General features: G+C 37.0%; 14 protein-coding genes and 3 long non-coding RNA genes across 34 annotated transcripts; 9 read left to right on the forward strand and 8 right to left on the reverse strand.

Moving 5' to 3' along the window:
• Positions 1-15,476: 15,476 nt before the first annotated feature.
• Positions 15,477-34,501, forward strand: olfm1a (olfactomedin 1a). 2 transcript variants are annotated; one of them, XM_051895195.1, is made up of 6 exons: positions 15,477-15,991; positions 22,187-22,336; positions 22,491-22,646; positions 25,705-25,924; positions 30,871-30,977; positions 32,669-34,501. In XM_051895195.1, the coding sequence occupies exons 1-6, from the start codon at positions 15,926-15,928 to the stop codon at positions 33,341-33,343; spliced, it is 1,374 nt and encodes a 457-aa protein (XP_051751155.1). In that variant the 5' UTR covers positions 15,477-15,925; the 3' UTR covers positions 33,344-34,501. The 2 variants fall into 2 exon arrangements, with proteins under 2 accessions (XP_051751155.1, XP_051751154.1); XM_051895194.1 differs by lacking the exon at positions 15,477-15,991 and adding an exon at positions 18,922-19,304.
• A 22,472-nt stretch (positions 34,502-56,973) lies between these two features.
• On the reverse strand, positions 56,974-77,439 carry lix1 (limb and CNS expressed 1). 3 transcript variants are annotated; one of them, XM_051895498.1, is made up of 7 exons: positions 77,301-77,439; positions 74,181-74,291; positions 66,765-66,928; positions 63,849-63,989; positions 63,102-63,197; positions 60,084-60,161; positions 56,974-57,620 (listed from the first exon to the last, which is right to left on the reverse strand). In XM_051895498.1, exons 2-7 carry the CDS (start codon positions 74,221-74,223, stop codon positions 57,237-57,239), a joined length of 906 nt encoding a protein of 301 aa, XP_051751458.1. In that variant the 5' UTR covers positions 74,224-74,291; positions 77,301-77,439; the 3' UTR covers positions 56,974-57,236. The 3 variants fall into 3 exon arrangements, with proteins under 3 accessions (XP_051751458.1, XP_051751457.1, XP_051751459.1); XM_051895497.1 differs by lacking the exon at positions 77,301-77,439 and having other exon boundaries at positions 74,181-74,493; XM_051895499.1 differs by lacking the exons at positions 74,181-74,291; positions 77,301-77,439 and adding an exon at positions 69,215-70,954.
• A 1,502-nt stretch (positions 77,440-78,941) lies between these two features.
• Positions 78,942-86,142, forward strand: lrrc8ab (leucine rich repeat containing 8 VRAC subunit Ab). Its single transcript, XM_051894375.1, has 4 exons — positions 78,942-79,108; positions 79,637-79,921; positions 80,078-82,199; positions 84,042-86,142. Exons 3-4 carry the CDS (start codon positions 80,085-80,087, stop codon positions 84,315-84,317), a joined length of 2,391 nt encoding a protein of 796 aa, XP_051750335.1. The 5' UTR covers positions 78,942-79,108; positions 79,637-79,921; positions 80,078-80,084; the 3' UTR covers positions 84,318-86,142.
• A 165-nt stretch (positions 86,143-86,307) lies between these two features.
• ppil3 (peptidylprolyl isomerase (cyclophilin)-like 3) lies at positions 86,308-89,946 on the forward strand. The gene is made up of 6 exons (XM_051894378.1): positions 86,308-86,458; positions 86,775-86,849; positions 86,931-87,024; positions 87,242-87,309; positions 89,277-89,395; positions 89,579-89,946. Exons 1-6 carry the CDS (start codon positions 86,456-86,458, stop codon positions 89,703-89,705), a joined length of 486 nt encoding a protein of 161 aa, XP_051750338.1. The 5' UTR covers positions 86,308-86,455; the 3' UTR covers positions 89,706-89,946.
• Positions 89,947-90,075: 129 nt separating this feature from the next.
• On the forward strand, positions 90,076-93,643 carry zgc:101858 (uncharacterized protein LOC449555 homolog). The gene is made up of 8 exons (XM_051894377.1): positions 90,076-90,345; positions 90,455-90,625; positions 90,746-90,924; positions 91,551-91,644; positions 91,779-91,848; positions 93,140-93,176; positions 93,267-93,330; positions 93,425-93,643. The coding sequence occupies exons 1-8, from the start codon at positions 90,322-90,324 to the stop codon at positions 93,581-93,583; spliced, it is 798 nt and encodes a 265-aa protein (XP_051750337.1). The 5' UTR covers positions 90,076-90,321; the 3' UTR covers positions 93,584-93,643.
• A 97-nt stretch (positions 93,644-93,740) lies between these two features.
• zbtb26 (zinc finger and BTB domain containing 26) lies at positions 93,741-97,352 on the reverse strand. 4 transcript variants are annotated; one of them, XR_007930295.1, is made up of 4 exons: positions 97,228-97,352; positions 94,944-96,781; positions 94,738-94,845; positions 93,741-94,423 (listed from the first exon to the last, which is right to left on the reverse strand). XR_007930295.1 is itself a non-coding variant. In XM_051894376.1 (2 exons), exon 2 carries the CDS (start codon positions 96,773-96,775, stop codon positions 95,537-95,539), a length of 1,239 nt encoding a protein of 412 aa, XP_051750336.1. In that variant the 5' UTR covers positions 96,776-96,781; positions 97,228-97,352; the 3' UTR covers positions 93,741-95,536. The 4 variants fall into 4 exon arrangements, 1 of the variants encoding a protein (XP_051750336.1); XR_007930293.1 differs by having other exon boundaries at positions 93,741-94,845; XR_007930294.1 differs by having other exon boundaries at positions 94,738-96,781.
• A 5,111-nt stretch (positions 97,353-102,463) lies between these two features.
• krt1-c5 (keratin, type 1, gene c5) lies at positions 102,464-112,574 on the reverse strand. Of its 2 annotated transcripts, XM_051895610.1 has the most exons (10): positions 111,456-112,574; positions 110,632-111,070; positions 110,428-110,510; positions 110,150-110,306; positions 108,112-108,276; positions 107,845-107,970; positions 104,940-105,157; positions 104,769-104,794; positions 103,967-104,078; positions 102,464-103,631 (listed from the first exon to the last, which is right to left on the reverse strand). In XM_051895610.1, the coding sequence occupies exons 2-10, from the start codon at positions 111,025-111,027 to the stop codon at positions 103,589-103,591; spliced, it is 1,326 nt and encodes a 441-aa protein (XP_051751570.1). In that variant the 5' UTR covers positions 111,028-111,070; positions 111,456-112,574; the 3' UTR covers positions 102,464-103,588. The 2 variants fall into 2 exon arrangements, with proteins under 2 accessions (XP_051751570.1, XP_051751571.1); XM_051895611.1 differs by lacking the exon at positions 102,464-103,631 and having other exon boundaries at positions 103,820-104,078; positions 111,456-112,566.
• Positions 105,046-107,954, forward strand: LOC127513630 (uncharacterized). 2 transcript variants are annotated; one of them, XR_007930443.1, is made up of 4 exons: positions 105,046-105,162; positions 105,796-105,835; positions 107,507-107,702; positions 107,809-107,954. It is a non-coding gene; the product is annotated as an uncharacterized LOC127513630 (long non-coding RNA). The 2 variants fall into 2 exon arrangements; XR_007930444.1 differs by lacking the exon at positions 105,796-105,835 and having other exon boundaries at positions 105,048-105,162.
• Positions 112,575-114,635: 2,061 nt separating the features above from the next.
• Positions 114,636-117,791, reverse strand: lhx6b (LIM homeobox 6b; the record flags this gene model as incomplete). The annotated part of the gene is made up of 6 exons (XM_051894795.1): positions 114,636-115,053; positions 115,418-115,513; positions 115,712-115,800; positions 116,594-116,814; positions 117,327-117,448; positions 117,630-117,791. Coding segments are annotated over 6 exons (825 nt in total), but the record flags the coding sequence as incomplete, so codon positions are not given.
• A 3,424-nt stretch (positions 117,792-121,215) lies between these two features.
• ptgs1 (prostaglandin-endoperoxide synthase 1) lies at positions 121,216-151,362 on the forward strand. Of its 2 annotated transcripts, XM_051894793.1 has the most exons (11): positions 121,216-121,553; positions 121,642-121,731; positions 123,738-123,854; positions 124,603-124,743; positions 137,519-137,662; positions 137,860-138,041; positions 138,538-138,621; positions 143,122-143,368; positions 143,925-144,211; positions 145,916-146,063; positions 149,364-151,362. In XM_051894793.1, the coding sequence occupies exons 1-11, from the start codon at positions 121,547-121,549 to the stop codon at positions 149,708-149,710; spliced, it is 1,794 nt and encodes a 597-aa protein (XP_051750753.1). In that variant the 5' UTR covers positions 121,216-121,546; the 3' UTR covers positions 149,711-151,362. The 2 variants fall into 2 exon arrangements, with proteins under 2 accessions (XP_051750753.1, XP_051750754.1); XM_051894794.1 differs by lacking the exon at positions 123,738-123,854.
• On the reverse strand, positions 151,126-176,201 carry LOC127513177 (hemicentin-1). Of its 6 annotated transcripts, none has more exons than XM_051894787.1 (20): positions 176,112-176,201; positions 175,794-175,899; positions 173,607-173,870; positions 173,313-173,464; positions 172,662-172,815; positions 172,391-172,580; positions 171,478-171,572; positions 171,197-171,383; positions 166,610-166,707; positions 165,542-165,695; positions 165,340-165,458; positions 164,330-164,521; positions 164,134-164,247; positions 163,961-164,016; positions 163,620-163,731; positions 155,769-156,324; positions 155,157-155,317; positions 154,977-155,046; positions 154,685-154,883; positions 151,126-153,594 (listed from the first exon to the last, which is right to left on the reverse strand). In XM_051894787.1, the coding sequence occupies exons 2-20, from the start codon at positions 175,891-175,893 to the stop codon at positions 153,211-153,213; spliced, it is 3,357 nt and encodes a 1,118-aa protein (XP_051750747.1). In that variant the 5' UTR covers positions 175,894-175,899; positions 176,112-176,201; the 3' UTR covers positions 151,126-153,210. The 6 variants fall into 6 exon arrangements, with proteins under 6 accessions (XP_051750747.1, XP_051750748.1, XP_051750746.1 ...); XM_051894788.1 differs by having other exon boundaries at positions 171,478-171,569; positions 175,794-175,960; positions 176,112-176,199; XM_051894786.1 differs by having other exon boundaries at positions 175,794-175,960; positions 176,112-176,199.
• Positions 176,202-178,626: 2,425 nt separating this feature from the next.
• On the forward strand, positions 178,627-183,989 carry LOC127512967 (uncharacterized). Its single transcript, XR_007930291.1, has 3 exons — positions 178,627-178,723; positions 180,424-180,537; positions 183,689-183,989. It is a non-coding gene; the product is annotated as an uncharacterized LOC127512967 (long non-coding RNA).
• A 1,112-nt stretch (positions 183,990-185,101) lies between these two features.
• Positions 185,102-189,026, reverse strand: LOC127512911 (uncharacterized). 2 transcript variants are annotated; one of them, XR_007930280.1, is made up of 4 exons: positions 188,897-189,026; positions 187,338-187,445; positions 187,154-187,213; positions 185,102-186,801 (listed from the first exon to the last, which is right to left on the reverse strand). It is a non-coding gene; the product is annotated as an uncharacterized LOC127512911 (long non-coding RNA). The 2 variants fall into 2 exon arrangements; XR_007930279.1 differs by lacking the exon at positions 188,897-189,026 and adding an exon at positions 188,385-188,527.
• Positions 188,506-195,473, forward strand: pmpca (peptidase, mitochondrial processing subunit alpha). Its single transcript, XM_051894276.1, has 13 exons — positions 188,506-188,662; positions 189,038-189,240; positions 189,329-189,408; positions 189,505-189,587; positions 189,690-189,784; positions 190,189-190,289; positions 190,383-190,646; positions 192,578-192,670; positions 192,762-192,880; positions 192,966-193,056; positions 193,140-193,202; positions 193,291-193,435; positions 194,357-195,473. The coding sequence occupies exons 1-13, from the start codon at positions 188,616-188,618 to the stop codon at positions 194,524-194,526; spliced, it is 1,554 nt and encodes a 517-aa protein (XP_051750236.1). The 5' UTR covers positions 188,506-188,615; the 3' UTR covers positions 194,527-195,473.
• A 117-nt stretch (positions 195,474-195,590) lies between these two features.
• On the reverse strand, positions 195,591-207,586 carry inpp5e (inositol polyphosphate-5-phosphatase E). 3 transcript variants are annotated; one of them, XM_051894274.1, is made up of 11 exons: positions 207,486-207,586; positions 205,408-206,267; positions 202,700-202,823; positions 202,517-202,614; positions 202,304-202,428; positions 198,981-199,100; positions 198,718-198,825; positions 198,464-198,625; positions 198,224-198,339; positions 197,999-198,135; positions 195,591-196,952 (listed from the first exon to the last, which is right to left on the reverse strand). In XM_051894274.1, exons 2-11 carry the CDS (start codon positions 206,205-206,207, stop codon positions 196,817-196,819), a joined length of 1,926 nt encoding a protein of 641 aa, XP_051750234.1. In that variant the 5' UTR covers positions 206,208-206,267; positions 207,486-207,586; the 3' UTR covers positions 195,591-196,816. The 3 variants fall into 3 exon arrangements, with proteins under 3 accessions (XP_051750234.1, XP_051750233.1, XP_051750232.1); XM_051894273.1 differs by having other exon boundaries at positions 207,458-207,518; XM_051894272.1 differs by lacking the exon at positions 207,486-207,586 and adding an exon at positions 207,303-207,447.
• An 11,502-nt stretch (positions 207,587-219,088) lies between these two features.
• Positions 219,089-225,854, forward strand: ptrh1 (peptidyl-tRNA hydrolase 1 homolog). The gene is made up of 5 exons (XM_051895260.1): positions 219,089-219,519; positions 220,130-220,349; positions 220,982-221,081; positions 222,030-222,075; positions 222,169-225,854. The coding sequence occupies exons 1-5, from the start codon at positions 219,343-219,345 to the stop codon at positions 222,427-222,429; spliced, it is 804 nt and encodes a 267-aa protein (XP_051751220.1). The 5' UTR covers positions 219,089-219,342; the 3' UTR covers positions 222,430-225,854.
• A 7,178-nt stretch (positions 225,855-233,032) lies between these two features.
• On the reverse strand, positions 233,033-236,684 carry tor2a (torsin family 2, member A). Its single transcript, XM_051894505.1, has 5 exons — positions 236,494-236,684; positions 235,621-235,886; positions 235,043-235,218; positions 234,771-234,898; positions 233,033-234,658 (listed from the first exon to the last, which is right to left on the reverse strand). The coding sequence occupies exons 1-5, from the start codon at positions 236,639-236,641 to the stop codon at positions 234,414-234,416; spliced, it is 963 nt and encodes a 320-aa protein (XP_051750465.1). The 5' UTR covers positions 236,642-236,684; the 3' UTR covers positions 233,033-234,413.
• Between the last annotated feature and the right edge of the window lie 874 nt (positions 236,685-237,558).

Raw genomic sequence — 237,558 nt, forward strand, 5'->3', positions numbered from 1 at the left:
GCTTACGCTATGTCACGCGCCTTCCCTATTAAACTTACGAAAAAGTGTAATTGACGCGACGCCAGTTTACACTTTCTTCGTAACTTGTATACGGAAGGCGGTTTGATTACACAAACGCATCGCTTCACTTCAGAAGGCCTTTATTAACCCTCCGGAGCCGTGTGGGGTACACGTTTATAATGGATGGATGTGGATGGAAGCACTTTCTTCAGCTCATACTCATTGAACCCTATCACTGCCATAATAAAGCTCGGATGTGTCAGGATATTTATTAATATTTCTCCGATTGTCTTCATCAGAAACAAGAAAGTCATATACACCTAGGATGGCTTGAGGGTGAATAAAGCCTGGGCTAATTTTCATTTCAAAGTGAACTAATCCTTTAACCTTCCAGAGCCGCACGTAGTACGTTCATAATGGATGGATGCACTTTTTTGAGCTTCAAACATGTGGTTTCCGCACACTGCCATTATTAAGCTTTGGAGCATCATGGTGATTATTAATATAACTCTGATTGTGTTCGTCTGAGAGAAGAAAGTCATATACAGGATGGCTTGAGGGTGAGTAAGTCATGGGGTAATTTTCATTTTAAAGTGAACTAATCCTTTAACCTTCCAGAGCCGCACGTAGTACGTTCATAATGGATGGATGCACTTTTTTGAGCTTCAAACATGTGGTTTCCGCACACTGCCATTATTAAGCTTTGGAGCATCATGGTGATTATTAATATAACTCTGATTGTGTTCGTCTGAGAGAAGAAAGTCATATACAGGATGGCTTGAGGGTGAGTAAGTCATGGGGTAATTTTCATTTTAAAGTGAACTAATCCTTTAAATTTAACAGTATCATCAATATTGGATATGCTTATATCCCCTTGTAACATTTAAAATTAAATGCTATTTTAATTTTGAAAATTATGATTTTTTTTTAATTTTTTGGTTTATTTTCAATTTATTTAGAGGCAAAAAGTAGCCAAATTTATTTAAAGAAAATAGTATAGCATTTTAATATCTGCATCATCCATTTATCATTACCGGACATAACATGAAGATAGTAATGCATATAAACATCTCTGCATAATGTGCAATACCTGCCAAGTTACGTCTATGCCAATTATATTTGTGGTTCAGTTTAAGATGGACATCCCAGGAGATGATAGATTTGATTGCTTGTTCATGTTCTTACATAAATATCCAACTAGTGCTTTAAACAAAGGGTTGAACAGGCATTTGCGTACATTTCTATATGAGGAGACTAATCGCCAAACCATGGCTTCAGAAGTCAATTGCTGTCCCTGAAGTGACAAAGAAGTTTAAATATGTATGTATGTATGTATATGTATATATATATATATATATATATATATATATATATATCTAGACACAAGCCAAACAATTCAGCATGCTCATCATAGGAGTACAGGAAAGTACACCCACTCTACTACCACCCATACAGGAACCATCTGTTAGCATAGAGAAGGATTGGACTAAATGTTACACGCACAGCCCAGGTAACAGCGCTTTTCTTGCACAGATATGGAAACATCATGGCCATGCCAAATCCTATTCTTACCTGTGATTGAATATGCCTCAAAGCAGGTTTCAGAGAGAAGAAAAATCACAACTTCAGTAGATTTTCTTCAGACATGTCTGGGATCAGTTCTGCTCGTCTGTAAAAGCTTCCCTGAAGCCATACTATTAGACCTTTGATAGAGTGGTTAGACAATTCACCCTGAATTTGTGATTTACTCAGTTTGGCTCAAGGACTCTGACTTAACAGGCAACTACAGGATAATGGAAACTGTGCTGATGGGAAATATGCTAAGAGAATTAAACGCAGAAAATCAGAGGATAGAAGAAAAAAAAACACTAACCCAAAATTCAAGTTGTGGCATTATTCTCATCAGTCCCTATTGTGATCTACCATAAAAGTCAGCGCGTTATGAAGTCATGATTATGGAGGCCTGGCGGACCCTTGCGAGTGATGCATTTAGCCCTGGTCGTGCAGGTGACATGCATTTTATTCATGGAGGTGCGGTCTCTCTCCACTTCAATCTGCTTTTGATGTAATGCAGCTGGCAGCTGGTTCTGGCTCAAGACTCGGCTATATTCCATTATACATGAGCGGAACGCATTAACACTAGGAACAATGACAGCTCAATCCATAATAGAGTGTGTTGAACTAGAAATGTACATTAATGATCAGGCTTTAACTCAGAGCTTACCAGGCCTTGGAGAGCAGAACAGAGCTCAACAGTAATTCATAGCTATTACTTGGTTGAAAATGAATAAAAGCAATACAGACAAAAATAAAAAAGAGAGGTTTTTAAAGATGCTTAACATACATTGTCTTTCTGAAATGCTTTGGTTTTGACTGAAGGGAATGGCTTACCCAAAAAAAAAAGAAAAATATTGTCATCATTTACTCACACTTATGTCGTTCCAAATTTATATGATTATTATTATTTTTTTTTTCCCATGGAAGACAAAAAGTTTAGCACACGTACAGATTATTATTATTATTATTATTATTGTTATTATTTTTAACATACAGTGAGAGTGAGTGATGACCAAGAGCTGTCATACTCCAAAAATGACAAAAAAGCACCATGCCTGTATTATAAAAATAGTTCATACCATTCTTTAATCTCATTCAAACTTCATTTGTTGTTTTGTGTCTCATAACCAATATTAACACATCAAACATGCATTTGCTCATATTCAAATGCCGCTAATTAGATTTGAGATTTCATGTGTCACAGGTAGCTGTGTAGTAATAATCCAAAATCCAAAAATCCACGATGTGTGACACAGAGTGAACGATAAAGAGATTTTATCAACACCAGAATCACAAAACACACTACACATAAACCATTAACGACGCAAAACAAATGAACTGAGAAAACAGAGGGCTTAAAAACACAGGGATTGTCATTAATGAAACAAGTGTGGACTAATAAGAAACCATGACTATGACACAGAAACTAAACAAAACGTGACAATGAAACTCAACAAGACATGATCATGACAAGTGGAGGGGAAGATTTTCAGTGAAAAAAAAAAAAAAAAAAAGGAGTTATTTCAGTTTTTTTTCCTGGAGCTTGACTGCAGCTGGTCACCATTCCCTTTCAATATATAAAAAAGAACATTGTTTGTTTTGTTGTCTAGATAATAAAGAAAGTCACTGAGGTATCTGTAATGACAAAAAAAACTTTAAATGTAATATCAAATAACACACTAAAGTTATACATTATAATCAAATACCTTACATGTGCTTACGTATATGTAAAGCAATATATTATATATTTACAACACATCAAAATAAGTGTACTTTTTAAAGCATGACAAAAGATTATTAAGACATAATGATTCATACTTTAGAGTAAAACTATTTAATTTGACATTATTACAAAGTGCACTTTTTAAAAGTGTATTTAAGTGCATTAGAAACATGAAATTCTAAGTACACTTAAGTAGCTTTTTATTTCATTAATAATGTGTTCTGCAAATACAGTTTTTAAATATACTGTACTTTTATGATTTGAAGTACACTACAAGTACACATTCAATACAATTAAGCACACTTCTTTTTTACAATTGTTATCTGACCATAAATATTTGCATTACATCTATTATTTGTTGCATCAATAGCTTTTCTGTCATTATATTGTAATATCCTGCATAGTTAACTAGACACAGATGAGCCAAAACATTATGACCACCTGCCTAATATGCTGCTGGCCCTCCGGGTGCTGCCAAAACAGCATTGACCTTCCGAGGCATGGCTCTACAAGACCCCTGAAGGTGTCCTGTAGTATTTGGCACCAACACATTAGCAGCAGATCCTTCAAGTCCTGCAGGTTGCGAGGTGGAGCCACCGTGGATTGAACTTGAATGATGCTCAATTGAATTGAGATCTAGGGAATTTGAAGGCCAGGGCAACACCTTGAACTCTTCAACATGTTCCTCAAACCATTTCTGAACAATGTGTGCAGTGTGGCAGGGTGCTTTATCCTGCTGAAAGACTTCCAGCAGGGAACACCATTGTCATGAAGAAGTGTACCTGGTATGCGTGATGTGAAAGAAAACGCGAATCATCAGACCATAAGACCTTCTTCCACTGCTCCAAGATCCAGTTCCCACACTCGCATGCCCATTGTAGGCACTTTTGATGATGGACAGGGGTCATCATAGGCACTCTGACTGGTCTGCAGCTATGCAGTCCCATACGCATCAGAGTGTGATGCACTTCGTGTTGTGACACATTCCTCCCAAAACCGTCATTAAAATTTTTTGTGAATTATGCCACAGTAGACCTTCAATTGGCTCGGACCAGACAGTATAGCCTTCATTGCTCTCATGCATTAATGAGCCTTGGGAACCCATCACCCTGTTGCCGATTTGTGGTTTGTCCCTCTTCGAGCCGCTGTTGGTAAATTCTCACCATTGCTGGCCGGGAGCAACCCACAAGCCCTGCCATTTCAGAGATACACCGACCCAGTCGCCTTGCCATAACAATTTGCCGCTTGTCAAAGTCACTCAGGTATTTAGTCCTGCCCATTTCTCCATCAAACATGCTGATTACGAGAAATGCAGTTATGGCCTAATGGTTAGAGAGTCGGACTTGTAACCTGAAGGTCGTGGGTTTGAGTCTCAAAAAAAAAAATGGCTGCCCACTGCTCCAAGTGTGTGCTCATGGTGTGTGTGTTCACTACTCACTGCTGTGTGTGTGCACTTGGATGGGTGAAATTCAGAGCACAAATTCCAAGGATGGGACACCATACTTGGCACGTCACATCACTTTTTATTTTTATTTTTTATTTTTATTTTTATTTTATTTTATTTTATTTTATTTTATTTTATTTTATTTTATTTTATTTTATTTTATTTTATTTTATTTTATTTTATTTTATTTTATTTTATTTTATTTTATTTTATTTTATTTTATTTTATTTTATTTTATTTTATTTTATTTTTGCTTACCATCTAGACCTTAATTTTATGGCCTTGTTAGGAGATGATCAATTATATTCACTTCACCTGTGACTGATCTTAACGTTTGGGCTCATCAGTGTATACTGAAAACCAGAAAAAGACCAAGTAAGGTACCCTAAAAAGAAAAGTTTCTTTCTCTTTTTTGAGGATCTGGCTTGGCATGAAAGCTTTGCCAATTATATCCAAAGCTCTGGCTGTTTGACCCACACCACTCTGACAGCCACCCGGATCCAAACAACCTGTCTAAGGCTATTCTTACCGCTTTTAATGCTTTTACCGAGCAACAAGAGAATTGAAGTATTCAGGAGAAATGGGAGTATTGACCTAGACTTGTTGTTTACACTTGATTCGTGAAAGGATTGTATGTGAAAGCTTCTCATCCTTCACCCCTCCCAATCTATTCACACAACACAATTCTGCCAGTGACCTTTCTACTCAGAACTCAAAAACAAAAGATAATTGACTGCGTCGCAAGGCACCTCAGACTATGCACAATATAAAAATGATATACTGTTTAAAACAATGCAATTTGCTGGTTAGGTTGTTGCTGATGTTTAATTTTGTACAGTTTGTGTTAAGACAAAAAGAAAACACTGGTTGCTCCTCTTGAAACTCTTATTTCCCTCTTTTAAAGTGTTGATAGCTCCCAGGCCTTTAATAACAGGACTACTGGGGCATGTCATACTCACTTATGGAGTGTTTTATTATCAGTCGTAACTACAACACAAAGTCTCTGCTGTCAAATCAAAGCTAAATGTAATTTTGTGAATGTGCTTTGTTTATGCCTTAACCCCTCTTCAATCCATGTTTGAGTCCATAAAGTCTGACACATTATTGCTGTTTTCCTCTGTCTCCTTTTTATTTCTCTCAGCGTTTCTCCTTTTAACTCATGTAAAATGATGGGGGGTCTGTACTTGCGCTGGCTGACTGCTGTGGTTAGCTTCAAGGCATACTGCGCTCCAGTGAGCTGTTTCTTAGATGTACAACTGACAGGCTTGTTCACAACCTACAGTACTGTCAGTACAGAGTCATTACCTGAGATTAAACACAATCTATCAACCGCCTGTGGAAAACGATAAAGTCTGAAGCATACTCTACAGATGGGTCAATAGTCAGACATAGTTTAAAAGATAACTTTTTTCAATGCAAAAAAAAAAAAAAAAGCAGTTATTGTAGGGAAAAGTGTTTGTCTAAAATGCTGTAGCAGAAATTTAAATGGCAATTTTAATTGTATAGCGCTTTTTGCAATGTTTCAAAGCAGCTTCACAGAAAATCATGCTGTTAATGATCATAATATTTTCTTGCCTTAAAGGGTTAGTTCACCCAAAAATGAAAATTCTGTCATTAATTACTCACCCTAACGTCGGTCCAAACCCGTAAGACCTTCGTTCATCTTCGGAATACAAATTAAGATATTTTTAATGAAATCTGAGAGCTCTCTGACTCCTCCATAGACAGCAATTTAACCACCACTTTCAAGTTCCAGAAAAGTACTAAAGACATCGTTAAAATAGTCCATGTGACTACAGTGGTAGTCAACTTTTATGAAGTGACGAGAATACTTTTTGTGTTCAAAAACAAAACAAAAATAACGACTTTATTCAACAATATCTTCTCTTCTGTGTCATTCTCCTACGCTGTTTATGTTCAGCGCTTCCAGGTCCTACATCTGAAGGTAAACAAGGAAGAGAGAAGAAATTGTTGAATATAGTCGTTAGTTTTGTTTTGTTTTTGTGCACAAAAAGTATTCTCATCGCTTCATAACATTAAGGTTGAACCACTGCAGTCACGTAGACTATTTAATGATGTCTTTACTATCTTTCTGGACCTTGAAAGCGGTGGTTAAATTGCTGTCTACGAAGGAGTCATATACCTCTCAGATTTCATCAAAAATATCTTAATTTGTGTTCCGAAGATGAACGAAGGTCTTACGGGTTTGGAATGACATTGTCACGATCACTGTCTGTTCCTGTCAGTTCCTGGACTCCATTTCCCATAATCCTCCTTGCCAATCACATGCACACTCCACACCAATCACCAGCTGCCACATACAGCTTAGCACACTACCTGGACTATAAAGGACTCACACACACACCACCTCATTGCGAAGTCTTGATTTGCTGTTGTGATCATTTCTAAGCGTTTTCTTGTGGACTGTTTCCTGGTTTCCGGTTGGATTGTTTATTCTTTGTGATTCTCTGCTGCCTGCCCTGATCTTTGCCTGTTTCCTGGACTGTGATTGTTTGCTGCCTGCCCTGATCCTTGCCTGTACCCTGATTCTGTTTGTCTGCCGCCTGCCTCGACCATTGCCTGTCCTTGTTTATGTTCCTGCCTCTGCCCCTGTCTACCTGTGTAAATACTGTTCTTAATAAAGCTTGCAAATGGATCCCCGCTCTGCCGACCCATCATTACAGACATGAGGGTGAGTACTTAATGACAGAATTTTCACTTTTGGGTGAACTAACCCTTTAAAGTCACATTTAGAAGATTAGAGAAAATAAAATCACTGATTGACAAATGTGCTTATAGTCCAATTGAATCGTACTTTCTGCAGATCATTTGCTTGAGCCCTATAAAGCCTATGGTATCATAGTTCATACAAACATTTCTAAGGCTTCTAAATTATCAACATGATCAAAACTTTGCTGACAAACCTGTTGTATGCAATCTACTATGCCTTCTGTCATCTAATTTATAGGTTATACTTTTTTAGCAAGTAAAGGGTCTTTTAGTATAATTGTAAAATCAGGTTGTGGTACAAGTGTCTTTGTGCTGTGAAATCTTTATTGATGTTTTTTATAAGTAAACATAAGAATACATTTCAGTAATATGTCAAGATGGACTGAAGACTGGACTGAAGCAACTTAGGATTACTTGATTATTCAAACATCATTATTAGAAAAATCATGTTAAAACATGAGTATGGAGCATTAAAAGCATTTTTACTAAGACACAATATTAGTGAGACGTAAGTACTATTAGACATCATTACTAAGATATAATACTGCAAGCTGTAGAGTGTCAAATAATATGCATACATTTTTTATGTTTTATATATATATATATATATCATGCTATATGAGCCATAAAAGCCTAATGTATCAAATAGAACAGATGCAAGCATCAAAAATATGAATGCATGTTTTTTTTTAGATTATTTTATTTTATTTATTTTAGATTAAAAAAAGTTTTTATTATTAATTATTATTTTCATTATTTCTTATGCAAGGCTTGACAGTGTTAAACTGAAAATCATCTACCCCACCCTCATGTTTTTCCTGTGGAAATAAATGTCAAAGCTGCAGTTATTGTTGGTTTACTAAAGATATGAACATTGGTCCCATGGTTTCTAAATAAAAACTGTTTCACTTAACTATCACATCTTTATAGAAACCCGTTTCAGGCCCAGAGTAAAAAATGTAAAGTCATACCTCACATTATGACTTTATATTTCACATTTGTGACTTTATAGCTCACAATGACCTTGTTTATTTTACTCTGAGGCAAAAATAAGATTCCATACATCTTATTCTTTTGTCATGTTTTAGCTAACTGGCATTATTGCCCCCTCAAAATAAATGTAATAATAGTGTCTATTGCTGCATCCAAAATCGCATACTATATAGTAGGTACGACATTTGGTTTGAAATTTACTTCCCAACCATTAAAAAAGTATGTTCTGTATAGTATGAATGTCTGTACTATGAATGAAATTTGGGCGTACTACATCAGGCATATTGTCATTATCATGTGACCTACAGCATCAGTTGCGTCACTTCACCTCTATTCACAGATCCACAAAGTGTCCATTGAATGCGCACTTCAGAATCCATCTAGGTTTTCACCTACTGTTTTATGAATTCAGACTTACTACTCGGCTCACATACTGTTTTTCGCCTACTATATAGTATGGAAGTAGACATATTTGGACACAGCTTATGTCTTTGATGTGCTCCCAAAATTGCTATTCTGGTTCTTTACATTTAGCAATGTCAAAATCATTCATACGCACCTTAAAACAATAGTAAGGTTTATAAGCCAACTAATGTTATAAGGCTAATTCAAAAAGTCAAGCTCTCAACCTAACCAACACCTCGTCCACTGGGACAAGTTGCATTAATCTGCTCTTTAGTAAGTTGCCAGTGCCTTCATGTCCTCAGCAGCAGTGCACTGTGGGTAAGGAAAGGAACCAGAGTGAGGTTCTTGTTTGGTTACTGGATTAGAGAGTGGCAGATGGTCCCCACAGTCAGATCTGGAATGCCATCCTCCTCTTCTTGGCAGCAAACATGACAGCCTATGACTCAAGTCACAGAGCTTTTGGAACTACGTGTACGTGTTGAGTTAACGGAATGGTTACGATGACTAATTTTGATTTGCAATTAAAATTGGAGATACTGTGAATGAGCAGTCAGTGTGGAAGGACCTTATAAATATTTCAGAGGCCTGTTAGTCATTCTTAAATATAACCATATCACTTCTTCTGAAGTGTGAACTCTTCGTCTGAACAAAGATGCTATCTGTTCCCCTGATTGCTATGAGCCTTTTTACTAAGAACAAGAAATGTAAACTCAATAAGAACTTAGTTATAGAGGAATCAAAAGTTGCAATCTCCAATCTTGAAAGACATGGTTTCTTCACAATATCAACTTTCATGGTCCACAGAAGTCTTGGAATGACACGAGGAACAACATGAGGGTATCAACAACATTGAACACAACTGACTTTTAATATTATGGACAAACAAAACAAAACAAAACAACAAAAAAAAGAATATCTTCTTTTTGTGTTCCACCAAAGAAAAAAATCATTTTCATTTTCATTTTGTGGTAACTTATCTTTTTAAGAAGATCAAATTATATCAAAATGAGATTAAAATGTGAATAAAAACGGAGAATTAAAACTGAGTATTTTAAAAGTCTGCACATCATACTTGGATAATATAGTTTGTATAATATAATGTGTCATGAAAACAATTTATCACAAAGATTTAGAAACAATTCTATGGAAGCTTGTTTCCACCACTAAATAAACAAAATAAAAAAGGTAATTACGACTTTTTATCTCACAATTCTGACTTTTTTCTCAGAATTGCGAGAGATAAACTCAAAATTGCAAGTTATAAAGTTAAAATTGCGTGATATAAAGTCAGAATCGCGAGTTTATATCTCACAATTTATATCACGCAATTCTGACTTTATAACTCGCAATTGTGAGTTTATATCTCGCAATTGCGAGGGAAAAAATGTCAGAATTATGAGATGAAAAGTCACGATGACTTTTATTTTTTATTTCATGGCGGAAACAAGCTTCCAAACAATTCAGTTCTTCAACTCCTTCGAGAAAAAAAAAAAACTTTAGATGGAAGCATGAGAAAATAATACAAGCTCTCTGTCACAACACTACAAGCAGAATAGCTAGTCACTGTGTTCTGTTATTGATAGTGGGATTTTTAGAGCATACAATGGATCCAAAGATATCTTTGGAACCAAAGAATTTATTGGTTCACGTCAAGTCTGCTTTACACCAAAGACATCACATTGTCTTGGTTGTCAAAGTATCTGCTTCGTAACGCAGATTATAAACACTGAGTTTTAACCCTCTGAATGTTTATTTGGAAACATAAATCCAGATGCATCACCAAGCTATCACAGCCACTTCTGGCCTTATACAATCAAGTATAACAATGAAAAACGTGCACATTCGCATCAAAGATACCACCACAAAAATGAGACATATTCTCTCCTATCCTTTGTGTTTTAGATCCTACATCAAAGGTTAGTCCTTAGCTTCCCATTGAAATAGTTTCAGAGAGGGTTTGTCCTCTAATGAGAGTCAAAAAAGTGTTTTAATCTTTCTCTATGGTGCCACTGAACACTGCAGCTGAAGACTGAATGCTGTTGATTAGCATAAGCGAGTTAATAAGATCTCCTTTTGATGCATGTCACAGCATGATTTTAATTCACACTTCTATTTTTGAACGATCTCTTTGGATACCAGTTCGGTTATTGTTATGGCAGACAAACTGCTCTATTTTATTCAATTCATCCCATTATTTGAAGACTTACTAAAAATCCTTCACCCATACTGTATCATCAGCGAGACACTTGACCACAGGTTGTTCAGTCGGGCTGTCTTTGACATGTTAATAAAGAATCTGCAAAATGACAAGTAACAAGGCAACTAAGGAAAAACTTCAATTATAGAATACTGCACTTGTGCAAACCAAGATCTCTTCACTGAAATGTTAAATGAAGAGCATGGCAGGGTGAAACGATATAGAAAATTGATGTGTGCGAAAGCAGCATGACCTGAATTTCTGTAAATGAAAGTGGCTGATGTTGAATTTCACTCCTCTAGAGGCATCAATCAATGTCCAATCTGAAAAATAATGAGTGTTCCTCTGTGTTACACTGAGCTATGATTCATTTACAAGTCCAACATTATGTAACTCAAAGCATTCATTTGCCCCCTAATTCTACTTTCCCTTTCACACAAACATGTTTGAAGACTTCAGCTTTTTTTGTGTGTTAACATATGGTTTTATTTTGATTAAAAAAAAAAAAAAAAAAAAAAAAAAAAAAACTCTTTGTAAAGAACAGAAAGAAACAAAAACACATTGTGTATTTTCACTGATCTCAAAATCAAAAGTAGAAAGAGACTGAAAAGTGGGACATCTCCCCAAGCTTGTCTCAAAACCTCTCAAGAGCTTCATTTTGCCTAAGCAGGGAGTCTATTTATGCATTCATTTATAAGCCTGGTTCAAGTATTTGCAGTGGAAAACAAACTATTTGCTGTATAGACACTGATATAAGAGCCTGTTGTGAGAGCACATTTATCTTAGGATAAATTTGGTATCTATTATTAGAATGATATTAGATGAAAAGTATATATATCCACAAATAGAATTGTGTTCTTCCAATCCTCCAGTGCTTTTAGCCCGATGCTAACAAGCACAATTCGATGCAGGTGGGCTCCCCTAGAGTCTCCTGCGTCATGGACTGTCTTATACTGACAGGCAACAGTTTGTGAAGCTGTGTGTCAGAGATGGTAGTGAACAGCTCAGGGTGCTGTTCTCTATCCAACCTCACCTTCACACAACACATGTCCTATATATATCACTAGTTTACACTGCGGAAGTTTCTCAACAATCCATCGACTGCTGCCTGCATAACAAATGGAGACTAACGGACTCATGGACCTGAGAGTCCACCTACACAGACAACACAGCACAGCTACATGTTCAAGACAAGCTACGCAGTACTTTCTGAAGTGGTTTAGTTCTGAAATGTTTATTTCAGTGTTGTTGTAATCTAGAAGGTTAACATCAATACCATATAACCCTGTATTTACACATATCCATCTATACTGCTGTGGTTCTCAACCATTTTAACTCCAAGGCCCCCCAGTGTCCAAAACAAAATTCAAAAACCCCATGACTTCTCCAACTGTTTGTGATTTCCTGGATATAAATTAAAGGTAAGGATTTTAAAATGCATATTTTTACTTTACTTTATACTTGGGTGTTCTCATATATCCAGGTTTTTCCAGACTGTGGTGGGAACCCAAGTTGTTAAAAGGGTGAATTAAAATAAGAAATATCTTGATTTTTAGTTGTTTTATCTTATTTTAATGCTTGTTTTGTTTTGTTTTAAAGTCATCTTGAGGCCCCCTTAGAACTTTGCTAAGTCCCCGTAATGGGCCCCGGCCCCCTGGTCTAGTATTTTTTTTAATCTTTCAGTAAAAATATAATACCGATATAATACCGATATAAATCTAGCGATTTCTGTTTGATCCATAAGTAATTTTTTGTGATAAACAATAAAAACATAGTTTTTATTTAACTTCAGCTACCTGAAATTAAAGTTTATATGGTACTATATGCATGTGATTATAGGCAGGCTTAAAGTACAGCACTAGATTTTATACTCGATTTTATAGTCGTAGCTCTCAGAAAATTACAAGTTTACACGTTGTAATTACAAGTTCTAAAAGCATGTGAAGGCTTTTTACAGTTCAGAATTGTTACGGTAATTACGACATGGCGTAAATGTACCTCTATCGACCATGGGGTTCCTTAACAGCTAACAGATTTTTGCTTTAAGAACGTTCTCCAAATATTCAGTGCAGGTTCTGGGAACTTAAAAAATTGCAAATTTTCTTGACGTTAAAGGAACATGTTTTAAAATGTATGATGTTCCTCAAACATTCTTTCAACTTGATTAACAATTAACTAGGAATGTTGATTTGTAACATTCCAAGAACATAAAACTGTCCAGTTTCGTTAATGTTAATAGAATGTTATTTAAAGGTTAGTATGATGTTCCTGAAATATTCTTTCAATCATTCAAATACCTGCTGTGAACAAGCACTGAAAGAAAAAGAAATAAGACAACACAACACAAACCACAACTTTCTTCAGCCACAGCCTTAGATGAACTGAACATAAAAAACATTAAATCTCTCAAGATCTCAGCAGATGCAGTCATTTGACCATTAAAGCAGCCATGTTGGTCTGCTTTATCAATGCAGAAATGTTTTTTGAAAACACCTGCAATTGCTGAAAAAAAAAGTAACTTAACAAAAGTCAAGGGCCAGGAGCCCAACTAAAGCACACACTGATCACCATGATGGTGACTTCAAACAAAACATTAAAAAAAAATCAACATCTAAACCTGTTAGTTCTCAACAAGAACTGTTGTAGACGTCTGACAGAAATAAAGTCAATCTGGTTAGTAATAAGTGAAAATGATATTGCTGTTTTTGGAGTTGTTTAAAGCTGCAATATGTAGATTTTCACCACTAGAGGTTGCCTATTCAAAACAAATGTGTAGCTTGATGACGCTGAGTTTACGTGTGGAATCTTGGGAGATGTCGTCTTCACCTCACAGCCGGTAGAAAAGAATCGGGGCAGGACTATTAAGATTAGATTAGATTATTAACGTATATGAAGCAGCGCAGGGCCGAGTGCTGTGGGAGCTGAACGACGAACACGACACACACCTCGCGTGCAGTGGAACTTTTATTATGCCTCAGTCACCACTTCAGCTTCTTCCGGTCAAGTGTATGAGGTAACACAGCACTGTTTATCATATTAGATACATTTGACTGTGTTGAAAATTATGTTATAACGTTACTCTGTGCGTTCGCTCGGCGGCTGCTGTGAGACACTTGTTGCACACTGCAGTAAGCTAGATCAATTTTAGAATATCATATTAGTAAATGCTGGGTGGCTTGTGTTGATAAACAGCATGAAATTAATTTTAAAACGTATTGTATGATGGAGAAAATTCTGTATTACTTAGCTGCTTGACAAACCAGAAACCGAAGGTAACGCGGATATGACGCCATTGACAGGAGACTCCCATACACGTCCCGTATTCTTGGTTAAAATCACGATTTTCTCACAATTTACAAATAGTTGGAAACATTTGGGATATTGTAAGTACTCAACTGAACAAAATATATAACACTGGCTTAGTGGTTTTTGGATATTTAACTGCAAAAATCTTACATATTGTGCCTTTAATCCTCCTCTGCTGAGATCTTGAGAGATTTAATGTCTTTGATCTTCAGCTGATTTCATCTAAGGCTGTGGCTGAAGAAAGTTGTAGTTTGTGTTCTTATTTCTCTTACTTTCAGTGCTTGTTCACAGCAGGTGTTTGAATGATTGAAAGAATGTTTCAGGAACATCATACTGACCTTTAGATAACATTCTATGAACATTTTTATGTTCTTGGAATGTTACAAATCAGCGTTCCTAGAATGTTGAAATGTTAATCAAAATTAAGTTGAAAGAACATTTAAGGAACATCATGCCTTTCCTCTAATGTCAAGAAAACTGGACATTTTTTAGAACCAACACTGAATATTTGGAGAATGTTCTTATAACAAAAATCTGTTAGCTGGGTTGGCATAAAAAAAGACCCCTGAATTATTACATATTTGCATATGTAAATGTAAAAAGTAGTCTTCAAACAAAGACTGTTTGCACATTCTGTTTGTTGTAGTACTGTAACAGCAGGTGTTAATTCGACCTTTAATTCAAGGAGTTTACTCTAGACTGTTGTGCTTCTTAAGGCCACCGTGGTGATGACATTTAGCCTATCGCTCTTTTGGGTGAGTCAATTACTGTCAGTAAATGGAGAAACCTTAACGATGGCATTTAAGGTCGTTTCTATTGATTAAATGAGAATGTTGAAACTTTAATGTCCTGAATTAGTTTGGTATAGGTTGGTTTGGTAGGCTATAAGACGACATTTATTTATAGTGCTTATGAAAGTAACACAATTTTGTATGTTTTTTATCATTATTATTTGTGATACCCAAGGAGGACGCAGTATCCATGGCAACCTCGCCACTCTTTTTATTATCCTTTAGTTAAGCCCTGCCACTTCTGCTGTGACCTGCGCTGTTTCAGACGCGCACTAAGAGCTCATGTCCAACAGTGATAGGATATTAAGAGCGCGCTCTCCACTCCAGCAGCTTTTCTCGCGCTGCTCGCACTGCTCATGTCCCTCGTACGTTTTTTGAATTTCCCACTCCAGTCCGTGTCACATCCGGTTCAGCACCACTGCTTGGCCCCGCTTCTCAAATTTCCTGCCCACACCTACCCTCTCGTATTAACCAAGCCAAGTTTGTCTAGTGATGAAGTAATATTTTCGCCGCTTTCGTGCACATCCCTACATTCGCGATCGGATCGGTGGTCCAGGAAGAAAGAGGACGAGGAGGCGTCGAGAAGCTGAGATGAGATAAATATGCAAAGAGACGGCTCTGCAAACCATTTCAATCTTATTTTCCCATTATTTTGGCGCTGATTTAAAACATAGCCTATACGCAATTTCAAGAGGAGCGTCTAATAGAGAGCCGGACAGCTGCACAGAAAACAGCTCTGCATGTGATATCTTCGGATCAGGTGGCATCGGCAGCTGAAGATGCAGCCTGCAAGCAAGCTCCTGAGTCTCACCCTCCTTGTACTGATGGGCACTGAACTCACCCAAGTAGGTTTATAAACGCCATTTTCAGCGCACATCTCGGGCTAATTAGGCAGATATGCTCAAATAAGCCGGTTACATGTATTATCATAAATGCAAATTAATCTACTGGGCAGCAGAGATCGGGATGGACTGATATGATTAAACCTCATTTAGAAGAAAATCACAGCAGGGTTTCTCCTATCTGAGCTTTTATGACACATGGCTAGAGGGGTTATTTTATAGTAACTTTTATGTAGGTTATTGTGCATGATAATGAATGTGTTTTCATAGTAATAGTTGACAGTTTTAGTATTTAAAGATAAATGCATCTTGGAAGCAGTGAAGTCTCTGTGTGAGAGAGTGATCATCAGTATCATTGTATCATTTGTATGATTATTCCTATTCAAGATAAAACACTCCAGGGCTTGTGCGGTGTATTCTCATTATCGACACGCTGTGATTGTCTCTGACACTCTACAATCTCACTTTGAAGACAAAAATAGCAAGTAAATTGCTTTCTCCACACTCCACATTGATGCTTCCTCTTCAGTCTTATGCCTTTGACATTGTAGGAAATCACTGTTGGTGAGTTAATCAACTGGAAACAGCTATACTGAAGAGGCAAGGTCGTTAGCCTTTATGAAAATTAATTTTGCAAATTTAATTAATCTTGCCTCTTTTCTGTATTCTCCGTGGGTTGTTCTGCGCAAGAAACTAAATGCAAGTTTTGCTTATCTTCATTTGTTTTGTTTTTTTATCTTTCATGGGCTTATTTTTTATTTCACCTTAATACTACAAGTAGCTATTAAGAAAATGTTAAAATGGAGCTAGTTTTTGAACTGCCATTTATTATATGGTTCATTAACTGAATCAGTCGTCTGAAACTAAGTGCCCTGTCCCATGATTTGTAATCTGTCCCAAATTATGAATCACTGAAGAAGAAAAAAAAGAAAAAAAAAGCTCCTGTTTCATGTGATAAAATCCAAGTTGATAAAAAATTTACATTGTTTCCAGTTATTATATCAACAATGGAATTAGAAGCACTTCATATTACAGTATATAATAATTTCAGAAGTGAAACATTATTTTAGACAATACCTTTAATTATTCTTTAATCAAAATAAGTCGTTTCGCATGTTATTTTTTTGTCCCACTTTATAGTAGGTGTCCTTAACTACTATGTACTTACATAAAAAAATAAGTACAATGTACTTCTTGTGTTCAAATTGTATCGCAAAACACTTTTGCTGCTATTGAGGTGGGATACGGGTAAGGTTAGTGACAGGTTCAGTAGTATGGGTAGGTTTAAGGGTGGGTTAAGGTGTAAGGGATGGGTCAACAGTGTAATTATAAATTTAATTACATGCAGGTATTTTTTTAAATATATAAGTACAATGTAAAATCATGTATGTACACAATAGGTGCATTGTATCAAATGATCAATTTAAATGTAAGTACATAGTAGTTAAGGCCACCTAATATAAAGTGAGACCTATATATATACTGTATATATATGGTAACACTTTACGATAAGGTTCATTAGTTAACATTAGTTAACTATATATATATATATATATATATATATATAATTGATCAAAAAATTCATAAATATGGTTGACCTGCACAGGAAGGAAATGTCTCATGTGTAAATCAGTGACCTATCAGGTATTACCCCTTTTTTAGTGCAGGTGAAATCAAGTGTTGCTAGCCAAAATTAAAAAGAAAAAGGACAGAAAATAAAGACGATATAGGGAACAAGGATGCTCTTACATTAAATCTGTTTAAAAGGTCTGGCTGCAAGTGCTATTTGTCACCAGTTCTTTAGGAATGTGTCTATGGTGTATATGTGTATAAACCAAATATGTTTGATTTAAAAAAAATAAAAAAATAAAAACTCATGTATGCTGGGCAAGGGGGTGGTGGGTGGCAGGGGGTCTGATTGGAACTTGTTCAAGATATTAAAAAAAAAAAAAAAAAATGTTAAAATGAGAAGGAAACCTGTACTGCCCTCTTTTGGTCAAATAATATCATGACATGTTGAGAGACAATTGGTCAGGCTATCCTATTAAAATTCCCCTGTTCAGAAGTGACTCATAAATAGCACTCATAAAGCACTGTTTCAAAGTGTGCATAACTGAGTTATCTAACATCTGCTGATATTTAGAGTTTAATGAAATGCTCAGAGAGCATTAACAATCATAGTTACTTTATTCTAGCATATAAATAATGTGTGTAGGCATGTGTACTGCATACCGTAGAGAGAGTCGTTGTACCAGTAATCGCTACACTACACCGATGAGCCGCAATATTACACAGCGCGCAAATTATTCAATGGAGTCGACTTTGTAGAGTAACTTTAACCAGTGGGTAATGTTGTCTCGCGCAAACCAATTTTTTTTATCGTCTCCAGCACCCAGCACCCTGTGTGCATATGTAAATATATAACAAAGCGATAAATAATCACAGTAGGCCTACTAATGTTTTCAATTCTGAACCTATAGGAATGCGCTCCGGTAGCGAGCCGTTGCCACAGACGAACGCGATTTCTATTCGCAAGCGTCTATTTAGCACATATTCTGAAAAACTTGTAATCCGTTACCCACCTTTGGTGCACAGGCTACTAAAACGTTGTTTGAATACACTTTTTAAATGTTAAGTTAATGACTTATTAAGACATCGCTCTCTGCATCAAAGGCACGCGCCTATCTTACATACATTTAGCGTACAGTTATAGGCAATTTGAGAGCAGAGTGCACTATTTTATCTATTAACCGTTTTAACTATTGCTGTCAGTATGGGTATTGTGATACTAAGGAAAACTTTGTACGTGTTCAGTGATTTAGTTCGTGCGTCAAGCGCCAGGAGGAGGTTTGTGATATTTATGAATATTTCACCAGTATACCGTGTGGGCGGGGGCACGGAACCAATGAGATGAGATGGTCTGCTGAACTGCCGTCATTATTCGTGTGGAGAGAGAAGACAGAACAAGCAGTCTTCTCATAAACCGAGAGTGCTTTCGTAATTATAAAGTTCAGTATAGGATAGGTGCGAGTAGAAATGTCCGAGATGAATTCATTTGAACTGGGTGCTTTACAGAAGCACATCTCCTCTGTCAGCAGCGCAGGTTACCAGTACAGTTCTCTATTGGAATGTGTATAATGAAGGTTAGGGAAAGAGAAGAGCAGAGATGTCGGTGCCTTTGCTGAAAATTGGAGTAGTGCTCAGCACGATGGCGATGATCACCAACTGGATGTCGCAAACGCTGCCCTCTCTAGTAGGTCTAAATAGCACCAAATTAAGCGTGGCACCTCCGGGTGTGCCGGACCGGAGCACTGGCGTGAGTTTACTTATTTTCTCTTTGTTCATGTTCTGTTTAGACAATATGAGCTGCAAAACATTTATATTATTGATACGTTACAAACTGGGCCTATACTATTTAAATAATGCATGTTGTAAAATGGAAAAATTATGTTATTCATACAGCACCCTAAAAAATCCATTCCGTCTCTATAAAAAAGAACAAAACTCAGTGGTTTTTACTTTTTTTTTTTTTTTTTACGTTGTAGGCTACCATGCCAACGTATACATATTGCATTACATAGGAGTACTATGTAAATAACATAATATATGAATATGGTAATTATTTAGTACTATAGATTGAAGTATGCTATTACCCTGCATTACCTTGGTACAGTACTACTGATATATACTTTTTATAAGGAGAGTATCAGTATGCAGTGCAAGTATTTAAGTGTTTGTCCGTCTTTAATGTTGATTTGGATTTTGTGCATTGGTGGAATCGTTGCTAATGTGTGTATATATATATCAGTCACAGACCTCAATTATTCTATGGGATTGCACGACTTTAACTGGACATATTCCTCTTTTATGTCACTGCATAAATCATGCAGTGTAGCAACACAAAAGGTGGCAAACAATGACAATAAAAAGATTTTTTTTTTTTTTTTTTTGACATACATTGAACTTTTGCACAGGAATTAAAAAAAAAAATTTGTTCAGTGTTAGACATTAGACATTTATGAGAAGGTGTTCATTTATGGGACGACACTAAGGAGGTGGTAGGAACCTGACAGTGAGAGTGTGTGATTAATTTTAATTGATATCCACTGTTATTCACCTCTTTCAATGGACAAAAACCTTTGTCTCCTCAGGTTTAAATGCTGCAGTCGGGTAAAATGTGTCCCCTCGGGGGGATTATTGACTTTGAGTGTTTTTGTAGCCTTGGGTAATTTCTATGAGTCACCTATAGAAATCCTGTGTTGAAATCTATACTATTTAAATCAGTTGTATTTGAGCAAGACAAAATTACTATAGTTTCTATTTTTTGTAAATGTATACATTCACTGTTTTGATATTGTGGTAAGCTCTGTCCTCATACAATAATAAAAACATTAGATTGTATTTTAATCTGAATTCAGCATTACAGCAGCAGCAGATTTACAAAGATGTTCCTTAGATTTAATAAAAAAATGCTTTCTGTCCGCACTGGTTTTGAATATGGATTATTCATTAGATTACTCAGGATTAGAGTAAGACATACGGAAACGCTCACTCTTCCAGATGGCTCTTTTATGTAAAGCCACTGGGTCATAAAATCCTCTTCGAGAAAAGACCATTTCACATCAAAGCACCAAATATGAAAATCCTTAGAAAACTGTATTTTGTCAGTGTATATTGGCCACTAGTACACCGCTCTGCTCTTGATGGACAAGGAGAAACAAAATGAGAGAGAGAGAGAGAGAGAGAGAGAGAGAGAGTAAAACAGAGAATACTGTAGCTGAGCTCAACAATGAGTTTGCTGGCCAAGTTGGAACTTAGTCCTGTACAAATAATCATATTATCCTGTAAAGCTATGCACTTTATAAACACTTTTGATTGAAAACGATTGCAGAGTGTGACACATTACTGATTTGTTTATCATTTTCATCTTATTTTGAATAAAACTCATGCTTCCAAGATTATCACAAGTCATACAATTACAAAACCTTCATCTATATCATCCAGCTGAATAATCTTACTTGGTGACATATTTACTTCAGCAGAATTCACAAAAACAACATTCCATAAACCACAGACAACAAAGTGTTTAAGTTTGTGTTGCATAAAAAACACATGATCAATTAAAGGATTAGTTCACTTCAGAATTGAAATGTCCTGATAATTTACTCACCCCCATGTCATCCGCGATGTTTATGTGTTTCTTTAAGAAATTAAGGTTTTTGAGGAAAACATTCCAGGATTTCTCTCCATATACTGGACTTCAATGGCAACCAACGGGTTGAAGGTCCAAATTGCAGTTTCAGTGCAGCTCTACGCGATCCCAGCCGAGGAATAAGGGTCTTATCTAGTGAAACAATAGGTAATTTTGTAAAAATAAAAATATAACCACAAATGCTCGTCTTGCACTAGCTCTGGGATGCGCTACGCATTACGTATTCACGCGTGATGTAGGCGGAAGTACTGAGCAAGTGTTTACAAAGCATATGTGCAAAGACTAAGTCAAACAGCCTTTACTAAAAAAAAAGGTAAAAAAACGATTTTGAAGTTGGAGGAGAAAATGAGATGGAGTTTTTCACCCTACCGCGGTACTTCCGCCTATACGTCACCCGTGAGCTTTCCAACGTGATTACATAATGCGTGGCGCATCACAGAGCTAGAGCAAGACGAGCATTTGTGGTTAAAAAGTTTTTTTTTTTTTTTTTTTTAAATTCGAAAATGACCAATCGTTTCGCTAGATAAGACCCTTATTCCTCGGCTGGGATTGTGTAGAGCGCTTTGAAGCTGCACTGAAACTGCAATTTGGACCTTTAACCCACTGGTAACTGTTGAAGTCCACTATATGGAGAAAAATCCTGGAATGTTTTCCTCAAAAACCTTCATTTCTTTTCGACTGAAGAAAGAAAGACATAAACATCTTGGATGACATGGGGGTGAGTAAATTATCAGGAAATTTTAATTCTGAAGTGAACTAATCCTTTAAATGTAAGATTATTGCAATGTATAAACATTAAAGACCTGGTATGACCGTTTCCGTCAACTGGCCAAAAACTCTTTCAGTCTGACCCTTGTGTAAGTGTTCAGGCAATTAACCTTCCCAAAGACTGCAGTGAGAGAAAGGATAAAATTGTTACAAAGCTGCTACAGCATATCTCAATCAGTCACTGACCTTGTTTCCTCTTTGTTTTGCCCCTTGCCCAGGTGCTGCCTGCTAACCCTGAAGAGTCGTGGCAGGTGTACAGCTCAGCACAAGACAGTGAGGGCAGGTGTGTGTGCACTGTTGTGGCTCCTCAGCAGACCATGTGTTCACGGGATGCCAGGACCAAACAACTGAGACAGCTCCTGGAAAAAGTAACCTTTGAAAATATTCCACACACATATCCGCACAAAGCCATACTGACAGAATAAATAGCTCACTGAATGCCTTTCATAGAACCTTTTAGCAGGGTTGTCACGGAGCACATGGCTTATTACTCATCTCTTATGTTCTCTTTCTCTCTTTCAGGTCCAGAATATGACTCAGTCCATCCAGAATCTTGACCAGAGGACCCAGAAAGACCTGCAGTATGTGCAAAGAATGGAGGTGCAGTTGAAAGGCCTGGAATCTAAGTTCAAACAGGTGGAGGAAAGCCACAAGCAGAATATCGCAAAGCAATACAAGGTGCGTACAAATATATGAGCTCATCCAAATTTTCTTCACTGTGGTTATTACATTTGTAAATGTCATATTTCATTCGTGACCTCATATAATATTTCCCATTTACAAAAGGTTAACTCACTTATTTCATTCAGCTCCCAACACTGGCCTTTAACATTACATTAACTAATCGATCTTTGAGAAAACGACTGAGCATATTAATTTTCTGTATATCTGCAAGCCAAGTGAGCTCAGAATATTTGTAATGAATGATTTTCTCCTCCTGAGTGGACGACACAGGCATTTTCCCCACGAGAAGTGAATTACAAAATATGATTCATTTTCCATCTTAGGTATTGTTTGCTGCCTGACATCAATTGCATCTGCATGCTAATGAGGCTGTTGCTATTTTTCGAAATGGAGGCGCAGTGATTTTGTTGCGCATTGCAATTTGTAGTGTGTGTATCGAGCTCCCGAAGTGGCATAGATTTTATAGATCTGTCTAGCACAATCTTTTAGCTCCTTCTGCATAATCCGGTCCTTCAGAAACTTTTAAACAAAAATAGTACATTGAACATTTTGCTCGTCAAACTGAATATTATGATCAGGAATGTGCACGCAAATCAGGCAGGTCAGCAGGCCAGTGTTGGCGGCACCTCTTGTTCATTTACCAAGTAAGGAATCTTCTCAAAACATTTTATGGCTTGACCTTTAAACATTTATTACATGAAAACATCAAATATTTGGGTGCAATCACTGGAAAAGGTCATCTTATACACCATCATTATACCAGAGTCTACATGGTGCTGTTCATTCTCAGAAGTTCAGGTCTATACAGAGCATATACAAACATGGTATTTCAGCCAAAGTAGGAAAATATAAAGAATGAATTTGATAAATGGAATCATGGGACATGGGAAATGCATTTTTCTTTGTTTGGATGAGGATGATTTTGCACTTATGATCCAAGTACAATATAATATATAATATAATATAAAAGTCCTTTCAAAAGTTTGGGGTCAGTAAGTTTATTTCTTTCTTATTTATTATTTATGTAAGTGTTTTTAAAAAAAAAATTAATAGTATTATATAAGCAAGAATTTGATTTACAGTAAAGACATTTCTAATATTACAAAAGATTTTCTATTTCAAATAAATGCTATTCTTTTGAACTTTGTAGTCCTCAAAGAATCTTGAAAAAAAAATTATCACAGTTTTCACAACAAAATTAACAAGCACAACTGTTTTCAACACTGATAATAATAAGAAATGTTTCTTGAGCACCAAATCAGCATATTAGAATGATTTCTGAAATTATCATGTGACACTGAAGATTATATTAATTTATAATATTTCACAATATAACTGTTTTACTGTGTTTTTTGTCAAATAAATGCAGCCTTGGTGAGCGTTAGAGACTTATTTCAAAAACATAAAACAAATCGTACTGACTCCAAACCTTTTGAACGGTAGTGTGTGTATATAATACTTTCTATTAAAGGGTTAGTTTACCCAAAAATGAAAATTATGTCATTAATTACTCACCCTTATGTCATTCCACACCCGTAAGACCTTCGTTCATCTTCGTAACACAAATTAAGATATTTTTGATAAAATCCGATGGCTCAGTAAGGCCTCTATTGCCAACAAGATAATTAACACTTTCAGATGCCCAGAAAGCTACTGAAGACATATTTAAAACAGTTCATGTGACTACAGTGGTTCAACCTTGAAGCGACGAGAATACGTTTTGTGCGCCAAAAAAACAAAATAACGACTTTTCAACAATATCCAGTGATGGCCAATTTCAAAACGCTGCTTCGAGGCTTTACGAATCTTTTGTTTCGAATCTTACGGTTCGGAGCGCCAAAGTCATGTGATTTCAGTAAACGAGGCTTCGTTATGCCATAAAAAAGTTGAAATTTGAATAGTTCACGTGACTTTGTCAGTTTGATACGTGATCCGAACCACTGATTCAAAACAAAAGATTCGTAAAGCTTCAAAGCAATGTTGTTGAAAAGTCGTTATTTTTTTATTTATTTTTTTTTTTGGCTCACAAAAAGTATTCTCGTCGCTTTATAATATTAAGGTTGAACCACTGTACTCACATTAACTGTTTTAAATATGTTTTTAGTAGATTTCTGGGCATCTGAAAGTGTTAATTGTCTTGCTGGCAATGGAGCCCTCACTGAGCCATCAGATTTTATAAAAAATATCTTAATTTGTGTTCCAAAGATGAACGAAGGTCTTAAGGGTGTAGAACGGCATGAGGGTGAGTAATTAATGACATCATTTTCATTTTTGGGTGAACTAACCCTTTAATATTATGTTCTTTCTTAATCTATGTCCTCATTTATGTGTATAAACTTGGGCAGAAACCATCATGATTATTTCCACACGTGCAAATCATTTCAAGCATGCATTTGTGTGTTAGTTCATCCCATCAAATAATTTTTTTAATAAAATGTGTTGCATAATTTCTGTACATACAGCTGTAACTGTGAAAATGTGTGTATTAGAAAGGCTAGCGAGTTAGCTATTCAACCAAATTTCATTTTCTTGCTTGCAGGGCTAACTTTATGAATTAAATCAAAGCTGCAGAGACTGAAGAACAAGTTCAATCCCATTGTAATCCTCAGCTGGTCAACTGATTGCATCATTCAGTTTATTTTAAATACAAAGCACCTTTGAATTCTGTTTGCGCTCTTTTTGTGCATGCCACTATTGCAGCCTTCCTTGAGTAGATTTTCTTATGTTATGACATCTCCATGTCTTTCCTAATTCAGATTTGTTTATGCATATTTGGATATTTTGAAACAAGAGAAACTATTGTTGTATATGTGAAGCATGTAACCTTCGACACCTTGCATTTTAAACACTGGAAAATAAAGAGAGTTTTTTCAAATTTTTGCTGGTGTACTGAGAACTTGTTTTATACCATGCTGAACTCTACATCTGTTTGCTAGGCACACTCAGAAATCGTTATAGAGTAGGCAGAGAGGGCAAGTGTAGGGCAAGACAGGTGTTTGGACGCAATCGTTGCACGCATGCCTACTGAACCAAGCCTATTTTAACCTTTCAGGCCATAAAAGCGAAAATGGAGGAACTTAGGCCAATGATACCAGTGTTGGAGGAATACAAGGCCGATGCAAAATTGGTAATGCAGTTTAAAGAGGAGGTCAAGAATCTGACATCAGTGCTAAGTGAACTGCAGGAGGAGATCGGGGCCTTTGACTACGAGGAGCTTCACAACAGGGTGTCTAATCTTGAGGAGAGGCTTCGTGCATGCATGCAAAAATTAGGTAGGATGAGTTTGAGCACAAACACAAACAACCTTGATATTTCATTTCAAAATATTATATATGACAGTGCACAAGAAGGCCAATTTGTTGCTATAACACACACTTTAGCATGCAAGAAAATATGAGATTTTTCTCTTTTTCACATTTTTTTTGAATTACGATTTGAACAGCCCAGAAAAAGCAGCTAGAAAAAATATATTGGAGTTGCTTTTATGCAGCTATAAAATAAAGCATAAACAAAGGTACACTTTTTCTCATATTAAAAAAAAAAAAAACTCAGCTTCTGTGGTTGCTATTTACAGCACATTTCAAATAGCTGTGTAGCCTCAATATTCAAATTCAAGATACTTCACATCAGAAACATTGGTCCTGACTCGGTAAGGGATGATTGAGCAAAACACAAAACACTGTCATTTATTGTGCTGCTTGGAGTCATTAGCATGCTGAATTTAAACAACACAACATATGCGCCAGTCTTTCTTTATCCCTGTCATTTTCCCTGTTTGAAATGCCATGTCTCAGCATAGCTAATCTGATACAGATAGTGGTAGCAGATTCAGATGTTGCCTTATTCTAAAGTGAGGAATGGATCTCATATGGATGTTAGACACAGACGTGACTAATGAGAAGCTGCTGTGCTGTTCTCTCATCTAACAAATGCCTTTGGGTCCACCTGAGCCATGGCATGAATTCATAGCGACTTTACAGGTAAATTTAATAACATTATCAAATTCAGTATGACAGGAAACGGTCTTTGACACATTTATAGACAAATCCTCAGTTGAATGAACATCCTAACGATTTTATCCAAAAGCAAAATGTACGTTTTTACAGAAATCTTAATAACTATTCATACATTGGAATATAGGTCAGAAGCTCTGAGTAACAATAGAGAATTGCTCTTCTTTTTGGAGCATTTATTTTAGATTCAGACGAATAACAGATTTAGTACTCATACATAATGCAAATGCAGCCTTACTTTGATTGATTAAAGGAGGACAGCATGCTGGGTTTTGGTGCTTAACAATAAATACCAAAAAAAAGAGCTGCACTCTTAAGTTTTCCACTGAGCTAAAGCTACATGCAGTGATAAAGAGAGTCATCTAAATATGATCATGGGATTCTATTGAAAGATTACTGTTCCCAGTACAGTAATCTCCTGGCTGCCTGAATTTCTAATACTTCATTACGCAAGGGAGTTAAATCACTGGATGAGAAAAAAAACCCACTGATAATTTGTTCACCAGTACAGAATAAATGAGGTGGACTTCGTTGTAGTTAATAGTGTTTTTTGAGAGAAGCAAGCCTGAACCAGCTATTTTGTGATTGCTGACCATAAAATTTTAAGCTATTTAACTATTAACTATTTTAAATCATTTTTTTACCAATTATTCTATAATTATAATGTAATTAGTATGAGGTCATTGAAAGGCTTTATTATTATATTATATTATATTATATTATATTATATTATATTATAAGTATCTTATGCTCACCAAGGCTCCTTTTATTTAATCAAAAGTACAGTATGGTAAAAACAGATATATTGTGAAATATTATTACAATTTAAAATAACTATAATATATTTTCAAATATAATTTATTTATTTGATGGCAAAACTGAAATTGCAATGTCACATGATCCCTTAGAAATCATTCAAATATGCTGATTTAATGCTCAAGAAACATTTCTTATTACTATCAATGTTGAAAACAGTTTTGCTGCTTAAAGGGTTAGTTCACCCATAAATGAAAATTCTGTCATTCATTACTCACCCTCATGTCGTTCCACACCCGTAAGGCCTTTTCGTTCATCTTTGGAACACAAATTAAGATGTTTTTGATAAAATCTGATGGCTTAGTGAGGCCTCAATTGCCAGCAAGATAATTAACACTTTCAGATGCCCAGAAAGGTACTAAAGATGTATTTAAAACAGTTCATGTGACTACAGTGGTTCAACCTTAATGTTATGAAGCGACGAGAATTCTTTTTGTGCTTCATGAAGCTTCGAGGCTTTATGAATCTTTTGTTTCGAATCAGTGGTTCGGAGCGCGTATCAAAGTGCCAAAGTCACGCTCCCCAGTGGTGAACCATTGAAATTTCGAAACACTTAGGACGTAATGAAGCCTTGTTTACTGAAATCAAGAGACTTTGGCAGTTTGATACATGCGCTGAACCACTGATTCGAAACAAAAGATTCATAAAGCTTCGAAGCTTCATGAAGCAGTGTTTTGAAGTCACCCATCACTAGATATTGTTGAGTCGTTATTTTGTCTTTTTGGTGCACAAAAAGTATTCTCGTCACTTCATAACATTAAGGTTGAACCACTGTAGTCACATGAACTGTTTTAAATACGTCTTTAGTAGCTTTCTGGGCATCTGAAAGTGTTAATTATCTTGCTGGCAATGGAGGCCTCACTGAGCCATCGGATTTTATCAAAAATATCTTAATTTGAACGAAGGTCTTACGGGTGTGGAACAACATGAGGGTGAGAAATTTAGTGTATGTTATGTTATATCTACATACATATGTATAATTCAATCTAAAATCATGAAAAAAATTCTTTTCCAGTTCCATTTATTAAGGTGCATATGTTGTGCCATAAAAAATGCATTCAGTTGGTAGCTTGGATAAAAATCACCAAGTCAAAGCAAAGAGTTATTGATACATTAGTAATGGGTTTCTGCTAAGCTTCTCTAACCGATTATGTATCCAATGGCATTCCATTATGCATTGTACATTTAGCAAAAGAAGACTTGGGATGGGTTGGCAAGATTTAATGCCATAACATTATGTAAATATCTGGGAAAATTACATAAACATGTTATCTATGCAGAGCAGCAGTCACACATTAGGGATGTAGGGCTGTGAACTTCTGTTGCTTGCTGTATATTTCAACATAATTGCATCAACAGTCAGCATCATCAGGACTATAGATCCTAGCCTTCATTCCATGAATATTCAGTTGTACTACTGCTTTATAATCCAACAAGAGCTACTTTGCTATGTATCTCCTAAATACACTAATATAAATTCAACATTTGGCCATCGGGTCTGGTGTAAAGACCGACCACCTGTGCTGAGAAAGTTAGTCAGGCTGGTACTTACTCAATATTGTGTGTCATAGAATATCTTTGAATGCAGATTCTGCTTACAGCAGTACATCTGAAACAGAGAATTGGGTGAATAAATCACAACTCATTCAATCCCAAGGGGATTATGGAATTGCACAGGTCAATATTAGCAGATTATGAGTAATCGTATAGAGGTCGGTCTGTTCAAGGGCTTTTCAGTGACTTTAATGTAGGGTAAATCAGTATTATTTGATTGCAGTAATGTTATGCCAATGCTTGTATTAAAAATACATATAATATAGCCCACTGATTTGTAATTTGAAAGGAGAGCACAATATAAAATAAATAAGAGATAATGGACAGTCAGCTGGTCATGATCACAAAATAAATACAGACGTAAAGCAGAAGGGTTTTATATCATTGTGGAAGGGTTTATTTTGCGACAATGACTGGCTGACTCACCAAATAAATAAATACATGAACATGAAATATTGATTTGAGTTTTTTTCAAGTGAGAAGAAAGAGAGCACAGAGAAACGAGAGACTTGAAACTAGCATGGAGATTGGTTGCCAGGGACAACTGTCAGATATACAGTTTAGTGTCATTATATTTCAGTGATTTACCTATCAGAATCAAGTATTCTGGAGAGCCGTAATGACACCAGATAGCCAGGTCAGTGAAATATAAAACAATTCTTTCACCAGATCTGGCTCCAGTGAGGCTTTATATAAACCATCATAATGATCTCGTTTCAGTGGCAAGAACAGAATATTGGAAAAATATCATGGGAAACAGAGGAGTATCTATAAATGTACATTTCGTTTAAAAGCAGTTGCTATTCCCAAGTGAACTGCCAGAACAGCACAGCTAAAGAAAGAAAGAGAAAGTGAGAGAAAGGGATACAGCATCAATTCTCTGAAAGACATAAAGTGACAGAAAAATAGTGAAAAAGAGGTCCAGAAAGAAGTGTAAATGAGAGAAGAACACGCTTCCTTGTGTACGAGGACTCTTATAACACTGCAGACGTCTACACAAGTTATGCTCCAGTGCGTCTGTCTGACACTGTGTCAAAACAGCGAGTATGAGAGCTTCACTGATGCCTGCAAACTTCTGCCTGAGTGCCTAACACACACCAGAATATGACAGGAACTCCAATGTCTCCCCCATCTGCCACAAGCCCATTTACCAGTGCGGAACACTGAAGTTTAACAGCATTTCGCTCTCTCATAAGAAAGCAAAGGAGCAAAGTGTGAAAGGAAATAGAAATTCTGTCATCATTTACTCACCCTATGTCATTACAACCCATATTCCTTTTTTCTAAGAGATGGATGTTCATGTTGCTCTTTTCTACGCAATGAAAGCAAATGGTAACCAAAGCTGTCATGCTCCAAAAATGACAACAAATCACCATAAAAGTAGCATTACAGTAGTCCAACTCATGAACTATATTCCAAGTTATTCATGCAATTTGAATATGCACATCACATTATGAGAGACATGAGAACAAATGACATTTGGTGTCACTGACTTCAAACCTGGTGTGATACATCTTGACACACAATAGAATATTATCAGTGAATAACTTAAATTTTCCCCTGATGGTGATATGAGGGCAAGTCCATCAAATATTTAATGTCTTAACTGAATTCCTTCAAAAGACTTATATAACGCACAAATTTTTGGTTCTTTTTAATATTGTTGGAGCTTGACAGCCTCTGGTCAGCATTCAGTTTCACTGCATGGAAAAGAGCAGCATAAATACTCTCTTTTTGTGTTCTACAGAAGAAAAAAAGTCTTGGAAGTACACATGAGTGAGTAAATGATGAAAAATGATGAAAATAAAATTTTATTTTTTTACTGTTATTACCAGCTTGTGGGAAGCTGACAGGAATAAGTGATGCTATAACCATAAAGACATCTGGATCAAGATATGGATCCTGGATGACGGATCCGCTTGCCCCTGATGGTGATACGAGGGTGAGTTCATCAAATCTTTACTGTCTTAACTGAATTCCTCTGGATTTTTTGTGTGAGAGAAAAATAGCTTTGATCACTTTACATCCCTCATTTTAATCACAACTGGTTTTGTTTTGTTTTTATTTTATTTTTAATTTGACTTCATCTTATCAGCACTCTTTTTATCCCTGCAGTGAATTTTCTTGCAAACATGCCAAGAGTGTGGCTTATTAAATTACCAGCTCACATTAAGATGCAAATGATGAGTGTAAATCTTGCAGGATTTCATTAGTTTGGCAGCAAAGTCATTCCCAGTAAGAGCTGAATGATGTCTGTTAATTCCTGTGTCAGTATTTCCCACACACAAGCATTGTTATATTGCTGTTGTTTTCATATCTTTGTTTTCACACATACCTTAGTGTGCTAAAAACAAAAATCTTGTAAGACTATTTTAGTTCCCTGCCTTTGTACAAGCTTTCTGTCTTTCTCCAATTTCTTGAACAAATCTAACACATCCATCTTGGTTAGATGTCAGTAGCAAGTAAGTTGCTTGACAACTAATCCATGATCCCATCATATATTAATGCAACAACTTCAAAGAGGATGGCTGAAGGTGAAGCGGTGGAGTTTTTAGCCCCTTTGAGATGGATCGATCCAGTAGAAAAGCCCAGAAACAGAAAGGCATCTGGCCTGCAGATCTGTCTGAGCCTTAAATGATTGATGAAGGGTCAGAGAGTTGCCCTTGCGTGAAGCTTCTGATAGCCTTAGCGTGCAGCTTCCATATATTTTAGGGTCAGACCGTTTTAAAATGTGCTTGTTTTAAGGATTGGCTTTTAGGAAATAGATTCTCAGCAGGATATGCTAATATAGGCAAGTAAAAAATAAAAATAATAATACATCTGTTCCAAGGACTCAGGTTACATGCTGACCTTGACTGTGAAAGGATTAATGACATAAGAGTGTCCATGGTAAAGAAAAGGGGGAAAAAAATCACACGTGCCAAGTGAATGTCATGTGATGTAAACATCAAGTAAAAAGTAATAACATATTTTCTGTACTCCTTCAATACATTTGAGTGTACACGTTTAATCATTATTTTAAAATAAATATAAATATACTTAATATAATAATAATAATTCATAAATGATCAACGATTCATATTTATTAATTCATACATACCATTATTTTTTTAGGGAGTCGCACCACATGACATTTTACAACCTGAACTCACTTTGCCTTGTCACAAAAAGGTCAAACTATTTGTTCATTTAAGAGGCTTATTGTTCTTGACATTCATGAGGGTCTGCAAGGGTCCTTTTTATGATATCATTTTCTGTTTTGTTTTGTTTTGTTTTGTTTTGTTTCGCACGTTGATGTACATTGGTCACTCCACATGACTTGGTTGACAGAAGTTTTCAAATATTAAAAACAGTGAAGCCATTTAATTTCATGTTTTTTTACCTATACCAAAGTGCTTAAAAAGTTGTTCTTCAAAAATTTAATTCTTTTAATGAGACTTTCCAGGACAGTTCATATAATGACAGGTGTATCACCCTGACATTTTTTACCCAAAAAAGATCAAAATGAATTTGAATTTTTAGAAATGAAAAACATGTTCACTATATCATGAGTCACTATATATGCATATGTAATGCATTCTTTGAATAAATGAATAGGTAGGACACTGATGCTCATTATTGTTCCACCACCAGGTGTGGTACATGGACGGTTACCACAACAACCGCTTTGTTCGGGAATACAAGTCCATGGTCGACTTCATGTATTCAGACAACTTCACCTCACATCGACTTCCTCACCCCTGGTCGGGCACAGGACAGGTGGTCTACAACGGCTCCATCTACTTCAATAAGTTCCAAAGCAACACCATCATCAAATTTGACTTTAAGACAGCCACCATCAGCAAGTCCGGTCAGCTGGATTACGCCGGCTACAACAACCGTTACCACTATTCCTGGGGTGGTCACTCCGACATTGACCTTATGGTGGACGAAAGTGGGCTTTGGGCTGTGTATGCCACCAATCAAAATGCAGGAAACATTATAATCAGCAAGCTCAACCCATCAACCCTGCAGGTCATCAAAAGCTACACCACCAACCACCCAAAGAGGAGCGCAGGAGAGGCCTTCATGATCTGCGGGACGCTTTATGTCACCAATGGATACTCGGGAGGGACAAAGGTCTACTTTGCTTTCCATACCAACTCCTCTACTTATGAGTATATCGACATCCCCTTACAGAACAAGTATTCCCATATCTCCATGCTGGATTATAACCCTAGGGACAGAGCTCTTTATGCATGGAACAACGGACACCAGGTGCTGTATAACGTCACCTTGTTCCACGTCATTCGATCTGAGGAACTCTAAAGTGACATTCACCATCCGATATACAGTAGCACTGAGGAAATTTATTACTGAAAATTAGAGTAATGCCTGATGATTGTTCAATAAAAGAAGGCGTATCAAAAGTAATAGTTAATGGCAACATAATGAACAGCTGCCAGAAAGCCTTTTTTTAAGCTCTCCTTAGATGATTGCTTGAATTTTCACTGCTAAAAAAAAAAGATTTTATTAATTAGTATTTTTATCTTATTGTCCGTTAAAAATATTAAAACATGATTAAGCAAAATTACATACGATAAGCTTTTTTTTTTTGTTTTAAGCATGAATTGAACAAAGTAGATTTATTCTTAAAACAAAACTTATATATATATATACGTATATATATACTTGTACAGCTTTACAAACATGATTCAATTTACATAGTAGAGGGCAAAGAAACGTGATGCAAGAAAGATGTCATTAAGTTACCCAGTTATGTCCTTTGTATTGAGAGCAATCAAAACTATTTAACATCAACTAAAGAACCGAAGGCACTGACTGTTGGAGGCAATCTGTTAAAGAACTGCAGTGTGTTGTTGTGACTGTATGTAGTTTCTAATCTTCACAAAGATTTGCATGAGCATTTTTTAGCACTACAATTCACATGATTGTATTTTTTTTTTCTTCCCCCCCCCGCATTAATATGAACCTTATATGTGAAAAAGAGATTAGATTAGTGATGGGTTTGCTATTCTTCCTGCCATGTTTCATTTTTGCTGTATCTTTTGTGTTGTGCTATCTTTTTTTAAATTTGTGTTCATAAAGTGACTTAAATAGTAGGATGGATTGTAAGAAAAAGAAGCCAAGAGAATATATATATATATATATATATATATATATAAAGAAGTTGTCCGCAAAAAGAGGTATCAAAAGACAATGTTTAAAAAAAATGTATTTACAAGGTATTACTCTTTGATTGTATTTCAAGACAGATTCATGTGTTAGCTGTCTTAGTTAGAAGAAATAGTTGGCGTCATCTTAAACTGTTATGCTTGCATCTGTGTTGTACTTGCAGTGTGATTCATATCAATAAAGCCAGTCTTTATTTTACACTTCTTACCTGAAGGAAATGAAATCATGAGCCAGATATGTGTAGATCAAATTACAGTCTCCAAAATAAAGATCTATAAATAAAGAAAACAATATTCTCTTTTGTCTACTGAGAAAAAGATTTCTGCGGATAATAACCCGACTCCAGCTTCTGGAGCCAAGGGAAATGTCAAATGGGACTGAATAGTCTAAAGAAAAAATAAGACCAGTCTAAAGGTGGATATCATTACCAACCTATATTCTTTCTCCATGGCAACGGGGGCAGAAAGTGATGACCTCATCTGTTTGTCTGCAGTGAAAGAGCTGATCCGGAAGCAGTGGGACACGCACTAAAGACAGAGCAACTCATTAGCCCTCAGCTCTTCTCTAAAGGCAGTGTCAAATTGAATTGTCTGGTCTGTCTGCGCTCAGCAAATGCACATTTAATTCAAGCCACCGTGACACTGGCAAACTGCTATTCAGGGAAGACATCAAACACTGAAGGTGCTTAGATTTAATGCATTTCTTTCTTCTTTCATCTCAAGGTAGCCATCAGATCTAATCAGCTAATCTAATTCCCCTCAACACGTCAGTGCCATAGAGCCAGCACAGTCATAAATGAGCCTCTATGTTACATTCTCATTGTGATGAAAGAGTCATCTTCATTCTTTATAATTAAGCAATATACAACTAATGTAATTGTTTCACAACGAAAAAAATATTTTAACGCTTCCAGATGCAAAGGACATTTAAAGAGAATAAATAAAATTCTCACCCCCTACTGGCTCTCATGTTGTTCCAAAACTGTGTTTTGAAGACAAAGTGTTGTTGTTTTTTTCAGTGTTGTTTTGGATTCCATTTTTCCACAAAACACTTTTTAAATAAAACGTCTCTTTTTGTGTTCCACTAAAAATCATACTTGCTTGGAGAAACATGAGGGTGAGTAAATGATAAGAGAATTTGGGTGAACTATCCCTTTAATGCCATATTGAACCATATTGCGGTTCTTTAACAGGCTGTTTGGCTGGGTAGTGCAGCCCTGTTAGCCCCTGCTGGTAGATGGCGTGACTGGCACCATCTGGCTGCAAAAAAGCATATTTCTCTATTGAGGGCCATTCAAAACCAGTAGCGCATTACATTCTGATAAAGATATAAAATGTTTTTACATATTTCAAGTAAGAGCCTGCACCTTTTGAAAGCTTTATAGAAAGTTTTAGATTTTTATTATTATTTTTTTATGGGTACTTGATTTTGTCATCCCATGAAACTGCCATTGAGAGGAATGGGAAATCCAAAAGAAAGCTCTCTACAGGTATTATAGGCCTCCTTGAACCTAACCTGCAGTGGTGTTGCAAGGTTTTCTGGGCCCTCTGTAAAGGTTCTTGCATTGGGCCCCCTCTGTATAAATCACGCTGGGGCCCTCAAGGGAGATCGTTATGGGCCCTCCATTGCCTCAGGGCTTCCTGTACGCACCCTTTCCCCCCTGAGCGACACCCCTGCTACCCTGCCCATATCTAATTAAACAGCAACAGTTAAATACATCCTCGGGGAGTATTTCTATTCAGAAATGAATAGAAATAACTGGCAGTATTGAACACAGGTTTCCAGTTTGTGCTTATTACAAGCACAAAAATAAGCAAACTGAAGACTTTTTTTTTTTCTAGTTTGTCCTTGTTAATATATTTGCCAAATGTGAACTGAATAAATTACATGCTATGATGACCTTTAGATTTCAGCACTTGACCCTAGTATAACTTAATTAATGACCACAGATGGTGAACAAGAGACCTAAACCAACCACAGAAAACATCAGTGCAATTAACAGCTAAATAGTTATTTGGCTATTGGTTAATATTATATATTCTACTGTAAGGAAAAACAACTTATTTTCATTCATTGCATAAAGCTATATTATCTCTGAATTGTCTGCTAGCCTAGTTTTATGTCAGTTGCTCAGATGTGCTGTTCATCAGGATCTGAGATATGGGGCCAATAGGGTTCGGTTTGTCCCTATGGACATCCTAAATGTGCACTTATCTTTTTAGCTGCATGCATCGACTTTTTTTCCTCTTACAGCTCTCCTCTCTCAGTTGTCTTCCTATAGGGGGGATGACTTTAAGTAAATCACATGAACCACGCTCTAAAGAGTATTTCCCATGTTGCTTTGCTCCAAATGCCTCTGAAGTGGAATATTTTCTATTATATCTATAGTCTAGGATAAATCTGAGAGATATTCCAAACTGTATTTATATATTTAAATATATATAACTCAGATTTATCTGAGCCTATACAATAAAAGACACTCATTAACCTTAAAGGGTTAGTTCACCCAAAAATGAAAATAATGTCATTTATTACTTACCCTCATGTCGTTTCACACCCGTAAGACCTTCGTTCATCTTCGGAACGCAAATTAAGATATTTTTGTTGAAATCCGATGGCTCAGTGAGGCCTGCATAGCCAGCAATGACATTTCCTCTGTTAAGATCCATTAATGTACTAAAAACATATTTAAATCAGTTCATGTGAGTACAGTGGTTCAATAATAATATTATAAAGCAATGAGAATATTTTTGGTGCGCCAAAAAAACAAAATAATGACTTATATAGTGATGGCCGATTTCAAAACACTGCTTCATAAAGCTTCGGAGCGTTATGAATCTTTTGTGTCGAATCAGCGGTTCGGAGCACCAAAGTCACGTGATTTCAGCAGTTTGGTGGTTTGACACGCGATCCGAATCATGATTATAAGTCGTTTTTTTGTTTGTTTGTTTTTTGGCGCACCAAAAATATTCTTGTCGCTTTACAATATTAATATTGACCCACTGTACTCACATGAACTGATTTAAATATGTTTTTAGTACATTAATGGATCTTGAGAGAGTAAATGTCTTTGCTGGCTATAGGCCTCACTGAGCCATCGGATTTAAACAGGAATATCTTAATCTGTGTTCCGAATATGAACAAAGGTCCTACAGGTGTGGAACGGCATGAGGGTGAGTAATAAATGACATTATTTACATTTTTGGGTGAACTAACCCTTTAATACAATTTTCATTATGCTATTAGTGGTAGAGCAGGGATGGGCAGTATTTCAGATACATGTATTTAAAATACGTATTTGAAATACAAAATCAACTATTTTGTATTTAAAGCCTTTGAAAAGAATCAAATGTAATTTGTATTTAAATAAATTTAAGTTTAATATTTTTGTATTTTCAAAATACATAAAATACTTGCTCTGTCAGTCAACCTCTTCATTAGGCTGCTGATTTACTGCATAAACTAGTTCAGGCCACTCAACCCCAATTTTTAATGCATGTGAGCTGCAGCTGTGGGTGAGTGAATTTTCTGCATTGATAACGAATAAGATAAGGTTAGGTCTATTTGTTGATTAAGGTAAAAATGGAACATCATTCAGATTTGCCTTCAGTTAACATGAAGAAATAAAAGAGCACTGGCAAGGGAAAAAAATAGCATTAGCCAGTCAGTCTTGATAGTTAATCGATTGTTGGCTTTATCAACTAGCTAGTAAAATGTGTTTAAGCATTACTGTTTGCTAGGACTGGGTGATATGACGATATATATCGTGGCTACCCAGATAGCATGTAATCATTGAAACAATGTTTAGTCAGGGTTGATGCGTCAACGCTAATTGCATTGAATTAACTTTACAAAGTGATGTTGTTTCAGTATCACTCTTGCACCCTCAGTTAATGTTGAAGCAATGTTGAGATTTCAACCTCAAATCAATGGTAATATTATTGATTCAACATTACGATGATATATTCTTTCAACATCACTTTTGTACTCTCAGTTAATGTTGAAACAATGTTGAGATTTCAACAAAAAATCAATGATAATATCATTGAATCAACATTATGAGATGATGTTGGTTCAATATCACGTTTGCACCCGCATTTAATGTTAAAACAATGGTGAACAAAAAATCAATGGTAATGCTATTGAATCAACATAACACTATGATTGATTCTACATCACTGCTGTTGAATCAATATTGAAATTAACAAAAATAATCATTAGTAATATTGTTTGATCAATGTAAATGTGATGTTGACTGAGCTGAAATGACAACATAAAGTAATGTTCTAAACAACATTAATATTTCAGCTACACTTCAGTGGTACGTCAACAAATTTCTGACCATTTCAATGTTTTGGGAAAACATTTTAAAACATAAATGACACCTTTCCAGCAACTGAGTCAGTTTATTTTATTTGACAGTTTAACACAATCAATGACAAAGAGATGAGGACAAAGTGTGGGAGTGGAACAAAAAGGAAAAAAGCATTACAACCTTTAAAAATAACATTACTTTCAGAAGTTTTATGTCATCATAACTAGAAGTGGTCCAATGGCTCAAGTTTTAAAAATCTGGATTGAATCAGACCACTAAAAAAGTGTCCAATCTTTCCACCCAAGTTTATCTTCAGCCCTAATTAAACACACCTGAAGCAGGCAGGCGTGTTGGAGCTAAACTCCTCATGAAGAGGAATAAACACCCCTGAACTATGGCCATTACATTTTTTGTTTGTTTGTTTTATTGTGTTTCAGTGGAAACAGGCTAAACTGAATGGAGATTAGTTACATTCCTCAAATTTAATACAGATTCAGGAATATGAATGATTACCTGATAGAGCAGTAATGAGGGAGCAGAAGTTAAGGCACAGGATAGCATCAAGCCCCAGGTCAGGTGATAATCAACTACAACTCAATGTATTTTCAATGTCACATCTATCAAGAGGGTGCTTCTCATTTTTTTTTAAATTGATCATCCTCATCTGCCGTCATTCCTGTTAAAGGAATGAAGGCAAGGTGCTCTGCAAGCACTGAGTAATAGATGCAATACATGGGCTATGTGTAAAGTATGATAATCTTACTCATGTTCATGTCACTTGCACTAATAAATAAATATATCCAAATATTACTAAAACAAGATGCATGCACTTTTTAAGAATTTAGAAAATGGATGGTTTATTCAAACACTTTAATAACTTTTTTAAATAAATATATCTTATTAGTAACAATAAATCAAATGCAAATAACAAGCACAAACCCAGAGAAGTCAGGTGGTTCAACAAACAACACTACTGTAGGATGCACCTGTGTTTTCTCTCAAGTGAGGAGGAATTGATTAGACTACTGAGAAGTGCCCATGCAAAACCAAAATGGGCATTTACCAATCAGTGGCCAATTTCAAACTACAATGGATGTTTTTCAACCATTTTTCAACAGAGGCCCTGTCCCAAATGGCACCCTAAACCCTTACGGTCTTCCTCTGAGTCCGCACTTTCACAACGTAATGCCGCTTTGACTGCCGGGTAAAGTCCTCTGTATAGCTTGCAGTCTTGCGGGCTCAGCAGAAGTGCACATCGAGAGCGCATAGCAGCCGCAAAGGGGGCACTCACGAGCACCCTTCTTTAAGCTTAAATGACGAATGGGACACACTACGGTCTTGTGGACTTAACAGACACGCGAACGCAGCGGCCATTGTAAGTCTACAAGACCGAAAGTGCACATGAAGTGTGCCATTTGGGACAGGGCCAGACTTACTAAAATTATGAAGGCCCACCCCTACACCAAGCCCCCAGTGGATTAGAGCAAATCGGGTAAAAGCCCATCGTGGTTTGAATACGCCTCATTGATTGGGAAACACCCACTAGTGTTTTGCAGAGATACACGCCTGCATGATCTTGTGGTCATCAACTACAAATCAATGTTAGTTCAATGTCACTGTCTCCACCCATGTGTGCTGTCGACTTTCATCAAAATATCAATGCTGATCCAACATACATTAAACATTGAAATGTCAATCTCAACCAAAATGATGGTTTGGATCAAAACTAATACAGCTGCTGTCTATGTCAATAATGTTAATCAACAAAACTCAAAGAGAAAATCACTTACTGCTCTTGACTGAATAACTTTTGAAGCTTTAATAAATATCAGTGTGCATTTAATTGATACAGTGAATACTACACAGTGTTTTATTTGACATTGAATACTTTATTTAATTTCTGTAGTATATCTTCTGTTATAGACGTACTGAAAAGCGTATTACTCTTTATTTAATTTGTATCTTTGTTTCATTGTATTTATTTGTCCTATTGCTTTTAAATTATTTCTGTTTTTATTTTATTACTGTTTACTTGTCTTTAATAATTGCTTAAGAACTTTTTACTTACATTAGTAAGCCTAGTATTAGTTTTTGCTGTGGTATCGAAACGAGAAGCAACGAGACTACTTTTTGTGTGAAAAAAAAAAAAATCGACTTTATTCTACAATCCCTTCTACAATTTTATTCTACAATTTCAGTATTGGCCAATGCTGTTCACGTGAGCAGCACGATGCATGCGTGTGATGCTGACGCAGGAGCTGGCCAATAATGAGTTGGCGTTCTGACATACAACACGGAAGCGCTGCATTGTGTTTACTATGTGAACAGCGTAGGAGACTGATATGGAAGAGAAGAAATTGTTGAATAAAGTCGTTATTTTTGTTTGTTTTTTGCTCACAAAATTTATTTTTGTTGCTTCATAACATTAAGATTGAACCACTGTAGTCACATGGACTATTTTAACAATGTCTTTACTACCTTTCTGGACCTTGAAAGTGGTAATAACGTTGCAGTCTATCTGAGGACAGAAAGCTCTTGGATTTCATGTAAAATATCTTAATTTGTATTCCGAAGATGAACAAAGGTCTTACGGGTTTGGAACGACATGAGGGTGAATAATAAATGACAGAATTTTTATTAGTTGGTGAACTAACCCTGTAAATTATTTTAACACTTGTTCTGAGCGACATATCCTAAAAACATGCTTACTACACTGGCTGCAGTATCAAGAGACATGAGATCTCGAATTTTTAGAGGAACAGGAGAGACTATAGCATTATGAAAGTAATGAGCTAAAGGTTATCTTTAGAAGCACTGATAAACTGCAAACATGACCAAGTCAATGCATTATTTAGCAGATGTATCATACAAGCAGTACAATATTCTTTTGCTTGGCTGTTTCTCTTGCCTTGCTGTCTCTTTCTCACTTCACCTGGGATGTGTGAGGGTGCTAAAGTGTTGCTGTGCATACCTCTGCAGCAGCCCAGAGCAACACCTCTCTCCTGACTGATAATGGCTTTTCAGAAAACGGAGCATCTGCTCTGTGCTATTTTTACCCTCTTGATTCCCTCTCCGGTTCTGTCTTCAGGGGGGCTGAGCTATCGTGAAGATATACTGTCTGAGGCACCAAGGAAGATCCAGAAACCTGTTTGGCAATACAAAATTCTGGGAACCCTCTTAGCCAGGAACTTTCTCTGAAGAGGAAAGAGATAAAAAAAATAATAATAAAAAAAAAAATGGATGAGAAAATAATTGACAGTACAAAAATAAAAACAAAATGACATCAAAAAGGGTTTAAACAGTGCAGCAGTGACAGATAATGTTTCAGAGGGTCATGGTGTGGTTGGCTAACATGGCACCAGTAGCCCTACTGTAACTAGATCATCTGATTCTAAATCATCTTTCTCTATTTTTCTATTTGAAATATCTGTGTATACTGATACTAAAAATATGTTTGCAAGCAAATTTACATCTCCAATATTTCATATTATAGTTGACATTTTACAGGTGGATGATTCTTATTGGAGAGCTATTCAAATTGTGAAACTGACCTATATATTTATTATTGGATAGTTTGGATTATTTTTTTTATTATTACTTATTTTTATATTACAGTGCCAGGTTTATTAGACAACTATTAGGATGCAAGCAAGAGAAATAGATTTTTTTTTTTTTTTTTTTTTTTTTTTGAAGCAATGTCAAAAATATTCTGTTAATATAAATTAAAATGCATTTTAATATAAATATTATAGGATTTGTTGCCTGCAGATAGTCCCAAGTGTGTGGCATAATGGTCTTCCATAAGCCTGAAATCCTGTGTAAACATCAAATGGAAATGAAAAATTAATTTATATTGGATTAAAAAACTCAAACACAAGGGAAAATTGGCCTCCTCATTTCAGATGTTCACCACACACTGCCGCTCCTGTCCCATCATCACTTAAAAGCCTGAGGACTACACACAATGCTACTTTTGAGTAATGGGGGGTCCGCTTTGATGTCCCGCTGCCTCATCAATTGGAAAGCCCTGCCTGCCTCATCTCCTGTTCAGCGAGAGTGCCGTGACAATCTCACCTGACTTCACTAAACCAATTGAGTTGATTCTTTTTATTCAGCTGATGTTCATTTATGTATTTTTTCTTATTTGATACAAAAGAATATTAAATTAGTGAGGGAAAGTGCTTACATCTCTATATAATCCTTTATGTGTTGCTAAGAAAAGAAATCTGTGCTTCTGTGTACCACCTGTGCTCAAAGGTGATTAGTAGAGATGAATATTGCTGATTTGCATATAATGGATCTTCATAAGGTGGATTGTTCTCATCCTGCAAGCTTTCATAAGAATCCCACTCATTCATAACTTAGCAGCTGAATCTAAGATGACTGGTTTCTTTGATGGATACTATTTCAGGATCAGGAAGGAAGAAATTATTTAAGAACTTACATCACAAGGGGAAGCGATTCAGAGACTTCAAAGATGTTCGAACACAGGGTAGCATGTGGAACAATGTGTTCCACATGCTAAAAGAGAAAAAGAGAACGAGAAATTAATCGCTCAGCTTGTGCAGAACCACTTTAATCTGAGACAATACTTGACTGTAATGAGGCCTTTTGAAATGCACTTGTCCAAGAACAATGGTGATGAGATGAAAGTCTTAACAGGGTAAAACATGTATTATGGTCACAGAAAGGCTAGGATATATTAAAACTTGGTTTTCAAGCATAGCCTATTGCACAAGTTTTTCTGTGCTTCTTTTCTAAGTTTCAGAACAAAATGCAGGTGGGTTTAAAATTAGATTAAATGCTACATGGCTTCATATTCAGGTTTATGATGCTCAAAACATCTAGCTATAAGCTTCAGTTCCTCCCTATAAAGCTTTGATACTCTGTGCTTGCGAGTATTGCGTAAGTATCCGTGTGGAACAGAATCACAGAGACACTAACCTGACACACATCATGTATCAAAGTGGAATTATGTAATGATGTTCCACAATAGAATTTTATTCCCATAAGTACTCATCTATTCACGTTACTTTGACCACAGCACTCAATATTTTGGTTAATTTCTTTTTAGATCAATATAGTTATATATAAACTTGAATCTTTCCACTGTCATTAACCAGAGAAAAATATACAGTTCATTTAACATACATTGAACCAATAGCAGGGCATGTTGTCACAACACAAGGGGTACATTGTCACAATACCATTAAATGAGAATTGAACCATTAAAGGGAGAACTGTGTACCTTATCTACACCTAAAAGGTGCATATTAATAAACTTTTAACCCTCTGGGCCTCTTCGTTTAGGGGTCACACTTGGTTTCTTCTCGGTCAAAAGTGACCGAAGCCTTAAAATGTAACTTTTTCCCCCCAGGAAAACCAATGTAATATATTTTGTTCAATAATATTTTTTGATTATTATTTAGAATTTTGAGGGTGTTCTATGCAATATAAAAGTTTTATTAGCTATTTTTCCCCATTGAAAATAATACACATTTTTTTTCTAATATATTTTCAAATATATGTTAAAATAGAGACAAGGCATTTAAAATAAAAAATAAAAATTTGAAGGTCGATTAGTGCCATCTGGTGGGAGTAAAATAAGAAAAACTTTTGTTATGCCATGTTGTAACCACTAGATTCCTCTATATTTCTATGTAAATTGGCTTGTAAATTATCTAGTGTTTTTAGACATAAATACTCATTTTTATTAAGTTGTGGATTTGGATTTGTACTTTACGGAAGCCCTAAACGGCCATGGATTATTATTATTTTCTATCTTGTTTTGTCGTGATCACGACTTATTTTCTCGTGATCTCGAGATAACCAAAGTTGTTTTGTCGTGATCACGACTTAATTTTCTCGTGATCTCGAGATAACAAAAGTTGTTTTCTCGTGATCACGACTTAATCTCTGCTGTAAATTACAAAAATGTGCCAACAGGTGTCAGTATATTACCAAATATAACTGATGATGTGCGGTAAATTTCCACTTTACTGTATTAGTTCATATTGGCCCAGATTGTACGAGTTTCGGACAGAGAGAGTCTTCGTGATCACTTTATTTTGTGCAGTATTGTGTGCGTTAAGTAATTAACTTAACTGTTAAATGCTTGAATATGATTATTTTGCTTGAAAGTGTATCTGTTTTCGTTCTGACTAGTGCATGACTCAGTTTCACGACCGCAATAGTTCGGTGTGATACTAAACTTATTGCTTATTAAAGCTAATTTTGATGTCACTGTATAGTATTCTGTTTGCACCTTATTGTGTATCTTTAAGACGCCATTTTAATCATCGCAGTTTCAGTGTTCGTTTCACTCACTCAATGTATATTGATAAGAAATATGATTTATAGCCTATGTCATTTAATTCAGTGATAGTGTGTAACCTATTTTCTACATTTCTTTGTTGGAAACAACACACATACATAAACACTCTTCTCAAACAGCATCCCAAGATTGTTTTAGCCTATATCAACTGGATTAAAGTTTTGTTTGTTTTTTGGAAATCTGGAGTATTGCACCTCTTTTTAATGGAAACTGGAGGAAGACAGTTAATGATATCACAGCCTATCCTACATGACGAATAAAAATAACAAACACATTATGTAATATAATTTTATTTCAAACGGGGTTTATAAAATAAAGTGGGTTTAATCGAATAATTTATAGAATTATAGAATAATCTGGCATCTTTCTGAAGGTACTCTGGCTGCGCTTGAGATGTTGAATGCTCTGTTAATCATTAAAAATGTTAATTACACAAATAAAGTTTTTAGCGTACATTTATTGAACAGTGATTGATTAGCCTTTATGTATTTATTTATTGTAAACTTTATTAGTAAGTGAAGTAAACATTTTGCTGAAATATCCACAAGATATAAGAGCGCCTGGTTTATCCGTCGATCAGATGCGCGTGAAAGTTGTGTTCGTTACTATAGCAACAGTAGAATCCGGGTACAGTGTGTTTCAGAATCAATCATTGTAAAAAGAACTTTTATGTCGAGATGACGAGAAAACAACTTTTGTTATCTCGAGATCACAAGAAAATAAGTCGTGATCACGACAAAACAAGATAGAAAAAAATAATAATCCATGGCCGTTTAGGGCTTCCGTAGTAGCCTACTTAGACATTCTCAATGACTACTTTTTGTCAAGGTTTAGATTTTTTTTGTTTGTTTGAAATGTTGATTTCAAGTGTCAGTTTTTGCATTAATTTTACTACAGTCAAACTTGAACACAGAGGAGAACATTTTGTGTGTGTGTGTGTGCGTGTGTGTGTGTGTGTGTGTGTGTGTGTGTTTGCGTTTGAGTGGGCATGTCTGTTTTGTACTCTTGATGTTTTAGAGTGTAACCTCTTCCTTGCTGTTCTTTTTTTTTTACTGTGCCTGAATTATTCATTTTATTTCACAAATTTGCAAAAACTTGCTCTGTGTTGTCACTCTAGTTTATGGGGGTGGTGGGGGTGGTGGATGTGTCTATTTTGCACTTTTGACATTTTAGAGTGTCACCCCTTCATTGCTGTGCACTTTTTTTTCTGCACAGTGGCTGAATTGTAGTTTCTACCACCAAAAGTTTCTCTGAGAGTTCGTATTTTTTCAAAAATAATGCATCCATCCATAAAAATTAAAAAAATCCATACAAATCCAGTGGGTTAATAAAGGCCTTCTGAAGTGAAGAAATGTGTTTTTTTTTGTAAGAAAAATATCCATATTTAAATCTTTATAAATTCAAATAACTAACTTCCGGTGGACGACTGTATGCAGAACGCGCAAGTTGATTTGCGGCAGAAGAGTATCCTTTGACCTGATGCACAACATAATGGTGAAAGAGGATAGAGCAAAACAAATCACCGGTCATGGATTATAAGTCTAAAATGATAATTTTTAAAGAGAAATTTCTGAGGATTTCGATATAAGAGAAGAGGAGTTTAAATTTGTTGCACAGCCCTATTTGTTTGAACTGCGAGAGGCGTCTAAGCTTACAATACTCAAGCTTACTATATCCTACGTCATACATTGCGTCAGAGGATTACTCACTTGGCGCAAGTTGACTTGCGCATTCTGTGTACGGTCGTCAGCTGGAAGCTAGTTATTTGAATTTATAAAGTTTTAAATATGGATATTTTTCTTACAAAAACGAATCGCTTTGCTTTAGAAGGCATTTATTAACCCCCTGGAGTCATATGGATTACTTTTTTTATGTATGGATGCATTATTTCTGACTTCAAAACGTGGCCACCCATTCACAACCATTATAAACCTTGGAGGACTAAGGATATTTTTAAATATCCTATCTCAGATTGCGTTAATCTGAAAGAAGATAGTCATATACACCTAGGATGGCTTGAGGGTGAGTAAATCATGGGATCATTTTCATTTTTGGGTGAACTATCCCTTTAATGGACAAGCTGTTGTATCCCTAAAGCCCAAAGTATACTTCACTTGTTACGTGTACACGAGGGTCAGTGTACAGTGCACACGATGCGAATTTCATCATCAGAATAGTATGCACGTACTGTACTTGCACCGCCGGATTTTTGTAACCGCGCACTTGCGTATTTAATTTTTTTTACAATAATTAGCTTATCCACAAGGTGGCAACCATGCCCTGGGGCCGTCGATTCACAAGGTAGTTGAAAAAAACTGCATAAACAGAACAGACCAGAACACATGCAAGCTAAAGCGACAATGGAGGCATACATAGACGAGAGATTGAACAGGAAACTGAGGCTAAAATTTGCACAGGCTCACCAAAATTGGACAATAGAACATTAGAAAAATGTTGCCTGATCTGGTGAGTCTCAATTTCTGCCTACAACATTGATGATAGGGTCAGCATTTGGCAAAAACAACATGAAAGCATGGATCCATCCTGCCTTGTCTCAACGGTTCAGGCTGGTGATGGTGGTGTAATGGTGTGGGGGACATTTTCTTGGAACACTTTGGGTCCCTTAGTACCAATTGAGCATTGTTTAAACACCACAGCCTGAGTCTTGTTGCTGACCATGTCCGTCCCTTTATTATCACAGTATACCTGTCTTCCAGCAGGATAACGCACAAAGTTCAAATCATCTGAAACTAGTTTCTTAAACATGACACAGAGTTCACTATACTCAAATGGCCTCCACACTCACCAAATTTCAACCGAATAGAGCACCTTTGGGATGTGTGTTTCTTTCTTTCTTTCTTTCTTTCTTTCTTTCTTTCTTTCTTCTTCTTCTTTCTTTTTTTTTAGTTTTTTTCTTCTTTTTATTTCTTTTTTTTTTCTAGTTTTTTGAGTATCATCTTTTTTAGTTTTATTAAGAATTAGAAACATTACAATTTTACTTGATTTCATTTGATGTTACTGCTAGTGCTTGGTTTTATGCAGACCATTTTATCAGTATTCATGAAGTGTTTTCCATTAAATCTTAACATCCTTAAAACAAGATATATTTACTTTAGAAGCAAAATTGTGTAAGATATTAAGACTTCAAAGAATATATCCATACATTGAGGGGGGTTTTTTCTTACCCCATTGTAATTTTTTAAGAATTAGATTTTTGTTAGATTTATGCTTTAAATGAGGGTTCATGCTGGTATTTTAGTGGAAAACAAGATTAAAGTAATTAATAAGAAAGTGATTTTTGTAGGTTGTTGTTAACAGTAGCAGTGTTGCACCACTGGGCACTTAGCAACACTCTTCACCTGAGGGATCTTTTGTTCTGTTTTCTTCACTCACCAATCAATAGAGCACACTTTCCACAGGATAAAGATAGTTCAGGAGATTGAAATACACGTGATGTGCTATCAATTCAAGAGTCGTTGCAGACTGCTATTTCTCGATGTGCACTAGGTTTGAGAGAGGAAAACCTCCTTCCCTATCACACAATATATTTCTTATGGGCACATGGAGAGGACGTCATGCCAAAAATAAACGCTTTACTTGTTTTGCCATTTAAATCTTATTTTCTGTTCCATTTGTTTTTGAAATCCAATTTTATCAAACTGCTGTTTTCTGTCTCAACAGAAAGAGAGCCGTGTTCAATTACCTTCCTAGAGCTCTCATGATCCCACCGCTAATCTATCTGACCTACAGCTGACTTTGTGTTTTCCTCTTTTGGAAAATGCAATTTGGAGATGAGGCATTTTGTCATTGGCACAACCTGTCTGTGACAGACACTTTGAGCTTGTTTTCTAGCTGAGAGAAAGGAGATGACGAGAAAGAGTGACGAGAGATGAGGAGGAGACATAGACATACTGACAGAGAGAGAAAGAGAAAGCTGAAGTGTCCACAGGAATAATTCCTCCGCTATTCTTCAACATTAGAGTTTAGCTCTAACAGAGAATGGACATCACATCTGTGCCACAGGCTGACATGTCAGACTTAAAGGTCGCAAACAGACGCATTTATTCTGTTTGAAAACACTTCTGATCAAGATTAAATGTAAAGGTTTGGTTTCATAATTATTTTATTTAAATTTAGCTGAAAAACCTATAATAGGTTGTTTAATAGTAGATTCCACTGTGACAACATCCACCAAAAAGGTCAACATATGTTCAATGACCTGTATCATTTTTTCATGGATGACCTTACCTTTATGTTAAAAATTAAGATTATCCATAGCAAATTGACTAGTGAAGTGGTTGCAGGCCAAATGAATGTTTAATTAATTAAAGACAAAGAAGAATGGGGATAATAGAAGCTAACTAATTAGTTCCTAATCAAACTGATTTTCCTTGTTAAGCATTTTGTGGAATGAAGGAATCTTGTTTTAACTATATTCAACCGAGAATCTAATTTGAAATATTCCTGTATACACAATATGTCTTTTTAGGTTTTTATGTGTATTGTACTCTCTGTTAAACATATTTTTCTGTACTTCAGAGTCTGCTTCTATAACTGCTGGTTATTCATACATACCATTTTTGTACCTGTTTCGTGGTTGCCTTGGTGTGCTTGACAGACAGTGAACAGTGTGAGTAAATCTCATGCTGAGTTTCTATTTCAGCGCGTTTCTTCAGTTGGTTTGTCTAGGGTGGATGGGACTGCGTTAGGACTATGTTAGATGGAGTGCAGCATTTGTGCACACTGCTGCAATAAAGCAAGTGTCTGCATGAGGCTTCAGGGGCTCAACTGTGCATAGAGGACAAGCTGACAGTTCCATCTGCCTCACAATTTCTCCACAGATGTCCACACACACACTTGCTCGCGCACACACACACACACACAACCACACGGCAGAGCTGTTTTGTTCAACCCATCACTCATTACATTGCTGTCTTGCTTTGGCATCCATTTCTGGCAGTGTCATACAGGGCAGCAGCAAAAAGATAGACGGGTTTGAGAAAAAACTAAAGCCGCCCACCCGGTTGTTCTTCCCCATTAGTTTAACAAACGATTGAATGTTTGAAAAGACTAGCAAGGATTGAAACAGCTTAAAGGAGTAGTCCGGTCATCATTTACTCTCCCACATGTCCTTCCAAACCTGTATGCTGTTACTGAATGACAGTTCATAGATGACAACTTTTATTTGCAGAGTGGTATTCCAAGTGGACAGTCCAAAAGTACTGGGACTTATCACTGTTTGTATCACTTGAATGTGTTTGTGTGTTCCAGACAAACTGTGCATTAGTGGTGGGGATTTTTTGGCAGATTACATCCTTTTGTCACATTTGCTTTTTCTCAGCAGCAATGAATTTATTAACAGAACTGAAAACACTAAGAACACTATGGAACATTACAACCGCAATACACACAACATAGAACGGATCAATGAACAAAGGAAACTGAGGACTTAAATACACAGGGGTAAATGAGGAAACTAAAGGAGCAACAGGTGAACTTAATTAGTGAATAACTGGCACACACAAGCAAACTAGGTTAACTTACAAATGCGAGAACAGAAACAGAACAGAATTAAACCAAAACACAATGAAACTAATCAGAACAAAACATAATCCTGACATTATGCCAGGGTGCCAGAAGACTGAGGTGGAACTGAGGACCAAGGCTGAGCCGAAAGGGAAGGTGGAACCCGGCGGAGCCGAAGGGGTGGAGGGATGAAGCGCAGTTGAAGACCCAGAAGTCTGTGGAGCAGGCAGAGCAACATCTGACCAAGGTGATGCCAGAGGGACAAAGGAGACCGGTGGAGCCTTAAGGACAATGGTACCAAGTGGAGCCAAGGGAGGGAGGAGCCAAGGTGGAACCAACAGGTAGACAAGCTGAGGTGGAGTGATGGGCTCAACGGCTGGAAGCAGAGCCAGGGGATCCTCTTGCCAAGGTAGAGCTGGTGACCGGAAGATCCAAGGCAGATCTGGGTTGCTTGGTGAAGCCAATAGCAGAGGGACTAAAGGAAGCCAGCAGAGGTGGAGCCAAAGAACTGGCTGGTTTGGATAGAGGAGGTGGGAGAGGGAGGCTAGGTGGCAGCATCGTTAATGACAGCAGGAATGGTGGGAATGTGGGTGGGGCTTTCTTCCATGCCCTCATATGCCACAAGAAAAGGATAACTTTAGAAAACTTTTTTTTCCACTGTCTCATTTTCTCATCAGTCTGTAAAGATATTACAATTAATAATGGGGGGATTCTTCTGTGCTCCATATGCACAGCCTCATGCCACATTGGCAAGATCTTAGGTTTCTGGTTCCAGTGTGACACAACTGCATTTTCCTTTTGAAGGAACAGATAATCACATGTAATGATGGCCACGTTTGATGAGTGCCTTTTAGAAAGACTCTAAGGACATATCACTTCTATAATTTTAGCTTAAGTAGTCCATGAAAAATAACCTTTATCATTCTGGTCTCAGATTGAAGTATGCAATGAAATGTAATACAAAGAATTTCCAGATAACAGACAAAAGTTCCAGATAACAAATGAGTTTAGCTGAAGACATTGTTTCGTATTTTGAGTAAGTGTGAAAATAAGTAACAGATAGGAAGGACAAACCAATGCTCTTATGCTTCAGGGGCATTTCCTCTTCAGACTGGGCTGGGAGCTTGAAAAGGCTGTTAGGTGAGGGTTGCTAGAAGCTCTCTGGCTCCAGGCAGGCACTCATAATTTCTAGGAAAGAGGCAGGCTATCACTTTTGCAGTTTCCAGTACAATTCCTCTATTACGTCTAACCCTATCAGGGCCTAATTCTTCATGTACCACTTTTTTCTTGTATTCAGGTAAATAATAGGGTCAGCTGTGCGCCACCACCCCTGGGACCATTTCGATATGGTGCTGTACAAGGTCCATGGGACCGGGCAGGGGCGATCTGTAAAATGCCATGTGGTTACATCGGTGAGCTACGCTGGCAAGAGGTGATCTCCCATAGGACCAGAGCGAGCAGACTGACTGGGACAGCCGCTTCTGGCCCAAGATAATCTTCTGCCAAACCCGCCATCGCTAACTCGACTGATGTCTCATTCCAGCATTTTAGCAGATTGAGGTGAAAGATTTGACATGTTGACATAAATTTGACGAATCCACTACTCGCCGTGTGACCACGAAGTGTCCTTGCCACTTTGTGAGTAACTTAGAGCTGGATGTATGAAGCAATACAAGCACTCTCTCTCCCAGTGTAAATTGATGTTGATGTACTCCTGTTGTACAGCCGACTTTGTGTGTCCTGCACCTGGAGCAAATTCTCCATGGAGAGCCGCCCCAATGTGTGGAGTTTTGCTCGGAGGTACAGGGCATACTGAATTTCGCTACGGCTGTTTGAAGACCCCTCCTCCTAAGTCTCTCTAATGACATCAGGCACCCCACGTGGCTGCCGTCCATAGAGATACTTGAACAGGCGAAAACCCTGTGGAGGCTTGTGGGACCTTCTGCACCGCGAACAACAGGGGCTCAAGTCATTTATCCCAATTTTTGGCATCTTCCCTTACAAAGGGAAGGGAAACCTAAGTTGTCCTGCCATCAGATTACAATGAGCTGCCTGTAAAAGAGATTCCCAGTGGCTTTTTGGAACTAATAATTGGGTTGTATCTTCTTTTGTCTTGGAGTCATGGGCCACCTAATACAACCTGTCCCTTATTATGGCAAAATAGGGATAGGAAAGCGGTTGATCCTTGTGCATCCGCACAAAGAATTCCCAATAATTGTGTAAAAGCAGGCCAATCCATTCCCAAAATCAGTGGATGTCTATGGTGGGAATTAACTGCCACCTTTACTCTATGCGTTTTTACACTGAAATGGCTATTAGCAAACACTAGATGGTAATCCACCACATTCCCAGCCACACACCTCACCTTAACCTTGTGGCTCATATCCAATGCGCTGTTTTGCATCAGGCATTGATGAATGGAGGTTTGGTTACAGCCTGAATCCACCAAAGCCTTATATGTACCCCCTTATTACTCACAGGTATTAGGTACTGCCCGGCTTGATCGGGGGGAGCACAAAGGGAGTCGGGGAACCAGATCAATGTCCCCACCTCCATAACTGGACACCTGTCCTGGAAATGGCCGGTGTCCCCGCATCTCCAGTAGGAGACTGTCCTCCTCCCCTATAGGTCGTTTTTTCAAGCACCTTATTATGACCTATATTTATGGTTTAAAGTCATGCGCCCTCTAGCTGGCATAAAAGTAATGACAGTGTTGTGTTACGTCTGTCATCATGAAATGATGTATGACCGTTGTTACCAATCAAAATGTGTGTTCATTCAAATTCAATGTGTGGACTTTTTACATGGTCCCTTACCCACCATTTGTCCTTTTTTATAAACGACTACACTTACCCCAAACCTAAACCTAGCCTTAGTGATTTCTAGTGCATATTCACTTTATGAGCACATGCGTTCCCATGGGACCAAACCCACGATCGCATGATTAAAATGAAAGTTTCCTGTTGTTGATAGGGGCGCAACTTTAGTAAACACTCCTATGGGTCGTATTTCAGGTAAGTGACAAACGACCTATATGGGCGTATTGGTTGGAGGACATGTTGCCAGTAGACTTGCCCAGGCCTCCCCGCCGCCCTGGCGGCAGAAAGTTGGCCAAGCAACTGACGGAGAAAGGGGAGGGATGAAGGAAAGGCGGCAGCACCAGCACTCTCCGACACACCCCCTCATGTTCCAGGTCAGGAACCCGGGGAAAACTCTGAGGCCAAGCTGAAGAGAAAAAAAAAAAGAGGGAGAAAGGCTGGAGAAAGAAACAGTCGGAAGGGGCTCGCCGGCCCTTTGGGCATGCCACCAGATGGTTCTCTGCCAGCTGAATGGCCAGATTCAGCGACGCCGGGTGGTGGCACTGGACCCACTCAGCAGTCCTGCGTGTCAGTCGAGTGATGAACTGCTCCAGCACCACCAGGTCGATCACTTCCTTGACATCGCGAGTCTGGGCCAGCAGCCACTTGTGACAAGCATCCCAGAGCTGTTGGGCCATCACGATGACCATCATCCCCCAACTCCAATGACCTGAAGCATTGGCGATGTGACGTAGACTCTGTCCTTAGTCCAGCTCTTGAGGGATGTAGATTCTGGCAGATCCAGAAGCTTACTCCCTGGACAGATGGACAGGGAGGATGAAGGGGAACATGTAACCTTGTCTGCACTCTTTATATCCATGGAACGTTCTAAGGAATGTGGCAGTCATAATCACCTATTGATGACAATTTCAGTTCAATAAGTCACGCTGACGTAACAAAGCAGCGCTTTCCTGGGGGGACCGTCTGTCCACACACAGCGCATTCCAGAACTCCATAAACCCAAATTAAAATATGTGCTACTTTATAAATGTCTCTAAAAGCAATATCACACTCGCAATTGTGCTTGTTCTAAATGAAATTTCACAGCTTTGGTGGAGGGGAAGATTATCAGTAATTGCTGACTTAAATTTCAGTCTGTTCCTTGTGTGGAAGACCTGGAATATAGCACACACACGATGTGAAGTGCCTTTATGGTGGATTTTGATCCTTTTTTGAACTTGAGAGCCACGGTCCACAGAAATAAATAACAGCATGCAGGTTTAAAAGACATAAAGCTGAGTAAATAATGACAGAATTTTCGATTTTTTGTTATATAACATATCCTAAAACGAAATCCAACATAACGACAGAGGACTGCATAGCTGCCGGCTTAATGAGGACACTGGAAGGAGGAAAAGAAGAGGGAAAAGGCGAGGGAAGGGTGAGATGTCCTTCGCTGGGTGAAGAGTAGGAGAGTGGGTGTGTTGGAAGAGATGTCAAAGGAAAAAAGGGCCACATGGCGTTCACGCTGAGCCCTGCTTCACTCAGCATGCTGCTGCACAGACGCCTTGACAGGAACTTCCATACAAGGTTAACAAGATGCAAAATTATGAACATACAGAATGGGTCAGTCTGTCTTTCTGCATAGCATGGGACTGAAGCAGAGCTCTCCTGGGATTTCAGACACCTCAGCACTGCAGGCTTTGCAGAAACAGCATTTACACCGGCATCAAACGTGAGTGGATGGCAGCGTCAGTTGGAGATTGCAATTGCAGTGAGATTTGTGTGAAAATGGAAAGGTGTGCTCGCAGCTGAGAGGAGACAAATAGCACAGCGTCTCTCACTTGTTGTCTTTTGCTTTCAATCATCACAGTAGCTTCTTGTTCCACTTGAAGAACAGGGCAAAGAGAAAAGAAGCATTTCCCCCATCCAAGCCAGAAATGAACTAAAATGTGATTTTAATAACATTGAACAATGAAAAGGTTAAAAATGTAAATGTCTTTTAATTCAATTTTCATAAGATTCTCATAAATTTAATAAATCAGGGCCAAAGAAACACAATTTCCAGTGCCATTTAAAATCTTTATCACAATATGCCATCAAAATGGATTTGATTTGTGTGTTCCTCCATCTGTCTGGTTATTAATTCATTATTGAAACAGGAAATATGATTTTCGTTCCCTTTGGTCAGCTTCAAACAGCCATTGTATGGAATAACACTAATGCTCTCGATCTCATTGTCATTTCCTATCAGCCCAAAGCCCGGAATGGTGTAATTTACATCTCATTGTCCTGAGAAGGAAAAGAAAGGAGAAAGTCATGCTTTTCAATTTGAAAGCGAACATTTTTTTTTTGCTCAGTAAATTAAAGAAAGGCGGCTCTACCGATGGCTTGAGCCCTTTAGGTGCCTGACAATCACTGAATCTGGAAAATTGCTCTGCCTCCCAAGAGTAAAACAGCCAGAGACGTCATTATCCCACTCCTTTTCCCATCTGTAGGTCGACTAGATATATCATACCTCAAAGAGCGATAAAAGAAAAAAACTGCAAATTGGTATGAGTGAATGTGTGAAAGCAGTGCATTACAGAGAAGCTCTCTTGTTGTGTAATTAGATAATTTATGTAAAATCATGCAATGAAAAGTGATTCAGGGTGAATAATAATTAGGCCTTTGCAGAATAAGACTGTGTAGGATCTGCAGATGAGCAGATGATTTAAAAAAACAAAACAACAACAAAAAAAACAAAAAAAAACAAGCAAAAACACCTCTCCTCCAGTGAGGCTCTTTGTCACTATGGGATCTTATTGCTTGTTAAGCCGCAAAGGAGAGAAAATAACAAACTTAAAGCCCAGTTCAAGTAGAAGAAAATTAGAAAGGGGCAAATTAGCATCTTATATAACATTATCAATTCCCACTAAGAGCACTTTATGAGGACACATACCCATCATCGCTGTAGCTCAAGATTTTTTGGTTTAGGTTCAATAGTCTCCTAGCAACCACTGTGATGTTAAAAAAAAAATACCGGTAATATAAAGTTGAGCCAAACAAGTAGTATTATGGCCTAGTTTTTGTGCACATCTTTGTATCCATCCACTCAATTTGTCACAGTCATTTCTGTCATTTGTACTTGATTTAAACTATTTTTCAGTCATTAAATTTAAAGTAGTCAAAACCAAATTGTAATGAACTAATAACTACATGTTGCAACTTTTAATTTTTATGTAAAATTTAGTGTACCTGTTTTTTAGTGTACATTATCTCAAGCAAATGTGGATTTTTTTACTACAATGATCCTTGTTGAGATTAGTGATCGTTGCTTCAATTAGTGATGTTTTTCCCCTGTCCATTTGTTGTTTATATTATAGGCCTGTAATATGATCAAAACCAAGTAAAAATCACCATCAAAAGCTGCCCAAGAAACTGACAATAATGTTATGCTTTGTAGTCATCACAGGAAGCCATTTTATGGACATTAGTCCAGACTCCATGTACCAGTTTACTCAAAACATTGCAAATAGATCTGTTAAAACATTATTCACAATTGCTTCTACAAAGGACTAATTTTAATTAACAAATGTTCAATAGAAGCTGATTAGGTGTGTGTATTTGTTTGGAACAAAAAAATTAGCTAATCACAGTTCCAGTCAAGGGCGGGTAATGAATAAAGACAGTGCTGTTAGCGCTTTGTCCTGTTCAATTAGGAACACGACACTTCATTACAAAAGTACAGAAACAGTGTCCTCTACTGGCAGACTAGCAGAATAACAAAAAAACGACAATGCAAATGTCCTCGTGCTACAACACCTTTTATAGCAGATAGTTTTAGTCTCTATACATCTGTAAAACTAACACCAGCATGTTTGTTATTTTATTACATGTACAGAACATCTTTACTGGCCTTTTTGTGTTAAAATGTAATGGAAATAAAGAATATGGACTAAAACATCTTATGTTATTGAAGAAGCATAAAAAATGTATATTGATACCACATGAAACACTTGCTATTGTAAAAAAGTAGAATATGTACAGTATATACATTTCAACTCTCACAGCTCACTCCACTGATTCTCCATCACTCCCCTGAGAGTGAAACTGACCGTGCTCTGAAGGGTCAGTCATACTCTCCTCCAGACAGAGTCCCTCCTGAGCATAGTACTCAAATTCAGTTTCTTCTCTCCAGGACATCTCCTCACTGTGGTAGCCCTCCAGATCCTCAGCATTAGCGTGACTGAGAGCTAAGCTCAGGATTTCTTTTTTCTCCTTGTAGAAGCGGAGTTCCCTGCCGGTTCTCCGGGCGTCCCCCAGCTCCTTCACGGCCAGCTGCAGCTCTTGAGAGAGCAGGCCGGGTGATTGCTGCTCCTTCTGTAACCAGTCCAGCGCCATGTGGCTGCGCGTACGCTCGTCCAGATGCTGCTGTGAGTAGTAGTGGATAACGTCCTGTAAAAGACAATTAAACAAGAATGAGAAGGTTTGGTGTACAATTGACAGCATTGGATCTAATGACAGTAGGGACTTGGGAACAGGCTTTTTACTGGGGTCAAAAGGCAAAACTCAGAACGCCTTGGCAACCTCCTAGCAAAACACACTAAAACACTCGGCAGAACACCTTAGTAACTTCATGGAAACGCCCTGGCAACCACCTACCCCAGATAGCATGGTGTCATTGATACAATGTTGAGTTTTAATCTAAACCATCATTTTAGTTGAGATTGAAATTTCAATGTTTTAAGTGTGTTGGATCAGCAGTAAAAATTTTGATGAAAGTCGACAGCACATATGAGTGGAGACAGTGACATTGAACTAACAGTGATTTGTATTTGATGACCACAACATCATGCAGGTGTGTATCTCTGCAGAACACTAATGAGTGTTTCCCAATCAGTGGGGAGTGTCAGTTCATGACGGGCTTTTTCAACTGCTTTACCCACTATGCTCTAATCCACTGGGGGCTTGGTTTAGGGGTGGGCCTTCATGATTTTAGCAAGTCTATTGAAAAATGGTTGAAAAACATCTATTGTTACTGACTGTAATTAGATATATGAAAAAGTTATTAAAGTGCTTGAATAAAGTACCCATTTTTTTACATTCTTAAAAATGCATCTTGCTTTAGTAATGTTTATTAGGAATTTCTTGAATTCCTAACATCATCTAACAGATTTCTTGAAGTGAAAGAGACACGAACATGCAAAAATGTCACACTTCACACATAGCCCATGCCTTGCATCCATCAGTGCTTGCAGAGCACATTGCTCCTTTAGTAGGAGTGAAGGCAGATGAAGATGGACAATTAAAAATATGAGAAGCACCCTCCTGGTAATGTTGACGTTGATTGTACATTGAGTTGTTGTCGACAGCATAATCACCTGACCTGGGACCTGATGCTAGCCTGTGCCTTAGCTCCTTCTCCCTGATTAGGCTAGTGCTTAATCAGGTAATCATTCATATTCCTGAATCACTAAATTTGAATAATGTAACTGATTTCCATTCAGTTTCTGCTGAAACACAATCACAAAAAACATCTTGTGTTTATTGAGAAAGTGACATGGCTATTTTGTGATATTTAAAGAGATTAAGGATTTTAATATCAAAAGAATATATTTTAAAGAATGTTGGTATCCAGACAGTTGACGGTAGCCATTGACTTCTATGGAAATCAATGGCTACCGTCAACTGTCAGGACACCAACATGACAGAATTTTCATTCAGGGTGAATTATCCCTTTAAAGAAATTTCCATTGAAAAAAATGAAGCTTTATTCTTCAAGATAAACTTGTTACTTTATGGTACGTAGTTTTATGGAAAATGAACTGAGATATATAGCTTATAGTAGTGGTGTCCAAACTCGGTCCTGGAGGGCCAATGTCCTGCAAAGTTTAACTCCAACTTGCCTCAACACACCTGACTGGAAGTTTCTAGTATACCTAGTAGATCTTAATTAGCGGGTTTATCTGTGTTTAATAATTGGGATTGTTGCTGAACTCTGCAGGATGATGACCCTCCAGGAGTAGGATTGGACACCCCTGGTTTATAGTAATGGCTCAGAGGTGTTTATACATGTTTAGCTCCTACACACCTGCCTGGAAGTTTTCATTGATCCTAATGACCTTGATTAGCTGCTTCAGATGTGCTTACCATAGTGCTTTATTTTGATATTGAAGCATTAATAGATTTTAGAAAACAGAGTTTAATGATTCTATAATCATAATTAGAATATTTTGTGTTGAGCAATTTTTTTAAGTGAATCATATTGTGTTTAGTATATTAACATTCTTGAATGTGACTGTATACAGCTGAATTGACTTGTTCTTAAGTAACATCATGCTTTCTCTTTCAGATTTGTAGAAATGTAGAATCAACATCAAGGTGTAACGTTGATTCAGCAATTTTATCATTGATTATTTTTGTTAATTTCAATATTGCTTCAACATCAGTGATGTAGAATCAATCATAGTGTTATGTTGATTCAATAGCATTACCATTGATTTTTTATTCACCATTGTTTCAACATTAAATGCGGGTGTAAACGTGATATTGAACCAACATCACTTCCTAATGTTGATTCAATGATATTATCATTGATTTTTTTTGTTGAAATCAGTAACTGAGGGTGCAAAAGTGATGCTGAAAAAATATCACTTTGTAATGTTGAATCAATAATATTGCCATTGATTTGTTCTTGAAATCTCAACAACATTGCTTCAACATTAACTGAGGGCGCAAGTGTGATACTGAAGCAACATCACTTTATAACATTAATTCAATACAATTAAAGTTGTTGCATCAACACTGACTCAACATCGTTTCAATGATTACATGCTATCTAGCATCATGGTGGTGAACTATGCATAGCATTACTCACATTTTCTTTAGAAAGGATTTCAAAAAGCTATTTATTCTTACCTGACGGCTACATCTCATTTCCCGGAAAGCCTTCAGAGTGCCATTCCAGTGCAATAGTTGAAAAACTGTCATTACTTCCTACAAAAATAAATAAATAAATAAAATACAAACAAAAGAGTTCATAATATAACTAATTCTATAAAAGGCCTACGTTTTTTGTGTTGATATAGACAAAGATACTGGGAAGCCAGTGATTATAGTTTATAAAGTTTTAAATATAGATATTTTTCTTACAAAAACCCATCGCTTCGCTTCAGAAGGCATTTCTGTCAGGACCACTATCGTTAAATATGATTGATAATAGCATAGATTTTGTATTGGCGGTATGGTTCTGTTCTGGGCAAGAACGTGACCTGCAAGAACGTGACCTGCCAGAACTGACGCTAACGCTGGATTTATTACCCCACTGGAGTCATATGGATTACTTTTATGATGGATGGATGTGCTTTTTGGAATTTCAAAAACTCTTCAATGTCATTACAAAGCTGGGAAGAGCCAGGATATTATTTAATATAGCTCTGATTGTGTTCGGCTCAAAGAAGAAAGTCATATACACCTAGGATGGCTTGAGGGTGATTTAAGGATAATTTCATTTTTTGGTGAATTATTATTTTAAACTCTCAAAGATATTTGAGGCAAAATTTCAAAGTATTAGGACAAAGCATTTAGGTATGTTCACCAGAACAAAGAGGCCTACAGTTTGTGTTGATGTAAATAATCAAATTCATCGAGACATCATCACATGATGTTTATTTTTGAAGCGTGTTGATCATATTTAACACATTACTGTGCAGATGCGTATTGCTTTAGCATTTTTTTCTTCACTGATGTCATACTGAGGATTAGTGTAGACGGTGTGTTAAACAGAGCCCCATTGTGTGCACAATGTGAAAATTATCTGTTTGGTTTTTTTTTGGTTTTTTTTAACACACATGAACTTGTGCTCATCTGTAGGCTCTGGTAAGCATCCAAAAGTAGATTTTGCTCAGCGTTTGTAAGAGAAATCCTAGTCTTTCATGAAATGAAGAAAGCTGCTATTTGTCCTGTTTTTACACGTTTGACAGATGAGCAGCATGAGTAATGTTTTGACCGCATAAACATTATTTATAGCATTTACTAGCAGCTATATTAAATATTTGTATGTGAAACATACTAAATATGGAGTTATAGTCATCACAAACTAGCTGAAGCTTTCAAGCTTCAAAGAGGACACAACAGCACCATAAAGGCATCATTAAAGTAGTTCATATGACTTGTGCACTGTATTCCAATTCTATATTCTGAAGTTATATAATAGCTTTGTGTGAGATTTAGACTGAAATTTAAGTCATTATTCAAAGATAACCTTCCCTTCCTGTTAGCTAATGTAAACATATCACTGATCAATGTCACATGTTCCTACAGAAATCATTCTAATATGCTGATTTGGTGCACAAGAAACATTTCTTATTATTAACCACGTTGTACTGCTTAATATTTTTGTGGAAACTGTGACACATTTTTGTCAGGATTCTTTGATGAATTTGAAATAGAAATCTTTTGAAACATGTTCAGTTTTGAATTCAATTGAATGTATTCTTGTACAATAAAATAATTTATTTATTTATTAATTCCCCAACTTTTAAATGGTAGTGAATATTGATTTATTCAAAGGATCTGATTCAAAATAATGGTTCTCTCATTGATGCATCATGTAGAGCAAGACTATATCTGAATAATTATACATGTTCCTCACAGAAAGCTATCATATAACTTCTAAAAACTTGGAATATAGCAGTGGTGTAAGGTATTTGAGTAAATGTAATTAGTTACTGTAGCCTACTTAAGTATCTTTTTGGTTACTTTGTAGTTTGACTGAGTATCAAAGATGTTAGCACTTTTACTCTCTACATGACTACATTTTTGAATAAGTAAATGTACTTTTTACTCCAATACATTTGTGATGAATAATGCAATTACATATAATATTTTGCATGACACCTAACTTTTTCTGCAGCAGTTTGTTTCTGCTATAAAGAAGCGATATTGCCATCTAAGGTCATTGAAGGTACTATATCTTGTGCGTTTTGCCTTTACTCACCCAAACTTGTCAGCAAGGCTACTTTACATAAATGTGAGTGCATTAGCAGGTAGTTGCTGAATCGCAGGTGTTTGATTTAGGAGATGAGGTCATGACTGCAGCTGGTGATGAGGCAGAAACCAAAAGTAGACTTTGACTATTTAATTTTACTTAACATTATTGACGAGACCTTTTTGAAGGAAATTGCTTTTTTTTGTGCACTTGAGCTTAACTGAGACTTGAGAGTTTGTAGACGTTTAAGAAGCTGTTGTGTCGACCTTGATTTATTGCAATTTTGAGGTTGTTTTATTTTGATTTTAGAAAATAAACATGATTTCTCATCTTACAGATCAACTGTTTCTTATTTTCACTGGCATGTCTCTTAGGTGTTGAGGACTGCATCTCTGAGCCTACATTCAGTATGAGTAAAATACTTAAGCACAGTTAAAATCAGATACTCTAAGACTTTTACTCAAGTCGTATTAGAATTGGTGACTTGTAACTTGTAATGGAGTCATTTTCGCTGCAAGGTATTAATCAAGTATGATTTTCAGGTACTCTTTACACCTCTGGAATATAGTCACAGTAGTAATATGGGCTTCTCTTATGGTGCTTTTATGGTGCATTTGCATCCTATTTGAACCTTAAAAGCTCCAGTCCCCATTCATTGTCAATGCATGGAAAACCGCATCTGGAACATCATTCAAAATACATTCTTTTGTGTTCCACAGAAAATAGAACCTGACAGAAAGTCATACAGATTTAAAACGACATGAAGGAAAGTAAATGACAAGAGATTTTTGGACAAACAAATACTATCTAAACCAGCAGATTTTATTTATCAACCAGCTTCGCTAAAAGTACCAGTTAGATCAGCAGCACCTAACCAGCGTAAACCAGTCTGGACCAGCTGGTCTTTTCAGAAGGGTTATATAAAGGCTGTTTTTTTTTTTTCTAACCTGAAATTCCAGCATGGTTCTCCCAGTGTTCAGCTCCAGCATAAGGCAGTATGCTCCTATACTGGTACCAGGGTCAGATGCATCTGAAATGTTACCCTGTGAACAGTGGGACACAATGACTTACAGACGTGTCATCACTCAGCCTGAGCAGACACAAATACAGAAGGAGGTCTGGGTTTCATTAGACACCCCTTTGCTTTGTAATTCAGTCGGAGCAACTTGTCTTTATTGTTGGAGGAGAAAAGGCCAAGACTGTAGAGGATAAATGACATGAGAGTGAAGGGAGACCACACATGCACCCCCACCCCCCACCCCCACCCCCACACACACACACACACCCACAGAATGTGAAAATCTTGGCAGTTACATACAGGTTTGGGGTGAGGGAGGGTGGCATGACTTTTCTTTGTAGAATTTTTTTTTTTTTTTTTTTGGTACAAAGCCAATTTATCATTGGAATTGCTTCTTGGCTCTTCATTATAAGAAATAGAGCCAGTGTAAGGACATGGATCTAATAGCTACAGTGGGTGGCCTTCCATACTTCCAAACTATACAGTTTCTATAGCTTGGAAAGCTTTAGAGCTGTACAAATAGTTATCTTTAACTAAGAAGAATGTAGCAATGAAAATTGTTGCTACTGCTAATAATGTATTCACTAGACAAAAAGTCATAAACATCTTGTAAATCTCAACAGTGTGATGGCAAACTCGATGATTTGTTGATAAGCAGCTTAGTAGTGAGACTCACGCTGGTGGTGCTGACGGCCTCTTTCACGCTGTGTGATATGAACTCAGGAGTGATGCGGCGACAGGGCAACTCATTAAATGTGGAGTTCATCAGAGCGATACGAGCTGCATCACGTCTGGCCTCTGCTTTACTGTAGCAGTACTGTCAGTGAGAGAGAGGCTTTCAATTTATCATCATCATGAAATGCTGAAATATGATAATTTGCACTGATTGGGTATTCTTTGGGATTTATTTTATTCTTGATAACATAAACACTCTAATTGGACTTCAAAGGAATAGTACACCCCAAAAAGTGACACGGTCACAATGATTAACAGGAGAAGGGGAAGGTTATCAGTGAATAATGGCATAAATTTCCGTCTATTTCTCACAAAAGACTACTGTATGTCTTCATAATATGTGAATTGAATTCATAAGACTTAAAATAAAAAATGAGTTGTGTGGGACACTTTTATGATACTTTTATGCTGCTTTTGTGTCATTTTTAGTGAGCAATCTGCTTGGTGAAATGAAAGGTCGGCTACATCTTTGTGTCTGTGACCAGTGTTTACCGAGCTTGAAGACTGATGATCCGAAAATAGTTCACAAATAAAACATATTGTTTAAATGATTACTGCCTTTAGTTATTATTTTGGAATACATGTAAAAATGTTTAAAAACACTAACTTGGTCAAATTTATATTTGCTTTTAATAAATAGAACATTAACAATGTTATTAATTATTTTTTTTTTTTTTTTTTTTTTTTTTTGCTTAACCAGAAAAATGTGACAACATTAAAGGGTTAGTTCAACCAAAAATGAAAATTCTGTCATCATTTACTCACCCTCAGGTTGTTCCAAACTTGTATGAGTTTCTTTCTTCTGCTGAACACAAAAAAATATATTCTGAAGAATGTCTGGAAACCAAACAATTGTGGGGCCCCATTGACTTCCATAGTAGGAAAACATACTATGGAAGTCAATGGTGCCTCACAACTAGTTATTCTTCAAAATATCTTCCTTTGTGTTCAGCAGAACAAAGAAATTCATACAGGTTTTGAACAACTTGAGGTGAGTAGCCAAAATGATGACAGAATTTTCATTTTGGGGTGAACTAACCCTTTTAAGTGTAACTGGGACATGAATTTACATTTTTATAATCATAAAACATAAAAAGAAAAAAAAAACTGTGACGAATTTGCCTCCTCATTTAAGAACACCACTGTATGTCACTGATATATACCCCCGTGTCTCAGTTTAGTTTTGTCGGTTCTTGTTAAAGTTAATGTTTGGTTATTGTTTTCTCTTATGTATTTCTGTGTTCTAATCATTTTTGGATTGTAAATGAAGACTGTTTGAGGGAATCTCCTACGTCATGCTTGCTGACCAGCAATGTGTAACAATATTCTTTTAAAGTATTTTATTCTGTATTTATTTACTTAATAAGTATTCTTTTTAAAGGTAAGCTAAAGTGTAGTTCTTTTTCATAAGGGCGGTCACATTCATTATCACTTCATGAAAAAGAGCAGGCAGCACAGCCTTTAGAATATCTCCTTTTGTGTTCCATGCAAGTAAGAAAGTCATACAGGGCTAGACCATGAGAATGAGTAAATGACAGAATTTTCATTTTAGGATGAACTAATCCTTTATGTTAAATTATAGTCCTCAAAAGCATGTCTTAAACACAGAGCCACAGAATGCCTAACCACATCACAAGATTGTTTTAGATGATGTCTGTGAACAACGATTAGAGACAGATTTTAGGCTAGCAGTGCTGAGATTAGTTTCTGGATTTGTAATATTGCTGAAAACCTTTACTGTGCAAAGTAATAATCAGGCTATTACATTTACAAGCAGTGCTGGAATGAAGATGAATATATGTTAGGAGTTCTGAGAATAAAAGAGAAAGAGAGAGCAGAAATAGACGAGAGCAGTGTTTTGAGGATATAAGATATTCTGGGTTATTGCCCAAAAGCATTGTAAGAGATTGTAGAAACTCTTGGCACCAATGATCTCTGTGATCTACTTAGGCTTACAATGCTTTTGGGAAATGCAACCCAGGTCTTTGATCTAAAAGAAAACTACTGCTGGAACTGAGCTACTTTGTGAATTAAATAATCAGTAGCCTATAAGTTGTGAGAGTATTTCCCATGTGCTCAATCCCTGATCAATGATGGTCATTTAGACAGTAGTATCACTGAAGTGGTCATTCCCCGGTGCGCTTTAGTCTCTCCAAAGGGCAGCAGCTAGTCCTGAATTTTCCACAAATAACAGTCATTTCAAATAGAAACCATGGAAACAACATCAGAGGTTTAGATCCTTTTAAATGGGCTATTGCAATGGTGTTTTTTCATGCATTAATGTCAACTTCAGATTGTCTAGCTTTTTCAAAAGAAGGACTGATGTCATATTCTTTATAAAAAATACCCATGATTCCTAGTTTATTTTCAAATAGTTCAATCATAAGAAGAACATTTCAGAATAACAAGATCTGTTCCCAGTCATGTCATGCGCTTCACAATGACAAATGAACAAATAAACTCATTTATTTTCAAGATTAATTTCATAGAACATTCCATTTGAACTGAAGTAAAAGGCCACATACTGATTTGCGGCTGGCAGGAGTAATTTAGCAAATAAGAACCACCTGTTGGCCCTCCTCATTTTCACACAAAAGCCTCTTCTTTTATGGCTGGACTGAATAGTACTGATGAGATGCTGTTCAGAAAAACTCTAGACCTGATTTAGTAATGGAACAAAGCTTGAATTGTACCAAAATGGGATTAAAAAAAAGGGATTAAAGTTAATTTTAAACAAATCTTTTGCTCAATAATAATTTTTTAAAATCACATAAGAGTGCCTGTATTAATTTATCCCTTACAGAACATGCCAAATAAAAATGTAGTGGACATTCAAAATGGAATTTAGTTCACTTACCTTAAAATTTCCAAAACAGCTGCCACCTGGTAAGGTGACGTAGCATATGTAGGGAGGGCTGGGTGAGGGAATGGACTCATAGACTACCAGATTCTCTGTCTCCATCATCACACCTTTCACTTGTTTCTGCTCCCAAAACTTGTGAAGCATTCCCACAACATTCACTAAGCAGGAAAAGAAGGAGAATCTTTAGAAATGTTATCACATTAAATGCATTTTGATGTGCTCAATTTGCACCACTACAAGGAAGTATAATTTATCTTACATAAATATTTCCCAAGTTACCTATTGTTTTTATTGAAAGAGACACTTTTGAGTTTCTCTCAAAGGGTTAGTTCATACACACAGACACACACACACATTGGGTTTCTGTTTTATAGGGACTTTAATGATTTTTACCGTACAAACTGTATATTCTATCCCCTAACCCTATGAAAACTTTCTGCATTTTTACTATTTATACTGTACAAATATATTCTATCCCCTAACCCTCCCCCTTAAACACAACCCTCACAGAAAACGTTATGCATTTTTTACATTTTCAAAAAATAAAAAATAAAAATAAAAACATAATTTAGTATGATTTATATAGGCTGTTTTCCTCATGGGGACCAAAAAATGTCCTCACAAGGTCAAAGATTTCAAAGTTTTCAAACTTTATATTCTATCCCCTAACCCTAAGAAAACTTTATGCATTTTTACACCATTTTGTATGATTTTTAAGCTGTTTTCCTCATGGGGTCCAAAAAAATGTTCCCACAAGGTGAAAATTTACTGGTATTTTTATATTTAGGGGGATATTTGGTCCTCATAATGTAGGGAATACCAGTCTCACACACACATGTTGGGTTTTTGTGCTTTATGGGGGCTTTCCAAAGACATAATGATTTTTATACTGTACAAAAATATATATTCTATCTCCTAACGCTACCCCTAAAAACAACCCTCACAGAAAACTTTCAGCATTTTTTACACTTTCAATAATAATAATAATAACAATAATTTAGTATGATTTATAGGCTCTTTTCCTCATGGGGACCAAAAAATGTCCCCACAAGATCAAAGATTTCTGGTATTACCATCCTTGTTGGAGACACACACACAAACACATAAAACTGTCATTATTTAATCACCTTCATGTCGTTCCAAACTTGAATTATTTTCTTTCTTCTGCAGAACACAAAAGAAAATATAATGAAAAATGTCATGTTTTTTCTTCCTTCTTTTCTTCTGCAGAAGAAAGAAGCTCATATAGGTTTGAAACGATATGAGGGAGAGTAAATAATACATTTTCATTTTTGAGTGAACAATCCCTTTAAGATGACTTGTGATGAATTCAGTATATTATGTATTACATTAAAATCTTTTCTGTTAGTATTCAATCGTTTACATCACAGATCAGTGATAATTTGCAGTGGCTCAGTTGTTTACATGTCCAAGAGTCTAAGTGGTTACATAAGAGGTTTTTGACTGCTGTGTTTATTGAAATTGTGCCTGTTAATCAAACAAACCTAGTTCAGACAGTATCACTGCCAAACTCTTGAGATAAAAGTTATATTTTATACTGATCTATGGCTCTGATACGCAGATCTAAGTCACCCAGCACGTTAGTTGTATAATCATTGCAACAGGCAAGTGAAACTGACGTTAAAGTGCATGATTCAACATTTACATTGAAATAAAAGACAAAAATAGATTCTGCCCAATTGGCTTGTCAGAGTGAAATTCAAACATTATTCTGCAGCATTTAAAGGGATAGTTCACTTAAAAATAAAAATTCCAGTCACCATTTAATCAGCCACATGTCGGTTTAAACCTGTATGACTTTATTTCTTCTGTGGAACATAAAAAAAGATATTTTGAAGAATGTTTTTAACTCCATACAATGAAAATTAATGGGGTCCAAAACAACACCATGCTGTTTTTTTTATGACAGAAAAAAATACACAGACACTCTGTTCCACAAAGGAAAGAAAGTCATACAGGTTTGAAACGACATGAGGATGAATAAACGATGACAAAATTTTCATTTTGAGGTGAACTATCTATTTTATTGAGAAGTGATACCGTGATACCAACATAATATATACATTAAAGCATTTGGCAGACACTTTTATCCAAAGCATCCCACATTGCGTTCAAGGTATTTCATCAGTTAATGCAATCGAACCCCTTAGAAAACCAACTCACAACCTTGGCACTGCTAGCGCCATGCTCTACAGTTTGAGCTACAACAATGGTGCCCTATAAATTTTGATTATTAGGTTACAAATAACAACTTTGCAGAACGTTTTTAAATCACTTTTATGCTGTACAATCATAGAGAATAAACCAAAGATAAATATTATTAATCATTTTATGTTTGTTCATTGTAATTTTACTTACTTAGTCATTCCAGTAAATAATTATGCTCAATTTTAACCCATCGCTGTTAAAACATAATTGTTTACCTCCACGTCTATCTTTCCATTCATACCAACATCCACTGTAACATCAGACGGCTGTCCAGCATCAGCACATGGAATCATTTTCCTAGCAAAACAAACAGGTGTCCATGGACTCTGTGAGGTGGACAAGTGTCACACATCAGGGAGTTGTGGTGTGATTTCAGTGTTTCACACCCACAGTAAGTGCAATGTTTGTTCAGTCTTGCTTTAATCAGCATATAAAACACACCCCCTCTAAAAGGGTCAGCAATAATATTGAGAAGGGGAACCAAAGGTATATTTTTGTAAAAAGACCATGTATGTGGGAACACAGACTTGTTTTTACAGCATGAAATTTTCCAGCTTTTTGTTTGTTTGAAAGAGTCAGCTGCTTCAAGCACCGCCCAGTCTATGTTTGTAATGGTTCAACACACACTACGTGAGTGTTTAATTCCAGTCTCCTGGTATATGAACTGCCTTGCTTCAGATGAAGTGGAACAGAAACAAAAGCTGTGTCTGTGAATGAGCTTTGGTTTAATAAAATGATAGATGTTATTGTATTTCATCAAAGACCCTTATAATCTGAGTTTATTACACTGTGTCCTCTAGTTGCTAAACAATGTTTAACTGAAATTAAAAAACAGTGGACTTGTGACAATGCCCCTGAAATAACCAGGCCTTCAATTTAAACTTTCATTTAGTGATGAGTGATTTTTTTTATGTTTTTTTTTTTTTTTTTTTGCTAGACAAAGAGCAGGAGAAATACCAAGCAAGTGTCTCAGAGCCAGCAAAAGCTATGAAAAGAGTGAGAAGATGCAGCCTGCAGAAGTGACATGTATGGTTGTTGTCCACACTGGAACTATCTGTAGCCAAAGCACAATAAAGTCAATTAGCGTTTTCCAAGGCCCATATTTACAAACTTCTGGGAATCTATACTCTGGTCTCATGAGACCAAGTCAATCATTTTGAATCTAACAGCATCCAAAATGTTATGGTGTTGCTGTTAAAGGATTATTAGGCTGCATAAATTAGGTCAGCCGGAACCGGGAACACTTCCTATAACGCCTGATGTACTCGTTATATCAGAAGAAGAATGGCATCTACGCTAATATTAGTCTTTCTGGTTATCCCGAGGTTCACCGTAGTCAACCGGATCCGGGCAGTATCCAGGTGAGACCAAGGACCTGCACCTTGACACGACCACAATGCAGCCCTGAAGTATCAGCAGAGATTGAGTCAACTAGATCATCCACTGTGAGGGCCTCATCGACACGACAGCCACGACACAGTTCCTCAACAACCGTCCATACCGCCGTGATGAATACGATCCTCAGTCGGATGGAACTGGAATAAATACTTTGAATGTTGCGATCCTGTCGGACTTATGATAGCTACCTGAATCGTAACAAAGCACTGTTGGCCAGAGGAGAACTGGCCCCCCGACTAAGCCTGGTTTCTCCCAAGGTTTTTTTCTCCATTTAAACACCTATTTGCCACTTGTCTGCCACCTGATGTCACCTGATGGAGTTTGGGTTCCTTGCCGCTGTCGCCTTTGGCTTGCTTAGTTGGGGACACTTGACATTTGACTTGACATTTGATATTCAACAGTGCTTTGATCTGCCTGCATTGACACTATTCTTTTAAGAGCTGCTGTGCAGCCAAATAATGTACCAGTTATCAATGTAAAGCTGCTTTGACACAATCTACATTGTAAAAAGCGCTATATAAATAAAGGTGACTTGACTTGACTTGCTAGAGGAGGAGTATAGTGAAAAGTGCCTGGTTCCCACAGTGAAGTTCAGTAAAGCTCTTATGGATGTATGAGTGCTGAAGGTGTGAGTGCTTTATCAGTGCTGTCATAAATTCACACACTACTTCAAAAACTTGAAACAGAAGATCCAACCCTCTCCTCATTACCTGCAATGTTGGGCATTTTTTTCAACATGACAATGACGATATGCATTCTGCCAAGGTAAAATACCTTCTGTGGACATTTCACCTAATCTTAACACTCTTGAGCACCTGTGGGGGATTCTGTAGAGACGAGTTGAGCAACACTCCCCATTAAAGATCAGGGGCCATATTCACAAAACATCTTAAGGCTAAAAGTAGCTCCTAACTTGCTGATTTAGGAGAAACTCTTAAAAATAATGGGCATGTCAGTCCTAATTTTAGGACTCCTAAATTGTTGCTCTAATAGTATTTCTCAAAGCATTTTAGCGCTAAAACTAGCTCCTAAACCTGTGAAACATTAGTAGGCAAGAGGCTAAGTCACTAAGATAAAATCACAAACAATCCTAATGGCCGTTGCTGCCAATCCGCCTCAGCAATCCACCCAAAGACACTGAACATCATTGAGGCAATAGCGACAGAGCCTTGGGTGCAGGACCATTTCTTTATAAATGCAATACATATTTTGATTTATAGATTTGAATCTACGATAAAACACCAAAAATAAATATTTAATAAATAAATATTTAATGTCCGATTACCTGTGGCAGTTGTTTTCACAAGTTCACACTTATGATCGAATAGAGTTAAAAAATATAATAAGCGTATTTGGCGTGCTGTCCAAGGGGATCGAGGGCTCCGAGATTGGATTTTTTTACCCCAAACCCAAAGTTCTCCCCCTTATCCCCAGTGGAGACTGAGGGGAGGTGGAGGGATGCAGAAAACTGTTGAGGTAACTAGGTGAGTCGGCTCTCGTCTGTGTATATATATATATATATATATATACCTCCTCTCGAGCTGATTAGATAGACTGTGTGAACGTGCTCCTCCCAAACTTTGTTTATAAAACATAATTTGTCGCTTGAATTTTGCATTCTCTCGAGATGCATACATGTAAGAGGCTAACAGCTGAACATATACTAATTTAATTAGTGACACTTAGTCTACAATTTAAAACCTTTATTTGAATATGGCAACATTTGTATTTTAAAACCTTTATTTGAATATGGCATATGATACCCCATTCTACAATATTTCTATGATTAAATCGCTGACAGAGACTCCTCCCACACTGTAAAAAGTAATATGCTATATCTACTCTATAAAATTTTGGCAACAGATTACAAGCAATATTATTAATTAAATTCAACAAATAGAATTGAGTTAATTTCTTAAATGTCAACCATTTAAAACAAGTAAAATTTAAATGAAAATATCTGAAAAACAGAAAAACTCTTTATTTTTTTGCCAACATTGAAGACACCTGATGATAACAAGCAGAATCGCTGAAGAAAAAAGAAACACAAGAATTAACAGAGGTTTAGATGTTGATGTTGATTTTATTGAAAATGTTTGGTCACTATTATTGCGGTTTTTGTAATGTTGTTTGCTAATTTACACATTACACATAAATGGTTGACTTTTAAGGAATTCATTTGATTAATTCTAACTCAATTCTTATGTTGAATTTAATTAATAATATTGCATGTAATCTGTTGCCACAATTTTATTGAGTAGATAGTGCGTATTACTTTTTACAGTGCATCAGCCAATCACTGTGTGCATAGTTAGTAAGCGTGTTGACATCAATGAAGTCATCCCCACCCTTACACTTAGCTTCTTCTCTCTATTCCTTAGTAAAAGTTTGTCTCAGCAGCTTTGTGAATAGGTTTAAGAGAAAACTCTTAACTTAGAACTTTTACTACTATTTAGGAGAACTCTTAGTGGTAAGATAAAAATGTTTTGTGAATACGGCCCCAGGGCATTTAAGGAGGTTATCATCCAGGAGTTATGCAGCCTTCATGTGCTATCGGAAATTTGATAATTCCCACTTCTGAAGTCGTCATTATGAGCCCATTCGAAATGAGCAAGTTTTGAAATGGGAGGGCGTTCATGTGCAATTTTTACCTAGGGAGCTCATATTTACGATAATTCCGAGAGCACGTGAAGGCAGCATTAAACAGGACGGATGTGGCAATTTGTCATGAACTTGTGCACTCTGTGCCAAGAAGGGTCAGAGCAGTACTTAAAATTATGGAGGACATACTAAGTACTAGAAAATTATACATTTGTTGAATTAAATCTAGGGTGTACTCATTTTTGCAATCTGTTATTTAAAACAAATTGGCTAATTTATAACTTATTTTACAGATATTAATGACATACTTTCTCTGTTTTTATTAAGTATATGTTTAATACATTTAAATTTCGCCATTTTTCCATGAATTGTATTAGTGATCATTATAAAAATACATCTTTTGTATTTGTTCAGAGGGGGTGTACTCATTTATGCTGTGCACTGTTTATATCATTATACATACATAACATTCAAACAGGCATTTATTTGACAAAAACACATTAAAAATAGTATATTAAATAATATAAAAATATTACAGTTGTTTTCTATTTTAATATATTTGAAAATTTAAAATAAAACCTATTCCTATTATGGTAGAGCTGAATATTCAGTATCATTACTGTAATCTTCAGTGTCCTTCAAAAATCATTCTAGTATGCTGATTTTTTGCTCAAGAAACATTTCTTATTAATATCAGGGCTTAATATATTTGTGACATAATTGTCATACATTTTTTTCCAGGATTGTTTGATGAATAGAAAGTTAAAAAGAACAGCATTTATTTGAAATAGAAATGTTTTGCAACATTATAAATGTCATTACTGGCATTTTTGATCAATTTAATGCATCCATGTTGAATAAAAGTATTATTTTTTTTTCAACAACAAAAAAAAATCTTACTGGCTCTAAACTTTTCAATGGTATATCAGTATAAATATATATATCTACTGACAATCAAAGGCAATTTACTCTAAACTGTCATTAGAGCAAGACTCAAACCCGCAACCTTCTGCACTTAAAGGAGAAATACTACATTTTTGACCCAACAGGACAAGTTCCCCCTACACATTTTTCATCTATGGGATGCTGCATTGCTTCTTCATGACAGTGAAGAACATAAAGCACAAGGTGAAAGATCAGAACATTCACACTTTATTAATATTTCTGCTAGGTCTTACTTACAGTCTTTGAAGGTTCTGTCATCATCAGAATCTGGTCCAGACATGATTTCCAACTACTAGTCCCACACGTCCTACAGCAATCCTCCTTGTCCGTCTCCAGCTCTCACATGCTCTGGAGAAGTTCAAAACATCAGTTAAGCTCCAGAAAGGGAGAACATGAGGAGGTCCCCTATTAGCCTTCTCCTCTCTAGCCTCCAGAGCAGTCTGTGGAGCCCTATTACGCCAGCCCCCAGGAGTTCTCTTCAGTGGCTGGCCCACCTTTTGTCAAGGGTTGAACTAATTAGCTGTGAGGTTGGTTGTTGCTCTGCACTCCCTTATATTCACACACACTCTCACCACATACACACTCTCACAGCCTGTTGCACACTCCCACTCGACTGAGTCGACTAAGCCCTGGCCCAGGAATGCAGCCCCCTTTCTCCATTCATTCACAGCATGCCTCTGCCTTCCTTCACAACATGCTTTACATATGCAGTGCCCAACTCACTGAAGAAACGTCCAAGATGGACAGCAGACAACTTCTGACTGTTTTATTGACCACTTAAATAGCTATTTAACTTAACAGGATCCTGAAATTGGTGGGGGGGGACATTAAAAATGTAATTATAAATCAAAGCATTCATTTGCAAAGAGACTCTCCACTGTCCCTTGTAATATACAGTAACCCCAAAATGTATAGACACTTAAAATTCACCCAATAATGAAAATACTGTCATCATTTACTCACCATCATGATGTTCTAAACCTGCATGAAGTTATTTCTTTTGTTGAACATAAAGGAAGATATTTTAAAGAAGGTTGGTAACCAAACAGTTGCTGCTCCCCATTGACTTCCATAGTATGAAAAAACATATTATGGAAGTAAATGGGGACCAGAAACTGTTTACTTACCCACATTCTTCAAAATATCTTTTTGTGTTCAGCACAAGAAAGAAATTAATACAGGTTTAGAACAACTTGAGTGTGAGTAAATGATGACAGAATTTCCATTTTTGGGTGAACATTTAAGCCCACCTAAAAATGTTGTTTCATTGGATAACATTTTTAGTATTAAATACAACATTATTAAAAAGTGACATTTATTTTAAAGTGCAAGCACGCTCTTTAAGAAAAACATTCATAAAACATGAACAACACCTGGTTATAGGACACCTATGTGAACGTGAGGAGAACTGACTTCATAAATCCACTAAAAACCACCTTGGAACTACTTAATTAAAATTAATTTAAAAAATGGCTCAGAAAAGTGAATTTAGCTCTGAGAACAGCTCTTGCATCATTTGTTTGCATAATCATTTTGTATCTAATGCAATTATATTCAGACATTTTTAGATGTGACTTGTCCAAATATTTTTTGAGGACACTGAGTGTGAAAAAAAGTATATATCATTAATAAAAAAAAAATGACCATGTACCCAAACCTTTGTTAGTTTGTGTGGATTCATTGTCAAACCCAGTGCAAAGTTTGTTTGGGGTTTTTTTAGACTGTGATAAAGTCTAAGAATTGATTCTGCTCAGACAGCACTGTGTAGTCATACTCTATGAGAAAACATTTCAATTTAGCAGCTCTGAATGCTTGAATGGCTATTGTTCTTTGAACAAATCCAAGTGGCGGACAGCATTCCTCTGAATGGTTCACTCAGTCTAGTGAACTAAAAGCACACTTTATTCCCTCTTCTCCACTTAGCATCCATGAGCCTACCTCCTCAATGTTTGAAGCTCAATTCACTTTACATCATTGCCTAAACCACATTTTTCACGAGTCTGATGCCCCTTTTTTTAACTTTCTTGTGTCTTTCGTTCTTGGGAATAAGGGCACCATTCAGAGTTGAGCTCTATTATGAGACTGCCTTGGGAAGAGAGAGAGAGGTGTTTAGCATAAATGACAATCACAGTATCACAGAAAGGGGGCTTCAGCACTGAGAGAAACACAGCTTGGCAGCTGAAATGACAAAAAGGGACAGGAGGAGAAATATCTTTTTGCAAGAATTCAGAGAATGGTTTAATTGGCTGGATGTTGTTTGGTGATAAAACCCAACTATATTAAATTGTTTTTAACTATTCTCTCTCATCTTTGATGATAAATAGCTGTGTGGAATTCTCTGGGATGAAAAGACCACCTGGTGAGGGGAACCACTGAGGTCACTGAAAGTTTCAAGCCTGCAGCTGTCAGATCAAAACCAACCGGGAACTTGAATGTCAATCAAAAAAAAAAAAAAAAAAAAAACTTGGGCGGGTTGTCAGGGTTGAGTGGCTCTTAAAAAGTGTGTGTTTTTTCTTTTACTTTACTTGACTGCTTTCCTACGTCTTTGAAGGCCATGCTCAGTCTGTACTACTGAAAGTCTACACACTACACTTTCATTCCATTCATACACATGCGAATGCTGGAGACAAAGAAATTTTGGAATTTGCAGCATTCCAAAGCGGCATTGATGAACTCCGACCTGCAAAATTTGTATCAAGTAAAGACGTGTGACTCTTAGCTGATTTAAAAGAACGTAAACTTTAAAGCTGCAGGTTTGCAAAAATACTGGTATTGCGTATTTTTACATTTTGGATTGATCATTACTTGTTATATGTTGAATTTATGTTTTTAAAAAGTCGTGATGTCATATAATGACCGTTGCAATGTCCGAAGAAATTGTGTGCTCAAAGTCTAGTGTGACCACCACTTAACAGCATCTACAATGGAAATACAAAGATGTGTTATAGACTGGCCTGTTATTGATTCAAAAATCTCATTTCACATTTCAAACAGAGTTTCTATTTAGTATTTCCTCACTATAAAGATTTAATTCTATTAAAGAGATAGTTCACCCCAAAACTGGATATTATGTCATCATTTATGTTGTTCCAAACCTGTATGACTTTCTTTCAGAATTTATGAGCTGCTCTCATCCACTGAAAGCAAATAATGACCAAAGGCTGTCAAGTTCCAAAATAATAATAATAATAATAATAATAATTAACCATAAGCCATATGATAACTTTATATGAGGAATGGACTCAAATTTAAGCTGTTATTCACTGAAAATCTTGCTTAACAGCTCCGCTTTAAATGACTATTCCTTTAACCGGTGAGAAAAAGCCACCAGATAAATGAAGAACAACAAATACATACCTTTAAGGCTTTTGTAGGTCTTTATATGCTATTTAGCTCTTACACTAAGTAATAAGGATGTTTACATGTGCAATTACAATCGAGCTATAGCAAGATTTCCAAGCATAGCCTACTTAACACGCTATAAATGTCTTGTGTCACTGCTGTCTTTCAGAGCATGCGCAAAACGCAAAAGCCAGTTGTGAATAACATGTTGTATGAAGCCGAGCTATAATGACATTCTCTATATGTCTGGCTCGTTAAAGTCGTACTGATGCGATTTCAGTCGACCTAAAGCGTTTACATGCCAACAAGAAAAAAAAATGAAGAGCGCGATTTTGTCCATCGGGATTTTATTGGATTGTTGCAATCTCATGTGAGTGACAAATTGCCCCGCCCTCACACCAATAAACATGTCATCAGAGAAGAAAAGAGATGTTGTTGCAAGAGGTAGGGGAAGTTTTTTTGGCTAAATATTATGAGGGCACGTGAATTAAAAAAAAAAAAATAATGATGATGATGATGTGCACAAATGAATAATTTACTATAAATACTGCAATATTCCATTAAAAAAATAAGAATTGTAGATTTTATGGTGACATGTAAGCGCACTAGCAGCCCATTCAACAGATGAGTCAAGCAGAGTTTGGAGCTTTGTTGACATAACCTGCAGCCTTTCTGGATGAAGTGGTCTTTGTTTAAGCCTCCTGCTGTGGGAAATGTAAACGGTAACACATAGAATTCTGCCTTTGCCTTTCACTTATTTTGATGGAGGTTTTGGTTAGGTGCTCTGCTTACTGCTGATCTAAAAGAGCAGATTGTAGTGTCTCTTGTGATGTACTGACTTGAGGTCTGAATGAAGATTCTGGTCCTGGATCAGTCCCAACTTTTTGGAAGTGTGTTGCAGCCATCAAAATCAAAATTTGCTTATATTTGCAAAATACAATTTTGTTGGTCACTGAAAACACTGGAAATCTTTTCTTTGTACTTTTGTCAGTTAAATAAAGGTTAAAGAGAAATAACAAATCACATATTCCTGATTTTATTGCATTTTACAAAATGTTATTTATATATATATATATATATATATATATATATATATATATATATATATATATATCCAATAGTAATACGTAGGAAAATTAATAATAATAATATGAGATGTTCTCCTTTTTTTTCTTAAGTGAATATAGCAGACTTAAGTACATTACATTTTAGAATTGGTTTTGAAGGCACCTTTCCTTATGAATGATTATTTGCTCATCACAAATACATATTAAAGGATTGTCTAACTATTTAGTGCCATATTCATCATCGTGGAAAAGAAATAATGACAAAATATGAACAATATCATTGCAATATGACAAATAAACATTCTGAAATGATTATTATAATGAAAAAAATATAACTATATAACAAATAAGTTTAGACAAAAAAACGATAGTGACAGGTGATAGGTAGCTACACACAATATAATAATAATGCAAATGATAAAAGTATTAAAAATCTATAGAAGATTTGACAATAAAATGGTATGATGGAGGTAGCAAGAATGCTCAGATACGATTTTAACATTATAGGTTGTGATTCCAGCTCCAATCCAGTGGGTGGCGATAATGAGACGTAAAGTGAAGCTAAAGACAAAATCCAAAACTCAGAACGCACTGCCCTCTAGTGTAATGAACTGATTATGAAAAATACAATTGATCCCTGCAGCTGAGATTGCAAATTGCGCTGTTTGTCTTGGTTCATCCACTTTCCTTTCTGGCTTTCTGAGCTCATCAGTCCGACAACAAGCACATGGAGCAGAGGTGGCAACACACAGCTGGGTGAGTACATGATCCTGTCAAATGCCGATCAGTTTTCCCTCGACGAGTAAAACAAAGACACTCTGCCCTTTATACAAAGACAAACAGCAAACTAATATTACGACATGCATTCATTCATGTGCTGAGCGGCGAGTCTCATCATAATCACACATAACGGTATACGGGGCCTGTTTATTATTGTTTTCAGTGCATAAACAATATTTTGACGGTAACCTGTGGGAGACTCGCCATATCTAGCTGAGAGGATTCAGAAATGAACTGGTTTAATCCAGTTGTCTATTCCCTTATTTGTCGAGCAACATCTATATTATGTTATGACCTTCATTCAGTTAATATCTATCATAATTTTGTCTTTCAACCCGTCTCAGCTACCCTTTTAATTTGTGACTTATATAATCACTAGTCAGTTTTGCCATTTAAAATAAATGTTTCAAGTAAATGGAGAGGAAATAAGTTTTCAACTTATTTTTTCCCTCAGGAAAAAACTAAGATTAAAACTGCTTTAAAATGGCTGTTTTATCACGACAGGATCTGTGTCCCATCCTGACATAAAGGACTGATGAGTGCCAGTTCCTGACTGGACATGTGGAGTATTAGGTGAGATCCAACTGAGGAGACACTGCTTCAGACACTGCCCTGCCTTAGACAAACAGGATTTGAACCCTGGGGTCACGGACTCTCCAAAGCCAGAGGAGACAATTCTTCTGTGTTATTATCGGAAATGGCTAATAATAGATGACAAGAAAGCCAGAGCATTCTTTTGGCGGAGTCTCCTTGTGTAACAGCCGGAGAAGACAGCCGTCCTCGAATTCGGTAAAATATGTTTCAGGTGTTTATGTTGGGAGATGATATAGAGTTAGTTTGTAATAGTGGGGCAATTTTAAATATCTGCTTGTGCATAGCATTGACAATCAAGGCATAATTTATAAGTATAGATGTTGTATGACCATGCCAATATTTTAATTTCAGGTAAATCATGATCCCCATAACTGAGCTGCGCTACTTTGTGGACACGCAACCTACGTATCGCATCCTAAAGCCATGGTGGGACGTGTTCACAGACTATTTATCGGTCGTAATGCTGATGATTGCAGTATTTGGGGGCACGCTTCAGGTCACACAGGACAAGATGATCTGTCTGCCCTGCAAATGGGTAGTTAACAAGACATGTAGGAAGTATTTCAATTCAACGTTTTCTGTGCCCTTGACCCTTGAACCTCAAGGAATCCAGTATGACCTTGATCGGCACCAATACAACTATGTCGACGCTGTGTGCTATGAAAACAAGCTTCACTGGTTTGCTAAGTATTTCCCATATTTGGTGCTGCTGCATACACTCATCTTTCTGGCTTGCAGCAACTTCTGGTTCAAGTTCCCTTGGACAAGCTCTAAATTGGAACATTTTGTGTCTATCCTCCTGAAATGTTTTGACTCGCCGTGGACCACACGAGCTCTGTCTGAAACTGTCGTGGAGGAAAGCGACCCCAAAGCTCTGGTGAAAATGAATGGCTCCTTCGATAAGAAGGCTTCATATGTTAGTGAAGACGTTGAAGCGAGTGTTCCCATGCTGTCCACAACCAGATCTCGTATTGAACAAGGAATCGTGGACCACTCTGATACTGGTGTCCTGGATAAAAAGGAAGGTGAACAAGCTAAGGCGTTGTTTGAGAAGGTGAAGAAGTTTCGAATTCATGTTGAAGAAGGCGATATAGTCTACCGACTCTACATCCGACAGACTATCATCAAAGTTGTTAAGTTTATCCTTATTATCTGCTATACAGGCTACTATGTACACAATATTCAGTTCAGCGTCGACTGCAATGTGGACATCGAGAGTCTCACTGGTTATCGCATGTACAACTGTGCCCATCCCTTGGCCACTCTCTTCAAGATTTTAGCCTGCTTCTACATTAGTCTAGTTATTGTGTATGGCATGATCTGCGTATACACCCTCAGCTGGATGCTTCGACGTTCCCTCAAGAAGTACTCGTTTGAGTCTATCCGAGAGGAGAGCAGCTACAGCGATATTCCAGACGTGAAAAACGACTTCGCCTTCATGCTGCATATGATTGACCAGTACGACCCCCTCTATTCCAAGCGATTTGCGGTGTTCCTCTCAGAGGTCAGTGAGAACAAACTGCGCCAGCTGAACCTTAACAACGAATGGACTTTGGAAAAGCTTCGACAGAGGATCACCAAAAACTCCCAAGAGAAGTTGGAGCTCCACCTGTTCATGCTCAGTGGGATTCCAGACACAGTCTTTGACTTGGTGGAGTTGGAGGTTCTGAAGCTTGAACTCATTCCTGATGTCACCATCCCACCAATCATTGCCCAGCTTACTAACCTCAGAGAGATGTGGTTGTACCACACGCCAGCCAAAATAGAGGCTCCAGCGCTTGCATTTCTGAGAGAGAACCTGAAATCTTTGCACATCAAGTTCACCGACATAAAGGAGATTCCTCTGTGGATCTACAGCTTGAAGAACTTAAGCGAGTTGCATCTTACTGGGAACCTTAGTGCTGATAACAATCGCTACATCGTCATCGACGGTTTACGAGAGTTGAAGCGACTAAAGGTTTTGAGACTGAAAAGTAACTTAACAAAGCTGCCTCAGGTGGTCACGGATGTTGGAATGCACCTCCAGAAGCTGTCCATCAACAATGAAGGTACCAAGTTGATGGTGCTCAACAGCTTAAAGAAGATGGTGAACCTGTCAGAGCTGGAGCTTGTCCGCTGCGATCTGGAGCGCATACCGCATTCCATCTTCAGCCTGCACAATTTACAGGAGATTGATCTGAAGGACAACAACCTGAAAACCATTGAGGAGATCATTAGTTTTCAGCATCTTCATCGACTTGTTTGTCTAAAGTTGTGGTATAATCAGATTGCGTACATACCTATCCAGATAGGTACTTTGATCAACCTGGAGCGGCTGTATTTGAACCGTAACAAGATCGAGAAAATGCCACATCAGCTCTTCTTCTGCCGGAAGCTGAGGTTTCTTGATCTGAGCCATAACAATCTCACTGATATCCCATCAGAAATAGGAACTCTGCAGAACCTTCAGTACCTTGCTGTAACTGCCAATAGGGTAAGTCAAGTTCATAACTATTGTAGTTTTGAGTTTTAATTTAGTTTTTCTTTTTTTAGTTTTCATTAGTTTTCAGTTTGCTATTAGTACCTTTAGATTATTTCTTTTTGAAGTTTCAGATTTTTTAGTATTTTAGGGCTGTATAAAGTATTTAAGTTTAATAAAATATCATTTATTAAAAACTAAAATGATTATTTTAATTTGTGGCCATTTTTATTTTATTTTGGTTAGTTTTAGAGTCATGAAAATATATTTTAGCTTAGTTTCTTATTTTAAGTTGACAAAAATATTTTGCTTTAGCTTTCGATTTAATACCACTTCATCGCCACTGATGCAGATGTTGTGTTGTTTATTTTTATTAAAAGCAAGCCTATGAAATATAAAAGAATAATTACTCAATAACAATAGATACAAGCTCATTTCCAGAAAGTTGAGACATTTTGTAAAATACAATAAAACCAAGAATCTGTGATTTTGTTAATTCTCTTGAAACTTTATTTAACTGACAAAAGTACAAAGATTTCCAATGTTTTCACTGACCAACAAAATTGTAATTTGTAAATTTATAAACAAATTTTGATTTTGATGGCTGTAACACACTACAAAAAAGTTGGGACAGAGGAATGTTTACTGCTGTCACATCACCTTTCCTTTTAATTACACTTTTTAATCGTTTGGGAATTGAGGATACTGTTGCAGTTTGCAAGTGGAATTTTTGCCCAATCTCGCCTGATACAAGACAGCTGCTCAACAGTCCGTGGTCGTCATTGTCTGAGTCTCCTTTTCATGGACTGCAGGCAGGTCAGTCATGCATATCCTCACTATGGTGTCTGAGAAACCACTCTGATGTGGCACGTGTAGAATGAGGCCTGGCATTTTCTTGCTTCCCAGATGCCATTTTGATGGCAGTGTATGTCTCTGTAAAATCCCCAAAATACTCCTCCACCTCAGTGTTACCTTCACACATATGCAAGTCACCCATACCATTTGCAGAAGCATGATGGTTCCTCATGCAATGCTATCTGAGGGCTCGAAGGTTACGCACATTCAACAGAGGTTTCCTGCCTTGCTCTACACAGACTGAGATTTCTCAAGATCCTCTGAATCTTATTATATATGGTAGGTGGTGAAAGGCCTAAAATCTTTGCAATCTTGCATTAAGAAATGTGATTTCTTTGAATTGTTTGACAATTCTCATGAAATTTTGCACAAAGTGGTGAGCCATGACCCATCTTTGCTTGCAAAGACAGAGCCTTTGGTGGATCTTCCGTTTATATCCAATCACGACACCCTCACCTATTACTAATTCACCTGCTAATTGTGGACTGCTTTAAAACTGTTTAACTTGGATATTCTATAATCTTTTCTCTTTTATTTAGCCTCTGTCCCAACTTTTTTGGAGTGTGTTGCAGCCATCAAAAATCTAAATTTGTTTATATTTACAAAATAAAATTAAGATGGTCAGTGAAAATATTGAAATCTTTTCTTTGTATTTTTGTCAGTTAAATAAAGGTTCAAGAGAATTAACAAATCACAGATTCTTGTTTTTATTGTATTTTACAAAGTGTCCCAACTTTTCTGGAAATGGGGCTGTGATAAATAATATAACTATTTCAAGGATGAAGCAAAAGTGCTACTGATCTTATGCTGAAATTCAAGTAGTAGGGTGAATTCAGGGTGATTGGGACACTTTTTGCCTTTGAGATGACTTGGAACAAATGTTCCAATCAACCTAAATTCACCCTACATTCTTGTAAATTACATTGAGTGTGATGTGATTGTACTTTCAGTCAACTTTGTTTTCTGATCTCTGTCCTTTTTATGCTGTCATTTTTCCCATAGATTGAAGCGCTCCCCCCTGAGTTGTTTCAGTGTAAGAAACTGCGAACGTTGAACCTCGGAAACAACTGCCTGCAGTCTCTACCCTCTCGGTTTGGGGAGCTCACCAGTCTGACGCAGCTGGAGCTGAGGGGCAACCGGCTCGAGTGCCTTCCTGTAGAACTTGGGGAGTGCAGATTGCTGAAGAGGAGTGGTCTAATTGTGGAGGACAATATTTTCAACACTTTACCTTCTGAGGTCAAAGAGCAGCTGTGGAGAACTGACAAAGAGGCTTCCTGAAGCAGATGAGCACTTGCCTGTGTGAAGATTTGAAATAGTGTGAGGAGAGGAATTCAGACCAAGCAATAGAAAATTAAATTATACATGTTTGTCACATTTTTCGGGGTTCATGAGAATGTTTCCTGAAAAACAAAGGGAAAAAAGGTCAGTATTTCACAATATGGCATGTCGTGTTTAATTGTACCATAGACAGCAATGGCATTTCTGCTGCTTGACATTGAGGAGTGAGCAGACCAAATATTACATCAGGATTAAGGTGCTGTTCATTGTTGCCTTAATATACACAAACACCATTCACTTACAGTATTTTATTATAAACATTTCTACTGTATTTTATACCAGTGTTACTGTGTAAGTGTTACCGTCTGTGAAATCACTCTAATTTTACCTATTCTTAAATCCATGTGTACTGTTGAAGACTCCCAATTCAACCCGATTAGGGTTTACTGCTATAATATATTTTGTTTACTTGAAAATCATTAATATGTGAATAACTGGTTAATATATTCTAGAAACATAAAGGACACCAATTAAGTTTTTTGTTTGTTTATACATGCCCTATACATTACTTAGCACATTAATATGCTGTAGTCTTTTTGACATACTGATGTCATCTCTGTTGCTTTAGAAACATGCATAATTCAATATTCATTACCTCTTTCACCCCCAAAAACATAGCAAGTTAATATTGTCTACAGTATTCTTAAAATCATTGTCTTTATTGGAAGTTTAATGTGTTTAACTGAGCAAATGATTTTTGATGTTTGCATGTTTGCAGTATTTATTAACTGATGCACAAACAAAAGCTAAGAACTTTTATAAAATGTACACTAAAAGATGGTGTTAATGTCTGTATCACTATCTATGTATTTTGTTTTGTATTAACATATGCATGTTAGTATTACTTTTTTCTAAAAAGTTAGATAAAGCCTTGATTACATTATACCTTACAAATACAGCACCTTATTTTCACCGGTCTGCTCACTTTGAAACGAGAATTATCAATTAATCATTTCTAATGAGCAGTTTACTCTTTGTAAAGGTTGTTTATTCATTGAATTCAGTTGACAGACATGTAAACATTCACATTTGAAATAGACTAGTACCCTCAACTTTGCACAAAATGTTCTCTCCTGTTGTATTTATACTCATGACATGTTATTCTCATGACAGTGTGTGACATCACACCGTTAAGAAGACAATCAGAAGTATTTAGTGAAATTTTGTGTATGTGTGCAATGCAGTTTTAGTATGAGACATTGAATTATAACTTTAAGTGTGTAATGCAGGTTAATACTTCATGTCACTTATTTGCTTCTAGTATGATTAACATAGCTGATTTGTCTTGTTATTGTAATGGCCATATTCAGTTTGTTGATATGTTAACAAACTTGTTACTGTTGATAGGTTATTGAACAGCTTGTTGCATGTTTTCTCATATTACCTCAAGTATGAAACATTGTAGAATTTGTTTTTCTTCCATATATACACATTGGAAACTAAGCTAATAGAATTTCATGACTTGTTACTCAGGTAAGTGCTGTTCAACTTTGTACATTTGAAGATCAACACTTTTTTAATGTCTGTTATTTGAGGGGTTTTTTTTTTTTTTTTTTTTTAATAAAAATTTTTCCAGTGTTAACATATTTGTAACCATTTGATATATTTATGGTTGATGATTTGATTAATTTGTGTATTCTATAAACCCACTATGATGTAAAATAGAAAGTAAATGCCACAAAATGTATCAAGCCATACAGAGTGAATAAACACTCAGTTTTAGTGTCAATAAAAATAACTAAAAGCGTTTTAGTATTTGTCCTGACTTATTTATAATGAATAACTGGGTTTTGTTTTGTCAGCTTTCTGCTGTTGTATAGCTACTAATTAGAATTATCTTTGTTGTTTTTGAAAAATTACTCCTATTTTTGGATAGACTGGTAAAAAGTGGTTTTTAAATTGTGTGTGTGTTCGCGCGTACTGCGTACGTAATGTTGGACCAGGGTGATAAAGGGGAACCAATGTTTTCAGCGTCATTTAGTTCCATCGGATGTTTAACAGTGAAACACCAAGACCAAGAAGGCGGTTTGCTTGTAGTGTCCATATGAACCTATAAACTTTACCTTGTGCTTTAGAAGATGGTAAGATTGTTCTTTACATCTCTGTGAATGCTGAAAATTACGAGGAAAAAGTGTATTCCTTTATATTTTAGTTTATATATTATATAGAATATATTCATGTAACGCTTTACCTGCTTAATGTTAACATTGTGGTAGAATACTCTGGCCAAATTACAGTTTAGTTATTGAAACATTTGACGTTCTGTGGTAAGCCTACCTTCGCGCAGCATGCACTAATTATTTATATTCTGAATTAGTTTGATAATTAACTAAATTATTCTAATTATTATCTAATTCTACTATAATTAATAAGCTGAACTCTTTCATCATCTCGCAGGCTGTCACTCTGCATACAGACCTTGGTGATATCAAAATAGAGTTGTTCTGTGAGAAGTGCCCGAAAAGCTGTGAAGTAAGACATTATTCTTCCTTGTTTCTTGAATAAGCGATGTCACTTTGTTCATGCGTTAATTCTCATTTAATTTTCCCCTAGAATTTTATTGCACTGTCCGCTGGTGGGTTTTACAATGGATGTATTTTTCATCGAAACATAAAGGGCTTTATGGTCCAGACTGGAGACCCAACGGGTAAATTATCCTAGATTTGTCTTCCTTTCTTTAACCGAAGTCACATCGCTTTGGTTTTTAGCTTACAGGTGTAAAATGCTTGGTTAATATTTCTCTTTTTTTTTTTTTTTTTTTTTTTTTTTTTTTTTCTTTAAAAAAATTTTTTTTTCTTATTTTAAAAACTATTTCCAGTCTAGTATTACTTGGTTAATTTTTATAAAAACTGTTTTTCCTGCAGGCACAGGCAAAGGAGGGACCAGTATTTGGGGAAGAAAGTTTGAAGATGAATTCAGTGAACATCTGAAAGTATGTATTGCTGTGTTATTATACTTGAATATATTGTACTAAAAAAAAAACATGAACTTGTACTGACGTTAGACATGAGTTTGAATTTTAAGGTCTGATGATGCAAGTGTGAGAATACTTGGTCCACTTTCACAGTTACTTATGACTTAAATTGGTGATTAAAGGGGAACTATTATGCCTTTTTCAAAGCCATGGTTTTGTTTTTGGGGTCTACTAGAATAGGTTTTCATGCTTGAATGTTAAAAAAAAAAAAAACATTTTTCACATATTTTACATTCAGCACCTCTCTTCCCATTCTGTCAGCTCTAGTTCCCAGTCTCTGAAGCCCCTCCTTCCGAAAAACGCAATGTGCTCTGATTGTTTGGCTGGACCAGTGTGTTGTGATTGTTCAACCACTTAGAGGCTGTTTCGGAAATGTCACGCCCCTTAACATAGCCGCAAGTTTTAACACACTCTTGATGCAACTCAACTAGGCTATTTTTGCATATTCCTTGGGCGAGAATTATATAAATGAGGAATATTGTGATGTGTACGTTGCCGGGAGAAAACTCGAGACTACAATCAAGGTTTTTCAGAAACAGTGCTTACTGATATTGAGAATAATTCCCTTTGGAGTGGATTTTGTGCTTTGTAACTTTTTTTCATGCTCAAACAGCAACATTACACACTAAAGAAAGTAAAAAAAAAAAAAAAAATCATAATAGGACACCTTAAAAGGTGCAGTAAGAGATTTCTGAAAAACGCCATTGAAAGTGGATCAGACTGAGGCCTAGTCCACACATACATGGGTATTTTTATAAACTGAGTTTTTCCTCCTTCGTTTAAAAAAAAAAAAAATAAAATAAAAAATCTGTCCACATGAAAACGCAAAAACACACTATGAAGCGCTGTCAAAAGCCATGTTGGCCAATCAGAAGCCTTGAAAAAAGTTTATTACTGATTCCGGTAGGCTAACAACATTGTCATTTTATTAAACATTTTATTACTATTATTATTATTAATTCCATAAACAAGAACAATACAATGAGACATTCATTCTGACACCTCTGTTCCGCAATATAATGGGAGAACTGTGCATGTATCTGTATACATGTTATAAGCCCTGTTAGCACAGTTATTAGCAGCAATATTTTGACTACGTCCTTCATTGTACAGACTCGCCTCACGTAAACAAAGGAGATAGCGGTGCACAATCTGATGTCAAACAAAGGAGATAACAGCGTGCACTCTGATGTCACTGGCCAAAATCTCCGGTTTCACCGTCTACATGACAACAATGTAATCGGAGTTTCTAAAAAATCTTCACCCTGGTAGGAGTTTTCAAAAAAGTTTGGTTTCAGTTATCGTGGACAAAAGGCCAAACCACATAGAAAAAGGTGCGATTTTGAAAATACCCGTGTTTGTGTGAACAGGGCCTGAGTGCCACAACACACTTGTAGCCAATCAGCAGTAGGGGGCGTGTCCACACATGATGGGGGAGGAGAGCGAGTGAGCAAGAGGGAGATTTGAAGAAAGATTGTAGAAAGAGAGATGGCTGAGAGACATTACATAAGAAAAAAAGGTCAGAGGAATATCACTGGAAAAGCAGGGTTACGATCAGGCAAGAGCTTTATGACCCACGTTAATATTAGAAAAGCATTTTGGGGGCGGAGCAATGAAGGGAGGGGTGTGCTTGTTTGGGCTGATTTCAAATATCAATGTTCAACAATGATTCTCAAAAATTACTTACTGTACCTTTAATGCAAGATTTGAGCTGCTGCTTCTTTAGTGATTCGTGTGGGGAAAAACATGAGTCTGTTAAATACCTTTTTAATTAATCATCTAGTCTGTGTAAAAAGTATTAGTAATATCCCCAGTATCCAGCAAGCAAGTTTATAATATCTGCACCAGATTGACTTAAACACCAATTTAGACATCTGTCTAGTCTTATCAAACTTAATCCTCCCTTTAATTTTTGTCTTCTTTAGCACAATGTCCGGGGTGTTGTGGCCATGGCAAATAATGGACCAAACACAAATGCATCACAGTTCTACTTCACATATGCAAAACAGCCTCACCTGGACATGAAGTACACTGTTTTTGGAAAGTATGTTGTTGTTGTTGTTGTTTTGTTAATGACCTCTCCCTTTTGCCAGTGTTTTATTTTCAGTTATTCCTTTGTGATTTATCATGTCAAAGAATAAGCTAATAGTTGTTTGTATATTTAATTCTGTTAAATGTATTGTTTTAATGGCAATGAATTGTAACACAAACTCATACTTTGTTACAGAATTATAGATGGACTGGAAACTCTGGACGAACTAGAGAAACTCCCTGTGAATGAAAAGACTTTTCGTCCTCTTAATGATGTTCGTATTAAGGATGTTACTATCCACGCCAACCCATTTGCTGGTTAATTTCATTGCGAAACATTCTTAATGCATAATGCCTTGTATTGTAAATATGCACGTTTTTCTTTTTTTTTGCTTTCATGCTGTTTCATAAATATGTACATACTGACTCACTTCTGTATTGCCCATAAACTTTTACATTGTGTTTTAAATGTAGCTGTTTTAATGGTGAGGAATTATAAGAAAAACAATATTCAGATGAGCAATTGTACCTTGACAAATAAAATCTTTCACTAAATTGTTAGAATTTCTTCTTGTTTTTTGCATTTATTCTGCAGTTTGTGACTTTGTGTGTATGAACTACAATTTTGAAAGGCAAAAAAAGGACTACAATTTTGAAATCGGAATGAAGCTAGTGACCCGGAAATGTAGGTAAACACTCCAGTATATCCAATAAATTAAGTTAATTCCGCATCAGTCAGACTGATATTAATTACTGAAGAAATCAGTATTTGATTGACTTAATTGGGAAATAAAGTGAAAATAATGTGAACCCTTAAAATGCTCTTCTTGTACATGCGCAGTGACGTAACTAACTCGTTCACAGGACTGGACTAGAGCACGTGAGCGAGAGGGAAAAAAAATAAGTTGATCCACTCAGAGAGGAGCTGTGAAAATCATAATGGCAACTCCAGGTCCATTTAAAGTAGGTTGAGTATAGTTTACAGTCACTCAGAATTTCAAAATTACTCCCATCTAGTTGCTTCTGAATTGTACTACACACACTAAACGGTAAACTTGATTTGGCGTTTTAGGTTTGCTCTTTAAATGGCAAAGTCACGCTGATAACCGGCGCAAGTTCAGGAATAGGAGCTGGCACAGCTGTATTGTTTGCCAAACTGGGCGCCCGGCTGGCGCTGAATGGACGCGATGTGGAGAATCTCACTAAAGTTGCACAGGAGTGCGAAGCGTGTGGAGCAGTTAAAGTAAAGCACATTGAAAGACGTTAAGAATGTCAGATACAATCGCAATCATTTTAATATGCTTTTATTATTTACAAATAAATACTCATCTGTGTCCCTTTGGCTCCTGTCCAATGTCTTTAGCCCTTATTAGTGCCAGGAGACTTGACAGATGAGGATACTGTGAAGAGGACAGTTGAAGAGGTCATTGCTCACTTTGGGAAGCTGGATGTCCTCATCAACAGTGCAGGAATCCTCGCCTTAGGCAGCATAGAGACAACAGATATGGCCCAGTATGACAAGGTCATGTCTGTTAATGTCAGGTAAGAATGCAATCAGTGTGAGTTACGGGACATGCACAGGATTTAGTAGATCTGGGGGTTTTCAGTCATTTAGATGCCACAGACCCTAAAATATGACATGAGGGACCCCCATCCTAAAATATAAAAGGCATCTATATAGTTTCCTGTATAAAGACCCGATTTATATAGTGATATATTATAAATATGTTTATATTGTAATTGTTTATATTTAAATCATTTTAAATATGTCTCAAATTATTTTGAAAATATTTAGTTTGTACATTGACATTTTTTACTCATAGTATTGTACGGTTAGATATTTATTATTTAAATTTTTTTAATGTTATTATTATTTTAATTTTTTTATTTTATATTTTAGTAATTTATTTTAATCTTTTGTTTTGTTTGTTTTTTTTTTGGTTTTTTTGTTTTTTGTTTTATTTACTTTCATTTTTTATTATTTATTTATTTTTACATTTTTACACTGTTTTTATTTTTTTTTAAAATTCCACAGACCCCCAGCCCCTGCAATGGTTTTATTTAAAGATTATAGATATATAGATTTTTTTAACCCCTGCAATAAAATAATTTAAGAATGTGTTTCTTTGAATTTATAAGGACATCATAAACATTTTCTTTCCTTTCAGATCAGTATATCATCTCACTCATCTCTGCGTGCCACATCTTATCAAAACTAAAGGCTCAATTGTGAATGTGTCCAGTGTGAATGGGCAGCGATCAGTAAGTTTGATGAATTTATACATTAGTACCAAATGAGCAATGAACCATATAAATACAAAATAATTGCTCATTGTTTTATTCGTGTAAACTCTGGTTGATTGATGATGATGCTTACACATTTTTCTGTCCGTTAGTTTCCTGGTGTACTTGCCTACTGTATGTCCAAATCAGCCATCGACCAGTTCACACGCTGTGTTGCTCTTGGTGAGGTGAAATTTCAACCATCATTTGTCGCATGGGGAAGTTGTCACTAGGTCAATTTCTCAGTAACTGTACAGTTTTGAGTCAGTAGGCTTGTTCCACAAGTTTTCCTTTTTCCTTAAATAAATTGCAAGTTCTATATATTATACATACATTATTTACAATATTTGTTGACCAAATTGAACAAATTTTGTTGCATGATACCTTTCACATTTTTGCTATTTGTTTTGAATTGCTTGGTTTCATTATTGTTTTAGTGTTTTAATTTAGCTGAAAAAAACTATAATCGGATGTTTAATAGCACATTCCATTGTTACAACATGCCTTGCTGTTAGAGAATTAAAGGGTGAGTTCACCCAAAAATGAAAATTCTGTCATCATTTACTCACCCGCATGTTGTTCCAAACCTGCAAGACTTTCGTTCATCTTTGAAACACAAATGAAGATATTTGAAATTAAATCTGAGAGCCTTCTGTCCCTCTATAGACAGCTGCGCAACTACCACTTTGTTGCTTTAAAAAGTTCATAAAGAGATCGTAAAACTAATCCATATGTATTGAGCAGTTTAGTCCAAATTTAGTACAATAGTACAATTAAAGTTAGGCTTTTATTCACATATAAACATTCATCAAACTCACACATTAGTTGTGGTAAATGGAAGCTCAAGCATGTTTACTTGATGCGTGCGAGAACCAATGAGGTTCGTGTATCACGTTTGAGCTTCCGCAAGAGGTTTGTTCTCGCGCGTAAAGCAGGTTCGGTTGAGATTCTGTTTATGTTCACTGATCAATGATTATTTGTGAATAAAAGCCTAAATTCAATTTGTTCATCATATAAAGCAACCAAGTCTCTTCAGAAAATTTGGACTAAACCGCTCAATTCATATTAGTTTTATTATCTCTTTATGAACTTTTTGAAGTGACAAAGTGGTAGATGCATAGCTGTCAATGGAGGTACAGAAATTATTATTTAAAATATATTAATTTGTGTTTTGAAGATGAACGGATGTCTTATGGGCTTGGAACGACATAAGGGTGAGTAACTGATGACAATTTTTTTTTATTTTTGGGTGCACTAACCATTTAATGGTAGAAATGATCAATATATTTTTGCAGCCAATTTTGTGCATTCACAGAAATTGATTTTAAAAATAAACCTGCTCTGAAAAATATACTGGAGTAAACAGTGGGACAACTAGACCTGGTCCCCCCTTCTACTAGTTTGTAATTAATGCAAAGGGCTTGGGTATTACTACTGTACAAATAAGTGTTTTCTCACCTTATGTTAATTGTAGAGTTGGCATCAAAGCAAGTACGAGTCAACTCAGTAGGGTAAGTTTCTTTCTGCTGTTATTTTTTACATGCCATATAATTGTTACACTGAGGTAATACAAAATGACTTGAAATGCTTTGTCTTCACAGCCCAGGAGTAATTCTAACAGAAGTTCACAAGCGTGCAGGACTGGATGAGTACCAGTATGCTCAGGTCGAATACTTTATCTAATCGAAGAGACTGTTTATTTTACTGTAATATATGTTTCCAATTAATCACACGTCAAGTGTTTTCTGCTTTTCTCCAGTTCCTTGAAAAAAGCAAGGAGACCCATGCTCTCGGCAGACCAGGTGAGGTAGAGGAAGTAGCTCATGCTATCGCCTTCCTGGCATCTGATGCAGCAACATTTATAACAGGTGTCAACCTTCCAGTGGATGGAGGTCGACATGCAATGTGTCCACGGTAGCACTCTGCCACCATGATTGTGCTGCCATAAAAGTAAATAAATAAACGCAGTTGGACCCAATCTGAATGTTGTAATCCTTAATGTAGTATACATACTGATTTGATGTCCACATTTATTTTTATATAGCACATATAATGAACATTAACAGAAGCAAGCGCACATTTCATGCAGTATCTGCAGTTATTTATTAATGAGTCACAGCAATTCTCTCCAAATTCTGGCATGTTTACACAGATGGAAGTATGGAAACATTCATTATATACCAAGAGTTGTACATAGTGTTGAAATACAGCTGTCTGCAAATGAGGAAGTAATACGTTAGCATTCAAAACTGAAATATGGTCTGATCAGATATACTGTAACAATATATTTTAATCTTTACAAAAGATAATACACAGTCAAATGATGCCAAAGCAACATTCAAAATCAGTTCAGTACATTTAATCTTCCTTTACCTGCAATATGCAAAAAAAAAAGACATTAAACCTGACCGAATGTACATGCATCTACCAATCAGCAGACACGTAATTTAGTTCTTGTAATTTAGTGTACTTTTAATGACTTAAAGCAGTGGTTCTCAGTTTTTTTGACTTAAAGTAGTGGTTCTCAACATTTTGACTCACTCCTTTGTCCAGGACCTGCTCCTGGAGGGCCACTGTCCTGCCAAGTTTAGCTCCAACTTGCCTGGAAGTTTCTAGTATGAATAGCAAGACCTTGATTACCTCTTTTAGGTGTGTTTGATTGGGGTTGGAGCTGAACTCTGCAGGACAGTGGCCCTTCAGGAGCAGGATTGAAGACCCCTATCCAAGACAATATTTCAAGTTCATCTAGGCTGTACCTCTGTTGTAATTAAAATAAACAAAAAAATATAATGTCAGTGTTATGTTGTAAATCGTATTTTTGTGTGTTTTTGTAGAATTTTAATTAAGATTATGTTCATATAATTGTATTTAAATCATTTTGGCCTGGTTTCACAGACAGGGCTTAGATTAAGCCAGCAGTAGGCTTAGTTAAGTTAGGACATTTAAGTAGCTTTTATAAACATGCCTTAGAAAAACCATTACTGGTGTGCATCTTGAGACAAAACAATGGAACTGACAAATTTTAAGATATGTCAGTGCAAGTTGCTTTCAGTTAAGACAGCTCAAACATACATTTTAGGGAGTGTTCACACTTGTAGTTCAGTTCTCTTGGTTCTTTTGGTCTGGATCAAAAAAGTCCTGGTTCGCTTAGCGTTCACACTGTCATTTTTAACATCGAACCTACAGATACAAAGGAAAAACAAAAAATGATTTGTTATGATTTGTCGAACATCCAAAACAATGCTGTGTGCTGGGCTAAATGTGCTGTATGTGCGTACATATGAAGCTGACAACTCATGAAGAGCTTATAAAATCTTTAAAGGAGTCAAAACAGTGCCAGGAATCCCTCCGTCACACGCACAAACGAAGATCTGCTGCAAGGAGACTGTGATGGGCAACATTGCGACTTTGACGAGAAAAAAACAGGTATGCTTGAGCATTCTGTCCTTTTTAGGTTCGCATCTTGTGACATCATGTCCTAGTTTTGGTTCGTTTACAAGTCTTTGGTCTGTGTTGCATTCATATTTCATTTCAAACGCACCAGAGTTCGTTCGGAAGTGGAACAAGATCCGTCTTTTCAGTGGTCTCGGTACGCTTGTTTGGTGTGCACCAGGGTTTGGATGGCAGCGTTCTTACTTATTCAAATGAACCGCACTAACAGAGTAATAGCACCAGAGTTTGTTTTAATCGAACCAAACATGCCGAGTGTGAACACACCCTTTCCTCTGAAACCAGGCATTTAAGACTTACTGGGTCCCTCTTGGAAGTTTGCCAAGTCCACCTAGTGGACCCTGGCCCCATTTTTGAGAACCACTGATGTACAGAATTGTGTCTGCAAGACAAAGTCAGTGTAACTTATATTAATATGAGTTTATAATCCTTCAAGCAAACTGCCTTCGTTAGCATTGTCAAAACTGTTTTTTCCATGGATCTGCTTCAGGTGTTTACGGAGAACTGGTTTATGTGCAAACACCATGTCACAGTAATTACAACGGTGTGGTTTGTCCCCACTGTGAAGGTTCAGGTGGTCTAGCAGCGAGCACTTCTGGGTAAAAGTCTTTCCACATATCTTACATTGGAAGGGTTTGATGCCGGCATGGACACGCATGTGCCGGTGCAGGTTTCCTTTCTGTGTAAACGTCTTTCCGCACAAGAGGCACATAAACAGCTTGTGCATCTTCAGATGGTTGGCGTAGTTCTCCAGTTGACGGAACACGCGAGCACATTTCGGGCACTGGTGGTACCACTGCATTCCTTTATCGGCATTCCTTGAGCATCCCCAAAGATTCCCCTTCCCGGAGCCACTGGTTCCGGGTGGGGACAGCGAATATTCAGCCGCAGGGTTAGCGGTGAGCTCGGTGGACCGGGTTTCCACTGTGGAGTTTATCAGGGAGTGTTGTGGCTCAGGGGAGCGCAGTGTTGGAGAGCGACTTGTGCGAGTCTGGAAGTTATCAGGCATCCGCTCTTCTATTGATTCAACCTTAACAATGCTAATGGGACTGTCCTCTTCTCTATTGTTGCTCTGAGAGTTTCTAAACACAGGCGGAGATTTGGGCTGTATGATCACATCATCATCATCGTCGTCATCTTCATTGAAGTCATCTTCTCCGTCATTGTCCACCTCATCCTCTTCATCACATACCGTCTCCACAGCTGGTGGCCCACGCTGTGCGTTGTAGTCCGAGCGCTGTCGAGATGATGCACGTTCGTCTTTGACCTCGTGTGGTTTTATGAATTTATTTAGAGCTTCGGTGCACTGCTCTACTATATGACCCATCTGTAGGAAGCTAGCAACTGTTAAATAATGTACTAATTCCAGTTCTGGGAACTCAAGGGTCCCAGTGTAACAAGACAATAGAAGCCTCTGTCCAACCTCTGCATCCTGTTGTGTAGATATTTGTACTTCATGTGAGTCCTGAAGTACAAACTGGTCTCTAAGGAAAGGGGAGCCAGCAGCAAATACCACTTTGTGTCCAGGCACTTCCAATTCATTGATGCGGATTACTACATCACAGAAACGTCTGTCTCGACGAAGAGCATCCATCTTTTGAAGCATGGAGTCCCCGAAAGTGGGAAAGTTGAATTGTAGTATCACCCCGTCCTGAGCCATGGTATACTATTAGAAAAATGTACAATTTAGTAGACATAACAGATTTAAATCTATTATAATCCTGCTGAAAAATCCAGCATTACTGGTCACCAGCATAAGGTATGTTTATGCTGGATTTTTCAGCAGGGAACCATCTCATTTGTGTCTACCTGTAATAATATTACAGGTAATAATAATATTCTGTTTCCAAACGCACGTGTTTAGTTAAAACATTTATAAGGCACATAAATGTCATGATATTTAAATGTATATGCTGGTCTATATTTTCTAATAGCACGAACGTTTTAAGTTGACACGATGATGTTAGTGTGGTTAGTATAGGCCTGGAAATTGTACAGAGCTAAACCAGAAAGACTGGATGGAAGACAGTAAAGAATGAAGGAAAACTGACGATGAAGACATATCGTCACAGGAATGAAGTAAATATATTTTTTTATTTAAAATATGAATACCTGCCGCAATTTTTTTTATTTTCTGTCTGGGTGTTTTGTTGTCCTGGAGATGAGCATACAGCGCCTGTGCTTTTAGTGTGCTGCTTGAGACGGAAAAGGATGTGCCATGAGACAGCCAAGCTTCCCGATTGGTCGTCAAAATTTAAAGGAGCAGGACACAAATACAGGTGGCTCGTTGTGAAAACAACCCTTACATTCATATCGACTGTTTTAGGATTGATTTGACTTTTTTAACAACAAAAGAAAGATTTGTTTTCAGTTAAGAAGTTTAGTCATCCATCAACGGTTAAAATACTTAAAACTAATTAGATATAGAAACTTAAAGAACTATAACATTCCAGTCTTACTTTATTTGATGGCCTGTTTTACTTAGAAGACTGCTCGTCTTCTATTTTTAAAGACGGCGTCTTCTTCTACTTCTACTTCTTCTTCTTCTTCTTCTTCTTATTATTATTATTATTATTATTATTATTATTATTATTATTATTATCCAATCTGTTGGTGATTTCTCGAGTACAATTAGGTTTCAAAGTTTCATACTTACCACAAGGAGGCAGTGTTATAAAGTGGAAGCGCGTTCACTATATGAAGTTTTATTAATCAAGTTAAAATCTTGATGACTCTCCGTTAATTAAATTAGACATTTACAGTAGGCTACAGCAGTATTTGAGACTGTAATTATGGTCACCCGTGGAGGGAAAAATAGCTATTGACATGTAAAAAGTATTTTTGAAAAATTGAATGGAAGGAATATGATATTAAATACACTGTTGCAGCTGAAAACAAACCCTCTTTATTTGCCGAAGGCAAGACTAGAGGGCGGTTTTAACCAGTCACTTTTATTGTCAGTATGTTTTAAGTTGTAGCCTAAATAAAACAATACGTTTTACAAGAAAATACTATTTCAGTCTTTGTAGCCTACTTTAAAAATGTAATGTTTAATTAATAATGTGTTAACTTACTTGCCGTTTCTAGACTAATTATTCGTGAAAATTACTAGCAATTTTTATTACTACCCCCTTTTTTAACTACTAAACTAAATAGGATTGTTTATTGTACCAAAAGTAATTTGAGAGAAACTTTAAACATATGTACAGTTATATGTAAATATAACAGACATTGATAAATTAAGAACTTTGAATCGTTCCTTTCCTATACTCCCAAAGCTAAGGAAGTACACTTTAAAAATTTTAATATTTACCCATCCTTAGAACTTCTTGGATATAGATTTAATATTGATCACAATAGTTGTACTTTCTGTGATTCTGAAATTGAAACAACAGTACATTTGTTTTTTGACTGTTTAGAGACTTTTGGTCTGACATATACGGATGGCTTAAAATTACAATGAATTTAATTACAATGAAATAACTTTTGGTATAATAATGGAAGATGTACACATTCAATTTCTACTGAACAATATTTTCATTTTGAAAAAAAATGTTATATTCATAACTGTAAGTGTCTTAAAACAAAGCCATTGGTTTCTGTTTTTCAGAAAGAATTTTGGATTTACTCTAAATCTTTAAGAATGTAGAAAGAATTTTTTCTTTTTTCTTATTTTTTTCCCCCCTATATTTTGTTTCCTTTCTATAGAGTTGTGCTTGGTTATTTATTGATTTTATGTGATTTTTGTATTGCTATATAAAAATAAAAACCACAAGACATAAAAATTAACTGAATTGACACAATAGATCCAGTTCAAAAGTTTACATGCTAGATTCTTAATTTTTAATACTGTGTGTTGTTACCTGGATGATCAAAAGCTGCAGACATTCACTGATGGCCAAGGCAACACAACACAATAAGAGAGCCAGTGGGTGTAAATCTTTGAACAGGATGATTGGAAATTGTTCTCATTTTATTTAAAGATCTAATTTTTTTAGTACTGCCCTACAATGCAACATAAGAAAGAAAAAATAAGATCAATTTACCCCCCAACCATCCTGTGCAAATGTTTACACCCCCTGAATTTTAATGCATTGTTTCCTTCAGGAGTATTAGTAAATGTTTTCAGTGAAAACTGAAAACTTTTCACCACTTGTAACAGTTGCGTATGAGCCCCGCCATTGTCATCAGTGTGAAAATATGGATCCTAAAAATCATACAGTCACTGCTGAAAAGGGTTAAAATATGCAGAATATGCTGGAAAACCAAAGAATGTGCTGGACCTGGAGGATTTTTTTGAAGAACTGTGGGCAGAGCAGGACAAACATGGGACTCATGAAAAAAAAAATCATAAAACATTCGTAAATTAATGACACACAGTACTGAGAATAAATTAAGTGTATGTAAACTTTTGAACTGCTTAATTTGTGTAAATGTATATTATTATATATTGTGGATTATATGTAAACATCTCTTATAAAACATTTTCGTTGCAGTGCTAAATAAAAAACATAATTTTTGATCTCTTATTTATTTTTTCTTTAAATTATTGATATTTTGCAGATTCTGAAAGGTGCATGTAACTTATCACATCAAATAATGGGCTACTATTCAACAAATAGCGCAATATGCTGCTAAATACATTATATTGCCAAAAGTATTGGGACACCCCTCCAAATCATTGAATTCAGGTGTTCCAATCACTTCCATGGCCACAGGTGTATAAAATCAAACACCTAGGCATGCAGACTGCTTCTACAAACATTTGTGAAAGAATGGGTCGCTCTCAGGAGCTCAGTGAATTCAAGCATGGTACCATGATAGGTTGCCACCTGCGCAATAAGTCCATTCGTGAAATTTCCCCACTACTAAATATTCCACGGTCAACTGCTAGTGGTATCATAACAAAGTGGAAGCAACTGGGAACAACAGCAGCTCAGCCACAAAGTGGTAGGCCACATAAAATCACAGAGCGGGGTCAGCGCATGCTGAGGTGTACAGTGTGCAGAAGTCGCCAACTTTCTGCAGAGTCAATAGCTACAGACCTCCAAACTTCGTGTGGCCTTCAGATTAGCTCAAGAACAGTGCGTATAGAGCTTCATGGAATGGGTTTCCATGGCCAAGCAACTGCATCCAAGCCTTACATCACCAAGTGCAATGCAAAGCGTCGGATGCAGTGGTGTAAAGCACGCCGCCACTGGACTCTAGAGCAGTGGAGATGTGTTCTCTGGAGTGACGAATCACACTTCTCTATCTGGCAATCCGATGGACGAGTCTGGGTTTGGCGGTTGCCAGGAGAACGGTACTTTCCTGACTGCATTGTGCCAAGTGTAAAGTTTGGTGGAGGGGGGATTATGGTGTGGAGTTGTTTTTCAGGGGTTGGGCTTGGCCCCTCAGTTCCAGTGAAAGGAACTCTTAATGCTTCAGCATACCAAGCAATTTTGGACAATTTCATGCTCCCAACTTTGTGGGAACAGTTTGGGGATGGCCCCTTCCAACATGACTGCGCACCAGTGCACAAAGCAAGGTCCATAAAGACCTGGATGAGTAAGTTTGGTGTGGAGGAACTTGACTGGCCTGCACAGAGTCCTGTGACTCTGTTAGAGCAGAGACTGCAAGCCAGGCCTTCTCGCCAACATCACTGCCTGACCTCACAAAACCTTCTAGAAGAATGGTCAAAAATTCCCATAAACACACTCCTAAACCTTGTGGAAATCCTTCCCAGAAAAGTTGAGGCTGTTATAGCTGCAAAGGGTAGGGCCAACTCCATATTAAACCCTATGGGTTAAGAATGGGATGTCATTAAAGTTCATGTGCACGTAAAGGCAGGCGTACCAAAACTTTTGTCAATATAGTGTATTTTAGAGCTGAACTGAGCAAAACTATTTAAAATTTTTCTAGAGTAGTAACATATATTTTTTTAAGTTTTTAATTTACTTATTTTCAAGACTTTTCATGGCTTGGAAATCAGAATTTTAAAATTCCAAGTTAAATTTTCAAGTGTTCCATGATCGTGTAGCAATGCATCAGTGGTGCGCGTGTTTAAATAGAGATTAATTCATTTATGAAGGAGCTGCATATCATCTGCTCATGTGATTGTCAATGGCCATCTCGAGAAGCAATCAGATAAGGTGTGCAAATAACTTTGAAAACTGCTTAGAAAAAGGATGTGGATGAGGACATGAATGCTAATACAAGCTGAAATCTTGTAGTTATGGCAATTCTAGCATGGCGTGAAGTGAACACACTTCCTGAAGTGCTGAGCGTGTCTGTGAGGAATAACTGTAAAAGGACATGCGGCGTGAGGCGCGCCAGAAAAATACAACCGCACAATGTTTGTAGTAATTCTAGTTTCTAGTAATAGTAATTCTAGTGTTGATAAATTAGACCCGGCCCTGCCTGAACCTTTTTTTTCTTTGGTGTAGTGGCGTCATTTCACCAAAAGCCAGGGTGATGACGTCATCCAACCTTACTCCCTCGACGTGACAGTCGCACAGTCTTCACACAACTTTTTCCAGCACTTAAAAGCTCAAAAGTGATGATTCTGAAAAGTCTGAATATTATCTAATTTAAATGTTATTTCTAATATGATTACCAAAAACAGTTTTGTTTATCCTACAAAGACTGTCCTAATTTGTAAAACTAAAAGTCAATCAATCAAAAACCACAGCCAATCAGAACACAGTGTGGGTGGGCTCTCGCGGCATTTGCACAGCACCAGTGACCAGAGATTAAACTTGACGGCACTCGCAAGGAATCAAATCTACAAATATTACACCATTTAAATATTATTTAAAAAAATACATACTGAGATACTAAAATAATCTTTGTCGTAGAATACACTTGTTTGTTCACAGTTTGAACGTTCTTGCTTACATTTGTTTACAAATGTATTACAAATGTGTTTGCTTTACATTTTGTTTCAAGTTCCGAGGTGAATTATCCATTGTTGCTTTTACTACGGCTACAAAGCTGGGAGCACTAAATGATATTCAAAGTCACGTTACACGCTTTTAACATTAAATAAAGCATATAAACATTAGCTGAGATTAATTAACATTGCCATAGTTTCTGTTGTTCCAGCCTCGGCAAAAAAAATAGAAACCATTTCTAAAATAGAATCGTCTCGTGTCACCTTCGCGGCTGGTTAGGACAACCGGTAACTTAAACACCGCTGATTGGTCATTATTTTCAACAGAAATCTCTGTGATTGGCTACAATACTCAACGCTGCAAAGTCGCATTGTGAAAAGACACGTTGTCAGCGCCGTTGATCTTACATGACACGAATATAACAAGATCGCTTTAATTTACTTTTCTGTTTTATTTATACATATACATTTTATTTATACATATACAAATTATATGTTACACATAGTAATATAACTCCATTAATCCTGCATGCAATTAATAAAATTATATAAGTTGCATTGACCTGGTGGCAGTCGCCATACCCTGCCATACCCAAGTGATTCACCTGTAGCTTGCAAAGGCATTTGTTACAATAATAATGCCTGTGATTTACAATGGTAAAGCAGAAAAAAATCAATAATGTTTCATAAGTTTCTCAGGGATAACAGACACCAAACAAGAGTCGAATACCGTGGCTGATCAGTCTAAAATTTATTGTAAATGCTTCATTGTATGTATCAGTATGTTTACCCATCTGCACAATGGTTTATATGGGGTAATACGCAGGGTGCAAGATGCTGAACTGTGACTCTGAGCATTTCACACACCTTTATTTGTCAGATGTACAAAAAACACTTTCATATTTCAATCTGCCAAATGGTGAAAATAACTGAATGTGGTTTTTGGTGCTCTTGTTCTAACACAAGTGTTACATTTCCATAATATGAGCTAAATGTTTATAGATATATGGTTGGTATGAAATACTGCAAATAAAAATGATAAATACAGCCATTTCATTCGGTATTTTAGTTGTAGTAATCTTTTAGAAAATTAATAACAAATTCTGACCTGCATCCATTAAGATTGCCAATAGAATTATTCAACGCATTCACATCTAATCTTTGCACTGTAGCATTTACTGAAAGCCAGGCTGTTCATGACTTTAATACATTTGTTAAGTGCTTAAATTGTTATATTTCTGGGATGTCAAAAGAATAGTGGAGCTTATCTGAGCAAACCAAAGTAAAAGCTCTTGTTTACCAGGACTGTGATGAGGTGGAAGTATATTAGGTGTTTCACCTAGAAACCCTCACAAAAGCAAGGCATTTGATACTACAGAGATTTGGTGTCAGGGCTTTTTCAGTCATCGTTCTCAAAGTGAGGCTGTCTTGATTTCATTGTTTGGCTCAGTTTCTCACACTGTGACCAGACAGGTTCAAATCCCCATCCACAGCTACATATCATTTTTCTACCACTACCTCTAAAACTAGTACTTCATTCAGGATATCAGCTAGTATCGTATGTATTTAGTTTCACTGTGCGACTTTCGGTCTGTGCTACTTTTAAATGACCCGCTCTATTGCGACTCGCCTTACAGAATCAGACCTAAAGAAAGTGAAGAAGAAATAATATCAGTGCACAAGCTTCACAGTGAATAGAAATGCAAGAGAATAAAAAGACATTTATGAGAGAGTGTGAAGATGTAAAGTGTTGTTATAGTTTTTATGTTGCAATTTCTACCACCCATGATGAATAAGAGGTAGTAGAAAAAATCAAGACAGCTGACACATCACTACTTTGTAATAATTGAAATGTTTATTCACTTTTTTTGGTGAAATGATGAACAAATCGCTGATAATAGTCGTGTGATATTTTGTGCTTTGTCAGTGGACAGTGGACACTTATCACAAGAATGCGTGTCACTTTTTAACCAGACTCACTTTTTCCGTTCTTCAATCTGTTCAACTTCACTGGATTCATCCACTACCTTTCCATTTACCATGGTCTGGGTGACCACCTTGACAATCTTCCTGGTTCTCACTTCAGGCTCTTCTACAAAAGGCAGAAAAAACAATGGTAAAACTAAGAGGCATGAGAATTTATGCAAATTCAGTGTTTTAAACTACTCAAGTGGTCTTATTAGGAAATCACTTCCCTTAATTTATTGTGTCGAGTCACACTCTCAAAGAGTTATGGACAATTACAGTATAACTACACTTGATGATACTGTTATAGGGGGGAGAGGGGCAAGTTGTCACACTTTTTACTCCAGTAAATATTTCTCAGGTGGGTTTATTTTTGAAAATAAGACAACCCTCAATGACTTAGTAACAAAAAAACAAAAACATTTTGAACATTTTTATCATTACTGACAAGAAAAAAAATAAAGTTCACTGATTAGCAGGACATGTTGTCACACTATTATGGGGCAAGTTGTCACAACGGGAACCAGCCATAAAACAGCCTTTCAGGAAAATTTGAACAGTACAATAATTATGACAAAATTCTTGAAAATTCAAATATCTAAAATGTAATGTACAATATTATACCATACCAACAAATGTTTTATATCAAATTGTATATCAAACCATTGTTTTAGCAAAAGAACAGTTATTATTACATTTTAAGAGGGTTTTTGTAGATGTTACAAAACCACTGCTCGAGAAAACATTATTTGCATGTATTAAATAAACTGAATATATCTTGAGTTTTATAGTCTTAGAACTATTCATTCAGACTTACTTTTAGGAGTGGGCATCTCTTTTATCCTGAAAAACAAAAAGGAAACAAATGTCACATCTGATTTTATATGTCAGAGATGCTTCATTCTGAATCATCTGTTGTGTACTAAACTGTAATATGTCAATGGAAAACAGCATTTTTCAGCTTTGAGAAACCTTTCTCAGTTCTTACACTTCCTCTCCATCCAGCAGCCTTCGGTAGGTGGCAATCTCCAGCTCCAGATTCTGTTTGATACGCAGTAACTGCTCGTAATCAGTTTTGATTCTTTGCATGTCCAGGCGCAGCTGTGAGAGTTCGTCCTCCAGCTGTGTAAGTGTGCCCTGAAGACGCTCAATCTCAAGCGTGTACTTCTGATTCGTCTCTCCGAGGTTCCCCTCAAGAACACCAACCTGAGGTGAGCCATAACGTTCATAACATTTTCAATGTGGAAGCTCGAAGTTTTTGAAACACATCTCCTATGCTTATTAAGGCTGCCTTTATTTGATCAAAAATACAGTAGAAAGAGTAATATGGTGAAATATTATTACAATTTATTTTTTAAAGCTGAATTTTTAGCAGCCATTACTCCACTCTAGTGTCACATGATCTTTCAGAAATTAAATGTATGTGCTGCTCAAGATATATTTATAATGTTACAAAAGATTTCTATTTTAAATACATGCTGTTATTTTGAATTTTCTGTTCATCAAAAAATCCTGAAAACATTGATAATAAGACGAACTGTTATTAATAATTGAACATCAAATCAGCAAATTATAATGATTTCTGTAGGATCATGTGACACTGAAGACTGGAGTAATGCTGCTGAAAATTCAACAGGAATAAATTACATTTTAAAATATATTGAAATGTCTTCAATCAAATAAATGCAGCCTTGGTGAGCATAAGATATTTCTTTTTTAAATTTCAAAAACATTTAAAAATCTTATTCTCTTTTTGACCAGGAAAAATAAATACTATGGTATAAATGGGGGGCGAGATCTGTTTGGTTACTGACATTCTTCTAAATATCTTCCTTTGTGTTTAGCAAAACAAAGAAATTCATACAGGTTTAAAACTACTTGAGGGTGAGTAAATGATGACCGAATTTTCATTTTTGGGTGAACTATCCCTTTAAGCTGTTTTTAAGTAGATAAATGTTTTAGGTCAAAACCATTATTAGGAAGATCACCATCAAGAATTAACTGCCCTGTTTAATGCCTGATCTATAACCAGTATGTGTGAACTACTAGTTGTACTACCTGCTGAAAGGTCTTTATCACCTGTCCAGGCCATGAGACGCAATGTGTTTTTAGACTGTCATCACATGTATTACAGAGCGATTTTTTTATACAGGAGTAAACATATATTGTCCTTGTTTGCATGAGAACGAACAGCAGATGGAGGGGGCTGTGGTTTCCTGTGCTGAAGAGATAACCTTGATACGTTCTCTGGATATTTGTTGACAAACTATGGACTAAATGATTGCAGATCTAATTAAAAACAAAATCCAAAAAAGGTGAAAAGAAAAACCCTGCAAGAATATGATGCCTCAAACAGCTCACTGACATAACCATTGCCCTTTAACCACAGGATAGAGGATTCGACTGTTTGAAGAATGTTTATCTAAACAGATTTACAAATGAGTAATATAACATAAGCAGTTCATCGAAAAGAAGGTTGGAAAGATCTATTTTTGCTATAACCTCTTGAGTTCAAGCAATTCAATCTTGTCCACTATAGAGAACATTTGTAAATAGGCATACAGTATCATCCCAACCATACAACCTACTGAATGACCTCCCTTGTGTTCTAAAGAAGTCATTCAGAGCTTTTCAGGGACATGTTATGGTTGAGGCTTTGGGAAATGAATTTCCTCTTTGTAGTAAATGGCATCCACTTTATGGATAGAAAAAGTAATTTAAATATTTTCCCTGAGCAATTTGTCTGGAAACTTTGTTGTTATCTTGTATATAAAGCTCTCAAAATACTTCAGAACATTTTAGAGATAAGAGACTGTTTTTTTCCTCTTCCCAGGGGTCGAAGATCTGGTTGCAACAAAAGAACATTTGAGATGTATCAAGAAACAAGTTTTCTCTCTCTGCTTCAAAAAGCGACATTGCTTCCTTAAATATCATATATTAGGAATTTTCAATGGTTTAGGTTTTTGATGATTCATGAAAATGTTTTTTAAAAATATTTACAAAAAGTATTTTTATATCACTCAAGACTAAAATATTCACTTAAATATGTTAATATTTGCCAAATTTGATATTGCTATTGCATAGTGAAATGTTAATCTCAAATACAGATACACTGGTAGCCTAAAAAGTAAATAATTTCCAGATAATATTTTAACAATTAGGTTTAGATCCAAATTTGTCTTGTTTCTTGACCATATATATATAACGGCCGTACACACATTCACAATAGAGTCGAGTTCCGGCGTAAGGGTGACGTCTAACCCAGCATATGACATAGCTCCTCTTCTCCTATATCAAAATCCTCCGACATTTTTTCTTTAAAACGTCTCATTTTAGACTTTTAATATGTGACCAACATTTTGTTTTGCTCTATCCTGTGTGCTTCCATGTTTGTCATTTCTCACCTAAGCTTACGCTATGCCTACATCATACGTTGGGTCAGAGGTCAATCTTTTTGTAAAATTGCGTACGACCATTGCCGGAAGCTAGTGATTATAGTTTATAAAATTTTAAATATGGATATTTTTCTTACAAAAACCCATCGTTTTGTTTCAGAAGGCATTTGTTAACCCACTGGAGTTGTATGGATTACTTTTATGATGGATGGATGCGCTTTTTTGGAGCTTCAAAAACTCGGGCACTATTCAATGCCATTACAAATCTGGGAAGTGTCAGGAGGATATTATTTAATATAACTCTGATTGTGTTTGGCTGAAAGAAGAAAGTCATATACACCTAGGATGGCTTGAGGGTGAGTAAATTATGGGATCATTTTCATTTTTATGTGAACTATTCCTTTAAGGCGTGGTGAGTTCCTGGCTTTTCTTTAGTCACATGTTTTCCCTTTGACCAGGTAGAATGCAGCAGTGAGGATAAATGCTCATTCATATCACCTGTTTGCGCAGACTGTCCAGTTCCACCTCTAACGCCTGCAGGAAGCGTCGTCTTTCATTGAGTTCACTTTGAGCACATCGCAGAGCCTCGTTACTCTCCTTCACCTCCGACTGCACGTTCTCCAGCTGTCACATATAAACATGCTTATTGTATTACAGAACACATATTCGTTCAAACACACCTGTGTTTGCAGTGAAATCATCAAGTCTATAAATAGATGATTGGGGTGTGTTGGCTGTGGAGTCTGTGTTGGATTGTACACTGACCTTCTTCAGATACCACATCTCAGCATCCTCTTTGTTCTTCCGTGCGATGCTCTCATACTGCACCCTTAGCTCTGCCATGATGGCTCCCAGGTCTGGGCCCTGGGCTGCGTCCACCTCCACGTTTACTTGCTCGTTGGCTAGACGGGACTTCAGTGTATTCTTCTCCTTCAAGGAGACAGAAAAGTAATTTACAATCTCACCAGACAGTATTCATACACTTAAAATGTATAAATTGCATTATACTCTTAACGCTTCCAATACATTCAGGTCCATTTTGACCCAGAAAAGGTAAACCTTTCCGTTCAGGTCTGTTTTGACTCAAAAGTGAACTGTGGCTTCACACATGAAAATATGCTTATGTATTAGTTGTTTATTTGTTTGTTTGTTTATTTATTTTTACATCTATTAGTTAGATTTGTTTCAAATTACTTCTGTAAAATACAATTAGCCTCTTTCCTACACTCACACACACAGTTGGAATGCATTTTTTTATAAACATGGTTGTGCATGCACACAATAATTCTGAAATTGAAATAAAATGACAAATTAAATTAATGTCTGTTAGTAGATCAAAAGTTCATAAACCAGAAAGAGGGTCAAATTAAAAAAGTCCACATTTCACTCTGATGCCACCTATGAATGAACCATCGCCACATGAAAAGTAGATTCAGACTATTTCTTATCTTTTCTCATCAAGTTTATGCCAGTAAAATGAATATATTTTGTTTGAAACCATTTTAGAGTAATACTGATGTTTTGTTAGAAAAAGAATGTTTAGTTTTCATAAATTTAGACTTTTGAGCTGTTATCATTGAGTTCATATGGTAATTCTCATATTATATTCTCTTATAAATTTCATATAATGATATATTCAAATATAATTTCAAATAATATTGATAAATATATTTTATTGCATCACACTGGTTTTTGATGTAGTTCTTGTAACATTTTAAATTTCAAAGAATTTCTCAATTTTTTAAATTAAAAATGGGGTAAATAAAGTAATAGCGTGTTAAAAACATGGTAACATTCAAAACTAAAAATTTGCCCATTCACTTATTAATGAGAAGTTACTGAACAGATACAATATAGTTTTAGTTGAAAAATATTACTATTTTTAAGATGTTCTTCACACCAAGAAAAAAAAATATTCTTTTAAGAACTGTTCTTATATGGCATCACTGCGAAAAACCCCACTGGAACCTTTATTTTTAAGAGTGTAGATAAAATATCAAAGCAAGCAAATATTTTTGCAAACAAATTGTGTTAGTTTTCTAATACTAATAGGCCTACTAATATGAGTGGTCATTTTTAGCATGTCGTCAGTATATTTAAAATCTACCAAACATATTTTTGTGTAGTTTTATTTGACAAGTTGTGCTATCTTTCTTTAAAAATAAATGCCAACTGATTTGATATTTTGTTATATAATGCAAAGATCTTCATATATTTTTAAGTGTGGCTGAAGTTCAAAGTATTCAAATTCAAAGTATTAAAAGAAAACTATAATAGTATCTCAAAGATGCTAAAATAACACTGGTTTATGGTTAAATGCTACATTTCAGTGGAGCCACACCTGTCTGTCCAAACACTTCTTCCTACTCTATATGTTTGTGGACATGGGTGTGTGTGTGTTTATGTGTGTGTTTTACACACTGATTATTCTATATATTTATCTAAAGAAAACAGTTTGATAAAGGTGTTGCTATATGTGCTATATTGATATTTGACTACTGTGAAGGCAACATGATCTTGCTCAAAACATCTGTGTAATAGGATATTCTAACTAACATTACCGTCACGATATGCTTATCTGCCTATTACATTATATTATTGAGAAGTGGTTAGGTTTATAGTAGGGTAATAAATATGTGTGTATAGAAATATATAAATATAACATAAAGGATTGCTAAAGACTTTTATACATTTCTAAATCTATGTAAATGCTTTTTAGGTGCTGTCAATATGTCTATATTGTTTACAAACACCTACGAATATTAATAAGATCATGTTTTTTCATGTCAGTTATGTGTTTAACCTCATCTTGATTCTTCTTCAGGAAATAGAGCTCCTCTTTCAGACTGTCCAGGTCTCCTCGGAGGGTTGCGATGATCTGATCATGATCAGATTTTGCTCGTCTCAGAGCATGGCAGTCTCTCTCAACCGACTGGCAAAGGGTAGCTTCTGCCTCCCATCTGTTTATAAAGAAATAATATAACATACCAATTAAACCTCAAAATTAAAACAAAATGGCTGAATACATTTCATGATGGATTCTCAGCGATTATAAGAAGGAACAAAAAGAGCAAAACTCACTTGACCCTAAAGTCATCTGCTGCAAGCTTGGCATTGTCAATCTCCAGCATTATACGAGCGTTTTCCAACGTCTTTTTCCTCACCTAGAGAGCAGAAGATTGATTATAACTGTCTGTAATGACACCACTGAACATTCCTGCTACTTTATAAGACAATTTTAACCAAAGCAATAAACAGAACTTAAATTCCACTAGATAATCGAACCTCTTGTCCGATCGCATGTGCTTGAGCCATCAATCCCTCAATGTCGTGACCCTTGGGTGCTCGCTCAATCATCAACTGTTTAATCTTCAGCTCCAGGTCAGCGTTAGACTTCTCCAGAGAGCGAACCTTTTCCAGATAGCTGGCAAGTCGGTCGTTTAGACCCTGCATGGTCTCCTTCTCACTGGCACCAACTCCCATACCATTCAGTGAGAGGTTGCTTAGGATGTTTAGGCCATTTCCCAGAGAGGTGGAACGAGACAGGGACAGAGTACTGGCTGAGGAGAGGGACACTGGGACTTTAGAGCGTCCCCGAACCCCAAAATCACGCATAGACATGCTGGAGAAAGACGGCTGCCGTCCAAGAGAGTGACTGTGCACAGAGAAGTTGGAGGTCATTGTGCTTGCAGAACCAGAGAGGGAGTTTCTGTATATATGTGATCTGTTGGAAAATAAATATTGACTGGTTGTAATATTCTGAATGCAGCTTGTCGTTCATTTATGGCATATGAAAACCATAAGAAAACCCAGAATAACAATAACTCTCCATTTTTACCTTTCCACTCTTCATTTGCATATGCTTAAACAGATATTTAATATTTAAGGAGATATTTAATGCTTTTAATATTATGCTGCAGTGAAGAATTAGACTTCGCAAAAAAATTACCCTGGAAATTGTTGGATATTATAGATTGTAACAAAATACAAACTTTTACATTTTAATGACAAAATCACTGTCTTCACAAAAAAAAAAAAAAAAAAAAATGGTAATTTGGCTGCAAATAAAATAGAATAGAGACTTTGTGAATATGAAATGTAATACTTACATGGATTGTATCCAAATGTAGTGCAGCGCCTGTGTGCGGGAAGAACTGGTGGCTTTTATTTGTAGTTGTTCAGGTGATATATATGCTTTGGACTCCTCCTGAAGAGCTGTTGACTATGGAAGTCTACTGCCAGCCAATCACATCTCTCCACAGGTAAAGGATATTTCCTGACTGAAACCAAAAAAACACAATGATATTCTCCCAAGGCACCATTCACAGATTACATTGCACATTTGATTTTGAAAAATGTCAGTAAAATTATGATGTTTTCATGAAACCTATGCTAAAAGACAGACTTAGACACACACATTTCTGAAAAAGTTTAATACAATGAAAATCAAAAGAATCCATTGTTGTTTTGACCCCAAAATATATTCACATAAGAAAATATGTTCTAATGTGGAACATAAAAGATTATGCTCCACTTTAGAAAGGTTTGAAACAACATGATAGTGAGTAAATGATAAGAGAATTGTCATTTTTGGGTAACCTAACCCTTTAAGATAATTAACACTGACAATTAGCCTACTGTTTATAATAGAAGTGACTTCATATCCACTGTGGGACAGGGTGTACTGTAATAACCACAACCCATTTTTTCTGAATCTTGTGTAACCTGATTTGCTTTAGAGAAGGGGGAAAAGTCCATTTTGACACTATTCAGTGCAGGTACAATGACCTGTAACGTGAGAACTGTGCTTCACACGGAGAAGGTCCTCTAAAGCCTCACTAGCCAGGAAGAAGCTCAAACAATGAAGAGACTGAGAGAGAGCAGAAAGGCAAAACCAATGAGAAATGTTTCTATTTGGGGAGGAGGTTGACCTAATTACCTAGTTACCACACATTGAAACTGAAAATCTGAATGAATTTTTGAATTAAGATTCAAGATTTGATTCTCAGTGTTTTTTTATCTTTCATGACGCTAACAAAAAATACCCTTACCATGTTTTTTGGACATTTACTACAGTAATACCGTGGTATTCTGTGAAGTATACCATGTATACCTGTGAAGTATAATAGGGGTGTATAAGATGGTGACACCATGGTACTTTGATGTAAACCATGGTACTAAATGATTGCCACTTTCATGGTAGATATCAAAGTGTCATGGCCACCATGGCCCCTCTATCTAAATAGATTAAATTGAAGTATATCAGTAAAGGCGACCCTTCCATTACAAATAACATGCACTATTGTAAATAGAGTCAGCACCATCATGTGGCCACAACTGAAATTGCATACTGATGTTGTGCTGACCTTGTGCATGGATAAAACAGACACTAAAAATTATTTAACCTAGCTTAACATATGCTAACATATGGTGAATGTACAGTGACTATATTGCTAATACGTTTATTCTGCAATGATGAATTAAATTGATCAAAAGTGACAGTAAAAACATTTATAATGATACAAAATATTTATAATAAATGTTGTTCATTTGAACTTTCTACAAAAAGTACTGAAAATGTATCAAGGTTTTCACAAAAATATTAAGCAACACGGTTTTCAACTTTGACAATAATAAGAAATGTGTCTTGAGCAGCATATCAGCAAATGATTTCTGAAGGATCATGTGACACTGAAGACTGGAACAACGACTGCTGATAATTTAGCTTTGCCATAACAGGAATAAATTACATTTTATTAAAAGAGAAAATATTTTAAATTGTAATAATATTTCACAATATTACTGCTCTTATTGTATTTTTGATCAAACCAGTGCAGCCTTGGTGAGAGTCTTCTTTCAGAAACAATAAAACGTCTTATCAGACTCAAACTTTTGGATGGAATTGTACAGCAAAATAAAGAAATAAATAAAATAGTTAACTTTAAAAATGGATCAGTATAGTAAATTGTATAGTAGCCTATACAGTAGGTGCACTGCAGGAAAGAAATTACCTATAAATGACTAGGAAGGACAAGCTGTTTTAGATAGGCGTTTGGTCATTTTGACATTGTAAAGCTTAAGTGTGTCCAAATCAATACAAGACTTTTAAGAAATGGTGTCATTGATGTACAGTGCAGTAAATCAATGCATCATGCAGTATTCAGTGCCTGATACTGCCTGCCTGGTCACCACTGAATTGCTCACTGGATGAATAGTTTAATGGTCATTATTTGATTGGACATTTTATGAATTGTGATTGCCACTAAACACAGAAAAAAATTGGTGTCTTTCAACGCCCATTGGAATTATTACATACCAATGAATATGAGTGAATAAAAGAGCTTGATGGTTGTATTATATTGGGTCATTAGATGGACTGACAGATAATTGACAATTATTGCCAGAGTGCGAGAAAACAAATATCGCCAGGGCTGTGGATTTTAAGATGCAGTCAGAAAATTGTCCCAATTTTTAGCAATCAGACAGAGAGACTAGAAAGAAAGATGTCAAGCTTGTCATTCTTCTTTTTTTCTGGCAAGTGCATACATAAGATGAAAAGAATACACTTCAACTACATGTCAATTAGAATAGCCTAATCCCAATCAAGTAATAATGTTTCACACTTCTTTTTATCCATCTCACATGTTTTGAGCAACTTTTAGCATCAAATTGTTGTTAAAAACAAATGTGTTCAGTATTATTAAAGAGACACGCTTTTTACAATTTACAGTCAATAATATGATAATTTTCAAAGTCCTTTCAACTCAATATTCTCTTATAAAGATTATACAGTTGTAAATACCTGCTACATCTAATAATTGGAAATAAATAAATACAGAACCATCTAAACTGAAGTGATGTTTCTTGATGGATTGTTAATAAAAGTTAACTTTTTAAATGTGGTATTACACTATCGTTTGAGGTCAGCATTATTTTTTAATGTTTGTAAAAAAAAAAAAAAAAATCTTATGTTCACCAAGGCTGCATTCGTCTGACCAAAATAAAAACAGTAATATTGTAAATAAATAAATAAATATTATAACAATTTAAAATAGCTGTTTTATATTTTAATAAAATGTAATTTTTTCCTGTGATGGCAAAGCTGAATTCTCAGCATCATTACTACAGTCTTCAGTGTCACATGATCCTTCAGAAATCATTCTAATAGGCTGATTTGCTGCTCAAGAAACGTATCTTATTATTTTCAATGCTGAAAACAGTTGTGCTGCTAAATATTTTTATGGAAAAGTGTGATACACATTTTTTAGGATTGAAAAATAAAACAGCTGAAGAATAAAAAAGCATTTTATTTATGATAGAAATCTTCCGTAACATTTTATTAACATCACTTTACTGTCACTTTTTTACTGTCACATCAATATAATGCATCTTTGCTAAATAATAAAGTGATACTTTCTTGTAAAAAAAAAAAAAAAAATGTTACTGAACCCAAACTTTTAAACAGTATGTATTCAATCAGCACTTAAATCAAATACTCCCCAAATAAATTTTTATACATCAAAAGATATCAAGTAGCACAGATGCTGAAATAGTGGACAGTCTCAGTGAGTCTCAGGTCTCTGAGGGCAAGAAGTACTGGTTATCTGACAGAAAGGGCCTTGCAGAGGTCTGGTATCTGTCCCGTGGAGAGATGCTGTCATGAAGTGGGTTCCTCTTCTGTCTGGCTCTACAGTTTTGAAACCAAACCTAGGAATTCAGTACTAGTTACAATTAAATTCTTCATTTAAAAAAAAAAAAAAAAAATTAACATGCTAAAAAGAACAATTCAATTAAGCGAGTCACTATGGCCCAGTTTCACAGACAGGGCTTAGATTAAGCCAGGATTAGGCCTTAGTCAAATTATGACATTTAAGTAGCCTTTTTAAACATGCCTTAGAAAAAACATTTATGGTGTGCATCTTGAGACAAAACAATGGCAATGACATATTTTAAGATATGTCAGGGCAAGTTGCTTTCAGTTAAAACAGCCCAAACATACATTTTAGTCTGGGTCTAGGCTTAAACCTTGTCTGTGAAACCAGGCATAAAAGCTTAAGCTTATGTTCTGTACCTGTATGACTCTTCTGCTCAGCCCAGTCATGTCTGCCAGCCTCTGCAGAGTCTGTGCATCAGGATTCTTGTCTTGGATAAAGTGGGTTTGCATAATCTGTAGAAATCAAATACATATATAAGCCCAATCTGATATGCAAAGATTTATGAGTATTAAACATTTGTTTGTGGTTTAGGACAAGTCCTTGGAATTTGTTTTGCTCGTAAAACCATATTAAAGTATGTAATACAGTAGCTCTGTTACAGTCCCTTTCCCTCTTTTACCACAGGTGGAGAAAAAGCATCTGAAACGTACCTGTAGCTGTTCTGAAGTAAATGATGTACGAGGTCTTTTAGGCGGCTTTGGGAGATACTGTATGGGTATAGCTCCGTACAGATCATTTCCTGTTGTGATACAAATTACCTTATTTTAAATGTTCCTTGTATTAGTGTATTCTTGAGAGGATGTTGTTACCATACACCGATCAGGCATAACATTATGACCACTGACAGGTGAAGTGAATAACACTGATTATCTCTTCATCACGGCACCTAGTGGGTGGTGTATATTAGGCAGCAACATTTTGTCCTCAAAGTTGATGTTTTAGAAGCAGGAAAAATAGGCACAAGCATAAGGATTTGAGCGAGTTTGACAAGGGCCAAGTTGTGATGGCTAGACAACTGGGTCAGACCGTCTCCAAAACTGCAGCTCTTATGGGGTGTTCCCAGTCTGCAGTGGTCAGTATCTATAAAAAGTGGTCCAAGGAAGGAACAGTGGTGAACCGGCGACAGGGTCATGGGCAGCCAAGGCTCACGTGGGAAGCGAAGACTGTGTGGTCCGATCCAACAGACGAGCTACTGTAGCTCAAATTGCTCAAGAATTTAATGCTGGTTCTGATAGAAAGGTGTCAGAATACACAGTGCATCGCAGTTTGTTGCGTATGGGGCTGCATAGCAGCAGACCAGTCAGGGTGCCCATGCTGCTAACATCTTGGTGCCAGATATTGCAGCACACCTTCAGGGGTCTAGTGGAGTCCATGCCTCAACATGGTCAGGGCTGTTTTGGCAGCAAAAGGGGGACCAACACAATATTAGGAAGGTGGTCAAAATGTTATGCCTGATCGGTGTATGCAAGATATTGTTTTAATGTCCTTTTCCGCTGGTATTATGTATGAAAAAAAATAAAAATAAAAATTACCATTGTCTGACAAGCGCTGCAGGTTTAGTAGCATTATGTCGTAGTGAATGCGACAGAGAACCTGGTTCTCTATCAAGCCGAACTCCTCCCCTGTAGAAAGCTGCCTTTTACAGAAGATGCAAGCGAAGCAGGTAAGATGATATATGCCATTTCCTGCCCTCCGAACCCAGTCATTTGCACTGACTTGATGGCTACATCGAACACATTTTATGCCGAAAGTACTGAAAAGAAAATGTATCATTTTCTTGCTGGTATACATCATTCTGTAATCATGACATTTGTCACAATAATTTTGTGACAAAGCTTCAGTTTTCTCAATTTTCTTCTTCTTTGGCAATTTAAGTCGGCTGCAATTTGCAACTTTGAATCCACGTTCATTTAAAAAAAAAAATACAGTTAAACTAAAGTTTAGTGTTTAGGAATTGTTTAAACAATATAGCCTACAGAACAAACAGTGCAGAGGACATTAGTGAAAGTCCTGATGTTAAACCCTTTTTATAAGTTAACATAATATATTAAGATAAAATGTTGCCTATTTCATCATTAAAATTAAACCTTTTACCTTTTTATAAATGGAAAGTTTTCTGTTTACTATAAAATTATTAAAAACAGTTTTACAGTATAATGTTATAAGCACATGCAGTAGGCTATGTTGTCAACCAACGCACTATAAATGTAAATGAAAATCTTCAGAAATGGAGGAAACCTTGGTGAAAAAGATTAAACACTTTACCTGTTATAATCCGTTCTACAGAAAATCTCTTTATTTCTGATAAAGCAGCTGTTATGGTGACCCAAGGACACTGCGCACACCGAGCACTGCAAACATTTCAGATGCCACGTTAATCCATTCACCTGCGAGAAGAAATAACGTTAAATATCGTCTTTAAACGCTCAAAAATATTTTATTATTGTCGTATTCATTTATTATTATACTAATTATAGTAGTATTAAATGTACAAGATATGTTAACAAACGTATTATAACTATTTTTTATCCTTTTTTTTTTCGCCGTCATTGTGAGGATCATAAGCACCTTCAGCACTTGTCGGTCCACAATTTCCGTCCCGCAGCGCGCGCATATGAATGAGGACGATAGCGATGAACACTTTGATGTCAAAACAGGCCCTTTCTCCCTCAAACTCCGACAATGATGGTTCGACTTTGGAAAAAATATTTTTAGAATACCTACGTTAAAATGTATTTCGTAATAAATGAGATTTTATCTGGTTTGGTAGTCAAATTAAAATAAGACAAGACTTAATTCTAGCTACTTACCATTTCTGTGCGCGAGGATAGCCTACTTGAAGCGATGAGGAGACTGGGATTTAAAACTCGTTCACACAAATCCTGAATATGGAAGCTAATGCTACACTTAGGTCCAATTATAACAGAATTATCGATTACACTCTTAACCTCTAAGCCCTTCAGAATGATTATCATTTGCCATATAATAAGAGAACAGAGAAAGTCCATGCAATTAGGATGACTTGAAATGTTCATGATTGGAGACAACCAAAGAGTAAATTTCAGCTGTCAGTCACAGGCAATAAGGCCATCATCAAAGAACATAGACAGGAAATTCAATGCAAGCATTTTGTGCCATTGCAAGCCAGCTTGACACATATCATGGAGTTTTGTCAGTTCACAAGAAAAAAAATCCTTAATAATAAAGATTTATTGTTATATTGTTGAAAGTTTTATTTTATATAATGCATTTATATTATTGTATTCATTGTATTTTAAATATCTGAGAGATTTAGATCTCTAACCTCTTTACTGCCAACAAATATCTTTAATTAGCCTATAGCAGACTTCAAGAATTAATGTTGAATACAATGACTTCTATTTGTTCAGTAACTTGGTTATGTGGTAATCTATCTATCTATCTATCTATCTATGTATCTTGTTTTTTCCTTCACTAGCATTTAAGCATAAGTCTTTACATCATTTTTATGATTTTTAAGACCTAAAAAATAATTATTTTTAGAAATGATGTGTAATCAAATGTCTTACCACAAAATCAGTAATACTGGAATGATATTGGAACAATATGCTGCTTCTGAGCCACTTTGTGGCTAAAGGTGCTTCCCGAATGACAAATCATCAATTACATACAGTGCTTCATACAGCTGAATGCCAGAGAGATGTTTACATGTAGTTTCCTGTTGATCAGATCAGAGTCAGTTATTCCACAAACACTTATGTCTGAATATGTTTGGCTGTATAGCAGCTCTGTAATGATTAAACACATGTCTAGTAATATCCTGTTAGCCCTTTGGGTGTTGTGGTGCTAAATAATGTTCAGCTGACAGCATCATACAGATCTGGGTTTTCAGAACTGCTTTATATACAGTTGCATGAAAAAGTATGTGAACCACTTGCAGAATCTGTGAAAATGTGAATATTTTTAACAAAATAAAGGAGATAATACAAAATGCATGTTATTTTTTATCTAGTACTGTCCTGAGTAAGATATTTTACATAAAAGATGTTTACATATAGTCCACAAGACAAACATTCACTGATGCTCCAGAAGAAAACACGATGCATTAAGAGTCGGGGGTGAAAACTTTTGAACAGGATGAAGATGTCCAAATTTTTCTTATTTTGTTTAAATATACATTTTTTTCATTTAGTACTGCCCTTCGGAAGCAACAGAAGATACTTTCATGTTTCCCGGAAGACAAATTAAATACAATTTACCTTGATCTTCAAATTCCAAATGTTTTCACCCCCCCCCCATCTATTAATGCATCATGTTTTTTTCTGGAGCATCAGTGAATGTTTGAACCTTTTTTAATAGTTGTGTTTGAGTCCCTCAGTTGTCCTCAGTGTGAAAAGACGGATCTCAAAATCATTCAGTCACTGCTGTAAAGGGTTCAAATATGCAAAAGATGGTGGAAAACCGAAGAATCTGCAGGACCTGGAGGATTTTTCTGAAGAACAGAACTCAGTTTAACTGCTCAGAACAAACAAGAGACTCATGAAGAACCATCACAAAACAAACAAACAGTCGTAGATCATCCAGGTAACCACACACAGTATTAAGAATCAATGGTTCACATACTTATGAATGGGGTTATTTTAATAAATACAGCTATTTTTTTGTCTTGTGGATTATATGTAAACATCTTTTATATAAATTATCTTACTCAGGAGAGTACTAAATAAAAAAGAACATGCATTTTGTATTATCTCCCTTATTTTGTTAAAATTATTCACATTTTCACAGATTCTGCAAGTGGTTCACATACTTTTTCTTGCAACTGTATATTCAGGAATTAAATTATAAAGTTAAGTCTCTAATATGAGGCAATAAATTGTTAGATTTAGAAGTACAGGATTATTAGATGATTTGATCTTATATGCTGAAAAGCTCAAATCCCTTCAGCTGAAGGTTGTGAGGATGTTCTTTTCTGTGATTTTGTGGTAGAGAGGAGCAGGGCATGTTTACAATAGGGTAATTTATGAGAAACTTACCCTGGAGGGGCTGAAGAGTGTGATAGTTGGGCTGTGGAGCTGACAGAGATTGTAAAAAGTCTGGTCGTAAAAGTTGGGGAGGCATTTTACTTGAGGGCTTCTTTTAACTATTGTCAAACAGTTAAGCTATTTAGCTTGGAAATTTCTTTCAGTATAGTTTACAATGTGTTAGTCAGTTCCAAAACTGATAAGTGTGTGAACAAGTTCAATTAAAGATTCACACCTACTTCTCCAAGGTTGTTTTTATGCTAGATCTGATAGAACTCAATTTTTATTAGTATTGCCTAAATTATCGTTTTACATGCATGCCATGTTCTTTTCCTTTTAGAAAAGAGGGCAGTTTTTGTGATCATCTTTCTAATTTCCCTGAAGTTCAGCCTCCAGGGCATACAGCCAGAATGGTGAGCAATCATTTTGAACCATGTTAACATGGATCCTGCTCGAACAGGATTAAAAATGTTTGATATTTCCAGTTAAATGTACTGCATATGACCTTACAGCAACGCACAATTTCTTTGGCATTTGCAACATTTCTGAAAATTGTAGGCCTATAGGCATAATATTTTCATCTTGTTTACTCCTGTAGCCACAATAGACTATAAAATATTATCATTATTATAACGAGCTTAAAAATGATACATTTGTAGATCCCATATTGCATAGTGTTTGTTGTTGTAAAGTAATTTGGCTATTTGGACCATCAAATGTTTAACTCAGAAGTAACAATGTTATGCTTATTGGACTGTATTGGATACTTTGTTGCAGACTTTATAATAACATTGAAAAATATTGTAATAAAGCACAATTTGTAACATTGTGGAACCAGTCATTCAGTTCGGGCAGAGCACTGAAATTAAATGAGTTCATCTTCATTTGTTGTGATTAAAATTAAACATTAACATGTTGCTAATTAATTTTCATGAATCCTTGTTCCGCTTATAAAACCCTTGTTTTGAAGTAAAGAATTTACTGGGGCCAAATTAGGATGTGACTGCATTACAATGAAGCGAATTACTTCAAATACATTTGAAGTAAAACACAACACAAGACCACCCGCCGCATAAAGCGCGTCTAGTGATGCTCTTGCTCAACAAATTCAGACACACGGTGGCGCTCCAGTAATTTCATTCTTTTCTTTTTTTTTTTCTCTCAATTTCATCTCAAAACTGCACAACTGTTCCAAGACGAGATCCATTTCTATTTCGCATTGGTATTTTAATCGCGAGTGTAGTCTGAGGGGAAAGGGTGGAGTTTCCTGATATTGTAATTTTATTTTCGCTCTAAAAGTTCCATTTGAACGATTTTTTCTTATCAGTCTGCAAAAATCCTCCGCGGGTCTCTGTGCACGAACTGACTTTGGCATGAAGGCTTGCATGGGCAGATAAACGACATGGAAATATTTAACACCACTTTTTGAATTCTTTTGTACTCGTACTTTTTTATTTAATTAATTTTGCGTTCTAAACTGCAATGAAAGGTGAGCAATTAACTTTTTTAAATCTCTTAGATTTATATAACGTATATCAACTTTTGTGGCAAGCCCTATCAGATATCTTGCTTTGCAGTGTTTAGCTTTTGCCTGAAGTGGACGTTTATCCTGCTGCTGAGTCTCTCTTTATGTGTTGGTGAAGAAAGCCCAACTTCATCAAACACTGGTAAGTATATCTCCATTATGTGTGTCATGGTAAAAAAAAAAAAAGATATCAGTGCATATGCCAGTATTTATTTAGATTGGAGACGTAAACTGAACTTTAGTGAGGTTGACAATTTAGAAGTGACAATAAATTCTTATTTTGATTTCTCTATATTTTCTCTCAAACTCATTTTTTTTTCAGAATATGAAAAAAAGTATATAGTATATAGTATAACATCTTTAACATACCTCGAATTTTGTTAAATCACACAACAGCTTCAAATAATTTATCAGAGATTTCCAGCATGACTCTCCTTTTCCTTTCGTCCTCATGGAGGTATGCGTAAGCAGCAGTGAACAAGTCTGGTCTTGGTTGTGTAGTATGCTATCTTTGTATCAGTCTCTCTGTTTACATAGTTTAGTTAATTGAATCGCTAACATGTTGTTTTGTGTTTTGTGAATAGACTAGTAGTTAACCAAAAATTTTGGTCAAGTTTCTCTGCTCACTGTTGCATGTGCGTGAGCTAGAGGATGTTTGTATAATGAGTGGAAAGTACTGGAGAAAATGGAAGATTCTGGTTATCTGCCACACAATTTGTGCACAGTAACCACATTTCATTCAAAATTTCTTCTATTTTTAGGCTGTCTGTCATAATGTTGTCAAGAGAAGTAGAGGGTCATGCCACTGACAACCATGAGCAAAGATATGATGTGTCTTGTATTTATGAATAAGCCTTATCAGGGGAAGCCTGTTGCTTTATTTCTAACGAGAATAAATGAATAGTATTGTGAGAAATGTCTTTAAAAATGGATTTGAGAGCATAGTTTAACAATTCACTGTACAATACTGATAATTTCACTTATTTCAAATGTTACATTTGACACCATGAAAGAAATTAGTGCAGATGTTCATGCCATTTTGGTCATGGTTGCAAAATCATCTATCCCAAAGTGAAAAAAAAGTACACTTCTACAATGTACTTAAAGGAACACTCCACTTTTTTTGAAAATAGGCTCATTTTCCAACTCCCCTAGAGTTGAACAGTTGAGTTTTACCGTTTTCGAATCCATTCAGCCGATCTCCGGGTCTGGCGGCACCACTTTTAGCATAGCTTAGCATAGTTCATTGAATCTGATTAGACCGTTAGCATCTCGCTCAAAAATGACCAAAGAGTTTCGATATTTTTCCTATTTAAAACTTGACTCTTCTGTAGTTACATTGTGTACTAAGACCAACGGAAAATGAAAAGTTGCGATTTTCTAGGCCGATATGGCTAGGAACTATACTCTCATTCCGGCGTAATAATCAAGGAACTTTGCTGCCGTACCATGGGTGCAGCAGGCGCAATGATATTACACAGCGCCTGTGACCCCCTGCTTGCACAGGGAGCGTGCCTTGCAACCATGGAGACATTTGTGAGAGATGTATATCATTATATCAGATGAATATCATTGCTTTAACACACTCAACCCAAAGCCCGGTTCGTTTGACAAGTGTGATCGCTTCGTTCCGTGCCCGGGAGCGGTTCGTTTAGCCGGTGTTGTGCCGAATTCTGACCCCCGCCAAATTATTACCCCCCTAGTAGGTGTGAGGGAGGGGTTAGGATTAGGCAATCAGGTAGCAACCTCAACGAGGGGGGTAATAATTTGGCAGGGAGTCAAAATTCGGCACAACACCGGCCCTGGTCCGCTTGGGAGAGGTGGGCCAGAGCGCGGTTCAGTTGGGCTCGAGTGCGGTTCGTATGCAGTGTGAACGCTAACCGTGCCAGAGTATGGAACAGCTACTACTTTTGTGTGTGCTACTGTCATCATTATGACGGAAAACATCTTTATTACTACTTGGATAGTACACTTATCAATTAATGTAATTAATTTGAGTGTATTTGGGTTTATAACGGGTCTGATTCTCACCTTACTGATGAACAGGAACTGTAGTTTGCGAGTAAAGCCGTGTTATGGAACCATTAGACTCATAACAACAATAAAACTTTTTATAACTTTGACTGTATTATGGCTTGTTTTTCCCAGTTAATCCTTGTTGCTATTACCCTTGTCAAAACCGAGGAATTTGTGTTCGATATGGCCTGGACAGATATGAATGTGACTGCACCAGAACAGGATACTATGGAGAAAATTGCACTATACGTATGTAACTTGCTTTTATCTCATTCCGACTGTATATTTGTACTGTACTCTTTGACTGTATGATGTCAAAACAAAATGATGGGCTAAGATACAGGTAATAATAATGTTTTTCCCTAACCTGAAAATTAAGGCTAACATTTCTTCCATTTTGATATTAAATTAAGCTGTGTGTAACATAATAGCGTTACATAAATCTCTGTGAAATGGCTGAATGATTTAAACAGAACAATAAATTATCACAAATGTTTTGGAAGCAAATACCTCTTTTGACACAGTTCAACATCTGTGCCAACCTATTACTGGCAGAGAGAAAGGCTCAAGACCAATTTTTGTTCTCCTACAACCCCCCCCCCATCTATGTCAGCCAGCCCTGCTGTCTGTCTTCTTTTCCGTTTCTCTTTTTATGTTTCTACTTCCTGTCTCTCTCAACTTTTTGGCACAAGTGATCTTGCTCAATAAAAGGTTTTGCACAAAGTTTCAGCAGTGGTAGGATGATTGTGTTAGGTAAAAGACAAAAAAACAAAGATGCATGTGTTATGAAAGAGCTTTGTTTTCTGGAATAATTAGATTGCTTAATTAGTGTCCACCAATTTGAGTACAAGTTTTCAAAGGAATTCTGGGACACATGTCCATTGTATTTGGAATATATTGTTCTAATTCAGGGTGTAATCATAATCCCACACAGTTGCACATTTTCATTCTTCATTACATTCACACTCTTAACCTCTTTCTCCTATCTGTTCTTCAGCTGAGTTCTGGTCTCGAGTCTATCACCTCCTGAAGCCCAGTCCTAATGTTGTCCACTATATCCTAACCCACTTCGAATGGCTATGGGGCATCATCAACAGGACGTTCCTCAGGGATTGGCTCATGCACAAAGTGCTCACAGGTTGGTTTTTTTGCACATACTCAGCATGGGTTGTGTGTTTGCATTCATAATGTTGCTCGTGTATTTATGTGGGATTATTACAGGCATAAATAGTATAACACAGCTTTAGAGTGTTATTAGATGGCAGTGTCTACAAAGTGTACACATTTATTTGGCTTGTTGTTAGGTTCAGTTTGTCTCTTGCGTAATGCACTGCACAGTATGATATGCCTTGTGTCACTGTTCCTTCAGACTTGGACATTTGTTAAGACATTTGTTAAAGGGGACTTATAGCTAGAGACGGGTTGGGAGTCAATTACCAACCACCTAGTTGGTTAATGCAGGGGGTGTCCAAACTCAGTCCTGGAGGGCCACTATCCTGCTGTCAATTATATTCACAATTATATTAATTTACATTCCTGTGTTTGTATTAGTGTTAATTTCGTTAACAAAATCTATGACGAAAAATGTTCGTTGACAACCTTTTTTTCTATGATTAAGACAAGACGACATCAACATCATTAAATGATAACTCTGACTATATCAACATGGAATATGTTTAACATAAAAAGTCGAGACTAAAATGTAGTTTAAAAAAACTTTACCAAAATCTCTTTTGTTTTTGTCGAATAAAAAGAGGAGACAAAATATTACAGACTGCTGTACAAGCCTCTACGAGCTTTCATGCTTGTGGTTACCAGATGTCAAAAGGGTCATTCCGTGTCAACTCAACCAGAGGTCCCCGGCTCAAATTTTTGATTTTGTTTATATTTTTTTCTGTTGAAAGTCAAACATAAATAGTGATGAAACACAGAGATTTCAAAGGGAAAGTTTATTAAGATTGAGAATCTAGAAGGATATTAGGATATCTTGAATACTTTTAGAGTTACAGACATGCAAACTTTGGAAAAGGAATATTCTTTCTCCATATGGCATAGACAGGTATGTTCTATGCAGTTGAGTTGATAGAAAAACACGAGATACATTTCTAGTTTCAACATTATTTGTTCTTCAGATATTCCTCTTTAAAAGAAAAAACATATCTGCTGTATGCAAAGTGGCCCACATTTGGTTTTTGACCACTGAAAATGTGTACAATTTACCAATTTACTCATGGAGCCACATTAAGATCTCCGTATCTCTGGGATTGAACCATCAAGGGCCTTTAAAATGAAGATACCAAAAGGAAAGTTTGTTAAGAACCAGAATCTAAAAGGATATTAAGATATCTTTAATCTTGAGTTACAGGCATGCAAACTTGAGGCAAAAAAACAAAAAAAAACAAGAAGTGCCTTTTGCCATTTTTAACTGTCACCGTTGGCATGTAAAGTAAGAAGGATTACTAAAGTCAACAGATTTTACTAACAGACCTACCAATCTCTGTGTAAAAATAAAATAATGATCCTGCCATCTTTCTAAAGTCATTTTCTCCCCGGTGATTTGCTTAATATTTGCAATCTGGCAACCATGCTCACGCGCTTTCTCTACACTGTGGAAACGCCCCGCTGATAATCTGAAAACACCGGCCCACAAGTAAACTGGAGTTTAGCAACCTTCATTTCAGATTTTCTGCTTAAATGAAAGTGTCATTCAGCCAGTCTGTGTTCTGTCACGGGTCGCATGTGCTGTTTTCTGGGGGCCACTGTAAAGTTTATTCCCAACCCGTATTAAACACACCTGAACAACTAATCGAGGTCTTGGCCCAACTTTACTGCACTGCCATCTATCCACATGGTTTAGCATGTTTTAGGGCTTTTTCAGACCAGTAGATTGTTTGCTCCATTCTCTCCAGTATTAAGTGATACTGCGGGTCACATCAGAGTGCTGCAGAGATGACATGTAGGCCAACCTGGAAGTTAACATCACTCTAGTTCTCTTGAAAAAAAGCCAGAATTTTCCATCGGCTATTATATTTTTGCAGAAAATAAGCCCTGTGACCAACAAAAGTTTATGATTCTTACATGTTTTGTTCATCAAGATAATCTTCACAAATGCATAAATGCAGAGTATTTTAAGTTAAAGTCCTTGTAAAGTCAATTCTGAGAATTGTTTCTAAACACATTATAAATGTTACAAATGTATTGCTGAAACACATTTCAAACTCTGAACTATGCAGTACTGAATTGTGGAGTTAGGCGTTAAACAGTTTTTCACCAATTCTGAGTCCAGGATTTTTTGGGGAGGGCTAAAACGGTGGCTTGATGACGCCCCTAACACTATCATAACTACAGCGTATTAGCATCAGTGGCTCGCCCAATGTCCACCACATGCCCACCAATGAATGAATGAATTAATGAGGCATTTATATAGCACTTTCATATATACTACTGTATATACTGTATATCACAATTTTTTTTAATTCAAAGCGCTTTACAATCATATCAGGGGTCTCTTCTTAACCACCACCAGTGTGCGGCATCCTCTTGGAGCCACAGTACAATGGCGCCAGTGCGCTCACCACACACCAGCTATATGTGGAGAGGAGAGTGAGTGATAGAGCCAATTCAATGGATGGGGATTATTAGGAGGCTATGATTGGTAAAGGCCAATGGAGGGAATTTGGCCAGGACACTGGGGTTACACCCCTTCTCTTTACGAGAAGTGCCATGGGATTTTTAATGACCACAGAGAGTCAGGACAACGGTTTTACGTATCATCCGAAAGACAGTGCTTGTTACAGTACAGTGTCCCCGTCACTATACTGGGGTGTTAGGACCCACACAGACCACAGGGTGAGCACCCCCTGCTGGCCTCACTACCACCTCTTCCAGCAGCAACCTAGTTTTCCCAGGATGTCTCCCATCCAGATACTAACCAGGCTCAACCCTGCTTAGCTTCAGTGGGCAACCAGTCTTGGGCTACAGGGTGATATGGCTGCTGGAAAATTATAATGAGTGTAAGTTGCCTTGTGTGCTTATGTTATAATTAGTAGGTAGTCCACAGTAACTCTACTAAATTTTGCAACCCTCTAACATGATTCTCTTGTTTATATGTGTCAGTATGTTTGACTCATTGGACAAGTAAGTTGAGAGAGACGGCATCTTTCTTGAGTGGTTGCGGTTTCAGTGCCAAAAGCGGACATGCCCCCAGTGTTTGAGAGCAGAAAATACTGCTGATAACTTATTTCATTTACTTGATGTTTTTTTTAATCATTCAAATTTGGCTGGGTGGTTAATAACACATTTTTCTGTGGTGTGACAAACTCTTGGCCAAATAATAGCACACATTTCATTTTTGGGTAAACTATCCCTTTAATGTGTGAACTTTTTTGATTAGCACCAAACTACTGAATGCACTTTCAATATACACTGTAGTTTTGCACATCCACACTAACACCTTTCCTTAAATATCCAAAATGTCCGTGTCACTCTGCAAACTAATTTAGTAAACTGGTCATATTGCATGCAATGTCATGAATTTAATGAGCTTTGGGTAAGAAACACCATTACCTTCTGGACGTTGTGTGACATGAGCTGACATAAAGACAGAATTAAATTCTTTCTGATTATCATGGTGTCCGAGCAGCCTAAATTGTATACAACTTTCACTTTTCTCAGCCCTTCACAACCACTGTACCAATGCAAATATAGCTTAAGGGGATAGTTCACCCAAAAATGAAAATTTGATGTTTATCTGCTTACCCCCAGGGCATCCAAGATGTAGGTGACTTTGTTTCTTCAGTAGAACACAAATTATGATTTTCAACTCCAACCGTTGTGGTCAGTCAGTCGTATAATGCTTGTCAATGGTAACTCTATCTATAAGAGTCAAAAAAACATGCACAGACAAATCCAAATTAAACCCTGTGGCTCGTGACGACACATTGACGAAACGATCGGTTTGTGCGAGAAACCGAACAGTATTTATATCATTTTTTACCTTTAAAACACCACTATGTCCAACTGCCTTGCGCATCCGGTTGGTGAGGTCTGAACGCGCTCTGACAACGGAAGTGATGTCTCGCACTCATTGAAGTATAAACGCGAGACATCACTTCCGTCATCAGAACGCGTTTTCAGACCTCACCAACCGGATGCGCAAGGCAGTTGGACATAGTGGTGTTTTAGAGGTGAAAAATTATATAAATACTGTTCGGTTTCTCGCACAAACCGATTGTTTCGTGTCTTAGGACATCATTGTGTCGTCACGAGCCGCAGGGTTTAATTTGGATTTGTCTGTGCATGTTTTTTTGACTAGATGGAGTACCCATTGACAAGCATTATACGACTGACAGACCGCAACAGTTGGAGTTAAAAATCATCATTTGTGTTCTACTGAAGAAACAAAGTCACCTACATCTTGGATGCCCTGGGGGTAAGCAGATAAACATCAAATTTTCATTTTTGGGTGAACTATCCCTTTAAGCTTGGTCTTATTTTAGGGGAAGAGGAGAATAAGAGTGTAAATATCAATGTTTTATTAGCACACAGACATCAAAGTCTTTGGCTGAGTGAGTATCTACAGTACTTCCAGACCACACATGTATAGTTTAGACAGAAATTCTGCTTGAAGTCTTGGTTGGTAGATGTTATCTGTTTTCTTTGTTCTGGCAAAACTGTTTATAATCTAAATTGTTTGGATTTAATTCAGATGGTGGCGTATCTGAGCAGCACTAAATTATTGTGCTTTATGTGGGTGATTGTGCTCTGCAGCTGTTATCAGAGTAAATGGCTGGGTGTCAATGAATTCGGCTTTTCTTGTAAAGGAAGTCTCCTTTAACTCAGTATTCTTCCCATATTTACTCAGTCACTACTCTGTTTTGAGTGGCCCCCTATTTTGTACAGCCCCTTTTTTATCATTTCCTCCTAGTTGGCGCTCTGTAATGTTTTCCTGTACAGACATTAAAGTAATTTAAGCTTTATATAATGTAAATGTGGTGGAAAGATACACCAGAGTCAGAGGCTATCATGTCAATGAGTCTAGCCGCCTGTTGCCATGTCAACGCTTGTGTACTCTGCAAGAGGCCCTCAAATTCCTCATGTCCTTCACACTGCTGTTGGCCAAAAGATTTCCTTGTGCGAGCCAAGTTACTGAATTCCCTGGGATATTGTTCCAGCAAAGTGTAATGGACTGAAGAGCATGTTAACTCAGAATAAGTCTACCTGAATAGTGGTGTTGCTCAATTTTTTGTTGTATTTCAAAACACTTTTACTGCAATTGAGGTGAAATACGGGTAAGGTTAGGGACAGGTTTGATGGTATGGTTAAGTTTAAGGGTGAGTTATGGTGTAAGGGGAGGTCAACAGTGTAATTGTACAGTAGATGTATTTACTGAACTTAATTACAGCTATAATTACATGCAGGTATTTTTAAAGAGGACCTATTATGCCCCTTTTCACAAGATGTAAGTCTCTGGTGTCCCCAGAATGTGTCTGTGAAGTTTCAGCTCAAAATACCCCACAGATCATTTATTATAGCTTGTCAAATTCGCTCCTAGTTGGGTGTGAGCAAAAACAAGCCTTTTTTGTGTGTGTCCCTTTAAATGCAAATGAGCTGCTGCTCCCGGCCCCCTTTCCAGAAGAAGCTTTAACAGCTCCCGCTTCAGATACTCAACAACAACAAAGCTGGAGAATCTCACACAGCCAAAATGACGATCATCAGTAGTGGTGTTCAGCCTTACGTTGTTTAAATCGGAGTCGGACACTTATGGAGAGACTCGGGAAGAAGTTACAATTTTTAGAATGCAACGTGTCTGGATGGTTAGTAGATAAATTTATGTAGCTGATTCAACTCATCGACTAGAATGTACCGTCATGTTGTTCTTTTGTGTAAATTCAACGTTGAACTGACCCTCGTTTGTGAAGCAGTCCAGCGTAAAATGATTTGCGCAAATATATAAGACTTTACCAACATTCTTCGGCACATTTCCTTCATAATTGAAATTCAACCACAGCGTCCTCAGTGACTCAGATGCAGAGAGTCTAAGAAAACTTACACGTTTGTACATCCAGCAGCCCAACATGGCCTCACCCCTTTGGTTGTGTGTTCTCGGTGGCAGGGTTTATGTAAATTTTGGGGTTTGTGATGTCACCAACCCGGGAAGAAGTTCTTTGTAGTCCCTAACAGCCGTTTGTTGTAGTCCTTAAAAAGCGATTTCTGTAAAAGAAAATATCTCCCTTTGCATTAAACTTTGAGCGTCGCAGATGTTGTTTATGCTCAAACAGCAACATTACACACTAACTAAAGTTAAAAAAGTGAAATCATAATCAAGGACCCCTTTAAAATATATGCACAAATTATTAATTTAAATGTTAATACAAAGTAGTTAAAGACACTTAAAGGGTTAGTTCACCCAAAAATGAAAATTCTGTCATTAATTACTCACCCTCATGCCGTTCCATACCCGTAAGACCTTCATTCATCTTCAGAACATGAATTAAGATATTTTTGTTTAAATCCGATGGCTCAGTGAGGCCTGCATAGCCAGCAATGACATTTCCTCTCTCAAGATCCATTAATGTACTAAAAACATATTTAAATCAGTTAAATCAGTGACCGAAACTAACCCTTTAAACACAAGATATTATACTTCTCAGTAAGTTGTACTACATCTTTCAATATACCTGCAGATGTTCATTCATGTTTATTCTCTAACTTTTAAAGAGGAAGAGATGATTGCATTCACTCGCACAATGCGCTGCCGCTTGAAATGAGGCGCCTGTACAGTGATCTGTCACGCCACATTAAAGAACGTCAAAATGGCATTTTTTTGTTTGAATTTTGTGATAAAATGGACAGAATTTGAAAGATGACACATTGTTTCTTATCGAAAGTAACAAAACGCGGAACTTATTGCAATTATTCGTGGCTAGGCTACAACGCTGTATTCGTCGTGTAGATCCAATGAGCCAGGGCTCGGCGGGGCAGCAGTGGGTGTGGCAAGTTCCGTACGCTATGAGAGTATCGCGGTACGTACCATGGGTGGTGTATTGCAGTTTTTCAGTTCAGTTTGAATATCGTTCCACCCAACACATGCTTGGGTAAGTTGTAACAATTTAACTAAAGAAGGAGAAACAGAGGCCATGCAATGTGCTTCACAAAAGAGTTTATTGTAACAATGCAAAAGAACAATCCAAAACAATGTTTCTCTCTCTAGGTTTTTTAACACTTGAAATAGTTAACCCTGGGTTAACTATTTCAACTATTTCAATGTTATCTTGATTCATGTTTCAGTGTGAAACATGAATCAAGATAAGCCAGGACTCATTACCCCGTTTACCCGGGGTAATGAGTCCTGGCTTATCTTGATTCATGTTTCACACTGCTCATAATTTACCCAGGGTTAACAACTAATCCTGGGTATTCATAAGCTGACGTTTCACATTACCCTGGGTTAACATTCTTATTTGCATATTTGTCAGTGTCATTCATTGGATTAACTCAATATGCGACCTGTTTACATATAAGCTCTAACATTGCATCCTTGTACTGGCGACTGTACTATCAAGTTTATACTGAATGGATATTTCGGACTATAAAGGTAAGAATGAAATGAAGAATGAAAATAATGTCTCTTCTTCACTCAAATTTCTGTGCTTTCTGTCAGCATTTGACATTTTTCCTCTCAAATGCTTAATTTACTGTTTATATACAATGCACTTTAGCGTCTGGAGCAGGGATGGGCAACTGGCGGCCTACAGGCCGCATACGGCCCGTCATGTCTTTAAATGCGGCCCGCTGGACATTTGAAAAGCAAGCAATGTAAAGATTGCGTTTAGATTATAATGTTAATACTAAATCAATCCAGGAGAGGCCGCTATTTCCAGCCGATCCCCGTATTAATAACAGCATAGGGTGTGCACGCTAATCTGAAAGTTTACTAAAATTATCAAAAATAAATGAAAAAATAAAAATCGTTTTCACCATCCAATCAGGATGGTTAAGGGATTATCTTTTTACCAAGTTAGGGTCACCTATATGTTTGATTTGTTTGGAAACGAAATCTGTAATTAAAGATTTTATTGCCATTACACCACTGCACTGCTCACAAAATCTGCTTTCCACCGTCGGGCCGAACGGATGAATGGTAAGGAACGGTTCCAGTTGTATTTCCAACTGAGCCCGGTACGGCACGGCACGGCATGATTACAAACCGTTCTCCGCCCGGAATTAGCCAACCGTGCCGAACCGTTCTGCTAGAATGCGAGTAGTGGCGTGACGTCGTCACTCAGGATCAGTCACTTGCCTGGCTGCCGGTTTCTCCGTAGCTTGCTAAACATGATATTTGAGCAACATGAAGACAAATTAATCATACAATTAAAAGAAATAACTGATCATCCTACATAACGCGGTCACTATTTACATCGCATATCGTGTGTAAACTCTTGCGTTACTAAGGCAACGACTGAAGAGCTCCGTTATCAGCCCCACAGTGAAAAACGAAACCATATCCGTACCGGCCGGCTCGGATCAGATCGGCATGGAATGGAACAGTAAAGCAAAGAGAACGGTTTGGCCCGACGGTGGAAAAGCGGCTAACGAGAGGTATGGAAAAATACACATGTGACGCCAGAGTTGCCCTTGTCTTAGATTTCAAAGGTCAACAAAACCATTTTTTGCCAAATGAATGACAGAAATGTATGCACTTATTATGTTCTGATACATTAAAAAAAAAAAAAAAAATAGTATTTTTCATGGCAATATGTGGATGTGGATTATGGTAATGCCATATGGAACAGCTATTTTTTAAATATGCACTTTTTAACAAGGCTGAGTTGAAAATGTTCTCTAGGCTTGTAATCAAAAATAGGACTTCTGTACATTTGTTTGTTGCAAATTTACAGATAATGCAATTGAGATGTTTACATTTGCTTGTTGGAGTAATATTGCTTGTTAACTGAAAACAAAGTTTCCCATTTGTATAAGCAAAATTGCACAAGTTTAACAGTTCATAAAATCTTTAAAAGGTGTAGGTTAGTAATCTGGCCCCCTGGTATTAAGGAGAAAAAATGTTGGCCCTCGTCACTATCGAAGTTGCCCATCCCTGGTCTGGAGTAATCAAACACACAATGTAAAAGTCAATTGCCACAGCATGCAGACTCCGTAAGGTCTGCCTCCCTCTGAGCTCTATCACCCTTCTGTTTCAAACACACACACATCAAAGACAGTGTTTTATCAGGAAAGCACAGGCCACTAGAATCGTACATTCAGTCTATAAAAATGGATTCTTTGCCACTAATTCATTGACAACTTTGTCTAAATGAATGAACATGCATCTCCCCAGTACATTTTGTTTATTGTATCTGTTTGTATATTGTTCTTTTGTATATTGTAAAGTGTTATAAATGCATGTGATGATACTTCTTGATATTGTAGCCCATCTAGGTAGTGTTTAATATCAACTATAAAACGGATAGTTCCAGCCCTTGATTCTGATTGGTTGAGCCGCGTTCGAAGCCTTTGTAAAATTCCAGAAAACATGCAGCTGACCGCATTACATAAGTATTGATGCGCCACTGAGTGTGTATGTTGCTGCGTCTGTCTTAGCAACCACTCTTAGCAACATAAACAAATGTTTGTTCTCTATTGATTTAGTATTAAGATTTTCCACTCTCTCATTTCCTATGTATGCGTGAATTGTATGTTTGTTTAGTCTAGCTATGTGTTCGTGATTTAGTTAAATGTAACTTGTGTGCATATTCTTACGAGTTGATTCTGATCTGCTTAGAAACAATGTCACTGATAACGATTCGATCACAACTATGTAAGAAAAAGTTATTTTCTCTGTGGCTATCGTTAAATATCCTTTCTGAATAAGTTTATAGACGAGTGTTCGCTGGCCGAACAGATTAATTGATTATAATATTAATTTGCAACAGCACAGTGTTTCTGTGACTGTCCGAAGCATGTAAATATAAGTGTGTGATTGGTTGTCTGTTGCTAAGGGTCTAGCTGTAACGTTCTAACACAGCATAATTTCACACTGTACAAGTTTGGCACCTCAGTGTGGGGTTAACACTGCAAAAGCCAAGCTAACCCTACTCTGGGGAAAAAAGTGTGAAATGTTCCTTTACCCGGTGTTAAAAGCTGTGTTTAGAACAATGATAACCCGCCCTTAGGCGTGGTGTGAGAAAAACCCTTCTGTGACTGACCAGAACTGAAATACACTTTCTGTTTGACGCAGAGTGTTTGCATGTGTCAGGGATATGTCTTGTTTTTTTTCTGTTTGAGTCTTCTTGTTATTCATTGTTTGATTAGTTATGTCAACTGTTTCTCATTCCGTTGATTAGTTTGATCTGTATATATTCCCTGTGTTTGGTTCAGTTCTTGGTCCATTCTCATCTTAGTATGTATGGTTGTTCTGTTCTCATGGTTCAAGACGGTGATTTCTGAGTATATTGTTTCATTTAATAAAGGGAAGACTGCTACAGTTAAATCCTGAATTTTTATTTCCTCATGCTGCAACCAAATGTAACAGCATGTGTGTGTAAAGTAGTTTACTAGAACAGACTAACTTAACATTATTTATGCTTAATAAAACACTCAACTCGACTCCAGTGTACCTGTGTAAAGAACATGTAGGTCTAACAAAAAACACTGTCAATGTTTGTGTATCTATGTGTAAATATTCTCAATCAACAATGTAACAATGGTGACAAATGAATGTTGTTACTGTGGAGTGCAGGCTTGGTAAGCCCAGAGACTGCATAGGGCACATTTTACCCACACTTCCTTTAGCTTTGAGTTTGAGGTCTGAGAATTCTCACCACTGGCTTTCAACATTTTCTTCGCCACTGATCTGGCTAAACCTCATCAGTTCTTTTAAAACACTGTCAGGCACACCTCTATCTGTCGTTTCTTTCTCTCACTGTCTAGGCATTCTGTAAAATTATTAAAAAATAAACAGTTCTTAGTTGTATCTAAGGGGATGTAACAATTTTTAAAGATGTGTTAACCCCTGTCAGCCATTGTTTAGCTAGCTGTATTAGCATAATGGTTTGAAATTAGCAGGTTAAATTGCATCACATTTGACTGAGAAACTACAGTTTAATCTAAGTTTAATTATTTTATCTTCAAAAGTTTCAAGTACTAAATAAAACATACTGTAGTTTTAGTCAAAAATTAAATTTTTAGCTCATCTGTTTTTTCTTTATAAAATCTGCATGTGCCTATTTCCAGCCTTGACGATCATTTAAATGGGATCTGGGAGGAAGTGGGTAAACACTGAAATGATCATAGGACTCCTATCTTATCCCTGAATGGTAGTGTTACAACTCTCCCTATGTTGCAACCAACAGTTACAACATATAATTTTAAAATGTGTTAAAGGCTATAAACAGCAAATGTGCTTTGAGCAGATTCTAAACACTGGTGAAGACTGTGCAGACCTAATGGATAAAGGCAGCTCATTCCACAGTTTTGCAGACCCATTATTGCAAAAAATTGATCACCTTTTTGTTTACATGTTGTTCTGGACACTACTAGCAGATTTTGATTTTCTGATCTCAATCTGGAAGGAGTCATTATATTTGCAAGATAAGGGGGAGTCTGATTATTTAAGGATTTATGCACAAAAGTCAAAATTTTAAATTTAATTCTAAGATTGACTGGCTTTTGAAATCATTTAAGCAAGCTAATAGTGAATCCAATGAGTTGAAAAAATAAAAAGTATGAAATATAAAAAGAAGGGAATAGGAAATGAAAGAAACCATTTGTCACAAAAAATAAAAATCATGTAATTTCCTTATAATGTCTCTTCAAACCCATATGATGTTTTAATGTGGGATGAGAGGATGGTGATTTTAAACATACCTGTAAAAGTAGGGGAGACCAGGTCTGGTTGTAACATGGGGAGAGTTATAACACCACCAATTCCACCAATCAGGGATTAAATTGTAGTTTCTCAGGCAAAATGTGATGCATTTTTAACCTGCTAATTTCAAACCATTATGCTAAAACGGCTAGTGTTATAACCACCCCCTTACATACAACTAAGAACAGTTTCTTTTCTAATAATTTTACAGAATGCCTAGGCAGTGAAAGAAAGAAAAGAAATACAGATAGAGATGCGCCTTCCAGTGTAAAAGGAAATTATGCTGTTTCGAAGAATGGCAGGTTAGACAGATTAACTGTGAAGAAAATGTTGAAAGCCAGTGGTGAGGATTCTCAGACCTCAAACTCAAAGCCAAAGGAAGTGTGGGTAAAATGTGCCCTATGCAGTTTATAGGCCTACCAAGTATGTACTCCACAGTTAACAACATTCATTTCTCACCATTGTTACTCTGACTGAGAATATTCACTTAGACACACAAACAGTGTCTCTAGACAATCACATGTTTTATTAAGCATAAATACCGTTAAGGAAGATTGTCTAGGAGACTAATTTACACACACATGCACACACTTCCCGCATCAAACAGAAAGTGGATTTGAGCCACCACAGAGAGAGAAATTGTTTTGAATTGTTCTGTTGGATTAAATAATATTTACTATTAATATTGTAATATTTTTGCTAGATTTGTATGTTGCAAATCATTTGTTTCTACACCCTTAGATGGGAAGGAATATGTACAAGAATTCTATCACATAAATATTTGTGTAGTCCAGATAGTGAGTAAAAACCTTAATGTTTTATCAGTTTGTTGGCCTTCAACCAGAGAAATAAACATTACACAGTGTAGTGGCCAACTCCAATGCCAATCCGATGTGCGTGTATGTATGTGATAATAGAAAATACAATGTATACGCATAATTGCTGAATTTAAACAGCCTGGCCTGTTTCATTCTATCACTAGTTTTGTGTTTTTCTTGGTATTGTTTTGTCTTACGGTGTTTTTGAATATACTCTCCCTTCACAGCAAGAGCCAACTTAATCCCAAGTCCCCCGACATACAATTCGAAATATGACTACTTGAACTGGGAGGCGTATTCCAACATCACCTACTACACAAGGATTCTGCCACCAGTCCCTCAGGACTGCCCCACACCAATGGGAACCAAAGGTAAGAGACTCTGGTCATGCAAGTCTACTCCAGATCAGTGTAACCTCTTCCCTCTGAAGGACACATGATCTGAAAATGTTTTTTTTTCTTATAAGAAGCAATATTAAAATGCTTCAAGGCAAGCATTCCAGTATACCAAAGTCGGAAATACCTTTGTATTCTGAGGCTGTTGTAAAATCATTCAATGTGGTTCTCAGGGAAAATGATGCTTCCAGACCCCAAGCTTCTTGTAGAGAAGTTCATGTTAAGACGGAATTTCAGACCAGACCCTCAGGGAACAAATTTAATGTTCGCCTTTTTCGCTCAGCACTTCACGCACCAGTTTTTCAAGACTCACAACCGTGTGGGACTTGGGTTCACAAAAGGTCTGGGTCACGGGGTGAGTCACAATTTTTAAATTAAATATATATCCTAATAAACTTATCAAATAAATTGTTTGATAGCTCTTTTTTTTCATGTTAATAAAAGACAGACTATAAGATGTTTCTCTTAGACACTAAGCCCATGTTTGTTAGGAAGCTGCTGGAGCGAAGAAATAACTTAACGCTGTTCTTTCACAGTAGGATATGCAGGAACCGCATCCACACTCATGTTACACATAATGTTGGAAGGACTGGGGGGAGGGTAAAAATACTATCTCATTGTCAGCACACAAGCATACTAGGTTCATATTTTTATTTCAGTATAGGCTATATGCAGCCTTGTTACCTCGTTTTTGTACATTTTTATTTTAAGGGGAGGAGGAAATTAATTTATGATTGTTTGTTTGAATCAGTGTTGTATGCAGTGAAAACTAAAAATAACTGTTTTGTACTGTATTAGCTTGGGTGTCTGTATTAAAAAAATAACATTTTTGATTGCATATTGAAAACTAGGTGGATGCTGGACACATTTATGGAGATACTCTTGAACGCCAGCTGGATCTCAGACTGCACAAAGATGGCAAATTGAAGTACCAGGTACTGTTCACGTCAGGCATGCTGTGGAGTCATCAGTAATGCTAGGCTGAGCATGTCTCTAAGTAAATGTCATTCTGTGTATCGCTCATTCATGAAACACAAGCAGAATTATTTGCTATATATAAATATTTTGTTTCTTTACATTACAGAGAGTCTCTCAGATTCAAATTACTTGCAGCACCTAATAGTCTCACTTTTACTATTCTTCTACCATAAAACAACAATTTTTATATTTACATATTTACATGTTTTACAAATTATATATACATATTCATTCTGCTTGTGGTTAATGAATGAGATCCTGTGCATTTTCAGTTGCTCCATTTCACAGCTGTGTGCAAGTATTTCCTTTTGAATATGAATAACCTCACTGTGGGTGTGATTATAGTTTAAACATGTGGTTTTTGTTAAGCCTCAGTGATGTAATTTAAGAGACCGCACACTGTTTAGTCTAGTGGCAGTAAATATCTACTGTGCTTGTTTAGTTCGTGTGGGCATATAGTTTACTAATTAAAACAACTTTTAAAGAGATTTTAGGACACTTTTTTTATACTGTTCAAAGATTTGAAGTCAGTCAAGTCAAGTCACCTTTATTTATATAGCGCTTTTTACAATGCAGGTTGTGTCAAAACAGCTTTACAGTGATAACTGGTATATAATTTTTGGCTGCATAGCAGCTCTTAAAGAAAATGGTGTCATTGTCCAGCTTAAGTAAATTCAGTATTGATTCATTCCGTTGTAAGAATCAATAGTTATTAATTTAGTTATCTATATCTGCACTGGAGTGAACAGTGATGTCATCATCCAGCTCAGTTCAGTTCGCATACAATGGTGTCAATGCAGGCAGATCAAAACACTGTTGAATATCAAATGTCAAGTATCCCCAACTAAGCAAGCCAAAGGCGACAGCGGCAAGGAACCCAAACTCCCAACAGGTGACATCAGGTGGCAAACAGGTGTTAAAATGGAGAAAAAAACCTTGGGAGAAACCAGGCTCAGTTGGGGGGCCAGTTCTCCTCTGGCCAACAGCGAACAGTGCATGATTATGATTCAGGCAGCTTTAATAAGTCCGATTGGGATTGCAACAAAGTATTTATTCCAGTTCCATCTAGTTGAGGATCGTATTCATCACGCCGCTATGGGGCGGTTTGTTGAGGATCTGTGCCACTGGCTGTTGTGTCAATGAGGCCTTCAAAGGGGATGATCTAGTTGACAATCTCTGCTGACACTTTAGAGCTGCGTTGTCGTCGTGTCTAGGCGCACGTCCTCAATCTCACCCGGATCCGGCTGACTACGGTAAACCTCGGGATAAACAGAGAGACTAATATTAGCGTAGATGCCATTCTTCTTCTGATGTAACAAGTACAACTGGCTTAATTTATGCAGAATAACAATCCTTTAAAATTTGAAAACAACAACTGATAATGTGTTATGTGTATGCCAGGGTAAAGAGATGCGTTTTTAGTCTAGATTTAAACTGACAGAGTGTGTCTGCTTCCCGAACAATGCTAGGAAGACTGTTCCAAAGTTTAAGTGCCCAATAGGAGAAGGATCTACCATTTTGATTTTGATATTCTAGGTATTATCACCTGGCCTGAATTTTGAGATCACAATAGACGTGAAGGACTATAATGAATTAGGAGCTTGCTCAGGTACTTGGGAGCTAAACTATTTAGTGCTTTGTAAGTAATTAGCAAGATTTTAAAATATATACGATGTTTAACAGGGAGCCAATGCAGTGTTGACAGAACCGGGCTAATATGGTCATACTTTCTAGTTCTAGTAAGAACATAGCTGCTGCATTTTGTACGAGCTGTAGTTTATTTATCAAGCAAGCGGAACAACCACCCAGTAGAGCATTACAGTAATCTAGCCTTTAGGTCATGAACGCATGAACTAACTGTTCTGCATTTGTCATTGAGAGCATATGTCGTAGCTTAGATATATTTTTAAGATAGAAGAATGCAGTTTTACAAATGCTAGAAATGTGGCTTTCAAATTAAAGATTGGTATCAAAGAGCACACCCAGGTTCCTAACTGACGACGAAGACTTTACACAGCCATCAAGTGTTAGACAGTATTCTAGGTTATTACGTGCAGAGGTTTTTGGTCCAATAATTAGAATCTCTGTTTTTTCTGAATTTAGTAGTAGGAAATTACTGGTCATCCAATTTTTTATATCAGCTATGCATTCCGTTAATTTTGTGAATTAGTAAGTTTCGTCAGGGCACGAAGAAATATAGAGCTGAGTATCATCAGCGTAACAGTGAAAACTAACACAACAAAGTACAAAGTTTTTGATAGAAGTCTCTGATGCTCACCGAGGCTTCATTCAAAAATACATTTAAAAATTTTAATATTTCAGTATTATTACAATTTAAAATAACTGCTTTGTAGTTTACGATATTAAAGGTTATATTAAAGGTTTTTTTTGTTCCTGTGATGGAAAAACTGAATTACTCCAGTCTTTAGTATCACATGATCCATTAGAAATCAATCTAGTTTGATTTTGCTGCTCAAGAGACGTTCTTATTATTATTAGAGCTGTGACGGTCGGCATGACAACCGCGCCACCGCGGTGGTGGAGTTGCTACAGGCTGATGTAGCTTGTAAATGTAATTCCCACCCCTGTCCAGTTGGTGGTGAGTGCGCTCCAGTGTGTCTGCAGAGCGCGAGTTCAGTCTCCAGAATAAAATGATGCGTTTGATTACACACGGGCGAGCACCCAGTTTAAATCCATTTTATAATAATAAAGTTATAATACTTACATAATTAAGTTTCTAATCCAGTTCGTTTTGTTTTAAATGGTTCGTTTTGTTATTTTCCTTGCTGACTATCAAGTTTATGGTCAACAAATGGTCTTTCCGAGGTATAATGTTGCGTGACATTGTTTGCAACACTGACTGAACTGACGATTTCGGTAAGCTACTGTGTCTTTCAACATTTTTTTCTGATTTTCATTCATGTTTATTTCGTTCTGTAAAGAGGAAAGGATGATCGCGTTCACTCACGATCCGTTACAAGTGTTAAAGATGAAAACTGAAAAGTGACGCAGTCTTTGTTCAACTTTCTTTTCATAGTATAAATAAATGCATAGCCTAGGCCTATTTACTTACCCTGTAAGTTCGTGAATAAAAATGAAAATGTGGACGAAATCAGAAGCTATTCTTATTAAAATATAAAAGTTAAAATGACGGGTAATAATTGATTATGACGGATTTTTTTACTGTCCGTCAAGAGTGCGAAAGTCTAACGCAACCTCTGATATATATATATATATATATATATATATATATATATATCAGGGGCGTTTCCTCCGAGGAGGCAAGGGAGGCAGTGCCTCCTCAAAAAAATAGGATGAGAAATTAATCCATATTACATATAAAACAACACAAATATTACGAATTATGACATTAAAAAGAGCGCAAGTCACTCGTATTTCTTAAGGAACACTGCCCAACAGCGACACCCGCAGGTAAAGTTACACAAGGAGTCATGCCTCCTTTGCTCTCATAGAAAACCATCAGACCACCGGCGTGCGGTGGGTTTTGTTGGGGGGTAATTGAGAATGAATGGGGAAATGTCACGTGAGAGGAGGCAACGTCTCCATCGCGCTATGATTTGATGTAATTGGTTATGATTGGATATGATTGGTTTGTGCGATAAATCCCGTCTCTTGTTTATGTGCATGTTCCGCGCGTCAGTTTGAATGAACAAATGATGGCGTCAGTGGGAAGACTAATTAAAAAGTAAGTAAACAGATCACCCAGTTAGATATCACTGCTTTATGTCACGTCAAAACCAAACTTGAAATGGACTGAAAACACGATGACTGCGGGGTTTTTTAGTGCAATCAGCTTGGTGAAATTAAAAATACAATTCGTGTCTGTGACAGATGGTGTTTACGGAGCATAACTGATGATCCAAAATAGCCTAAGTTGACTATTAAAAAGAAAAACATCAATACACAAAATATATTGTTTAAATTATTATTGCCCTTAGTTATTATTTTGGAATGAATGTAGAAATGCTTAAAACATTAACTTTATGAGATTGACTTTGGTTTTGACTTTCTTTTTTTCTTTTTTGATGTAATGTCAAGTAATGTTCATTTAACAAGGAAGATGTGTCAACGTTAAGAGTAATGCACATGAATTTACATCATAAATAAATAAAAAAATTGCCTCCTCATTTCAGAACACCACTGCACGCCACTGATATAAACCAACCAACCCCACCACCGCAACACCGGCGGTTGTTGGTGATTTACCACCGCGGTAGTAAAAAATTGCCACCGTCACAGCCCTAATTATTATCACTGTTGAAAACGGTTGTGCTGCTTAATGTTTTTGTGGAAACCATGATACTTTCTTTTGGGATTCTTTGATGAACAGAAAGTTCACTTAGTTACTTGTTTTGTTAAGAAATAAGAGAACAACAATTGAAACATGTTCGCAGTTCTGCGTTTTACCATCATTATTCTGTTTGGCTCTGATGTAGGTTATCAGTGGTGAGATTTACCCCCCCACTGTGCAAGATGCACAGGTCAAAATGAGCTACCCCCCGTCTGTCCCTCCGGAGCAGCAGTTGGCCATCGGGCAAGAGGTGTATGGACTGCTACCAGGTCTCAGTATGTACGCCACCTTGTGGCTGCGTGAGCACAACCGTGTGTGTGATATCCTGAAACAAGAACATCCGACCTGGGGGGATGAGCAGCTGTTTCAGACCGCCAGGCTCATTATTATAGGTAAAGATTTCCTCAGAACCATATAACAATAATTATGTTGAGAGAATACTTGGCTGTGTACTGTTTAGAATGTTCCATTCCTGAACTTAAATTGAATTGGAATTAATTAAATTAGGATGTAGAACTGTAATTAAAGAATTATAATGAATCAAATACAAATAAATGTATTTAATATTTTGAATGCATTATTGTTTTCATACAAGAGACTTTATTCTTTTTTCCATATGATATTTCAGTGTAATTATAACTTGCCATAACTTTTTTCTTTTATTGTCAAAGTAAACTCATGAATTGAAAGAGAGAATTCATAAATGATGAATTTCCCCCAACCCTGTTATCTAATTCAAATGCTATTCCAATATGTGTATTATTATATTATATTATATTATATTATATTATTCAAATCTATTATATGATCATTTTCTTGAAACACTGAATATCTTCTGTGCTATTCCATCAACTGTAGGTTTTTCAAAAGTGCTCACAGTTTTCCATTGTGGTACACTATGTCAGCGTTTTCTAATTTATTGTAAAATTTTGACTCAATGAACTCAAGGCGAGACCATTCGTATTGTGATCGAGGACTATGTGCAGCATCTGAGCGGTTACCGGCTGAAGCTCCGGTTTGATCCCACGCTGCTGTTCACCTCACAGTTCCAGTACCAGAACCGCATTGCTGTGGAGTTCAATCAGCTTTACCACTGGCACCCACTCATGCCTGATAGCTTCCACATCGATGGAAAAGAGATTCAGTACCCTCAGTTCATATTCAACACCTCTATCCTCACCCACTTCGGGGTGGAGAAGTTGGTTGAGGCCTTCTCAACTCAACCAGCAGGACAGGTAATGGCACCATGAGGGTCGTGGGGGAGAACTTAATCACTTTAAAATATTTTTTTTAAATATTTTTTTTTTTACAAAGTTTAAAATATTTGTCATTTTCTCACACACATACCTATCGTTTCAGAAGACATTTATTAATTAACTGGGGTCGTATGGATTACCGTCGTGTTCACTTTACATGGTTTTTGAAGTGTGAGGGATTTATCCACTTGAATTATATAAACTCAAAGAGATGGATTTTTTTTTTTAATCTCTGTTTGTGTTTATCTGAAGCAAGAATGTCATAGACATCTGGGACATCATTTTGGGGTGGAGTATCCCTTTAATTGTACAATAGTTTAGCTGAACAATTTTAGACAGAAACATTTGCAATGTTGCAAACTGCTGCTGCCTCAGAGCAAGTACCGAGACTTGATATGCCAATTCATTCACAGACATGCAGCTGTGAATGTGAGCATGTAAGACATGCTGCTGCTGCACATATAGCATACATGAAATAACCCCGTAGGTGGAGGGTTTCTGAAAGTGCGCTGCATGCTGCTACAGTAACAGAAACACTACCGGTATTTGTTTGAATGGTGAGCCACAGCTCCTTGGCCGCTGATGCAACAGCAACCGATCAACTGCGCTATGTAGATATTTATGTGATCGCTACCAAATGAGTTAAGGACCTATCAGCCAGAGTGTTTCATGCCAGAACTAGGTATTTATTTAATCAAAACTACAGTAAGAACAGTAATATTGTGAAATATTATTACAATTTAAAATAATTGTTTTCTACATTAATAAATGTAAAAATGTAACTTATTCCTGTGATGGCTAAGCTGAATTTTCAGCATCATTACTTCAGTCTTCAGTGTCACATGAGCTTTTAGAAATCATTCTAATATGCTGATTTGCTGATATGCTGAAGAAACATCTATTATTATTATCATCAATGTTGAAAAGTTTTTGCAGCTTAATATTTTTGTGGAAACAAAGATACCATTCAAACATTTGTGGTAAGATTTTAAAAAGAGAGGGGGAGAGATAAATTAATACTTTTTTCAAGGATGCATTAAATTGATCAAAAGTGACAGTGAAGACAAATATAATTACAAAAGATTTCTATTTAATAAATGCTTCGTTAAAATTAATAAATGAAAATAAATGCTGTTCGCTGAACTTTCTATTCATCAAAGAATCCTGAAAACAATATAACCAAAAAGTGTTAAGCAGCAAAACTGTTTTCAACATTGATAATAAGAAGAAAGGTTTCTCCACCATTAGAATGATTTATGAAGGATCATGTGACACTGAAGACTGGAATAATGGTGCTGAAAATTCAGTTTTGTCATCACAGGAATAATTTACATTTTAAAATATATTAAAATAATTTTTTTTTTTTTTTTATATTTCCACAATATTAATGTTTTACTGTATTTTTGATTAAATGCAGCCTTGGTGAGCATAAGAGACTTGTTTTAAAAACATTACAAAAAAAATGTAATGTTTTGACAGGTACTGTATATATGTATGTATGTATGTACTATATGTACACACACACACATATATATATATATATATATATATATATATACTGTATATTATATACACAGTATAATGTTTCACTAAGGGGTTTAATGTACAATATTTGTTATTTTTAAATGTTTTTAATTATGGTAAAGATGGCTTATTTTGGATTAAATCTCTGTGTTGGAATAGATTGGAGGTGGTCATAATATTCACCCAGTGGTGTGCAAAGTAGCTGAGGGGGTCATCATTGAATCGAGGGAGCTTCGACTTCTGCCCTTCAATGAGTATCGCAAGAGATTCAATCTGAAACCCTACACATCATTCTCAGAATTTACAGGTATGATTGGACTAACACTTTTTTAAAGCTTCATTTTAAAATTAAAAGTACAAGGGATGAATCATGGACAAAGCATCATCACTGATGCTTATAAAGAGCTCCTGTGATTTCTTGAATGCTCAGTATGCACTAGGGCTGTCACAATATCACATTTTTCACTGCACAATTATCGTAAAAGAATTCATGATAACGATATATTGAGATATCTATTGAAATCTATAGAAAAAAAAATGCTCAGTCAAATAGAAATGAAAAAGAACTTATATTATTTTATAGTATTATATACAGTGATAAAGGCTGTGTCGATTGGCTTTGCTTAATAAATATACATTATCCTTATGAAAATACCCGAGATGGTTTGAAGAACACAGATAAACCATATACTATCATAATGGTGTGTTAATTCTCTTCATGTTTAATCAGTCAGAATCTATAGGGGCTTTTCATAGTTCCTTGAGCTATTGGGGGAAGTACCCGCTTTTTGGCATGTTCGCACCGCAGAAACTCCTTTTGGGGGAACTAAATTAGCTCTTACTTCAGAGTAGCTATTTTTGTTGCAGAGCTTCCGTGTTTACGTTCGAACACAGGCTCAGTGCGTATCCTTCGCTGCCTTTGATATCCCACAATCCTGCGCGTTCCATTCCCTGGCTGTTAAGCTAAAAATAATGATGGCATCTAAAATTTTAGGTCGGTGGTCAGTTTGTGTGTAAAGTACATATTTTGTGTAAAGTGTACTCCTCAGAAAGCTTCCTCGCTCCTCACCTCCTCACGGTGCAATTACAGAATTGAGATGTCCTTCAAGATGGCTGAGTTCGATCGGTTTCTGGGTCACGGCCTGGAGGACAGAGGAGCGAGGAAACGAGGAAGCATCAATTTGAGTATTGAGAAGCACCCATAGTAATACGAGTGTATCGTCTTTCTAAATATGTAAAGTCTTTGCTCATGAGTCTTGTTGTGGACTTTCTGCACGAAGGCATTCTCTGGCATCGAGTATGAATGAAACAAATTACTTGTGAGAGTTTAGCTCTCCATTATGCTCACATCACCCAATTTTTGGTAAAAACAGTAAAAAATACTACTCTCTTAAGATATTTTAATTAAACATAGAATAATCCATAAGTTTTTATCTGAATAAGCACACTTTTGTAAAAGCCCCAAGGGATGTAAATACAATAAAACACAGAAAGGCATCAGTGGTTAATGTAACATGGCCCATTTCAGGACTAGCACAATAATGGCAACTTACTCTCTGTACAGTGGCCAAATCTGCAGAATAATGGGGGCAGAGGTGGGTGAACAGGTTGGTGGTATTGCACCCTTTTGTGCTTACTGTTGATCGGCAGGTCCTGCAGACTGGGCCACTGGGAGCCATTTTCGCAGAATCCAAAAAACTTCCACACTGGTGAGCTAACTTTCTTGGAGTGTCTAGAGTGTCTCGTCTGTCATATCCGACATGCTTTTATGCGCCAATAGCAGCTGTGCGCTGTGACTGCTTTTGTTTTATGACAGATTGCAACCAGCGTTAAGGTGCAATACCGCCACCTACTGTGCGTTGGGATGATACTGGCGCTGGATTATTTACTTGTCATAATTTCATACATGTACTATTGATTTTAAATATTACCAGTATATTGCGACAACCGTATATATTAGTGTTGTCACGGTACCAAAATTCCAGTAGTCGGTACCAATCCCATAAACATTTTACGGTCCTCTGTACCACAGCAAAATCTGTTGGAACTATTTTACTATTTTATATAGCCTATTTTAAAATATGATTTGGAGCATGTGTGTATGTTTGTGTGTGTATATATAGGCTACCTCAATTAAATAAATTTTGAAATATAAAAAAAATTAATAAATGCTCAAACATCCATTTTGTACTGTTGAAAAAACCAGCATATGCTGGTTAAGGTAGGTTTTGAAGCTGGTATGCTGGTTTGAGCTGGTTTATGCTGGTCAAGTGCTGGTCCATGCTGGTCCTATGCTGGTGCTGGTCCTAAGCTGGTCCTATGCTGGTCCAGCTCAAACCAGCATACCAGCTTCAAAACCTACCTTACCAGCATATGCTGATTTTTTTTCAACAGGGGTAACAGACGTGTGTGTTTATTTTAGTTATTCCGTCAGTGAAACAACACACTACAGCCTGTAAAACTATGAAATAAACATCGGTAAATAATGGTAACCTAAATAATAAGAAAGTTAAATATCATTTAAAAGCATTCGTTTTTTTATTTCCACACAAAGATGCGTCATATAGCCTACCGCTCTGCTCTTTGAGAGGGATGTGGGACACGAGCAGGAAAGAGACCATTTCTCTTTAATGATATCTTCATGTTATCTCCTGATGTTACAAGCAACTGACACTTGTTGTAAAAGGTCTGAAGAGCGAGTTTTATCCTCCGCAGGGGCAAGACATTCAGGCTATGTTTGATTTTGCGCTGCCAGAAAAAACAAATAAACTTGACGCGCCTTATGAAGTCTAATAACAAGCACAAACTGTGTTAAATAGAAATTGACGTGCAAGCAAAAAGGTTTCTGTCCTACTGTGTTTTTTCTACTTTACAACAGTAAAGAATGCGAATAGCCTATAATAGGCCTAAATGCGAACGAAAGAAAGAAACGTTTATAATCCCCTTTGTGAGTGAAGATTTGGGAAAAGAAACAGATTATTGGAAATGTTGTTAAATTCTCTGCTTATCAGGTGACCAGATCACGATTCGCAAAACAGAATACAAAGCTTAAATTTATGGACTCGCGTACCTCTCATTCGGCATGAACCAAAATGTTTCCATGGCTGCAATGTCACATTTAATTGCTAACCTATTATTTCTTTTGTAAACAAAGCTTTGTGCTTCACTCGTGTCATATTCAAGTAAATACTGCCACAGCCCTATCAGTGGGTACCGAATATACCCGGATTCTCGGTATTACCGGTACTACAGAAATGTGGGTATCGTCACATTTTCAAAATTTCAGTACCGACTTGGTACCGAAGTACCGGTACTTTTGACAACACTAGTATATATATATATCACAGTTATTGTCAATACGGTATATCGTGACACCCCTATAGCACTGTCTTTTTAAGAGGTCAGAATGTAATTGATTCATCATTATTTTTAAAGTGTAATGAGAAAAAATGAGGACAGGCTGAAAATTCAGGGTTAAGTTTTGGATGATAATGTTTAAGCAATGGTTGGATGCTTACTACACAACACATGCTCTACCTATCTGCCCACATTAAGTATTTAGGCAGTAGTTATTTGTCTGTTAATGGCTGACTTTATTGTTTTACAGGAGAGGAGGAAATGGCTAAAGAACTAGAGGAACTCTACGGTGATATTGATGCTCTAGAGTTCTACCCAGCACTTATGCTAGAGAAGACACGACCTGGTGCGATATTTGGCGAAAGCATGGTGGAAATGGGGGCCCCATTTTCCCTAAAAGGCCTCATGGGAAATCCCATTTGTTCCCCTGACTACTGGAAACCCAGTACATTTGGGGGGCAGAAAGGATTTGATATAGTAAACTCTGCTTCTTTGAAGAAACTGGTTTGTCTCAATACAAAATGGTGTCCGTATGTATCTTTCCATACTCCTCCATCAGATTATAAACAACAGAGGACATCTCACGGTGAACTTTAGCACAGTGTTTTTCTGGAATCTGTTTTAAATCACAGACCACAAATTTGATCTTTAATAACAGATTCTTAATTTTATTCCAGTAATTGGACAAAATGAATTATCTTGTAAATCAGAAACGAATTAGTAATAAGAGTTATTAGAGAGTAGTTATTTGTTACAAGGTGATTGAAGAATCATTTTTCATAATACTACCATATAATTAATGCTTTTGCATTATGAAATAATGTTCAGAAAGAACACACATGAGTATTTTATGGACTTAATTGACGCTTTGCTAAGCCCCGTCTTAAAAACATTACTGGCCAATCTTACCGGAGCAACTGTTGCCATTCGCCAACTTTTGTTCTTTTGTAATACAACGCCATAATTCATCCCCGCCCACTTAATGAGCATGTATTACTGAAAATCATGCTATTCACGAAAATCCTTATTCATTTGATGAATTTTTTATGGAAAGTTTGAAACCGTAACTAAGGGGGTGGAGCTTAAACGAAAGATCAGTTAAAGGACAAGTTCGCATATTGGTGATTCAATATTCTGGTAACACTTTACAATAAGGTTTCATTTGTTAATACTAGTTAACATAACGATACTGTTATTGTCTCTGTAAACTACAAAAACGCTAACTTTAACTAATGGGACCTTATTGTAAAGTGTTACCAGTATGGTTTACTATTTACTTTATACAGTAAACATGGGCATTTATTACTTTATTTGTTATTTACTTGATTTAACCATTAAAAATGGCTTCTGGTGGTTTATAACCTTATATTGCCAGGTTGATTCCGTCACATTAAAACATTTTTTACTTGAATAAAATCAGAACATTAATACATTACATTGTGCAAATGACTTTGAGGGGCTGTTTACAAGAAAAACAAAAAACGTTTTAAGCGTTTTGGCCGTTATTGTCTCCGTGTAAACTACAGAAACGCAAATTTGAGAAAACTGACTTCATGCGCATAGTTTTCTTTACAAAGCAACATTGCCAACTACTAGCCTGGCATGCATAATATAGCCTTTTTAGTCATTTTCGCAGATCCATGTGAGTGGGGATCATTTTGACAATGTTGTAGTCTGTACAAACGACAAACTTTTCCATTTTTAGTATATCGTTGTAGTGTAAACGTACCCTACGGGCACCTGTGTTGCCAAACATCCATCCATCTATTTTCCAAACCACTTGTCCTATGTAGGGTCGGTGGAGTCTATCCCAGGGAAACACCCTGGATGAATGGATGGCCAGTCCATCGCAGGCCAAAAAAACATTCAGCTTTAATAAAAAATTTAAAAAAAAACATCAATTGTATTTGCTGCCTCATGGTTTGTTCTGTTAAGTAAATTGACTGTCTAATGCACTGTATAGCTTTTTAAAAAGTCATTTGGCATTGAACTTTGGATCTGTGACAGGCCAGTTTTTTTTTTTTTTTTTTTTTCAGTGTTTACTGTTGTATTAATTTCTGTTCCTTGATAGAAATGAATGTAACCTTATAATATTCCTGTCCTTCCAAGCAAAAGACGAGCATCTGTAGCATCATTACTATGAGATTTTTCTGCAATATGATTTTGTTTGTCAAAGAGAACTTTATCTGTATGCCTGATCACTGTTATAAGCCGTTTACTGAAATAAAACAAAATCTATTTTACAACAATTTTTTAAATTGTACAGTTGATTGTCTCTTTAGGTGAAATATTGCCATAATCTTAATAAAAATATATTTGTGGCCATTAATACATACAATAACATTTAACAAATTAATTCATGCTGTATATTTATTACACTATTACCTGTTCTGAATAAAATGATATAGTTTAAATAGTATACAATGATGCTTGTGTCTCAGCTTCCTATAATATGACTTTTCTGAGTTCAAGAAAGTCAACAAGAGACATAGCTGTATTAATTGGCAACTTTTACTTCTATATAAAACAAAGTTATAACAGTTGGTTGCCCATGAAGTACAATACTTCCAATCTTAAGATTAATGTTTAACAATACAGGTCACAGAAATAACAAATGGTAAGGGTAGTTTAACCTTTGGCACGAGCAGAAGTAACAGTCGAGTTGTTGCACAAATAAACCATTTAACAACTTTTTTTTAAAGTTCCATGATCTCATTGCATTTATACTGCATTAAAGTGGAGACCTTTTCCAACAATATTTTACACAATACCATGATTAGGTTTGTAGAAGTAATTTCTTAAAGTATTAACTGCTTGAAAAATTGCTGAATAGTATCTAATTTTCAGAAATACATTAACATATACATTTAATTACTCTTAAATACACAGTATTATAAATTCCTTGGCATATGAAGAAAGTGTCTATGAACCTGATGAATGATAAATGTTACCTGCAATTATTCCCTGCGTCTGAATATGTGTACTTCCCTTCTACAAAAATACAAAGTATACAAAAAGCTGTATGTGAAATATATTTGTCATACACACAGAACACAAAATCTCAAGTTGGGTCTCTAAGTTTTCATGGTTGTTATTAGTGTCATTGGCAAATTAAAGCATTACATATTTCATATATTAAAATATCTTAGTAAAAATGAATTAAGGTAAATATTGTTGTTACTATATATTGTTATATCAGTGGATATAAATGAAAATGATTAAATATCATTCTTTATGTTAATTAATTTAGTGAAAAAAAATCCTTGAATATTTAAACTAGATTTTTACTTCTGTTCTTACTTTATTATTAAACATATAACATTAATTATTTGCTATGTGGCAACAATAGCTGTTTGGAAGAAATAGTGGTTCCTCTGATTGAAAAAAAGGAAATAGTAATAAAAAAAATATTATAGTTATAAAAGTGCCTTTTAAGCTAATTCACAAATGCTGAGATGATCAATATAATTATCAAATTTTGCTAAAATACATTTTTAGTTATGTCTCCCTGACATAATGCCACACTGTCAAAAAAGATTTTTTAAGATACCCTACAATTTATAGTGAAACATTTTAAATGGTTTAACATTTCACTATATGTAACTTTACTGTAAAATACTGTAAACTTTATGGGTTTTGGAAATATGAATTGCCATATAGTTTACAGTGTTTTGTTTCTTCTTTTTTATTATTAGTAATGTACCACCAGTAATGTATTACCAACATACAATCCAGTGATACTGGAAACATTGTCACTGTATTTTTATGGTGAATTTCTTTTTCTTTTTTTTTTACCGTAAATTTAACAGAATATTTTTCCTGTGCAGTACAGCAGATGTAGTATGCAAAGTAATTTCAAATTAAATTCAGTACATACTGTGAAAGTACAGGAATTCAGACGCATCTATTCTAACCAATTGCTCCATATGAGCTCATGCTGCCTAGGTGGCCTTTCATTAAACCAACATTATAAAAAATGACAATCATTAAAAAAGAGGGAGAAAAAGCATCAGCACCATCTTTAAACTAACTGACAGTAGCCCTATGAAATGAGCGATTTTTAAAATCATGACTTCAACGTTTGTCACACACTCTTGTTATTTACTGTGGCTAGCAGAGGGTGCAGACAGTTCATGCTCCAGCCTTGTGTTCACCTGCTGGCCTGGGGCCGAAGGGTAGAAGTGCACATCCACAGCCACAGAGGTCATGCCCAGCGACACGCAGTGGGACAGCAGGAGGGGAGAGAGACCGTGGGAGATATTGATGCTGTGGCGCACAGGAGTTGAGGAGGGATCGGTGGTCTGGAGGGTCAGGGAAGACCGCAGACCCTCTTCCTGGGCAGGTGCTGGATTGGCTGGAGGAGGTGAGGGAGCGTCTTGACATGGTTCAAACTCTCTGCTTCTCCAGTCCTCCATGCACTGCAGCTGAATGTCAGAATGTGGTGAGGGAGAGACCTTCCCCTCCTCAAATATAGTCTCCAGCTAATTCATAATGGAAAAAAGACAATATTTTTAAAGAGAAAACAAGTAACTGTTACTTCTTCCTTTATCTCTGTGATTTAACACTCAGATAGACTGTACGTTCTTTATGTTTGGAGTCAAGTCAAACAGGACTCCAAGATGGTGTATAAGATTTGTAAGATTCTCTGGTCTGATGAGACCAAGATAGAACTTTTTGGCCTTAATTCTAAGCGGTATGTGTGGAGAAAACCAGGCACTGCTCATCACCTGTCCAATACAGTCCCAACAGTGAAGCATGGTGGTGGCAGCATCATGCTGTGGGGGGTGTTTTTCAGCTGCAGGGACAGGACGACTGGTTGCAATCGAGGGAAAGATGAATGCGGCCAAGTACAGGGATATCCTGGACAAAAACCTTCTCCAGAGTGCTCAGGACCTCAGACTGGGCCAAAGGTTTACCTTCCAACAAGACAATGACCCTAAGCACACAGCTAAAATAACGAAGGAATGGCTTCACAACAACTCCGTGACTGTTCTTGAATGGCCCAGCCAGAGCCCTGACTTAAACCCAATTGAGCATCTCTGGAGAGACCTAAAAATGGCTGTCCACCAACGTTTACCATCCAACCTGACAGAACTGGAGAGGATCTGCAAGGAGGAATGGCAGAGGATCACCAAATCCAGGTGTGAAAAACTTGTTGCATCTTTCCCAAAAAGACTCATGGCTATATTAGATCAAAAGGGTGCTTCTACTAAATACTGAGCAAAGGGTCTGAATACTTAGGACCATGTGATATTTCAGTTTTTCTTTTTTAATAAATCAGCAAAAATGTCAACAATTCTGTGTTTTTCTGTCAATATAGGGTGCTGTGTGTACATTAATGAGGAAAAAAAATGAACTTAAATGATTTTAGCAAATGGCTGCAATATAACAAAGAGTGAAAAATTTAAGGGGGTCTGAATACTTTCCGTACCCACTGTATACTGACCTCAAACTTTTCAACAGTATTGCATATTCAGTGTCAGGTATCAAAATATTCTACTTTATATGTTTGAAAAAAAAAAAAATGTAACTGGTGAAAAGCACCACAAAAGTAAACGACTTTGTACTGACCTGGTCCTCCTCTCTAGGCTCCGGGTGAGTCTCCACAATAACTGGCAGGTCCTGGGTGGACTGGACACCCTCTTGCACTTCATCTGATGGTGGCTCCATCATCAAGGTGGATGGGCTGCTTTCTGTTGGGAGTGCTCTGGTCTCTGATGTGTTGGGGCTTTGCTCAATAACAGCCACCAAATTATCATCCTCAAATGCTCTGAAATGTCGTCATTAAAAATGTTACAAATTAAGTTAATGCAACGTTGACAGGGACATTATACAATGAACACAAGCCCTTAACAAAACTAACTTGTTATCATATGTCCTTTCCATCACAAGACGTTCCCCATGTCTGCAAGGCCCACATATACCCCTCAGAGCTATAAGGAAAAAAAAATTCATTATTTCAACATATCATTTATGAACTCATCACAGGTCTATGCAAGTATAATGAGTGTCAAGGTTTATTTTTATTACACTGAAGTCTCACCTGCTCTCCCTGTAGGTACAGCTGTAGGATCATTTTTCTGAACCAGAGAATAAAAGGCCATGGCAATGAAGATAAATGCCAAGGAAATACCTACTCCAACCACAATGGGAATGTCATGTTTCTCAATCACAGGCAACCAAGTTTGAGATTTCTCCTTTTCTCTGAAGAAAAGAGGGTCATATATTGTTTAAAAATCACACATCAAACAAAGCATGAAACAAAAACATCTCAGCATGCTTCAGCAATTTTTCAGGAAAAAAAAAAAAGCCAAAAAATTGAAAAAAATCTCTCATGCCACACTTTCTCATGTTAATGTTGAAGTACTGCTGAAGTAAAGATTTAAGCTGTAAAGAATATATCTATGCTTATCACTGATTTAAAACCACGAAAATGGCATCAAACAAATCTCTAAAATAATCTTTTTTTCTGAAATTAAAAATCACAGTATAACTGTCTTCCATCCTGTGTAACGCATACTGTACAAATTAGTTAATGTCTCAAAAATGTAGTGTGTCATGACTCTTTAAGGTTATATCTAAGAAGCATATCTAAACAAAATAAATGGGGGGGGATGAGAAGCTGATTAATGAGGAAGCTCATTTGATTACCAACCTGTTATTATTGTCAGTGGTCCTCATAGGGGCCTGTGAGGTGTTTTTCTTGAGTGATTCAACTAGTTCTGTGTCATTTGTCACCGATGACTTCATACCTCCAGACTGTTTAATGCTTTGACTCTTATTTTGATGCTTTTCCAAAGGGGCTGAGGCGGTGAAGTTGTCCACATCCATTACATTTAAGCCTGGAGTCTGAGTTTGTCCGCTTGAGGACTGGGCAGTTTTCTGGGAAAAGCTCTGAATGTTTTTAATTTGGGAATATGAGTCTGCTGGCAAGGGGCTGTTTGCATTTGGATTCATTAGTGGAGGTTTAGTGACCTGGTCCATTGGTTGGATATGTGGATGAGTATCCTGTATAAAAGTCTCTTGATGGTGTAGGTTTGGTGTAGGTTTGGCGGGCACAGCAGTTGGATTTTGTGTTTGTATGGGTTGTTTAATGATCTCATTGCTTCCTATGCTAATGCCAGTTGGCTTAAGTGAAATAAATTCTGTAGTGTCCTGGGTAGATTCAGGATTCAAGAATGTGGGTGAGTCCTCCACAAAAGCATTTAACACTGCACCAAACACACACACACAAAAAATAAGAATAAGAACAGTAATTTTTCATTTTGCAAAACAAACAGTTAAGGCAGGGGTTCTCAACTCTGGCCCTTGAGATCCACATTTCTACAGAGTTTAGCTCCAACCCTGATCAGATATAGTCTTATGTTGCCTTCACATGCTATCAGAATTATCGTAAATAGTTTCCTAGTTAAAAATTGGACATGAACGCCCTCTAAAGTTGTATGTAGGGGAGAGCGGGGTAAGTTGTCACACTGTTCATAACTCCAACATAGAGGCTCTATCTCAAAAATCAAATAGCCACTTTGTGTGACTTCTTCTTCAATAGTCATCTTCCTGTTCACATGTGGTCAAGATCGCTCTTATCTGAGGTTAGCACAATTTTCTTATTTTTTGGCTTAAAAAGTAAAAAAATTGCACTTTAAATTTTATACAATACAACTTTGTTAGGTATGAATGTTAAAAATTATTCTTTTGCACAAAATAGAGGAGACAATTACGTGTCTTTTGACACTTTAGCTGACACTATGTTGAGCTAACCTTGAGATTTAGCCAACATTAGCACACATGTCAGTTTGGGGCAAGTTGTCTCAATGACCCCAGTACAAATAAACACATAGAATATGCTCAAAAAACATTGTGATATTGTAATTTATTTGTGTGTGATGCCTGGATGAGGAACAACCCCGGGAAGACAATGTCAATTTATGACATTCCTGGGATTGTGGCAATTGCCTATCCTCTGGCTGCAACCCCCTTGTCTGATTAGTCAGATACAGGGCATCTGTTTTGTTCAGAGGTTAAACATGTTAAGTTAAGCGAGTTATCTGCAGCATTCCATTTAGTTATCATGAATCTATGTGCAAGCAAGAGAACGTTTTAGTTTAAAGTTCAAAGTAAAGTGGTCTTGCCACTTAATGTGTTTTGATTGAAATGTGTATTGTTTGGATTGAAATAATTGTTTTTCCAAATTCTCTAGGCATGATGGGGCAAATTGTCACAAGTGCACATTCTCTATTCAACAGTCTACAACTCCATAATGAGATAAGATATGAAAATGTGTCACAGACACGCCAGGCTCCACAGTCACCCAATCACATCGCACTCCCTCTCCTGAATACTAACAAGCCTCACCTGACGCCAATCCACAGTCATCACTACAGCCACATAAAAGACACACCAGTTCACACAGTCACTGTCCGGTCTCGTTTACACTTACCTTGTGTTAACTACCTCCTGGACTCCCTTGCTCTCCGTTTACCTGTCTCCAGCGTTCTCCGTAATTCCCTGTGTCTCCTCGTCTCCAGTGTTCCTCCAGTGTGTCTTCGCTCCCTCGTCTCCTGACATCCACGCTCTCTGTAAGAAACATCCAGCCAAGTATCAGTGCCAGCTCTTCATCATTCTGCTCTGTCAATCTGCATTCACTTACCTGCATCCTGTTCACACTCTGCATTACCATCAATAAACCTGTTAAACCCGTATCTGTGTCTCCGTCCCCTTCTGTACGTAACAGAAGACCGGACCAACACCGACAGCATGAGCACCCCGGATCCCATTCAAGAGCTGGTCACTGTTCTTCGTCGCACTTTCGCCAGCACCTCCACGGTAACAACACCAGCGAACACTTCCGCATCCACCGCCGCAGTTCCTTCACCTCCCGTGGTCGCCAGTCCCATGGCCAAACCGGCGCCCTTCTCTGGTCTGGCGGAGGATTGCAACGGTTTTCTCCTGCAATGTTCGCTGGTCCTGGAGATGCAACCGCACTTGTACCCTGACGATCGCTCCAAAGTAGCCTTCATAATCTCTCAACTCCATGGAAAAGCACTGCGATGGGCTGAACCTTTATGGAATTTGAACAACCCTGTTGTATCATCCTTGTCCAGTTTCACAACTCATTTCAAGGAAGTTTTTGGCAAACCCGCCTGGGACTCGTCGATTGGTGAGAGATTATGCAATTTAAAACAAGGTGCACTAACTGTGTCTGATTATGCCCTCCAGTTTCGTACCCTCGCTGCTGCAAGTGGCTGGAATGAGCAGGCCCTCATCACGACATATCGTCAGGGCCTCGATCCACGTGTGCGGTTGCATCTCGCTGCATATGAGGATTCCATCGGGCTCGAGAAATTTATTCAACTATCCATCAGATTCGCCACTCGTATGCAGCTGTGCTTAGAAGAGCACCAGGGCCAGCCATTATTCCCTGCGTTTTCCCGCCAGCCAGAGTCCGTCAGCCCTCCAGAACCAGCTAATGACAACATGCAAGTAGAGCACTCACGTCTTTCAGCGGCTGAGCGACAGAGGAGGCTGACCCAGAATCTCTGCCTGTATTGTGGTGGTGCCGGGCATTACATCGCCGAATGCCCCCTACGTCCTGCTCGGCCCATGGTGAGTGCCATTCTGCCTGCCCTGAATAGAATGAAACCACTCACAATTGAAGTAACACTTACTGCCACCAAACTTTGTTTTTCAGCCTGCGCGCTCCTCGATTCTGGGTCAGCTGGAAATTTCATCTCCGGAGCCCTCTGTCGCCAGCTGCATCTCAAAACCACTCCCACGCCGAAGATCTACCAAGTCCACGCGATAACAGGAAAACCACTACGGAAAGTGCGTTACAGCGTGGGACCTCTTCGTCTCCAGGTGGGAGTGCTTCACATGGAAGAGATCCAGCTGCTGGTTCTGGAGGAATCTACAACTGACGTGATCTTAGGGCGCCCATGGCTTGAGCAGCACAACCCCACCATCTCCTGGAGGACAGGAGAGATCCTGAAGTGGGGTAACCATTGTTTCCAAGACTGTTTCCCTGAACTCCCCGCGTCCAGTTATCCTGAGTCCCCGAAAATCCAAGTTGGGGCGACTACTGTGGAAAGCCCCCTCGAGAACCGTTCCACGGATATCCCCGCCTGTTACTCCCACTTCAGAGATGTCTTCTGTCCCAAACAAGCCTCCAAGCTGCCTCCCCATCGGCCATGGGACTGTGCCATTGACCTCATCCCAGGTGAGCCAGTGCCCAGAGGGAAAATCTATTCCCTATCCATTCCGGAGGAGAAAGCCATGGAGGATTACATCGACGAGGCGCTCAAGCAAGGCTACATCCGTCCGTCCACTTCCCCTGCTGCTTCCAGCTTCTTCTTCGTGGCGAAAAAGGACGGAGGCTTGCGGCCCTGCATAGATTATCGAGCACTAAATCAAATCACCATCAAGTTCCGTTACCCCCTTCCTCTCGTCCCAGCGGCCCTGGAACATCTGCGCGGCGCCACTGTGTTCACCAAGCTGGACCTCCGCAGCGCGTACAACCTCATCAGAATACGTGAGGGGGACGAGTGGAAAACAGCTTTCGTGACCCCTACTGGCCATTATGAGTACCTCGTCATGCCGTATGGACTGGTCAACGCCCCCTCCGTATTCCAAGACTTCATGCATGAGGTGCTCCGGGAGTTCCTGCACCGGTCTGTCCTGGTCTACATTGATGACATTCTGATTTACTCCCGGAGCCTGGCCGAACATCGCCGACACGTTGCGGAGGTCCTTCAACGCCTACGAAGCCACCACCTCTTCCTGAAAGCCGAGAAGTGCACCTTCCATCAGCCATCTGTGCACTTTCTCGGCTACATCATTGACCACAGTGGCGTCCGCATGGACGAGAGGAAGGTCACCGCAGTCAGAGAATGGCCCATTCCCTCCACGATTAAAGAACTTCAGAGATTCCTAGGATTTGCCAACTTCTACCGTCGTTTCATCCAGAACTATAGCACCATCACCGGTCCACTCACCAACCTCCTCCGTGGTAAGCCCAAGTCTCTGTCCTGGACCCCAGCCGCCACCCAAGCCTTTGAGACCCTCAAGACCGCTTTCACAACCGCTCCCCTCCTGGTTCATCCTGACCCTGAGCTCCCCTTCGTAGTCGAAGTAGACGCTTCAACCACCGGAGTGGGAGCGGTGTTATCCCAGCAGCAGGGGAATCCCAGCAAACTCCATCCATGTGCTTTCTTCTCCAGGAAACTCAACCCGGCGGAAATTAACTATGACATCGGCAACCGCGAGCTCCTTGCCATCAAGCTCGCCCTAGAGGAGTGGAGGCACTGGCTTGAGGGAGCTAAACACCCTTTTACGGTCTTGACTGACCATAAGAACCTAGGATACCTCCGTGATGCCAAGAGACTCAACCCCCGCCAGGCCAGATGGGCTCTTTTCTTCACCAGGTTCAATTTTACCATTTCCTACCGCCCCGGTCCTAAGAACGTAAAAGCTGATGCTCTCTCCCGTGTCCATTGTGTAGAAGAGAATAACGAAGATCCAGAGCCCATCATCCTCGAACGACTCATCGTGAGCCCCATCTCCTGGTCGGAAGAGACGCTCCCCAAGACCAATGCCTCCACCAACGTTCCGCCGGGTTGCCCCCCCGGATTGAAGTATGTACCCCGGTCACGACGCACACCCCTCATCCACTCCACACATACTTCACTGGGCACTGGCCACCCCGGGGTCAACGAAACCCTCTCGCTGTTGAAACAGCGCTTCTGGTGGCCCAGCATGCTATCCCACGTCAGAAGGTACGTACAAGGGTGCAGGGAATGTGCCATCTCAAAGAGCCCACGCCATCTTCCCTCCGGAAAACTCCTACCTCTGCCCGTTCCCACTCGTCCATGGTCACACCTAGGAGTAGATTTCATCACCGACCTTCCTGTCTCCGATGGTTGCACCTGTGTGCTGGTCATAGTCGACCGCTTTTCCAAGTCCTGCCGTTTAATTCCCCTGCCAGGACTCCCCACTGCCATGGAAACGGCAGAACTGTTATTTAACCACGTCTTTCGTCATTATGGATTACCTGAGGACATCGTTTCGGACCGTGGTACCCAGTTCACATCCCGAGTCTGGAAGGCCTTCTTCAAGCTCCTAGGTGTGACCGTAAGCCTCTCCTCAGGTTACCATCCCCAAACAAACGGGCAGACGGAGAGGAAGATACAGGAGATTGGCCGTTTCTTACGTACCTTCTGTCACGGCCACCAGGACTCCTGGAACCAGTTCCTGGGCTGGGCCGAGTACGCCCAGAACTCCCTCCGTCAACCCACTACTGGCCTTACACCTTTCCAATGCGTGCTCGGCTACCAGCCCCCACTCTTCCCCTGGGATGGGGAACCCTCTGACGTTCCGGCAGTGGACTACTGGTTCCGGGAGAGCGAGAGGGTCTGGGACTCAGCACATCTGCAACTCCAGCGAGCCCTACGCAGGCGCCGGTTGACAGCCTGACCTTCGACGCTCCCACGCACCCAACTACCAACCAGGGCAGAAGGTCTGGCTGTCAACCAGGGACATCAGGATGCGCCTGCCCTGTAGGAAACTGAGTCCTAGGTTCGTTGGCCCCTTCACCGTCATCCGGCAGATCAACCCCATCACCTATCACCTGCAACTCCCTCCTGAGTATCGCATTCACCCAGTTTTCCACGTGTCACTGTTAAAGCCTCACCATCCCTCTGTCCTTCCCTCCACAGAGCCTGGCGATTCCGAAGATCCCCCTCCTCCACTCATCGTAGAAGACGGAGTGGCCTATCAAGTGAAAGACATCTTGGACTCCCGGCGCCGTGGTGGTTCCCTAGAATACTTAGTCGACTGGGAAGGGTATGGTCCCGAAGAACGCTCATGGGTCCCGAGAAATGATGTTCTAGACCCCAGTCTCCTTGACGACTTCCACGCCAGACATCCCAGTAAGCCTGCCCCCCGAAGTAGAGGTCGGCCACCACGACGTCGGGGTCCACGGTCCTCAGGAGCGGACCGTGGAGGGGGGGGTAATGTCACAGACACGCCAGGCTCCACAGTCACCCAATCACATCGCACTCCCTCTCCTGAATACTAACAAGCCTCACCTGACGCCAATCCACAGTCATCACTACAGCCACATAAAAGACACACCAGTTCACACAGTCACTGTCCGGTCTCGTTTACACTTACCTTGTGTTAACTACCTCCTGGACTCCCTTGCTCTCCGTTTACCTGTCTCCAGCGTTCTCCGTAATTCCCTGTGTCTCCTCGTCTCCAGTGTTCCTCCAGTGTGTCTTCGCTCCCTCGTCTCCTGACATCCACGCTCTCTGTAAGAAACATCCAGCCAAGTATCAGTGCCAGCTCTTCATCATTCTGCTCTGTCAATCTGCATTCACTTACCTGCATCCTGTTCACGCTCTGCATTACCATCAATAAACCTGTTAAACCCGTATCTGTGTCTCCGTCCCCTTCTGTACGTAACAAAATGTAATGAATACAACATATGTGCCCAAGACCTCCTTCTTTCATTTGGTATGACATTTATACCATTGTGATGTATGGTGCTCAGTAAATGTTAGACAGTGTGAAAAGTGTGACAACTTACCCCGCTCTCCCCTACTACTGGGAATCTCTGGGATAATTTTGATACCCAAGTTCCCTATGGGCATGCCATAAAGTTTGAACATGGCGGAGGGGAAAACGACTGCTGCTGTGACTGCTATTCTTTATTAGTTTTTTCTCACAATAGCTACATCGCCTTGTATTGTCGTTAAAGCAGTGCATATTTATATATATATATAAATAATCATTTGAAGCATACTGTATGTTTTATACACAGCCTGTATTTATAGCCTGTATTACATAAATTCCAGAATTGTCAGCAAGCTGACTATCTTGATAGCATGGTGAATGTTTATATGACTGTCAGTGAATGGAAGACTAAATATAATTTTAGCTTTAATGCGATTTTCCCAATAAATAGGCGAGAATAAACATGGTGTCCTTCGTGACATGGTGCCGGAGTTGTGCAACAGTCAATCACCATTTGCGGATACCATAGAAATGAATAAGAAGTGCCGGAAACTGAATCATACCTATTGCACAATTGTCTGTGACTTCTCTTATAAAACAGCATTTTTTTGGAGTAAAATCTAAAAATATTCAGTCCAAAATAAATGTTTAAGAGCAAACATGTTGAAGATTAGCCGATGGGCTGTTGATTCATGAAATGATAAGCTGTTTTCCCACAAAAGCAGTATATTCAATGTAGTTAAGCCTCTCTTATATTGAAATTCATTTAAAAAACGAACTCTGGTCGTTAGCAGGCATTACGCTTTTTTTTTTTTTTTTTTGTTAACCTTGCAGGCTTGCCTTTAAGTGGCCTTGCTCTAGCTTTCTAGTATGACCTGATAAGACCTTGATTAGCTTGTTCAGGTGTGTTTGATTAGGGCTGAAGTTAAACTATGCAGGAAAGTGGACCTTGAGGGCCAGAGTTGAGAATCCCTGCTCTAAAGTATGTTAATATCCTTACAAGATATCTTTGTATAATCTTCAGTTGTCTGCAGAAGGGATTCATTCATCTCTGTATTGTTTGAACCATGCAAAAAGGAATTAGTAAATAATTCTTGCTCACTCTCTGGAACCTGCAAGATTAGATAAACATACAAATTCAGACCCATAATTGTTACCAGATGCATGTGTTGCAAGAAATTATTCAATGGACTTAACTACTGAAAATGGTCAAAATGGTGGAGAATGTTGATGAAAATGCCATAGTACTCACAAAACAATCACAGAGTCACAGTTACACATTATGAGTCTAATGTCATGGATGGTACCAGAATGACTATCTCTGCACACTGCATTACTCACAGTGGTTATAATCGTTTTACTCAGTGCTTCTTTATCACGTGGGACATCAGAGTCAGCTTTAAGTTAGAGCATTAGGATGATTAGATCAAACCGAGATGCAAACATGAAACTAATCTATATTTACTGAAGGCATGAGAACTAGTAATAGTTTAGTTCTCATGCATTTTACTCACCAGTTACAGATATAATGGCACTTCTCACATCCTGACCGACTCTGTTTTCTGCAGTGCACTGGTACTCTCCTGAATCAGACCGGTGAATGTTTGAGATGACCAATGTCCCATTATCTGTAAAATTAAATGTAACATTTTAAAAACAAGGGAAAACCTGCATCATATTAAACCACAGTCTGTTCCATATGTAACAAACCATCAATGTGAATCTGTTGTGGGAGTGAGACCAGAGACTTTGGACCAGTCAGTTGTGGTGAATTTTGTATCAATGCTGTTCTAATCCAAGTGTATTTGACAGGATAATCTCCCACGGCTCGACAAGGAAGACTAACAGGAGATCCCTCTGAGACAGTGAGTGATGCAATGAAGGAAACAATGACTGGTTTCACTGAAAACAAAAAGAAATACAAAGTTAGATCAGAGGCGAATTCCAATCGGAAGTGAGCATCCCTATGCCCTACTCACTCTGAAGGGCAGGGCCCTTGAAGTGGGCACTTTGGAGGGAGCAGGACAACATAATTTTCTCAATGCAGTGTGGTGTCCATCAACCCATTAGCTGTTCTTACAAGAAGAATTTATTATTATTGCTGTTAATTTAATTGTTGCAAAAAATATACATTTTATAATGAAGTTTCTAAAATATGCTTTTCATGTGTGTATGTTCCGTTGCATGCTGCTCTCAAACCTGCAAGTAGTCAACACTACCTAATTATTCTGTTTATAGGTTAACACAACCGCTCCCGCCATCTAGCTTTAAAATGAATCGCAAGGATTTGCCACTCTGGGTCATGTGACCATAAACTATAAAATTACTTCCTTGAAGCGACCATCGCATGTACCCTTCGCTAACGGAAGGGCCCTTCATGAAGGGATTCAGGTGTTCGCTTTTGTTTGGAAGCCCCTACAAATGGCGTTCCCTTCGTAAAGTGCCCTTTCAAGGGCACAAAAGCGCTGTTTGGAATTCGATCCAGTTGTCAGTCTGTTGAAGTTAAAGACATCACAAACACCCTAACAAAAAAGTACTAAGGTGGTACCATAATACAGTGATGTATTAGTTGATAATACCATGGTACTAAGTGATTACTTTAAAAAAATATATTTTCACATCCTCTTATCTCAAAGAATACCACAGAACAACATGTTAGTACTTGTACATGTTGGTACTTTTTTTTTAGTATACTATTAGTAATCTATAAGAAGATTTACCAGCAACTCGAAGAGTCATGGTTTTCTCATCGTGACCCAGTGTATTGGAGGCTGTGCATGTGTAATATCCTTCATCATACTTTCTCACTGATGAAATGTAGAGAGTTGTATTTCTTAACCTGGGAACAAAATGAATTTACAAGCACCACCCAGTAAACAATAACCACAATTATAGTTAATAAACTCTTCCTGCAAAACTTACCCCATGATAATTTTGCCTCCAGTTTGGACAGATTGGCCTTGCTTTGACCACCTGATTAAAGGAGCAGGTTGTCCTAACACTTGGCAGTGAATCGTCACTTCAGCTCCTACACGAGATGTTACCACTGTTGGCCAGATAGTCACGGATGGAGGTTCTGAAATAATAAGGCCAGATTGAACAGAGAAAAGAATATAATAACGGAAGCTGAGCAAACATAATGGAGATTTCAAAATTCACAAATGACTAGCCAAGGTTTTATGGATTAGTGGACCCCTTTGGATCATGATAGAACTACACTATCACAGTTTCCTGAAACACATTGTTTTCTTGATTTATTTTATTGTTATGATTTCTTTTATTATCTTATTTTTATTATATATGTTTTTTTTCATTCCTGTGAATGCACACATGTATTTTTCTTCTGTAAAGCACTTTGTCAACACTGTTTTTAAAAGTTGCCATATAAATAAAGCTTTCTTACTAAATGCCAAATAAACTTGATTAAGAATTATACTATATTTAAAAATTCCTAGAAATGTAATATAATTTTTTTTTACAATAAATTAACTTAAAAAACATTTGATATTATATACAAAAATAATAAAAGGTCTCATAAGTAATAATAATGATAAGTATCATATCAATATCTTAATATTTATATGGCAGGTAGAACAATACTACAAAAATCACAAGAGGTTCTTCTGCAGATTTATACATAATTTAAATGGATCATTTTTTACACAATTTACATTTGGCCTTTTCATGTTTCTTGAATAAATATTCTGGCTCATTTTGCTATTCTTTCAGGTATCAAGAGGAGTGTAGTACTCAGCTCCATCTACCAATTGTAAAAATTATTTAAAAAAGTATTAAAAATGACTGAAAGTCATTCTGCAGATTCTGTCTAGACCTGATGGGTTTTAATAGACATAAAATCACTCCCTGGTTTATATGTGCAATGAAATGTTTATGATTTCATAGTTCGGTCTAAACCTTTCTTGGATAACACCTACATAGTGATCTTATCGATCTATGAGTTACTTTCAAGAAAGTCAAATAACTCCTTACCAAGAACATCCAGGAAGATTTTTTTCGAGGTGAGAGCCCTTTTGAGAAGGGAATTAGATGCTCTGCAGAAATACAATCCACTGTCTGTCTCTTGTACACTGAAACACAGAGACTCACAGCTAGAAATATATTAAAGATATTTATTTTACATTTTTACTGTTTTAACTTATTAAGATTCAATTTACAGACAATACTCTCTGAGTTAAAATATGGACATGCACAATTAAAATATACACAAACATCACAGTTCAGCAAAAACAGAAAACATAAATCAGGGGTGTCCAATCCTGCTCCTGGAGGGCCACTGTCCTGCAGAGTTCAGCTCCAACCCCAAATACTTCCCAACTTTATAGTGGGTGAAAAATGTCTCAGGTTACACATGTAACCATGGTTCCCTGAGAATAGGGAACGAGACGCTGCATAAACACGCTAGGGGAACCGCCTCCGCGGGAACCGGTGTCTGAAACACATATCCAATCTCTGCAATATCATATTGACCGGCGACAGCCCATGACATCATAATAATGCGACCCATAAGTATATAAGGGGCGCCCAGATAACATGTCATCCGCTTATTGTCTGAAGGGACTGTAAGCAGGCGGGCCCCGAGGCATGGCTAAGAGACTCAGCATCTCGTTCCCTGTTCTCAGGGAACAATGATTACATGCGTAACCTGATACGTTCCCTTTCGAAAGGGAACTCAACGCTGCGTAAACACGCTAGGGGAACGATATACCAACGCCGCCATGCTGAGGGGAGTGCATGCCATGCATGGCAGCGACAACTGTCAGAATCCAGCAATTCAATTGAAATGCTAGACCCACTCACCCTACGAGTCACAAATGGGATGTCAGTGACAGCGCTCCCAGCAGTCAAAACCTCAGCTATAAGCCTCAAAGCGGCCTCCATATTTTACATATGAAGACATGTCAAGGCCGCACAAAGGCCTGGAACCAACATCTTCAACAGAAGGGGTCCCTTTTAGGGAGCGTGGCTAGAGGGCCCAAAGGCACCCCAGCCAGTCACTTCTCAGGGGAATGAAGGGAGGCTGACCTGGCTTCTAGTAGAACTAGTAACCTAGTCTGCCAACAACCCGTCTGTTTCCTCGGAAACAGAGTCTCTAGACACAGAAGTCTCACGAATAGACATCCAGAAAGAGGGACTGCAGAAAGGCCAGTAAACCAACTCAGACCTGACCCTAGAGACGGGCATCCTGGAGAGCAGGACTCAGCGAAGTGCTATCGACCCTTGCAAGCAAGGGGAGTATATCTGTTCGATCCTAGGATCTACAAAGCACCTATGTTTCAAGGCGCTAAGGATGCAGTGCACTCTAAAAGGAACCCTAGCGAGGGGAATGCTTACAGCCTATTATAATAATTATAACTCATAACGCATCAGGGAGGCCAACAGTGGCCAAACACCTGGTATTGAGTCTTTGACTGGCAGAGAAGTAACTATACTATGGGGAATTCGCCTTCAGAGGGGCCTACTAAGGCCAAACATCTCGATGTAGAACGTTCACTAGCTGAATGTAGTCATTGCTAGCTGCCATGTGCCCACTTATTAGGGGCTGGCTCTCAGGGAGGTCTGCTAAGGCCAACTACCTGATAAGAAGACTAGCTAGCTGTACAAAGCCTGCAACCTTGGGCTCGCCCACAGGAAGGCCTGCTAATTCTCAGAGCGGCCTGCTAAGGCCAACAAACTGAAAAGCTCTACATGCAGCTCTACCAGAGACCCCAATACTGCTGGGGGACTAGCTTCCAGGGCAGCCCGTTAAGGCCAGCTGCCTGGTAGCCAGTTCTAAGTGGCTAAATACACTGAAAAAGTACCCGCACAATAGGGAACTTGCTCACAGAGAGGCCTCCTAAGCCTACTTATCCATAAACAAAGTCATTGCTAGCTGAGCTTTCACATACCCAAAGTGCTGGGGACTCGCTCACAGAGAAGCCTGCTAAGCCTGCTACTAAACCCATTTACTGGGGCTGTTAACAGGGAGGCCTGTTAAGGCCAGCTACCTGACGACGCATGTGCTGGCTGCTAGGGGCCCAACATGGTGGGGACTCACTCTGAAGCGAAGCCTGTTAAGGCTCACATCCTGCGGGCCCACGCTGGACATAAATCTAACTGAAGCAAAGGGCTCGTCTCTTTGATACATAAAACTCTCCAAACCATGAGTAGAGGAGACAACTACCCTAACCTGAGGTGGCTATTAAGGCGGCCTGCTTTTAAGAAGGCGTACCACCATGGAAAACTGTGGAGTCTGCCACCCTACAAGCCTGAAAGGGTCTCTCACTATCAAAGCCACGGGCAGACCGTCAGAATAATTTTCATCATCGGCCCAGCCACAGGCCTGATATAAGAAGCTCCTGGGCTGAAGAAGGATGGAGAGGGTTTAGATCTTTTCAACCCTCAGAGAAAGGAGATCCATCAGCGACACTGGTCGTGCTTCTGCTGGATCACCTCCCTCAGATCCTTCTTCTTCCTTGAGTCTCGCCTCCTCTGCGACCTACTCCGCCATGGAGGGGGCGCACGAGAGGCAACACTCTTTTTCTGGCCCTGTCTACGACCCTCGGGCCGGGATGGGCCAACAGTCTGTCTGGGTGAGGACTCAGACCTCAGCGGTATACAGGTTTTGAAAGCTGCAGAGCACGCCTTCGCCTCTCTGAACTTTCCGACCACTGCTTCAACGGAGGTCCTAAAAAGCTCAGAGGGTGAAACCGAGGCATCGAGAAGAAAGGATTTTTCTTTCTCCCCAATGTCCGCCAAGTTCAACCACAGATGGCGCTCCAGGGCCACCATTGCCGCCATTGATCGACCGATCGAGGCAGCGGTCTGTTTGGTGGCCCAGAGCACCAAATGCGTGGTGCGGAGCAGCTCTATGACCGCTTCAGGGGAGAGCCCTGCCCCTTGGTCTAAGTCCCTCAGCAGGTCCGCCTGGTACGCCTGCAACACAGCCATTGTGTGCAGAGCAGCGCCAGCCTGGCCTGCTGCCGCGTATGCCCTGCCATTTAGACGTGATGTCACTTTAAGAGGTCTAGATGGCAGGGTTGGAGCCTTCAGTGTCGATGTCCGCCCCGATACGAGATCGATACATACGGCATCGATACATACCCATAATCTGCCAATCCCTCGACATCAGCGAAATTTGCTCGCTGATTTCGATGGATTCGCGCCGAGTATGGGTTTTTCCATACCTTCTCAACCTCAATATGCAGGTCGGGAAGGCTCACTAGAGTTGGAGGGCTATGGCCGGAGAGAAACCAATCGTCAAGCCGTCATTCCACAACCTCCAATAACTGGCATACGCGGGGCAGGGTGGCTGAGAGGATTCAGTAACATCAATAAACTCACCTTCTCTATCTTCCCCAGCCATCTCCTGCTCGGCTGGAAGAGCACTGGCCGATGGACCTGAGGATGCAGATGAAGTCGCATCCTCTCCCAGCAGCGCTGCCTCGTCAATTGCAGCGGGCCGTTGAATTCTTAGAAAATAGTGCACATCCGATGTGGTAATGCGGCCACGACGTGAAGCGGAGTACACCAAGAATTCAACGGCCTGTCGTCAATTATTCCGCTTATACTATGGTTACTACACCTCAAGACACTGTACCGATGTTGTATTTCAAGACATTTGTCAGGTTTTTGTACTTAAAACACTCTTGTGTGTGGGACTAATTTCTTACGCATCTCATCCCAAGCCTCCAATGCTAATTTCAAAACGTCATTTCAGAACTAGTAACGGAGGCTTGAGCCTTGATAGCAGAATAATACAGTTGATACAGTTATTACCGCAGTTGAGAGAGAGAGAGAGAGAGAGAGAGAATAAGCTTGTGAATTAGCCCACCTGAATCTGTGCGTCTCTCACAGCAGCAGTGTCTCTACTAAGTTAATAGCGAAACTATAAGTTTATCTACCTCAAGAACCGCACAGTTATTACCTCGCTGGTGAGAAATGCCATGTATCTTTTAAGTTGCTAAACTATTTTACTGATTAATTCGTCAGAGCAGCACTGACAAAACGTTTCTGTGCGAGTGTGTGTCCGTACTATACAGTATGTGACGTGTGTACGTTTGAAAGAGAGAGCGGGAGAGAGAATGCACTTTCAGGGCACAATAAAACGTATTTTGTGGCAATAATTTGTCGTTTTCATCCATTTGTTTACTATATTTATTTGCTTGGCCGGTGTCGTTGTGGGTTTTGGTTCTTTTGTGGTTGTAGACTGTAGGACCTATTGAAATAACTGAAAACATTTGGCAAAGTGATATGGAACGCTATCTCTGTATAAGAAACAACATTTATGGGACTGTTCATGTCAGATTTTGTTGCTGATTTGAAATGTTATTTAATTGTGAGTTCGCCAAGCAGTTTTTGAGATTTCTGGATTCCCCCATTCAAATAGATAGGACTTGCAGAGGCGTTGCAAATATGGCCACCTAGTGAACAGACTTTCCTTGAAATGGACTTTGATGACAGTGAAGTGATGTAACTGACGCTAGTAGGTCACATGATAATGACAGTATGGTGAATGTAGTACATCCAGATTACATTCATACTACACACACCTATACTATATAGAACCACACAACACACCTGTGGAAGAGCAGGTCTCCATTAGGATCAGCAGTATAATGCAGTCCTGGGTTGAGGAGTCTGTTGTTCTTAAACCAGGACACTTGTGCTTGGGGTCTGCTGTGAGGAGGCCTACAGGAAAGAGTCGCAGATTCACCCTTCTTCACTGTTAGGTTGGCAGGTTCAAGCATAAAGTTCCAATCCATAACTGCGTGAGAAGGGATGAAAGGGTATGCTAAATAGAGGACATGTGTGAGCAGCTACAACCTGGAACAAAAGTAGATTCATCCGAAAGGAAATACCTGCAGGTAGTAGGTAGGCTGGTTGGGATTTCACTTTCTCCTTCTCATTGCGGGCTTCACAGAAATACAGCCCCTCATCTTGTGACGAAACTCTTCTAGGAAGAAGATGTTCACAATTTTATTGCCTTGTGTTACAAGTATTTAAAGGATTAATTCACTTTCAAATGAAAATTACCCCAAGCTTTACTCACCCTCAAGCCATCCTAGGTGTATATGACTTTCTTCTTTCTGATGAACACAATCAGAGAAATATTAATAAATATCCTGACGCATCCGAGCTTTATAATGGCAGTAAGCGTTACCAAATGAGTATGAGCTGAAGAAAGTGTCTCCATCCACATCCATCCATCATAAACATATTCCACATGGCTCCGGGGGGTTAATAAAGGCCTTCTGAAGCAAAGCGATGCGTTTGCGTAAAGCAAATATCCATATTTAACAAGTTATGAAGTAAAATACATAGCTTCCGCCAGACCGCCTTCCATATTCAATTTACGAAGAAAGTGTAAAACTCTTGCAGTTCAAAAAGCTTATCCTACATCCTATGCCTTCCCTATTCAACTTTCTTCAGCTCATACTCGTTTGGTAACGCTTACTGCCATTATAAAGCTTGGATGCGTCAGAATATTTATTAATATTTTTTCGATTGTGTTCATCAGAAAGAAGAGAGTCATATACACCTAGGATGGCTTGAGGGTGAGTAAAGCTTGGGGTAATTTTCATTTGAAAGTGAACTAATCCTTTAAGGTCACCATGAAATCAAAATGGACAATTCTTTTTTTTTTTTTATGGAATACTGCAGTATAATCAATGTATATTGCAGCTAAATGATTTATCCATGCACATCATTATATATTTTGATGTTTTAATTTCACACTTATTTATTCATAATCTGCAATAGAAAAAATCTTACTGAAAAATCAGAACTTGTCCTTCCTTCTGCAGATCCCATCTAGAAGAATTGGGTAATGGACGTCCATCTTTAAACCACTGCACTGTGGGAATGGGAAAGCCTTCAACAAAGCAGTGGAGTTCCGCTTCCATTTCAACAGGTACAGTGACATTTTGTGGGCCCTCAATAATCTTTATGTCTACGTTGGAACCTGTGCATTAAAAATAAAGACACTGAATAATAAGAAGGTCAGATGTGTATATGCAAAATCTATCAAAGTTGTATGTCTTACCATGTACTGTCAGAGTTGCTGCTTGACTCTCCTTGCTTATGTTCAGCAGAGGATTGTGGGTGATACAGATATATATTCCTTGGTCTGCTTTGGTGATGTTAGCCAAGTGCAAAGTGCCTGAAGTCTTCCTCTGACTCCCTCCTCCATACTGTCCCTAGTGGTAATATTTTGTATTTAGCAAAGAAATATTATGAAACTTGTCACGGACACGGAGCGCTTTCCAGTTTTGGCGACAAATCATCGGATCTCTCTCCACGCATTTGTCGTGGTCGCGCTTTCTTTGTGGAATTTGTGCTGTGAATTATATTAATATTGTAGTTCTGCACAATCTCTGAGAGATGGGCTTCAAGTGACTGTTCAGCTGGCATGTGTAATTATAAAAATTATAATAATTAAAAAAAAAAAAAAAAAAACGTCACGTTCAAACCACACCCATGAACGGTTTTAACAAATCATCAAAGCTCTTCTAATAGCCGAGTTCTCATTGGTCAAGACGAACAGGAAAAATATCACCAAACAATATTTCATTTCGTAAAGGTTTTTATCAGCTTTAAACAAGTAGTAAAACTTAAAAACCTTTAGTTGTAATTGATTGTAAGTTATATGATATAACTGTGTGTACTATAAAAGTGTTTTTAGTTCTGTAGCTACCTGAATCTGGTTTCCTTTGGTAAGAACTCTGCCATTTTTTAACCATGAAATCTGAGCAGAAGGAAAACTATCACCAGAAACACACTGAAGAAAAACATCACGTCCCTCTTCAGTTGTCATGGACTGAGGGTGAAAGAACACATCTTTCAGGCCTACAAACAAACAAACAAACACAAATTACAATCTATGACCATTTGTGATGGACACCTTAGATGCATCATGTGTGTAAGTTCTTGTGTGTAACTATTAACATCATCTCTCATATTTCAATAGTTACTAATGCAAGATACATACATGCTTTGCTGATCATGACAGTGGTCTGAATCTGCTTGTTCCCTCTCTTTGCACTGCATGAATAGTTTCCAAAGTCGTCTTCTTTTAAGCGGGGAAAGTAAAGTGAGCCATTGGCCATTTGATGAATCCTGCTGTCCAGAATACCATCGTCTCTCTCCCATTTCACTGGTAGAGGAGCCTTTAGGCCAGAGTCAAACACTGTGCAGTGCAGCATCAGAGAGCTGTTTAAAGTCCCAACGCCATCTTCAGGTAAAATTGAAAATACTAAGCAAAAGAGAAAAGTGTGCAAGGAAATAAATTAATATGAAAAGATGATATATAAATATAAAGAGAGTATAATATGATTTTTTTAGAGATATAAAGTAAATGTAGTATGTTCTAAAAACACTGTAAAGCATGAAATGTGTGTTATTACCTCGAGAAGCCATATACCTCCTCTGAAAAATTAGTGTTGCTGCTGTACCTTAATATAGTCAGGTTGATTCAGTCATAATATATTTGACTTGTAAAAACAATTAATTTTTTAGATGCTAGATGTTTTTGGCCAGACAAAAAAGAAATTATAAGACATTACCAAATTATTAACTAGTGCTTTCTTACATTATGCATAAAATACATTTATTCTAATTTATTTTTATTTTTTTTTTTTTACAATAAAAACTACATTATCAACCTTAAAATCTGAGTAAAAAAGAAAATTGTAAATATGTCATATTTGCTTTACCACACTTTGTGGTAAAAACTCTGTTTATTTACAGTTTTAATTAGATTATTAATCCGTATTTTTATTGTGGTGTCAGGCTTGTGGACTGTACTGTATGTCATAGAATATGGTAGGATAGGATGGGAGAAGATTCCCCCTTAAAAAAAAAAAAATGTTGATTTACTTTTCAATTGCAACATATTGAGATATAAGTTTAGCATGTGCAGGATGGTGATGCATCAGCCAATGTGTTATTATAGGGTAAACTTTTACATAATATATAAATTACTTTTGATATCATTCTTATTAATATTTAAATATTTTTTTTAAATGTCATTAATGTAAAATACTAAATAAACTATTGTATTTAAAATTTAATTTTGACAATTTAGTTGATAATAATTGAATAACTGATGACAGACAAAGCAGAATGCCAGTAAAAGAGATTAATCTGAAAGGTAAAATTATTCTATAACTTATATACAAGCATATGAATATTTACTTATTTAATTGCCTATATTTTAATTGAAGATGTCATAATAGCAAGTATATGAATGCAAATTTGATGATTTTACTCAACTAACATATAGGTTTTAATGAAAACAAAGATGTCTGAAATGTACATCTAATTCGTGGAGGTACTGAATAATAACCCTATTAATTACAATAATTATTCAATTTAAAAATAATAACACTAGTAACAACATGCACTTGGGGCCTTCTGTGCCAAATCTGGGGGGGGGTCATCTAACTAATTTTGGTTTTCATCTAATTTTATCTTTTTACTTCAAAATAAAAGCTATAACTTTTACTCCACAAAACATTAATGTGTCCACAAATCCCTCATTAAAAATAGACACAAAAAACTATGATATTCAACGTAATACAATGTCATAAACCACTATTTTCCAGAGACACAAAATTAGATCAATTAACCTCAAACTGTTTTGACTGACTAAACCTCACAAATGTTGATATTCAGATGAAATGACAAAATTAAAAAATAGCATAGCCATTCATCTAAAGTGCTGAGATGAGATTTTGTGTCATCTATGGTCAGGAAAAAAAATTTAAGTGGGGGGACATCTTGCCCCGGGGGGCATCTTACCCCAACCTACCCTACTAAAAACACATTACATGAATTATGTTATCTGTAGCATAAATAATTTTATATGGCATTAGCATTTGATTACTGTTTGCAAAGTAATACCCAGCTATTCCAGATATTCAGTGTATCTTTCACCACATTAAATCTCACTTCAAATGGGCATCACTTTGAGGAAGCAGGGGTAGTTTGAAGTCCACCGTTGCTAGGCTACAGTGGAGCAAGCACAATGTTTTGGCAAGCCTTTTGTCAAATTATGCAAGCGTATAAAACATTTGCATGGCACACATGCATTTTTATGGGCCCGTTCAGCAGAATAAAATTCAATAAAATCACATAAGCACACTTGCATCCAAAATACTACACAGGTTATACTCACCTAATTCAGACACAACAGGATTTATCCTGATGGAAGAGGACAGAAGGAGGAGCATCTGAAGTGAACTCCATACAGGACGAGACATGCTAGCCCTCTTCATATGTGCCTTTCAAATGAAGATAATGGTCCATAGCATCATTCCTCATCTGACCAAATGCATTCATGCACTGCAAGACAAACAGTTCAAGTTCTCATACTAATGCAGGTTTCAACATAACTGTTGTATTTCACGTTTCATAATCATTACTGATTCGATCTTTTTTCAGTCAAAAAGTATATATATATATAAGTATATCAAATATTTAAAAACATACATACTTGTGGTTGTGCCTCATTTATTGGTGTGAGCGTGTCTTCAAAGAACGAGTGCAAATCACTAACTCTCACACAGCCAGCAGCACCTTCCACCTTCTCTCTCTCTCTCTCTCTCTCTCTCTCTCTCTCTCTCTCTCTCTCTCACTGCATATTCCTATTTTGGTTGTGTTTCATTACCACTATTATCATCACAGCCAGCCTTTGTATACTACAGACCTCTTTACTCTCTTCAATAGACTGAGCACTTTACACCACACAGCAGCAAACCTTCCATTTACTGATCGTAACATGAAAAGAGCAGAAGCGCTTTGTACTTAGAGGATCAGTTAGAAAGCTTGTAAGGAAAGGTTTGTACCTGATCACATAAGCTTTCATTGCTTGCTACTGTGTCCATGTAGGGCGGTCTTAGTTTAATGCTTCCCTAACATGGCCAGTACATGGCAAAAATGAGTGATGTTATGATGCTGTAAATATGCTTATATACAGGCATCAGAGTCCTCAGTATATGAGTGTGTTCAATGTCATGAAGATATCCAGATGGACTTTTTTTATAGGCTTGTTCTATAGTCTATACAGTATTTAATGCAGTTACTTCAGAACTAACTGTAATTGAATGACAGAAAAATTAAGAGTAATCCTTTACTTTACTTTTGGCTTTGAAAAGGGAAAAGTAATTAAATTACAGTAATTAATTACTTAGTAATGTGTTACACAAAACACTGGTACTAACATAAATTCTGCTTGGACAGGCCACAAAACTTAAAAAAATAAAGAAAAGTATGTATCAAGTGATTATTTATATATTAAGGAGTTATTTTGGATTAATCTGTTCTTCTGCTTCTTCCATTTATTTATTTTTTTTCCACATACACAAAATACTCAGTATGTGTCAACACTGTTCTGATGTGATATTGAGATATATGGTCTGAGGACGTGGTTTTGGGGGAAGGGGTGGATGATAATGCGATGCCATCATTTTGATCTTTTTCGTCTGATTATTTTTAAGGAAATATTACTGTTTTAACCCCCTAGCATTCCTGTAAAATTTGCCTAAAATGCCTAAAAAACGCATACCCAAAGTGAATTGCATGCTGTTCTTGAATTCCATATACTCTTGGAGTATATGCATGGTTTTGGTCTCTTTTGAAAGGTATGTGTACTGCGGGCGGTACAGTGGAACACTAACAGGTTAAAGACTAATGGCAGGTAAATTTGCGGGGCATGTTTTTTCCATGCCTTAATGTATTTTTTTATTTTTTTATTTTGTAAAAACATTAAGAAAAAAAAATTGGGAGCATTATGCACACATACATAATGTATGTATGTTTGGTTGCATGCAAGCATTAAAATACCAATCACTTAAAATACCAATTAAAAACAGATGCACATATAAGTGTTATATTACTGATGTTGTGGGTGATGTTGTGTCTAATATATTTCAAATTAGCTGATTCAAAGATAATTTTCCATTCCACATAGTTGTTTAGAGCTCAAAATCAAAAGAAATGGTACAAAAAAAAAAAAAATTCTAGTGATAATCTCTGATTATTTTTATTGTTGTTGTTTTAAATACAAATGGCAGGTAAATTTGTGGGTGCATATTTTATTTCATGCCTCATATGATTTATTTATTTATTAGAAAATTTAAAAAACAAATGAGAACAACAGTGTGCCAGTATTATGTTTTCTTATTGCTTCATATTTTGTGCACAACTGTATTAGTTATTTTTGAATGTGTGCTTATGTCCTCTTTCTCTGACTGCATTTCATATGTTAGTATTATTATTGTTGTTACATTTCACATTTTTAGACACTTCAGGCCATTATGATCGTGTACCATGTTGGGAGAGCAGGTGAGTACTCCAAGGCAAACAGAAATCCCATGAATGAGTGCTTCAGCCTTATGACTCATCTGGCATTGGCCACAGACAGCAGGTGGGTGAGCTAATGGGATCTAATGCCAGGAACCGGGGGTGTGTTTTCTTTAGCCAAACAACACCCCATTAAATGAAGAAGCAGTTTAGCAATTCATTAACGTATTGAATATTTGATCCTCTTACAAATACCATCTAAGCACTCCAGAGAAGGAGTTTAATTTGTGTGGCATTAGTCATCAGTGGAAAGAGTAAAAAGAAAAATTACCCAGCAAAAAACAAAATTTCATTATTTATATATTTATATAAATCTATGGATCTGTAAATTTAGACTTACTGACTGATAACCAGTGTTGAGGAAAGTTACTTTTAAAAGTAATGTTACAATATTGCATTACTCCCTAAAAAAGTAATTAATTGCGTTAATTGGTGATTTTTTTTTTTTATGGAAAGTAATGTGTTACTTTACTTTGCGTTACTTTCTCTCACCTGGATTGGGCTTGCTTGTTTGTTTTTTAATAACAAAAAAAAATTGTTAAGGCCCTTTCACACCAAAAGTGAAATGAATAAGCCTCAGGCTGAAGGAAATGCAAATTCACGCCTGTACAGTAGAGGGCGCAGCTCAAACAAACCTTTCAGCTGTGCTGCCATTCTGGATCGCAGAAGAATAGGATGCAGGATCAACACTCTTAACAATAAAAATGTTTTGCTTATTGGTATGGTTGAATTGGATCATCAAAGGTCAGTAGCAAAGACATTTCACATAAAGTGAAATTAAATACATAAAGTATATTTGTGTTATTTAAAGGCACAATATGTAAATTTACGCCGCTAGCAGTCGCTTATTCAAAACAAAGGCATAGCTTCACTGTAAACCCGAATAAGTTGGGCTAACTCAAAAAATTTGAAGTAATCAGTTACATCAAATTTTTTGAGTTATGATGTTCCCAATTTTAAGCAGAACTATCAAGTTTTAAGTTTGTAGTCATGCATGCTCCTAACTTGAAGTACTGAGTTAGCTAACTCATACACTTTGATAGTAATAACATAAAATATTTAGTTAATTAACTTTTTATTTTGAGTTCTTGCAAATCAAATGAGTTATTTATTTCACTGTAAACTCTAAGAAATAAATGCCAACATGTTAACAATAGCACGGTATAGCACTTGCTGAATGAGTACAACAACTTAAACATGTAACTTACCTGTTCTCAAACCAAGCCAAATGCGCTACTTGTCACCATGATGGTAGCTCTCCAAAAACCCACATTAACAGAAACTCTTCTAAATTAGCATAACAAAACATTAATCACTACTAAATCTCCCTTACCATTAATCTTGCACAAAAAAACATTATATAACACTTCATTTTAGCATTTACTCTCCCTTTGGAGTGCCATGGGAAATAGAAATCCCAGTCCAGTTTCAGTTAAACTTAAGTTAGTCTAAATTAAAAGAAATGAGTTCATACAACTCAAAACACTGAAACAGTTCAGTTTACTTGAAATATGTCAGTGCTGTGAACTCAAAAGAAAAAGAAAGTTCTAAATACTCATAGCAGTTAATTTAACTGAACTAATGTGTTCAATTTAAGTTTGTCCTACTCAAACCAATTAAGTATTTTGAGCACGAGGGTTTACAGTGTTGATGATGCCTTGATTTCGTAGAATCATGGGAGGTGTTGTCTTCACGTCTACAGCCAGTGGAAAAGAATCGGGACGGGACTCGAGCAGAAATCATGTTCATGGATGAGATTATTAATGTTACTGTAATATGAAGCAGAGCAGGGCCAAGTGCTGTGCGAGCTGAATGAGGTGCGATTGGTAATGAGAGATGAGCACGACACGCCTCGACAGCAGCGGAACTTTTATTATGCCGCAGTCGCAGCTTCCGCTTCTTCAGGTCAAGCGTATGTGGGGTAAAGCAGCATTGTTTTATCATATTAGATACATTTGTGTGTTGAAAGTTGTTATAGTGCTACTCTGCGTTCGCTTGGTGGATACTATGAGACACTTAATGCACACTGCAGTAAGCTAGGTCGATATTAGGCATGGTAAAACATAATATATTAAAGCGTCTTTGGTGTTTCCATGGTTTCTACAAAATAAAACCAGAAACCGAGGATAACACGGTTATGATGTCATTGATAGGTGACGCATGGACAAAGTCCCTGTCCTGGTTAAAATTGCTTATTTCTTTGGATTTAAAATTTTTTGGAAACATTTGGGATATTGCAATAGTCAACAAAATACTTAACATTGTTCTAGTGGTTTTTGGATATTTTAATCCAAAAATCTTACATATTGTGCCTTTAACATTTAATTATAGCAGGTTTGTTTTATTATTATTCTGAGTTTCCATTATACTATTTGTATTAATTTTGAGGAATACTGAATCTGTTTTTGTGCCAGTGAGATGAGTAAATGCATGCTCACATTTAGTCTAGAACAGGGGTAGCCAGCCCTACTCCTGATGGGCCACCTTCCTGCAGACTTCAGTTCCAACCCTGCTCCAACAGTGTTAGGCTGCGACCGAAATGGCACTCTCTTGAACAGGTACTTATTTTGAATAAGTAATTACTTCAGGACCACTAAAAAGTATGTTCTATATAGTATGAATGTGTATAGTATGAATGTATACTACATTCACCATGTTGCCCTTATCATGTCACTTACCAGCGTCAGTTACGTTGCTTCACTACCATTCACAAATCCTCTCATGGGATAATAAAGTGTCCATCGTATGTACACTTCAGAATCTCACCAAAAGAAGTAGGTCTTTTTGCCTACTCTTTTATGAATACAGGTGAATTCAGACATACTGTTTTTGTCACATACTGTTTTTCATCTACTATATATGCAATTTCGGATGCAGCCATATACCATGAACACCTTGATTAGCTGGTTCAGGTGTTTGATTAGAGTTACAGTTAAACTCTGCAGCATGGTAGCTCTTGAGTAGCAGGATTGGAGACCCCAGTTCTAGAACTACAAAAACCATCATGTTTACATAACGCACACATGTGGCTCTGCACCTACTTCCAATTTCCCTCAACTTGGGGACAGGAGAGGTGTCAGTCAATAAATGGGAGAACAAAGTACACTGCGTTCCAAATTATTATGCAAGTGACATGTCAGTAAGATTTCAGTACAATAAAAATTCAGATTTTAGTTTTTCTAAGAAAATGTTTGTTTGTTTATTTATCCATGTTTTTTTAGATAACTGCTATCAATCTCAGACAAAATAATTTGCCAGGTCTATGGAAACCCTACTTAGAGGTTGTTTCATTCCTTATTAAGCAAGTCACAGTTCTCATGCAATATGGGGAGGAAGAAAGATCTTTCTGAAGATGAAAAGCATGAAATGGTCCGATGTTGTGCAAAAGGCATGAAAACAACTAATATTGTGTGAAAACTGAATGGAGATTATCAAATTATCATAAGATTTGTGAGTGATTTAGAGCACAGCAGAACTCAGTCAGATAAAGGCTTGTTAATGAAAGTTCCTGTCAAAAAAATTAATTGTATTAAAAGGGCAGCTATAAAAAAAAAAAGCCAGTGTTGAGCAGCAAACAGGTATTTGAAGCTGCTCTGGAGTCTTGAGAACCTCTCCATGCAGGCTGGCAGTTGTGCGTAAAGATGCATTTTAGCCACCACTAACCAAGCCTCAGAAAGAGAAACATTTACAGTGGGTGTAGAAATACATTTTCAAACAGTTTTATTGCTGTGGTGTTTTTTTTTGCAGCATGGGATAGTGCATAGTGCATTGTATTTCAGAAGGCACTATCCTCCTTTTTATACCATACCTGAAAATGGCCAGTTATGAACTCCACATATCTTGCAAAAGTCATTTTAATACCCTCAGAGACACTAAAGGGACCTTCCATCTCACTTCCCAATATTCCAGCCCAAATCATCACCCGCTAGCTCTTTGCTGACGTCGCAGTCTTGTTGGAACGTGGTGGCCATTCACCAACCATCCAGAAATCCATCCATTTAGACCATCCATTGTAGTACAGCATTAGTCAGTGAATAAAACTATTTAAAAATGAGTCTTCATGTATTTCTAAACCCACTGTAAATGTTTCTCTTTTTGAGCTTTGGTTTGGAGTGGCTAAAATGCATCTTTATGCAGAACTGCCAGCCTGCATGGAGAGCTTCTTGAGACTCCAGAGACACCAGAAGCTTCAAAAACCTGTTTGCTGCTCAACACTGGCTTTTTTTTATAGCTGCCCTTTTAATACAATTAATTTTTTTGACAGGAACTTTCATTAACAAGCCTTTATCTGACTGAGTTCTGCTGTGCTCTAAATCACTCACAAATCTTATGATAAATCTCTATTCAGTTTTCACACAATATTAGTTGTTTTCATGCCTTTTGCACAACATTGCACCATTTCATGCTTTTCATCTTTAGAAAGATCTTCCTTCCTCCCCATATTGCATGAGAACTGTGACTTGCTTAATAAAGAATGGAACAACCTCTAAGTAGTGTTTCCATAGACCTGGCAAATTATTTTGTCTGAGATTGATACCAGTTATCTAAAAAGACATGGATAAATAAACAAACAAACATTTTCTTAGAAAAACTAAAATCTGAATGTTTATTCTACTGAAATCTTACTGATATGTCACTTGCATAATAATTTGTGTCACGATCACCGTCTGTTCCTGTCAGTTCCTGGACTCCATTTCCCATAATCCTCCCTTCCAATCACATGCACACTCCACACCAATCACCAATTGCCACATACAGTTTAGCACACTACCTGGACTATAAAAGACTCACACACACACCACCTGTTGGCGAAGTCTTGATTTGCCCCGGTGATCAACTCTGAGCGTTTTCTTGTGGACTGTTTACCCTGTTACCGTTGGATTGTTTATTCTCTGTGACCCTTGCTGCCTGCCCTGATCTTTGCCTGTTTCCTGGACTGTGATTGTTTGCTGCCTGCCCTGATCCTTGCCTGTACCCTGATTCTGTTTGTCTGCCGCCTGCCTCGACCATTGCCTGTCCTTGTTTATGTTCCTGCCTTTGCCCCTGTCTACCTGTGTAAATACTGTTCTTAATAAAGCTTGCAAATGGATCCCCGCTCTGCCGACCCATCATTACAATTTGGAATGCGGTGTAACTTGCATAACTTATTTGAAAAAGTAACTCAGATATTTTGTTGTAAATTTAAAAGTAATGCGTTACTTTAACACTTCAGAATACTGTGCAATCATTAATGAATAACTACACGGGAACAAATGAGTAACGCAATAATAACATTCTAGTAACTACTATTAACTAAGAAACTCTGATTAACGAATTAGTAATAGTGCTTAGTCAAATGTGGTAGTTCACTATTAGCTAATCAATAACTACTATTTTTTTTCATACCTCACATAGGACTACTAACTACTATATACAAGTTCATATTATTAACATGAATAATGTATAATGTATAATTAATTCTAAAGTGAAGATCATGGTAACCCACTATAATGACTCAAGTATTACCAAATCCTTCAAAGGAATTACTAATTATTTGGTCAAGTAGCTGTTGTTTTTAATTGTGCTTTATGAATAAATTGCCTTTCCTTACTTTAACAATTGCAAAAATACTGTACTTACCCATGCAGAGCAGAAGTGTTAAGCCTCAGTGCAGCATCTCTGTCAGTGAGCGCTTGCCAACGTGTGTCTTCTGGTTTATCAATGCAACAGGCTTGATCTAATGATGGAGCAGCAGACACACATACACACAGATGGGCTCTGTCACGTAACCTGGAGAGCAGAGCACCACCCCTCCGCAGCCAGGAACAATATGAGCGGACTAAAGCACCACTCTGCATGTGTTCAGACACTGTGCAAAATGAATGAGGCCACAAATAAAAAACTAAAACATGCAGTCTGAGAAAAATGAGAACAACTGTGTTCCAATTCTCTCATAATGGTTATTCAAAAAAGGTGTCCACAAGTCTAATAGCTTTTGTTGTACATACTGGCATAAATCATTTCACACCTGTATGTGTGTTTGGTTGCATTATTAATTATATTATACCATAGGCTATATTTATAGTATTAAAATATCACTTAAAATACCATCCACTTCATAATAATGATTTGTTACATACACATGTTTTATACAATGTATTGTTGGCTATTGCTACAAATATACCTGTCTGACTTATGACTGGTTTTGTGGCCCAGGGTCACATATGCTTTAAAATTAGCTTATTGAAACATATTTTTCCATTCCATATTAGAGCTGGTTGAAAAAAAAAACTTTTATAAGAGAAAAACAGCAACAGGGCTTTAGGGCTTAAGTACAATATGTTCAATCCATTAACAAATTATTGTGTTTCAGTATATGGGTCATTGACGAATAAGGTTTTTAAAAGTGTGAAAAATCATAATGGAGATATAATTAATTTTGAAGTTTTATTAAGTGTTAACAATGAGATTATGTGGTTTTTATAATCAATTAACTCTGCTTTTTTCATTTTTTGTCACTAAAAAAGTCATTCGGTTTAGCCAAAATTTCGGTTTTAGTTAGTTAGCTTGCTATCTAGCTAGCAAAAGAACAATCAAACATTTTATATTTAGTACAAGTTTTTAAAATATTACATTTTCCATGTGTTATAGTGGTTGTATCGAATGACCTGTTTTGGGACATGAATTTTGAAACATGAAGTTTTCAAATAGTTAAGAGAGTGTTAGTAACTTTGCTTCACAACCATGTGGTCCTTTGCAGGTGTCTGAATGATGTCACGTCCTGTCACATGATATTGAACGCATAACTTGATTGGTTACTCCGAATGACATCAATGAAATTCATTTTTCCGGACATTCTTTCTCATAACAAAGCTCTTTAATACCATAATTTTAATACCATTTTGCACTGTCTTAATATATAATGTTATATAATCATGCCAGAATATAAAATATATACATTTATTATATTTTAAGATATTTTAATCACAAATGAAGTGGCTGTATTGGCCTTTGGACGGTTAAACCGAATGACCTTTTGACACTTCAAAATCTTTAAAATACCTTTATATGTAGCAAAATATAATTAAAACCTTTTGGATTTGATGAAAGAGATTTAGGTGTAGTGCCTTACATACTTTGGATGTCATATCTTTGTTTTTTATTATTATTATTAAGGCCTTTGGACAAAAAAAAATTGGCCCATAGGCAATTTTTGACAACATTTACTTTATGTTCAGCTGCAGTAAAGTTATCTGTGAATCTGATCTTAAGTTTTAATGTAAACAGTCAGATAGCAGAAACAAAAATAATGATTTTACAATATGCAGTTTTAGGAATATAAATAGAAAGTTATCAACTACCATGTGTTTTCAGTCAAATTGTAGCAAGTCTTTGCAAATGTAAATCGTCTTCATTTCTTTTATCAATTCAGCACAATCAGATGTAAATTTAAGAACAAATAGCCTGATTTCTAATCTATGCAAGAGGGTGATTTTAATTAACTGAACAAAGGCCAATTCTGTTGGCTAATGTGATATTTGCAGTGTGGAACATCAAACACACAAAGTCTGCTCCAAATCATTTCATGTTGCTACAGTAATTATCAGCGAAAAGCTACCTCTTCATGTGCTGAACAGAACCAACAGAGAAAACATCTTTGGCAGAACCACAAGCTGGTTTATTCTTTATTTACATTTTGCCATGGATGATCTTTAATCCACATCTGTCCATCAAATCAGCTAATAAAGACAGCAAATTCATATAATCAAGTGTTATGTATATTTATTTATATTTAGTCATTATTCACAGTGTAACGCTGTGGGCTGTGTCTGGATTCCTGACACACTCAGCTCAATATAAACATAAAGACCTGGTTTCACAGACAGGGCTTAGATTAAGCCAGGATTAGGCCTTAGTTCAATTAAGACATTTAAGGAGCCTTTATAAAAGTGCTTCAGAAAAAACAAAAAGAAAAAAACAAAAACATTACTGGTGTGCATTTTGAGGCAAAACAGTGGCACTGACATATTTTAAGATAAGTCAGTGCAAGTTGCTTTCAGTTAAGACAGCTCAAACATACATTTTAGTCTGGAACTAGGCTTAAGCCTTGTCTGTAAAAAGTGTCTGGAAAGTGTTTGTGTGAACAGTTCTCTCACAAGCAAATCTCATTTATTCGCCCTCACATGATTTTATAACCAAGCGTCATGAGTATTATTAATCAAGTAAGCTATTGATTCTTTCTCAAAGTTCTGTGACCTAAATCGACTCAATGTAAAATGCTGATATTAAAATCAGCATATTAAAATAAGCCTAAGTCAGCAGACTAATCAAGGACATTGCTTTTTAATTGAGACGATTATATAAAATGTTAAAGCATTATTCATTTATTTATATGGTAACACAATAAGGTCTCATATGTTAACATTAGGTAATACATTAGTTAACATATATAACATTAATAAAATAAATTCATTCTTGCTCACAGTGCATTAATTATTGTTAACAAATACAACTTGGTTTTCAAAATCTATTAGTAAATGTTGAAATTAATATTAACTAAGATTTATGAAAGCAGTGTTGTTTGTTAATGTTAGTTAACTAATGTTAACAAATTAAACTTTACTATTAACATTAATATTTACACATTTTAATTATAGCCTGAGCTTTCCTGATGAATGTTGGATTTGCATATTATGTCCATATCTACATGAAAAGTATCCCAATCCAAGTGAGACCTGACAGAACAAGAAGAATTTCCTGTGGAAAATATAAATTAGCACTGGCATGAAGATCTGGTAAGCAGAAAGCTTGTTCTAACATGAGATGAGTTTCCGCGCTGATACCTGAAAAACATACAGTATCTCAGTTGGCAGCACAGTGTGAGGAGCAGTCTGCTTTGATACAACATTTACAGACTTCTATAACATGGACTCAAGCAGTGTTGGGCAGTAATACGTTTAATAATGGAAAAGTAACATAAAAAGTGTAACAAATTACTGTTGCCAGGAAGTAATAATATTACTTTTACTTGTTTGTAAGCCCATATTCATGTTCACAATGCACATTATAACTACTGCACTGATTTACTACATATTATGTCAATTGACAGCAGCAAACACAATTCATCACACATGGCAACATAATGTAAAAAAAAAAACTTTTCAGATTAATAGTGCTGAAAAGGTGCCATCTTACCATTCTTAATCCATTCATTCCATGCATGTATCTTGTCACTATCATGATTCACAGTAGACACTGTGGACATATAAACTCTTTTAATAAAGTACAGAAATGGATAGAAAAATTCTTTAAACAAAATAGAAAAATGCATATAAACACCTATCGATTCATTAAATGAACAATTAGGCATTATTCTCACCACGCGAGTGATCCAGAAGCAGTTTCCTCAGTTCTCGCAGTGTCTGCGTGAGGTTTTTCAGTCTGTGATGTAGGTACGCATTCTCCTCCCTCAGAGTGTGAATTGTATCTTGAAGTTCATATGAAAAGTTCATTTGTGGTATAAAAGACATGGTCAACAAAATAAGTCCCAGATGCACTGAAAACGTCATTCTCTAAATGTAGAAATTGTTGCACACTTCTTTCAGTGAACTGATTCTTGTGTGGCCTGCAAACGCATGGCAAAAAGCACTTAGAGCTGATGCGTACATTTACAAATCAATCCAATTCTCATGCACCATTTCTTTTGGTCTCAATACGAGCTGTAAGTACACACTGTTCTAAATACAAAGCTCTTTTAGGTAGTAGCGTGAAAGAAAACTGCTGTGAAAGCCTCACAATGTAATGTTACTTATTTAATGTCAGGCACGAATCTCAACAGATTGCTTTATGTAGCCTACTTTAGTGTTTTTTGTTTTTGTTTTTTTGAATTATATATTTTAAATAGGGAGAGTGGCCCTAATTTTTACTCCAAGGAATATTTCATTTTTTCAGTATTTCAGTTTTTGTATGGTAATATACCTCACAACCACAAAAAAAAAAAAAAAAAAAAAAAAAAAATCATACAGTTTATTTAACACACATGCTTTTGGGGGCATGCTGTCATATTTTGACCCTGCCATTCATCTGTTTTAGTCTATTTAATGGCTTTTCAGCAAGCAAAATATAAACAGTAAAAATAAATTATGAACCATATAATGATTAATGAGAAAGCAAATCATAAAATGTATCTGTTTGGGACAAAAGATGGATATAATTAATAAATTGTATAAAATTACAGCAAGTAGAACACATGTGGCAACCCCTAAGTCTAACTGGACTTATGATTTAAACCTTTATAATTTTTGAGATATAGCTCTTCTGTGAAAACCAGTCCCAGTCTTTTCTACATGTTAAGTATGCAAGCTTAGTACAGTAAGTATGTAGGCATCATAATATAAATTAGTTGTTACTGTGCAAATAGGCCTACCACGTTGTTGTATATTTCCCATCACAGTACCAATGTAAATATATATTTTGTTTCTAAATCTGTCTTCAATATTTACATAATATGCCGTCTATGTGTGGGCAGTCTTTAGATTTTAACATTTTGTTTGTTTGTTTCTAGGCAACATCGTAACAACACTACTAATAAGGAAGTAGAGTAGGAAGTGTTTAATAATCATTTCCGGGAAAGGTTCATGGTCAAATAGAATCCAACATGGCTGCTCACATGTCCAGATTGCGGGGCTGGAGCCGAGCTCAAAGGTTTGATCTAATGTCTTAATTACTCACGCACTGTAAGGACGTGTGTCATATGTATAGAGACGTAGCCACATGTTTGTTCTGACTTTATTCTTAAATAATATATATTAGGTATTCTCTCTACTTTATAAAATCGTTTGTATAGCGGTGATGTACATGTGATAAACTTCAAGATCTCGCGTGCTTTCTCTCGCGCTTCAGTAATTAAACTGTATTGACAGCAAATATTACAATTACCTGTGTGGAGAAGTTGTTGTTGTTGTTATTATTGCTCGTGATTTAACTGTTGTCATATGTGTTTACTGTTGAGATACCTGTAAAAGCAAAGTAGTTAGTACAGTCAGTATATGATAATTGCTTATTGTCTGTGTGTTGCAGGTATGGCATCGCAGTATGTAGACAGTACAGCAGTGGCAGCGCGTATCCCAGTGTGTCCCTGTCCACGCCGCTGCCCGGGATTCCCAAACCTGTCTTTGCTTCTGTGGACGGCCATGAGAAATACGAGACTAAAATTACCACCTTAGAAAACGGACTCAAAGTTGCGTCTCAGAACAAATTTGGTCAATTCTGTACAGTTGGAAGTAAGTAAAATGTGTAGCAGATGATGCTGTTTGATTCTAATGAGCTGAATCAGATACTGAGTGTTTTATTTCACCTGCTTGATTTTAGTTTTAGTAAACTCAGGCTCGCGTCATGAAGCAAAATATCCCAGTGGAATCGCACACTTTTTGGAAAAGCTGTCCTTTTCTGTAAGTCTGTCAGTGTTTAAGTGTCGAATTACTAAATTGCTTTGACACTGTTTTGATTTTTAGTGCATAAACCAACTCATTCTTCTTTACTGTAAGTCTACAGCCCAGTTTGGAAGTAAAGATGAAATTCTCCTAACACTTGAGAAACATGGAGGCATATGTGACTGCCAAACATCCAGGTCTTGCATTTCATTCCTTTTTTTAAATCCAAAGGGAATTGTTTTTCAATACTGTTTTGATCCTTTTCTGTTTACCTCATGTTTTATTTCTGTCATTTACAGGGACACAACAATGTATGCAGTTTCAGCTGAAGTGAAGGGTCTGGAAACTGTAGTGAACCTCCTGTCAGATGCAGTTCTGCAGCCCCGTTTATTAGGTGGGCATCTGAAACACAACAGATTCTTTAAACAGATTCTTTACTTGTCACTCAATCTTTGAAAGGGTTAAAGATAATCTACCTGTCAATTTGTTTTTTTTTTTTTTTCCGTTTTGTTTTTAATGTTGAAAGAAGTCTCTTATGCTCACCATGGCTGCATCTATTTGATCAAAAGTACAGTAAAAAACCTAAAATTGTAAAACATTACACATTAAAACTGTTTTCTGTTTGAAAATATTTAAAAATGTAATTTATGCCAGTGATGGTAAAGTTTAATTTTTTAGCATCATTATTCCAGTTTTAGGTGTCACATGATCCTTCAGAAATCATTCTAATATGCTGTTTTGGTGCTCAACTTAATTATTCCAAACTTTTGACTAAATAGCTTATGTTATTTTATTCAGATGAGGAGATTGAGATGACCAGAATGGCTGTTCGGTTTGAGTTGGAGGATCTGAACATGAGACCTGACCCAGAGCCTTTACTAACAGAAATGATTCATGCTGTGAGTATGACCACTTTTACAAATATCAATACTTTGCTGTAGATCATTGAAATGAGTTTGTAAGTCTTATTTTAATGTCTCTTCAATGTTTAGGCAGCATACAGGGGCAACACCGTGGGCCTGCCTCGCTTCTGCCCTGCCAACAATGTTGAGAAGATCGACAGGAGGCTGCTTCATAAGTACCTACAGAGCTATTACTGCCCGGAGCGCATGGTGCTGGCCGGAGTTGGGATTGAACATGAGCAGCTTGTTCAGTGTGCCAGGAAGTATCTCCTAAATGTTAAACCTGTATGGGGCGTGAGCACACCTGCCAACGTCGACCTGTCTGTAGCACAATACACAGGCGGCATTGTTAAGGTGAGCACCTTTTTAAAGGCTGTGACACACCAAGCCAATGTCTAACGGCGATGAAAGCCGATTGTGTTGTCACCTGCGTCTGGGCCAGAAGGCTGCGCTTAAACACACCAAAAGGACTACAGGCAACTGTTAACTAGCATGTGCGTTCTGCGCCTTCGTGTAAGGAAATAACTGTCTGTATCAGAAGGTATCAACAGTCTATATTCCTCATTCAAAAAGAGAAACCAAAACTAGGACTGCAGATAAACAAACCGTAAACAAAGCAGCGCTTGCTTACCATTTTGAATATCAGTCAGTTTCTTCATTCCTGGCGGCTCATGTTATGAAAATTAGGGCTGCCAAGCGATTGAAATATTTATTCTAATTAATTAAACGATGTGGTGATTAATTAATCTAATTAATCGCACATCAAATTTGGCTGAGAAATTACCCCCAAAAGATACTTTAAAGTCATTATTGTGTTAAATGACAAAAGCATCAAATAGACCTTACAAAAAGTAGCTTTAGAAAGAAATATTATATTTAGAATTTATTACATGAACTTTTAGGCTACAACAGCAATGAGGGTGAGTAAATGATGACAGAATTTTCATTTTTGTGTGAACTATACCTTTAATGGGTTTTTTATTAATATGGATTTTTTTTAAAAATGAAATAATACTCTAAATAAGAAACTAAAACTGCCAGTAGGTGGCGGTAAATGTCTAAATGAGTAAGTGATTGAGTCTTTCATTAATTCTATTCGTTCAGAATGCAAATTCATTCAGAAACACCAGTGTTGCTCTCACATTTATGCTAATAACTTTTGAAACGTAAGGGCTAGAAGCAAAATTCTTTTTCCCTCTGATTCCTTGGTGAATAGATTCCTGAAGAATGCGTTACTCCCTAAAAAAGGAACTAATTACGTTACTTAGTTACTTTTTATGGAAGGGAATGTTATGTTACTTTTTCTCATCTGGGCTGGGATGTTTGTTTTTATAACAGCAAAAAAGTTCTATTTTTGGCAAATGTAAAGGCCTTTTCATATCAAAAGTGAAATTATTACGCCTCAGGCTCAAGGAAATGCAAATTCACACCTGTACAATAGAGGGTGCAGTTCAAATAAACAAGCCTTTCAGCTGTGCTGCCATTCTGGAATACAGAAGAATAGGATGCAGGAAAAGAACGAGTAAATAAGTAACTTGCGTTACTTGTTTGAAAAAGTAGCTCAGATATTTTGTTGTAAATGTAAAAGAAATGCATTACTTTACTAGTTACTTGAAAAAAGTAATCTGATTACATAACTTGCGTTACTTGTAATGCATTACCCCCAACACTGTTTATAGATAACAAAAGCAGACAATATGTGTCTAAAATATAACACAATATGAACTTTTTATTTGTTGAACTGTTGTACAAAATCAGTATCACATTTGCACTCGTGCTATTTGGAACAAAAACAACACTGGTGTGATATTGCTTAACTATATCATATGATATAAATATGAGACAAAAACATTTGGGGCATTCAGAGGCATTTTTGCCCCAATATTTGAATTTTACGGGCATATAACTGCCCCGGGTGAATTAATAATTTTAACGTGTTAATTTTTTTCCATAATTAAATTAACGCGTTAAATTGACAGCCCTAATGAAAATATTTGCTATTGTAATACTCTGGTAAGATGAAGTAAAATTTAGAAGACTCTTGACTTTGCTCTCTTTCAGCACGTGTACTGACACTTTCGTTAACCTGAATAGCCAATCAGAGCGATCTCACTCACCGATGACCCATGCTAGATCGGGTGAACTGCTGCTGACATGTAGAGCACACTAACCTGTCAAACGCTCGCAGATTGCCGACCGCCGGCATGGAGTGTCACAGCCCTAACACCAGCAAGAATTTTTAATATTCCTATAATACTTTAGCTAAGCTGCTTGTCTCATTTCAGATGGAGAAGGACATGTCTGATGTGAGTTTGGGTCCGACGCCCATTCCTGAACTAACGCACATCATGATTGGGCTGGAGAGCTGTTCCTTTTTGGTTTGTTACACATTAAATCAAATCAGTTCAATTTCACACTTGCTGAAACTGGTTGTGTGCTAATATAAGCTTTTTTTTGTGTGACTGATAGGAGGATGACTTCATCCCCTTTGCGGTCCTCAATATGATGATGGGAGGCGGAGGGTCTTTCTCTGCTGGAGGGCCAGGAAAAGGCATGTTCACCCGTCTCTACCTTAATGTGCTCAACAGGTGTGGCATCATCTCTTTATGCTCTGAAACTCTGCAGTTATTGATGTGGTGAACTGTTTTTAGCAATTTGTTGTCATTTGGACAGGCATCACTGGATGTACAATGCTACTTCGTACCACCACAGCTATGAAGATAGTGGTCTGCTGTGCATCCATGCAAGTGCAGATCCTAGACAGGTACTGTAGTTAAGTTTATGTGATATATACTGTATTACTTCAATACATCACATTAATTTAATTATTATTACTTTTTTTTTTAGGTGCGAGAAATGGTGGAGATCATTACAAGGGAGTTTATTCAGATGACTGGGACAGCAGGAGAAGTAAGACCTTTCTAATGTCCTTCCTTTTGTTATTGTTACTCATTCTGAATTTGTTGCATTCATAACTTGAAATCTCTCACTTGTGCAGATGGAGCTCGAGAGAGCCAAGACACAACTGAAATCCATGCTCATGATGAACCTGGAGTCTCGACCCGTCATCTTTGAAGATGTAGGTCGACAAGTACTTGCGACAGGCAAGAGGAAGCTGCCTCATGAGCTGTGTGACCTCATCAGTAAGTCTGATGTTACTGCATTTAATGTCTATATGAATGCTTAATTCAGCTTCTAAATTTATGTTTACAATGTTTACTTAATACTTAAAATGCCGTTCAAAAGTTTGGGGTCAGTGATTAAAAAAAAAAATTATATATATATATATATATATATATATATATATTTTAAAGAAATTAATACTTTTATCAAGCAAGGATGCAGTAAATTGATCAAAAGTAACAGTAAAGACGTTTATAATGTTACAAAAGATTTCCATTTTAAATGAATGGAATGAAAGTTCAAATTAACAGCATTTTTGAAAGAATCCAAAAAAAAGTATCATGATTTCCACAAAAACATTAAGCAGCACTTAACGGTTTTCAACATTGATAATAATCAGAAATGATTCCTGAGCTCCAAATCATCACATTAGAATGATTTCTGAAGGATCATGTGACACTGAAGAGTGAAGACTGGAGCAATGATGCTGAAAATTCATTCAATTCATTTTAAAATATATTCAAAAAGAAAATGGTTTATTACTTATAATATTTAACAATAATACATTTTTTTTTATTATTATTAAATACAGCTTTGTTGAGCATAAGAAAGAAAAAAAGAAAAAAAATCTTACCAATCCCTTTTTATTTTGAACGAAATTGTGTGCATTCTTGACTTGATACATTACTTGGCTTGAATCTGTAATATCAGTATGTTTTTGCCTCATTTTTATTTTATTCAAAAAGGGACACTGTACATTAATCAACATTCATGAATGTAAATGTACCCAAATTAGCATGAATTTCATTGGTCCCTTTGCCAGATGTTATCAGGCATAAAAATTAGAGAAAACAAAAAAGATCAAACTATTCACTTGTACTTTCCATTGTAAAACAAAACAAATGAAATAAAATAATCAATTAACAATTTCTTTGTTTTAGGTAATGTTACAGCCAGTGATATCAAGAGAGTTACAACGAAAATGCTGCGTAGCAAGCCTGCAGTAGCTGCGCTGGGAGATCTGACAGAGCTGCCCTCATATGAGGACATTCAGGCCGCTCTCTCTAGTAAAGATGGACGTCTGCCTCGCATATACCGCCTGTTCCGATAGGGGGCCAACGGCTGACACTATCTAGAGACAAATAGGAGAACTGACCCAACAAATATTCTTCTTCACTGGAATTTAAGTGCAATCCTTAGCAGGACTGTCTTTGCATTTCATCTGTATAGTGTTTAAAAGGTAACTTAGAGATAGTTACGCAGAAAATGGAAATTCTGTCATTTACTCACCATCATGTCATTCCAAAACTGTAGCCTTTCTTCTGTGGAACATAAAAGATAAATGTCTTAGTTTGCTGTCCATTGAATGTTTGGTTCCCAGCGTTTTTCAAAATATCTTTTCTGTTACGCAGAAGAAAGAGTGTCAAACAGATTTTGAATGACATAAGTAAACTACAGCATTTTCATTTTTGGGTGGATAATTCCTTTAAATTTTAAATGCTGATGTGATGGCCGAGTTCAGATTCACATATCCACGTTGTTGTTTTTTGGCATGATTTTGTTGAACCCACCATGTTTAAAGTGAATTAATGTGCTCATTTTTCACATTTCCATCTTATTTGGCTTGACAAGTGGAGTTTCCCCATGTCATTCAAGTCTGCGTTGCTGTTCATAGGCTGTGCTCTTCTGTGTAAAACTGGGCAAACCAGAAAGATATTTCTCATGTGACATAGCATTTTCCCACAAAGCTCTATAAAACACTTTTAGTTAAAGTGTTAGATATTAAAATATCCAATCAAAATGCAGTGAAAACAGAACCATCAACCAATGATTTTAAGTGTATATAATCCCTACTTCTGTTGCTAAATCACTGTTCACAATTCCTCCCCAGAATTACTGTCAGTATCCCTTTATGTTGGTTTACCCTAAAATAACATATTTATTCCCTTGCACTTCCATTTACGGTTAGATTTTTACATTAAGATGATGGGAATAGGTAAATCTGTTGTCCCTTGGAAAAAATAAAAGTTTGATCTTTTCTATTTTTTCCCACCCTAATTTAAGCTTTCATTATGTGTATTTTGAAAATTCAGTAACATGTTCTTTGGTTTTCATTTGAATAACAACCTTTTTTACCAAATGTGTGCTTGAAACAAAATAAGAAATAACACCATACATGAGTCAGTTTTTGTATTACTTTACATTGTAAACAAATATTTGTAACAGGCTATTATTTGGTTTTAAACAGCAGAATGTATTTGAAGTCACTGAGGCAATCATGAGCAAGATCGCAGGCACTTTCAGTACAAATAGAACTGAAATTCATGATGTGAATGCGTGACTTACTGTTACATCACAGTCACTGAGATCCATGCGCAAGCAATACCAATACTATGTTCGTTCCCGCTCCCATACGCATGTCGCACTTGACATCAAGTAAGCTGAATTTTAACAGTTAAGGCAGTAAACAAGTATAGTCTGTGCCTCTTCACTTAGATTTTGCACACATTTTATCCAAAGGTCAGCTTCTCTACATGATACACCACATTCACCTATCAATGACAATCAATAAATAAACAGCTGCTAACACCAATTCTCCCTCATATTTGCTGGTAATGATGCTACAGTACAGTTTCCTTTTAAAAAGTTGTACCACTGTTAGCACATTGTTAAACTGTTTAAAAGTGAGACCCAGGTGCCAATAAAACTAGGAGGATCAGCTACCCAGTACTGGTATGAGGTGTTTAGAGTGTCAGTTAAAGTTTAGAAGTTGAGCTAATGGTTTAACAAGACCATGAAACACTATCAGTTAAAACCATACAAAGAACAGACTTTCGGCTTGCAAGTTAAATACCAGAATATGAAATAATACAAAAAAAAACAAATTAGGAATAATGGATGTACAGTACAGTTAACTTAATTTACTCTGATCAGTATAATTTATACATTTATACCCCTGGTTTCACAGACAAGGCTTAAGCCTAGTCCTAGACTAAAATGTATGTTTGAGCTGTCTTAACTGAAAGCAACTTGCACTGACATATCTTAAAATATGTCAGTGGCATTGTTTTGTCTAAATGCACACCAATAATGTGTTTTTTTCTAAGGCATGTTTATAAAAGCTACTTAAATGACCTAATTGAACTAAGGTCTAATCCTGTCTAAATCTAAGCCCTGTCTGTGAAACTTGGCCATAAAGTCATAATATTTTATAGTTCCAACACTAGCTGCTAAACATCCAGCTGCAGTCATTTGGTCCCTGGGCTGTGCACTTCAGTGCCATGACATCTGTAGTAACCGAGTTATCCTTTGGTCCTGAAAGTCCAGCTTTCCAAATCAGTAGCTCGGTGTTTAAAATGATCAGTTTTAGCACCCTATGGCTCTCACACATTGGTCCAAGATCAGGATATGGTGCAAACTGTACTGTTATTCTGGTTTTTCATGGCTGCCTCTCTCTTTTTCAACTCCCTTGTGATTCTCCTTCGGATTCCTTCGAGGTACAGGCTCCTGTCAAACTGGCCAGCACCCAAAGGAATGCTGGGGAGGATAACAGACTGAGTTAGTGGTTTATCAAACCTGCATGAAAATGTTTCATGAAACATAAACATTCCATTCTATAAAACTGATGAAAAGCTAGCGTTGACTTTGCCTTGGTTTGTTTTGTAGTGCTACACAACAGCAGGTTGTCCCAGTGCTGGGGACGCTTAATATTCAACAATATTATTGACTGACTGCACTGACACTATTGTATGAGAACTGAACTGGATGATGACATCACTGTTTTATCCAGAGCTGCTGTATAGATATATGAACTAAATAATAACTAATGATTTTTAAAACGGAAATTAATCAACACTGAACTTACTTAAGCTGGACAATGACACTATCTTCTTCTAGAGCTGCCGAAACAAACTTTGTTGCATAATTGTCCTGTTATCAATGTAAAGCTGCTTTTAAACAATCTGTATTGTAAAAAGTGCTATATAAATAAAGGTGACCTGACCTTGTCATTATCTTTTTTAAGGTAACTCCACCACCAAAATATTTAGAATGACATGAATGTAAAAAAGTTAAACTGGAGAGTCATTTAACTAGTTAGTGCACCCAAAAATTCTGTCATCATTCACTCAACCTCAAGTCTTATGGGTTTGGAATGACATATCTTCAAAACACAAATGCAGCTTCTAAAGCTTCCGTTGACCATATCTGACAAGCTCTGTGTATGTGCATTAATCAGTGTTTACATATGAATAAAATTATATCAATAAATTAAATCTGCTCATCATATCTTCTTTAGAAGACTTGGATTAAGCCAATGGATTCATATGGATTACTTTTACGATGCCTTTATGAACTTTCGAACCGTGAAAGTTTTGGTGAAACGGAGGCACAGAAATCTCTCAGGTTTCATTAAACGCATCTTCATTTGTGTTTCAAAGATGAATGAAAGTTTTGAACAACAGGAGGGTGAGTAAATGGTGACAGAATTTTAATTTTTGGGCGAACTATGCATTTTCAAGAGTACAAGTAGAAATGAGTGCAAGAGCAACTGTTATAATGTGCCACTATAAACAGCTCCTTACTTATCTCTACCCGGACGAAGTTTGACCTGAAACATGCCGATAACAGGCCGGTGATCTGATGTCTTAATGGATGAGCAAGACGTGTACTTGATGACTTTAATGTCATCTGCTTGTCTGTTTCGATAAAGAATCCGATCCTGTCAACACAAGAGGAAAAATCAACTACGATACTATAGGATATATAGTGACATATTAGCATATAATTAGCAAAAAAAAAAAGTTTACTGTATATGAGGGTGTTCTCTGCTTTGTGGTGGTGTCATAGACGTCACAACCAATGTCGTACTTGTAAGTAGGTGGAAAGTGAATAGATGCTTCCTGAAACCCTTTAAAAATGGAACCTGCACATGCACAAACAGATTCTTCCTGTTAAATCAAAGTACAAAGAACAAATATTCCCTAAAAGGGAACATGATAAATGCATAAATTACACAGGACTGAAATTTCGCATCTTTCCGCACTTGCCTTCCTTCATTTCTTTCAACAGCTGGTCATGTTGTAATAGTGGGCTCATATCTGCACCTATACACTGATTCAAAATGGCCTCCACCTCTGCTCTGGCTTTATTCAGGCGGAAGTTGAAATCTCCAAACCAGAAGACTTCATCAAAACGGGTTGTGACATCACCTGAGAATAAACAATTTTTTGTTCATAAAATTTAAATAATAAAATAAATATACAATAAAATCTTTAAATATGGCAAAAGCAGCAACACTCACAGGTGGTGGAGCGGTAAGGGTTGGTATCAGGAAGGTTTCTAGGAAGAGCCAAAGCTTCTATGATTTTGTTATAGTCTAAGATCCTCTCATATACTTTAGAATCTCCAGCTGAAACAAACACAAAGACTGGGTTGGCTTTATTCCTAGCTGGGCTTAAATCTAATGCCATAGTCATTATAAACATTCATTTAAACATATAACTTAACATATAAAATATAATTGGGTTGTTTGCCCTTGGATTAAGTATAAAATATTCCACTTACAGGTGAAATGTGATGTAATAAAGAGGAAGGATGTCCCAAAAAAAGTGAAGCAGATACCCACAGCTCCTTTAGTCTTAATCTGAGATATGATTCGGGTTGTCACTGTAGCATGTTCCACCTCTGCAGTGGCAGAAAAAGACACTTTTATATTATTTTATGTTATATTATATTATATTATATTATATTATTCAAACATTTTAGGTCTGTACATTTTTAGAAGAAATTAGTACTTTTATTCAGCAAGAATACATTAAAATAGGGATGGGCATTTTTATATATTGTATTTGAATATTTGGGCTCATAAAAAAATGAATATTTGATTATTCATTTATTTAAATGAAGTTTAATGAGAAATTAGTTATATATATATATAATAATAAAGTTATTTTACGGTTTCTGAACAAGCTTATAAGGCGGCAATATACACAACAAGCTTACATTATTTCTTGAGGTTTTCTTTTAGTTGAAAACATTAAACAATGTGTGTGTAAAAAAAAAAAAAAAAAAAAAAAAAAAAAAAATTTATATATATATATATATATATATATATATATATATATATATATATATATATATATATATATATACACACACACACACACAGAACAAAAGCATTAAAGCTCAAACAGAGCAAATGAAAAAAGCAAAAAAAGCAGACTGCGCCAAATATCGTACAGAACGTACATATATACTCGAGTCAGCATATAGTTATCGGGTTTATATTGTTTCACATACAGTATCTCACAGAAGTGAGTACACCCCTCACATTTTTGTAAATATTTTATTCTATCTTTTCATGTGACAACACTGAAGAAATGACACTTTGCTACAATGTAAATTAGTGAGTGTACAGCTTGTATAACAGTGTAAATTTGCTGTCCCCTCAAAATAACTCAACACACAGCCATTAATGTCTAAACCGCTGGCCACAAAAGTGAGTACACCCCTAAGTGAAAATGTCCAAATTGGGCCCAAAGTGTCAATATTTTGTGTGGCCACCATTATTTTCCAGCACTGCCTTAACCCTCTTGGGCATGGAGTTCACCAGAGCTTCACAGGTTGCCACTGGAGTCCTCTTTCACTCCTCTATGACGACATCACGGAGCTGGTGGATGTTAGAGACCTTGCGCTCCTCCACCTTCCGTTTGAGGATGCCCCACAGATGCTCAATAGGGTTTAGGTAACCTCAGCTTCTTTAGCAAGGCAGTGGTCGTCTTAGAGGTGTGTTTGGGGTCGTTATCATGTTGGAATACTGCCCTGCAGCCCAGTCTCCGAAGGGAGGGGATCATGCTCTGCTTCAGTATGTCACAGTACATGTTGGCATTCATGGTTCCCTCAATGAACTGTAGCTCCCCAGTGCCGCCAGCACTCATGCAGCCCCAGACCATGACACTCCCACCACCATGCTTGACTGTAGGCAAGACACACTTGTCCTTGTACTCCTCACCTGGTTGCTACCACACACGCTTGACACCATCTGAACCAAGTAAGTTTATCTTGGTCTCATCAGACCACAGGACATGGTTCCAGTAATCCATGTCCTTAGTCTGCTTGTCTTCAGCAAACTGTTTGTGGGCTTTCTTGTGCATCATCTTTAGAAGAGGCTTCCTTCTGGAATGACAGCCATGCAGACCAATTTGATGCAGTGTGTGGCGCATGGTCTGAGCACTGACAGGCTGACCCCCCACCCCTTCAACCTCTGCAGCAATGCTGGCAGCACTCATACGTCTATTTCCCAAACACAACCTATGACGCTGAGCACGTGCACTCAACTTCTTTGGTCGACCATGGCGAGGCCTGTTCTGAGTGGAACCTGTCCTGTTAAACCACTGTATGATCTTGGCCACCGTGCTGCAGCTCAGTTTCAGGGTCTTGGCAATCTTCTTATACCCTACACCATCTTTATGTAGAGCAACAATTCTTTTTTTCAGATCCTCAGAGAGTTCTTTGCCATGAGGTGCCATGTTGAACTTCCAGTGACCAGTATGAGAGAGTGAGAGCAATAACACCAAATTTAACACACTTGCTCCCCATTCACGCCTGAGACCTTGTAACACTAACGAGTCACATGACACCAGGGAGAGAAAATGGCTAATTGGGCCCAATTTGGACATTTTCACTTAGGGGTGTACTCACTTTTGTGGCCAGCGGTTTAGACATTAATGGCTGTGTGTTGAGTTATTTTGAGAGGACAGAAAATTTACACTGTTATACAAGCTGTACACTTACTACTTTACATTGTAGCAAAGTGTCATTTCTTCAGTGTCGTCACATGAAAAGATAGATAAAAATATTTACAAAAATGTGAGGGGTGTACTCACTTCTGTGAGATACTGTAGTCATGTAGAGAAAAACAAGACTATCCACATGCTCGGGTGAAAGTTGGCTGCTCAGGCTGCAGAGAAAACACGCTCCGCCGACACAGAAATTGCAGAAACACAAAGATAACGGTGTGCTAAGTTTCTTACAGCGCTTTGTGTTTGCTGTTCTTAAACCAGTCTCCCTCGATGAAACATGTCACAAGATCATTTTGCTATCAGAAGAGTTATCTTCTTATCTCGCTGGGGGTACGGCTGTCATGAATGCAGTAATGGACAGCTGTCTTCCTCATTCGACTGGTCAATAATGATGGTTCTGTGTTTGGATTTCATGTGATTTCTCATTGTGGTGGTGATGATAAAACTCAGTTTCACCCGACAATGTTTCCAAACGACATGCTGATTCATTTGATCAAAGTAATTCCAAACTTTGCTGCGCCTTGAGGCAGAACAACATTCTGTGATGAAATACAATCTTGTTTACACGCTCCTACAGCGCCACCCAATGCACTTAGTTATAACTGTGAGTTTTAGTCTGCGTGCTCAGGATTTATCATGAATTCACTGCATTTACGCCCAGCAAAGCAACATGTAACAAAATTTGAATAGTATTTCTATTTTTTGAATAATTATTATATATCAAATACTCGACTATTCGTGCACACCCCTACATTAAAAATTGCAATTGTATTCTTTTGAACAAATCAGCATATTAGATGATTTCTGAAGGATCACGTGACACTGTAGAATGAAGTAATGGATGCTGAAAATTCAGCTTTGCAATCACAGGAATAAATTACATTTTAAAATATATTAAAACAGAAAACTTGTTTTAAATTGTAATAATATTTCACAAAATTACTGTATTTGTGACACAAATAAATGCCATGGTGAGCATAAGAGATTTCTTACAAAAATATTAGACATCAAGACCCCAAACTTTTGAATGGTACTGCATAATATATCATATTAATTTGAAAAAACAAACAAACAAACAAGCTTTACCTGAACAGAACCATATGAGGTCTCTCCTGACAAATATAGTGAGACAGAGAACTCCATGGGCTGCTGCATACAGCATCACGTAATACGGCCCAAGAGTTTCCTGCAGGCGGATCTCCCACTCCCTCCTGTGGACAAACATGAAGAGAGTTAATGTGCTGAGCATCACGAAAAGACAAGAAAAAAAAAAAAAAGCTGTGAAAAGCAAAATCTTACCTATCTGGACAACCTTCCTGAACTCCTATAATGTAGACGTCCTGTGCAAAGTCTGTGTCAGTTGGGAGCAGAAGATCATCTAGGTTGTATGGAAGCCCCTGAGACCGAGAGTGAGAGCTTTAAGCTACAGCTGCTATGCACTTCAACAAACCAACCATGAGAAATGACAGTATTGTTTCACACCTTCTCTCCCTGCATGTTCCATGTGGCGACGTAGATACCAAGTCGTCTCTCTGGGAAGTAGCGGTCTAGCTCTTCTGCCCCCAGCAAGGCACCATTACCCAAAACACTGCCCTCCAGAAAGCTCCTAAAACCAAAAGCAGGTATATTTTCAGGAAAACAATAAATAAGAACAAAAGTTTTGTGAAATTCTTTTTCTATAATATGTGACAATGTATTCATATAAACTGCATTAGGATGACTTAACCAAAATGTTTTGAATGGTCATGCTGCCCTTTTCCACACAATGAAAGCATGCAGTGACTAGGATTTACTTTTTTTTTTTTTAATCTAAAAAGTAAAAGTACCATAAAAACTGCAGATTGTGTGTGGTCTGGGTAAACCCTACATTGTGGGAACCAAACCTCTCAAGTATAGTAAACCCTTGCAAATATAAATATGGATGCAAGATAAATCAGTACCATATTGGTTATTAGCCAACTTTAGAGAATTTTTAATGTATTTGTACTGCCCAATTTTAGATATAGGAGTCGATACTCAAGGGCTGAATTCTGGAATCCACTACTGATTCAATATATATCCTTTTGAGTGATTTGTTGATCAAGTTATTAAATCAATATTTAACCTTCTAAATACTAACTGATTTGAATAACTTCTTCAAGCTTATGAAATTTAGGTCGTTATAGAATTACATGTCTGTTCACTGGAACGTGGTCTCTCTTTGTGAGAGAAGCAACTAACACATGTTAAAACATATTTATTCTTCTAGCTGACCATGACAGCCTAGGTCACTGGGGTCACTCAGGCCTGGATCCTATGCGACCAATTCACAGTTAAAGCATTTACTTTATTTTTCATCTTCAGTCACTAGAGAATAATGACTATATTATCTGAACCTCTCACTGAGAGAAACTACAGCTTATCAGTATGTTTTGGTAAAGTTTCCTGATGAGAGCTAGAGCTTGACTCTTTACTATGCATCTGTATTTGTGTGTTAGTATTCTTTGTTACAGGACCTGATTTTCGTGAGGTGAACAACTGACACCCAGGGGAGATGTAATGATCATCTTACAGACAAACTGGAGACTAGAAACTCCGATTCGTGAATCAGAATCACTCAACTTAAAGTAATGATGTAGTTTAGTGACCTGTGTAGAAGTATAATTGCTGTTGTATTGAGTATTGTGTATGGACAGCGGCCAACAATCTCCTTGCTGAGTGTGAAGTTGACTTCTGCTGATGAAACTGCAAACTATTCTTCAGTAAAATTCTCTTCAGTTGACTGCATCTCTGACTTCTGGTCATCATTCATCATATCTGGTCTTGGGTCTTAACTGTAAAGGCAGGAACACACCAAGCCGACGGTTGGCCGTCGGGCAGCTTTTGTTCGTCGGCTGACTAAGTTTTCTCAGTGTGTTCCGCAACGTTGGCTGAAGTTGTTCCTCGTCGGCTTTTTTTCGGCCGATTCGACGTCGGAGCTCGTCGGTCCGTCGGGCCATCTGATCATTCTGATTGGCTGTTCAGCTACTGCCACCTGCTGGTACGGAAAGGCATTTCATCTTATGCAGGCGCAGAACGGACGTGCTATTTGGCTATTGGCTGTCGAGCGTCGGTTTGGTGTGTCAGGGCAACTTTGGACCCAGATGCTCCCGACGTGAGCCAACCCCACAGTCTGCTTTCGTCACCACTAGTTCGTCGGCGTCGGCTTGGTGTGTTCCTGCCTTTAATCCCCTACAACACGGACTGGATATTTAATTAAGAACTTATTAAGAACTTTATTAAGAACTTAAGAATTAATAAGACTGTTAAATGTCATCATAAATACCTATTTTTCATATTGCACATTATTGATATGACTAAACTTACTTGTAGCATTGTTTTAGTTAAGTTTTTATTTATTTATGCAAAATAGTATACACCTTTAACACCAGCCATAACATAAAAGTAATTAATTTTTGATAAGCAGCTTATCGGTATCGGGCAAAATGTAATATCAGTGCTTAGGATAGCTTAGTGTAAGCCCCTGGTCACAATATGATCTTACTGTATGGAAAAGAACAGTAAGAACATTCTTAAAAACATCTCCACTTGTGTCCCATAGAAATAAATCATATGCATTTGAAACGACATGAGGGTTAGTTAATGACAACAGAATTTTATTTCTGGGTGAACCATTACTTTAATCAGCACATGAATTGTCTAATAGTTAGATACTGTATTTCATATCATCCTTGTATTAGTCATTTCACTTTCAAGCAGAACATGAATGAATGGTCTGATGCAGTTACAGTAGGTGCTCTGAACAAGCATCTCACTGATCCATTAATGCCCTTTGCATTTACACTGCTTCACCCTTCCTCTTCAATCTCTCTCTAAACATCCAGCTTCACTTTTCACTTCACACAACTAAAACTGTTCAGGTGACTCTTTAAGTAGCGACTTATTTAACACCAAGTGCCTGTGCTCATTCCTGCAGGAACATTATTCATGATTTACTTCCTTGTGAAACATTGAATTTGGTTCATGCATTCACACAATAATTCTCACATTCTGCTTTAAACAAAATGAAAAAAGCTCAAACACTTGAACTCTTCAGACGCTCATCAAGATGACACGTGATCATGTGATCTTAAAACAGAGGATATGCTGAGCGGTAACTACAAGTAAGCTGCAGAAAAGAAGAAACGAATGAAAAAACACAAGTTTCTCACCTGTTCCTCACATCCCGGGGTCTGATGGGGTTCAGAACGCTATAGGTGGACTTCATGGAATGGACAGAGGTATTGTCTGACACCATGGTGTCTAACAGCCGGCTATCGCTCAGATTCCTCTGAAGCCTCTCCGACCGCCCCTTTCTCCCCACCACACTGTAATCCAAACAATCCTTGTCAATCCGATTAGTTGTCCTTAAGGACACGGAGGCTGCGCTGTTCTCCAGAGGAGGACATGTCCCAGTGAGCTGCAGTGGGGACAGAATAATTCTGGATGGTTTAATTCGCTCTTTATTCAGATCAAAATGCTCACAAGGGGACACGTCAGTCTCGGAGAAGCTTCCGGTCCTAATCATGAACGGTGGTGTCTCCATGGGTGGGAGATCGAGTGGACGTCCAGATGCAAGGCTCTGGCCATTCACTGAGGTGGTGTCTTTAAGCGAATCAGTGGAAGAGCCCGTCTCTCCTGGGTCCGTGAGACTCTCCTGGCTGCTCCTCAATCTTCTCCCCCTCACCTTCTCCTCAAATGAGATGTTTTTACCCCCCATGCCCAATCCCGTGGGCTTCGGAAGAGAGGGAGGTCGAGGCTGATATGGACTAAACTTGGTGTCCTTGTTATGCTCATCCTGAAGCAGTTTGGTACCATCATATGGCTTCTTGATGTCTTTGAGCTCTTCCTTGTTGCTCTTCTCTGTTTTCAGGTCTACACTTAGAACAGTAATATCTGTTTTACAAGCTGGTTCTCCTGACCTGAGTTCTGCGGGGTTAAACGGGACAATGCTGTCTCCATGCTCACTCATCCTATTGGCAAACTTGGTTTTAGATGTAAACAAGCCCCATGGTACTCAACTGATTACATCCTGTGGAGAAAGTGAGGAAATTATTTTATAGATAAATTCTGATTATTCTGATCTAATTGTTTAACAATACATTATTAAAATACTAACTTAAGTTCTCTTTGTGTTAACATTCTATATTATATATTTGGCAAAATGCTTATGCTCCTCTATTGTAAGTAGCTTTGGATAAAAGGGTCTGATAAATGAAAATGTAAATGGAATTTTCTCCACTAAATAAGTTTTGTTCTACCTAATATTAGAATATTGGGAGAAAACTTTTGAAGTCATTAAATAAAAAAATTGTATAATTTCCAAAAAGCTTTACTTGGAAAACGGCACTACAAAAACAGAAAAATGTTCCTTGTGGAAATTTGACCCGGCCTTACAATTTTTACATTTTCAGTTTGAAAATTGGATTAAATAATCAAACTCAAGGTACGTTTACACACGATAACGAAGTACTAAAAACGGAAACGTTTTTCGCGTAAAGATAACGTTCTCAAAACAAATTCGCGTTTTTGTGTAACGTTAGCTTACATACAGACGATAACGGTATCGTTTTCAAAAACGTGCACTTTGAAACCCGTTTTCAAAAGTTTGCGTTTTCAGGCCCCCAAAACGCCATTGTCGTGTAAATGAACGGCCAAAATGGATAAAAAGTTTTCCGGTTTTAGTTGAAAAAGGTGTCGTATAAACCTGTTTGTTGTTAACAGCTAGTTTTGCAGAATTACATAAACCATAGACAATTAGTCCTACGTAAGACTACATGAAAAACATTAACGGAATAATAAACATTAATTATTAATCTACCGAAATGTTTATTTAGCAGAAGACGTAAAACGTATTAAACGGACGTCGTAAATTATCAACAACAATCATTGGGCTACTAGTAACAACATTACAAACAGTACCAACAAAAACATTACTATTATTAATACTGGTATCCAACTTTTAACTAATACTTAATTAAGACTAAAAGACATTAATAATGAACCATTATGATCAATGATTACAGCTGACTGAAATCTCTGTCCCTCACAGCGATGTAAAACTCACTGATGCCACACGATGGTCACTCACACATCTGTAAGATGAAGCGTTTTATCTTTGCAAAATATAAATAATGAAATGATGGGATTAAAAATATATTAAGATACATTTGTGTGAAGAATAAACTGACGCATTTTAAATATGAAATAACTCTCCGTTACCTCTAGTTCGCTGAAGAGGCAAACTTACTTGACTTCCTTAGCAACCAAAGCAACCAACAACTTCTCAAGAGGGTGTGCTGACAGTCCGCAGTAGTGTATTATGGAACAGCGCCATCGTGCGATTTTTTCTAATCGAGTTAATTGGTCCTTCTTTGATTAGATTAGGACTAGTGAGGCTTCTTCATTTGCTTTAAGGTTGTCTCCCAGGTGCTTTGACTCTATCTCCAAGCACTGCCCTCTAAAATGTATATAAAGCTACAGTGTACAGATCCCTAGTTATACTTGATGTCTGCAGTGACCAAACAGCATGTACTCAATAAAAAAATCCTGCTGAAGATACACAGAGTTTCCAGGTATTCGCTTCTGAGTTTCCTACAGACACCATCACGAGCTCTATATTAAAATATTGGAATCAAATTTGCAGTATCGCTGTAGTGTGTGACTATGATGGTGGTGTACTTTCCAGCATGATAGCATGTCCCCCTAATGCAGGGGTGGGCAAACTCAGTCCTGGAGGGCCACTGCCCTGCAGAGTTTAGCTCCAACCCTAATCAAACACACCTGAACCAGCTAATCAATGTCTTCAGGATTACTAGAAAACTACAGGCAGGTGAGTTTTATCAGGGTTGGAGCTAAACTATGCAGGGCAGTGGCCCTCCAGGACCGAGATTGCCCACCCCTGCTCTAAAGGGTCAATGTGTGTTCAGTGAACAGTATCATTTTTCTGTGTCACGGGGCGACTGGACTGTGACTAGACAGCACATATATTTTTAATAGTACAAGGTGGCAGGTTTTTTAGTCTGAGTTATGAAAGATGTAATGCTTTCCTCTTCGGAGAGGGCATAGACTTATGGAAAAAGAAAACGTGAACATCACAGTTGCTTGCATTCCTCTGCGGTTGGCTTCTCAGTATGGTGGTACTACAATTTTGCGGTTATCGTGACAGCACCTAGTGTAACCCTTAGCAAAATCTGCTGCAGACACAGTACGATCTGAGTACAGACCAGCTCTATCAGAAAATCTGATTCGCCTATAGAGAATAAGCTTACAACAATAATGAATCACTCAGACACTAATTATGTTCAACTGAATATATTATCTATTTTGTTAGAACCTGATATTTTAACACATTAACTGGAATGCATAAACGAGAAAAAAAAAACAATATCTCATAAGAAAGAAAGAAAAGGGGGGGAAAGTAAAAATTTTTTTTCGATATCAATTGTATTACTCTGATATAGACCTTATGTAGCCCCGCCCCTTTTCAGCGCTGCGCTCGTTGTCTTTTGTCTTTCAGTTTGTATTTCCACAGCGAACTTACATATTTATGAATGAACTGCTCGTTTTAAAATCTTCCTGGTCGACTGACATTTGTTAAGACATCTGCTTTAAACATTACAATGCTCACGATAACTTTCATTAACTCTACAACAAGTAAATCCACTTCACCAGCTAATTATTCTTTGATTCTTCGATACCATAGAAATATACAGAGCTACCGCGAAAACGGAAGTTCAAAGACAATATTATAAAGATGGCGGCGTGCTTGTTTCTCTGGCGCATAAGGTCTATAGAGTGGTGAAACTATGACGTCACTTTGTAGGCCAATCTAGTAGCTCCTCGCTGCAGTACACGAGACCCAGGGGGCGAGGTTGGATCCAGATCCGGGGGTGGAGATGGGTAGGTTTAGGGATCAGTGTTTGGTGTAGGCAATTAGTACTGTGATTGACATGACCAATAAAATCTTAAGAATCAGCTGCAGGATGGCATTGGCCTGGCTTCTGACGTCACACATGGACGTGGGCCGGGTTAGATGTTCACCGCAGGCTGCAGCGGGACGCTTCTTATATGTAAAGTGGGAAGAGTTGGATCTGGATCGCCCCCTGGATCTTGTGTTCTGCAGTGAGAACCATCTCAGCCAATCTGCAGTTAGCATCACGCTAGTTCCCTCGACACAATCCCAATAGGATTTTCCAATAGGCTTTTGGATTATCTCAAAAAATAAGTTCTGTCATCAACAAAAGTTTATGATACTTACAAGTTTTGTCCATCAAGATAATTTCACTGATGAACACAGCTTTTATGAATTTTGAAGCCTAAATGCAGTCGCCACAAGCAAAAAGCTAAAGGTAGGCTATAAGCGAACTACATCACGGTCGCACGATTTCAGCATCACCACCATTAAGCTTCCGACAACTCTTTCAGTCTTTATCTAAGGCCTGAGCTTACCTGTTCGGCGTGATGACGTTTAATGTCGCCGACAGCCTCTGTAGTCCAATTTAGCCACTTGTTAGCAACCGTCATTTTCAAGACATGTAACAGCTTAAAAAAAAAAATCACAGGTAGGTTAATACTGATGTATTTTATGTTGTAGAATAAAACATGAAAGTATCTTGAGCTTGTGTTAACCATGGACTTTATTTCAGCCTTTTAACCAAAAACCCATTCAAAAAACTCAATGACTTTTGACAATGGAACCAGAAGTGCTAAAATGCTAACTTGCTTCTGGGTTTTGGCCTACAAAAATGCATCATAGTTCCACCACTCTATTCTTAAATATTTTTCTCCTTTTCCCATACAGGTTGCACTTGCAATGACTTCAGATTGCCTCAGGAGGACTCAAATACTATTCACCTTTTCTTGAATAATGTTTACATCACTTGAGGTATTAACACTTGATTCTTCCCTTCTAGGTATTATTCGCTTATTTCTTTCAGTTTACTCTGAACTGAAGACGTAAATACGAACCAACACTAGTGATACTCTGAGTTCACCTTTTGAGTAATAAATTCACTCTGGAAATAATCATTAAATGTAAATTACCTTATTTGGTACTTCCTGAAAATTATGCAATACATTTCCCTTCTTGTTTCAATTTGTAAAAAAAAAAATGACACGATCATAAACAATACAAAAGAAAAAAAAAAGAAACAAATTTTTCACATATGATTCCCTTGACATAATTTTGAGTTTAAGTTTTCAAAATGAGTTCTCTGAATCAGCCTTTTAAGTTATATTCAAAATTTTATACACGGTTTATTCAGCATAGTTAAGCCTGTTCTCCATTGACATCCATTTAAAAAAAATGGCCTCTGATCTCCTTCCCTGCTTACCGCAGTGTTATCTAGCCTTACGCTTTTTTTGGGTAAGGTTGCAGGCTTGCCTTCAAGTGGCTTTGAGGGGGCATTCAATGAACACTTTAGGCTCAACTTCATGCAGCGCTGAGGGTCTATAAAAAACAGACCCAACTTCAATGGTATTTAAATAGTATAGGCTTATGCTGAACTTTATTCTTGTACAAACAGATGCTGTATAGACCTATTTTGTGTTTGCAAACAGCAATGACGTTTTTGTGGGCGGAGCCTACCTGGTGGCAGAAAATGACAGTTCTACAGTAGCAGTCTGTGGAAGCCATGGAATTATTTAAAAAAAAAAATTAATATAGAGTTTACATCTCACAATTCTGACTTCTTTTCTCGCAAATCCGAGTTTATATCTCACAATTGCTAGAAGGAAAAACAGAATTGTGAGATATACTGGTTATTCTGTCTTTTTTCCTCAGAATTGCAAGTTTATATCCTGCTTTTTTCCGCTCCGAAATGTGATATAAACTAATAAATTCTGAATTGGGAAATATAAACACACAGATGCAAGAAAAAAGCCAGAATTGTCATAGGCTATGTTTAAAAGTTATTTGTGTAAAATGTTATAGGTTTAAATATTATTTCATGCTGTAACTGCTGTGTATTTATGTCCCCTATGAACTGCATTTGTGAATATTATGTAGACTTACTGTTTACATCAAATTAATGCTTTAATAATAGACTAATCATTGCAGGTCTCATCAGTCCAGTCTGTGACTTGCAACAAAAGTGTCTGCGTTTAGCTTCAAAGGGCGTCTTCAATGACAGTATTCTATAAAAATGAAGACTATATTTTCTGCATTCCGATTCTGACATCCAACAAAACATTTTTCTCTTATCCTGTGGATTTTGCCCATTTTCCCCCACTTGTTACCACTATTTTTCTGCCACCACTATGTGCACAATTGGTCTGTTAAGCTGTACATAAAGTACTGAATGAAAACATCTCTGAAACGTCACTTATCTTTGATAAAGTATGCAAACACCACACAAGCTTCACTACAGCAAGCAGAAAGTGTTTGACTTTACGTCTCTGTTTTCAGCTCCTCCCTGACTGCAAGCGGCAACTCTCGAGGGGGATTTACAGGTGGGGTATGTATTTTTTTCAACAACACTGTTTGGAAGATAGTCGGGCCGACACCAACAACAAATGTGTAACCAATAGGAGACTGACAGGGAAGAAGAAAAAATGTTGAATAAAGTTGTTATTTTTGTTTTGATTTTGAGCACAAAAAGTATTCTCGTCGCTTCATAACATTAAGGTTGAACCACTGCAGTCACGTTGACTATTTTAACGATGTCTTTACTACTTCTCTGGACCTTGAATGTGGCAATTTCGTTGCTTTATGGAAGATAAAAAACCTCTTGGATTTCATCAAAAATATCCTAATTTGTGTTCCAAAGATGAACGAAGGTCTTGCGGGATAGGAACAACATAAGGGTGAGTAATTAATGACAAAATTTTCATTTTTGGGTGAACTAACCCTTTAATTTAAAATATTGTGTAGCTTTTATATAGTGCATAATAAAACAAACTGAACATAATTTATTTCATTTCATAAACTGTTAATAATAGTAATAATAATAATAGCCTAAGTTTATAATTGAACATCATTACATTATTTTCATAGGCTAACTGAAATATTTGGACATTTAACACCTAATTTAATACGTAATTACATGAAAGATTATTGTGAATACATGTAAGGTAAGTTCAAATGCATGTATAAGCTAAGCTATCGGGTTAATCAGGTATCTGTATGCTATGCTAGTACATAACATACTGGCGGTTTCAGTTTTATATAAAAGTATCATATAGCCTACAGAAAAGTATCATTTTATTTTTCATTTTATATTTATAATTTTCACATTTAAAACATTAATTTCATAACATTTTTCCTGCTACTGTAATTGCAGTGTAAATACATCTAAATAATAACAGTAATAATAAATAGTAATTTCTGTCAATAATGCACAATATTGATTGTGCGAATTGAACAAAAAAAAACACATTTATTTATTTAAATAAATAAATAAATATATATGAATGTAGCCTAATTTAAAATTGTAAGTATTACAGTACGTAACTAACTTCATTTTTTATGTATTTTTTATGAGAAGACTGCTTTTTTTTCTCACTTGAGCACCTGCCCCCCAAAATGAATGTGCACGGTTCTGAAAATGATACAATGTTTAAATGTTCCTAGACGCACGTCGTGCACTCAGTCTGGCACGTGCAGCTAATTGATCAAAACAATGAACCGAAGCGCGAGCTTGACGCAGTGACCTTGTGAGGACCTCGGTCAAGCAAGACGTCCAGGGGGTCACGCAAATTAGACAGGTGTTCAGTGCCCCAGACAGACCGCATTCCTGTCTGGAATCTTTAGACGATTCTTCTATAAATACTGATCAGGGGTCATGGGTGACACACACCTGACTGACTGACACTGGACATGATGCAGTCCTCCTCTCCGACCGATCTTCGCAAGACGATCCCCGCAGCTGACGACTTCCTCATGTGGCGGGACTATATGAATCTTAGCAGGACTCTATCCCAACTGCTGGAGGAGCATCGCGACGAAAGGCAAGCCGTAACTGCGCGTGAGTGCCCCGCGGAGCGATTCATCAAGAGAACCGACTCTTCCAGCAGCACCTCCAGCACCAATGTCTCTTCCTCCAGCCGGGACCACCGCCGTGACACCTGCGGCTTCTGTCTGCAAAATGGAGAGAGTGAGGAGGTGTACATGAGTCATAGACTGAAAGCCCGAGACGGACGGATCCTCTGCCCGATCCTACGAAGTTATGTCTGTCCTTTCTGCTCTGCGACCGGAGACTGGGCGCACACGCGCCAATACTGTCCTCGGAGAGCATCGAAGACCAACAGAATGTAAACCGATGGACTCTCACACTTTCTTATTCACGTGAAACTGTAAGTCTGTGTTCGAACTTCGAAGTATGTTGTGAAAATATGTTCAGAAACGTTGTTTACTAACGGTTCAAACGTGTTTCATGGTTCCTTTCAAAATAAAAATATTTTTCTAGTATATCTCAACCACGTTTTAATTCTTGTTATTGTCTTTGCATTTAAATACATTCCCCATTCTTATGGTTTGGAATTTAGTTAAAGCATAAGATAATAATTTGATTTTACAATTTCAGGTAACAGGTATCAGTTTAAAATCTGGTGTGTCATAGGGAGTGATTAAACGGGTTGTCTTACAAAAGCATAAGTTATGAGAAAACCTCCTGATTTCATCTGTCAATTTCACAAGCTTAGAAAAACATTTACCAAGTAGTTATTTGACTTAAAAACTTAAAACATACTACTAAAACATATCGTTAGGCCTGAAATATTCCGCTGTTCTGGTAAACTGCAGTATAAATCTTACACACACAAAAAAAAAAAAAAACTACCCTTGCTTAATGTTCTTTACGTGCGCAAGAAAAGCAAATGAAAATTAATTTTGGCTTAACTTGGCACATTATATAACAAATTATGTCAATTCATGTATATTGTCATAAATAGTTTTCTAAACAATTTTATTTCATAAAAAATATAAATATAAAACTATTTACAAATATAAAAATATATACATACAAATGATTTGTTTTCCTGGGTGTCCGTCCACACAGAGCGCATTCCAGCGCCGAATAAAACGAACATCTAAAGATAACCTGTAAATGTTGGTCTTTGTACACGTGCATATGGTCTTAAACCATTATTATTATTATTATTATTACTATTATTATTTAGGCCTATAAGCAAGACAGATCACTCAACTAAGCAAGTCAACGGATATTAGCCTACTAAGTTACTTCTGCTGGGTCGCGATGACCTACGAGGTTCTTATAGAGGAGGTTATAATGGTAAGAAATCAAAAGTAAAGTCTCTTTTGTTAACATCAGTTAATGAATTAAATAACATTTACAAATAATTAGCAATAGGCTTATATTTCTCACAGTAGGCTAGTTAAGCTATTAATCTTTGTTAGCCTAAGTTTTGGCGCTCTACCGGCTGCGGAAGAACATTAACATACTGCTCTCTGTTTGGATATGACGAGTCACGCAGGTACTGGGTTACTCCGCAGCGGTTATCGCCACGCCCGTCTAAAATAGTCCGAATATAAACACTTATTTAGGCGTAACGTTACCGTACGTTTCAGGATAAGACAGAAACACGGTTTGGAAGATTGATTCATGATGTACTCGCTCAGTATGTAAATTTTGAGTTATATAGTGTACCTTTAAGTATTATTAATAAATGCGTTATAAGTATTATTAGTTCATGTCAACCAATGTAGTTAAGTTATCTAATGTCAACAAGTATTGCCAATAACTTAAATATAAAGGCAGATCTGAACATATCCATCCATGAGCCTAGTCAGGTTTGTACAAACCAATTATCAGCAGGGATAAAGTAAATAGGGGACACTATCTATTTTTTAACTATGCCATTTGAGATTTGACTAACCCATTAGAAGCAAGCAGATTAGCAAACACAGCCACAGTGGATGCCTGCAACCGGCTATACTTGGGCAATTAAGACCACCAAAATGGATGAATGTCTTTGCATTAGCCTATAACACAATATCAAACAAAGTGTAGCATTTATTGTCTCAAGCACACTTTAGCAAAGCATTTCATATATCATGTTTGTTAGGTTTCAAATGGTAAAAAATAGATACATTTTTCAAAACTAATGTGAAGAACTAGGCCTACACTTTTGCTATGACACCTATGTGAACCTGAGTGGAACTCATATGTTTTCACATTAATAGCCTAATCATTTTTTCAGACTTTTTTCTTTTCATTTTTAAAGTTAAATATACCTTTATGTAATGAGTAAGCCTGTCAGGAAACACAGACTTGTTGAGAGTAGTGAGTAAACAATAACACAGATTTATTAATGATCTGACGCAGAAGTGCACAAGGAGAGTATTTGCAGTTAACAGCAACTGAGCAGATGAAGGGGATCAGTCCAAGGCAGGTATATAACGCCAGTATGTAGTTGTAATCAATGACTTGAGGATTCTCTTTGTCTTACAGGTATTTGGAGACACACTCTTGGGAAATAGGAGACTGGAAAAGGAATCCGGAGGGAGTGGTAACGAGGAGAATAACACAGACATAACATAAATAGTACATTTGTATCACACAATGCTTTAGTGGGTTCTAGTCATAGACCAGACAATTACTGTGTGTGTGTGGCCTACATTTTCTTGATTATCCATAAAGATTTACTGGATCTGCACCATCCATAAGAAATTACAACTGAAAGCACCAGGAAAATGTACTCAAACCTCTGTTTTCTGCTCTATTATTGTGTCCTCGATACATGAATAGGCCTACATAAAAAATGATTTTCATTAAAACAATATACAGTAAATAGGCCTATACTTTTTAATTCCAAATCTATATTTGAATACACGAATACATCAGTAAAAAAAAAAAAAAATGGAACAGTTTATTGAACCTTTAGACAAAACATAAAAAGAAACTTTTTAAAAAAAATGTGCATGCTTTATGTTTTGTATCATAAAACATAAAGCACGCAAACTTTTTTAAGAGTTTCTTTTTATGTTTTGTCTAAAGGTTCAATAAACGGCTCAATTTTTTTTTTCTATATCACATTTTTACTATATATATATATATATACGCTACCAGTCAAAAGTCTCTTATGCTCATTAAGGCTGCATTTATTTCATAATAAATACAGAAAAAACAGTAATATTGTGAAATATTATTACAATTTATAATTATGGTTTTCTATTTTAATATACTTTAAAATATAATTTATTTCTGTGATGCAAAGCTGAATTTTCAGCATCATTACTCCAGTCTTCAGTGTCACATGATCCTTCAGAAATCATTGTAATATGCTGATTTATTATCAATGTTGGAAACAGTTGCGCTGCTTAATATTATTTTATAACCTGTTATATTTTTTCAGGATTCTTTGATGAATAAAAAGTTAAAAATATCAGCATTTATTTAAAATAGAAATCTTTTGTAACAATACACTGACGTTCAAAAGTTTGGGGTCAGTAATTTTTTTTCTTTCTTTTTTTTTAAAGAAATTAATACTTTTATTCAGCACAGATGTGTTAAATTTGTAAAAAGTGATAGTAAAGATTTATATTGTTAGAAAAGATTTATATTTTGAATAAATGCTGTTCTTTTTAACCTTTTATTCATCAATGAATCCTGAAAAAAGTATCACAGATTCCATAAAAATATTAAGCAACACAACTGTTTTCAACATTGATAATAACTGAGTATCAAATCAGCATATTAGAATGATTGCTGAAGGATCATGTGACACTGAAGACTGGAGTAATGATGCTTAAAATTCAGCTTTGTATCACAGAAATAAATTATATTTTAAAGTATATTAAAATAGAAAACCATAATTTTAAATTGTAATAATATTTCACAATATTATTGTTTTTTCTGTATTTATTATGAAATAAATGCAGCCTTAATGAGCATAAGAGACTTAATAGTAATGTTTCCAAACTTTTGACCGGTAGTGTATATATATATATATATATATATATATAAATACTATATCATATGGACCATAAAAGCCAGATGTATAAAATTATAAATCTGGCTTTTATGGCCCATGTGATATAGTGAGGACATGGAGCTCACACTCAAGAAGTAAAAAAACAAAAACAAAAAAAAAAACACCTTAATTTTATTCAGAGGCCCAAACTGAGCAAAAATATGCATTTTGATGCAGATGTTGTTATTCATGGCTAAAAAGTAAGATAAAATTTCAAGAACTTTTCTAATAACAAACAGTATAGCAGACTACTTGCATAAAATGCATATAAATATCTGTTGTCACTCTATATTTCCCAATATGTCATAGTAAGATAATATTTAAAAAAAAAAAAAAAAAAAAAAAAAAAAAAAAATTATACTTATGTTTACAGATCATTAAATCATTAAAGATTTCACAGCACAAAGATGTATACCATGAAATGAAATAGATTCATACTTTTTAGAATTATACTAAAAGGCTTTTTACTTGCTAAAAAGTATAAACTATCCATCAGAGGGCAAAGGGCATGTAATAGATTGTATACAACAGGTTTTTCAACAAAGTTTTGATCATGATAATTTAGAAGATTTAGAAATTAACTATGATAATGTAAGCTGTATGGGGTTTAGTATTCTTTCCCCCAAAATTTTAAACGTGTTTGGAACAAGGTTATAATCGTTAACGAAAACGAACGAAAAAACGAAAACTAGGTGGGAAAAAACATTGTCGTTAACTGAAATAAAAATAAAAACGAGGCATTACAAAAAAACGATAACTAACCAAAACTGTAATGTGTATTTGGCAAAACTAACTAAAATAAAATAAAATTATAGATTAAATGTCCTTAGTTTTCGTCTTTGTCAATGTCTTTCATAGAGCAAATAACGTTCAGCTGCATTCCCTTTCCCTGCGTCTCTCACTCTCGCGTCTCTCTCACATACACGCGCGTGTGCGCGCACACACACACACACACACACACACACACACACACACACACAGCCCCTCCCCTCCTTGCACACCACGTCTCCATGAGAACGAGTGTTCGACGTCGAAAGCAAGTTCGCTAAAGGTTGGTATTTCGTGAACACCTTTACACATTAAAAAGTGGTATAAAAATATTTTTAATTCTAAATATAATTTTGTCAGTGTGTTAATGTCGACCCGAGAAGCAATTGCTACTTTAGAAAGTTAACTAGTCGCAAGTTTGAGGTAAAATGCACTTGGGTTGTCGATGTCAAAACACTATATAAGCTGTGATTCAAATCGGGTTTGTACATTTTATGTACTGGTTTTATTTTTGAATGAATATTTTCTAAAATTGTATGATGTTTTTGTTGAGTTATTATTCCACAATACTTTTTCTGACCTTTTTGAATCTTGCCCCTGACAAATAACCCAAATTACAAAAAAAGACTAAAACTAATAAAAACTAAACTAAAACTAAGCATTTTCAAAAAATTAAAACTAAACTAAACTAGCAAACCCACTTTAAAAACTAATTAAAACTAAACTGAATTTGAAAACAAAAAGTCAAAACGAAATAAAAATAAAAACTAATGAAAAATGCAAAACTATAATAACCTTGGTTTGGAAATGTGTCTCCGATACTGTTTTTCCCATCTCTCCTACATGTCACTGTCTGAGCACTGCGAAAGGTTACTATCCACCATCAAGATAGATGGCGCTGTGGGGTTCTAAGGACTAAAAAACTCCTTCGCTTCTCTGAGGTCAGTCACCCTCGCGTTGCCAAATATATGAAAAAACACGTATAAAAATGTATGTTTTCCTAAACTGGTCAAAACACCAACTGTTATCCCAGCTACATCATTTAATGTTTCTGTTTCACATATATTTAAAATCGTTCTCGGATGGTCCGAGATAAATGTTACACTTCGCCCTGATGATTTGCCCCGTTAGGGGAGGGTTTTAAAGGTGAAATCTGGCAACCTTTCGATGTACGTGGACAGGAAAACGTGTGGTAGGGTAAAGACCGCTGATCCATGTGAATGAATCGCAAACAAAAAGTCTTTAAATCAACTATAGGTCCTACCGATTATGCTTTTATATAAGTTGTAGTTGCTTTGCAGTCACGATTATTCGTAATATAAAAGTCCACCAATCGAGAGGTGTCAGATGAAAGTCGTTCCGAAACTGTATAATAGACCGGTATCGGTATCTTAACATGACTCATAATGAGTAACACCACAGCTCATAGCAAAGTCTGGGCTGCTGTGACACAAGCTTTCAAACTGCCAATGGCTTTCATAAGGCGGATGATAACGAAGCTGATTAACCGAGTGTTGATGAGCACGCTGCCATCACCGAAGATGGCTGGTCAAGCGATAGTTGACTGTAATAGAAGGAAAATGGTAGGTTATGTCTTTTATTTGGCATTGTTGTAACAGGTTATGACTAACAACTTTTCTCAAAAAAGTTACCAGTGCCTGTGTTGTAGTTACTGTTTATTAATCCAGTAAAGTCTCTTTTTCAGTACCACTAGTTTTACGCCTGTCCGTTAAAGTACTTATTCGTTATGTTCTAGTAACTTTAGGCTACTTATTCCAGTAGTGACTAGTATATTTTCAGTTGGTCACGAGTACTCATAACAAACTACAACATTTTCATTTGTCAAAAGTTGATTTCCCAATAGTGGCAAGTATCTACAGTAACAAATATCAATTTCTATCTTCTTCAGTAACTCACTTATTTAACACTAGTGTGTATTTCATTTGTTGATAGTAACATGTTTTATTTTAAAAGTAAAATATTAGTAATTTAACTTATTTTTTAAAATAAATTAAGCCATTCTGACTAGTCTTTGTATATGACAAGTAAAAACAGAATTAACTAATGAGATGAGGCTACTAATAACAGTCGAAATAGGTGGCTATTAAATATTAGAAAATCTAAGTACTAGTTTAATCAGGACTTATATAAACCTATTACCGAATCACTTTGTGTATTGCTGTTGTGTTTCAGGTTGTCGGGCTGGGAAACCCTGGTATGAGTGGTTCTCGACATAGTGTTGGTATGGCTGTGCTTACAACATTAGCAGAACGTTTGGGAACGCCAGACAGCTGGAGGTCTGACCGACAAGTCTCAGGAGAGGTTGTTGTAACGCACCTTCAAGACATCCAGTTGGTTCTTCTTCGACCTAAGTTGCTCATGAACATCAATGGTGTGAGTGTGGCAAAAGCAGGTGAGACAGATTTTCAACTGTACCCTCCTCATTTCCATCTAGGGCTGGGCAGTATGACAACATATATTGCGTGATCCCAAATTCAATTCTCTTTTGCAACTTATTGCTCTTAAATGGTCAAATACACACACAATTATGTCAAAATGGCCATCAGGTGGATTATTCACATACACGTGAACAGTTGGGTGAAAATCAGAAGTGGATCATTATGTTAGATCTGTGCATGAGGTCTTAAAGTGACAGCAGCCTAATATAATGTCATTAATGTTAATCAAACAAAAGACGAGAAAATCACTCACTTCTCTTGACTGAATCACAATTGTATCTTTAATAATAATAATCAGTTTATATTTAATTCACACAGTAAAGACAATGCAGTATTTATTTTTTACATCTGATTATTCAATTTCTTTACTATTTCTTACTACATGTTAAATAAACTTACTGTACCTGAAGAACTTACATTTAATTTGTGTATTTGCTCTCTTTTTTTGTTTTTTTAGGTAAAATAAAATATATTGTGATATATATCATTATTGTGAAATAAGATTTCTCATATTGTGAAATAAGATTTTGGTCATATCGCTAAAAATCTCAATTTATTTCTTCATTTTTTTTTAAAAAATTTCCAGCCAGCAAATTTTTAATTCCACCTGAACATATTCTCCTGATTCATGATGAGCTTGACAAGCCGCTTGGGAAGTTCGGCATTAAACATGGTGGAAGTGCAAGGTGAGTGAACTTTTCATTCTTTTTTGATAACATTAGTTTAAAGGGTTAGTTCACCCAAAAATGAAAATTCTGTCATTAATTACTCATCCTCATGTCGTTCCACACCCATAAGACCTTTGTTCATCTTCAGAACACAAATTAAGATATTTTTTTGATAAAATAAGATGGCTCGGTGAGGCCTTCTTGGACATCAAGATAATTAATACTTTCAAATCACTAGAAAGGTACTAAAGACATATTTAAAACAGTTCATGTGACTACAGTTGTTCAACCTTAATGTTATGACGCGACGAGAATACTTTTTGTGCGCCAACAAAACAAAATAACGACTTTATTCAAAAATATCAAGTGATGGGCGATTTCAAAACACTGCTTCATGAAGCTTCGCAGCTTTACGAATCTTTTGTTTTGAATAAGTGGTTCGGAGCACATATCAAACTGCCAAAGTCATGTGACTTCATTATGTCATAAGTGTTTTGAAATGTTTCGAAATTTCAATTGTTCGCGTGACTTTGGCAGTTTGAATCATGCTCCGAATCACTGATTCAAAACAAAAGATTCATAGAGCTTTGAAGCATCATGTAGCAGTGTTTAAAATAACGATAAAGTCGTTATTTTGTTTCAAAAAGTATTCTTGTTGCTTCATAACATTAAGGTTGAACCACTGTAGTCACATGAACTGTTTTAAATATGTCTTTAGTACCTTTCGGATTTAAAAAAGTGTTAATTATCTTGCTGTCAATGCATGCCTCACTGAGCCATCGGATTTTATCAAAAATATCTTAATTTGTGTTCTGAAGATGAACGAAGGTCTTACAGGTGTGGAACGACATGAGGTTGAGTAATTAATGACAGAATTTTCATTTTTGGGTGAACTAACCTTTTAAGTTTCTCTCTAATATGATATTTTGACTTCATTGGTCATTGGACCATGTCTCTTCCTCTCAGGGGTCACAATGGTGTGAGATCATGTGTGGACTGCCTTCATACTGATGTAAGTTAGCAAATATTTTATAGAGCAAAACATTAGCTGTACTAGTGACCTGCTGTATGAGTTCATTATAACACACGCTGATTGTGCCCGCAGGTGATGCCACGGTTGCGCATTGGTATTGGGCGACCGTCAGGAAAAACGCCTGTCGACCGTTACGTTTTGGGACGTTTTTCACAAGAGGAACAAAATATTCTAGACTCTGTCATGAAGCAGAGTGTAGACGTTCTGCTGACATTTCTCACAGACTCGCAATCCCAGACTTCTCCAGCAGAGGGAAGGAGAGCGTCACGCAAGAATAAAGCAAGGACACTTTCACCGCCTCAGGACACCACAGAAGAGCACAAACAGAACTGACCTCCTGTTACTACACATTATATATTTTATAACTGTTTCTCTGTTGTGAAGGAGCTCCATTTTAGCAAAGCTAAGGACATGGAGCGCAAAACCAAAACTGACATCAATACATAGTAATTTTCTGATAACTCTGCTCTGAAGGAGTTAAGCTTGTAACGATTGGCTACACAGATTGTTAGAATGCACTGTCTCTGCCATCTTTTAAAGTTCAGAAGACACATTAGGATACAGCAGCCTGCATTAGATGTTCTTTTGTAGTTTCTATAACAGCTTTTCCAGAATTGGGGTTTGCAAACCCCTAGAGGTTCCTGAGGAACTACAGAAGGTATGTAGCATTGGAATAGAAATACCTATGCTGTATTAAATTAAAGTATAATATTTAAAAAAAAAACATGTCAAAAGGTTTATTAAAATATAATAAGCATAAGATAACATTACCTCAAATATAAACTTGTTTTTCATATAAATAACTTAATTCATAGGCATTAATGTGACAAAACAGTTTGGAAACCCCTTTAAAACCTGGACAACACTGACCTCGTTATAATCTTAATAGTGCCATTTCATGTAACTGGGTGATTTTAAATGTGTTAATTTCACTGTATTGTGGTGTTTTGCTTTTAAAAAATATTTGCCCATTACTATGTTCAGCTATAGGTTTACAAACATTTCTGACATTCAGAGAACTGTGTTAATTCATAAATGTATGCTTCATCAATAAATATTGATTTACAGAATAAGAAAGCAGGGCTTAATCTAATTTAAACCTGCAAAAAAGTGTTTCAAAATTTTATAACAAATTAAAGCTGCAAGCAGCGATGAAAGGGCCCTCGCACCCGGGCTTACTGCCACCCGTTGGACATAGGAAAACAGTGAACAGTGGGCGAAATGCATGTGAGCGAGTAAATACCAGAGAATTATGGCAAAGTAATTTCAAAGTGCCACACTTCTTGCTGCCAACAGGTGGCACTGTGACCATAACTGAATATTGCCATGTAGATGTCTTCAGGCCAGAAGTATTATCAAACATGTAAAGTTTGGCGCAGATCAGACATCGGTCACCAGCAGGTGGCGCTATGACTAACTGAATATTGGCATATAGATGTCTTTATGCCAGGACTCTTATCACACATGTGAAGTTTGGGGCAGATCGGACATTGTATGCTTGATTTACAACAGCTTCCTCTTTCATGGCGAAACATCAGACTTTGTCAGTCCGCCACGGACACTCCCTTCAACGAAAACTCAAGATCTTTGATTTTTATCATCGCTATGGTTTTAAGATTAGACTGACAACATATGATGTTGATCTGGTTAAATCTCTACGAGGAGTTAATCACAGTATAAAATATGACATTTCCTGTTGCCTGCAGGTGGCGCTATGACTGTGATTGAATATTGCCATGTAGATGTCTTCAGGCCAGGACTCTAATAAAACATGTGAAGTTTGGGGCAGATCAGACATTGTATGCCCAAGTTACAACAATTTCCTATTTCATGGCGAAATATCGAACTTTGTCAGGCCGCCACGGGCACACCCTCCAGTGAAAAGTCTAGATCTTCGCAATTTGACATCGCAAAGGCCTTTAGATTAGACTGACCAAATATTATGTTGATCCGATTAATGCTCTAGGAAGAGTTTGTTCAAGTACGTGTGGAAATGGCCAAAATTGCAGAGAAAATTCAAAATATCTCACTTCCTGTTGGTTTTCAGATTTCGTACCAAAAGACTTTTTTGTAGGGATTGGGCCATTACATGTGTGTACCGAATACCTGTATGTGAAACATAGCGTGAGGGGCACTTCATTGAAATTTTGTAGGTGGCGCTATCGAGCCATTTTGCCACACCTAATTCTGAAACCCATTTCAGACGTAAATTTTCACCATTTCTGATGCGTATGCAAAGTTTAATGAGTTTTTGAGCATGTTTAGGCCCTCAAAAAAGTGATTCATTTGCCAGAAGCGGAAGAATAATAATAAGAAACGGAGCAATTCCAATAGGGTTCTCACACCATCGGTGCTTGGGCCCTAATAAAATATGATGTAAAATAGTTAAGAAAGTGACGTAAAAAAGTATTTAATAGGACACAAATAAGTTATGTAACTGATCACATTATGGAGTGCTGCAAGGGTCTGTTTTAGGCCCTCTGCTATTTTCAATATACATGTTGTATCTTGGTAATATTATTAGAAAACATTGAATTAGTTTCCACTGCTATGCCGATGATACTCAGTTTTATATTTCATCATAACCAGATGAAATCTCTAAATTATCCAAGTTGACAGGGTGTGTTAAAGATATAAAATATTGGATGACCAGTAATTTTCTAGTAAATTTTGATAAGACTGAGGTATTACTTATTGGACCTGTATACAGAATCTCTTAGAATACAATTTGCATCTAGAAGGATGTACTGTTATTCATCCTCTACAGTTAAAGACCTGAGTGTTATATTAGACAGCAACTTGTCTTTCGAAATATTGTCATATTTCGAATGTTACAAAAACAGCCTTCTTCCACCTCAGAAACATTGTTAAGCTACAGAACGTTATCTGTATTTGATGCAGAAAAGTTAGTTCATGCATTCATGACCTCTAGACTGGATTACTGTAATGCATTACTATGTGGTTGTCCTGAATCCTCAATAAACAAACTACAGTTAGTCCAAATTGCAGCTGCTAGAGTTCTTACTAGGTCAAGAAAATATGATCAAATAACCTGTTTTATCATCTCTACACTGGTTATCTATTAAGTTTCGTGTTGATTACAAAGTATTGCTACTGACCTAAAGCTCCTGTGTATTTAACCGATCTTCTGTCACCCTACAGACCATCATGCTCTTTAAGGTCACAAACCTCTGGATTTTTGGTAGTTCCTAGGATATCTAAATCCACTAAAGGAGGAGGAGCGTTTTCGCATTTGGCTCCTAAACTCTCGAATAGCTTTCCTGATAATGTTTGAGGCTCAGACTAACTCTCCCGGGTTTAAATCTAGATTAAAGACATCTGTTTAGCCAAGCATTCACATAATACACTTCATAACCTTATACTCCAGTTATATCAGATGAAATGCACATGGTTATCTTTTTTTGAAATGTTATGAACAGCAGCTACGCTAATTATTTTCCAATTGCTTTTCTGTACCTCGGGATGCCCATAACTATAGAGAGTACGCCAGCTGTAGTTTAGATCCAGCCTCTTACGAAGATTTCAGATGCCCCAACACCTGTGAAGAGATGACACCAACTCTGAATCAACATTCACCACTGCCAAATTTTCTATATATTGTAATCATTATGATCACAACTTGTAATAATTGCTTTAATGAGATCATTGTTTCTGCTTAAATTAATACATGATATTAGCTAACTGCTTGATTTGTATTATCTTAGAACAAATATACAATAAATGTGAATTGAATTGAATCATGTGACTACAGACATTCAAATGTTCTTCCATTGAAGCTCAAGATGCTCTTTGGATCATCTCAAATCATGCTGGAGAACAAGATCATCAGATCTCACACAAACTTGTGGAGTTCATGGAGCTCGAGTGCTGCATCCTCTCATTAAAGAGAGCAAAAAATGTGCTACAACATTCTGAAATTCAGTGTAAAAATAATAATAAAAATAATTTGCTTCTTGTAATTAGAAGAATTCTAAACAATATATATATAGATATATATCAATAATATAAATACTTTCATCAACTCATATAAATGTAATAAAGACAGTAATGAAGGAATTCCATTGTTAAAATGGGTTTTATTGCTCTGACATGAACAAAAGTTTTGTAGGTCTAAAGAATCACTTGTTTCGTCAGTGAATTAACAAATGCTGAATGAACACTGAATCGACAAAACACAATCAATGCAACTCAAATACAAACAATGGATATTGCACACAGAGCCAGTTTAATGTCAGCTCTTTGGTTGTATATCATTAGGCTATAGGCTTTAGTTACACTTAAAAATGTGATCATTCCTTTTTGGGCTCAGTGCAATTATCAAGTTACGAACTCATGTATTTAACTCCATAACTGATTAAAAAAGAAATATAGACAGAGAATGATCAAATCTTAAAAATCAGTGCTGTGTGGAGATTTCTGACAGATGTGGAGAATTCATCTGAGAAGACTACGAAGATTTCCATCAATACCACAGCATAAGAGAACTATTGAAAACTTCAAAGACAATATCACTTGTGGCAGATTTTCAACATTCAAGCTTGACAAATACGCTTTCCCTGAGCAATCCTTTACAATGGACCATTCCCATCTTCTGTGAATGGTCAGGATTGCTTGGTCCACTCTTAGCACTAACAATAGTTAAGGTCAGAGGTTACTGGCACGGCTGGACACAGCTAATACAAAAGTGCAAATTTATTCAGGGTAATGTTCTGAGCCTTCTAGGGGGTCTTCCCTGTTTTACAAAAATATTTAAAGTAATACCACCTAATACACAATGCCTAAACTATCTAAGTAACTAAAAGTCATTATACACAAATCAGTGTTTTCTATACAGTTATATATATAAATGTTTGTTTCAAACACATAATAAAATTATGAATTCTTGTGAACATTTTTTTTTTCATATGTTTGCTATAAATTTATACAATTTACTATTCACAAAAATATTTTTGGCCAAAAAAAGTAGTTTGATATTTTTGTTACATTTAACATTTTACTTTTTTCATTAAAAAAAATTATGTGCCTCGTAACCGTTTTACTGTTTAAATTGTGGTTAAAAAATACTATTATTAATATACTGCTTTAGCAGGTTACAATGTAAAAGTTTACCCCATTTAAATGGTTACAATATCAGTGAACTGTATTTGTTCTGAGCAATAACAATGTAAATGTTCAATATCATTTTAAAACATGTAGTCTAGATTTTAATTCCGTGCACATGACTTTATCTACAGTATTTGAACAATTCTTGCAATATCTCCCCAATATACGTTTTAAATTAAAGGAAAAGGGGCTTTAAGTAACGCTATATATATGAAAGCACTGCTATAAAGGTTGTAGTTTTTATGAGGTACACATGCAATTAATATTTGACTATAGGCTACTTCAGTGTTTTCAGAAACCCTGTATTATGCGCCTTTAAAAACACTTTACTTATGAAGTGTTAATGAACGATTCCTTTGTGGTAAAGTGCCAGGTAATCCCTTACACTAGTGGCTTTTGAGAGATAGGAAACGTCATCGAGGACACAAAGCGTAATGGCACTGTAGACACTGGTGGATTGTAATTGCAATGGGCAAAAAATAGAGTGTTGTTTCTTTAAGAGGTTACTGGTCCCAGCGCAGCTGCTGGTCAGTACGCCGATTGAGACAGTGGATACTCATCCCCTTCTCACCACAATGGCCATTTATCACTCACTGGTGTGTTATTCAAATCTCGTACCAAGCGGCCACCGACCCCACTCCCCTCGCCGTTTATTTAGAAAGCTGCGCAGTTGTCACGCGAGCCTCCGCGCATCCTTTAGCCAGAAACGCTGCCAGTGTGTTTTGGTCCTCATTTACCACAGTCATCTGGACGGGACTGATAAAAAGCTATGTATAAATGAATTCATCGCGTCGCGTCTTGAACACGCTAAACAACTTTATTTTATCCTGCGCATTGAAGTTGGAGACTCGCAGCACCGCGGAACGACACCTCTGGAGGAATTTGACGCACATCAGGAGGTTTCTCTTTTTTTTTTGCTCGTTTTTGGTCTTCCATACTTGATCAGAAACATCTCACAGGTGCAGACATGGCGAATCGCTGCCTCAGTGCCTTCTGAAGAAAGTGTATCGTGATGGTGCAGCACAGCCTCCTAAAGATCACCGACCACATCGACAGAGCAGCTCCGCCAGCACATTCCTCGATTATTTCAGAGGGAAATTTTGATTTTGTGAATGACAATTGCTCATTTATTTATTGCACTGGAACGAATTAATTGATAAAATATTTCATTAATTTGGTTAATCTGAGCCTTATTTACCCGGTAAGACCCGATTTTATTTTGCGGTTATTATTTAAGTAACCAAAAAAAAAAAAAAAAAAAAAAAAAAAATAGGTCTGTGGAAATGTGCTTTTATTTTTTGGTAAAATAACATAGAGTCTTAAAGCAACATTACAGGCTTACACGGACAGTAGGATATTGAGCGTCAATTTCGTCTCGTGCTTTTGTGACATATTTCTGTAGATAACGAAAAGTGGACCGAAAAATATTATGATGTAATTTTTACTGCCAAGGAATTTGTGAAAAACCGCCGATATACTGAAAGGCAGCACGCCTGAATTATGTAAAGAAAAAAACAATGTGCTTGAAGGCCTTTTCCCACTGAAGAGCAGAAAACACACGAGGACCCAAACGCATGGATCCTATAGCCTACAGTAAATATTCACACAGTTGTGCTGTTTGTGGAAATATGAGCTCAAGCAGTTGATTGTCCAAACGCAATTCTTGTGAAATGTCAAGCGATCAGTCGAGAATTGTGCCTGGACATCTGTTGCTGGAGGCTCCCACGCGTCTCCAATCAGCTCTGATCATCATCTCCGTTACATCCGTGGGATTTATTATTATTATATTTAAATAATGAAGAACTCTAATGAAGAAATTGATGATTTAAAATGCAATGTTGAAGAAAACAGCTGACTTAATTTTAATTAGCAAGATTACATTTGTTGTATTTTTCGTTATGTGCTGGTAATGTTTTGAATTAACAATAGAAAATTTAGCTTGAACGTTAACTTCATGGCCCGTAAACACTGCATACAACTGTTTTATTATAGCTGTTTTTATTTCACATCAGATTTTTTTGTATGTTGGTAGGTTTGTTTTGATTGGTGTATTACCATAAATGTAACCTAAAATAATGTAAATTCAGCACTACACCATCAGATGTTTTTAAGGGCTAACCTAATATAATAAAATCAACATATTTATATCACGAAAACAGATTTTGCCTGCATTATTGTTTAGTAAAGTAGAACGAAAAATGTTTATCAAATTAATTTGTTAATTAATTGATTTGTCGATTAAATTAACTTTATTAAATTAACTTTAATAAAGTTTTCATTTGTGATATTATTGTTTCTTTTTCTCGTTCAAAATGAGCTGACAGGATTTTACGATTTTGTCACATTTATTGTATGAGGCGTCTGCTACAGACTTTAGGATAACAAAGAAATGGCATGTTAATCCAATAGGATTAAACAAGATTAGTTTTACACACAGGTCAGATCTTTTGATCTTTTGAAATCAGCACGAGTAGCATTAAACGAATACATAGTTGTCATCCATTTGCATTAGCCTTTTTTATTTTTTCTTTCCACGTGAGATCAGTAGGTTACTTCTGCTGGAATACATTTAAAATGCAAGTATAGTATGATAGCCTAGTTATTTAATAGCAATTTAAATCGTTTTCTTAGATTTAAACCACATAAAATAAAATAAAGATTTGGTTCTAGCCATAACGTTACAATAAACAATTCATAACCATCATAGCAATTTTTTATTTTTATTTAGGTCACTTAAAAAAACAAGAAATTGACATTTAAATCAAAATACAATTTAAATATAAAAAACAAAATAGCCTACAGTTTTTGTTTAGGAACTTTGGAATGTTCTGTTCACCTGTGTTATAATTTAGAAGATTATTTATTATTATTATTAGCCTGTTTAGCGCCAGCACATAATTTTAAATCTTTATTTGACTAATTCAGTATATATATATATATATATATATATATATATTTTTTTTTTTTTTTACTTGAAAGTACTTCTTTCACTAAACAAAATGTTTATTTCAGGCATTCTACTAAAATTAATCAAATTCCTCTGCTCTTTAAAAATATACATCAACTAAACCATATATGGTTAAAAATGAACAGTTTCCTCTGAATGAACTGCATTGGTCCTAGAGACTGACTCTCCATGCATTGCTGTGCGAGCTTCACGTCCCCAGCAGAATAGAGTCACTGAGCTGATATGAAAGACTATGCTGTGTTAGTGGAATTTGCACTTATCATTGCAACTACCTCACGTGGAAGCAAATGAGGCCATATATCATGTAGAGGGAAGACGTGACAGTGTCAGCATTAGAGTCTTAGTAAGTTAGAGGATTATCAATCATTTCATGCTTGCAAAGAGGGACAGATTTTGGACAGACATTTTCGTATACATCCTCCAGAGGCCCATGTCCCCCACTGACCACACAGAGGCCAAGGGCATCCCCGGTGCCCCTTCCACCCCTCTCCCAGCATTCCCCCTCCTCTCGCCCTTTGTTCACCTGTTGTCCTGGAGACTCCATTGCTGCGGTAACCACCCATTGTTTGGTTGAGAACAGAGATGAAGAGACACAGTCCACAAATAATCTCACAATCAGCATATGACCCAATATTGACTTTTGAAATCGGAATGACAGAAAGTGGGATGCATTTGAGGTTGCAACATCTAAATGCACCCTAAAAAGAAATTCAGGATACCTATTAGCCTACCACAACTTAATAAATGAATGATTGCAACTTTTATTCTAATTTACTGATTTAATTTAACATTTTAAGTTGAAAACATTAGCTATTTTGTTGAGTTCTGTTGACATATCCTAACGTTGATCATGACATCACTTAATATTGTGTGTAATTTAAACTGAAGTTTCTGCATTAATTGATTTTGCAATAACTTAGCCAGGGTAGCACCATATAGGCTATATTTAATTTCTGACATGGATGAATAGAAATGCAGTGCGTTCAATGGTTTGTACTGTAAGCCTACCTATTGTTCAGCTGACTAAACATCTCTACGAAAAAAAAAAAAAACCTTTCAGTAGACAAAAACTTCACAAGACAGTTTTTGTTGAGAATATTATGTGTTGTAGGACCTGTTTACAGCCCATGCCAGCCTTGTTTTCGTCAATGTAAAATTCAATTTGGTCTCTATAACCAAGGGGCCGTTTACAATACACCGTTTTCAACTAAAAACGGAAAACATTTATGCGTTTTGGCCTTTCATTTACACGACAACGTCGTTTCAGGGGCCTGAAAACGGGTTTCAAAGTGCAAGTTCTTGGGAAAAAAATACCGTTATTGTCACGGTGTAAACTACAAAAACGCGAATTTGTGAAAACTGTGACGTCATGGGCATGCGTATTACGTGTTCAGTCTATAGGCACGTAACGTGACCTTGCCACCTACTGGTCTGGCATGCCATGAGTAATACAGCGTTTTTAATCGTTTTCGCGGATCCGTGTGAACAGGGACCGTTTTGACAACGTTGTCATCTGTACGCGAAAAGCGCAAAGAAAAACTTTGTTTTTAGTACATCGTTGTCGTGTAAAAGTTCTAAAAGGTCACGTAAATTTACGCGATAAACATGTTACATTTAGCATTTGCAGTGGTATCTGTTGATTTTAACTGAAATAGATAAGATTAATTGGTTCCAGGTAGCATTTTTTTTTAGTCAAAACATTTGTTTTTAAAGTGATGAGTTTCTAATATTAAAACATTGTTTAATAAGTATGTTAATAATGAAACTGAGTCTCTATAATGCATAACCATACGAAACAAAACCAAATAACTGATGCACAGTCAAAAAAAAAAAAAAAAAAAAAAGTTGGTTTAGCTGAGCGTCTCAGCTGAATGCACCTTAAAAGGACTTTCCTCAGTGTGCTGATTGTTTTTCATCTCTGGGCCACACAAGGCCCGCTGCATCCTCCGTCCCACCCATCAGTCGGCCGCTAACTCTGGCCTGACCCTGGCCATGCAGATGAAAGCCTCATCAGCACTGTGGCTGGGCACATTTACAAGTGAAAGACAGCCAATAATGGGGTGGTTAGGGAGAAAATGAGGAGACAGAGGGGTGCTCACAGATGTTGAGGGGGGTGGAGGTCCATTGTAGCCAGGCCAGAAGGGACCGGCGGAGGGGGTGATGTTGTGCCTTTTTAGACCTGATTTAGGACAGAATGGAGAGAGGTGTCCAAATGAAGGGGCCAGTGGCCAGGCAAGGGCAGCCGCTTTGGAGAGCGTGTGAACGAGAGCATGGGGGTCAAACTAAGAGCAGAGGTTTGGAGGAGGGAGGGGGTCAGTCTGCTATTATCTTGCTTTTTGTAACAGTCCCACAACGTTTGAAAATCCTTCCTTTGACGCCACCCAAGGTGAGGGCCTTGTCGCTACACTTCCTCTTGGTATACTGGGATGGGACAGATGAAGACATCAGAGTGGGTATTAGTGCTTTGTGTGCAGGTGAAATGGTAGGGAAAGCTTTAAGAGCTTATCCACTAAAATTCAACACATTCTCAAAGGGCTTAATGTCCAGCTCACAGTCACGGTGTCCCTTTCACGGACCTTCAACAGACCACCTAACACCTGCTAACATTTCCTGCTGAGAAACATTTAATATCCTTTGGTAAGTGGAGGAAGAAGGGCCGCCAGAAGGAGTTGGGGGGCTTTGTGTCATTCCGTCCATGTTTAACAGTTATATGTTCACACAGTAAGGGACTAGGAATGGTCATATATGGGGTTTGGAAATATATGAAAAGCTCAATTTAAACTCATGATGCTCAAAGCATTGTGAAAAATGATCTTGTTGATTTTAAAAGATTAAATACACAAGTTAAAAAAATGAAAGTTGATTTTATTGCCTTGCTTTTGATGAAGTGTTTCTTCTTTGCATTTTGTATTACTGTACATGTATTCAATTAAATAAAAAAGACAAAATAACATAGCTGAAAAAGATGGTTGATCAATGAATAGAAAGATGCATGAAGAAAATGCTTTAAATCCTTTAAAACATATTTACATCTCATGGCAGACTATTCTAAATGAATGTGCAGAATAACTGTACAATGTAAACAATGAACAACAATGGAATTAGATATGAACACAATTCCACTGAATTTCAGGGCACTTCATGTTTAAATATTTTAGCGTTTAAAATTAAATAAAGGAACCGTTGTTCTTTGTTAGAACCATTCAGTGAGTTTTATATAGTAAAGAGAACAAATATTAATAATAGTTTAAGTAATATTTAAAATCTGGCAATTTGCCTCAGATCAAATTAGACAATGTGGCTTTTCAGATAAGAGAACAAAATGCATCTGGAATTATTTTAACATACCACATAAAATTCTCAGTGGCTTTAATGTCTTAAGGTTGCTTAAAGGGACACCCCCACATCATTCCAAACCTGTATGACTTTCTGCTGAATACAAAAAAAAAAAAAAAAAAATTTTGTTGAATGAAACAGTTTTGGTTACCACTGACATCCATTGAAAAACAAAACAAAAAAACACTGAGGCGTTTCTCAAAATATCATCTTTTATGTTCAACATAAAAAGATAAAGTCATACAAGTCTGTAACAAGGAATGATGGTTCATAAACAATACATTTTGGGTGAACTGTCACTTTAAGACATCCTTATGTACATCATACAAAAAGAGCTGATAGATTCCACTTTCTGATTTCTCTAGTTTAACAAGTTAATCTGTTTAAACAACATCATTTACATATTTAATAAGAATTTTTTAAAAATGGAAAAAAATAAAAAATAAATGTATTGTGGGACAAAAAAAACCCTGCTTCAAATAGGCACTGCTGCCACCCTGTGGTCAGCATAAGAAATACAGCAATTAGTTTCATTGTCACCCCATGATAAAATAAATAATCACTAAAGTTCAGAGAGCACTTGATTTGTAATGAACTCCACACAGAAAATGAGTGTTTTGTAGGTTGTTTCAGTGGCCCAGAGAGCTCTGAAGTATAACAGAGGTCGGCTCTGTGAATTTGCCTTTGTATTAACTAGCAACTGGCTTATTCTTGCTTGATTAAAAACTGCAAAAACCTGAGATGTTTATCAAATCATGTACATTCTTCATCAGAACTCATCCACATGGCTGAAACATACAACTGAAAGAATGTCTCAAAATCCCAAATTCAGTTGGCTTCCCGAAAGGCTTTGTGCTGTAAAGGTCCTAAAGAGATCTACCTTTGGCACTCAAAGGAACAGGTTAACTTTAGCTGGTACCAATTTGCAGCCAGTGCTGGAGAAATATTGGCTGTCATTTGGTGTGTAAGTCATGGCGCCACCTACTGATGATGCCACATCTGCACGCTCACACTCCCCACGCTGGCAAAGCTCCCGCTGGGCACAGCGCTCCACGTGTCGCCGAAGCAAGGGAAGGAAAGGCACAAAACGAGTGATAAGCTTTTCTGTAATTATTCTGGAGTGGTAGAACCCACCTGCAAAACAAAGTTCATCCACAGATTAGATTGAAAATTGTGCAACATGTATCAAGTACTGTAACTAGCAGCTATTATTAACATGATGGAGCTGAAGACCTACGACACTCACTGTCCTTGTTGTTGTACACGGCATCAGCAATACTTTCCTCCAGCTCATCAGGGCGAATTTCCTCTCGATCTCTACCTGCCTGTCGACTCTCCAGCGCAAGTTTGTTAACTACCTCCTGACCTACAGTACTGAAAAAAAGATGAAGATATGAAAATCCTCATTAATATGTGAAATTTGTTCTGCTTTAAAATGTAATATTGCCCTGAAAGATGGAAGTCTGGCCATAATAAGCATATAAAATATTACTTTATTAATCAGTCATTCAGACTTACCTGATAAATATATAAATCGCCTTACGGTAGTTTGTCTGGAACAGAACATGAAAGGGGCCTAAATGCGGTTCTAAAACGTCAATCACACCAGGAGGCATTTTCTCCATCTCATCGAAGATAAAGATTGAGCGAGCACAAGCGGTTAGGTTTCTCTCGACCCAACGTTTTAGATCAGACTGTGCACAATACAAGAAAAGAACAAATAAATAAAAAATATACAAAGATATATCTTATCTATCTTAAAGGATATAAATATTAAAGTGCATAACATTTGTGTTTGTATCCAGAGTTGCCAAGTCTGTGGTTTTCCCTCAAAACTGGGCTACTTTTGAACGGTTGCAGCGGGTTTACAAAAATTGTATTCGACTGAAATGCTTGTATTGAAATATAAACACATAACAGCAACTGTAAAATATGTATTTATGGCATGAGAGTGGCATATTTTGAGTTTTGATATTTGGGATAGGGTCAATGAGCTAGTTTTGGGCCATTTTTGACTGGCCATTAGGCTAGTTTTGTTATGCAAACCTGGCAACCCTGATATATATTAAGAAATACACACACACACACACACACACCCTGTATTGTTGCACCCGGTTGGCTAAGGGAAAGTGTAATGTGGGAACAAACTGATGGATGTACGGACTGCCCATGGCCGTTCCATAGATATGTCGTCCAATCATAGAGCTGACCAGACTTTTTCCAGTCCCAGATGCTCCATGGAAAGACAGCACTAGTGGTCTGTCTGGGTTTTCATTCTGTAAAAATTTCACCACTGCTTCCGAGACAATGTCCTGAACCATATGCTGACCATAAACGTTTTTATAAAGATCCCACTCTAAACCTGAAGAAAAAAACAAAACAAAACAGGCACAGTTGGGATGAGTGAAGGGGTTTGTAAATAAAAGCTTGCTGTTACTTACAGCTGTTACACTGAAGCATGAACAGTTGTCACAAGATCTTCATTTGACAGACATACTGAATGACATCATTACACAGCAATTCATTAAGTTCTCCAAATATTGAGAAAAACAGTAGCATTTCAACGCAGAAGTTTGTCTCATGACATTTACTGTTACCCAACACGTATTAAATATAGCTACTTGGATTGCTAAGCTTACCAAGTATGTAGCATAATCTAACATATTTCTTTTTTACTATTCATTAGAATGTCAGTCAAGCAGTGATCTGTTTTAAACACATACAGAGATGCAGACATACTGTCAACTATGTAGCATTTCGTTTGTTTACAGTGTGATCAGCTGTCACCTACCACCGATGGTTAAGTTAAATCTGGCGTATTAAGTATAAAGAAATAGGGCCCACATTTATGTTGAAAGAAATCCCGTAGTTTTCTCTGCTGAAGCTGGCAACTCTATTGAATACTACAGAAGCTAACGCTAACTGTCTATATGCTGAAGAGACAGCTGTTATTATCAAACACACCTTACCTTTTATGTCTGGTTTGTAGTCACAGTCGCAGCTCTCAGATATTGAACAAAAAATAGATTTTATCTCAAAACCGGTACCTAAGGGAGCACAATAAATTAAGAATATTATAAATATCATGGTAGCTACAGCCTCGGAGCACAGCTCCATGAATTGGATGACGGAAGAGCAACTACATATGCCGGACACTAGAGGGCAACAACTGATTTGATTTCACACATTTCCGCGAATCGGTTCTTTCGAGCAGTTCAGTTCAGTTCAGTTCAAAGGACAATTCATTGATTCTTTTACGTCATGACGCAATTGCGCCATTACGTGGCGCCTTACTTCCGGCGTTTATGATTTAAAAAAAGCACATATTTCTGCTTATACTTGAGAATTTTGTGGAAGGAAAAAAAGTGTTTTGCTTCTGTTTTGTCACTGTATCTACTTAAGTTGGGGTGTATTATAGAAATGTGTATAGGCCATTTGATCTGCTTTTGTATTATCAGGATGCTTATTTGGAATGTAAAGAATAATATATTATGCAGTTTTTTTTTGTTATGAAAACACCATATAAATGAAAAGTGGGCTCTTTGCAAGACAATTTTTTCACACTTTATAAATTATTTAAATTGTACATAAAGCTGGAACAAACTAAAAACAAAAATGCGCTGAAAACATGTAATGTTTTAAAAGCACTAACATTTATGTAGGCTATTTTTTTCTCTTTCTGATCTTAATAATGTGATTATGTACCCCTCGGTTATGCTTAGGCCTATTTTCTTTTCAATCAAGTTTTCTAAATAAAGGTATAATGTTAATTTTACGTGTTGCAGCCATGATTCATCTCATAAAAAAAACTTAATTTAAAAATTATAAAATATAGCCCAATTTGCATTTAGACGCTTTATTTAGGCCTACATCTCTTAGCATGATTTCGCACGTTTTAATAAAACGCCATTAAATACAACCATTCTTCGTATGTGTGATACATCAAGTCGTAAATATATTTACAGTATGTATTTTTCTGCTATTTAAGTAACATTTCGCCCTATCAGAGCGTTTGTAGTGTAGTCAGCTCATTT

Source organism: Ctenopharyngodon idella, chromosome 5, assembly GCF_019924925.1.
Source record: "Ctenopharyngodon idella isolate HZGC_01 chromosome 5, HZGC01, whole genome shotgun sequence".
NCBI lineage: Eukaryota > Metazoa > Chordata > Actinopteri > Cypriniformes > Xenocyprididae > Ctenopharyngodon > Ctenopharyngodon idella.

What these genes read in the sequence shown, in the direction of transcription:
- olfm1a (XM_051895194.1), top strand. Translation starts at nt 19,155, where the DNA reads ATGTCGGTGCCTTTGCTGAAAATTGGAGTAGTGCTCAGCACGATGGCG. An exon ending in TGCCGGACCGGAGCACTGGC is followed by an intron (nt 19,305 to 22,186) that starts GTGAGTTTACTT and finishes CCCCTTGCCCAG; the next exon opens with GTGCTGCCTGCTAACCCTGA. An exon ending in TGAGACAGCTCCTGGAAAAA is followed by an intron (nt 22,337 to 22,490) that starts GTAACCTTTGAA and finishes TCTCTCTTTCAG; the next exon opens with GTCCAGAATATGACTCAGTC.
- lix1 (XM_051895498.1), bottom strand. Translation starts at nt 74,223, where the DNA reads ATGTCTGGACCAGATTCTGATGATGACAGAACCTTCAAAGACT. An exon ending in TGACAGAACCTTCAAAGACT is followed by an intron (nt 66,929 to 74,180) that starts GTAAGTAAGACC and finishes TTTCCTGCTTAG; the next exon opens with TGAATGTTGTGGGAATGCTT. An exon ending in AGGCCGTCAGCACCACCAGC is followed by an intron (nt 63,198 to 63,848) that starts GTGAGTCTCACT and finishes CACTGTTCACAG; the next exon opens with GGTAACATTTCAGATGCATC.
- lrrc8ab (XM_051894375.1), top strand. Translation starts at nt 80,085, where the DNA reads ATGATCCCCATAACTGAGCTGCGCTACTTTGTGGACACGCAACCTACG. An exon ending in TTGCTGTAACTGCCAATAGG is followed by an intron (nt 82,200 to 84,041) that starts GTAAGTCAAGTT and finishes TTTTTCCCATAG; the next exon opens with ATTGAAGCGCTCCCCCCTGA.
- ppil3 (XM_051894378.1), top strand. An exon ending in AATTCAGTGAACATCTGAAA is followed by an intron (nt 87,310 to 89,276) that starts GTATGTATTGCT and finishes TGTCTTCTTTAG; the next exon opens with CACAATGTCCGGGGTGTTGT. An exon ending in AAGTACACTGTTTTTGGAAA is followed by an intron (nt 89,396 to 89,578) that starts GTATGTTGTTGT and finishes ACTTTGTTACAG; the next exon opens with AATTATAGATGGACTGGAAA.
- zgc:101858 (XM_051894377.1), top strand. Translation starts at nt 90,322, where the DNA reads ATGGCAACTCCAGGTCCATTTAAA. An exon ending in GTGTGAATGGGCAGCGATCA is followed by an intron (nt 91,645 to 91,778) that starts GTAAGTTTGATG and finishes TCTGTCCGTTAG; the next exon opens with TTTCCTGGTGTACTTGCCTA. An exon ending in GTACGAGTCAACTCAGTAGG is followed by an intron (nt 93,177 to 93,266) that starts GTAAGTTTCTTT and finishes TTGTCTTCACAG; the next exon opens with CCCAGGAGTAATTCTAACAG.
- zbtb26 (XM_051894376.1), bottom strand. Translation starts at nt 96,775, where the DNA reads ATGGCTCAGGACGGGGTGATACTACAATTCAACTTTCCCACTTTCGGG.
- krt1-c5 (XM_051895610.1), bottom strand. Translation starts at nt 111,027, where the DNA reads ATGACCTCCAACTTCTCTGTGCACAGTCACTCTCTTGGACGGCAGCCG. An exon ending in CTGCTGGATGGAGAGGAAGT is followed by an intron (nt 104,795 to 104,939) that starts GTAAGAACTGAG and finishes TTTGTTTTTCAG; the next exon opens with GATAAAAGAGATGCCCACTC. An exon ending in CAGATTGAAGAACGGAAAAA is followed by an intron (nt 103,632 to 103,966) that starts GTGAGTCTGGTT and finishes CACTTTCTTTAG; the next exon opens with GTCTGATTCTGTAAGGCGAG.
- ptgs1 (XM_051894793.1), top strand. An exon ending in ATGGCAAATTGAAGTACCAG is followed by an intron (nt 138,622 to 143,121) that starts GTACTGTTCACG and finishes GCTCTGATGTAG; the next exon opens with GTTATCAGTGGTGAGATTTA. An exon ending in CAACTCAACCAGCAGGACAG is followed by an intron (nt 144,212 to 145,915) that starts GTAATGGCACCA and finishes GTGTTGGAATAG; the next exon opens with ATTGGAGGTGGTCATAATAT.
- LOC127513177 (XM_051894787.1), bottom strand. Translation starts at nt 175,893, where the DNA reads ATGAAGAGGGCTAGCATGTCTCGTCCTGTATGGAGTTCACTTCAGATG. An exon ending in TGTCATGATCAGCAAAGCAT is followed by an intron (nt 173,465 to 173,606) that starts GTATGTATCTTG and finishes GTTTGTTTGTAG; the next exon opens with GCCTGAAAGATGTGTTCTTT. An exon ending in AGATTATACAAAGATATCTT is followed by an intron (nt 156,325 to 163,619) that starts GTAAGGATATTA and finishes TGTTTGGTGCAG; the next exon opens with TGTTAAATGCTTTTGTGGAG.
- pmpca (XM_051894276.1), top strand. Translation starts at nt 188,616, where the DNA reads ATGGCTGCTCACATGTCCAGATTGCGGGGCTGGAGCCGAGCTCAAAG. An exon ending in ACACAGGCGGCATTGTTAAG is followed by an intron (nt 190,647 to 192,577) that starts GTGAGCACCTTT and finishes GTCTCATTTCAG; the next exon opens with ATGGAGAAGGACATGTCTGA. An exon ending in TGACTGGGACAGCAGGAGAA is followed by an intron (nt 193,203 to 193,290) that starts GTAAGACCTTTC and finishes TCACTTGTGCAG; the next exon opens with ATGGAGCTCGAGAGAGCCAA.
- inpp5e (XM_051894274.1), bottom strand. Translation starts at nt 206,207, where the DNA reads ATGAGTGAGCATGGAGACAGCATTGTCCCGTTTAACCCCGCAGAACTC. An exon ending in CCCTTACCGCTCCACCACCT is followed by an intron (nt 198,626 to 198,717) that starts GTGAGTGTTGCT and finishes GTTTATTCTCAG; the next exon opens with GTGATGTCACAACCCGTTTT. An exon ending in CTTCGTCCGGGTAGAGATAA is followed by an intron (nt 196,953 to 197,998) that starts GTAAGGAGCTGT and finishes TATCCTCCCCAG; the next exon opens with CATTCCTTTGGGTGCTGGCC.
- ptrh1 (XM_051895260.1), top strand. Translation starts at nt 219,343, where the DNA reads ATGAGTAACACCACAGCTCATAGCAAAGTCTGGGCTGCTGTGACACAA. An exon ending in AAACATGGTGGAAGTGCAAG is followed by an intron (nt 221,082 to 222,029) that starts GTGAGTGAACTT and finishes TCTTCCTCTCAG; the next exon opens with GGGTCACAATGGTGTGAGAT. An exon ending in TGGACTGCCTTCATACTGAT is followed by an intron (nt 222,076 to 222,168) that starts GTAAGTTAGCAA and finishes TTGTGCCCGCAG; the next exon opens with GTGATGCCACGGTTGCGCAT.
- tor2a (XM_051894505.1), bottom strand. Translation starts at nt 236,641, where the DNA reads ATGGAGCTGTGCTCCGAGGCTGTAGCTACCATGATATTTATAATATTC. An exon ending in ACCGGGTGCAACAATACAGG is followed by an intron (nt 235,219 to 235,620) that starts GTGTGTGTGTGT and finishes TATTGTGCACAG; the next exon opens with TCTGATCTAAAACGTTGGGT. An exon ending in GCGATTTATATATTTATCAG is followed by an intron (nt 234,899 to 235,042) that starts GTAAGTCTGAAT and finishes TCTTTTTTTCAG; the next exon opens with TACTGTAGGTCAGGAGGTAG.